The sequence below is a fragment of the Staurois parvus genome, unplaced genomic scaffold (genome assembly GCF_062004578.1).
Source record: "Staurois parvus isolate SC_StPar_1 unplaced genomic scaffold, SC_StPar_1.0 ptg000941l, whole genome shotgun sequence".
Taxonomy (NCBI): domain Eukaryota; kingdom Metazoa; phylum Chordata; class Amphibia; order Anura; family Ranidae; genus Staurois; species Staurois parvus.
In genome coordinates, this window is record NW_028318737.1 from 1,426,876 (window position 1) to 1,715,233 (window position 288,358).

The window sequence follows — 288,358 nt, forward strand, 5'->3', positions numbered from 1 at the left end:
AGTGTGGTTGTAAATGGGGTTCACTTGGAACAGAGACCAGTCACTAGTGGTGTACCCCAAGGTTCTGTACTGGGAGCTGTTCTATGTAATCTATATGTAAGTGGTTGTTGGGTAAGGGGATGTCTCTTTGCTGATCACATAAAGGTGTGTAATAGGGAGGATATCCCTGGAGGTGTCTGTAGCATGGAACCGGATCTGGCATTGCTGGATGATTAGTCAATAAAGTGGAAATTTCAGTTTGATGTTTCTTTACTAAAAGAATGATGTTTCATTACTAGAGGGGTCTACAGAAGGAGGAAGGAGGTCCCAATTCCTCTATATAGATCTTTATATCACTAGAGGGGTCACCAGAGAACTTGACGGATCTTGGGGCTGCAGTTCCTTTGAGCTCCACAAGGTGGGGATCTCACTTCTACCCAGACAAAAAAAATCTCTATAGAATACAGACAGGAAGTGATGTCAGGTACAGGCAGGAAGTGATGTCAGGGACAGACAGGAAGTGATGTCAGATACAGACAGGATGCTCTGGGTGAGAGATGAATCAGTAGGAATCAGAGAGGAGAATCTCAATCTGGCGGCAGAGGAGGTAATACGTAGATGAACCCCTTCAGGGGGAGGAGTTGATGATAATATATTTGCTCCCAAAGCTGGCCTACATGGTTCAGTTTTATCGTTCAGCCAGCGGGATGACCATAAAAACTGAAGCGATTCCCCCATCCACACATTGGAGGTGGAGGGGGAATCCTCCCCACTGCACTCTTGTATTCTGACAATGGGGGGACTCCTCCGCTCTCAGAATACACGGATCAGCACTGAAGCTATTGGCTGCAGCCGTTGGGGGAGTGGCTTTTATCCGGCAGTGGCCACACATGGATGGAAATGTGAGCGATCCCTGCTGAACCAGCTGAATTTCCATGGATCTGTGGTCACCTTCAGTGACTTCCTCCCCTCCCCCTCATCTCCTTCATGATGGAAGTCATGCTGAGATCATCTCCCATTGGCTGAGCAATATTCTCATTTGTCTCTCAGCTCCTTCTTGCTATTCCTCGTCCTGCCTGTTGTTTCCTTGGATTGATTTTCTGTGTAGTGACCCCGGCTTGGTCTCTTGGATGCGCTCGTCTGTTGCTTGCCCTGACCTTTCTCCTGATTCCTGGATCTCCTCCTCATCTCTCCTCCATATCCTCTTACACAGCTTTTCTCCACGCCTGCAGTGACCCTGGGGGGAGGAAACTTGGCACCAGCACGCCGCCAAATCCATCCCCACCATTAGGGGCTCTGGAGACAATTGTCTGCTATTTACACTCCGTTCCTCCGCACGTCACCTGATCACATGACAGCTTACTTCCACAGATTCCGGACAGATTTCTGGATGGTAAAGGTCAAAGTTCACTCTTCAGTTTAGGAGAGGTAGGACGCACCCAGGAACAAGGATTTGGTTTGCATGGGAGCCTCATATAGAGGACCCCTCAAATCTCCCCATCCAAATGTCCCTCCATCCAGAGTCTATATGTCCTATGACATCACAATGACCTCACAGCTCCTCCTCCCAATGTCCCTCCATCCAGAGTCAGAGAATCCTATGACATCACACTGACCTCACAGCTCCTCCTCCCAATGTCCCTCCATCCAGAGTCAGAGGATCCTATGACATCACACTGACCTCACAGCTCCTCCTCCCAATGTCCCTCCATCCAGAGTCAGAGAATCCTATGACATCACACTGACCTCACAGCTCCTCCTCCCAATGTCCCTCCATCCAGAGTCAGAGGATCCTATGACATCACACTGACCTCACAGCTCCTCCTCCCAATGTCACTCCATCCATAGTCAGAGAATCCTATGACATCACACTGACCTCACAGCTCCTCCTCCCAATGTCCCTCCATCCAGAGTCAGAGAATCCTATGACATCACACTGACCTCACAGCTCCTCCTCCCAATGTCCCTCCATCTGGCTTTTCTTTCTGATGCTCTTAGGATGTGGGGTCCCTTGGTATCCTCACATGTAAAGTGGGACTGTTGGTCCTGCGTTGTATGTAATGACATCAGAATGCTGCAACAAGCCTATACCCTGCGTAGTGTGGGGGTCCTGTGGGGGGGAATTATACCTCAGCCTGAAGTGGGGCTTTAATAAAATGGAGACCTGAATGGAGAGGTGAGGAGGATTCTGGGAATATCATTTGATGTGACTATTTGTGTTCAGATGTAGAGTTTTCCTCCTGTGAAGTCTGGAGATCATATGACATCACATTGCCTCCACCTCCCTCCCTGATAGAAGAGAGAAAGAAGAAGAAGATTCTAGAAGTCACCAGAGAGATCACTGAGCTGCTGACAGGAGAGGTGAGCGGTGCCGGGAATTCTGGGACATTCTCCAGTAACAGACAAGGGATGTGTCTGGATGGTGACTGTATCATTGTGTGTGTCAGGTTCCTATAAGGTGTCAGGGTGTCACTGTCTATTTCTCCATGGAGGAGTGGGAGTATTTAGAAGGACACAAGGATCTCTACAAGGACGTCATGATGGACAATCAGCCGCCCCTCACATCACCGGGTAAGAGGAGACTTTATTGTAAAGGAGAGAGCAGTACGGAGGATCCACCTAGATCCCCCATCATCTGATAAACACATAGAAACAATGGATTCAGTCAGTGTGTGTGTTTCCTACAGATGGATCCAGTCATGGGAACCCACCAGAGACATGTCCCCGTCCTCTGTATTCCCGGGAGTCCACACAGGAAGGTCACACCATCCCTCACTATTACAAGGTTGGTGGGATGGAGCATTTAGAACATGAACTTGTAAAGATGATGTGTGGATTGTTTATGTGACCTTACATTTTACAGATGATATTTTCTCTCATTTCCTTGATTTAGAGTGGAGATCCAATCGATATAGAATTTGAGGTGAAAGCAGAAGAAGAAGAGGCGTATGTGAGGGATGATCAGCAGTCTATGGAGGAGGATGGAATAACGGGGACATTTATAGAGGAGAACACTCCTACAGAGATCAGCACAGGTGGGTCATGAACACTAAATCCATTCCTCCACCCATACTGCTCACTGATTGGTCCAGAGTAGGGCGGGGACTGGGTGATATCAGCCTGTAATCCCCTGGTCACTTTCCTGAGCTGTGTTCCCCGTCCTGTATTCCTGGATTTCTCTCGGATAATCTTCCTTCTCTGTGCTGCAGACACAATTTATGTATCTAGACTGGATTTATGGAGGTTCTGGGGTTCAGCTGGAGGCAAAAATGTTGATGTTCAACATATGTGTTGGATGACCTGGGACATGTGTATTGGGTCTTCTACCATGTATCAGATCTAGTAAAATCTCTGCCAGAGCAATTCTCCCAGGATTTCTTACTCTTTTATTTCCTGGCTGTGCCGGGTGGAGGGATATGTCTGTAGTGTCTCAGACCCAAGTCACTGAGTGCAGTCTCAGGAGATGGGAGGCAGCGGTGTGGGATCTCTGCAACTTGTCTACAGTAAACATTTAATCTTCCACTGATTACTGAATACCAATATTATGAGTTATGAACATTACACTGTTTAATTTATATTGTACGTTACATACTCCTGACCCCTGCACTATATACTCTATGTTGTACATTACATACTCCTGACCCCTGCACTATATACTCTATGTTGTGCATTACATACTCCTGACCCCTGCACTATATACTCTATGTTGTACATTACATACTCCTGACCCCTGCACTATATACTCTATGTTGTACATTACATACTCCTGACCCCTGCACTATATACTCTATGTTGTACATTACATACTCCTGACCCCTGCACTATATACTCTATGTTGTACATTACATACTCCTGACCCCTGCACTATATACTTTGTTGTACATTACATACTCCTGACTTCTGCTCTCCTCCTCCCCCCACTGCTATATATACACATAATATGGATTCTCTTTTGTTACATCTATTTCCTACCAGCTGGACATTTTATATCGGATGGTGTGATTGGATCACAGACTTTTACATGGTGATAATAATGTGATAACATCCTCCAACTTTGGACCCTTAAACAGAAAGTGATAATGAGGGAGGAGTCAATACCCCAATGATGGTGGTCTTCAGGATCAGTCCAGTCTTCATCTTGGTTGTTCTCCCCCCATCCTCACTCTCTGACCTCTGGTGGGGCTCAGCCCCGCTGTTCTTCATGACTAAATCATGGACTAAATAAGGAAGTGCAGTACTTCTTGTGTTGGGAAGATGGCGATGAGTGATAGAGGGGGTGGGGCCCCTCGTCCTATAATCCCCTCATCACTGTCCCTCCTATAAAAGACAGTTCTGGTTGTTTCCTCACTCTCTGACTAAGGTCCATGAATAAAGAAATGACCTGGTAGGAGATCAGAGGAGCCATTTCCTAGTTCCCTTGAGGGTGGAATTGTAAGCTCCTCAGAGACCAAGCTGCCTGATGTGGGTGGAGTCCTGGTTTGGGGGAACCAATTAGCTCCTGTCAGTAATCCTCTTTGTATTTTAGCCAATGGTCGGGAGATGAAGAAAACCTCCGAGGATTGTCTCACTTTGTCTCCAGACGGGAAAGTAGAAGATGAGGACATCACACAGTATAGTCCAGGAGAAAACCCGGCTCCCTCCAATGTCCATCCGGCACCACCCAGTGTAGATGGACCATCAGATTCCTCGTATCCTGAGGAACCTCAGACTGTGCAGGACCGGGCCGGCCTTCCAAAAGAGAAGAGCTTCTCCTGTACTGAGTGCGGGAAGAGGTTCTGTTCTACATACCATGTTAATGTGCATAAAAGATCTCACACGGGGGAGAAGCCATATTCCTGTCCTGTGTGTGGGAAATGTTTTTCACGAAAATCTTATCTTTACATACATCAGAGATCTCACACGGGGGAGAAGCCATATTCCTGTCCTGAGTGCGGGAAAAGTTTTTCACAGAAGTCCAGTCTTTACACACATCAGAGATCTCACACGGGGGAGAAGCCATATTCCTGTCCTGAGTGTGGGAAAAGTTTTTCACAGAAGTCCAGTCTTTACACACATCAGAGATCTCACACGGGGGAGAAGCCGTATTCCTGTCCTGAGTGCGGGAAACGTTTTTCAGAGAAGGCCAGTCTTTACAAACATCAAAGATCTCACACAGGGGAGAAGCCATATTCCTGTACTGTGTGTGGGAAATGTTTTTCACAGAAGTCCAGTCTTTACACACATCAAAGATCTCACACGGGGGAGAAGCCGTATTCTTGTCCTGAGTGTGAAAAATGTTTTTCAGATAAGTCCAGTCTTCACAGACATCAGCGATGTCACACGAGGGAAAAGCCATATTCCTGTCCTGAGTGTGGGAAATGTTTTTCAGAGAAGTCCAATCTTTACACACACCAGAGTTCTCACACGGGGGAGAAGCCGTATTCCTGTCCTGAGTGCGGGAAATGTTTTTCAGACAAGTCTAGTCTTCACACACATCAGAGATCTCACACAGGGGAGAAGCCGTATTCCTGTCCTGAGTGTGGGAAATGTTTTTCAGACAAGTCTAGTCTTCACACACATCAGAGATGTCACACAGGGGAGAAGCCGTATTCCTGTCCTGAGTGCGGGAAATGTTTTTCAGACAAGTCTAGTCTTCACACACATCAGAGATGTCACACAGGGGAGAAGCCGTATTCCTGTCCTGAGTGCGGGAAATGTTTTTCACAGAGGTCCAGTCTTTCCAAACATCAGAGATCTCACATGGGGAGAAGCCACTTTCCTGTCCTGAGTGAGGGAAATGTTCCTCACTGAAGTCCTATCTTCTTGTACATCAGGGGTCTCATACAACCCTGGAGGTATATTAGTGCCTTGAGTGCGGGAAATGTCTTCTAGATGAATGTTGCTGGACATCCCAGCTCTCATGTGGGGAAGAAGCACACCCTGATATACACCTCAGATATACTCCATGGCTGATCTTCATCATGGAAGAAACAGTTGATAAGGAGATGAGAGGCCCCCAAAGACATGGATGAAGTGCAGTAAATGTCGGGGTGCAGAGTGGTCAGTAGATCCTGGAAATGAAGGACACAACTTCAGCCCTTCTTGGGTGTCGGAGTTGCGTTTCCTGATAATGATATAGCGGGTTACAGAGCTAGAAGCCGGGAGAGCCCAGATCTCATTATCGGGGAACTTTACACAGACAACAAGAACTTCTGAAGTTGATGTCCTTCATTTCAAGGCTCTACAGAACAGTGGTGACCCCGAAGCGTCTCTCTGTCTTCAGTCCATCCTTCTCCCATCCCCCAACAGGAGGGAAGGAGAACTCCGCCCCAAACTAGGGGGGAACTTTCCTCTCATTATTTCCCTTGGCTTCTGTGTGGGTTTGGGTGGTTGGAGGAGTGCGGCACGAGAGGGAACACAGCTTCTTGTTCTATGTCTACATATGGGGTCTGGGTAGAGGGGATCCACCGGAAAATATTTCTACTCTTTGATTTTGTGCAAATCGTTTCTGTTTTCACTTTGAAGGGCGATATTATGTGTGGTTTGTAAAAGGGATTGGCCCAATAGATACCGCCCCACTTAGAGAATAGATGAACTACTATGACCAGCATTCATTCAGCCAAGTCACATGTTGGGATCTTTTCTACAATACTTTGTTATAATAATGGAACACGTTGTGTATTGTATTGTACAGCAATAATAATGACTCCGCCCCCACATTCCAGACAAGGGATCTTCCTGACCAATCAGATTCCTTCCTTTGTTATTTCCTGATTCTATGATTACAATCTTGTTAGAAGTAAAACTATAAAAAAGAATTTATTGAGTGAAAAGAATTGTGTGTGTCGGGGCCACGATGGGGATCTTTGGGGCCCAAACATTTCTCACAGGAGACACTTTACAAGCCTTTACAGGTCATCCAGTCTCTGGTTCACCATGAATAATGGCCCAGAGTGCAGGGGTCAGGAGACTACTTCATACAGCCCTGCAAACAACGTGCAGTGGTCAGGAGTTACATCCCAGAGTACAGAGTGCAGTGGTCAGGAGTATGTGATTTCCATCCCAGAGTACAGAGTGTAGTGGTCAGGAGTATGTGATTTACATCCCAGAGTACAGAGTGTAGTGGTCAGGAGTATGTGATTTCCATCCCAGAGTACAGAGTGTAGTGGTCAGGAGTATGTGATTTACATCCCAGAGTACAGAGTGTAGTGGTCAGGAGTATGTGATTTACATCCTAGAGTACAGAGTGCAGTGGTCAGGAGTATATGATTTCCATCCCAGAGTGTAGTGGTCAGGAGTATGTGATTTACATCCCAGAGTACAGAGTGTAGTGGTCAGGAGTATGTGATTTACATCCCAGAGTACAGAGTGTAGTGGTCAGGAGTATGTGATTTACATCCCAGAGTACAGAGTGTAGTGGTCAGGAGTATGTGGTTTACATCCCAGAGTACAGAGTCCAGTGGTCAGGAGTATGTGATTTACATCCCAGAGTACAGAGTGCAGTGGTCAGGAGTATGTGATTTCCATCCCAGAGTACAGAGTGCAGTGGTCAGGAGTATGTGATTTCCATCCCAGAGTACAGAGTGCAGTGGTCAGGAGTATGTGATTTACATCCCAGAGTACAGAGTGTAGTGGTCAGGAGTATGTGATTTACACCCGAGTGCAGAGTGTAGTGGTCAGGAGTATGTGATTTACATCCCAGAGTGCAGAGTGTAGTGGTCAGGAGTATGTGATTTCCATCCCAGAGTACAGAGTGTAGTGGTCAGGAGTATGTGATTTACATCCCAGAGTACAGAATGTAGTGGTCAGGAGTATGTGATTTCCATCCCAGAGTACAGAGTGTAGTGGTCAGGAGTATATGATTTCCATCCCAGAGTACAAAGTGCAGTGGTCAGGAGTATGTGATTTACATCCCAGTATACAGAATGTAGTGGTCAGGAGTATATGATATACAGTCCCTATACAGAGTGAAGTAGTCAGAAGTAGTATGTCATGTACAGGGCACAGTGGGTAAGATCATGTCTTATACAGCCCAGCATTTAGAAGTGGTCATCGGTCAGGAACATGTCATACACGGCTCAGCAAAAAAGAATGTAGTGGTTAGGAACATGTCATGTACAGCCCATCATACAGAGTTCAGTGGTCAGGAGCACATAATATACAGCTCTGTGTACAGAGTGCAGTGGTCAGGAGTACATCTTAAACCCGTGTACAGAGTGTAGAGGCCAGGAACCTGTCATGTACAGCTCTTTGTACAGAGTGCAATGGTCAGGTTTATATCTTAGGTCTGTGTACAGAGTGCAATGTTCAGGAGTATATCATATACAGCCCTGTGTATAGAGTGCAGTGGTCAGGACTATATCATATACAGCCCTGTGTACAGAGTGCAGTGGTCAGGACTATATCATATACAGCCCTGTGTAGAGTGCAGTGGTCAGGAGTATATCATATACAGCCCTGTGTGCAGAGTGCAGTGGTCAAGAGTATATCATATACAGCCCTGTGTACAGAGTGCAGTGGTCAGTGTTATATTTTAGGCCTGTGTATAGAGTGCAGTGGTCAGGAGTATGTCATATACAGCCCTGTGTACAGAGTGCAGTGGTCAGGAGTATATCATATACAGCCCTGTGTACAGAGTGCAGTGGTCAGGAGTATATCATATACAGCCCTGTGTACAGAGCACAGTGGCCATGAATATATCATATACAGCCCTGTGTACAGAGCGCAGTGGTCAGGAGTATATCATATACAGCCCTGTGTACAGAGCACAGTGGCCATGAATATATCATATACAGCCCTGTGTACAGAGTGCAGTGGCCATGAATATATCATATACAGCACTGTGTACAGAGTGCAGTGGATAGGAACATGTCATAAACTGCCCTGTGTATAGAGTGCAGTGGTCAGGAGTATATCATATACAGCCCTGTGTACAGAGCGCAGTGGTCAGGAACATGTCATATACTGCCCTGTATATATTGTGCAGTGGTCAGGAGTATGTCATATACAGCCCAGCATGCATAGTACAATGGTCAGGATGTTGTGGTATACAGCCCGGTATACAGAGTACACTGGTGAGGAATATAAACCCTTGTAAGGAATGCAGGTATCCAGCGACAGCAGGGATGACCAGATCGGTGGGCTATACCTAAGAAATGTGGAATAAGATGGAGTAGGAGGAGTGTGATTACAGGGGGTGTAAAGTCAGGAGGTTTGTTACCTCCATGCATTCTATATATGAAGGTAAATACCCTTCTCTGTACAGCAGCCCCCCCAATACTCACCTGAGCCCCATCCCGATCAAGCAATGTGCACAAGATCCTCAGCAGTCTGGGGACTCTCCCTCCTCATTGGCTGAGGCAGGAGCAGGGACCATTGGCTCCTGCTGCTGTCAATCACATCCAGTGAGCCAAGGAGGAGGGAGAGGGGACTCTGTGGACACAGAGCAGTGGCTCGCTCTCGAGCCTGCTTGGATGCCCCTGTGATGGATATGGTAAAATGCCTATTTGGTTTCCTGTTGAATATTTACATTGTTCTATACATATCTACTTTTATTCTTTTTATTTTTCTAACTGCTTTGTATGAATATATATATATGTTGTGTGTATATCTTTTTCCTGCTGGGCTTTGTGGTACTTTAAGAAATCCTTGCTCAAAAAGTGGCTGCTCAGCAACCCCTCCCATCGAGTGAACTTGAACAAAAATATTTTCTTTCCAAGATAACACCTAAGAGGAGATCACCACGAGCCCTGAAGGAAGTTTGCCTTGTATGGACATGACCAATTAGAAGCGTATACGTAGCCCAGTAACACTGCTCACCACCCTTGCATTATCTTGCATATATAAACTCACCTTTTCATTCCAATAAACTAGAAGTTTTCACAGACTACACGTGTGTCAGTGTGGCTTTCTTCATGTGTGCGCACTAAAGAGCTAGCATGATTAATTAGGACAGGAACAGATAATCATCGGACACTTAGTCCAGACTAAATTACTCCCATAACAAGCTGCTTGCTGTGGGGGCACTCAACAGGAAGGAGGGGCCAGGAGCACCTGTGGGGGACCCGAGAAGAGGAGGATCCAGGCTGCTCTGTGCAAACCCATCACACACAGCAGTAAGTATGACATGTTTGTTTTAAAAGAAAAAAAATGTTGCCTTTACAATCACTTTAAGTCTCGTTTACTAATGGACATGACACCCTCCGACACCCACAGACCATAAACAAAGCAAAAGTGACAAATAAATGTGACAGCGAATAACCAACCCAACAACCTGACTATAATACACTGTGTACAATGGAGGGAAGCTGACATACACCGGGCAGACCCAGGACTGGGAATCAGGGGAGCAGAGATGGGGGAACAGGATGCAGGAAACCAGAATCAGGGGAAAGTATATAAGATACAGGACGCAGGATCCAGCAGGGAAGCGGCTCACAGGCAGAACACTGAGGCACTGATGAAAACTACGGGGGGATTATATACCTTCCCAGCAGCCAGAATCAGGTGGAGCCTCATTACTGACATCTTCTGTCTGCTGGGAGACACAGCAATGTCTCCTCTCTACTTCCTCCTGAATCACCTCTCACCCAGAGCTTCCTGTCTGTACCTGACATCACTTCCTGTCTGTACCTGACATCACTTCCTGTCTGTACCTATATCACCATCTGTACCTGACATCACTTCCTGTCTGTACCTGACATCACTTCCTGTATGTACCTAACATAATTTCCCATGTGTACCTGACATCACTTCTCATGTGTACCTGGCATCACTTTCTGTCTGTACCTGACATCACTTCTCATGTGTACCTGACATCACTTACCGTCTGTACCTGACATCACTTCCCATCTGTACCTGACATCACTTCCCATCTGTACCGGTCATCACTTTCTGTCTGTAACTGGTATCACTTCCTGTCTGGGTAGAAGGGTGCTCACCATGTGGTGGAGCTCAGAGGAACTGCAGCTCTAAGAAATGTCTCATAGTTTGAACCTTGTTGTTGTTTCAAAGCATTCTCCAATGTTCATGTCCATGTCTGGCAGGTTCCAGGACTCTTCAGAGTGGCAGTGAGGTGATGACTCCGGAACACTCTCTGGGTTCCATCACCAGGCACTGCAATTATACCCGACTGCTGGGAGCTGGCATCTCCTTTCCTACAGTGAAAGTATAATTCTGACATCAGCAGAGAGGTAGTGGGAGGGTGGGATCAGGTAAGTACCACCACTGACCACCAATGCTGGGCTGGGGGTACACTTTATTCTCACTGACACCAACAATGGCATTTGTTTTATCTAACTGACACCAACAATGGGGCTTATTTATCTCACTGACACCAACAATGGGGCTTATTTATCTCACTGACACCAATGATGGATGTCAAAGAAATCATGCCCACTGTGACTGGGTAACTGGAGTGAGATCCTTGATTGGTGGAGAATGAATGAGGGTGGAGCTTTCTCTGAATTCTCATCTGCTGTATTTTTAACTGAAATGTTACCTTTCATAAATCATTGCACTAATATTGTGTAAAATAATAAAACTCATAAAACATCAGAACTAGTAACAATTTATCCTCTAGTGTGTCTGCTGTTGTGAAGAAATATATATAATATTTGGGGATTTAAGTAATTTTAAGGTATAAATGGTTTTTAAAACGTAAACAAAAAAATTAAAAATATCTCCAGGACTCCATGGACCGTTCATTCCACACAGTCTCCAGGAGCCGGGAAACCACAGAGAAACCAAGTGTCCCCCGACTTCCTCTCCAGGCTGGGATGTCCCCCTGGTTGGGTGCCCCCTACAGTAGAAGAAGCAGACTGCACCTGCCTACATCTTCTTTATGCTTTGTCTGATCAGGATGGCGGTCATTTCTCCCTGAACACGGAGCCCCCTAAACACGAGGTAAACGTGGTGCAGCATTGAGCCCCGTCCAGCTGTAGTGTAGACTTTGACAGGCTGCAGGCAGTGGGGCTGGACGCTGTACCTGTGCCTACCAGGTGTATTATAATGCCAGCATTGCACCCACAGGGGCTGGACCCCCCATGTACAAGGGGCCTAAGAGATACCATCAGCTGGTGTCCCATTCCACCAGACCCCTATAACTGGAAGAGGACATGTTTGGGGGGATGTGTTGTAGAAGAACCCAGACCACAGTATTGTGTGATGAAATTATAATTCAACTTTATTAATCATATATATGTGACACTTTAACAACAGAAGAAAAGAGATAAATTGTTTACATTTCAAGGATCTATTTATACCATTTATATCATCTATGCTAAGAAACTCATTAACATATGACACACCCCTCATTAATACCAGCCCCACCCACTTATGTGACCCTCTAAACATCCAAATCCCTGTAAATTCCCAGAAGACACTTTCATCTTTTATCCATAACAAGCTGATTGGGTACAAGAGAACCCCGAGCCCCTCCTGCTCATTCCCACACAAGACCATGTCACCATCTACAAGGTGAGAGGACCTGAAGGAGAACAAGACCATGACCACCAGGACATCGCCTGACTGAAGCCATGCTCACATTTCTTTCTAATGCTGCTTCTATGGTCTCCTCAGATACGGATTTGGCAGATGTACATTAGTGGAACCCTTTCACTCCGGCCAATGTAAGGTTTCCATCAGCAGCAGCACGGCCTTATAGCTACAGCACCCGGGGGTTGTCTACATTTGTTAGGCCAACTGTCAGATTTCTGGTGGAAGTGATTCAGCCGCACTGAAGGTCCTCCCCCCCGCCATGTATTCCTGGCTCAGCTGTCCCTCCTGCAAGCCCAAGACAGGCATGGTGGGTGTCAGTGGTGAGAGCAGAAGGAGATCAGCAAACATCTGATCTCTGATCTCCCCTTCAGTGAATGGATGTGGGAGGTGGGAGATTATGTCATTTCTGGGTTCAGCGCTGTCATTCTCCAGTCACTATGGTTTGGGAAGGAGCTGATTAGGCATGATCTGTGTTTGACCATCTTTCTTGGGGTACAGAGGTAACATTGGGGGTCTAATAATGTTCTGATGTCTCTTTAAAGAGGACCTGTGACCAGAAATATGTATCACGGGGAGCTATCAACCCCCTATCTGATAGAAGCCATGTTAAGTGAAGAAAGAGATTAAAAAAAATTAAGTAACACTATAAAAATAAAAACCCACAAAACAAATCACACGACACATTTTACATATCATTGCACAAGCGAGAGTGAGAACAATCATTCTGAGGCCATCGTTCACGGATAACTATCTGAACTGATAACCTATAAAGGCTCTTAAAGCGTCACCTTTGAACAATTTTTGGTACTGAAGTTTGTCACCATTTCACAAGTACGCACAATTTGTAAAGTTTGACATGTTTGGTATCTATATACTTGATGACAACCCCATATTTTATATTTCACCAAACAATTTGGGTCATATATTGTGTTCTTTGCGCACTAACATTATCTTTTTTTACAGAAAATATGTATTTGATAAACAGCTGTACTAATATTCTGTGACATGAAAAATGGCAACTACCACCATTATATTCTCCAGAGTCTCTGCTTTCAGAAAATAAAAGAAATGTTTGGGGTTTTAACTAATCATATGGCCTAAAATGTGAATATAACTTAAAAAAGCAAAATAATCTCTGGCAGTAAAAGAAAAGACAGCAATGTATAATATTTCGAAATCAAAACTATGATAGCATCTAATGGCTTAAGAAGCAAACCCACCATATTACTCAACCAGGTTCCAACTAAACCCACCCAAAACATTGGATCCCACCTCCTCCCACCCAGGTTCCTGTTGGAACTCCTTTACCTTGTGTAGATATCCCCTTCTGAGATCCTCATGATCTAATATAAATGTACAACACTCTCTATCTGACACCAGTTTGTAGAGCCCACCATGGTCTTCCAAGAGATAGTCAGCTGCCAAGCAGTTCTGTGACACCATCTTAGGTGGTGGAGCCACTTCTGCTGTCAGCTCTGCTATAACATCAATGGTGTCATTGGTTATCTGATCCATGACTCCAGTACACCGGTCCATCTTACTTATCTTAGATTCCCCATCCCGTCTATGAAGGGCTCACTGCATAAAGCTCCAATCCAGAGAAAATGTTTCTTCTCACTGGAAGGCCAGGGGAGTATTGGGAGAGATTGAGGCTTTCCCTTACAGATATGGGGGGAGGGGCAACATAACCTCAAGTACAGCTATGGGTGGAATTGAAGGGAAGCCATTTTTAGGGTACTCCTTCCACAAAAGAAGCAAATGTTATCTGGAAGGACTAGGAATCCATTGGACCAATGGGGATTAAACATTCTGCAATTACATTGAGAAACCATGAAATGTTACTGGCCTGTGATTGGCTCTCCTATTGTTAGTGAAGTGAGACTCCCTTTGTCGGTGTAATTAATGGAAAGAAACCATGTGAAATGTTTCTTCCAAATCCAAAAAGGTGACCCCCTTGGGTAAGTACCCATCCTAATATTCTTGATATGAGTTTGTAGTCCCTGCTATACAGGAAACATGGACAATCATTTACACCTTTTACAGCAGGACAGTAAATATCAGAACACAATTCAAACAGAAGACCAACAGCAGGAAGTCTGCTGACTGAATGTGTAATGCAGTCTGTCATTAGCATTCCCAGAGTTCCCTCTGCAACATAGTTGTATCAGTTGTTGGTCCTGTCTGTAGATCTGTTATTTCCCACCTTCTGTAACAGGGTGACAACCCTGATCATTCTGCAGGAACATTACACAGCAGCGTTGTCACCCTGTACAGGGAAGTCTTAGATAGATTATAAGTAAGACACACAACAAGTAAAGTCCAACTCCAGCTAACTCTTCTACAGCAGTTACAGCAACAGGTTCTCTATAAGGTTCAACCCCCCATATGAATGGAAGTTGACAGTTGTAAGCACCCCCAGCAGTGTTATATGGTGTTTCCCAACCATCCAACTTTCATTTTGTCAAATAGCTTGGCCTTCTACAGGAAGCAGAAAAAAACTGGGAGGGTCAACAGGTAATAAAAAAGTTACAAGGGGAGACTCGGAAAAACAAAAACGTTTATGCTAATGACAGATTGCACCATTTATGTAATTATTGATTTTGGCCATTGTTACACTTTAGTGCCGATGTCTTAACCCGTCCATTCAGAGTCATTAAGGTGAACCCCAATAAGAGGAATTTCAGTCTCCCAGAAGAAGTGGTAGGAATATGACCACACACTTAGTACTTTGTAAGTTCAGATCTCTTGCAGTTGTACCGTGTGAATAGTTTATGGAGAGGAGCAATAGCTGGACAGAAAAAAAAAAAGATAACAAGGACATCCAATCTTCACCTGATAGAATCCCTTTTGAGAAAACCAGATGAAACATAAGTGGCCAGCTGGGATTAGGTGGTACTGTTGAATATGTCCCCTAAAACAGCATTAACTCCATGTTGGATGGCCTACAGCAGCTTAAGAAGTTACTCTCTAACCAAACAGAGACCTCTATCTGGCTGGTATCTCAGCTACAGACCTGCCTGGAAAGATGTCATCCATGCGAGGATATAGAACATGGAAAGGAGGCATTGATCATGGGAGAGGAGGTGGAACATGTAATGGGAGGTGTGGACACGGTGGGCTTAGCTGGAGCCCTCAAGCCTAGCTTATGATGTATCAATTCTCAAAAGAACATGGAATGGACTCTCCTAATGAGGTTTCAGAGGCTTGGCAAGAAGCCATTGGACCCCATCCTAGACTCTGGTACTGAGGCATTGTTGGTCATGTATTGGTTGGTCAGATTCTGTCAATGAAGAAAACGCATGGGAACATAGCTCAGTTAATGAATGATGAAAATGAATTACATGTTCAGTCAATGCTCCATAAAAAAGGATAAAGATGAGGAAAACAGTTCAGTCATTGCTGCTTATCTGAAAAAAATGTCCAAAGGTAAAATATTCACAGGCCTTCTAGGAGTGTTCCTGATGGACATAAGCACTAAACCCAATGCATCCGAACATTAAATTCCTGATTGTTCACAGATTTTTTTTTCTAAGCAGCATTTTGTCTTTTTATGTCTTCCGTCGTTTGTGGGAAGACATTGGGGCTGTGAACCTAATGAGACAGCTTCAACTTCTTTAATATTGTCCAATCTTCTGGATTTTCATTTATGCAGCTCAAGCTTGTGAATCCTTTGGTGACAGATAAGCCCGGCATTACCTGTAAAAGCTTTGTCACATTCTGAACATTGATATGGCTTCTCTCGAGTGTGGATCCTCTGGTGTATGATAAGATGTGACATCCGTGTAAAAGCTGTCTCACATTCTGAACATTGATATGGCTTCTCTCCAGTGTGGACCCTCTTGTGTATGATAAGCTCTGCCTTGGTTGTAAAACATTTGTCACATTCAGAACACTGGTATGGTTTCTCTCCAGTGTGAATCCTCTGGTGTCTGATAACATTTGACTTCTGCATAAAACCTTTGTGACATTCAGAACACTGATATGACTTCTCTCCAGTGTGAATCCTCTGGTGTCTGATAAGATGTGACTTCTGTGTAAAAGCATTGTCACATTCTGAACACTGATATGGCTTCTCTCCAGTGTGAGCCCTCTGGTGTGCTTTAAGACTTGACTTGTGTGTGAAAGCTTTGTCACATTCTGAACATTGATATGGCTTCTCTCCAGTATGAACCCTCTCATGTAAGACAAGGTAATCCCTCCGTTTAAAAGTTTGATCACATTTAGAACATTGATATAGCATCTCTCCAGTGTGGATCCTCTGGTGTGCTATGAGATCTGACTTCTGTGTAAAAGCTTTGTTACATTCAGAACACTGATGTGGCTTCTCTCCAGTGTGGATCCTCTGATGTCTGATAAGGCGTGACTTCCATATAAAAGCTTTGTTACATTCAGAACACTGATATGGCTTCTCTCCAGTGTGAATCCTCTGGTGTGCTATAAGATGTGACTTCTGTGTAAAAGCTTTGTCACATGCAGAACATTGATATGACTTCTCTCCAGTGTGAATCCTCTGGTGTGTGATAAGCTGTGATTTCCATGTAAAAGCTTTATCACATTCAGAACACTGATATGGCTTCTCTCCAGTGTGAACCTTCTGGTGTGTGATATGTTTTGCCTCCATTGTAAAATCTTTGTTACGTTCCAAACAAGAAATAGCTTGAAATGACTCCTCTTATGTATACACGGGTTGGACTTTACTGTAAAGCAATTGTCACTTCCAGAACACTGAAATGACTTTTCTCATGTTGTCCTCTGAGGTTGGATCAGTGTTGAAGAGGACCCAAAGCACTTATGACATTTAGAACACGGATATAACTTGTGTCCTGCGTGACTCCTCCAGTGAACTGCAATAAAAACTTTCAGTCAATTAAGACACCTAGATGTTTGGTTTGTATTCACAAAGACCAGCATGATCGAAAACATGGTTCATCAATCCACCTGTACAGACAAAAAAATAAAAATCAGAATTCTATATAAAGGGCTAAAGTTCTTTTTAATTTTTAATGATTATTATTAAATATATCATATATATCATCGTGGGCTGTGTCAGCTTCATGGTTGTCCTCAAAGGCCAGTTGTAATTGTAAGAGTAGATGTCCAGAGCACCTCACCCCCCCCCCCCCCCATTACATCAGATGTCAAGAACCTCACACCCTCAGGTGAGAAAAATGTAAATGAGCAGCTGAGAGAAGAGCTAAAAACACTAATACCCCCACAAATCTATCCTAGACATTCGATCTAAAATGTAACAATTGCAACTAGAAAACCCTCAACTGAGGGAAGAGATAATGACACCAAAGATACAAATGGAGCTCAACAATCAGGAAAGAGAATCAAAGAGGATGTTTTATACAAAGTACCCATCAAGGAACAACAGACCGGTGAGACCAATCAGCTTCCGAAATGTAACAAGACAAAGACCAGCAATAGCCAAGACAACTCTACTAATCCTGAGACCACAAATAGTGATGGCCGAACACCCCCCTGTTCAGGTCGTGGTTAAACATCCGAACCTACAGAATGTTCTACAGTGAATGTCGAACACGAAGAACTGAGAGGTGTCTTACCGCATCTGAGTATGAAGATACCGCTCAGTTACTAAAATCCGGCATGAGTTATATGATGAAGTCACGGTGTATTTTAGTAGTGAGACATTCATTCATGTTCCTGGTGTCAGTGGGGTTCCCCACTGACAGCTGAATGTCAAAAGAATTGTCAGCATTGCCCAACAATTAAAAAAAACATCTTGTTGTCCCCCCCTCTCATCCACACCAAGCCCTTCGGGTCTGGTATGGATTTTGAGAGGAACCCTCCATGCCATTGTCCCCACAAAATTCATATCAGACCCTTATCCAAGAAAGCAGCCGGGCAGGTCAGGAAGGGGGGGCAAGTGCCCCCCTCCTGAACCATACCAGGCCACATGCCCTCAACATGGGGGGGTGCTTTGGGCCGGGAGCCCCCCAAACCTCCTTGTCCACATATTGATGGGGACAAAGGCCTCTTTCCCACAACTGTAGCCTGTGGTTGTGGGGGTCTGCAGCCTGGGGGGCTTATTGGAATCTGGAAGCCCCCTTTAACAAGGGGACCCCAAGATCCCGGCCCCCTCCACCTATGTGAATGAGTAGGCGGTATATGGTACTGCTACCCATTCACAAAAAAAATTGTAAAAAGTGATAGGACAAAGTCTTTGAAAAGTCCTTTATTAAAAATAAACATTTAAAAAATGTCCCCCAAAGTAGCTCCAACATCAATCACGATCCTGCTACCACCACCGCTACCCAAAAAAGGGGAAAAAAAGCTCCGCTTGCGACACTGGCTCCTGGCTGTCTGACAGCTGCGCCCCTGACAACAGTTTTCATATACCCCGCCCCCTTGTGACATCACCACGCACTGTGATTGGTCAAAGTATTACACCTGACTTGTGGTTAGGTGTATTGCTTTGTCCAATCACAATGCACTGTCAGGGCACAGTGCATTGTGGGGCATGGTGGGCAAACAGCCCACTGAACACCCGTACCGTTTGTGTTTGCCGAACACATGAACGGCCCATGTTCAAATCAAACTTAGGTTCAACTGGAACATGAAGCCCATCCCTACAAACAAACAATCATCAAACCACAAGAACAGCCAACAAACTCCGGATTCTTATTGTTATTAATAGACTCCAATGGGAAATATCTAAACACCAAACGGCTCTTCCCAGGAACAAGAGACAACAAAATTCAAGTCCAACAACTGAACAAGCGATAGGAGTCATCAATGATCCGTATTTCACCAACCCCAAACATATCATCATACACACAGACCCAAACATATCATCATACACACCAACCCAAACATATCATCATACACACCGACCCAAACGTATCATCATACACACCGACCCAAACATATCATCATACACACCGACCCAAACATATCATCATACACACCGACCCAAACATATCATCATACACACCGACCCAAACATATCATCATACACACCGACCCAAACATATCATCATACACACAGACCCAAACGTATCATCATACACACCGACCCAAACATATCATCATACACACCGACCCAAACATATCATCATACACACCGACCCAAACATATCATCATACACACCGACCCAAACGTATCATCATACACACCGACCCAAACGTATCATCATACACACCGACCCAAACATATCATCATACACACCGACCCCAACATATCATCATACACACAGACCCAAACATATCATCATACCGACCCAAACGTATCATCATACACACCGACCCAAACATATCATCATACACACAGACCCAAACATATCATCATACCGACCCAAACATATCATCATACACACCGACCCAAACGTATCATCATACACGCCGACCCAAACATATCATCATACACACCGACCCAAACATATCATCATACACACCGACCCAAACATATCATCATACACACCGACCCAAACATATCATCATACACACCGACCCAAACATATCATCATACACACCGACCCAAACATATCATCATACACACCGACCCAAACATATCATCATACACACCGACCCAAACATATCATCATACACACCGACCCAAACATCCTCCAGGGACAAAAGGAAGCCTCTGAGAATAAACTATTACAACTAACAGAGACCGCACAACAGAAATGTCCTCACTCCAACATCATACTGTCCTCCCTAATTCCAAGGATGGACATAACAAACAATAGAAAACTCAGCGAATCAACACAGAGCTGGCAGATAAAACCAGGTCAGAGCCTACCATTCACCTGACACAACATCATTCCATCATGACCCAACACCTCTATGACTACAAACACCTCAACTAACAAGGGGGCAGTCAACTAGCAAGAGAACCCAAAGACATTGTACTGAATGGAACTCACAACCCGGGATCTGGCACAAACCATCTCAGATGGACACAATGGGGCTGATTTACTAAAACTGGAGTGTGCAAAATCTGGGGCAGCTGTGCATGGGGGCCAATCAGGTTCTGACTTCAGCTTGTTCAATGAAGCTTTGACCATAAACCTGGAAGCTGATTGGTTCCCATGCAGAGCTGCACCAGATTTTGCACTCTCCAGTGTCTCATTGTCATCATAGGCCGTGTCCAGAATGACCACCCATCCCCCATATCAGCTGGCTTCAATGTTATATCTCACCTTGCTGCTAATGATGGCAATGCACCTTTCTCCTCAATGGTCCCATTATTAGGATATGACCCCAGAGTTCCTGATTATAGACTGTCATACGTCACCATCTTTATCATCCAAATGAAGGAACATTTCTGCTGCTGCATATGTAGTGGGTGGTGGAAACTTCCATTTTGTCTGTAAACCTCAGACAGACCTACTCAGTGGTGTGACTACAGATGATCCCTCAATATCGCCTCTCCAAGAATAATGTACCTTCAATCTAATATTCCTAAATAATCTATACAAGTCCTGCGCCAACAAAAACTTCTTCATGATACCTTTAGGGCTAAAGCCCAAACCTTTCCCCAGAAGGTCCATCTTACCCGATGTCAGTCCAGCTGAGGAGAAGGTGACAATTCCGTCTATTTCTGTTGATGATGAATCATCTGTTGGGATGGTTGGATGAGTGGGAGATCCCTTGTTGCAGCGTTGATGTTTCCTACCTCCCCTGTGGCCGGATCTCTGCTGTTTCCTTGATTCTGATGGACAATACGAGGTCGATGTTGTCCCTCTATAGATCCTAATAAAGTGCCTCCAGCAGAGGAGGGAAGTGATGGGTCAGAGGCTGTAGAAGAAGCTCTAGTGAGCAGTCTAGATGGACGAGGTGAGTCTTGTGTAGGTGGTGCTCCAAGAGTACGCCTGATTAGTAGACGGTTAGATGTTGGACTCCTTCAGCTGCTCGGCTGACAATGCAGACTGCAGTGTAGACTCCACCTGTGTGATCTGTACAGCCAGACCAGGTTCTTCCTTCTGGAGAAAGGAAACTGGAGAACAATGGAGCTTTTGTTTAGGAGTTGTGTAAACAGACCACTGGACTCCTCCCTGTCCACAAACAGACCATTGGACTCCACCCTGTCCACAAACAAAGCTGGGGTCAGTTTACCTCCTAGCCCCCCATATAATAAGCTGTGCTTTCTAATGTTCAGCTAAAGTTATCTTTTTACATAGACAAGACAGTTGTCTTTTTAGGAACTTCTCAGGAGGACTTTGATCTGGTGTCATTTACCCAAAAAAAACCCTTCCCCTCCTCCACTAAGAACACCCCCTTCTCCCCCCCACAGAGGAAACCCCTCCCCCACTAAAGACACCCTCTCCACTGAGGATACTCCATTCCTCTCCTTTCCTCCTCTGAAGACACTCCTCCCCCTCCTTTCCTGCACTGGTGTTGACACCCCTCCCCCACTAAAGACACCCTCTCCACTGAATATACTCCATTCCCCTCTTTTCCTCCTCTGAAGACACCCCTCCCTCTCCTTTCCTGCACTAGGGACACCCTTCCCCCTCCCCTTCTGAGGACACTCTCTCCCCTAGTGTTGTCACCCCTTCCCCACTCAAGACACTCTTTCCACTGAGATCATCCCTTCCAGTTTAACATGTTGCCACCCGGCCTATAGCCAGATGGCAGCCGGGCGAAAAGCTCGTCCCTCCGGGTTTACGCCATATGGCAAAAATAAAAAAAAATTATCAATTTTTTTTTTTTTGTGCTGTCACCAGTCAGTGTCCCTGATCACCGCCATGCCAGTTATATGATAATTCTGTACTGCACTGGTGACAGTATATAAAAAAATAGTGAAAATAATTTTTTTTAAATTTCTTCAATTTCCAAAAAATTATGACAAAAAAGTTACAACTTCAAAAAACTCGCCATGCCTCTTATGAAATATGTCACACTGTCTACTTTGCAAAAAGAGGTAATTTGGGGGATATCTGTACCGTCCTGACATTTGGGGGATATCTGTACTGTCCTGACATTTGGGGGATATCTGTACCGTCCTGACATTTGGGGGATATCTGTACCGTCCTGACATTTGGGGGATATCTGTACTGTTCTGACATTTGGGGGATATCTGTACCGTCCTGACATTTGGGGGATATCTGTACTGTCCTGACATTTGGGGGATATCTGTACTGTTCTGACATTTGGGGGATATCTGTACTGTTCTGACATTTGGGGGATATCTGTACTGTCCTGACATTTGGGGGATATCTCTACTGTCCTGACATTTGGGGGATATCTGTACCGTTCTGACATTTGGGGGATATCTGTACCGTCCTGACATTTGTGGTATATATGTACTGTCCTGACATTTGGGGGATACCTGTACCGTCCTGACATTTGGGGGATACCTGTACCGTCCTGACATTTGGGGGATATCTGTACTGTTCTGACATTTTGGGGGGATATCTGTACCGTCCTGACATTTGTGGTATATATGTACTGTCCTGACATTTGGGGGATACCTGTACCGTCCTGACATTTGGGGGATACCTGTACCGTCCTGACATTTGGGGGATATCTATACTGTCCTGACATTTGGGGGATATCTGTACTGTCCTGACATTTGGGGGATATCTGTACTGTCCTGACATTTGGGGGATATCTGTACCGTCCTGACATTTGGGGATATCTGTACTGTCCTGACATTTTGGGGGGATATCTGTACCGTCCTGACATTGGGGGATATCTGTACCGTCCCGACATTTGGGGGATATCTGTACTGTCCTGACATTTGGGGGATATTTGTACTGTCCTGACATTTGGGGGATATCTGTACTGTCCTGACATTTTGGGGGGATATCTGTACCGTCCTGACATGTGGGGGATGTCTGTACTGTCCTGACATTTGGGGGATATCTGTACCGTCCTGACATTTGGGGGATATCTGTACTTTCGTGACATTTGGGGGATATCTGTACTGTTCTGATATTTGGGGGATATCTGTACTGTTCTGACATTCTTGGACCTCAAGAAAATAGATTGGCTGTCAGTACTTCAGGATTGATCAATATTCTGATATATCACATAGCTTGTGAACTCTATAACTTCCCTACAGACTAAATCATAAATAATAATTTGGGTTATTTTCACCAAAGACATGTAGCAGAATACATCTCGGTCTAAATGTATAAAGAACAATTATTTATTTGCAAACTTTTATAACAGAAACAAAGAAAAACGTGTTTTTTTTTAATTTTCAGTCTTTTTTTGTTAATTTAGCAAAAAATAAAAACCACCAAAAGAAAGTTCTAGTTGTGTGAAGAAAATTATAAAATTTTAGTTTGGGTACAATGTTGTATGACCGCGCAATTGTCATTCAAAGTGTGAGAGCGCTGAAACCTGAAAACTGGCCTGGTCAGGAAGGGGGTAATGTGCCCGGTATGGAAGGGGTTAAGAAGCTCCGGGTAGTTCTGGTTATTAAGGATACGTGTGAATGTGGTAAAACCTTGAGATTGGAAATAATATTTGGCCTTGCTCCAAATTCTGTCAATCAGTGCTAGAGTGGGGAACTGTGCTAGGGCTTTGAACTCACCTGCTTCCAGGCATTCCACTAAATGATCTGTGGACACAATCCCTAGAAGAAGTGACCTGACCGGGTCTGGGTGTGGATTGTCCCGCCAGGCTGGAAAGTGTTGTAACTGGGCCACAATATAATAAAGAGAAGGATTGGGAACCTCAGGGCCTCCCATATCTGTAGCCTCCTGTAGAGTTTCTAGTTTAATCCGAGGCGTGGCATCCACCAGATTAAGGAGCCAAACACCATATCAAATCTTCTAAAGATCCGTATAGGAATCCAAACAGGGACGTTGTGCAGAATATAAAGTCATTGAGGGGCCCAGATCATTCTGATGAAGTTACACCTCCCTACCACGGATCGAGGGAGTTTAGTCCAGCTAGTTGTTTTCTGTTGAAATGTTTTAATGAATGGATGTCAGTTTAGATCTGTATATTTCGATAGAGTGGGGTGAATGATAATACCCAGATATATAAAGGAGGCCACTATTTCAATCTGTGCAGCTTCAGGTGGTATGGGATGTGTAAGGGTGTCCAGTGGGAGAAGGGTGGACTTATCCCAATTTATTGAGAAGCCGGAGAAGGAGCCAAATTCACTGATTAATGTCATTAGGTGTGTCAATGAGGCAAATGTATCACCCAAAAACAGAAGGGTGTCATCACCATAGAAAAATACTTTCTCCATCTGCTCTCCTCTACAAAAACCATTTACCCGGACCCTCTCCAATGGCAGCCACCAGAGGTTCTATCACTATAGCGAATAACAGCGGGGAGAGAGGACAGCCCTGCCGTGTCCCTCTGCCTAGTGTGAATGAGATGGACAGGGCATTGTTAACCCGAATGCGGGCCGACGGGGCACGATAGAATCATTGAATCCACAAAATGAAAGTGTCCCCCAGGGTTACATTTCACAAGGACTTGCCAACGGTATCTCCATTCTACACAGCCAAACACCTTAGGAGCGTCCGGAGACAAAATCACCATCACCCATATTATCAGAAGGGATTTGAAGGTTAAGATAAAGCCTATGACTATTGATTGCTGTAGATCTGAATGAAACCCGACTGATCCGGGTGAATAAGCGTAGAGATAACCCTAGTCAGTCTGGTCACCAGTACTTCAGTAATACTTATGAAGTCTGAGGTCAATAGTGATATGGGCCGGTAGGATTCTGCTAAGGTTGGGTCCCTCCCCGGCTTCAAAAGTACGACTATTATTGCCTCATACATGGGGAGGGAGTTCTGTTCCAATGCCACCTGGAGTATTTTAAGTAGTTCAGGTAGAAGTATTCCCCCAATTATTTGTAAATTTCCATGGGCAGCCCATCTCCACCAGGAGCCTTGGAATTGGAGTATGAAGCTCCAGCCATCTGCAAGTCTTCAGGAGTGAGTGGTGCTTTAAGCTTTTGCCTTTGATGAATAGTAAGTTGAGGAAGTGTTAAAAACTCCCGCATGGTAGAGTCATCAGAAGACACTTTGGGAGAGTAGAGCATTTCATGAAAAGATCTAAAGCCTTGTAAGATGGAGGGGGTATCTGTGACCAATTGAGTCGAGGACAGTTTTGAAGAAGAGATATGAGAAGATGGTTACTGAGCTTTTGCAATGATTGCGAGAATATGACCCGTCTTTTCCCCCTCCTCAAGGCTTGAGAAGAAAAAATGTTTATTTTCAGCATGCTGAAGTTGGACAGTGCGCAGAAACTGTTGTGCCACAAGCACCCCCTCTCTTGGCCGGCCTCAACCCCCCACTGTCTGGAGTTAGTCTTCATTCTGGAAATGTCTTTGATATACGTGCCTCTAATATATGCTTTCAAAGCATCCCAAACAATCATAGGAGATGTTGAATGTCTGTATCCAAGTAGAAAGCCCTGTAATTGTTTATGCATTAAGTCAGTGAAGAGAGTTTCCACAATGTAAATGTAGAGGACCTTTTCAGGGACAAGGATATACGCATTGGGAAATGATCAGATAGGCTCCTGGCTAAAGAGGTCACCTGAGGTGTATATGGTAGAATCAGATTGGAACCCAATGCCAAATCTTTATGGGATAGCGAAGAGTGACATTAAATTTGAGCATCTAGTGGGTGGAGGGATTACCATAAGTCCCGGAGTCCAATTTCCTTCATATGGCGTTCCAAAGGAGTGATTTGTCTAGGGCCAAGTGGGGATAATTTTTTAAGAGATCTAAGGAAGTATCCAAAACTGTGTTAATGTCCCCCATTACCAATAATGGTGTTTGTGGATGGGTGGCTATAAATTGAAACAGACATCTCACCATCTCCATATGAAATGGTGGAGGTACATACATATTTGCAAGAACACATAAATGAGAGTCCCAACTGTATAACAGAAATATATAACGACCCAACGGATCTATTTTGGATGAGATAACCATGAAAGGTACTCCTCTGACAACCATGATACTCATGCCCCTAGAGTACTGACAGTGTGTAGTATGGAACTGAAGGGGGAACTCAGAGCGTTTCAAAAGATGAAGAGTATCCAAAGTCATGTGAGTCTCCTGAAGGCATACAATGGAAGGGTTTTGATGGCTGAGGAATGTGAAGACAGACGTTCTCTTCTTTGGGTCATGCAGACCATGGACATTCCAAGAAAGGACAATATCCTTTTGATTACTCATAGTTATGAAGGAGGTTATGAAGACTAGGAGTGTGATTCCTCCGGGGTAGTGTTCCGTGTCCCAAGGAAGTGTTTGGTGGGATATCGTCAGCACGATATATACAATTATAGGGAACACCCAGAGACGATGGATCTCCTGAGACAGCATAGCAAGTGAAAAAAATATAAAAAATACGAGTTAGGCCAAAACATGGGCAAACCTGAGTCAACTCAAAAATACCCCGCAGGGTAGCAGAAGGGGGAAGCAAAGGGACTATATGTGACATTCCAAAGGGTGTAGCCATGGGAGTCATCTGTTACTAAAGCAAAACAGGCAATCTACTCATCCCTGAACTCCGCTTTCATACTAAGGGAGAGACAAGGAGAAATTTGAGTTGTGAACGCCGGGCAATGGATAAGTCATACTGGAGCTGGACATAAGCGCCTTTCATTCCTATCCAGCCAGGTAGCTGCTGCTGCAGGGGAGTCATAGAATTGTATGGAGCCATCTGTTATGACTCGTAGCTTCCCAGGATAAAGCATGGAGTAAGACACTTGGATCACACGTAGGCGGCATTTAACATCAGTAGATCTGGCTCACTTACGCTGGATTTCAGCTGAGAAATCTGGAAATATAGATATTTTTGCACCTTGTATTTCCATGGCAGGTTGTTGTCTAGCAAGATGGAGGATGACATCTCTATCCATGTAATGTAAAAGTTTCAGTAGACAAGGTCTGTCAGGGCCCCCATTGGAGGAGGACGGGGTGGGACCCGATAGGCTCTTTCCACTGAGAAAAAAGGCGTTAGGTCATCTTTGCCGAATGTATTCAGTAACCAAGTCTCAATAAATCCCACAGGATTCTTTCCCTCAGCTTTCTCAGGCAAGCCTACCAGGTGAAGGTTGCTCCTACGTAGGTGATTCTCCATGTCCTCTGATCTGGCCAGGTGCTCAGATGTTTTCATGGTGTTAGAATGTACATCTTGTTACAATGGAGGGAGTTCACCCTCCAATGTGCTCACCCTGCCTTCAATGGTGGTCGCCCTCTCTGTCATCTTGTGCATATCATGGCGGATAAATAAAATGTCCTCTTTCATGCGTTTATATTCCACAGTAAGCTGTGTGAGCGATGTGCCATGAGTGTGGACTGCTGTTATTTCTTTCAGCGATGGTTCTGGGGGTTCAGGAACCTCTGCATGGCTCTCAGAGTGGGGAATAGGAGAGCAGGTACTCACTGTGCCGGAGGACAGAGAAGGCATTGCAGAGGCCTGAGGGAGCTGCCACCCCCTCTATCACTCATCGCCATCTGCCCAACACAAGAAGTACTGCACTTCATTATTTACTTCATGATTTAGTCATGAAGAACAGCATGCCTGAGCCCCACCAGAGGTCAGAGAGTGAGGAAAAAAACAGAACTGTCTTTTATAGGAGGGACAGTGATAAGGGGATTAGAGGACGAGGGTCCCCACCCCCTCTACCACTCATCGCCATCTACCCAACACAAGAAGTACTGCACTTCCTTATTTAGTCCATGATTTAGTCATGATGAACAGCGGGGCTGAGCCCCACCAGAAGTCAGAGAGTGAGGATGTGATGGGAGTGACTTTTGGGGGTGGGGGGACTCCTGTATCAGCTCCCCATATTCCTCTTATATGTAAGCCACTCTGTACCTGTTAGAGGTACAGGGTGATCTGTCCTGATATTGTGCAGACATGTATAGGTGGGGTGTAGGGGTTGTTCATTTTACACTGTCAGGTGCTGCATCCCATTGTTCTACTGTATCTTGCTTGCCAGCAAACTATTATGGGATGTATGTGTTCCTGTATTGTCTACTGTCAGGTGGTGTATCCCATTGTTCTATTGTGTGTCTTGGTTTGGTGGGGGGTGTTTCCGGCAGCCCTTCCCCCGGATAAGACAGCCTGCTGAGGTGTTTCCTGTTACTGGTTGTATTTCCCCCCCCTGTGTATATATCTTGTGTTTGTGTTAAAATAAAGCAGTCCACTTCCTGTCTTATTTCATGTATGGTCAGCGGTGGTGTCTGCGGTCGGTGTTCAAACAGGGAAGCGAGAGTTTAATGGAAATACCCTAACGCAGTCGGGGTCCGGTTCCGTTACAGAGGAAACAACCAGAACTGTCTTTTATAGGAGGGACAGTGATGAGGGGATTATATGACGAGGGTCCCCACCCCCTCTATCACTCATCGCCATCTTCCCAACACAAGAAGTACTGCACTTCCTTATTTACTCCATGATTTAGTCATGAAGAACAGCGGGGCTGAGCCCCACCAGAGGTATTGTACCCCCACCGGCAAGTATTGTTTTTAATCTTTATCCCTGCTGAGAGCAAGCCGCAGGGCTCTCCTTTCAGGTGCCAGCCTCTGCCACCCCGTGTGTGTGAACCTCTCCTGTACCTACTATGCGGTAGAGGGTAGAGGGGATGGAGGAGAGCAGACACATTCACTCCCTTCTTGTCCTGACCCAGAAGTGATGTTATGAAAGATTTCCCGACCATCGAGGCCGGCAAAGAATGTAATGCGGTGCGATGTGCACTATATTACATCCAATGGAGTACAGGGGAGACGTTGGGGGTCTTTTAGACCCTGGATGTCTCAATAAAGAGAACCTGTCATCAAAAGTCATCACATAGAGGACTTTGTCCCCTTAAGTAAAAATGTTTTTTTTAATTGTAAACATTTAAAGTTACACCCAAGTACATAACTCCTCCCCTTAAAAAATGTTGAGGTCCCCCCACCCCCACATATATGCACACCCAAACCTAAGAGCACACGCTGGAGCGCCTACACGTGATAACATTGATTGTGATACACGTTACATATCGCCGGTCACACCAGAATGAGAGGATAATTCTAGGAGCAGACCTCCTCCGTACTCTATACTGATGACCTAGAAGGGGCTATAAATGTGTCCCCTATAGATAATACCGGGGACTAAAGGTTGTCACCATTTCAGCACACACAACTTAAGGTTTGACATGTTGGATATCTATTTACTCGCTGCAACCTCGGCTTTTATATTTTTACACATAAATGGGTCATTTATTGCTTTTTTGTGCCCTGAAATTAACTTAACTGTATTTTTTAATGAAATTTTGCATTTCCTAGACTTTGTGATAATATTTTGTGACATAAAAATTTGGAACTGCTGCTATTTTATTCTCTAAAGTCTCTACTTTCAGAAAATTGATATTTTGGGGGTTTTGTGTCATCTTCAGGATAAAATTATTTTTAACGTGTGCAAAAAATGCAAAAAAGGGCTCTGGGAGTGAAAGGGAGAAAGGATAAGCAGGACACTCCCCTTTCCTGAGGAGCAGCCAATCGGTTCTCATTACACTGCAAGGTCTCTCCCCTCCCTGCTAGTCCCCGGGTGCAGTGCTGGAGACAGGCGGGGGAGGGGAGGAGGAGATAAACAGCGCAATGTTACACATATTACACATTTAAGTTGTTATAAAGCCCCTTTTGTTTTTGAAACCCCCAACATTCCTAAAATAGCCTCAGATTTATATACATTTTCTGTTACAAAGGAATGTTTCCTTCCTCCTGAGCAGCAATGTAAGGGGCTCTATGCTCCATACTCCTGACCCCGGCACTCCATCATTGTGTTGGCTGCATAGTGTAATGATTGCCCATTGGCTGCCTGTGTAGTGTCATCATTGCCCTTTGTAGGCCATGTATGGTCAGGATGGTCCTTGTCTTGTCTATTTATTGTCAGTGCTGTTTGTTTAGAGGACCATATTACTAGAATTTATCTCCACAATGAGGAGAATGTTCCGGCCCCGGAAGTGGGGGAATGTTCTGCCCCTGAAGGGGTTCATCTGGGTTCCCACACTATATATGTGTGTATCATCATCTGCTGGAGATAAAAGACGTCACAGTGACTATGGAGGAAGAGGACGGACATGACTATGGAGGAAGAGGACGGACGTGATGGTGGAGGAAGAGGACGGACGTGACGATGGAGGAAGAGGACGGACGTGACTATGGAGGAAGAGGACGGACGTGACTATGGAGGAAGAGGACGGACGTGACTATGGAGGAAGAGGACGGACGTGACTATGGAGGAAGAAGACAGACGTGACTATGGAGGAAGAGGACAGACGTGACTATGGAGGAAGAGGACGGACATGACTATGGAGGAAGAGGACAGATGTGACTATGGAGGAAGAGGACAGACATGACTATGGAGGGAGAGGACGGACGTGACTATGGAGAAAGAGGACGGACGTGACTATGGAGAAAGAGGACGGACGTGACTATGGAGGAAGAAGACGGACGTGACTATGGAGGAAGAGGACGGACATGACTATGGAGGAAGAGGACAGATGTGACTATAGAGGAAGAGGAAAGACATGATGGGGGTTACTGGGTGTAAATAGAACATAACATCTTATTACCTCCTCTGCTGCCACTTCCACCAATGTCTCCTCTCAGCTTCTTCCTAAATTTCCTTCCTGTACCTGACATCACTTCCTGTCTGTACCTGACATCACTTCCTGTCTGTGCCTGACATCACTTCCTGTCTGTCTTCCATAGAGACTTCCTGTCTGGGTAGAAGTGAGATCCCCACCTTGTGGAGCTCAGAGGAACTGCAGCCCCGAGAAGCGTCTGGTAGTGTGACCCCGGCCTTGTGCTGGGTGTGTATGGACTGTAGATCCTTATAGAGGGGTCACCTCCACTCCCACCAAGGGGGACAGAAATATATGACTGCTCGGGGGAGGGGTTTTGGCCCCTTTGATTTTGCAGTAACATTGATTGCAGATTTAGTCCTGTAGAACATCTGGTATATGGATACAAAGCCCCCCAGCTGGGAGTAAAGGGTGGAGAGTGATTGAAGTAGATGCAAAGTGGAAGCGGTGGACTTGCAGAGAACACTATACTGAGCACACAATATTGTCTGTCTCCATGGATTTGCACAGGATTTGAGATGATTTCCTATAGCAGCAAATCTGATGAGATGAATGAAGTGGGTGTAAAGTGGAAGCAGTGGATGTGCAGGGAGCAGCATCTTGAGCACAAAGCACTTTATGTTGTGGATGGATTTGCACACGGTTCAGTTTCCTTCATTTATTGATAAACCCCATAAGACCAATGAAGTGGGTGTAAAGTGGAAGCAGTGGATGTGCAGAGAATAGGATTTGGAGCCCCGAGCTCTTTATCTCTGAATGTCTCCACATATTTGTAGTGTATTTGTGATGATTTCTGTGCACACACAATAGGACAGCGCTGTGACACATAATGCTCTTCTAGATGACAGGGAATCCTTCCCTTTGTTACAGCAGCAGTCCGCTAGAAGGTTTTTGTAGGTTTGGAGTTGTTACACATAGCGCGGGTTTTATCCATTTATAGTGATGACATCATTGCCCAAATCTGGGGGTCACCAGCCATTTCCACCCTTTACTCCCAGCTGGGGGGCTTTGTATCCATATACCAGATGTTCTACAGGACTAAATCTGCAATCAATGTTACTGCAAAATCAAAGGGTCCAAAACCCCTCCCCCGAGGAGTCATATAGGCCGGGGTCACACTACCAGATGCTTCTCGGGGCTGCAGTTCCTCTGAGCTCCACAAGGTGGAGATCTCACTTCTACCCAGACAGGAAGTCTCTATGGAAGACAGACAGGAAGTGATGTCAGGTACAGACAGGAAGTGATCTCAGGTACAGACAGGAAGTGATGTTAGGTACAGACAGGAACAAAGGAGACATTGGTGGAAGTTGCAGCAGAAGAGGTAATAAGATGTTATGTTCTATTTACACCCAGTAACCCCCATCATGTCCGTCCTCTTCCTCCATAGTCACTTCCGTCCTCTTCCTCCATAGTCACGTCCGTCCTCTTCCTCCATGGTCACGTCCGTCCTCTTCCTCCATGGTCACGTCCGTCCTCTTCCTCCATGGTCACGTCCGTCCTCTTCCTCCATAGTCACGTCCGTCCTGTTCCTCCATGGTCACGTCCGTCCTCTTCCTCTATGGTCACGTCCGTCCTTTTCCTCCATAGTCACGTCCATTCTCTTCCTCCATAGTCACGTCCGTCCTCTTCCTCCATAGTCACGTCCGTCCTCTTCCTCCATAGTCACGTCCGTCCTCTTCCTCCATAGTCACGTCTGTCCTCTTCCTCCATAGTCACGTCCGTTCTCTTCTTCCATAGTCACGTCCGTCCTCTTCCTCCATAGTCATGTCTGTCCTCTTCCTCCATAGTCATGTCCGTCCTCTTCCTCCATAGTCACTGTGATGTCTTTTATCTCCAGCAGATGATGATACACACATATATAGTGTGGGAACCCAGATTAACCCCTTCAGGGGCAGAACATTCCCCCACTTCCGGGGCCGGAACATTCTCCTCATTGTGGTGAGGTGGTCTTCTCATAGGAGTGAGCTGAGCTCTCCTGGGTTCGGTTCCAGTGTTGCTCAGTGAACTGGCTGAACTCAATCCTTCCTGAAGTCAATGGGAGCCAATGCACAATAGTTGGGCTAATAGACAAGGGGGTGTCAGACAATCACCCTGAGGGACATGTACAATGCAGGGATCCAGTTGGCCGGGAGCAGGGAGGTTTTAATGGTTAAAGTGAAACATTATAAATGTCCAACACCTATAACCCCTCCCCTCCCGGGCACTTCTACCCCCTCCCTGACCAGGCCGATTTTCAGCTTTCAATGCTGTCACACTTGGAATGACAATTGCGCGGTCATGCAACACTGTACCCATATGACAATTTTATCATTTTTTTGTGACAGATAGAGCTTTCTTTTGGTGGTATTTAATCACCTCTAAGTTTTTTATTTTTTGCTAAACAAACCAAAAACCACTGAAAATTTTGAAAACAAAATGTTTTTTTTTTAGTTTTTGCTCTAAAATTTTGTAAATAAGTGATTTATCTCCTGTACTGATGTGCGCTAATGAGGCTGCAGCGATGGGCACTGAGAGGCTGCACTGATGGGCACTGATGTGGAGGCACTGGTAGGTGGCACTGATGGACATTGACAGGCGTCACTGACGGGCACTAAAAGGCAGCACTCATATATAACACTGATAGGCGGCATGGATAGGCACCACTGATGGGCGCTGATAGGCGGCACTGACTTGCACTGATATGCAGCACTGACTGGCACTGGTAGGTGACACTGAAAGGCAGCTCAGATGAGCACTGATATGTGGCATTGATGTGCACTGATGGTCACTGGCAGGTGGCACTGATGAGCACTGACAGCTGGCACTGATGGACACTGACAGGTGGCACTGCTGGGGCTACACTGTTCATCAGGGCACACTGATCATCAGTGCCCTGATGATCAGTGTACATGTTCCCTCTGAGGAATGCCGATTACCGGCTCTCCTCTCCTCTGTCAGCGTGACAGCCCGAGAGGAAAGAAATGCCAATAACCGGAATTTCCCTGTTTACATGCGATCAGCTGTGATTGTGTCCAATCATAGCTGATCGCTCTTTGGCTCTTCAATCATATCTTTGGCTCTTTCCATTGATCAGTGATCCGCTGTGTCCAAGGGACACAGCACACCACTGATCGCCGTGCTGCGCACTCCCGGAGCCACACACGCATGGTTAGAGTGAGAGGACGTCATATGACATCCTCCCAGAACAAGAGAACCGCCTTGCACTTGTCATTACCTTATATGGCAGACAGGAGGCAGTTAAATGACATTTTTGGGGAGTGTCCTAATCTTGGGGGGTTTCCTAATATTGGGGGTTGTCCTATTCCTGGGGGGTTGTCTTCATCCAGGGGAATATCCTAACCCTGGTGGATGTCCTAATCCTAAAGGACATCCTAATCCTGGGGTATGTCCTAATCCTGGGGGGTTTCCTACTCCTGGGGGGGTTGTCCTAATCCTGGGGGGTTTCCTACTCCTGGGAGGTGTCCTAATCCTGGAGGTGTCCTAATCCCCCCTGTGAAGGGGCATCTCTGATGTACAGAAAGTGCTGCAGCAGTGCTGACATTTACAAAGGGAAAAGTGTTTATCCATTTGTCTACCAGCATCTTCCTGGTTTACAGGAGTGCACGCCCCCCCTTGCTGCTCACGCTGTGGTTGGACACAGCATGAGTTTGTTGTCAGGCTTGCAGCCAATGATTGTGGCTGTGAACCTGCTGATAACTGTGGCCAACCACAGCACAGAGATCAGGGTGTTAGTGATCACACAGCAAGATCTGGCTGCTTCTTCTCCCTGATCTCACTTACCATTCAGAGCTGAGATCAGGAAGAAAATCCATCCAGTCTGGGAGTACAATCAGCACACATACACTTGTTAGGCACACAGTGAACCCCTTGATTGCCTTCCTGATCACCCCCGTCACCCAGCCACAGTCATTAGTACAGTGACAGTGTACAGTATTATCACAGATCTCTGTATTAGTGTCACTAGTGACATCAGTCAGTGTCCCCCCCAGTCAGTGTCAGTTACTGCCAGTCTCTGATTGGCTGCCACATTATCAGTCACACTATAAATCGCTGATCACTAGTATAGTGTTTCTCTGGACTGGTATCCTGGTCACGGTCAGAACTATACTAGTGTCCCTGATAGTATGGTGTCGCCATAAATGCAGTGTTAGCAGGATCAGCCCTGATCACTGCCACCACTTGCATTTACCCCCCCAACAAATGCAATGTCGGTATCATTTTTCAGATCACTGCCATCTCTGATACATTGTCTGCAAAACCACAGTGTCAGCAACATCTGAGCCTGATCTCTCCTACCACTAGCAGATCATTTCATTTCTAGCACACAAGCAGTCCCTGATTGCTAGCCAGGAGCTCTTTTTCCCATAGTCACCACTAAGTACCTGTAAATTTAGTGTCCAAAAAAAGGTTCCCTAGGGAGGCGTACAGGATTCCCAGCATGACAGATGAGAGTGAAGGGGAAGCCTCACTATCAGAATCAGGCTCAGATTATGAACCTGTAGAGAGCAGTGACACCCCAGCAGGTAGGTCTGATGATGGTGAAGAGGTCCCTGCTAAGATCAGGCACACCCAACCCCATTCCCAGGTTGCTGAGGTGCTAGAAATGCAGGATTATTGTCATATGCAGCACAGTGACAGCACTAACACTGCACTACCTTTTGCTGGATTGACAAGCACCAGTGTCCTAGTGGAACTTTGTGTAGAACAGGCCGGAGGTAATATGATTTTACTTTTTTCCAGTTCCTGCCAATCAGGCAACAGAATCTATTAGGGCTGATATACTGTGTGTGATACTTCAATGGGCTTCTGGTGTAGATAGGCCGCAGCACTGATTGGGCTACAGAGACTGTGTCTCTATGTGGCAGTCTGTATTGTAAGAATCCTGGACTTTAGTAACCGGCAACAACAACTATGGAACCTGTATCACATGGTGGTGTGGTGTGGGTTAGGAACTCTCTCACCAGTCCTTCAAAGTAGTGGTGTGAAATGATGTCCTTGTTGCTGGGGGCCCCTTTTCTGGCTGTCTTCCCATGGAGATAGCAGTGCCAATGGCGATGGCACGATCCACCTACATGCCGGATTGACTATCCTGCCTCTCTGTACAATCAACAATCTGGAAATTCCCTTCTCCATCCTCTGATTCAGTCTGATCCAGCCTGAGGCCTCCTGGATCGGCACTCTGTTCTCACACGCACCCTGCCTCTCCTCTCCTCCCCTTTTATATGCTCCAGCCCCTTTACTCACTTAATTGGAATCTCTAGTTGTCAGCTGAACTGAATGAAGAAATCCTGCTTGCAGCATACAAGTCCCAGCATTCTCAGCGTTGCTGTACAATTTCCTGTGTCAACTGAATTGCAGAGCACAGCCATCTTGTGGCCATTTAACAATCTGCAATTAGTAACAATGCAGTGTGTTACATAATATAAAAACCCCCAGTGATGATCAAATACCACCAAAGTAAAGCTTCATTTGTGTGAAAAAATTATATAAATTTCATTTGGGTTCAGTGTTGCATGACCAAGCAATTTCCAGTTAAAGTAGTGCAGTGCTGAACAGAAAAAAAAATGGCCTGGTCATGAAGGGGTAATACCTTCTGGTGGTAAAGTGGTTAAACTGTGTGTTAGGTTCTTTATAGGTAGAAAGGTAAGGATGTGGAACTCCCTTCCACAGTTGGTGTGTCAGCGGGGAGTGTAGATACTTTCACAAACCTTTTAGATGTGTTTCTTAGGGAACACAATGTAAAGGGATATGGAAGAGGATGGTGCCATAGACACGCAGATACACACAATGCGGCTGAACTGGAGGGACGAGTGTCTTTAGTCAAACTTACCGACTATGTAACCATTTATCATTCCTTGTCTGCAGATCTAAAACTCATCAAAACCAGTTCAGAGACAAAACAAACCCAACGGAGAAAAAGGGATTTCTGATCCGGCAGACCAAGAGAGTTCTGGGGTCTAAACACTAAACAGTCTAATCTAAACGTGTTCCCGTGGGGGGCGGTAGTTCCTAAGGTATAACTGAAGGTAAAACTTTTTTGTAGTTTTGGAGTAGAGAGGAATTAGAGCATCTGTCAGTTTTCATTGCGGTTTCTGCCCCCATTTGTCCCGGTGACCATTATAACCAAAAGTGAAAGAGAGTCCCAAAGACATCAGAACACTAACAGAGAGTAAATCGTCCAATGGGGAAACTAGTTCTGGTGACACCGCAGAATTCCCTCACTTTGGGGGGATTTCCTCTCACTTCTTGTTTTGGCTCAGAGACAGGAAGTGAAGGGAAATCTCCCCAATGGGACACAGATGGCAAAAACACCTGACAGAGGTTATAACCCTCCCTTACTCTATCCAAAATGAAACAAGTGGCCTGTCTTTAATTACACTTTAAATGTCCATCAACCCTCCTATTCCCCCCTCACATCCACATCCTATTATTGTGTGACCAATACCATCCAAATCATTCTTACTTTCATTTCCCAAAGTTATCCGTCTACAAGGAGACCTGTATAGATCACATGATGGCACCAATGAGGATGGAGGAGGACCGGAGTCACATGACTGAGAAGATACTAAACCTCACCCTGGAGATCATCTACCTGCTGACCGGAGAGGTGAGGAGGATTCTGGGAGGTCACATGACATCACTCTGATCTCTATTAATAAAACACAGACCTGACCGGAGAGGTGAGGAGGATTCTGGGAGGTCACATGACATCACTCTTATCTCTATTAATAAAACACAGACCTGACCGGAGAGGTGAGGAGGATTCTGGGAGGTCACATGACATCACTCTCATCTCTATTAATAAAACACAGACCTGAGTGGAGAGGTGAGGAGGATTCTGGGAGTCTAACATGATATTCCTATTGGTTCCTCAATACAGAGATTTCCTCTTCTGAAGTCAGGTGATCATATGACCATCACAGTGCCTCCATGTGACTCCCTAAACCCTGAGAGACACAACATGCAGAAGATTCTAGAAGTCACCAAGAAGATGATGGAGCTGCTGACAGGAGAGGTGAGCGGTGCCGGGAATTCTGGGACATTCTCCAGTAACAGACAAGGGATGTGTCTGGATGGTGACTGTATCATTGTGTGTGTCAGGTTCCTATAAGGTGTCAGGGTGTCACTGTCTATTTCTCCATGGAGGAGTGGGAGTATTTAGAAGGACACAAGGATCTCTACAAGGACGTCATGATGGACAATCAGCCGCCCCTCACATCACCGGGTAAGAGGAGACTTTATTGTAAAGGAGAGAGCAGTACGGAGGATCCACCTAGATCCCCCATCATCTGATAAACACATAGAAACAATGGATTCAGTCTCAGGAGATGGGAGACAGAAGTGTGGGACCTCTACAGCTTGTCTCATGTGGACATCTAGGCCACCGCTGATTGCTGAATACCAATATTATGAGTCCTGACCCTTACACTGTATACTCTATGTTGTACATTACATCATTCTAATACTATATAGTCCTAATTGTTTTTTCCTATATGATAAGTTTTGCATTCCATAGTCCTGACTTCTGCTCTCCCCCCTCCCCCCACTGCTATATATACACATAATATGGATTCTCTTTTGTTACCCCCATTTCCTCCCAGCTGGACATTTTATATCGGATGATGTGATTGGAGCACAGACTTTTACATGGTGATAATAATGTGATAACATCCTCCAACTTTGGACCCTTAAACAGAAAGTGATAATGAGGGAGGAGTCAATACCCCAATGATGGTGGTCTTCAGGATCAGTCCAGTCTTCATCTTGGTTGTTCTCCCCCATCCTCACTCTCTGACCTCTGGTGGGGCTCAGCCCCGCTGTTCTTCATGACTAAATCATCGACTAAATAAGGAAGTGCAGTACTTCTTGTGTTGGGAAGATGGCGATGAGTGATAGAGGGGGTGGAGACCCTCGTCCTATAATCCCCTCATCACTGTCCCTCCTATAAAAGACAGTTCTGGTTGTTTCCTCACTCTCTGACTAAGGTCCATGAATAAAGAAATGACCTGGTAGGAGATCAGAGGAGCCATTTCCTTGTTCCCTTGAGGGTGGAATTGTAAGCTCCTCAGAGACCAAGCTGCCTGATGTGGGCGGAGTCCTGGTTTGGGGGAACCAATCAGTTCCTGTCTAGTAATCCTCTTTGTCTTTGTATTTTAGTCCATGGCCGGGAGATGAGGAAAACCTCCGAGGATTGTCTCACTTTGTCTCCAGACTGGAAAGTAGAAGATGAGGACATCACACAGTATAGTCCAGGAGAAAACCCGGCTCCCTCCAATGTCCATCCAGCACCACCCAGTGTAGATGGACCATCGGATTCCTCGTATCCTGAGGAACCTCAGACTGTGCGGGACCGGGCCGGCCTTCCAACAAAGAAGATGTTCTCCTGTCCTGAGTGCGGGAAGAGGTTCCATGCTAAATCTGGTCTTAATGTGCATCAAAGATCTCATACAGGGGAGAAACCATATTCCTGTCCTGAGTGCGGGAAATGTTTTTCAGTGAAGTCCAATCTTTACAGCCATCAGAGATCTCACACAGGGGAGAAGCCATATTCCTGTCCTGAGTGTGGGAAATGTTTTGTAAAAAAATCAGATCTTGTTACACATCAAAGATGTCACACAGGGGAAAAGCCATATTCCTGTCCTGAGTGTGGGAAATGTTTTTCAGTGAAGTCTCATCTTTATAGCCATCAGAGATTACATACGGGAGAAAAGCCATTTTCCTGTCCTGAGTGTGGAAAATGTTTTTTACATAAATCAGAGCTAGTCAGACATCAAAGGTTTCACACGGGGGAAAAGCCGTATTCCTGCTCTGAGTGCGGGAAATATTTTTCAGTGAAGTCCAATCTTTCCATACATCAGAGTTCGCACATGAGGGACAAGCCATACACCTGTCCTGAGTGCGGGAAATGTTTTTCACACAAGTCCATTCTTCACAGACATCAGAGATCTCACATGGTGGAGAAGCCCCTTTCCTGTCCTGAGTGCAGGAAATGTTTTTTACATAGATCAGATCTTCGCAGACATCAGAGATCTCACACAGGGGAGAAGCCTCATTGCTGTCCTGAGTGTGGGAAATGTTTTTCAGCGAAGTCCAATCTTTACATCCATCAGAGATCTCACACAGGGGAGAAGCCATATTCATGTTCTGAGTGTGGGAAATGTTTTGTACATAATTCAGGACTTGTAAAACATCAAAAGTTTCACACGGGGAAAATGGCTGGATGATTGATTGTCACATTCATCCAACAAATTTTCTATAAATAGCCCCCTTCTCTTTCATGGTCAGGCATGGCTTCATACTAATCCCTGAGATCATACTCAGACACGGATGAGTACAGTCCACACCGAAGGATATATGTTATTAACCCAACACCATTATACCAACCATTGATTTAACATTGAAAATACTGCATTTGGCCTTTACATGGTGCTAAGTGTCATAGAAATGATCACCATCTAATAGCGAGTATGGCATTTTCCATATTAAATCAATTCAATCCATTTAAACAGCTCAGCAAATAGCCTACTAACATTCATTTCCCCATCCTATTCACACAGGAGGAATGGACATGAACTCTCACCAGGTGAATGGTTCCACACATTCTTTATGAATAGACCCCCAAATGTCAGGAGACGTTTCTATAAAGACGGGAAGTATGGAGCAGAGAAATGAAGAGACCTCCCAGCAATGTTATTACCAGGCTGCAGCTAGGGGGAGCTCTAATGTCACCCCAGCAGAGGGATCCCATCTAGCCCACATTAACCCTCTCACTGCCAGAGCTGTTTCTGCATGATTTTGCACACATGGGAAAATGCAGATTTTGGTCCTGAAGATGAGATAAACCCCCAAACATCTATTATGTGACATCAGAGGCCCCGGAGAATAAAATGGTGGTGATTGTTAAGGTGTTCCCCGTACACAGATTCCCCTTCATATCCGCCTTTATTTCCTCCTTTCCCCCATTTTCTATGTTGGGATCTTTTCTACAATACTTTGTTATAATAATGGAACACGTTGCGTATTGTATTGTACACCAATAATAATGACTCCGCCCCCACATTCCAGACAAGGGATCTTCCTGACCAATCGGATTCCTTCCTTTACTATTTCCTGATTTTTATGCTTCAATCTTGTTAAATGTAAAATTATAATAAAACATTTATTGAACAAAAACTATTGTGTGTGTCGGTGCAATGACGGCAAACTTCAATATAGAACATTGCTCCTCGGTGACACCTCACACCCTTCAATAACGGCGCAGAGTGCGGGGGTCAGCAGTATATCATATACAGCCCACCATACAGAGTGCAGAGGGGGGCTGTAGTGTGTCCCCCTCCTGATCCATACCAGGCCACATGTCCTCAACATGGGGGTCACCTTACCAGGAGGGATTCCCCCAGGCATAGCACCTTGGCTGGTGGCTGTGGGGATCTGTGGGTGGGGGTCATATTGGATTCTGGAAGCCCCCTTTAATAACAAGGGGCCCCCATATACCATCCCCCCATGTGAATGAGTATGGGGTATATAGTACCCGACAATAGCACCAGCCCAATGACAGCTCCCTAAACTGTCATCATCTACATAAGTGAAGGGACAGGGATGGTGGGACCTTATTGCCCAAATGTGACCAGTGACCATATTTGGTCAGTGATGTCACTGCTATCCCCGCCCCCTTCCTTACATGGCAGGGATTCCCAATGACATCACTGATTCCTGGGGGTGTGGCCGCTGTACCCATCCATGTCTTCCTCAGGCACCAGTGACAGCGGGAAGCTGTTATATATAGAAGTGGTAGAAATGTCTCTTCTATATGTGATGATCGGCTCCTGCAAAACACGGGACCGGAACAGGCAAAGTTTGGTTTGTACTGTCGTCTCATCCCTACTCTCCGACAACTAAACCCAGAGATCATCCCAAGTGGTCATTGTATTTGTCCCTTACATTGGTGACCAATGGGAGAAGGACCCCTTATATCAGTGGTCAGTGTAGTGGTCCCTTACATTGGTGACCAATGGGAGAAGGACCCCCTTATATCAGTGATCAGTGTAGCGGTCCGTTACATTGGTTACCAATGGGAAAAGGACCCCCTCATATCAGTGGTCAGTGTAGCGGTCCCTTACATTGGTGACAATGGGAGAAGGACCCCCTTATATCAGTGGTCAGTGTAGTGGTCCTTTACAAAAGACTAGAAGGTTTAAAAAGAACTAAATGTGAATGAATCACCAGGACCTGATGGCTTGCATCTGAGAGTCCTCAAGGAATGAAGCCAGGTAATTGATAGTCATTCCTCATCTTTAGGAAAGCTTACTGACCGGAATGGTGGCAGCAGATTGGTGAAAATCTAACGTGGTTCCAGTATTCCAGAAAGGACTGAGATACATATCTGGAAGCTCCAAGCCAGTCAGCCTAACATCAATAGTTTGTAAACTATTGGAGGGATGATAAGGGACCATATCCAGGAATTTGCTGATGAACATAGTATCATTAGTAGTACCCAGCATGGATTTATGGGAAAAGATCGTTCTTGTCAGACCAACCTATTAACAATCTATGAGGAGGTGAGCTGTAATCTGGATAAAGGAACCCCCGTGGATGTAGAAGCAACGAGGATTGTGTCACTTCCAGAGTCACTCAGATGTAAACAAGCCATTTCCAGCTTGTGAAAGCATCAGAATGAACTGATCTTGGTTTGATTGGATGTTTTTATGGTCAGATTGGGATCTGGGGTCCAATAGACCCCAGATGTCTCAGTAAAGAGAACCTGTCTGATAGCAATAAAAGTCCTGAAAAAAATTGGGACAGTGAAAAAATAGAAAGAAACTTTAAGAAATAATTAAAAAATGAAAGCACCCCCCCCCCCCATGTTTGCACACAAAGGCTAACACATACGGAATTCCACCATGCATTGTAAACGGTGTTCTCACCACACGTGTCTCCACACAGGTATGGCTGGAAATGTCAGAGTAAGAGCGATAATTCCGGCATCAGACCTCCTGTGTAACTCTACACTGGTAACCTGAGTGACACCTATGGGGGGTATTTAGGCCCTGTAGTTTGGCGCCGTTCCACTGATGTTTGTAATTTTAACTTCTTCAGCCCCAGCCACTGCATATGTATGTTTGCAGGGCGGCACGGCTGCACAAAGCCACGTTTTAAAACGTGGTTTTGCAAAACAGGTAGGGGGCACGCACGAGGCGCGCGCCCGCCCTACCTGTCCCGTGGGTGTCAGCAGCGGGTCTCCACCGCCGGGTCATGGACGGTCATTACCGGCCGTTTTCCCGCGATTCGCGGTGATCGCTGACAGAGAGCAGGGCTGCATTGTTTATACACAGCCCTGCTTTCTGTCAGTTGCCTGTCAGCTCGTGACAAGCTGAAGAGGGAGAGAAGAGTTTCTCTCTCTTGATCAGCCTGCCCCCGTCCAGCACACACCCCGCCCCCTAGTAAAACACTCCCCTCACACAGTAAACCCTAAAAATGTTAACCCCTTCCTCCCCAGTGCCATTAGTACAGTGTCAGTGTTTTTCTTTTTCACTGATCATTGTATTGGTGTCACTGGGGATGTCAGTGACCCCAAGTCAGTTCCCCCCAGTGTCAAAATGTCCGCAGCAGTCCCGCCATAAGTCACTGATCGCCGCCATTATTAGTATAAAAAAATTAAAAATCCCAGTATCTTTCCCGCCATTTGTAAACGCTTTCATGTAAACCAATTAATTTACACGTATTGAGATTTTTTTTTAGCAGAGACATATCGCAGAATGCATTTTGGATGAAATTTGTGACAAAATTTTATTTTTTTATTTTTTTTTACTGGACATGTTTTATAGCAAAAAGTCCAAAATATTGGTTTTTTTTCTCAAAATTGTCAGCCTTTTTTTTTATAGCTCAAAAAATTAAAAATGCACAGGCGATCAAATACCACCGAAAGAAAGCTCAATTTGTGGGGAAAAAGGATGTAAATTTAATTTGGGTGCAGTGTTGCATGACCGCGCAATTGTCAGTTAAAGTAACACACCGATGTAACACAAACCTCTTCTGTAACTGCTTCCTGACCACCCTACAGCAGAAATACTGCTACAGGGCGGCATGGGTACGCAAAATCATATATATATATATAGGTGATTCGCGCTCCCGTGGTTTTCACACCCCTCCCAGATAGCATCAGATTGCCCGTCAGTACACCAGTCATCACATTTAACCACTTGATTGCCAGGTGCACGCTCATGTACAATAAACCTCCATTGCTAGTATAGTGTCTGAACGGGTCAATATCTTTGATAAGGTCAGCACTATACCAGCGTTCACATTAGTATAGCGTCCCCAAAAATGCAGCGTTAGCGGGATCAGCCCCAGCACCTGCCAACACCTGTGTTTAGCCCCTACGCTTACCCCCCCTTCTCCCCCAGCAAGTGTAGTGTCAGTAGGTCACTGTCACTTGATACATTGCACACAAAACCGCAGTGTTGGCAGAATCAGGCCTGATCTCTGTTAGCACTTGTCGGTAAATATTGATGACTCTCATATGCAGCAGAGTGCCAGTACTAGTGCCACGCTACCTTTTGGTGAACTGGAGAGTACCAGCGGTCTAGTACATCCTGGTCTTTCACATACCTTCTTGATTTTTGGAGCTGTTTTTCACGGAATATCTGTATGCGTTGATTGTGGATCAAAGCATTTTAAATGCACAACAATTTATCGCTGCCAACCCAAATTCAAACTTTGCCAGACCATTCGCATGGAAACTCATTACGGTTTTCAAATTTACATTTTTTGGGGGCCTAACCCTCAACATGGGTATTACTAAAAGAAATGAATTGCGGTTGTATTGGTCCGCAGACCCGATTCATCATATGCCGTGTTCTCTGCTGCCATGGCCAGGCATAGATATGAGAGTATAATGTGTTTTATGCATTTCAGCGACAATACACTCAGTCATCCTCGGGGTGACCCTGAATTTGACCGGCTCCACAAAATTCAGCCCCTCACAAATCACCTTAACTAAAAATTTGCAGATGTCTATACTCCCTGTCAGGAATGGACTCAGCACTGGTGGTGGGACTCACCTGCCGTGTGGGCTGCAGTACCAGGGCTGACCAGCGGGTGCTCTCAGCAGTCAGAAGCTCACTCCTGCAATCAGCCAACACCTGGGGCTGATTGCAGAAGGTGTATTTAAGGAATGGCCAGACCTGCAGTCAGTGCCTTGGTGTATGTTTCCCATGAGCCCCTGTACCTGCATCCTGTCTGCTTCCTTCTTGATTCCTGATTCTGCTTTGATCCTGACTCTGAGTGAACTCCGCCTGTCCTGACCTTGGCTATTTCTGACCACTCTTCCGCTCTCTCCTGGTACCCTGTTTGCCCGTTTGCTACCGACCCGGCCTGCCCGACTACGTTAATTTGTATATATGGTTATCTGTTGGAGTTTGGGTTGTTTGCACTGTGTTATGTTTACCTTGCACTGTGTTTGTGTTGTTTAGTCTTAATAAATTGTCTTATTTACACTATACCTGAAGCCTGCGTTTCCCTGTGTCAGTCCACACACCTCTGGTCATACCTGGAGCCTTGACACTCCCCAGCAAAACATCTGCGTTGATGAGTCCTTAATTAATTTTTCTGGCCTCCTTGCATTCAAACAATTTCTCCCCAGCAAGCGTGCCAGATATGGGGTCAAGATGTAGAAGACCTGTGAGAAGACAACAGGCTATACTTATAAGTTTCGGATTTACGAGGGAAAAGATAGTCACGTGGAGCCCCCCGGATGCCCAGACTACATGGGGAGTAGTGGCAAGATAGTTTGGGACTTGGTGTCACCATTTTTCCATATGGGGTACCACTTATACGTGAACAATGTTTATTCAAGCGTGCCACTATTTATACATTTGTACAATCTTGGAACTGGCGCATGTGGCACCGTGTGACTTAGTGTGTGCCCACCATTAGAAGTGGGTGGATGCAGGGCGGTATATTCTAATGGTGGGCATACCACACACTTTTTCTGCCAGAGATTTCTTCTCATTTTTTCATTCAGTCCACAGGCTGCATACAAAAAAAAGAATATAGTATATATACCCAACAAGGACCAGCAACGTACTGGTACATCACTGGACTTTGAATGGTTATACCAGGATGATGCCTACAGCTGCAGGCCTCATCCTGGTATTGTTTTTTTCAGCCAGCGATCGGCTTTCATGTAAAAGCAATCCTAGTAGATAATTAGCTGCAGGATTGCTTTTACAAGCAGCGGGAGATGATGCCCCCTCCCCCACTGCCTTCCAAGGTTTTCTCGGGCAGTCCCGTGCCATCAGGGGAACCTGAGAATGTAGCCGGTGTTTCTGCCAGCTGACTACAGAACTGATTGGAGACCAGAATGGTGCCAATCATCTCTATAGTCTAAGAATTCGGAAGCTACAAGCTTCCCATCACTTCAGTTTCTCAGGATATAAACAGCGACATTTGTAAATTGGGAAAGCATCTGATCACACCGATGTTGGTTTGATTAGATAATGTAAGGGCAGAGGAGATATCTAGAGGCTGATAGACCCCAGATTTCTCAAAAAATAATATATGACAATGCCCATTGAAGTTATCGGGGATATTTACATTCCCTGTTATAGCATTAAAAGTGATAAAATACAAAAAAAAATTAAAGGGACAGTGTAAAAATAATTTAAAAAATCTAAATAATTAAAAAACAAAATTGCCCCTCCCATGCGCGCACACCTGTGTGCACAAGCCTTGACCCTGTGTCGGTATGTAAACAGCGGTTGCACCATGCATGTGAGGTATTGCCTTGAACGTCAGATGAAGGGCAGTAATTCTAACACTAGACCTCCTCTGTAAATCTAAAATGGTGCATTTTAAAGGCTTTAAAGCGTTGCCTATGGATATTAAAAATGTTTGCAGTTTGTCGTCATTGAACGGGACATGTGCAGTTTTAAAGCATGTCATGTTTGGTATCTATTTACTCGGCATACCATTATCTTTTAGATTTTACCAAAAATTTGGCCAATATATTGTATTTTTGTGCATTAAAAGTTAAAAAAGTTTATTTTTTTTAAAATTTGCTTTTGAAAAATCGCTGCACAAGTACTATTTGCCATAAAAAATTGTAGTACCCACCATTTTATTAACTATGGTGTTTGCTTTAAAAAAATATATAATGTTTGGGGGTTTAAATTAATTTCCTAACAAAAAATACTGATTTTTTTTCATGTGAACAAAAAGTGTCAGAAAAGGCTTGGTCTTCAGGTGGTTAGAAGAGTGAATGATGTGTGGCATAAACTTCTAATGCTGGGCATAAAACGCCCCCACCCCCCAAATTGACCTCTTTTTGGAAAGTAGTCACCCCAAACTATTTGCTGAGAGGCATGTTGAATCAATAGAAGAATTTATTTTTTTACCACAAGTTTTTGGAAAATGACAAAAAAAATATATATTTTTTTATACAAAATTGTCACTTAAATGATTTATTGCTCACACATGCCATGGTTATATGTGGAATTACACCCCAACATACATTCTACTACTTCTCCCGAGTATGGGGGTACCACATGTGAGAGACGTTTTGGCAGTCTAGCCAAGTACAGGACCCCAAAATCCAATAAGCACCTTCAGGCTTTTAAAGGGCTTTATTTCCTCATTACACTTCCAGACTACCTATCACAGTTTTGGAGGCCCTGAGATGCCAGGATAGCACCTAACCCCCCAAATGACCCCTTTTTGGAAAGTAGACACCCCAAGGAATTTGATAGGAAGCATGGTGAGTATTTTGCAGATCTCATTTGTTGCCACAAGTTTTTGGAATATGAAGAAAAAAAACAAAAACATATTTTTTCTATTCTTTTTTTATATTTGAAAACCTTGTGAGAAAAAATTAGATCTGTAAAATACTCACCATGCCTCTTTTTAATTTCCTTGGGGTGTCTACTTTCCAGAAAGGGGTCATTTGGGGGGGTTGGTGCTATCCTGGCATGTCAGGGCCTTCAAAACTGTGATAGGTAGTGAGGAAGTGAAATGAGGAAGTTACGCACCTTCAGGCTTTCACAGTGGTCATTGGATTTCAGGCTCCTGTTTGTGGCTAGGCTCCCAAAAAGTCTCACACATGTGGTACCCCCATACTCGGTAGAAGCAGAAGAATGTATTTTGGGGTGTAATTCCACATATACCCATGGCTTGTGCGAGAAATATATCATTTAAATTACAACTAAAAAAAGGTTTTGTCATTTTCCAGAAACTTGTGGAAACAAAAATCTTCCATGGACTCAATATGCCTCTCAGCAGATAGCTTAGGGTGTCTACTTTCCAAAAAGGGGTCATTTGGGGGTGTTTGTACTATCCTGGTATTTTAGCACCTCAAGAAATGTGATGGGCAGTCAGAAAGGAAAAGCTGTGTAAATTCCATTATCTATACCAGTGGTTCTCAACCTTTCTAATGCCGCGACCCCTTAATACAGTTCCTCATGTTGTGGTGACCCCCAACCATAAAATTATTTTCGTTGCTACTTCATAACTGTAATTTTGCAGTGGGAGGAATAGTGCCTCATCATTGGTGTCAGTGGGAGGAATAGTGCCCCATCATTGGTATCAGTGGGAGGAATAGTGCCCCATCATTGGTGTCAGTGGTAGGAATAGTGCCCCATCATTGGTATCAGTGGGGGGAATATTGCCCCATCATTGGTATCAGTGGTAGGAATAGTGCCCCATCATTGGTGTCAGTGGGAAGAATAGTGCCCCATCATTGGTGTCAGTGGTAGGAATAGTGCCCCATCATAGGTGTCAGTGGGGGGAATAGTGCCCCATCATAGGTGTCAGTGGGAGGAATAGTGCCCCGTCATTGGTATCAGTGGGAGGAATAGTGCCACGTCATTGGTGTCAGTGGGAGGAATAGTGTCCCATCACTGATGTCAATGGGAGGAATAGTGCCCCATCATTGGTGTCAGTGGTAGGAATAGTGCCCCATCATTGGTGCCAGTGGTAGGAATAGTGCCCCATCATAGGTGTCAGTGGTAGGAATAGTGCCCCAATCATTGGTGTCAGTGGTAGGAATAGTGCCCCATCATTGGTGCCAGTGGTAGGAATAGTGCCCCATCATAGGTGTCAGTGGGGGGAATAGTGCCCCATCATTGGTGTCAGTGGGAGGAATAGTGCCCCATCATTGGTGTCAGTGGGAGGAATAGTGCCCCATCATTGGTGTCAGTGGGAGGAATAGTGCCCCATCATTGGTGTCAGTGGGAGGAATAGTGGCCCATCGTTGGTGTCAGTGGGGGGAGGAATAGTGCCCCATCGTTGGTGTCAATGGGTGGAATAGTGCCCCATCACAGGTGTCAGTGGGGGGAATAGTGCCCCATCATTGGTGTCAGTGGGGGGAATAGTGCCCCATCATTGGTGTCAGTGGGGGAATAGTGCCCCATCATTGGTGTCAGTGGGGGGAATAGTGCCCCATCATTGGTGTCAGTGGGGGGAATAGTGCCCCATCATTGGTGTCAGTGGGAGGAATAGTGCCCCATCATTGGTGTCAGTGGGAGGAATAGTGCCCCATCACTGGTGTCAGTGGGAGGAATAGTGCCCCATCATTGGTGTCAGTGGGAGGAATAGTGCCCCATCACTGGTGTCAGTGGGAGGAATAGTGCCCCATCATTGGTGTCAGTGGGGGGAATACGGCCCCATTATTGGTGTCAGTGGGAGGAATAGTGCCCCATCATTGGTGTCAGTGGGAGGAATAGTGCCCCATCATTGGTGTCAGTGGGAGGAATAGTGCCCCATCGTTGGCATCAGGGGGAGCAATAGTGCCCCAACATTGGTGTCAGTGGGAGGAATAGTGCCCCATCGTTGGGGTCAGTAGGAGGAATAGTGCCCCATCGTTGGTGTCAGTGGGAGGACTAGTGCCCCATCGTTGGTGTCAGTGGGGGGAGGAATAGTGCCCCATCGTTGGTGTCAGTGGGGGGAGGAATAGTGCCCCATCGTTGGTGTCAGTGGGGGGAGGAATAGTGCCCCATCGTTGGTGTCAGTGGGGGGAGGAATAGTGCCCCATCGTTGGTGTCAATGGGAGGAATAGTGCCCCATCATAGGTGTCAGTGGGGGGAATAGTGCCCCATCATTGGTGTCAGTGGGGGGAATAGTGCCCCATCATTGGTGTCAGTGGGGGGAATAGTGCCCCATCATTGGTGTCAGTGGGGGGAATAGTGCCCCATCATTGGTGTCAGTGGGAGGAATAGTGCCCCATCATTGGTGTCAGTGGGAGGAATAGTGCCCCATCATTGGTGTCAGTGGTAGGAATAGTGTCCCATCACTGGTGTCAGTGGTAGGAATAGTGCCCCATCATTGGTGTCAGTGGGAGGAATAGTGCCCCATCATTGGTGTCAATGGTAGAAATAGTGCCCCATCATAGGTGTCAGTGGGGGGAATAGTGCCCCATCATTGGTGTCAGTGGGAGGAATAGTGCCCCATCATTGGTATCAGTGGGAGGAATAGTGCCACGTCATTGGTGTCAGTGGGAGGAATAGTGCCACGTCATTGGTGTCAATGGGAGGAATAGTGCCCCATCATTGGTATCAGTGGTAGGAATAGTGCCCCCATCATTGGTGTCAGTGGTAGGAATAGTGCCCCATCATTGGTGCCAGTGGTAGGAATAGTGCCCCATCATAGGTGTCAGTGGGGGGAATAGTGCCCCATCATTGGTGTCAGTGGGAGGAATAGTGCCCCATCATTGGTGTCAGTGGGAGGAATAGTGCCCCATCATTGGTGTCAGTGGGAGGAATAGTGCCCCATCGTTGGTGTCAGTGGGAGGAATAGTGCCCCATCGTTGGTGTCAGTGGGGGGGAGGAATAGTGCCCCATCGTTGGTGTCAATGGGAGGAATAGTGCCCCATCACAGGTGTCAGTGGGGGGAATAGTGCCCCATCATTGGTGTCAGTGGGGGGAATAGTGCCCCATCATTGGTGTCAGTGGGGGGAATAGTGCCCCATCATTGGTGTCAGTGGGGGGAATAGTGCCCCATCATTGGTGTCAGTGGGGGGAATAGTGCCCCATCATTGGTGTCAGTGGGAGGAATAGTGCCCCATCATTGGTGTCAGTGGGAGGAATAGTGCCCCATCACTGGTGTCAGTGGGAGGAATAGTGCCCCATCATTGGTGTCAGTGGGAGGAATAGTGCCCCATCACTGGTGTCAGTGGGAGGAATAGTGCCCCATCATTGGTGTCAGTGGGGGGAATACGGCCCCATTATTGGTGTCAGTGGGAGGAATAGTGCCCCATCATTGGTGTCAGTGGGAGGAATAGTGCCCCATCATTGGTATCAGTGGGAGGAATAGTGCCCCCATCATTGGTGTCAGTGGGAGGAATAGTGCCCCATTGTTGGCATCAGGGGGAGCAATAGTGCCCCAACATTGGTGTCAGTGGGAGGAATAGTGCCCCATCGTTGGTGTCAGTGGGAGGAATAGTGCCCCATCGTTGGTGTCAGTGGGAGGACTAGTGCCCCATCGTTGGTGTCAGTGGGAGGACTAGTGCCCCATCGTTGGTGTCAGTGGGGGGAGGAATAGTGCCCCATCGTTGGTGTCAGTGGGGGGAGGAATAGTGCCCCATCGTTGGTGTCAATGGGAGGAATAGTGCCCCATCATAGGTGTCAGTGGGGGGAATAGTGCCCCATCATTGGTGTCAGTGGGGGGAATAGTGCCCCATCATTGGTGTCAGTGGGGGGAATAGTGCCCCATCATTGGTGTCAGTGGGAGGAATAGTGCCCCATCACTGGTGTCAGTGGGAGGAATAGTGTCCCATCACTGGTGTCAGTGGGAGGAAAAGTGCCCCATCATTGGTGTCAGTGGGAGGAATAGTGCCCCATCACTGGTGTCAGTGGGAGGAATAGTGCCCCATTATTGGTGTCAGTGGGAGGAATAGTGCCCCATCATTGGTGTCAGTGGGAGGAATAGTGCCCCATCATTGGTATCAGTGGGAGGAATAGTGCCCCCATCATTGGTGTCAGTGGGAGGAATAGTGCCCTATCGTTGGCATCAGGGGGAGCAATAGTGCCCCAACATTGGTGTCAGTGGGAGGAATAGTGCCCCATCGTTGGTATCAGAGGGAAGTATAGTGCCCCATCGTTGGTGTCAGTGGGAGGAATAGTGCCCCATCGTTGGTGTCAGTGGGAGGAATAGTGCCCCATCGTTGGTGTCAGTGGGAGGAATAGTGCCCCATCATTGGTGTCAGTGGGAGGAATAGTGCCCCATCGTTGGTGTCAGTGGGAGGAATAGTGCCCCATCGTTGGTGTCAGTGGGGGGAGGAATAGTGCCCCATCATTGGTAATAGTGACACCAATGATTGGGCACTATTCCTCCCACTGACACCAATGATACTTACCTTGCTGACCCCTGCTCCAGCCTGGGCTCGCTCGCTCCCTCCCTCTCCCATGGTACAAACACTTACCGGTCAGATGGCTTCCTTCTCCGGCTTCCTTTCCTCCTCTTCACTCGCTCGTGCTTCGCGGTGCCGCTCGGCTCCTCCTTTCCAAGCTCCACCTCCTCGCTGGTGATTGGCCGCCTGTGTGCCTCTCTTGAGCTACAGTTCCGGCGGCCAATCACCGACGAGGAAGGATTGATCCCGGGGGTGTGTCCAGATGACAGGGACGGCATGTCATCCCGCCCACACCTGCAGACGGATCAAGGAGCGGTGTCTCGGTTCCTAAGGCCATCGGAAATATGTGTTTTCCGATGGTCTTAGGCGACCCCTGGGAAAGTGTCGTTCGACCCCCAAAGGGGTCGCGACCCCCAGGTTGAGAACCGCTGATCTATACCATAGTTTGTAGACGCTATAACTTTCACACAAAGCAATCAATATACACTTATTGGGATTTTTTTAACCAAAAACATGTAGCAGAATACATTTTGGCCTAAATTTATGACAAAATTTTAGTTTTTTTGGATATTTTTTATGACCGAAATGAGAAAATATTTTTTTTTTTTAATTTTTCTTCAAAATTTTCTGGTTATAGCGCCAAAAATAAAAACTGCACAAGTGATCAAATACCACCAAAAGAAAGCTCTATTTGTGTGAAAAAAAGGATATAAATTTAATTTATGTACCATATTGCATGACCGCGCAATTGTCTGTTAAACTAGCGCAGTGATGTAAAGCAAAAAATGGTGTAAATTCCATTATCTATCCCATAGTTTGTAGACGCTATAACTATCACACAAAGCAATCAATATACACTTATTGGGATTTTTTTTACCAAAAACATGGAGCAGAATACATTTTGGCCTAAATTTATAACTAACTTTGAGTTTACTATATATGTTTTATAGCCAAAAGTAAAAAATATTGTTTTTCTTCAAAATTTTTGGTCTTTATATGTTTATAGCGAGAAAACTAAAAAGCGCACAGGTGATCAAACACCACCGAAAGAAAGCTCTATTTGTGTGAAAAAAAGGACGTAAATTTCGTTTGGGTGCAGCATTGCATGACCGCACAATTATCAGTTGAATTAGTGCAGTGCTGAGTATTAAAAAGAGGCGTGGTCATTAAGGGGGGTAAATCCTCAGGAGGGTAAGCAGCTAGACTCCATCCTGGTATTCTGCTGCAGAGACTGGAAGGTGACGGACTGATTGGGGGACCTTGTTGTCTACCAGTAGAGTGTGAATGACTTGTATTCCCAGATAATAATATATAATATAATCCCACGTTTACACACTATATATATATATATTTATATCTGGTGGTATATCATTGTTGATGACTATATAGTATATTGTTGGGAATTATAATGATTTCTATGGTATGTTTCCCTGACATATATGACACCTCAGCTTCCATTCTTCCCTTGGTATATATATATATTTATATCTGGTGGTATATCATTGTTGATGACTATATAGTATATTGTTGGGAATTATAATGATTTATATGGTATGTTTCCCTGACATATATGACACCTCAGCTTCCATTCTTCCTTGGTATATATATATATTTATATCTGGTGGTATATCATTGTTGATGACTATATAGTATATTGTTGGGAATTATAATGATTTATATGGTATGTTTCCCTGACATATATGACACCTCAGCTTCCATTCTTCCCTTGGTATATGCCTGGATTTAGGACACTCAATTGTTGTCCCTTTTCTTATATCGCCTTGTTTTGATCCAACAACTGATCACTACTTACTGACCTATCCGGACCCCACTACTATCTAATATTTACTGTGTATTTGCTGACACTTGTATATGTCACTCCAGCTTGTATCCTTCAATATACCTAAGGAAAAATGGCGCCTGCTTAGCCGTGCGTGCGCACTAAGTTACGTCTTCTCAAAGATGGCGCATGTATAATGCGCATGCGCTGTCATCAATATAAACTGACGGCGCGCGGCTTGGCATTATTGGTGTTCCCCTCAGATGACCTGCGGGTGCACAAAACGCGTAAGGGGAGAAAATAATACTGTGACGTCACGCAGCCGGAGCAACGTGGAGCTCCGGCGGCCATCTTTAACTCTGGCCGGTTAGTCCATGCGGTTTTGCTTACTCACACTATGTGTTTTTATCTGGATACCTATTATTATCTCAATAAATATTCATACTACTACACTATGGGATGTGTTTGCCTTGACTCCCCCGGGGAGTATTGATTTACAGACATCCAGAGAGGGAGCCTCTATTACACCCAGTGAGCTGCACCCATCCATCCCTTAAGGGGAACTCTGGAAAACCCGGATTCATCATCTTAAAGTCCCAGGACCCATCCCCCATAAGAGGGAGTTTACTCTATTCCTGCCCTGAGATGACCATTAGATGACAGCAGGATTTATTACAAAACGCACATTATTTTACGCGTTCCGGTGAGTGCGCATTTCTTCCATACTGATTGCACAGCACCATTTCCAGGATTGTACAGGATATATGAGCACTTAGTCACTTTATGAACTTTTATATGTCTGGTGTTATTTATATCACATGAGTTTATTTTTCAGAATCAATTTGTGAATATTTATGTCACTTTTATGTACCTTTTTGACCTTTTACAATAATTTTCATGCTGCACACTATTATTTACATTGCTGATTGTAAGGTGTTACTTGGTTACCTTGTGCATAGCGGCTGATATCCATTTTTGTGCGCTCACATATACCTACCATACATACTGTATCCCCAGATGGTGGGGACTGGACCTCCTGAAGGAAGGATAGGGAAACCTGAAGATTGTCCTGGGCAGGAAGGGGGGAAAAGTACCCGATATGGAAGGGGTTAAAGGGCAAATATGACAAGAAAACATTCAAAATGCTGAACACAGCACAAGGGATCACACCATGAGACATTTCTCTTCTCAGGGCTGCAGTTCCTCTGAGCTCCACAAGGTGGTGATCTCGCTTATACCCAAACAGGAAGTCTCTATGGAATACAGAAGGGAAGTGATGTCAGGTACAGACAGGAAGTGATGTCAGGTACAGACAGAAAGTTCCATGTGGAACAAAGAAGAGGAGACATTGGTGGTACTGGCAGCAGAGGAGGTAATAAGGTGTTATTTCCTATTTACACCCAGTAACCCCCCCGTCATGTCCGTCCTCTTCCTCCATAGTCACGTCCTTCCTCTTCCTCCATAGTCACGTCCTTCCTCTTCCTCCATAGTCACGTCCTTCCTCTTCCTCCATAGTCACGTCCGTGCTCTTCCTCCATAGTCACGTCCGCCCTCTTCCTCCATAGTCACGTCCGCCCTCTTCCTCCATAGTCACGTCCGTCCTCTTCCTCCATAGTCACGTCCGTCCTCTTCCTCCATAGTCACGTCCGCCCTCTTCCTCCATAGTCACGTCCGCCCTCTTCCTCCATAGTCACGTCCGCCCTCTTCCTCCATAGTCACGTCCGCCCTCTTCCTCCATAGTCACGTCCGTCCTCTTCCTCCATAGTCACGTCCGCCCTCTTCCTCCATAGTCACGTCCGTCCTCTTCCTCCATAGTCACGTCCGCCCTCTTCCTCCATAGTCACGTCCCTCCTCTTCCTCCATAGTCACGTCCGCCCTCTCCCTCCATAGTCACGTCCGTCCTCTTCCTCCATAGTCACATCCGTCCTCTTCCTCCATAGTCACGTCCGTCCTCTTCCTCCATAGTCACGTCCGTCCTCTTCCTCCATAGTCACTTCCGTCCTCTTCCTCCATAGTCACGTCTGTCCTCTTCCTCCATGGTCACTGTGACGTCTTTTATCTCCAGCAGATGATGATACACACATATATAGTGTGGGAACCCAGATGAACCCCTTCAGGGGCAGAACATTCCCCCACTTCCGGGGCCGGAACATTCTCCTCATTGTGGAGATAAATTCTAGTAATATGGTCCTCTAAACAAACAGCACTGACAATAAATAGACAAGACAAGGACCATCCTGACCATACATGGCCTACAAAGGGCAATGATGACACTACACAGGCAGCCAATGGGCAATCATTACACTATGCAGCCAACACAATGATGGAGTGCCGGGGTCAGGAGTATGGAGCATAGAGCCCCTTACATTGCTGCTCAGGAGGAAGGAAACATTCCCCAGCCGGCCATGAAGAATATGTTCCATCATTGGTGTCAGAGGGAGGAACATACTGAGGGGTCTGAGGGAAGTAGAGGAGCTGAAGGGCTGTGAGAGTTTAGTAAAGCTGAAAGACTTTAGGGCCTCTGAAGGGGGAATCTGGGACCTTTTAGGGGGTACTCAGGCTGCAGGGCTTTGGGGGAATAGGGGGCTGAAGGTGTCAGGGGACTCAGAGGGAGGGGAGGTCTCTGGGTCTGTGGTGGCCCTCCCCCCACCTGTACTTATTTTTCTGACCTTACAGAACTGCCAATCTTAACCATCTTAACCAAGCCAAAGTCCTTGGAGTCATTCTAGACTCTAACCTCTCCTTCCAACCGCATGTCAAATCACTTACAAATACATGCAGGCTCCACCTCCGCAATATCGCCAAAATACGCTCCTTCCTTACCCCAGACACCACTAAACTACTCGTACACTCCCTGATTATCTCACGCCTTGACTACTGCAACTCCCTCCTCACCGGCCTACCCCAGTGCAGGCTGTCCCCGCTTCAGACCATCCTGAACTCAGCGGCCAGACTCATCCACCTCACCAACCGCTCCACCTCTGCCACCCCCCTCTGCCTCTCCCTCCACTGGCTCCCTATCGCCCAACGCATCAAATTCAAACTACTCACTCTGACCTACAAAGCCCTTCACAACACTGCCCCTGACTACCTCACCAACCTGATCCCCAAGTACCACCCTACCCATACCCTTCACTCCTCACAGGACCTCCTTCTATCTTGCTCCCTAGTCTCCTCCTCCCATGCACGACTGCAGGACTTCTCCAGGTCCTCCCCCATCCTCTGGAACTCACTACCCCAATCCATCAGACTGTCACCTTCCCTCCTCACCTTCAGGCGCTCCCTGAAAACCCACCTCTTCAGGGAAGCCTACCCCACCCTTACCTAACTGCTGCTCTCCTTCATTCCTCCTACCACTCCATCCCCCACAGCCACTTCCTCCTGTACCACTACCCCCTCCCTCCTAGATTGTAAGCTCGAAAGAGTAGGGCCCTCTAACCCCTCGTGTGCTGTTTGTAGTTGCTGTACTGTTTCATGTATTGTCCCCCCCTCTATTGTACAGCGCTGAGCAAACCCTTTGGTGCTATATAAACTCCATGTAATGTAATCTTATTGTCTCACTGGTCATGTGACATGTTCTGGAATTTCAAGTAACATAGAGAAGGACATTCCTTCACTCAGTGAGCACTTGTTCTTAGAAGAGTCCTGATTCAGCTGCAAACCAGTTCAGAAACAAAACAATCCCAACAGAGAAAAGGGAATTTCTGATCCGACGAACCAAGAGGGTTCCAGGTCCTTCAAGATGTAACAAACACTAAACAGTCCAAACTAAATGTCTTCCCATGGGGGGAGTAGTTCTTCAATGTCCATCAACCCTCCTATTCCCCCCTCACATCCACATCCTATTATTGTGTGACCAATACCATCCAAATCATTCTTACTTTCATTTCCCAAAGTTATCCGTCTACAAGGAGACCTGTATAGATCACATGATGGCACCAATGAGGATGGAGGAGGACCGGAGTCACATGACTGAGAAGATACTAAACCTCACCCTGGAGATCATCTACCTGCTGACCGGAGAGGTGAGGAGGATTCTGGGAGGTCACATGACATCACTCTTATCTCTATTAATAAAACACAGACCTGACCGGAGAGGTGAGGAGGATTCTGGGAGGTCACATGACATCACTCTTTATTATATATTTATTTCAGGTACTTATATAGCACCGTCAATTTGCACAGTGCTTTACATATATATTGTACATTCACATCAGTCCCTAACCCTCAAGGGGTGTACAATCTAAGGTCCCTAACTCACATTCATACATACACATACTAGGGACAATTTAGACAGGAGCCAATTCACCTACCAGCATGTCTTTGGAGTGTGAGAGGAAACCCACGCAGGCACAGGGAGAATATGCAAACTCCAGGTAGGTGGTGCCATGGCTGGGATTCGAACCAGCGACCTTAGTACTGCCAGGTAGAAGTGCTAACCATTTAGCCACTGTGCTGCCCTTATCTCTATTAATAACACACAGACCTGACCAGAGAGGTGAGGAGGATTCTGGGAGGTCACATGACATCACACAGACCTGACCGGAGAGGTGAGGAGGATTCTGGGAGGTCACATGACATCACACAGACCTGACCGGAGAGGTGAGGAGGATTCTGGGAGGTCACATGACATCACACAGACCTGACCGGAGAGGTGAGGAGGCTTCTGGGAGTCTAACATGATATTCCTATTGGTTCCTCAATGCAGAGATTTCCTCTTCTGAAGTCAGGTGATCATATGACCATCACAGTGCCTCCATGTGACTCCCTAAACCCTGAGAGACACAACATGGAGAAGATTCTAGAAGTCACCAAGAAGATGATGGAGCTGCTGACAGGAGAGGTGAGCGGTGCCGGGAATTCTGGGACATTCTCCAGTAACAGACAAGGGATGTGTCTGGATGGTGACTGTATCATTGTGTGTGTCAGGTTCCTATAAGGTGTCAGGGTGTCACTGTCTATTTCTCCATGGAGGAGTGGGAGTATTTAGAAGGACACAAGGATCTCTACAAGGACGTCATGATGGACAATCAGCCGCCCCTCACATCACCGGGTAAGAGGAGACTTTATTGTAAAGGAGAGAGCAGTACGGAGGATCCACCTAGATCCCCCATCATCTGATAAACACATAGAAACAATGGATTCAGTCAGTGTGTGTGTTTCCTACAGATGGATCCAGTCATGGGAACCCACCAGAGAGATGTCCCCGTCCTCTGTATTCCCGAGATTCCACACAGGAAGGTCACACCATCCCTCACCATCATCAGGTAGATGAGGAACAATCACTGATAGTATCATTAGGATCTGTACATTATCTGCATTGTTACCATTGATGTCATTTTTATTATATATTCAGAGTGGAAACCTGAGAGATCCTAAAGTTGAGGTTAAAGAAGAGATAAAAAAGGAGGAGGATGAGGATGGGGGGATGGAGGAGTCAGAGCTTCTAAGAGAGCACAAAGATCTGTACCAGGACACCATGGTGGAGTCATCCAGCTACAGGAACCCACCAGAGAGATGTCCTCGCCCTCTGTATTCCCGGGATTCCACACAGGAAGGTCACACCATCCCTCACCATCATCAGGTAGATGATGACAATTATTGGTAGTTGTGATTTATACACAGCATGTTTGTTACAATGAATGTTTTATTATATCTTTCAGAATGGAATCCTCGGGGATGATAATATTGATGTTAAAGAAGAGTATAAAGAGGAGGATGAGGAGTATGGAGTGATGGAGGAGTTTTCAGAAGGACACAAGGAGATGATGGAGCCACCTAATACCAGGAACCCACCAGAGAGATGTCCCCATCCTCTGTATTCCCGGGATTCCACACAGGAAGGTCACACCATCCCTCACTATTACAAGGTTGGTGGGATGGAGCATCTAGAACATGGACTTGTAGAGACAATGTGTGGAGTTTTTATGTGACCTTATATTTTACAGATGATATTTTCTCTCATTTCCTTGATTTAGAGTGGAGATCCAATCGATATAGAATTTGAGGTGAAAGCAGAAGAAGAAGAGGCGTATGTGAGGGATGATCAGCAGTCTATGGAGGAGGATGGAATAACGGGGACATTTATAGAGGAGGACACTCCTACAGAGATCAGCACAGGTGGGTCATGAACACTAAATCCATTCCTCCACCCATACTGCTCACTGATTGGTCCAGAGTAGGGCGGGGACTGGGTGATATCAGCCTGTAATCCCCTGGTCACTTTCCTGAGCTGTGTTCCCCATCTAGCCTGATGTGGGCGGAGTCCTGTTTGGGGGAACCAATCAGCTCCTGTCTAGTAATCCTCTTTGTATTTTAGTCCATGGCCGGGAGATGAGGAAAACCTCCGAGGATTGTCTCACTTTGTCTCCAGACTGGAAAGTAGAAGATGAGGACATCACACAGTATAGTCCAGGAGAAAACCCGGCTCCCTCCAATGTCCATCCGGCACCACCCAGTGTAGATGGACCATCAGATTCCTTGTATCCTGAAGAACCTCAGACTGTGCGGGACCGGGCCGGCCTTCCAACAGGGAAAAGCTTTTCCTGTCCTGAGTGCGGGAAGGGTTTCCTTTTTAAATGCTATCTTGATGAACATCAGAGATCTCACACGGGGGAGAAGCCATATTCCTGTCCTGAGTGCGGGAAATGTTTTTCAAAAAAGTCTAATCTTAAAAAACATCAGAGGCTTCACACAGCTGAGAAACCATATTCCTGTCCTGAGTGCGGGAAAACATTTTCACAGAAGGTTCACCTTAGCACACATCAAAGACTGCACACAGGGGAGAAGCCATTTTCCTGTTCTGATTGTGGGAAAAGTTTTTTTCAAAAATCAGAGCTTGTTTCACATCAGAGATCTCACACTGGGGAGAAGCCATATTCTTGTCATGAGTGTGGGAAACATTTTTCATGGAAGTCCAGTCTTTGCATACATCAGAGATCTCACACGGGTGAGAAGCCATATTGCTGTCCTGAGTGTGGGAAATGTTTTTCAGTGAAGTACAACCTTTACAAACATCAGAGATCTCACACGGGAGAGAAGCCGTATTCCTGTCTTGAGTGCGGGAAATGTTTTTCACATATGTCTAATCTTTACATACATCAGAGATCTCACACAGGGGAGAAGCCGTATCCTTGTCCTGAGTGCGGGAAGTATTTTTCACAGAAGTCCAATCTTTCTATCCATCAGAGATGTCACACAGGGAGAAGCCACTTTCCTGTCCTGAGTGAGGGAAATGTTCCTCACTGAAGTCCTGTCTTCCTGTACATCGGGTCCCATACAACCCTGGAGGTGTATTAGTGCCTTGAGTGTGGGAAATGTCTTCTAGATGAATGTTGCTGGACATCCCAGCTCTCATGTGGGGAAGAAGCACACCCTGATATACACCTCAGATATACTCCATGGCTGATCTTCATCATGGAAGAAACAGTTCATAAGGAGATGAGAGGTCCCCAAAGACATGGATGAAGTGTGGGACCGGGTTGCCCATACATATGAGGAGAATAAAAATGTCCTGACCTGTCATTGGCTGAGAAAATTTTGTGGTGGGAGATTTCACAAACACTTGGAGATCTATTTAAAAATAAAAGAATGAGTTGAACGAATGTGACCGGCGTTCGCCCAGCTTGGATGAATATTGGCCGTATTTTATTTCATACTCTGATATTCTTGGCTCCATCTAGTGGCCATAATGCAGTATTGAGATACTTTTACTGATTGAGGTATTTCATGAATAATACCTCAGTATGGTCACTAGATGGAGCTGACGGTCATAGGAAATCAATGTGTTAAATTATGGCCAGAATCTGTAAGGACTCCATGAATTTGTGTCACATTCGTCCAATTAATTTCTATCAGCAGACCCCTTACTCTCCTTCTTCAGGCATGGATTCATACTAATACACTTCTGACTACAGTAGACATGGAAGGATAGAAGGTGATCTGTATGTAAGCCTTCACCTTGTAATACAACCAGTTCAGGTAAACATAAAAATGAAAGAAAAGCATTTGTGTATAGATAGAAAAAGATTAGAAATACATTGTTCCCCTTTTTATAAGTGATCACATTCCCTCTTATCTCAGCTGTATATGGGAAGGAGAAACAACAGCACAATTGACTTCTGTTTACTGGTCTTCCCAGTGCATGGCTGAGCAGGGGGGGTGTCAGGACAAGTCTTATCATTGAAGGAGAGCAGGCTTTGTTTTCAGCATGGATGGAGAACTGACCATGAAAGTGACAGGGAAGCAGAGGGACTGGCAGGATCACCGGGGATCTCATACAAAGGAAGCAATACAGAGAGAAGAGGAGATGTCTTCATACCAGGACATGGACAGCCGGCACAGATCAGGAATAGGACATTGACCCCCCCAAGCCATTTCTGACACTTTTTGTTTCCATGTAACAATCAGTATTTTTGCTAGAAATTGTCTTTGAACCCGCAGTGCGCATGCGCTGGGCCGGGACAGGTTATGTGCTGACCGCGTTCTGCATGTCCTCCACCATCTGAGATAAATGAAGGAAGTGGGGCAGAGGAGGGGTCCTGGAAACAGCAGCACTAGCTGGGGGAACACAAGATGTACAGTCGGTGCTAATGGTGAAAAAGAAGCCCACACAGCAGCCTCGGTCAGACCGCCAGGCCCCTCTTCTGCAGTGAACTCCTCCAGCCAAGATGGTGCCGGTGCACAAGGCCACAACACACAGCAGCCCACCACTGCAGCAGCCCTCACCTCCACCACTGCAGCAGCCCTCACCTCCACCACTGCAGCAGCCCTCACCTCCACCACTGCAGCAGCCCTCACTTCCACCACAGACAGCTTCTCAGGAGGACACACTCGGAGACCCATTTTCCTTAGTCCCAGGATGAGCCCCAGCAGACGTCACCAGGTGAACAACGACAATTCTCTCCATATCTTGGATCACCTGGGGGGGTATTGGTAGTGCAGCCTCCCCAGGGTCCTCCACCGTGTCAAAACACAAATGCAGATAAAAAAATTTGATAAAAAGATACAGCTGTGTACGTATAAGTAAGCAATAAATGTCATTAAATATATATATATACACATACAGTTGTGCTCAAAAGTTTGCATCCCCTGGCAGAAATTGTGACATTTTGGCATTGATATTGAAATACGACTGATCTGCTCTTTTATTGAAGGATGATGATCACATGAAGCCATTTACTATCCAATAGTTGTTTGGCTCTTTTAGAAATCATAATGACAACAGAAATGGCCCAGATCAAATGTCTCCGCCCCCCAGATCAGAAGTCTCCGCCCCCTGGAATGTTCGGCCTGGGTACAGACACACGAGGTGACACACACGGGTTACAATGCCAATTAGAGGTTAATGTCCCACATCTGTGGCTTTGTAAATTGCAATTAGTGTCAGTGTATAAATAGTCAATGAGTTTATTAGCTCTTCCGTGGAAGCACTGACTAGGCTAGATACTGAGCCATGGGGATCAGAAAAGAACTGTTAAATGTCCTGCGTAACAAGGTAATGGAACTTTATAAAGATGGAAAAGGATATAAAAAGATGTCCAAAGCCTTGATAATGCCAATCATCACTTCCACTAAGAAGTAGAAAATTCAGGGACCTCTTGATACCAAGCCAAGGTCAGGTAGACCAAGAAAGATTGCAGCCACAACTGCCAGAAGAATTGTTTGGGATACAAAGGGAAACCCGTAGGTAACCACAAGAAAAATCCAGGCTGTTCTGGAAAAAGACAGTGCGGTTGTTTTGAAGGAGCGCAATATGATGACACTTGAACAAAAATGAGCTGCATGGTGGAGGTGCCAGAAAGAAGCCTTTACTGCATCAATGACACAAGAAGGCCCGGTTAGGCATGTCAAGGTGTTGTCAGGCATATTATAACCGGGCTTTTTTGTGGCATTGGTGCAGTAAAAGCTTCTTCCTGGCACCTCCACCAAACAGCTCAATTTTGTTCAAGTGTCACCATATTGTATTCCTTAAAAACAACCACACTGTCTTTTTCCAGAGCAGCCTGGATTTCTTTTGAGGTTGCCTGGGGGTTTTTCTTTGTATCCCGGACAATTCTTCTGTCAGTTGTGGCTGCAATCTTCCTTGGTCTACCTGACCTTGGCTTGGTATCAAGAGATCCCAGAACTTTCCACTTCTAAATAGGTGACTTAAAAGTACTGATTGGCCTATTCAAGGCTTTGGATATCTTTTTATGTCCTTTTCAATCTTTATAAAGATCCATTACCTTGTTACGCAGGATTTGTGACAGTTCTTTTCTGCTCCCCATGGCTCAGTATCTAGCTTGCTCAGTGCTTCCACGTGAGAGCTAATAAACTCATTGACTATTTATACACTGACACTAATTGCAAATTAAAAAGCCACAGATGTGGATTTTAGCCTCTAATTGCCATTTTAACCCGTGTGTGTCACCTTGTGTGTCTGTACCAAGGCCAAACATTCCAGGGGAGGGAAACTTCTGATCCGGGGGCGGAGACTTCTGATCCGGGCCATTTGGGGGATTTCTGTTATCATTATGCTTTTAAAAGGAGCCAAACAACTACGCGATTTTAAATGGCTTCATATGATCACTTCCCTAAATAAAAGACAGTTTTTTGGCATAATCAGTCATATTTTCTGCATCAATACCAAAATGTCACGATTTCTGCCAGGGTATGTAAACTTTTGAGCACAACTGTGTATACTGTATATGTGTGTTTGTGTGTATATATATATATAAAACATGTATATATAATATATAATGCCCAGTACATGACTGCTATAAAATAATGATGTTGATCACTGAAATGAATAATAAAAGTATGAATACAAATAGTAATAAATCCATGATTCAGCTTTACCTGTACATTGTGATTAGAGCATATCGATCTTTTGCTGAGTGATTTGCATTAAATCCATGTTATTAGAGCTCTTAAAATGCTTCAGCAACTCTTTAGAACTCTTTCCAAGTGATCAGACAGGTTTAGAGGAATATTATGAGGAAGTATTGTGTTCGATGTGTCAGAATTGTAACAACGGCAGTGGAGAGATGAACGTCAAACAATCAATCAACAGCAGAGGCTGCTCAGATGGCGGTGGAATGCACGCCGGTATGTAACCACTAGAGGGTGCCTGCTCAATGCGTTCCAGCCGCCATCTTTACTTGTCACTGGAGGGCATATCACAGGAGGTGCAACCGAGAAGCCGCTGAAACCGCCCATATGTAAATCCGAACAGACGGAGGGCGGCTGCACACAGCCACAGTCTACTGCTCACTGCGTTGTCACTTGCGGGATGGAGAGCCCAGGAACCAACACCTCCATCACACAACACAAGGAGGGATGGAGGGGCACAGCGTCCACCTTGCACTAGATGGAAGAGTTTATGGATTATGATCCAAAGGAGGAAGGAAAAAAGGGGGAAATTATGCAAATAACTTAACCACATGCCGCCCAGCCACTGTAGAAATACGGTGGCAGGGCAGCATGGCAGGGCAAAAGCATGTTTTAAAACGTATGTTTTGTAAACAGGTAGGGGGCGCGCGCGAGGCACACAGGCGCGAGGGCACACAGAGGCATCGTCAATGAACAGTCCAGGGTCAGTTCAGTGGGCAGGCAGAGGCATCGTCAATAAACAGTCCAGGGTCAGTTCAGTGGGCAGGCAGAGGCATCGTCAATGAACAGTCCAGGGTCAGTTCAGTGGGCAGGCAGAGGCATCGTCAATAAACAGTCCAGGGTCAGTTCAGTGGGCAGGCAGAGGCATGGTCAATGAACAGTCCAGGGTCAGTTCAGTGGGCAGGCAGAGGCATCGTCAATAAACAGTCCAGGGCCAGTTCAGTGGGCAGGCAGAGGCATCGTCAATGAACAGTCCAGGGTCAGTTCAGTGGGCAGGCAGAGGCATCGTCAATAAACAGTCCAGGGCCAGTTCAGTGGGCAGGCAGAGGCATGGTCAATAAACAGTCCAGGGTCAGTTCAGTGGGCAGGCAGAGACATCGTCAATAAACAGTCCAGGGTCAGTTCAGTGGGCAGGCAGAGGCATGGTCAATAAACAGTCCAGGGTCAGTTCAGTGGGCAGGCAGAGGCATCGTCAATAAACAGTCCAGGGTCAGTTCAGTGGGCAGGCAGAGGCATGGTCAATAAACAGTCCAGGGTCAGTTCAGTGGGCAGGCAGAGGCATCGTCAATAAACAGTCCAGGGTCAGTTCAGTGGGCAGGCAGAGGCATCGTCAATAAACAGTCCAGGGTCAGTTCAGTGGGCAGGCAGAGGCATCGTCAATAAACAGTCCAGGGTCAGTTCAGTGGACAGGCAGAGGCATCGTCAATAAACAGTCCAGGGTCAGTTCAGTGGGCAGACAGAAGCACGGTCAATAAACAGTCCAGGGTCAGTTCAGTGGGCAGGCAGAGGCATGGTCAATAAACAGTCCAGGGTCAGTTCATTGGGCAGGCAGAGACATGGTAATACAGGGAAATCACAGACAGCAGACACTGTAGCAATATCTTCCCTTCCCTTCTATGTCACTAAGTGTAGAGATGTATGATGGATTGGGAAGGACTCTCCAATACAGAGGCCTGGCTGGGGGGGACATTGGGGACAGTAGTATGGGGTGTCATGGTGAATTCTGTTACTGGAACATACTGGACATTTTCTTTGGGGTTGGCGTCCTGTTTGGGTCGGAGGGAGGATATTGGGGAAATGTCTTTCATGAAGTCTGGTCCCTGAATAGGAGTGACCTTGTTCGGGGACATGGCTATCTGGATAGAGAAGGGCTGTAACAATGTCCTCTTGGTATCTCAGGTAGGATAGGGATGGTTGTGTGCACTTACAGAAGATGACAGAAGGATTGTACGGGGATAACTGAAACAAGTAGATGACAACCATTTTATACCAATAGATTGGTCTCCTGGGGGTGAAGTAGGGCTGTAACATTCAGTCATTCATACCCTCCATGAACTGGTTCTAGTCATGTATGCACTTGGGGTTTTGGACAGGACCTTGTCTTGTATGAAGTTCCACCGAGGTGTCCTCATGGATTGAGGAAAGGATATAGACATCCCTTTTATCTCTCCACTTTAGGTCTAGTATCTCTTCAGTTCACAAACTGGCTGACTCTCCCCCTTTGGGTTTTGTGGCCCGTCTGCTGGGGATGTACTGTTCAATGCCCAGCCTTCCCGTGAAGTGGACGAGGGATATTAATCCACATAAATATTTATGCCGGGAGTAAACATTTCTGAAAACTTGCAAGAAAAAAAAATTGAGTGGCCAAATTTTTAACAGCTTGTCGTAATTTATTATTTTATTTCAGGTACTTATATAGCGCTGTAAATTTACGCAGCACTTTACATATATATTGTACATTCACATCAGTCCCTAACCCTCAAGGGGTGCACAATCTAAGGTCCCTAACTCACATTCATACATACACATACTAGGGACCATTTAGACAGGATCCAATTCACCTACCAGCATGTCTGTGAAGTGTGGAAGGAAACCGGAGTACCCAGATGAACCCACATAGGCACGGGGAGAGCATGCAAACTCCAGGCAGGTGGTGCCATGGTTGGGATTTGAACCCATGACCCAAGTACTGCCAGGCGGAAGTGCTAACCATTTAGCCACTGTGCTGCCCATAATTAGGATGATTTCAAGGAGGGCACCAGGTATTGTCATGTAAAAACCTCATTATCATCTCATAGCGTGTTCTGGGCATACAAGAAGAATAGATTGGCATGGGATGTATGGACTGAGTGGACCAGTAGGCACGGACTTCATTTTTTTGTCAGTCCCATATTCAATGTAAGTGCAAGAAAAGCTTTAATTTCCTCCACAGTGACAGTTTTCCACACAAATGGATGGACATACGATAAATTGGGATTGTTGGCAATGTATTGGCTGGCATACAGATTACATCGATCCACAATGTAATTCAGTAAATCATCATCAAAAAATAAATGAAAACAATAAATTGGGGTAACATTTTCCATTTCTATCTGAGGGTCTGGCCGCACTGTAAAGGGGGGATTGCAGGTTCTGCCGAATCAGTGGGCAGCCATGTGGGATTTAAAAGCAAGTCTTAGAGGTTAGTGTGGGCCCTATGTCAATGTTGTGGATGGGACCCCTCGCTACTGGTTCCCGGCCTATCACCTGGGAGGGCTGCACTGCTTGTGCTAGACACTGCACCAGGATTTACAGCACTGCTGGTGGATGTCGGATCCTCCTCAGATCACTGGAATCTCTTTGTTGTGACTCTCCATCTCAGAATCCAATACTGACCCACTGCTTTCACCTGACTCCTACTCAGAATCTGGGTCTGGCAGTGAGAGCTCCCTGCTACTCTTGTCCCTCATACTCAGTATCTGGAGTATATTGTCCCCTCCAAGGCCGCGGTGCGATCCCACAATTTCTGCATATCTTGACGCACCAGGGACAATTCCATCCTCATCCCCTTCACCTCCCCAGTAAGGATCGCCACAGATGAGGCGCATGTAGTGACTGCAGAAATAATCCCTCTAAGTGTGGGATCAGGATTATCTTCAACAGGAGCCGCAGCCTGTGTCCCATGAGACTGGGATGGTGGGATACTCACTGAGGGACTGCAGGATGGGATCTCTCGATCTGCCAGTGCAAGAGGGATCAGAGTACAGCCTGCACAGTCTAAATTTGGATCAGTATCAGATTCCAGGATTGGACACTCTTACACTGTGACAAATGTTGATGGGAGACTGGTACACTGCGACAGATGTTGATGGAAGACTGGTACACTGTGACAAATGTTGATGGGACACTGTGACAGATGTTGATGGGAGACTGGTACACTGTGACAAATGTTGATGGGACACTGGTACACTGTGACAGATGTTGATGGGACACTGGTATACTGCAACAAATGTTGATGGGAGACTGGTACACTGCAACAGATGTTGATAGGAAACTGGTACACTGTGACAAATGTTGATGGGACACTGGTACACTGTGACAGATGTTGATGGGACACTGGTACACTGTGACAGATGTTGATGGGACACTGGTATACTGCAACAAATGTTGATGGGACACTGGTACACTGTGACAGATGTTGATGGGACACTGGTACACTGCAACAAATGTTGATGGGACACTGTGACAGATGTTGATGGGAAACTGGTATACTGCAACAAATGTTGATGGGACAGTGGTACACTGTGACTGCTGTTGATGGGAGACTGGTACACTGTAACAGATGTTGATTGGACACTGGTACACTGTGACAGGTGTTGATTGAACACTGGTACACTGTGACTGCTGTTGATTGGACACTGGTACACTGTGACAGGTGTTGATTGGACACAGTGAAACATGTGATAGATGTTGGTGCACACTAGGGACCCTGACTGGGTAACAAGCAGTAAATATGCTGTATAACTCACTAATCCCTGGCTTGCAGGCACAGATTTGCTGAGGAGAAGCAGAGCTGATCAATTAAATACCGATCTGAGTTTACAGATAGCCCAATCACAGAGCCCATCTGCTGATCGGGGATACGCTGTGTCCAAGGGACACAGACACCCTGGGAGTACAGCACAGCACGGCCACGTGTCTGTGCTCCCCCATGTTCTGAGAGACATATGGGTACATCCACACAGGACAGAGCTTGTCCCACCTGGCCTATTATATGCAGTGTCCAGGTGAGAAGCCGATCATTAACACAGTGATTTCCTATGATGGCCAGCTCCATCTAGTGGTGATAATGCTGTATTTTCCTGAAATACCTTCATAAGGAAAGCCACTAGATGGATCTGATGATCAGAGGAAATCTCTGTGAATTGGACTGACATTTGTCACAGAGGGGTGAATTCTGGTCACATTTAATAAACACAATATTAAAAATCGACCTCTAAGTTCTTGTGAAATCTCCCACCACAAATTGTACTCAGCCAATGACAGGTCAGGACTCCATTTTTATTCTTCTGCCATCAATGGCCAACCCGGTCCCACACTTCATCCATGTCTTTGGGGACCTCCGACCTCCTTATGGACTGTTTCTTCCATGATGAAGATCAGCCATGGAGTATATCTGAGGTGTATATCAGGGTGTGCTTCTTCCCCACATGAGAGCTGGGATGTCCAGCAACATTCATCTAGAAGACATTTCCCGCACTCAAGGCACTAATACACCTCCAGGGTTGTGTGGGACCCCTGATGTACAGGAAGACAGGACTTCAGTGAGGAACATTTCCCTCACTCAGGACAGGAAAGTGGCTTCTCCCCCACGTGAGATCTCTGATGTTTGTAAAGATTGGACTTGTCTGAAAAACATTTCCCACACTCAGGACAGGAGTAAGGCTTTTCCCCTGTGTGAGACCTCTGGTGTTTGACAAGAGCAGATTTTTGAACAAAACATTTCCCACACTCTGAACAGGAATATGGCTTCTCACCTGTGTGAGATCTCTGATGATTATAAAGACTGGATTTATCTGAAAAACATTTCCCACACTCCGAACAGTAATATACCTTCTCCCCTGTGTGAGATCTCTGATGTCTGTAAAGATTGGAGTTCTTTGAAAAACATTTCCCGCACTCAGAACAGAAATACGGCTTTTCCCCTGTATGAGATCTCTCATGTATAACAAGTTCTGATTTTTTAAAAAAACATTTCCCACACTCAGTACAGGAATACAGCTTCTCACCTGTGTGTATTCTCAGATGTCTAAATTGAGAAGACTTGTTTGAGAAACATTGACCACATTCAGCACAGGAATACAGCTTGTCACCCATGTGAGATCTCTGATGTCTGTAAAGGTGTGACTTTGCTGAAAAACATTTCCCGCACTCAAGACAGGAATATGGCTTCTCACCTGTGTGAAGCCTCTGATGTGTTTGAAGATTAGACTTTTGTGAAAAACCTTTCCCACACTCAGGACAGGAATACGGTTTTTCACCTGTGTGAGATCTTCTATGCACATTAAGTTCAGAGTTAGAATTGAAACATTTTCCGCACTCAGTACAGGAGAAGCTCTTCCCTGTTGGAAGGCTGGCCCGGTCCTGCACAGTCTGAGGTTCCTCATGATACGAGGAATCCGATGGTCCATCTACACTGGGTGGTGCCGGATGGACATTGGAGGGAGCCGGGTTTTCTCCTGGACTATACTGTGTGATGTCCTCATCTTCTACTTTCCAGTCTGGAGACAAAGTGAGACAATCCTCGGAGGTTTTCCTCATCTCCCGGCCATGGACTAAAATACAAAGACAAAGAGGATTACTAGACAGGAGCTGATTGGTTCCCCCAAACCAGGACTCCGCCCACATCAGGCAGCTTGGTCTCTGAGGAGCTTACAATTCCACCCTCAAGGGAACTAGGAAATGGCTCCTCTGATCTCCTACCAGGTCATTTCCTTATTCATGGACCTTAGTCAGAGAGTGAGGAAACAACCAGAACTGTCTTTTATAAGAGGGACAGTGATGAGGGGATTATAGGACGAGGGTCCCCACCCCCTCTATCACTCATCGCCATCTTCCCAACACAAGAAGTATTGCACTTCCTTATTTACTCCATGATTTAGTCATGAAGAACAGCGGGGCTGAGCCCCACCAGAGGTCAGAGAGTGAGGATGGGGGGAGAACAACCAAGATGAAGACTGGACTGATCCTTAAGACCACCATCATTGGGGTATTGACTCCACCCTCATTAAAAGTCTGTGCTCCAATCACATCATCCGATATAAAATGTCCAGCTGGTAGGAAATGGGTGTAACAATGAGAATCCATATTATGTGTAATTATAGCAGTGGGGGGAGGGGGGCAGAGCAGAAGTCAGGAGTATGTAATGTACAATATAAATTATACAGTGTAAGGGTTAGGACTCATAATATTGGTATTCAGTTATCTGTGGACTGTATCTGTTTACTGTAGACAAGTTGCAGAGATCCCACACCGCTGCCTCCCATCTCCTGAGACTGCACTCAGTGACTTGGGGCTGAGACTATACAGACATATCCCTCCACCCGGCACAGCCAGCAGACCACAGAGCAAGGAACCCTGGGAGAATTGTTCTGTCAGAGATCTTACTAGACCCGGGGAAGAAGATACAAGACACACACCCCAGGTGCCTAGGTCTAGTAATGTCTATGGTGAAAATGAACATTTTTCTGCCAGCTGAACCCCAGAACCTCCATAAATCCAGTCTAGAGACATAAATTGTGTCTGCAGCACAGAGAAGGAAGATTATCCGAGAGAAATCCAGGAATACAGGACGGGGAACACAGCTCAGGAAAGTGACCAGGGGATTACAGGCTGATATCACCCAGTCCCCGCCCTACTCTGGACCAATCAGTGAGCAGTATGGGTGGAGGAATGGATTTAGTGTTCATGACCCACCTGTGCTGATCTCTGTAGGAGTGTCCTCCTCTATAAATGTCCCCGTTATTCCATCCTCCTCCATAGACTGCTGATCATCCCTCACATACACCTCTTCTTCTTCTGCTTTCACCTCAACTTTTATATCTATCAGATCTTCACCCTAAACCAAGTGAAGAAAAGAAAATAACATCTGTAAGACATAAGCGTTAATACTGTTACATCACATAAAACAATCCACACATCATCTCCATGAGTCCATGCTCTGGATGCTTCATCCCACCAACCTTGTAACAGTGAGGGATGGTGTGATCTTCCTGTGTGGAATCCCGGGAATACAGAGGACGGGGACATCTCTCTGGTGGGTTCCTGTAGCTGGATGACTCCACCATGGTGTCCTGGTACAGATCTTTGTGTTCCTTTAGAAGCTCTGACTCCTCCATCCCCCCATCCTCATCCTCCTCCTCTTTTATCTCTTCTTTAACCTCAACTTTAGGATCTCTCAGGTTTCCACTCTGAATATATAATAAAATGACATCAATGGTAACAATGCAGATAATGTACAGATCCTAATGATACTATCAGTGATTGTTCCTCATCTACCTGATGATGGTGAGGGATGGTGTGACCTTCCTGTGTGGAATGCCGGGAATACAGAGGACGGGGACATCTCTCTGGTGGGTTCCCATGACTGGATCCATCTGTAGGAAACACACACACTGACTGAATCCATTGTTTCTATGTGTTTATCAGATGATGGGGGATCTAGGTGGATCCTCCGTACTGCTCTCTCCTTTACAATAAAGTCTCCTCTTACCCGGTGATGTGAGGGGCGGCTGATTGTCCATCATGACGTCCTTGTAGAGATCCTTGTGTCCTTCTAAATACTCCCACTCCTCCATGGAGAAATAGACAGTGACACCCTGACACCTTATAGGAACCTGACACACACAATGATACAGTCACCATCCAGACACATCCCTTGTCTGTTACTGGAGAATGTCCCAGAATTCCCGGCACCGCTCACCTCTCCTGTCAGCAGCTCAGTGATCTCTCTGGTGACTTCTAGAATCTTCTTCTTCTTTCTCTCTTCTATCAGGGAGGGAGGTGGAGGCAATGTGATGTCATATGATCTCCAGACTTCACAGGAGGAAAACTCTACATCTGAACACAAAGAGTCACATCAAATGATATTCCCAGAATCCTCCTCACCTCTCCATTCAGGTCTGTGTTTTATTGAAGCCCCACTTCAGGACTTGGTATATGAACTCCGACATTATTACATAGAATGAAGGATCAACAGTTCTGCTTTGGTTGTGAGGATGCAAAGTGTCCACCCACATCCTAAGAGCATGGGTTAAAAGAAGAAAGAACTGGATGGAGGGACATTGGGAGGAGGAGCTGTGAGGTCAGTGTGATGTCATAGGATTCTCTGACTCTGGATGGAGGGACATTGGGGGAGGAGCTGTGAGGTCAGTGTGATGTCATAGGATTCTCTGACTCTGGATGGAGGGACATTGGGAGGAGGAGCTGTGAGGTCAGTGTGATGTCATAGGATTCTCTGACTCTGGATGGAGGGACATTGGGAGGAGGAGCTGTGAGGTCAGTGTGATGTCATAGGATTCTCTGACTCTGGATGGAGGGACATTGGGGGGAGGAGCTGTGAGGTCAGTGTGATGTCATAGGAATCTCCATAACCTCCATAGCCTTTACTGATCACATTTTAGAATGAATATCTGAGACTGGGATCATTATGGAGAAATATGCTTTCAGGACATTTACTACAAATGACATTTTTCTCTCTTTCTTCCTATTTGGATCTTATGAAACAAAGACATAGATATTCCAATCCCCCTAAATATCCCCCCATCCCCCGCCACTAATCAAAGTCATAAAATCCATTAGTATAGACTGATGAGGTGAGAAGGTGACACCTCTCCACAATGAGGAGAATGTTCCGGCCCCGGAAGTGGGGGAATGTTCTGCCCCTGAAGGGGTTAATCTGGGTTCCCACACTATATATGTGTGTATCATCATCTGCTGGAGATAAAAGACGTCACAGTGACTATGGAGGAAGAGGACAGATGTGACGGTGGAGGAAGAGGATGGACATGACTATGGAGGAAGAGGACGGACATGACTATTAAGGAAGAGGACGGACATGACTATGGAGAAAGAGGATGGATATGACGGGGGGTTACTGGGTGTAAATAGAACATAACATCTTATTACCTCCTCTGCTTCCACTTCCAGCAATGTCTCCTCTCTACTTCCTGTCTGTGCCTGACATCACTTCCTGTCTGTACCTGACATCACTTCCTATCTGTCTTCCATAGAGACTTCCTGTCTGGGTAGAAGTGAGATCCCCACCTTGTGGAGCTCAGAGGAACTGCAGCCCCGAGAAGCATCTGGTAGTGTGACCCCGGCCTTGTGCTGGGTGTGTATGGACTGTAGATCCTTATAGAGGGGTCACCTCCACTCCCACCAAGGGGGACAGAAATATATGACTGCCTAGTCCAGCCTTTCTCAGCCAGGGGTCCTCCAAAGGTTTCTAGGGGCTCCTTCAGCAATGAACAATTCCTGTCTCTTAGTAACAAATGACATCAATGATCTGTAAAATCCATTTCTTGGAATACATCACAGGACACGAAGCATCTTTATAAATCCTTCCTAACACTGTTATGCCCACCTACAGGTGATGGGACATTGGCAAACAATAGACAGGACGTCCCCTTGTAGAGCAGATCTCCGACATAGGAAAGGTTTGTAGCAAGCCATAGCCCATAACAGGAGGGGACGGATCTCTGGGATTCCTGAGGGACTCCAAGAAATGGATTTTACAGGTAAACCAAAAAATGTAATTTTCTTTGTCGCACATCACAGGACACAGAACATCTTTTACATTCCTTACTAACAGGGATGTCCCACCTAGAACATGAGGGGAGGACAACAAGCCAACAGGTCCCAAAAACAACCAGAAATAGGAAAGAACCTCATGCAGCAGCCTGCAAAAACCAATGTGTCCAAAGGGAAGAGTCCTTAGTGACTCCAACATCCACCTGGTAACATCATAAAGAGTGCACCGAAGACCAGGTAGAGGCTTCACCAACATGATACACTGAAGGTAGGTAGTGTCATCCCTTATAAAGGGGGAACCTGTCCTTTCATACTGGAAACTGGAGCAACAAGCCGACAAATTCAGGGAATAAACATAGACATGGAAGCTGCGGGATCCTTCTATTCGGTCCTCAGGAGCCACAAAGAGAAATCCTGTTGCCAAATTGTGATTGTCAACTACAGGTAACCTGATAGACAAACAAATACCCAACGTGATAAAAACCTATTCCCCCAGTTACTGAGCCTGAGGGCAAAGGGAGGTAATACGCTGTCCCGGCTGAGATGAGGGTAAAGGAAGGTAATACGCTGTCCCGGGTGAGATGAGGACAAAGGGAGGTAATACACTGTCCTGGCTGAGATGAGGGTAAAGGGAGGTAATACGCTGTCCCGGCTGAGATGAGGGTAAAGGGAGGTAATACGCTGTCCCGGCTGAGATGGGGGTAAAGGGAGGCAATACGCCGTCCCGGCTGAGGGTAAAGGAAGGTAATACGCTGTCCCGGCTGAGATGAGCGTAAAGGGAGGTAATACGCTGTCCCGGCTGAGATGAGGGTAAAGGAAGGTAATACGCCGTCCCGGCTGAGATGAGGGTAAAGGAAGGTAATACGCTGTCCTGGCTGAGATGAGGGTAAAGGGAGGTAATATGCTGTCCCGGCTGAGATGAGGGTAAAGGGAGGTAATACACTGTCCCGGCTGAGATGAGGGTAAAGGGAGGTAATACGCTGTCCCGGCTGAGATGAGGGTAAAGGAAGGTAATACGCCGTCCCGGCTGAGATGAGGGTAAAGGAAGGTAATACTCTGTCCCGGCTGAGATGAGGGTAAAGGAAGGTAATACGCTGTCCCGGCTGAGATGAGGGTAAAGGGAGGTAATACGCTGTCCCAGCTGAGATGAGGGTAAAGGAAGGTAATACGCTGTCCCAGCTGAGATGAGGGTAAAGGAAGGTAATACGCCGTCCCGGCTGAGATGAGGGTAAAGGAAGGTAATACATTGTCCCGGCTGAGATGAGGGTAAAGGAAGGTAATACTCTGTCCCGGCTGAGATGGGGGTAAAGGAAGGTAATACGCTGTCCCGGCTGAGATGAGGGTAAAGGGAGGTAATACGCTGTCCTGGCTGAGATGAGGGTAAAGGGAGGTAATACACTGTCCCAGCTGAGATGAGGGTAAAGGAAGGTAATACGCTGTCCCAGCTGAGATGAGGGTAAAGGAAGGTAATACGCTGTCCCGGCTGAGATGAGGGTAAAGGGAGGTAATACGCTGTCCCGGCTGAGATGAGGGTAAAGGGAGGTAATACGCTGTCCCGGCTGAGATGAAAAGGTTGAAACCCCTTTAGGTTAAAAAAAATAATAAATAAAAATCTAAGGTAAAAAAGCCATCTTTGTGAAAGAAGAAAGGATACAAAAAGAAAGTCCTGAATGGGCTCAAACAGAGAATTCTGTAAAAACAGAAAGAGATCCCATAGAAACAATGACAGGCTGACCGGAGGAACAACATGCATGACATCTAGTACCAACGCATGCAACTAGAAAGTGTAATGCAATCAGCCCCTGAAAGAAGAGACTGCCAAGGCTGAAATCTGACTCTTGATTATACACAAGGCCAGGCACACATTCACCCCCCACCCCAAGAAGGAAACCAAGACACGGACCAAAACAAGGAGGAAACCTCTTAGGTCAACAAAACGCTAAATATGATTGTAAAGACCTGCAGGAAGTCTCCCTAATTTAGAATTCCTAGTCTTCAAAAGAGCAGAAACAACAAAAGGCCTAGGTACTTCTGTCTCTCAAAACCCTTTTGGCTGCAATAGTCAATCCAGTATGCCCACTGACACCATAAGGCTGTAAAAATCAGGCTTTGTAACAGCAGGGCTTGACTATCTGGAGATCCAAGGACTTGTGTAGAATCAAAGAAAAAACATGAAACATGAAGTAAGGAGGGGAAAGGTTCCAAAATTCTAAGGCTTGGTTCACATTGCAATGAACAGCTGCTGGTCTTTACCGCTCAGCCTTTGGGCTGGGAACATTCCCCTTGCCGTACCATCTGGTAGCCTGGTATATGAGGGATTCCTAGATCACAGGTGATGAGTGAAGACCATATAGTAAGAATCCAAATCCACGGCATCGCTCCCACCCTGCACCTCCTAATGGACCATCCAGGTGATAGCACTTGTAGCCCGTCTCCTCTCCAACATGAAATTATGAATAGGAACAAAAAGATGAAGAGCTGCACTCTGTAATTAATAATTGTAATTAGCTCCCTCTTAATATTTCTTTCTGCTCATGACGACATAACTCTATACACATGATCTCCTCCTGAAAAACCAAACTCCCAAAATATGTTTCACCCCAAAAGGGCTCGCTCACATAGAGTAGGGTTGGGGCCACTCTATCCTTGTGAATGAGCCCACTGGGGTGAAACACAGAATAAAATATGAAGAATGGGCTGATTACGGAGTGTGACTCTTCATCTTCTTGTAGACGGTATAGTCACAGATGAGAACACAGGAGACCAAGTCCATATCTCATGCTTCCTAATTTATAGAGATAATATGTGGGCTCTAACCCTGTCCAATCACCTCTGGGGGGTGTTCCCTCCTCAGCCCTGGGGTTGGTTCTGTCTTCTGAAGGTGCCATGGGCTACATGGACCCACTGTTTCTGGTGTCTGGGTTGGCGATGTGATTTCCAACACCATTGCTTCAGTCTGATCACAACATATTCATTCACAGCATGGCTGTCATGAGCAGACCCCATAGAACCATGTTGGGGCCCCTCTGGGATTCTGTACTCCTGACACATACCATTTTATATAAGAAGGACAATCCTTTTCAGCCAGTGAGGAGCCCAATGTGCACAAATCTCTTCTCCCCACTGGGGTCATAGTCAGCGCATCAAAATATTTCCTTTGACGCTCAGTGAGGTGACAGATCATTCATCCGTATCTATGTCTACAGGGATGTCAGATCATTATTGCCATCTAGGTGTTCATTCCTCCAATCTTCACACTCCAGAGCCAACTATTCCGATTTTTATATTGGAACCATTTGTCTTCTACTGACCACTAAATGAAGAGAACACTGTATCTGTAATACTGAACATTGAATTCCAGGAATATCTGTCATATCATGCCACCTTTACAGGGTATGTTACATCCCAACCATTGCTGGTGTCCTCCATGTCTATGGTCACCTTACAGAGACTATCTGAGATATGTTCCAGAAGGTCCTGCCAACATTCCATACAAGACCCTTATCTGAGCATGCTGGCCAGGCCAGGAAAAGGGTGGGGAGGGGGTGTATTTCCTGCCTCTTGAACCATACCAGGTGACATGACTTCAACATGGAGGGGTAACTTTCCGGGGGAGTGACAAGGACAAGGGTCTCTTCCTCTTACATATACCTGTATTTATTCACAAAAATGTAAATTGTAAGAAACAAAATTTAAAAAAATGTCCTATGCTGTACATCAATGTCAATCATGAAGTCTGATGCCCTTCAAAAGAAAAAAATCTGATCTAATATGAGGATCGGGGCCATTTCTCAACTGGAGTTCCTTGTATCCATATAACAGATGTGTGACAGGACTAAATCTGCAATTACATTTTACTGCAAAATCAAAGGGGCCAAAATTGTTCTCCCCCGAGCAGTCATATATTTCTGTCCCCCTTGGTGGGAGTGGAGGTGACCCCTCTATAAGGATCTACAGTCCATACACACCCAGCACAAGGCCGGGGTCACACTACCAGACCCTTCTCGGGGCTGCAGTTCCTCTGAGCTCCACAAGGTGGGGATCTCACTTCTACCCAGACAGGAAGTCTCTATGGAAGACAGAAAGGAAGCGATGTCAGGTGCAGACAGGAAGTAGATGGGAGATGTTGATGGAAGTGGCAGCAGAGGAGGTAATAAGATGTTATGTTCTATTTACACCCAATAACCCCCCCGTTATGTCCGTCCTCTTCCTCCATAGTCATGTCCGTCCTCTTCCTCCATAGTCACTGTGATGTCTTTTATCTTCAGCAGATGATGATACACACATATATATTACTATCCTACTAAGTGACATATCGGCATGGATGTCACTCCACTTCCTCAAACTCAATCTTTCCAAAACTGAGCTCTTAGTATTCCCCCCAGCCCGTGCCCCCTCCCCTGACTTCTCCATCAAGATCAATAATACAATCATCAGTCCCTCCCCTCATGCCAGGGTACTAGGTGTAATCCTAGACTCCCATCTGTCCTTTCAGTCCCAAATCCAATCACTGTCCTAATCTTGTAGACTTCACCTCTGCAACATCTCCAAGATACGCCGTTCCTAACCTCGGAAACCACTAAGCAATTTATTCACTCCCTTGTTATATCTCGCCTTGACTATTGCAACTCCCTCCTCATTGGCTGACCTCATCGCAGGCTATCCCCTCTTCAGTCTATCATGAATGCTGCTGCCAGACTCATCCACCTTACTAACCGTTCTGTATCTGCCAATCCCTCCACTGGCCTCCATTCAGTGTCTTCCACCCCTCTCTGCCAATCCCTCCACTGGTCTCCATCCCTCTCTGCCAATCCCTCCACTGGCCTCCATTCATTGTCCTCCACCCCTCTCTGCCAATCCCTCCACTGGCCTCCATTCAGTGTCCTCCTCCCCTCTCTGCCAATTCCTTCACTGGCCTCCATTCAGTGTCCTCCACCCCTCTCTGCCAATCCCTCCACTGGCCTCCATTCAGTGTCCTCCACCCCTCTCTGCCAATCCCTCCACTGGCCTCCATTCAGTGTCCTCCACCCCTCTCTGCCAATCCCTTCACTGGCCTCCATTCAGTGTCCTCCACCCCTCTCTGCCAATCCATCCACTGGCTTCCCATTGCCCAACAGAAAAAATTCAAAACATTAACAATAACATATAAAGCCATTTATAACTCTCTTGTCTCTAAATATCACCCAAACCATACTCTCTGCTTCTCACAAGACCTTCTACTCTCTAGCTCCCAGTCCATCCCCCACAGTTACTACCTATTGTACCACTAGCCCCTCCCTCCTAGATTGTAAGCTCCCAGGATCAGAGCCCTCCTAAGCCTCTTGTATTGAACTGTATTGTTGCTGTATTGTCTCCCGTTATATTGTAAAACTGTTGGCGCCATAAATCCTGTATAATAATAATAATATATAGTGTGGGAACCCAGATGAACCCCTTCAGGGGGAGGAGTTGATGATAATATATTTGCTCCCAAAGCTGGCCTACATGGTTCAGTTTTATCGTTCAGCCAGCGGGATGACCATAAAAACTGAAGTGATTCCCCCATCCACACATTGGAGGTGGATGGGGGAATCCTCCCCACTGCACTCTTGTATTCTGACAATGGGGGGACTCCTCCGCTCTCAGAATACACAGATCAGCACTGAAGCTATTGGCTGCAGCCGCTGGGGGAGTGGCTTTTATCCGGCAGTGGCCACACATGGATGGAAATGTGAGCGATCCCTGCTGAACCAGCTGAATTTCCATGGATCTATGGTCACCTTCAGTGACTTCCTCCCCTCCCCCTCATCTCCTTCATGATGGATGTCATGCTGAGATCATCTCCCATTGGCTGAGCAATATTCTTATTTGTCTCTCAGCTCCTTTTTGCTATTCCTCGTCCTGCCTGTTGTTTCCTTGGATTGATTTTCTGTGTAGTGACCCCTCTGGTGTGCACACCGACTACTCGTGTCATGAACTGCCCTATTGCACGTCGAGACTACCCTTACTTGAACCGCCCCGTGGTGTGCCCAGAGTATAGCTACCTGTGATGCCCCTGAGTGCTTGAGCCATCGCTACCCGTTGAGTCTCCGTGAGCCCGATGTCCCTAGAAAGCTGGGTGGGAGCTGTGCTAGGCCAAACTCCACAACTAGAGTCCCGATGAGTCCCCGTGAGCCCAATGTCCCTAAAAAGCTGGGTGGGAGCTGTGCTAGGCCAAACTCCACAACTAGAGTCCCGTTGAGTCCCCGTGAGCCCGATGTCCCTAGAAAGCTGGGTGGGAGCTGTGCTAGGCCAGATTCCACAGCTAGAGTCCCGTTGAGTCCCCGTGAGCCCGATGTCCCTAGAAAGCTGGGTGGGTGCTGTGCTAGGCCAAACTCCACAACTAGAGTCCCGTTGAGTCCCCGTGAGCCCAATGTCCCTAGAAAGCTGGGTGGGTGCTGTGCTAGGCCAGATTCCACAGCTGGAATCCCATTGAGTCCCCGTGAGCTGTTGTCCCTAGTACGTTGTGTAGGAGCTGTGTTGAGGCCAAATGCCACAGCCAAGTTCCCGTTGAGTCCCTGTGAGCCCGCTTACCGTGGGTGTCCCTATGAGCCACATGTTGCGGAGTGCCATGAACTGTCCGGATTGAGTGTCTTTCAGAGTTCAGTAAAGTTTTTGTGTGTTCCCCGTCTTCTTTGTGTGTTCTGTCCTGCCTACGCTTCCGTCACAAGGAGCTCTGGAGACAATTGTCTGCTATTTACACTCCGTTCCTCCGCACGTCACCTGATCACATGACAGCTTACTTCCACAGATTCCGGACAGATTTCTGGATGGTAAAGGTCAAAGTTCACTCTTCAGTTTAGGAGAGGTAGGACGCACCCAGGAACAAGGATTTGGTTTGCATGAGAGCCTCATATAGAGGACCCCTCAAATCTCCCCATCCAAATGTCCCTCCATCCGGAGTCAGAGAATCCCATAACATCACACTGACCTCAAAGCTCCTCCCAATGTCCCTCCATCCGGAGTCAGAGAATCCCATAACATCACACTGACCTCAAAGCTCCTCCCAATGTCCCTCCATCCGGAGTCAGAGAATCCTATGACATCACACTGACCTCACAGCTCCTCCTCCCAATGTCCCTCCATCCAGAGTCAGAGAATCCTATGACATCACACTGACCTCACAGCTCCTCCTCCCAATGTCCCTCCATCCAGAGTCAGAGAATCCTATGACATCACACTGACCTCACAGCTCCTCCTCCCAATGTCCCTCCATCCAGAGTCAGAGAATCCTATGACATCACACTGACCTCACAGCTCCTCCCCCCCAATGTCCCTCCATCCAGAGTCAGATAATCCTATGACATCATACTTACCTCACAGCTCCTCCTCCCAAAGTCCCTCCATCTGGCTTTTTAAGTGTTCTCACATGGCAGACCACTTCCTGTTATCTCACATATATATTCTTATTATTATAGCCAAATTTACCCCCCTAACTCCTCCCACAGTTGTTACACTACATAGACAGTAATATACCGAACGTGCGGATTGTTCCCGATTGGTGTGCTATTACTTTGTGGAACGTTTTGCCGAACGGTTCACAAAATATCGCCGTATTTGTGGTGAAATTGGTCCCATAGGAATGAATGGTGGAATGTTCAAAACTAGAGTGCGAGCTGAAAATTCAGGACATGATTTTTCAGTTACTCCAGCCATTCCAACCACACAACAGTTACTCCGCCCACTCCACCCAGTTACTCTACCCCCTCTAGTTGTAGAGGCAAGAACACTTCACACAATTTCCCCAGAAATTGTAGCTTTTCTAGTTTTTTATGTTCTTAGGATGTCAGCAGGTACTTGTTATTCTCACTAACACAGTGGGACTGTTTGTCCTGTTATATGTAATGACATCAGAACTGCTTACACCAAGCTTTACCCTGAGTTATGTGGGGGTCCTGTGGGGGGGAATTATACCTCAGCCTGAAGTGGGGCTTTAATAAAATGGAGACCTGAATGGAGAGGTGAGGAGGATTCTGGGAATATCATTTGATGTGACTATTTGTGTTCAGATGTAGAGTTTTCCTCCTGTGAAGTCTGGAGATCATATGACATCACATTGCCTCCACCTCCCTCCCTGATAGAAGAGAGAAAGAAGAAGAAGATTCTAGAAGTCACCAGAGAGATCACTGAGCTGCTGACAGGAGAGGTGAGCGGTGCCGGGAATTCTGGGACATTCTCCAGTAACAGACAAGGGATGTGTCTGGATGGTGACTGTATCATTGTGTGTGTCAGGTTCCTATAAGGTGTCAGGGTGTCACTGTCTATTTCTCCATGGAGGAGTGGGAGTATTTAGAAGGACACAAGGATCTCTACAAGGACGTCATGATGGACAATCAGCCGCCCCTCACATCACCGGGTAAGAGGAGACTTTATTGTAAAGGAGAGAGCAGTACGGAGGATCCACCTAGATCCCCCATCATCTGATAAACACATAGAAACAATGGATTCAGTCAGTGTGTGTGTTTCCTACAGATGGATCCAGTCATGGGAACCCACCAGAGAGATGTCCCCGTCCTCTGTATTCCCGGGATTCCACACAGGAAGGTCACACCATCCCTCACCATCATAAGGTAGATGAGGAACAATCACTGATAGTATCATTAGGATCTGTACATTATCTGCATTGTTACCATTGATGTCATTTTTATTATATATTCAGAGTGGAAACCTGAGAGATCCTAAAGTTGAGGTTAAAGAAGAGATAAAAGAGGAGGAGGATGAGGATGGGGGGATGGAGGAGTCAGAGCTTCTAAAAGAACACAAAGATCTGTACCAGGACACCATGGTGGAGTCATCCAGCTACAGGAACCCACCAGAGAGATGCCCCCGTCCTCTGTATTCCCGGGATTCCACACAGGAAGGTCACACCATCCCTCACCATCATCAGGTAGATGATGACAATTATTGGTAGTTGTGATTTATACACAGCATGTTTGTTACAATGAATGTTTTATTATATCTTTCAGAGTGGAATCCTCGGGGATGATAATATTGATGTTAAAGAAGAGTATAAAGAGGAGGATGAGGAGTATGGAGTGATGGAGGAGTTTTCAGAAGGACACAAGGATATGATGGAGCCACCTAATACCAGGAACCCCCCAGAGAGATGTCCCCGTCCTCTGTATTCCCGTTATTCCACACAGGAAGGTCACACCATCCCTCACTATTACAAGGTTGGTGGGATGGAGAATCTAGAACATGGACTTGTAGAGACTATGGGCTCCAATCACAAAGCGGTATCTTCCCGTATCCCAGTATGTAGTAAGATACTGCATGCTGTTTTTTAGTAGTGAATCCTGCGGGTAATTTACCACTGGTGTCCATAGCAACACTTGTAAATAGCTTGTTGTTAAGGAGAGGGCAGCCGCCAGTGTCCTCAACAACCAGTAAACAAGAGGCGAATATTGACAGCTGTGACAGGTCTGATTTTTAGGGAAACCCTGGTGCCAAAATAATTTAAAAAATGGCGTGGGTTCCCCTGCAAAATCAATACCAGACCCTTAGTGAGTGCTTACCTTTCTCCTGAACCATACCAGGTAACACACCCTCAACATGGGGTGGTTACTTTGGGGCAGGGGCCCCCCCAAAAGCCCCTTGTCTCCATGTCGATGGGGACAAGGGTCCCATCGCCACAACCCTGGCCAGTGGTTGTGGGAGGATGTGGGTGGGGGGCTTATTGTGTGACTGAAATGTACAGATTTGAGTAGCTGAAATGTGACCTGTAGCAATATGTAATCGTAAATTTAGTTCATTCCTTGTCATTAAAGAAATAAGGTATTCAGAGACAGATGGTCACCAATTAGCATCTGAAGGGACCTAGCTTCCTCTGGAAGTGGCACCTGGGTGCTTATAAGATTTTGTCACCTATACGTAATCAGACTCTGCCATCTTCCTGAAGCTTAAAAGAGAAACGCAGATGTTTCGGCTTCATGACACCAGGGGGGCTCCAATCTGTCTAGGGAGCACTAAAAGTACATACATAGATCAAAGGAATATGTTTCATCCCTCATAAAAGCTAAAATATTAGTTGCAGAGAGATGACAATACTTCCTTCTGATGGGACACTGTGTAGGCTGCATCGGCATATAAAAACTATATTTGTGGACTATGTAGAATTCAAGAAAAATGAAGAAAATGGTTATGTGGTGCTGGAGTGGGATAGCGGAACAGTGATTGGTATTGTCGCGATCGGACCGATGCACTGGTGTTGGAAATTCGATCCCCGACTTGGTGATTCAAACCGGTCTTGGTCCAATTGACTTTGGGCAGTTCAGCACCCAGAACAGCCTGTGGGCGGGTACAGGAACACCCCTCAGAGTCGATTGGCCAAGAACTAATGTCCAGCCCACGTCCATATCCCCATAAATTGAGGACCCGTACATTGGGACAGTGTGATTAGTATGGAGCGCGTCCTATTGACTAACGGATTGTGGACTTTCTCTGACTTGCTCCAGTCACAGAATAAATCTTGGTAAAAGTTTAATTTCTGCTTTTTATTCCCTTTTATTTTACAGTGAATATGTGTGTCTTCTTGTATTTTATGTATCTTCTGTAACTCTTTATACTTTGTACATATTTTATGCACTGCCCACTTTCGGGATATTAAATCTTAAAATTAATAAGTGACTTCTGTGTATTTAAGCTCGGGCTCATATCTCCGGAGAGATCAGATTGGAGAGATCAGATTGGAGAGATTAGATTGTATTGTATTTTAGTGTCTTTATACGCTCGTACAAGCTCATTGCCAATCTATATGCAATTGCTCTGTGTGTTTGCAAATTGCGTGCAGATTGTAAAAGGTAACAGATCTGCCAGACGGAGATCTGTGTGTGTGGGGTGTCCCAGCAGACCGTTCTGCGGATAAACTGTTGGGTGGCGGCCAGCTACCGTTTGTGGTGTGTCTGGTGTGGGGGTGTGTGGACAGTGGAAGAGTGATTAACATCGGGGTTCTGGCTTGTAGGATAGATGGAGGAATCCTAGAAGGGTGTGTGATTGCTAGGCTGCTCCTCAACAATAGTTAGTGCATCAGATTGTATGTAAGATTTCTATCTGCCAGTGTGTGGTCAGCCATCTGGATTGGAGTAAAGTCTCCCCCCGGTGGTGGTCAAGAGGTAGTATGGGCTGTGAAAGTATGTCACGGACGGTCTTATATACGTAGATACATTCACAGGTAAGTTCCCCTTACTTCCTCTTACCCCAAGTCACGGCCGCACGTGCCCACCTTGGTTAGCTAGTCGCTGTGGGTGTGGCATCTGGGTGAACATGTGACAGATTAAAATCTAGAAGCCACCTTTAACAAGGAGGCCTCAAGATCCCGGCCCCCCACAATGTGAATGAGTATAGAGTACATAGTACCCCTATTCATTCACCAAACAGTGTAGTGTAAAAAAAACACTGGAAGAAATTTTTGACAAAACAAAAATAAAGAAAAATGTCCCCCTGATGTAGATTTATCGATGATCCAATCACGATACTCACTGTCATTGCTGACTCAAAGAAAAAACAAAGCTCCCCTCCTGCCATATGACAGCTCTGCCGCCTCCCACTTCTAAATAAACTAAGGAGCGCTACAACCCTGTGATGTCACTGGGTGGCCTTGCCCTCTTGTGATGTCACCAATACAACATGCCCCGGTCAGTGACATCACCAATACAACATGCCCCGGTTAGTGACGTCACCAATACAACATGCCCCGGTCAGTGACGTCACCAATACAATATGCCCCGGTCAGTGACATCACCAATACAACATGCCCTGGTCAGTGACGTCACCAATACAACATGCCCCGGTCAGTGACGTCACCGAGTGGCACCGTCCCTTAGTATATTTAGTGGCGGGAGGCAGCAGAGCTGTCAGACAGAGGGGAGTCTTCATTGGGAGCGGAGCTTTTCTTTCCGAGTCAGCGGTGACAGCGAGCATCGTGATTGATGATGGATCTACACCGGGGGGACATTTTGCTTTAGTTTTGCTTTTTTAATAAAGGACTTGTCAAAAACTGCCTGCTGTCTTTTTAACGGAATACTTTTTTGGGGTCAATAATTAGGGGTACCATGTACCCCATACTCATTCACATGGGGTGAGGGATCTGAGGGACCCCTTGTTAAGTTTTTTGTAAGTCCTCTGCCTGCAAACCCCCACAGCCACTAGCCTGGGTTGTAGGGAAGAGTCCCTTGTCCTCATCAACATGGACAAGGTGCTTTGGAGGAGCAAAGCCCCCCCTGCCCCAGAGCATCCACTCCATGTTAAGGGCACATGGCCTGGTATGTTTTGGGGGGGGGGGGGTCGCTTTCTCATCCCCCCATTTACTGACCTGCCGTGCTGCATGCTCAGATAGGGGTCTGGTATGTATTTCTTTCATTTTGGCAAGGGGTCCCCCCTCAAAATCCTTACCAGACCCCAGGGGGGGACCCCACGCCATTTTCTTAATTTTTCATTGCCGGTAATTCTTTTTTTAGATTTATCGGTTGGTTAGGACGCGGCGGCCGCTCGCTCCCTAACAACCATGTTGTTTACTGGTTGTTAAGGATGCCAGCGGCCGCCCACTCTTTACCAAGCAGTACACATTTCCTGAATGCCGCATGTCTCCACCACTAATTAATGACCGCATGCATTTCATTCTTTATTTCCTTCTGTGAATGTAACGCCTGTTCATGCGGTATTTACTGAGCGTGTTCAGTGTTTGTGGTCAATACCGCAACACGGGATAGGAAATGGACAGTTTCAGGATGGCATGCGGTATTTAGGGGAAATGTACCGACATATCACATGTGATCTGCTTCTGTGAAGGGAGACAATGTGTGGATTTTGTGTGATGTCACAATCATAAATCTTACATTTTACAGATGATATTTTCTCTCATTTCCTTGATTTAGAGTGGAGATCCAATCGATATAGAATTTGAGGTGAAAGCAGAAGAAGAAGAGGCGTATGTGAGGGATGATCAGCAGTCTATGGAGGAGGATGGAATAACGGGGACATTTATAGAGGAGGACACTCCTACAGAGATCAGCACAGGTGGGTCATGAACACTAAATCCATTCCTCCACCCATACTGCTCACTGATTGGTCCAGAGTAGGGCGGGGACTGGGTGATATCAGCCTGTAATCCCCTGGTCACTTTCCTGAGCTGTGTTCCCCGTCCTGTATTCCTGGATTTCTCTCGGATAATCTTCCTTCTCTGTGCTGCAGAAACAATTTATGTATCTAGACTGGATTTATGGAGGTTCTGGGGTTCAGCTGGCAGCAAAATGTTCATTTTCACCATAGATGTTACTAGACCTAGACACCTGGACATGTTCTTTTGATCTTATTCCTCATGGTGGTGACATAGCAATTCTTCCAGTATTTGTCACCTGTGCCAGGGGAGGGATATGTCTGTAGTGTCTCAGACCCAAGTCACTGAGTGCAGTCTCAGGAGATGGGAGGCAGCGGTGTGGGATCTCTGCAACTTGTCTACAGTAAACATTTAGATTACAATTAAATACTGAATGCCAATATTATGAGGCCTGACCTTTACACTGTATCATTTATATTGTACATTCCATACTCCTGACCCCTGCACTATATACTCTATGTTGTACATTACATACTCCTGACCCCTGCACTATATACTCTGTTGTACATTACATACTCCTGACCCCTGCACTATATATTCTATGTTGTACATTACATACTCCTGACCCCTGCACTATATACTCTATGTTGTACATTACATACTCCTGACCCCTGTACTATATACTCTATGTTGTACATTCCATAGTCCTGACTTCTGCTCTCCCCCTCCCCCCACTGCTATATATACACATAATATGGATTCTCTTTTGTTACACCCATTTCCTCCCAGCTGGACATTTTATATCGGTTGATGTGATTGGAGCACAGACTTTTACATGGTGATAATAATCTGATAACATCCTCCAACTTTGGACCCTTAAACAGAAAGTGATAATGAGGGAGGAGTCAATATCCCAATGATGGTGGTCTTCAGGATCAGTCCAGTCTTCATCTTGGTTGTTCTCCCCCCATCCTCACTCTCTGACCTCTGGTGGGGCTCAGCCCCGCTGTTCTTCATGACTAAATCATGGAGTAAATAAGGAAGTGCAGTACTTCTTGTGTTGGGAAGATGGCGATGAGTGATAGAGGGGGTGGGGACCCTCGTCCTATAATCCCCTCATCACTGTCCCTCCTATAAAAGACAGTTCTGGTTGTTTCCTCACTCTCTGACTAAGGTCCATGAATAAAGAAATGACCTGGTAGGAGATCAGAGGAGCCATTTCCTAGTTCCCTTGAGGGTGGAATTGTAAGCTCCTCAGAGACCAAGCTGCCTGATGTGGGCGGAGTCCTGGTTTGGGGGAACCAATCAGCTCCTGTCTAGTAATCCTCTTTGTCTTTGTATTTTAGTCCATGGCCGGGAGATGAGGAAAACCTCCGAGGATTGTCTCACTTTGTCTCCAGACTGGAAAGTAGAAGATGAGGACATCACACAGTATAGTCCAGGAGAAAACCCGGCTCCCTCCAATGTCCATCCGGCACCACCCAGTGTAGATGGACCATCGGATTCCTCGTATCCTGAGGAACCTCAGACTGTGCGGGACCGGGCCGGCCTTCCAACAGGGAAGAGATTCTCCTGTACTGAGTGCGGGAAGGGATTTAATTTTAAATGCCATCTTAATGTGCATAAAAGATCTCACACAGGGGAGAAGCCGTATTCCTGTCCTGAGTGCGGGAAATGTTTTTCAGTGAAGTCCAATCTTTACACACATCAGAGATCTCACACGGGGGAGAAACCGTATTCCTGTCCTGAGTGCGGGAAATGTTTTTCAGAGAAGTCCACTCTTTACACACATCAAAGATCTCACACAGGAGAAAAGCCGTATTCCTGTCATGAGTGTGGGAAATGTTTTTCAGATAGGTCTATTCTTTACACACATCAGAGATCTCATACAGGAGAGAAGCCGTATTCATGTCCTGAGTGTGGGGAATGTTTTTCACAGAAGACCAATCTTTACACACATCAGAGATCTCACACGGGGGAAAAACCATATTCCTGTTCTGAGTGTGGGAACTTTTTTTCATTGAAATCCCATTTTCACAAGCATCAGAGATATCACACAGGGGAGAAGCCGTATTCCTGTCCTGAGTGCGAGAAATGTTTCTCAGAAAAGTCCAGTCTTTACAGACATCAGAGATCTCACACGGGGGAGAAGTTGTATTCCTGTCCTGAGTGTGGGAAATGTTTTTCACAGAAGTCCCATCTTTATACACATCAGAGATCTCACACGGGGGAGAAGCCGTATTCCTGTCCTGAGTGTGGGAAATGTTTTTCACAGAAGTCCCATCTTTATACACATCAGAGATCTCACACGGGGGAGAAGCCGTATTCCTGTCCTAAGTGCGGGAAATGTTTTTCAGTGAAGTCACATCTTTCCAGACATCAGAGATCTCACACGGGGGAGAAGCCACTTTCCTGTCCTGAGTGAGGGAAATGTTCCTCTCTGAAGTCCTATCTTCCTGTACATCAGGGGTCCCACACAACCCTGGAGGTGTATTAGTGCCTTGAGTGCGGGAAATGTCTTCTAGATGAATGTTGCTGGACATCCCAGCTCTCATGTGGGGAAGAAGCACACCCTGATATAAACCTCAGATATACTCCATGGCTGATCTTCATCATGGAAGAAACAGTTCATAAGGAGATCAGAGGTCCCCAAAGACATGGATGAAGTTTCTCTATTCCTAGTTCAGATTTGTAGCAGAAATCCCCAACATGTAGCAATACACGGACAATTAATATCAGACAATGAGGCAGAGGAAGGCCAATCATGAAGCTTTGGGTGGTGCAGCATAGACTGTAACAGGGTCCTCCAGGAGTGCAGCTCACACTGCGGGCAGAACTCCTCCTACTGGGACATTCAGGCTTCACACAGCCACAGCTGCACTCCCGGGACTGCCACGCCTGGACTGTATATGGGGCGGGTGTGGAGGGATGAGGAGCAGGTCTTGGCTAATGGAAAGTGGGAGCATCTCTGAGTTACTGATGGATATACAGTATATGGAGATCAAGGAGAGTTCATCTTCTGCCGGCTATAGATGGGGCCCTTCAACAGTTGGAGTATAGGTGATGATAATGACTGGGTCAAATCTGCAGAGAAGATGGAGTAATGGGATCTCCTTGGATAAAGTGGGGTAGAGGTGTCTGCTAGCAGTGACCACATGTGAGAAGTAGAGCGGAAGAGGGGGAGGGTAAAGGTGTCTGCTAGCTGTGTCCACGTGTGAGAAGTAGAGCTTAAGTGGGGGAGGGTAAAGATGTCTGCTAGCGGTGTCCACGTGTGAGAAGTAGAGTGGAGGTGGGGGAGGGTAGAGGTATCTGCTAGCTGTGTCCACGTGTGGGAAGTAGAGTGGAGGTGGGGGAAGGTAGAGGTGTCTGCTAGCTGTGTCCACGTGTGGGAAGTAGAGTGGAGGTGGGGGAAGGTAGAGGTGTCTGCTAGCGGTGTCCACCTGTGAGAAGTAGAGCGGAATTGGGGGAGGGTAAAGGATTCTGCCAGCGGTGTCCACGTGTGAGAAGTAGAGCGGAAGTGGGGGAGGGTAAAGGTGTCTGCTAGCAGTGTCCACGTGTGAGAAGTAGAGGGTAGAAGTGTCCGCTAGCAGTGTCCACGTGTGAGAAGTAGAGGGTAGAAGTGTCCGCTAGCAGTGTCCACGTGTGAGAAGTAGATGGGAAGTGGGGGAGGGTAAAGGTGTCTGCTAGCCATGTGGGTGGGTCTGCTCCTCACGCTCCTGGGGAGATCTCATCTTTTTAAAATGGCGACTTTCCTAAAACTACTTTATCCACTTCAATCCATTCCTCTACTACTCCGGCATGGAGACGTAACCAAACTAAAAACAGCTCTCTCACAATTTCTCTGGAGGGGTCGCCGTCCACGCATAGCTTTGCAAAACCTCTATCTCCCGAGGAGCAAGGGGGGATCGGGCCTTCCCAACATTCACATACCGGAGGAGCGAGGGGGGACCGGGCCTTCCCAACATTCACATACCGGAGGAGCGAGGGGGGATCGGGCCTTCCCAACATTCACATACCGGAGGAGCGAGGGGGGATCGGGCCTTCCCAACATTCACATACCGGAGGAGCGAGGGGGGATCGGGCATTCCCAACATTCACATACCGGAGGAGCGAGGGGGGATCGGGCCTTCCCAACATTCACATACCGGAGGAGCGAGGGGGGATCGGGCATTCCCAACATTCACATACCGGAGGAGCGAGGAGGGATCGGGCCTTCCCAACATTCACATACCGGAGGAGCGAGGGGGGACCGGGCCTTCCCAACATTCACATACCGGAGGAGCGAGGGGGGATCGGGCCTTCCCAACATTAACATACCGGAGGAGCGAGGGGGGATCGGGCATTCCCAACATTCACATACCGGAGGAGCGAGGGGGGATCGGGCCTTCCCAACATTCACATACCGGAGGAGCGAGGGGGGATCGGGCATTCCCAACATTCACATACCGGAGGAGCGAGGAGGGATCGGGCCTTCCCAACATTCACATACCGGAGGAGCGAGGGGGGATCGGGCCTTCCCAACATTCACATACCGGAGGAGCGAGGGGGGATCGGGCCTTCCCAACATTCACATACCGGAGGAGCGAGGGGGGATCGGGCCTTCCCAACATTCACATACCGGAGGAGCGAGGGGGGATCGGGCCTTCCCAACATTCACATACCGGAGGAGCGAGGGGGGATCGGGCCTTCCCAACATTCACATACCGGAGGAGCGAGGGGGGATCGGGCCTTCCCAACATTCACATTCCGGAGGAGCGAGGGGGGATCGGGCCTTCCCAACATTCACATACCGGAGGAGCGAGGGGGGATCGGGCCTTCCCAACATTCACATACTGGAGGAGCGAGGGGGGATCGGGCCTTCCCAACATTCACATATATTACCTTGCATGTCTCTTACACATCAGTCTAGACTGGCTATCCAAGTCGTCTATTTACTCCACCAGCTAGAATCTGACATGGTAACCCGCACAATGTAGCTGCTATTTTACACGCAATATAAACCAGCTTCCAACTCCCCTAAAAAACAATCCTCTTTTACGTGACACTTTGGTGGCCTGGAGAGAAATCAGACGCAAATTGGGAGTGTCCCCATGGGTTTCCCTCTACCTCCCTATTCATGGTAATCCATCTTTCCCTCATCCACAACAATACGCGGCCTACGCTAATGGCTCACCCAAGACCTTACACTTGTTCCACAATCTTTGACTCTTCCTCCGGTAAACCTCCACCAATCCTGCGGACATTAGGGACCCTGGACTTGCCCTCACACCATTTTATATATGCAATGAAAGTAATAAACTTTGTTAAATCACCAGCTCCTGACAAGCCTTCTCTTTTTCAAACCACATTGGTTGACACTCTGTTGAGCAGAGGCAGGTTCAAGATTTCAGATATTTACTCCCCACTTAACCTTTGCTTTACTAAACCTTTAGGCCCTGATTTACTAAGACTTGAGTCTACCAGCAGACTCTGACCATTCAGGCAGACTCAGTGAAATCAATCAAGACCTGTCAGTCTCCTGAGCGGCGTCTAGCAATCTCATTGATGAACGTCTACTTTGCTATTAGTAAATGTGGAATCACGTCTGGCACATTTTTAGGTGCAATACCGGATATGTTCGCTAGATGGCGCACAAGCGCGGGCTTTATAGTGTTGCCGTTTTTCTGTTAGCAAAAGAGAATACTTAGAATGTAACATAATTAGTACTCCTGTATTAGAATTGTTTGTTTTTTTTTGCTGTTTCTCCAAAATGATCAGACAACTAATGCATTTACTAATGAATGTCATACATTCTATTTTCAAATGTTAAACATTTTCACACTTATATCTCAAATAATTTGGATAGTTCTAATTTCCCAATATAATGATATATCTTCATTCTCTTTAATCACGTAACTATTCTATGTTAAAGACAAGTGCAGCGCTATAAATGCATGTGATCAATAATGAACGCATGTAAAAACCAAAAAGTGCAAATAATTGCAATAATGACGTAAAATGGTAAATGGTGCTAAAATAAGTTCCTAGAATCATTCCTGAATAATGGAATGTCCTTGGTGTGAGAGTACCAACTCAGAGAGTGCCTATGAATGGCACGTGTGTTCTCTCCGTGACGGACAGTAGTGCATGAACTCGTGAAAGGTAAACCACCCTTGGGACTGGTCTACACTCACCAGAACAAAAGTATTAATGCGCATGGGTTATACACATTACACATCTGGGGGTGCAGCGGTATGCTGGCAGCTATGGGTTAGTCATCCAGCTCCATCCATCCATCAGGGTGGGTGCCCAAATGGTCCTGGGGAGGAATTAGCTCAGCCACAGGAGCCAGAAAGGTGCTTAATAGTGTAGTACACTGTCACAGGGGTGGATGATTTGCATGTCATGCAAGTTATATGCCAAGTCGCACTCAATGTGACCGCTATTAGAGCGTTCATATTGCTGTAGTTCAAACTTGGTTGGAGCCACAACAATTTCTAAAGTAATGAATACACTACTTTTCATGCGGTTTGCAGACAGATCTGTGTCAGATGTCTTGCAAATCGCACTTTAAATCAGCATGTCCCCCGACTTTGAAATCATGTGACTTCACTGTAAGTCACATGATGTGACTGTATTGTAAATAACACCACTTAGAAATCTGCTTTAATGTGACCGAGTAGCCCCCAGTAACATTGTTTGCGATTTGGTATGCAATCGGCATGACAGGCGACTTGCAAATTGTAGTCCAAGTCACACCTTATGGTCCACTGTAGGCTCTGTTCACATCCAATTGGATTGTGAACTTGTGCAACTTCACTGTAAGTTGGGCAATTGCCACATCGGATTAGATGTGACAGTGGTGTTGGCCCCCAGTAACAATTTGCCATGCAAAGGACAAGTTGCTGGCCATGCCAATCGCATGAAAAGTCACATCCAGGGTGTGCAATTTCAGGTGCGATTTGTGAATTGACATCGTACATGATATCGGATATAATGAATGTGAATGTGAGGGGAGTAACATACGCCATTTGTTTGTTGAACTTACGATTTCAAAGGTAGTTCTTGTCAAACTTTTTGGCCATTTAGTAGCAATTTCACATCTAGACTGCAATAGAAATCGCAATGCTAAACACAATTGAAATCACAACTAGTTTGAAAATCTCTAGAAAATGGTGAAATTGGCAACTTAAAGCGCAATTTTCAATTGCATATAGTGTGAACAAAGCAGGAAAATCAACAAAGGAAATACATCTTTGAAGGCGTGCGGTACCTGCCTGCTGGGAAAAGGTCTGCTTTGTATTTGGGGGAAAAATCCACGCCAGTATTTGTAACAATCCCCACCCAAGCCTTCTCTCTCTCTCTCACTCTTCTGTATGTCTCTCTTTATCACTCTTCAGTATGTATCTCTCACTCTTCTGTATGTCTCTCTTTATCACTCTTCAGTATGTATCTCTCGCTCACTCTTCTCTCTCTCAGCTCTTTGCTTGACAAATCCTTCACAAAAGTGGGTGGAGTATAAACCATCATTATCAAATCTATTAGTGCTCCAGGCCCTTATCTCATCCCATTGTATGACATTCACATTAGGTGTAGCTTTGAAGGTGTTTGAACAGACAAGGCCTCATTCTAATTCACATTCTGGGGATCATTTAGACAGAAAGCAAAGATGCTGCCAGAACATCTATTTGAAGACAGCCACACACGGAGATCATGCTACTTTCTTGCCGTGGTTGGGATTCAAACCGACAACCCTAGAGCTGTGAGGCAGCAGTGCTAACCACTAATCCACGGAGCTGTAATACTAATCTGCCTGTATTTCTGTGCTGTGAATCAACCCGAAGTCCCTGGGAAAGGTCAGTGTAACTACCAGATATCTCCAATGTGACACAAATGTTGTGCTATGTTGCCAATTCAGATGTATGTTGGTTCTATGTATCCCAATACAAAGGATTGCAATACTAATACAGGTGTACCTCGGTGTACCAACACCCCGGGGCACGTCATATTTGGGGTACAAATGCCAAACCATTAAAATTAATTGGTCGGTTTACAAATGTTTGAAAAATATGGTTCACAATACGAAGTGTATGTCGGTGCTGATTTTTCAATGCTAATGGCTAATACCTTTTTTTGTCCTTCACTATAGTTCACAAGCTTAGCTGTCACTTTCCCCGAAGTTACAGAAAAATTTCTTCATTTTAACTAAAAGTCAACCTTGTTACCTTTAAGGAAATAAACTCAAACAAAGCTTTCTCTTTGAGCCGGGGGAAGTGACAGGTGAGTTTCTGAGCCATAGTGAAGACCAAAAAAGCCCGAATTACATTTAAAAACCAGCACCATAATAATAAAAAAAACAGCGTGGGGTCCTCCCTCCCATCCATACCAAGCCATTCGGGTCTGGTATGGATATTAGGGGTAACTCCACACGGAAATTAAAAAAAAAAACAGCATGGGGTTCCCCCCAAAATCCATACCAGACCCTTATCGGAGCATGCAGCCCGGCAGGTCAGGAAAGGGGGGGACGAGCGAGCACCCCCCCCGATCCATACCAGGCTACATGCCCTCAACATGGGGACAAGGGCTTCTTCCCCACAACCCTGGCCGGTGGTTGTGAGGGTCTGCATGTGGGGGGCTTATCAGAATCTGGAAGCCCCCTTTAATAAGGGGGCCCCCAGATCCCACCCCCCCATGTCACCCTGGCTCACTGCATAATGCTGGTGAGCCTCCGTCTATAGAAGAACATTTTTTTTCTTTTTTCGGCTCGCTGGCGCCTGACACCGTGATTGACGTTGGATCTACTTCAGGGGACATTGTTTTATTAAAGGACTTGTCAAAGACCGTGTCCTGTGGTTTTTTTACACCACACTTTGTTTTTTTGTGAATTAGTAGCGGGACCATGTACCGCATACTCATTCACGTAGGGGGAGGCTGGGATCTGGGGGCCCCCTTGTTAAAGGGGGCTTCCAGATTCTGATAAGCCCCCCACCTGCAGACCCCCACAACCATCGGCCAGGGTTGTGGGGAAGAGGCCCTTGTCCCCATCAACATGGGGACAAGGTGCTTTGGGGGGGAGCCCCCCTGCCTCAAAGCACCCCCCCATGTTGAGGGCATGTGACCTGGTATGGTTCAGGAGGGGGGGTGCTCACTCGCCCCCCCCATTTCCTGACTTGCCGGGCTGCATGCTTGGATAAGGGTCTGGTATGGATTTTTGGAGGAACCCCACATTTTTTTTTATTTTGGCGTGGAGTTACCCCTTAATATACATACCAGACCCGAAGGGGTCTGGTATGTATATTAAGGGGTAACACAGTTTTTTTTTTTTTTTATTGCGGACCTTTATTTTTACATTCAGCTGTCAAAATAAATATTATCTAGACCTTCGAAATAAGTAAAATCATTACAGAAATAATTATAAAGGATAAGAAACAAAAATAGAATCACTAGAACTAAGGAAATCTAATTAGAATACATAAAGATGTGCCGAGTGCTGTTTGTTAAACACAATAGACGTGACCGAGTGCCGGCTGTCAGAGGACTCCACACACAGGAGACGTGACCGAGTGCCGGCTGTCAGAGGACTCCACACACAGGAGACGCGACCGAGTGCCGGCTGTCAGAGGACTCCACACAGGAGACGTGACCGAGTGCCGGCTGTCAGAGGACTCCACACACAGGAGACGCGACCGAGTGCCGGCTGTCAGAGGAATCCACACACAGGAGATGCGACCGAGTGCCGGCTGTCAGAGGACTCCACACACAGGAGACGCCACCGAGTGCCGGCTGTCAGAGGAATCCACACACAGGAGACGCCACCGAGTGCCGGCTGTCAGAGGAATCCACACACAGGAGACGTGACCGAGTGCCGGCTGTCAGAGGACTCCACACACAGGAGACGTGACCGAGTGTCGGCTGTCAGAGGACTCCACACACAGTAGACACGACCGAGTTCCAAATGTCAGAGGACTCCACACACAGTAGACACCACCGAGTGCCGGCTGTCAGAGGACTCCACACACAGGAGACGTGACCGAGTGCCAGCTGTCAGAGGACTCCACACACAGGAGATGCCACAGAGTGCCGGCTGTCAGAGGACTCCACACACAGGAGACGTGACCGAGTGCCGGCTGTCAGAGGACTCCACACACAGGAGACGTGACCGAGTGCCGGCTGTCAGAGGACTCCACACACAGGAGACGCCACAGAGTGCCGGCTGTCAGAGGAATCCACACACAGGAGACGCGACCGAGTGCCGGCTGTCAGAGGAATCCACACACAGGAGACGTGACCGAGTGCCGGCTGCCAGAGGAATCCACACACAGGAGACGTGACCGAGTGCCGGCTGTCAGAGGACTCCACACACAGGAGACGTGACCGAGTGTCGGCTGTCAGAGGACTCCACACACAGTAGACACGACCGAGTTCCAAATGTCAGAGGACTCCACACACAGTAGACACCACCGAGTGCCGGCTGTCAGAGGACTCCACACACAGGAGACGCCACAGAGTACCGGCTGTCAGAGGAATCCACACACAGGAGACGCGACCGAGTGCCGGCTGTCAGAGGAATCCACACACAGGAGACGGGACCGAGTGCCGGCTGTCAGAGGACTCCACACACAGGAGACGTGACCGAGTGCCGGCTGTCAGAGGAATCCACACACAGGAGACGTGACCGAGTGCCGGCTGTCAGAGGACTCCACACACAGGAGACGCGACCGAGTTCCGGCTGTCAGAGGACTCCACACACAGGAGACGTGACCGAGTGCCGGCTGTCAGAGGACTCCACACACAGGAGACGTGACCGAGTGCCGGCTGTCAGAGGACTCCACACACAGGAGACGTGACCGAGTGCCGGCTGTCAGAGGAATCCACACAGAGATTTACTATTGAGCAGCGTCTAAAAAGCAAGCGCCCACAGAGGACGTCTAAACTGTGTTCTGCACATGCTCAGTTATATCCGGCCAAAAACACTGGAAAAGTGTCTAGTTCTTCATGGTGTCGACTTGCTTTAAAAATATTACACATTTTAAAACATTTTTGAAATGTCAGATATTCTTTAAAGTGAAGTCCTGATATTTGGCAAAGCAAATTTCAATGTGAACGTCTCTGCAGTGATTTTTCATGGTGTTAGACGTGCCTCTTACCAAGTCTGCTTTTTGAGTCTGATTCCTGGGCTGTGTCTGGTTAGTAAATTCGATTTGGAGTCTACTTGTTGACGTTTTTCTTTAGTAAATGTCTTTGCAGTCTAAAAGTAGACGGTCGCTATTAAAAAGTAGACGTTAGCCCACAGAAATGTGCCTAGGCACAATAGTAAATCAGGGTCTTAGAGTCTTGTTGCAATAAAACTTGAACTTGTATTGAGCAGAATTCCAATGTTACAAACACCCTGGTAGGACAAAAACGCTTTAGTGAAATAATTCACAGTTCAAACCAGTCAAAGTGGCTGAGGAGAGGTGCCGACAGTGTCTGTTTCAGAGGGTGATGTATTGCCTGGTCAGTCTGGTCCCAAGAGGGGAGGCTTCTTTCAAGGTTAGCAAGTCTGTTGCCTTTCTCCCTACACTTTAGGAACTCTCCCTAGCACTAATTACTTTCCCTAACAAGCAGGGTCTCTCTCCCTACACTAGCAACTTGCAAGATGAGTGCCAAAACTCGGGAGCAGGGACCTATAAAGACCTTGCTTACCCAAGATGGCCACCAAGGGTCACATGGACACAGTGTAGCCAACCAGAATGCTGCTCCTTTGCCCCAGGAAACCATAGAGAAACTGTGTTTCCCCTGGACTCCCTCTCTAGGCTGTGGTGCAACTCGGGTCAATTGCCACCTACAGTTGAGAAAGCAGACTTCACCTGCCTCAAGCACCCCACCCATAATGAATACACCTTTTACTCTGCCCCACATAAGATGTACTCTGGCTTGGACTACTTCATCATCTCTGCCCCCTTCTCGCTAATCTGCTTAACCCTGCCATAAACCCAAAAACCTGGTCAGATCTGCTTCTGTTATCCTGGACATACTGATCTCTGACTCAGGAACCAAATCCCACCACTGGAGTATAAATGAGTCCCTCCTTCAGGTCCCAGAAATCCAGGATACACTTCCCTCCGCTCTGACCAAATTTGTTCAGCTTAATACTGGCTCAGTGTACAAGGCGTCTACCCTGTGGGAGGCACATAAAGCTTTCTTCTGAGGTCAATGCATTTCCACATTCATCCTCCTGAAACGTGATAAGAATCGGTCCAGACTCCTTCTTTTACACCAACTAGAGAGGAGCAGCTTTAGCGTCATCCCAGCGTCACGCCTTCGCCTGGTGTCACAGCTGCAAAACCAATCAGAGAATTAGATAGACATACGGGACCTAAATCTCTGGACTCACCAGGAATTGTATAACTGATCCAATAAGTCACACAGGATGATGGAGAACAAAGCCAGAGTTAGGCCACCACAATCCATCCCCCACTGATCACTCCAACAAGACGCTTCCCCCATTTACTGCCCCTATACTACGGCTGGGACCTGTGCCGAGTTTCATCATAACTTGTATGACGGCCTTACAGCGGGCGAGCGCCCACCTTATAGTCCAGAAACATCTGATGGATTTACTGCCTCTACAGACACCCAAACTGAACTCCTCTGATCTGAAACTTTTATCTCTGACATAACTATTGAGGAACTCATGGAGGTTATTAGCAAACTCCCCCTTCATAAATCTCCAGGTCCGGATGGACTATCAATATTACAGGAAATTCTCTCCAATATTGCCCCCCCACTAGACCTTTATCACTCTTTACTCAAGGGGGGATTCCCCATTCAGACTTCATGCATTCTTACATCACAGTCATTCCAAAGCCCGGTAAAAGCCCACCTCCCCAGATGATTATCGGCCGATAACATGGATTATTTCCAATTATAGGATTTTCACAAAGATTCTAGTCAACAGTCTTTCCCGGCTCCTTCCATGACTTATCCACAGAGACCAGGTTGGGATTATCCCAACTACATAAGCGGGGAACAACACCCAACGGGCGATAAACCTGGTTGACAATCTCAACAAAACAGACGCCTGCACTGCTATTGAGCTCAGATGCCCAAGAGGAGTTGGATAGGTTAGGTTGGCCCTACATGTTCGTATCCTTGACTTGTGTTGGCTTCATGGGCACTTTTCTAAACGCCATCTGGGCCTTATACTGTCACCCCGCATCCCAGGTCAAGCTCTCATTCACCTATTCCTCTTCTTTTCCTATGAACAATGGCACCAGATGGGGGTGTCCGCTCTCACCCCTATTATATGTTCTGAGCGTAGAACCCCCAGCAGCTGCTATACATTTGAGTGTGGACATTCACGGGGTGCCCCTATGTCACAGGGAATATCAATTATCACGATTTACAGATGACTTACTTTTGATCTTGACTGAACCTCATATTTCCCTTCCGGTGCTCCATCACTAATTATCTGCCTTTACCAAACTGTTGGGTTACAAAATAAATACGTCCAAGATGGAAGCACTTCCCTTCCATATCCCCAGTAAGGCCTCCCCTTCCCTTCTCTAGTCCACTTATCCATACCATTGGTGTACTCGGACTCTCAGATATTTGGGTGTTTATATAACAGATGATTACTCTTTGTTAAATCAAGCTAACTACCTACAAAGTGATGAGGTTTGGTATAGAACACCTGACGTTCTCCATGCCTGGAACCTTACTCCATCTGACACATGGGGGAGGTGCCATCAAGGCGAGGGCTCGTTATTCCATATACTATGGCAATGTCCTACCCTCCAGACCTAAAATCCATGCATGAGAGAGTTCTTGATGTGCCTCTTCCTAATGAACCCATTCATTCTCTATTGGGTTTACCATTTTCAGGAATCTCTAAGCAGTCTAAGGAATTAGCCCACCATATTTTATTGGTGCCAGATGAGTTATCTCTAAGTGTTGGCTCTCTACCCTCCCCCCTCACACTCAGCTACCTGATACTATAACATTGGTTCCAGGCATGGAGCACCTTACACCAACCCTAGGTGACCAGCTGGACCTGTTCCATAAAGTATGAGACACATGGGACCACCCGGAATACGGTTTGCCATCTCCACCTTCACCACCTCCAATGCAGGTCACCTGATCTCCCTTGGAATGACTGGTGACTGCATTGGTTTGTGGTGTGGATGGATCTGAACCTCCTTTGTCACCTCTTCCTGTATATCTTGGTTGAATATACAGATGTTGTTGTTACGTTCAGCACTTTGTTGGCTGTCAGGTATTATTATGAGACCGTGCCTGAAGGGAGAAACTAAGGGGTCCCCTTATAGAAAATGTGACAATAATTCATCCAGCCATGACAAACTCTGGCCGTAATTGAATGTAACACAGTGATTTCCTATGATCATCAGCTCCATCTAGAGACCAAAATGGGGTATGTGTCCTGAAAATAACTCAATGAGTAAAAATATCTCAATACTGCATTATGGCCACTAGATGGAGCCAAGGAAATCAGCTTGAGATAAAATACACCCAATATTCATCCCAGCTGGGTCACACACATTCAAATTGTTTTCTTTTACACAGACCTCCAAGTGTTTGTGAAATCTCCCACCACAAAATGTACTCAGAAAATGAAAGGTGATGACTCCATTTTTATTCTTCTGCTATCAATGGCCAACCCAGTCCCACACTTCATCCATGTCTTTGGGGACCTCTGATCTCCCCTATGAACTGTATCTTCCATGATGAAGATCAGCCATGGAGTATATCTGAGGTGTATATCAGGGTGTGCTTCTTCCCCACATGAGAGCTGGGATGTCCAGCAACATTCATCTAGAAGACATTTCCCGCACTCAAGGCACTAATACACCTCCAGGGTTGTGTGGGACCCCTGATGTACAGGAAGACAGGACTTCAGTGAGGAACATTTCCCTCACTCAGGAGAGGAAAGTGGCTTCTTCCCAGTGTGCAATCTCTGATGTCTGTAAAAACTGGACTTACATGAAAAACATTTCCCGCACTCAGAACAGGAATATGGCTTCTCGCCCGTGTGAGATCGTTGATGCATGTAAAGACTGGACTTACGTGAAAAACATTTCCCGCACTCAGGACAGGAAAGTGGTTTCTCTCCCGTGTGAGATCTCTGATGTCTGTAAAGACTGGACTTACATGAAAAACATTTCCCGCACTCAGAACAAGAAAATGGCTTCTCCCCCGTGTGAGATCTCTGATGCTTGTAAAGACTTGACTTCTCTGAAAAACATTTCCCACACTCAGGACAAGAAAGTGGCTTCTCCCCAGTGTGAGATCTCTGATGTCTGTAAAGATCAGACTTTTGTGAAAAACTTTTCCTGCACTCAGGACAGGAATATGGCTTTTCACCAGTGTGAAACCTCTGATGTCTGTGATAAAAGGACTTGTTTGAAAAACATTTCCCGCATTCAGAACATGAGTATGGTTTTTCCCCCGTGTGAAGCCTTTGATGTGTGACAAGATCTGATTTAAGTATAAAACATTTTTCACACTCAGAACAGGAATATGGCTTTTCTCCTGTGTGAGATCGTATGTGGACATTAAGACCATACTTAGAACAGAAACATTTCCCACACTCAAGACAGGAATATGGCTTCTCTCCTGTGTGAGATCTTATATGGACAATAAGGCAATATTTCAAGCTGAAACATTTCCCGCACTCAGGACAGGAAAAAGGCTTCCCACCAGTGTGAGATCTTTTATGAATATTAAGACCAGATTTGTAACGGAAACACTTCCCGCACTCAGGACAGGGATACGGCTTCTCCCCCGTGTGAGACCTTTTATGCACATTAAGATGGTATTTATAATAGAACCACTTCCCACACTCAGTACAGGAGAAGCTCTTCCCTGTTGGAAGGCCGGCCCAGTCCCACACAGTCTGAGGTTCCTCAGGATACGAGGAATCTGATGGCCCATCTACACTGGGTGGTGCCGGATGGACATTGGAGGGAGCCGGGTTTTCTCCTGGACTATACTGTGTGATGTCCTCATCTTCTACTTTCCAGTCTGGAGACAAAGTGAGACAATCCTCGGAGGTTTTCCTCATCTCCCGGCCATGGACTAAAATAGAAAGACAAAAAGGATTACTAGACAGGAGCTGATTGGTTCCCCAAACCAGGACTCCGCCCACATCAGGCAGCTTGATCTCTGAGGAGCTTACAATTCCATCCTCAAGGGAACTAGGAAATGGCTCCTCTGATCTCCTACCAGGTCATTTCTTTATTCATGGACCTTAGTAAGAGAGTGAGGAAACAACCAGAACTGTCTTTTATAGGAGGGACAGTGATGAGGGGATTATAGGACGAGGGTCCCCACCCCCTCTATCATTCATCGCCATCTTCCCAACACAAGAAGTACTGCACTTCCTTATTTATTCCATGATTTAGTCATGAAGAACAGCGGGGCTGAGCCCCACCAGAGGTCAGAGAGTGAGGATGGGGGGAGAACAACCAAGATGAAGACTGGACTGATCCTGAAGACCACCATCATTGGGGTATTGACTCCTCCCTCATTATCACTTTCTGTTTACGGGTCCAAAGTTGGAGGATGTTATCACATTATTATCACCATGTAAAAGTCTGTGATCCAATCAAAACACTGGATACAAAATGTCCAGCAGGTAGAAAATGGGTATACCAATGAGAGTACATATTATGTTTATATATAGCAGTGGGGGGAGGGGGAGAGCAGAAGTCAGGACTATGTAAAGTACAAGATAATGTATAACATACAGCAGATAGGACTATATAGTATCAGAATGATATATATAAGTATATATACAGTATGAGTATATAGTGCAGGGGTCAGGAGTATGTAATGTACAACATGGAGTATATAGTGCAGGGGTCAGGAGTATGTAATGTACAACATAGAGTATATAGTGCAGGGGTCAGGAGTATGTAATGTACAACATAGAGTATATAGTGCAGGGGTCAGGAGTATGTAATGTACAACATAGAGTATATAGTGCAGGGGTCAGGAGTATGTAATGTACAATATAAATTATACAGTGTAAGGGTCAGGACTCATAATATAAGTATTCAGCAATCAGTGGAAGATTAAATGTTTACTGTAAACAAGTTGCAGAGATCCCACACCGCTGCCTCCCATCTCCTGAGACTGCACTCAGTGACTTGGGTCTGAGACTATACAGACATATCCCTCCACCCGGCACAGCCAGCAGAACACAGAGCAAGTAATTGTTCTTTCAGAAATCATACTAGACCCGGATATGGGGAAAAAGATACAAGACTCATACCCCAGGCACCTAGGTCTAGTAATATCTATGGTGAAAATCCACATTTTGCTGCCAGCTGAACCCCAGAACCTCCATAAATCCAGTCTAGATACATAAATTGTGTCTGCAGCACAGAGAAGGAAGATTATCCGAGAGAAATCCAGGAATACAGGACGGGGAACACAGCTCAGGAAAGTGACCAGGGGATTACAGGCTGATATCACCCAGTCCCCGCCCTACTCTGGACCAATCAGTGAGCAGTATGGGTGGAGGAATGGATTTAGTGTTCATGACCCACCTGTGCTGATCTCTGTAGGAGTGTCCTCCTCTATAAATGTCCCCGTTATTCCATCCTCCTCCATAGACTGCTGATCATCCCTCACATACGCCTCTTCTTCTTCTGCTTTACCCTCAAATTCTATATCGATCTCCACTCTAAATCAAGGAAATGAGAGAAAATATCATCTGTAAAATGTAAGATTTATGATTGTGACATCACACAAAATCCACACATTGTCTCCACAAGTTCATGTTCTAGATGCTCCATCCCACCAACCTTGTAATAGTGAGGGATGGTGTGACCTTCCTGTGTGGAATCCGGGGAATACAGAGGACGGGGACATCTCTCTGGTGGGTTCCTGGTATTAGGTGGCTCCATCATATCCTTGTGTCCTTCTGAAAACTCCTCCATCACTCCATACTCCTCATCCTCCTCTTTATACTCTTCTTTAACATCAATATTATCATCCTCGAGGATTCCACTCTGAAAGATATAATAAAACATTCATTGTAACAAACATGCTGTGTATAAATCACAACTACCAATAATTGTCATCATCTACCTGAGGATGGTGAGGGATGGTGTGACCTTCCTGTGTGGAATCCTGGGAATACAGAGGACGGGGACATCTCTCTGGTGGGTTCCTGTAGCTGGATGACTCCACCATGGTGTCCTGGTACAGATCTTTGTGTTCTTCTAGAAGCTCTGACTCCTCCATCCCCCCATCCTCATCCTCCTCCTCTTTAACCTCAACTTTAGGATCTCTCAGGTTTCCACTCTGAATATATAATAAAAATGACATCAATGGTAACAATGCAGATAATGTACAGATCCTAATGATACTATCAGTGATTGTTCCTCATCTGCAAAATCAGAGGAGCCAAAATGTGTCCCCCGAGCAGTCATATATTTCTGTCCCCCTTGGTGGGAGTGGAGGTGACCCTGCTTTAGTCTCGGACTGAAATCGTCCAGTGGTTATCTGTTCCTGTCCTAATTTATGACGCTAGCTTTGAAATGTGCGCACATTGGAAGGGACTCACGCTGACACACAAGTTCAGTCTATGAACACTTCTAGTTTATTATAATGAGAAAGTGAACTTATATATGCAGAATGATGCGAGAGTCATGTGACAACAGCATAAGCAAAATATTAGTCTTTGATTGGTCATTTCCACACGAAAACAATCTCCGTCATGGTATAGGTGTGATCTTCTTCCATCTTATCTTATAGAGAAGAAAAACATTCCTTTGTTTCCCAAATCACACGGTGGGAGGGGGTCTGTGTGTGTGAGCAGACATTTCTTAAGCAAGGATTTCTTAACCCCTTGACGCCGACGTAACACAAATATGCGGCCTCACGGACCTACGCTTTTTTCCGTGGGGCCGCATATTTGCGTACCTGTCTTTGTGCTGGGAGCGTGCCTCTCGGCGCGCTCCCAGCACCAAGACCACGGTGTCACTGAGAGCCCCGGGTCCCGTTCTAACGATCGGGACCCGGGACTCCCGATTCCGGGTCACGTGATCGCTGTGATAGCCTCTGATTGGCTATCACAGTGATCAATCACTGTGCAGCCCGGCCCCCTTGTTTTCTCTCTCTCTATGAATGGAGAAGAGAGATACATTGTATCTCTCGAACTCCTGACATAGAGAGATAAAAAAAAGTTTGTAAAAAAAAAAAAAAAGATAAATAAATATTAAAAAATAAAAGAAAAAATAAAGAAAAATACCTAGATCAAGGTTTGATCTAGTTCAGTACCAGGGTTAGTGTTTGGGTCAAGGTCAGGGTCAAAGGTCAGGGTCAAGGTCAGGGGCAAAGGTCAGGGTCAAGGTCAGGGTCAAAGGTCAGGATTTAAAAAAAATTGGTATCAGTGTCAGTTAGTGTTAATGTCAATGACAGTGTGTTTTATATAAAGAAAAAGACAAAAACAAAATGCGCACTGTTGTTTCTGGACTGTACTCCGGGTACAAACAACAAATAACACACACATATATGGTATCGCTGCGATCATCAAGAACTGGAGAATGTATTTTGGGTTGTTCTTTGGTGGTAGGTTATGGTCGTAACAAGAAACACACAGTTAAATTTAAAAAAATGATTTTTTTTTTACTATTTTGGCCCAGTTTTCCTTTAATAATAAAAAAAAATTAGGAGCTATCCATGACCATTTACCAACAAATGAAAGCCCAATTTGTCCTGAAAAAAAACAAGGTATAATCCACCTGGATGTACAAAGTAGTTGTGACGATATGTACGGTTTTACTAACACGTCAACATTGCAGAATTGTGCTTAGGCATTTCGATTTGTTTTACCCTTAGGCGTGAAGGGGTTATAGCACCACAAAGCCCAGCAGGCAGAAAATATTCACACAACATATGTATTAAAGTATAAAAGTAAATATTTATAAAACTTATAGAAATAGTGTATATATATATATTCAATAGGAAACGAAATAGGCATTTTACCAAATCCATCACAGTCCCCCCTTAAAATGACTATTTTCCTCTGTCCCTATAAGACCTCGCTCATCTGTCCTTATGTACCTTGGAACTCTTTTATGCTGCACGTTAGACAGGGGAAGACTATTTCATCACCTCCCTTGCCACAGACTTTGTACATAAGGAAGTCAGATGCTATCCCTACAAAATTGTGAGATTACTGTTGGTGGGGAGGGACCGTAATGGGGTGTAAGGTTTTTCTTCATCTATCATGTGGGGATCCTTTTGCTCCTGGTTCAGGAAGATAGGTGTTCTGTTGTCTACAGCTTTGCTCATCAATTTCCTCACACATGGTATAACACAGCATACAACCAGGACCAGGAGAATCAGAATTATTAATACAGTTACCCCTATTTGGACAAGTATCTTTTGCCACCCACTCATCCAACTGAAATATTGATCCCAAGGGTCTGTGATACCTGAGTTCTTCTTCAACTCAACTGACAGATCTTCCAATTTCTTTATAGACAGAGTAACCTTACCATTCGGGCCAGTATTGTCAGGAATATATGTACAACAGGTTCCGGTTCCTTCTATCATTTTACAGATACCTCCTTTTTCTGCTAAAATCATGTCCAGAGCCATCCTATTCTGGAATGTCATGTAGGATGTAGGGGCTAACTGGTCAACGATTCCTTGAAGGGCATCCCTGGTGTAATTCACAAACCTCTGTTGGTTGTAGTATATGTAATTTATCTAATCTACATTTTTATTAACAGCTATCATGGGAATCAGGGATTCAAAGCCTTCTTTTACTTGATCTCTGGCTTTAAATTTATTAGGCACCCCCCTTGGGACTCCAGTGGCATCTACAGTTGCAAGAAAAAGTATGTGAACCCCTTGGGATTACGTGGAGTTTTGCATGAATTGGGCATAAAATGTGTTCTGAACGTCATCTAAGTCACAACAATAGAAGAACACAGTCTGCTGAACATAATACTACACAAACATTAGATGTTGCCATGGTTTAATTGCACATAACATGTAAACATTCATAGTGCAAGGAGGAAAAAGTATGTGAACCTTTGGACTTAATAACTGGTTGACCCTCCTTTGGCAGCAATAACCCCAACCAAACGTTTCCTGTAGTTGCAGATCAGACCTGCACAACGATCTGGAGTCATTTTGGACCACTCCTCTTCACAAAACTGTTTCAGTGTAGCAATATTCTTGGGATGTCTGGTGTGAATCGCTCTCTTAAGGTCATGCCACAGCATTTCAATGGGGTTGAGGTCAGGACTCTGACTGGGCCACTCCAGAAGGCGTATTCTGTGCTGTTGCAGCCATTGTTTTGTTGAATTACTTGTATGCTTTGGGTCATTGTCCTGTTGCATCACCCATCCTCTGCGGAGCTTCAGTTGGCGGACAGATGGTCGTACGTTTTCCTGCAAAATGTCTTGATAAACTCTGGAATTCATTTTCCCATCAATGACAACAATCCGTCCAGGCCCTGAGGCAGCAAAGCAGCCCCAAACCATGATGCTCCCTCCGCCATGTTTCACAGTGGGGATGAGGTTTTGATGTTGGTGTGCTGGGCCTTTTTTTCTCCACACATAGTGTTGTGTGTTCTTCCCAAACAACTCAATCTTGGTTTCATCTGTCCACAGTATATTTTGCCAGTAGTGCTGTGGAACATCCAGGTGCTCTTTTGCAAACTTCAAACGTGCTGCAATCTTCTTTTTGGACAGCAATGGCTTCCTCCGTGGTGTCCTCCCATGTACTCCATTCTTGTTTAATGTTTTCCTTATTGTAGATGTGTCAACAAAAATGTTAGCATGTGCCAGAGATTTCTGTAGGTCTTTAGCTGACACTCTGGGATTCTTCTTTACCTCATGCAGCATTCTGCGCTGTGCTCTTGCAGTCATTTTTACAGGACGGCCACGCCTAGGGAGAGTAGTAACAGTGCTAAACTTTCTCCATTTGTAGACAGTCTGTCTTACCGTGGACACATGGACATCAGGGCTTTTGGAGATACTTTTGTAACCCTTTCCAGCTTCATGCATGTCAACAATTCTTGATCGTAGGTCTTCTGAGAGCTCTTTTCTGCGAGGCATGGTTCACATCAGACAGTGCTTCTTGAAACCAGTCAACCCAAAACAGGTGTCAGGAACACATCCAATATCATCACACTGATTGGAGTCAAGGTTGGCTCACTCCTGGCTCCAATTAGCTCTGGGAGAAGTCATTAAGCTAGGGCCTCACATACTTTTTCCTCCCTGCACTGTGAATGTTTACATGTCATGTGCAATTAAATCATGGCAACATCTAATGTTTGTGTAGTATTATGTTCAGCAGACTGTGTTCTTCTATTGTTGTGACTTAAATGACGTTCAGAGCACATTTTATGCCAAATTCATGCAAAACTCCACATAATCCCAAGGGGTTCACATACTTTTTCTTGCAACTGTACATACACATGTGGGTCAAAACTGCCAGAAGGAGCTTTTCGCTTCCTCCTACGGCCAGACATTGGGTCAGGGGTATTTTCTGCTAGGATGTGGAGAGGCATAATGACCTTTGCAAGGGCACACTCACCAGTCCAAATCTCTTCCAATCTGGTTCTAATCTTTTGGTCCCCAGTAATCATCCATGACACATATGTATACCTGGTCACTACTATTGAAACATGCTCGTTGTGTCAAGATCATATAGATTATGGTCATAGCACCACATGGGATCTATACTACAGAAATCAAAGGTGTAAATAGCTACATGAGTGTTGGATGAGTTGTACCAAAATATAGTGGTGTCACCTATTTCGGTGATATCCACCTGTTGAGCCTCTGTCAGACTCATTAGAAAAAGGATATACAACATAGTTGTATGGTGTAGATGACGCCTTTCCCTCAGGGTTCGGGACTTTCTTGCAGTGGGAGGCGTGTATCCAAGTGTTCTTCCCGGCCACCTTGTCAGAAGGGGCTGTGGTCAGCAGAACTTGGAATGGACCATCATATCTTGGCTCAAGGGAATGTTTCCTCATAAATGTCTTTACTAATACCCAATCTCCGGGTATTAGGCTGTGAGTTCCTGTATCTGACTCAGAATCTGGAATGGAGAAAACACTTGGACATGGATACGGGTTATTCACGTGATAATACAGTCACATAATCAGTTAACACATCAGACTGTAATTGCAACTGTTGTGGAAAATAACAGCCAAGTCTGGGGGCTGAGCTAAACAAAATCTCATAAGGGGATAGGGAGTGTTCTCTCTTGGTGTGTATCTGACACTAAATAGGGCAATAAACAGACTGTCTGGCCAACTCATGCCAGTCTCTTGGGCTACTTTTAGCATTCTTTCTACTTTCCCACTACTTTGGGGGTGATAGGGGGTATGGAACGCCAGAGTGACTCCTAATGCCGCCCATATTTCTTTGGTTACTGAAGCTGTGAAAGCGGGGCCCTGGTCACTCTCTATCACCTCTGGAAGCCCATATCTGCATACAACCTCAGTGAGGAGTTTCTTCGCAGTTGTTTTAGCAGTCATGTTAGTTACAGCAAAGGCCTCTGGCCAACTGGAAAACATGTCCAACACCACTAGGGTGTACTCAACCACCCACTCTTTGGCATCTGGATATGATCAATTTGTATCCTATGAAAAGGGTATAGGGGTTTGGCCAAGTACTTCTGTGGCGTCTTCTCTGTGCGTCCCGGATTGCATTTTGCACAGATGGCACATGTTCTGCAAAAATTGTTCGTCAATGTGGTAATTCCAGGCGCTATATAGTACTTGTTGATGAGAGAGTTCATGAGGCTCTTTGACAGATGGGCTGCTCCGTGTGCCCACTGGACTACAGCTGGAAACATATTCTTGGGTAAACAAAGTCTCTTGTTGCACTCAAACAGACCGTCTTTGAGAATAGCTCCTCTCTGTCTCCAGCTTTCTTTTTCTTCTGGACTTGCTGCTTCTTGGAGTTCCTTGAGGTAGTTTCTGTCCACAGGTAAGGTCTGTAAGGTGAATATTGGTTCCCACTCTCCGGTCACCTCTCCTTCCATTTCTGGTGGTCCCATGGCCGCTTGTTTTGCCGCCAAATCTGCCAGATTATTGCCTTTGGCTTCTGAAGAGTTTAATTTCCCATGAGCTTTTACCTTCAGAATAGCCACTTGAATGGGTAGAAGGAGTGCTTCCAGCAGTCGTCCAATGGCTGCTCCATGTCTTATGGACGTACCTGCCGCAGTCATAAATCCTCTTGCCTTCCATATGGGTCCAAAGTCATGGGCCACCCCAAAGGCATATCTGGAGTCTGTGTAGATATTGGCCCTTTTTCCTTCCATCATCTGGCATGCTGTTGTGAGTGCTTGAAGTTCAGCTCCCTGTGCAGATATTGCTGGCGATAGGGCTCTTGCCTGTAGGACTGTGTCTGCAGTAGTGACCGCAAATCCTGTATAATATTTGCCTCCATCGTCTGCATATCTGGAACCATCAACAAAGAAAGTGAAGTCTGGATCCTGCAGAGGTGTTTCACTCACTGTGGGGAGATGGAAGGTTTCCATTTTCATCACTTCAAGACAATTATGAGGCTCAGTGGCTCTATCATCCTCTCCACTTTCTGCTTTACCTTCATTACCCCCCTCAGCAATTGGGAGGAGAGTGGCCGGATTCAGGGTTTGGCAACATAGGAGAATGACTGTCAGGAATCTAGGAATGACCAGAAAGGTGTGGACTGACACAGGGAAACGCAGGTCTCAGGTACAGTATAATACAGTTTATTATTAGCCACCCAAATATATATATATATATATATATATATATATATATATATATATATATATATAAACGCACAGTGAACAAACCAACCTTCCAACGAAGCAGGAACACAGGCGTAGTCAGGGCTGGAGAGGTGGAACGGTCAGGCCAGCCGTAGGGTTCTGTAATGACCGTTTGGTGGTACCTCTAGTGGTCCCCAGGACAGGATTCCCCAGGGCGTCAAGTCTAAGTCCCAGTCTGCTTATTCACCAGGGCCCCTGATGGTGGGGATGGACTTGGAGCAGACAGGAACCAGGTCGCGGCCCCTGAGTACACCTGCTAGTGGTAGAGGGGTCCGCCAGAGGTATGTGCAGGTACGGCTGGATCCGTGCAGGATGGATGGATGGCAGAGTAGTTAGCGTGGTCAGACAGGCCAAGTCAGCAACGTGCGGGCAGCAAGGTACCAAAAGGAGCAGGCAGAGAATGGTCAAGGTCACAAGCCGGGTTCAGTAACTCACGGACAGCGTGGTACAGGGGATCAGGCAGAAGGATGGTCAGGCAAGCCAGGGGTTCAACAGGAGACAGTCAGCAGAGGTCAGAATCAAGCCGGGTCAGCAACGAAGCAGGAACACAGGATACCAGGTACAGAGGCTCATGGGAAAACATACACCAAGGCCCAGAGCACAGGCCTGGTCATGGCTTAAATACACCTTTCTGCAATCAGCCCCAGGTTTGCTGATTGCACGTGTGAGCTTCTGGCTGCTGAGAGCACCCGCTGGTCAGCTCTGGTACTGCAGCCCACACGGCAGGCGAGTCCCACCACCAGTGCTGAGTCCATTCCTGACAATGACGTTATCAGGAAGTTGGAGGGAACACTGTAGTCTAAGATGCCTCGTTGTGGACAAATGTTTAGGTTGGACTTGGTTTAAAATGGCAGCAATGTCATGCGGCGCCAGAAGAACAAGTTCATGTCCCAGTACGATATCAGAGGTCTGCACGCAGACACGACGGTGCTCCTCTAGCCACTGGGTCTAAACGGCATTAGTAGCCTATGGATTGTAGGCAGTCTCCATGGGACTGGGCCAATACTCCTGTGCCATGGCCTTGGCGTTCAGACATGAACAGTTTGAAAGGTTTCTCGTAGTCTGGTAGAACCAGGGCTGGGGCTGAAGAAAATAAGCGTTTCAGAGCCAAAAAAAAAGTTGGAGTCGGCCTCTTCGGACAGATGGAAGGGCTCAGACTTGAGAGCATCGTAGAGTGGTTGCATAAACCAAGAAACATCAGGAATCCATGACCTGCAGTAGGATATGAGGCCAAGAAAGGCATGGAGTGGCTTCTGGCCTAAAGGGAGTGTCAAGTTCTGGATGGCCTTAACTCTTTCCTCCGTAAGATGCCTTGTTCCATGTGAGAGGCGGTGGCCCAAGAATACGACTGTTGTAGAGCACCATTGCAACTTCGGTTTAGAGGCCTTACAGCCTTGGTGTGCCAAGTAACATAGTAAACTCTCTGAGGCTTCTTCAGCCGTGGGCAGGTCATCAGCACAGAGGAAAAGTCATCCACATATTGAAGAAGGACCACTGCCAAATGTTCCTTTTGCCACGTGCCCAGTATGGTGGTCATGGCTTTGGCAAACTGGCTCAGGGAATTTTGCGCCCCCTTGTGGCATAACTGCCCAGGTGTATTGCTGCCCCTCATGGATAAAAAACGAAGAAATATCTGCAGGGAAGATACACGGTGAAATACTTTGCTGTTGGAGATACCCCTGTGAGTAAAGTGTGGGGATTTGGAAAGATAGGTGTCTCTAAGACAGTGGCTTCATTCACTGCTCGGAGGTCCTGTACCATCCTGTACTTCTCTGGTTCTCCTTTGGGTGTCTTCTTTTTTTTTATCGGGAACAAAAATGTATTACATGGAGAGGTACAAGGTATGAGTGCACCATTTGCCACAAGGGACTTGATCTGCTTTGAAATGGCCTTGGGTTGCGCTGGTTTCAGTGGGTACTGTGGTTTTCTGGGTAGGGGAGCTCCAGGCTTCAGTTCCACCATAATTGGGGGTACCTTTTAAACGTCCAATATCTTCGGGTCCTGTGGACCATAGACAACTTGGGATTCTGCTCAGCACATCCGGTGCTACGTAGAATGTACCATTGACTTGTAAGACCGGACACACTGGGTAGAGGCGGCTCACTCGAGGCATTGGCCTTCCATTTGTCTAATTTGGTGTACCAATATGGCCGCCTCCAGGAAGTGTACTGGGCTGGGCAGGAAGGGACAAAGCAGGAGCAGCAGGATGGCTGCCATCAGGAAGTGTACTGGGCTGGGCAGGAAGGGACAAAGCAGGAGCAGCAAGATGGCTGCCATCAGGAAGTGTACTGGGCAGGGCTGGGGTGGTGGGCATAAAGTAGGCGTTAGATGAAGGGCAGGGCTGGGGTGGTGGGCATAAAGTGGGCGTTAGATGAAGGGCAGGGCTGTCCCTCCCCTCCTCCACCCCACATTCCAACATAGGGCGGTGGTTTTAGCACACTTCCAATTACAATTTTGTGATACACATACATTATACAATCGCCTTTTTCTTGAATTTCTTCTAACTATCCTTTATGCAACGCTTTTACAGTTTTTTTACCAAGCTTCTGTCACGTTCAGCAAACCTTTATCACATAACATTCCTCTCTGTTCCTACAATGATTTATGCCAGTCCTGACCTTAAGCTTACAAACTTTCGCTACTTTAGATAACTTTTTAACTGCTTCACTTCCTTCACACCTCTTCACAATATGACATGCCAGTAATCCTTTTCAATATTTAACACATTAATGGTACACATAAACAGTTTTTTTTTTTTTTCTCTGTAGCAATACCTGTTCTGTCCACTACTCTTTGTGGATAACTTTGGCTACATTATACCAAGCTTCTTGCTGCCTTCAGCAAAATTCTTTGTCAACTAAGACATCTTTCTTCTCCTTTTTTTTTTTTTCTTCGCCATTCTTTTGGCTGTAAACGACCCCCCTTATCTGTGATTCCACATACTTTCACTAACTTAACTAATCCCTTAACATACTGCTCCCCCTCCCTCTGTGCAACCAGGTCACGTGCTAACATTCCTTTCTAGGGGTCTTATCAGCGTCTGACCCATCTCCTCCTGTCTCTGGTCCTTCCTAACAAAAATCTAAGACACTTCACAGGCTGCTGTCCAGACTTTCCTTAACCCTTAACAAACCCCAACCTTCTGTTATGAACGGCAAACATTAACTCACAGACACACATTTAGGACATAACATATCAGTCTATCTTGGTGGGCTATGAGTACAGATCACTGAGTAAATCTTCGTAACCCACACAAACACAGTTACGGCACCCCGCTGTCACACTACAGTGACGTGTAACCCGACACCTCCTCTCTTGTGGTCAACACACAAGGTTACCACACACCCAAGAGAAATTATGTGTCAAAACCCTCAGTAGGTCCACTCCTCTTCCACCTCAAGACTGATACATAAAAACACATAACAGAGACCCAGGTAACAGATAAGCACATGCAGGTATATTTAAATAAACTCAGGGCAAGCAAGGTTACCTGCCTTTAGTGACCTTTAGCAGCCGTACTAGGCACAGGTATGAATCAACAACAAAGACAGGATAAGCAATGGTAAGATAGCAAAATATATCTTACCATGCTCCAGAGGCGATCAATCTCCGGCCTGTCCAGTTTGACTGACAGCTAATGCCCTTTTCATGTCAGCTGGCTGCAGGTTCATTACTCAGTTCCCGGGTTTCTTGGCACCAATTGTTTTAGTCACGGACTGAAATCGTCCACTGCTTATCTGTTCCTGTCCTAATTTATGATGCTAGCTTTGAAATGTGCGCACATTGGAAGGGACTCATGCTGACACACAAGTTCAGTCTATGAACACTTCTAGTTTATTATAATGAGAAAGTGAACTTATATATGCAGAATGATGCGAGAGTCATGTGACAACAGCATAAGCAAAATATTAGTCTTTGATTGGTCATTTCCACACGAAAACAATCTCCGTCATGGTATAGGTGTGATCTTCTTCCATCTTATCTTATAGAAAGAAAAACATTCCTTTGTTTCCCAAATCACATGGTGGGAGGGGGTCTGTGTGTGTGAGCAGACATTTCTTAAGCAAGGATTTCTTAAAGTACCACAAAGCCCAGCAGGCAGAAAATATTCACACAACATATGTATTAAAGTATAAAAGTAAATATTTATAAAACTTATAGAAATAGCGTATATATATATATTCAATAGGAAACAAAATAGGCATTTTACCAAATCCATCACCCCCCCACTTACAACCCGTGTCCCCCTCCTCACCCCATTCATCCTTCCTTCCCCTCATCACTGAACTGTCCCCACCTTTATCCTCTGTCCTTCTCCCTTCCCCCTCTTCAGCCCCATTTTGATCTCACTCACTCTTCCTCGTTATCACCTCCCCACCCCATCACCCTTTTCAGCTCCCAGTCCCCCACTTCACCATCGTTTCCCTCCTTCATCCCCTCCTCATCTCCCCATCCACCTATCACCTTCCCATCCCCCTCTTCTCCTTTCCAGCTTTTTGTCCCTTATTCACTTCCCCCTTCTACACCCTCCTTACCCCCTCCTTGCTGCTCCAGTCACCTCCTCCTCACCCTCTCTTCTCTCTCACCTCCTTTTCCTCCTCCTCACCTCCTCTTCTCCCTCCTCTCTCTCCTCACCCCTCTTCATCCTCTGTCCCTCTTCTCCCTCCTCACCCCCTCTTCTCCCTCCTCACCCCCTATCCCTCATCCTCACCCCCTCTTCTCCCTCCTCACCTCCTTTTCCTCCTCCTCACCTCCTCTTCTCCCTCCTCTCTCTCCTCACCCCTCTTCATCCTCTGTCCCTCTTCTCCCTCCTTGCCCCCTCTTCTCCCTCCTCGCTCCATATTCTCCCTCCTTGCACCCTCTTCTCTCTCCTCACCCCTCTTCTCCCTCCTCACCCCCTTTTCTCCCTCCTCACCCCCTATCCCTCCTCCTCACCCCCTATTCCTCCTCCTCACCCCCTCTTCTCCCTCCTCACCCCCTCTTCATCCTCTGTCCCTCTTCTCCCTCCTCACATCTCTTCATCCTCTGTTCCTCTTCTCCCACCTCCCCTCTTTTCATCCTCTGTCCCTCCTCACCCCCTAATCCCTCCTCCTCACCCCCTCTTCTCCCTCCTCACCCCCTATTCCTCCTCCTCACCCCCTCTTCTCCCTCCTCACCCCCTATTCCTCCTCCTCACCCCCTCTTCTCCCTCCTCACCCCCTATTCCTCCTCCTCAGCCCCTCTTCTCCCTCCTCACCCCTCTTCATCCTCTGTCCCTCTTCTCACCCCTCTTTGTGCAGTGCTCCAGGCTGTGTGAATACACGTGGCTATATATTGCCTCCTGGCTGCCTGTCAACAGCTCTATGAAAATTGATCCACCACGGATCACTCTTCAGAGGGATGGTAAGGTCTGCTGAACATGTAAATAAGCCCTAAAAGCTGTCCAGATAACCAAATCCATAAATGCTGCCAGTGATGAACGAGACCTCGGTGTCTGTCTGTATTGTGGTCAATCTTCCTGTGTGTAGTTATCACATCTGATTGTACAATAGATCATCAATATGCTTCTTCTAGAGTCACAAGCTTTTCAAACGAATGCCCCGCCCCTAATTAAAGTGCATTCTCCACCCATGATGGTTTGCTGGACACAGAGAAAAAGAAGGTGTCCCTAGAAATTTATATGGAATGTTGGCTACTATGTAAAGGGGTCACCTCCACTCCCACCAAGGGGGGGATATCTGACTGCCTAGTCCAGCCTTCCTCAGCTAGGGGTCCTCCAAAGGTTTCTCGGGGCTTCTTAGACAAATAGGATTTTTGGTTGACCTGTAAAAGCCATTTGTTGGGGTACATGACGGGACACACAGCATCTTATTACATCCCTACTATCCTGCACCACCTACAGGTGATTGGACACCGGAACAACACACAGGAAGTCCCCTTGTAGTGCGTGACTCTTATGTAGTTCAGGTAGATATCACGGTTCACTGCTCTTTTTTAGGAATTTAACTAGCAAGGCCTAACTAAATAGAAAGGAAAACTTAGAAAAATATAATTAAAAAGTCATTGTAAAAATATAAACTTTGCCTACCTTAAAAGTGCACAGTGTCTGTCAGTAGAGCAGTGAATGTGTTAGTAGAGCAGTGAATGGTGTCAGTCAGAGCAGTGAATGGTGGCAGTATGGCAGAGGATGATGGCAGTAGAGCAGTGAACGTGTCAGTACAGCAGTGAACGTGTCAGTAGAGCAGTGAATGGTGTCAGTCAGAGCAGTGAATGGTGGCAGTATGGCAGAGGATGATGGCAGTAGAGCAGTGAACGTGTCAGTAGGGCAGTGAATGGTGTCAGTCAGAGCAGTGGATGGTGGCAGTATGCCAGAGGTTGATGGCAGTAGAGCAGTGGATGGTGGCAGTAGAGCAGAGGATGGTGGCAGTATGGCAGAGGATGATGGCAGTAGAGCAGTGGATGGTGGCAGTATGGCAGAGGATGATGGCAGTAGAGCAGAGGATGGTGTCAGTAGGCAGCGGATGGTGTCAGTAGTTTTTAATTTTAAATTATATTTTTTACAACTTTATTTTTTTTTTATTAGTTTTTACCATTTTATTTTTGTGGTTTTATTTTAACAACTCTGTTGTGGAATGATTGTTCATTCACAAACTGAAGCATAGCAAATACAGTTTACTATGTCTCAGTTATGAATGAACACAGCGAGTGATCAGCGCTCCCAATCATCATCTGGAAGATCATCCACAGCAGCCGGTGGGGAATGAGAGGATGAGAAGTCAACAGCACTGATGGAGAGCACACAGAGTGGCCAGGCAGAAGAAGGAAGGGGACAGGAGGAACATTGGGGGCTGCATTTACTGGAACCAATCCCCTTTCCTCAGGTAGCAGCTGACTGCCAGCTTGAGGGAGAAGCTGGCTTTCATCTGCAGCGTGAGGAGAAGGGATTGGTTCCAGTAAATGCAACCCCTACTCCTGTGCAGGTCCAGAAGGCCAGCAATGAAGGGATGCAATCTACCCATCACCTACCTCTGGTCAACAGGTAAATCATAATCAACGGGTTGCCAATCACCTCTGAACGAAGAACTGACTCCTCCAGAGACAAATGCTGGCAGCTGAGGAAAGTCCACCCTGAAAACTTCTATTTCTGGAGGGTGCATGGCTACTAGAGCAGGAACACAAAGAACCGGACATCTGGGGCCTCTCTAATGAATTACATATGCCCAGCCATGGTGTTATCTAAGTGGGCCCTCACAGGGACCTTCAGTCATGTCAACCAATGCAGGAAAACAAGACTAAGCACCCCCACTATCAGAGCATTGGAAGCAGCAACCCCACCTACAACAACCAAGTCTTGTGGTAATAAAAAGGGAGAAAGCAATCTCAAAGACAACCAACAGTCCAGAATCTAATGATTGTGACCTCCCATTCCACGCCATCAGGACATTTCATAGTAAAGGTCTGGAATAGCATTGGGGAAAAGGTAACCTACTTCCCAAGACCCTCGGGTAAAATCCAATGAAGGAAACCTTACCAGTGACCTGAACAAAGTCACCTGAGCCTACCCGGGAGGAAGAACCACTCTCACCTGGGCAGACTTCAGGGACAGGTCCCAAAATTCCAATCAGGAGTAACAAAGTGAGCCTGGAGTAGCGCACCCAAAATGGAGAACCCAACCAATCTCTGAGTGGGCATCAGGGGAGACTCATTGAGGAGAATTTACTAAAACTGGTGCAGCTGTGCATAGTAACCAATCAGCTTCTAGGTTTTACTGTCAAAGCTTTATTGAACAAGCTAAAATTAGAAGCTGATTGGTCACTATGGACAGCTGCACCAGATTATGTGTACGCCAGTATAAAGTAAATCCCCTCCCAGTATGTTCCAATAAAAGAGTAGAGAAGTAAGTCATCCATGTACCCTACAATAGGAATACCCAGAGTCCATTAAAAGACCCAGAATCAGAGCCAAGACCCTAGTGAACCTCTGGGAATCAGGAATTGTGGACAGGTCAAACGGTAAGGACACAAACAGGAGATAACATTCCTCCATCATAAATGTCAGGGATCTCTGGAAAAGGAAAGAAACAGGAAGTTGGCCCCCTTTATGTCCACCGATGCCCGGAAGACTCCCAGCTGGAGAGAGCGTATCACTAGATACACAAATTCCATCTAGAACTTCCACTCATGAAGAGAGCTGTCACAATGACTTCAGATCCAGAATGAGAATCTGAATCTCCTCTCCTTTAGGCGCACCCTGAAAACTCATCTCTTCAGGGAAGCCTACCCCACCCCCTGCTAACTTGCCGACCTCCTCCACTCTTCCTACCACTCCATCCCCCACAGCTATCTCCTCCTGTACCACCATCCCCTCCCTCCTAGATTGTAAGCTCCAAAGAGCAGGGCCCTCGATCCCCTCATGTTTTGCATTGTATTGGTATTGTTCTGTCACATGTTCTGTCCCCCTTTGTAATGTACAGCGCTGAGCGAACTATTGGCGCTTTATAAATACTGTATAATAATAATAATGAGATGACCATCACCGTTTGGTATTGAAACCATAGAAGGTTTGAGCCTAAAGTAGGAACCTCTTGTCCTCTGTGAAATCACTCCCTGAAACAAATGAAGATCACGAGTTTGTGAAGGAACAAATCTGTTATGCAGAATGAAGGGAAAAGGTGAGGAGCAGAAAGGCTCAGAATTCCAACTCATAGTCGGGCCCCACCATGCTCAGGTGAGTGGAGTGGAGGTGCCTCTTCAACTGAAGTCTCTTGTTTAGCTGGAGTGAATTCTCAGGACTCCTAATGGAAATGGGGACTGCAAAGGAAAGCATGAAACTTGAAAGCAGCAAATGAAACCTTTTTGTTGAAGTAGAAGGAGCAGCAGATTGTTGGAAATGTGAGCTTTCCCTACCCTCTGACAGCCCCAGAGTGGCCCCTCTTCCTGATAACTTCTGAATAGAGTAACTTTTGGTTGAGATCAGAGATTGCCGGCTCTACTGGAAGCATACACCCTCTCTGAGTGAACTCGCTCTCCCTGGGGCATTGCAGAGTCCATGGAGGAGAAGTCTTTCCCTGACCCACTTCCAGTATAAATGTCATCTGGCTCTTGCTTCCTCCATCAGGTCCCTTCCATAACAGGAAGAGAGGTGAAAGGGAACACGTGTTTGTGACCTAAAAGGTCCAACCGGCACCAATCCCAAAAGCTATGCTATCCCTTAACCAAGCAAATATAGATTCTTCCATAATCACACAGGAATCGGAGGCAAGATATCCCTAGAGGTTGCAGAAATACCTGATAGGTGATTAGAGTCAGAGTCCCAAAAAGGAGACCTTGACCCGACCTTTCTGCCCTCTAGTAGGCCCTGCTGACCCATATAATATGACCAACAATCCAGCGATCCTGGTCCGCTGAGAAGGCACTGTGCCCTGGTTACCCCAGTTGATCACTCACCCAGCCTACCAGTGCCCATAGCCACTCCCAATCATGAAGGTGTGTGCTGGTGCTGCCCCCAAGAACCTTGTGACCAGTCATTGTGTCTACCTGTAGGAGTCATCCAGGCTGCAACCATGTACATCTGGGGTGTGTGGGCCTGTGGGGGAGAACACTGCCAGCTGCTTACAGCATTTGGAGACTCTCCATGAATACTCTGCATGTATGGATGTGCTGCCTGACATGGAAACAGGCACAAGCACCACCTCACTTCTGTCATCCTCGCCTACACTGCATATATACGCTTGCAGCCCAACGTCCAGACAAGGTGGAGGACAAAGAACTTCGACTACCACAGTAGATGCCAAAAGTCTGCCGGGCCTTTCAGAGCACCACTTCCACTATGTAGTGCTCCTGTGGCCTGAGGAGGCACCTAACAATGCAAGAGGGTAGCACCATCTAGTGTTCATGAATTGGCAATAGTACAGCAGTGCCTCATTATTGCCACTAGATGGAGCTAATGACTATAGGAAATCACTATATGAAATAAAATACGGCCAATATTCATCATGCCTAGGCAAAGGTGTGTCATATTCATTCAACAACCGCATGTCAAATCACTCACAAACACATGCAGGCTTCATCTTCGCAACATTGCCAAGATCCGCTCCTTCCTCACCCCAGACACCACCAAACTTCTAGTACACTCCCTCATCATCTCACGCCTTGACTACTGCAACTCCCTCCTCACTGGCCTACCCAAGTGCAGGCTCTCCCCGCTCCAGACCATCCTGAACTCAGCTGCCAGACTCATCCACCTTACCACCCGCTCCACCTCTGCCACCCCCCTCTGCCTCTCCCTCCACTGGCTCCCGATTGCCCAACGCATCAAATTTAAACTCCTAACCCTGACCTACAAAGCCGTTCACAACACTGCCCCTGACTACCTCACCAACCTGATCACCAGGTACCACCCTACCCGTACCCTTCGCTCCTCACAGGACCTCCTTCTATCCTGCTCCCTGGTCTCCTCCTCCCATGCACGACTGCAGGACTTCTCCAGGTCCTCCCCCATCCTCTGGAACTCACTGCCCCAATCCATCAGACTGTCGCCTTCTCTATTCACATTCAGGCGCTCCCTCAAAACCCATCTCTTCAGGGAAGCCTACCCCACCCTCACCTAACGGCCATCCTCCCTCATTCCTCCTACCACTTCATTCCCCTCAGCCACTTCCTACTGTACCTTTACCCCCTCCCTCCTAGATTGTAAGCTCGTAAGAGTAGGGCCCTCTTACCCCTCGTACGCTGTCTGTTTTTGTTGTACTGTGCCATGTATTGTCCCCCCTATTGTACAGCGCTGAGCAAACCCTTTGGCGCTATATAAACTCGCAGTAATAATAATAACAAGTAAAAATTAAAAGGCCTGTAAATAGTTACAAAACTTAACACCACAAAATGTACTCAGCCAATGACAGGGCAGGACTCCATTTTTATTCTTCTTCTGACATAAATGGCCAACCCGGTCCCACACTTCATCCATGTCTTTGGTGACCTCTGATCTCCTTATGGACTGTTTCTTCCATGATGAAGATCAACCATGGAGTATATCTGAGGTGTATATCAGGGTGTGCTTCTTCCCCACATGAGAGCTGGGATGTCAAGCGACATTCATCTAGAAGACATTTCCCACACTCAAGGCACTAATACACCTCCAGGGTTGTGTGGGACCCCTGATGTACAAGAAGACAGGACTTCAGTGAGGAACATTTCCCTCACTCAGGACAGGAAAGTGGCTTCTCACCCGTGTGAGATCTCTGATGTCTGTAAAGATTGGACTTATCTGAAAAACATTTCCCGCACTCAGGACAGGAATACGGCTTCTGTCCCGTGTGACACCTTTGATGTTTGTAAAGACTGAACTTGTCTGAAAAACATTTCTCGCACTCAGGACAGGTATATGGCTGCTCCCTTGTGTGAGATCTCTGATGTGTATAAAGATTAGACTTTACTGAAAAACATTTCCCGCACTCAGCACAGGAATAAGGCTTCTCCCCCGTGTGAGATCTCTGATGTGTGTAAAGAGTAGACTTCTGTGAAAAACATTTCCCGCACTGGGGACAGGAATATGGCTTCTCCCCCGTGTGAGACCTTTGATGTTTGCAAAGACTGAACTTGTCTGAAAAACATTTCCCGCACTCAGGACAGGAATGTGGCTTCTCCCCCGTGTGAGACCGCCGATGTTTGTAAAGATTGGACTTCCGTAAAAAACATTTCCCGCACTCAGGACAAGAATATTTCCTCTCCCCCTTGTGCAATTTCCGATGTGTGTAAAGACTGGAATTGTCTGAAAAACATTTTCCACACTCAAGACAGGAATACGGCTTTTGCCCCGTATGCGAACTCTGATGTCTGTAAAGATTGGACCTTTGTGAAAAACTTTTTTTGCATTCAGGACAAGAATACGGCTTCTCTCCTGTGTGAGATCTTTTATGCACGTTAAGTTTGGATTTGAAATGGAAACCCTTCCCGCACTCAGTACAGGAGAAGCTCTTCCCTGTTGGAAGGCCGGCCCGGTCCCGCACAGTCTGAGGTTCCTCAGGATACGAGGAATCCGATGGTCCATCTACACTGGGTGGTGCCGGATGGACATTGGAGGGAGCCGGGTTTTCTCCTGGACTATACTGTGTGATGTCCTCATCTTCTATTTTCCAGTCTGGAGACAAAGTGAGACAATCCTCAGAGGTTTTCCTCATCTCCCGGCCATGGACTAAAATACAAAGACAAAGAGGATTACTAGACAGGAGCTGATTGGTTCCCCCAAACCAGGACTCCGCCCACATCAGGCAGCTTGGTCTCTGAGGAGCTTACAATTCCACCCTCAAGGGAACTAGGAAATGGCTCCTCTGATCTCCTACCAGGTCATTTCTTTATTCATGGACCTTAGTCAGAGAGTGAGGAAACAACCAGAACTGATACATAAATTGTGTCTGCAGCACAGAGAAGGAAGACTATCCGAGAGAAATCCAGGAATACAGGACGGGGAACACAGCTCAGGAAAGTGACCAGGGGATTACAGGCTGATATCACCCAGTCCCCGCCCTACTCTGGACCAATCAGTGAGCAGTATGGGTGGAGGAATGGATTTAGTGTTCATGACCCACCTGTGCTGATCTCTGTAGGAGTGTCCTCCTCTATAAATGTCCCCGTTATTCCATCCTCCTCCATAGACTGCTGATCATCCCTCACATACGCCTCTTCTTCTGCTTTAACCTCAACTTTTATATATTCACCCTAAATCAAGAAAATGAGAAATTCAACATAATATATAAATATAAGCTAACATTAAAAATCCATGTTCAAGATGCTCTGTCCAACCAACCATGTAACAGTGAGGGATGGTGTGACCTTCCTGTGTGGAATCCCGGGAATACAGAGGACGGGGACATCTCTCTGGTGGGTTCCTGGTATTAGGTGGCTCCATCACATCCTTGTGTCCTTCTGAAAACTCCTCCATCACTCCATACTCCTCATCCTCCTCTTTATACTCTTCTTTAACCTCAGCTTTAGGATCTCTCAGGTTTCCACTCTGAATATATAATAAAAATGACATCAATGGTAACAATGCAGATAATGTACAGATCCTAATGATACTATCAGTGATTGTCACTCATCTACCTGATGATGGTGAGGGATGGTGTGACCTTCCTGTGTGGAATCCCGGGAATACAGAGGACGGGGACATCTCTCTGGTGGGTTCCTGTAGCTGGATGACTCCACCATGGTGTCCTGGTACAGATCTTTGTGTCCTTTTAGAAGCTCTGGCTCCTCCATCCCCCCATCCTCATCCTCCTCCTCTTTTATCTCTTCTTTAACCTCAACTTTAGGATCTCTCAGGTTTCCACTCTGAATATATAATAAAAATGACATCAATGGTAACAATGCAGATAATGTACAGATCCTAATGATACTATCAGTGATTGGATAATATCCCAGAATTCCCGGCACCGCTCACCTCTCCTGTAAGCAGCTCCATCATCTTCTTGGTGACTTCTAGAATCTTCTGCATGTTGTGTCTCTCAGGGTTTAGGGAGTCACATGGAGGCACTGTGATGGTCATATGATCACCTGACTTCAGAAGAGGAAATCTCTGTATTGAGGAACCAATAGAAACATTGTGTTAGACTCCCAGAATCCTCCTCACCTCTCCGGTCAGGTCTGTGTTTTATTAATAGAGATAAGAGTGATGTCATGTGACCTCCCAGAATCCTCCTCACCTCTCCGGTCAGCAGGTAGATGATCTCCAGGGTGAGGTTTAGTATCTTCTCAGTCATGTGACTCCGGTCCTCCTCCATCCTCATTGGTGCCATCATGTGATCTATACAGGTCTCCTTGTAGACGGATAACTTTGGGAAATGAAAGTAAGAATGATTTGGATGGTATTGGTCACACAATAATAGGATGTGGATGTGAGGGGGGAATAGGAGGGTTGCTGGACATTGAAGAACTACTCCCCCCATGGGATGACATTTATTTTGGACTGTTTATTGTGTACTACAATTTTGGGGTCCGGGGCCCCTTTTCTCTGTTGGGTTTGTTTGGTCTCTGAACTGGTTTGATGAGTATTAGATCTGCAGACAAGGAATGATAAATCTGATCCTTCCTATGACTAGTTTGCTCTGAGGCAGTGCTGTGAGGTCAATGTCGGCTCATCATGCAGGGATGGTCACTTTACATCACCCGACGCCCGGGACATGTAGTTCTGGGGGCCGGGCAAGTATTGTTTTTATTCTTTATCCCTGCTGAGGGCAAGCCGCAGGGCTCTCCTTTCAGGTGCCAACCTCTGCCACCCCGTGTGTGTGAACCTCTCCTGTACCTACTATGCTTCCCCGGCTCTGCTTGCCCATCTGTGGGCCCGGGTCAGCGGGTGTCGGAGGGTAGAGGGGATGGAGGAGAGCGGACATATTCACTCCCTTCTTGTCCTGACCCAGAAGTGACGTTATGACAGATTTCCCGACCATCGAGGCCGGCAAAGAATGTAATGCGGTGCGATGTGCACTACATTCCATCCAATGGAGTACAGGGGAGACATTGGGGGTCTTTTAGACCTTGGATGACTCAATAAAGAGAACCTCTCATCAAAAGTCATCTCATAGAGGACTTTGTCCCCTTAAGTAAAAATGTTTTTTTTTTAATTGTAAAGAATCAAAGTTACACCCAAGTATATAACTCCTCCCCTTAAAAAATTTTTAGGCTCCCCCACCCCCACATATATGCACACCCAAATGTAAGAGCACACGCTGGAGCGCCTACACGTGATAACATTGATTGTGATACACGTTACATATCGCCGGTCACACCAGAATGAGAGGATAATTCTAGGAGCAGACCTCCTCCGTACTCTATACTGATGACCTAGAAGGGGCTATAAATGTGTCACCTATAGATAATACCGGGGACTAAAGGTTGTCACCATTTCAGCACACACAACTTAAGGTTTGACATGTTGGATATCTATTTACTCGCTGCAAACTCGGCTTTTCTTTTATATTTTTACATATAAATGGGTCATTTATTGCTTTTTTGTGCCCTGAAATTAACTTAAGTGTATTTTTTACAGAAATTTGGCATTTCCTAGACTTTGTGATAATATTTTCTGACATAAAAAAATAGAACTGCCGCTATTTTATTCTCTAAAGTCTCTACTTTCAGAAAATCAATATTTTGGGGGTTTTGTGTCATCTTCAGGATAAAATGATTTTTTAAACATGCAAAAAATGCAAAAATGGCTCTGGGAGTGAAAGGGATAAAAGATAAGCCGGACACTCCCCTTTCCTGAGGAGCAGCCAATCGGTTATCATTACACTTCAAGGTCACTCCCCTCCCTGCTAGTCCCCGGGTGCGGTTCTGGAGACAGGCGGGGGAGGGGAGGAGGAGATAAACAGCGCAATGTTACACATATTACACATTTAAGTTGTTATAAAGCCCCTTTAATTTTTTAAAGCCCCCAACATTCCTAAAAGAGTCTCAGATTTATATACATTTTCTGTTACAAAGGAATGTTTCCTTCCTCCTGAGCAGCAATGTAAGGGGCTCTATGCTCCATACTCCTGACCCCGGCACTCCATCATTGTGTTGGCTGCATAGTGTAATGATTGCCCATTGGCTGCCTGTGTAGTGTCATCATTGCCCTTTGTAGGCCATGTATGGTCAGGATGGTCCTTGTCTTGTCTATTTATTGTCAGTGCTGTTTGTTTAGAGGACCATATTACTAGAATTTATCTCCACAATGAGGAGAATGTTCCGGCCCCGGAAGTGGGGGAATGTTCTGCCCCTGAAGGGGTTCATCTGGGTTCCCACACTATATATGTGTGTATCATCATCTGCTGGAGATAAAAGACGCACAGTGACTATGGAGGAAGAGGATGGACGTGACTATGGAGGAAGAGGACGGACGTGACTACGGAGGAAGAGGACGGACGTGACTATGGAGGAAGAGGACGAACGTGACTATGGAGGAAGAGGATGGACGTGACTATGGAGGAAGAGGACGGACGTGACTATGGAGGAAGAGGACGGACGTGACTATGGAGGAAGAGGACGGACATGACTATGGAGGAAGAGGACGGACATGACTATGGAGGAAGAGGACGGGCATGACTATGGAGGAAGAGGATGGACATGACTATAGAAGAGGACAGATATGACTATGAAGGAAGAGGACAGACATGACTATGGAGGAAGAGGACGGACATGACTATGGAGGAAGAGGACGGGCATGACTATGGAGGAAGAGGACGGGCATGACTATAGAAGAGGACAGATATGACTATGAAGGAAGAGGACGGACATGACTATGGAGGAAGAGGACGGGCATGACTATGGAGGAAGAGGATGGACATGACTATCGAAGAGGATATGACTATGGAGGAAGAGGATGGACATGTCTATGGAGGAAGAGGATGGACATGACTATGGAGGAAGAGGACGGACATGACTATGGAGGAAGAGGACGGACATGATCGGGGGTTACTGGGTGTAAATAAAATATAACATCTTATTACCTCTGCTGCCATGTCCACCAACGTCTCCTCTCTGTGTCCTGTCTGTACCTGACATCACTTCCTGTCTGTACCTGACATCACTTCCTGTCCTCATGCCATAGAGACTTCCTGTGTGAGTATAGGTGAGATCCCCACCTTGTGGAGTTCAGAGGAACTGCAGCCCCGAGATCCATCCCATAATCCCCCTTCCTGTATAATACGTACCTTACAGGGATACTACGGGAGATGAAAAGTGTGTAATGGCATCACCTGTATAGTAATTAGGAGCAGAGTCCTTATAATCTGTGTGATCAGGACAAGATCTCTAACAAGCACTAGTGCCTCCACTCAATTGGGGCTTGTGGATAACAAGTGAAATCCCAACTGAGAAATGTATCATCCACATAGACAGTAATCCACACAGCATTGTATATGGAAGTCCATGTATTGGAGAAATCACATTCAGTGACCATCCAACATAAAGTATCTTCCATACAGGAACAGTAAAGCATTAACAGTGTTTTCTGCATGTCTCAGTGAGGGGAGGCTGCAACACTGACAGTCTAAGTTCTCTCTCTCCCCCAGGAAATCCACACTTCCCTCCTTTTCACAAGTCTCTCTCTGATGATCTCATCCTCAGTGCCCAGAGAGCATAGCAGCCATATTGGAAAAGGGCAAAACAAACACTGCATAATAGAAGTATACACTGGAAAATGGGCAAAGAATATATCACATCACTACATTCTCCCCCTGCTGAAAATCCTTCCGACGCGGCAATACACATAAAACAACTACAAAATATAGCAAGTTATAATCGTTGTCACCTTCTGCAGACCACTTCTCCAGAAGCAATCTATTACAGAGATTAGCTGCAAAGAAAACATGGTTAGTAACAAATAGGCATCATGCTAACCAGTCTAGAATGGGCTGTAATGTCCATCAGAACATGAGGTTGTACAGTATAGTTCTGTACAGCATAGCAGGGTCTTCCCAAGGTGTCATTAGTAAACATTGGTGGAGGTCATTGAACAGGATCTCCTCTCCTCAAGCCCTCAGGCATTAGTCCAGATAAATCTGGGGCTGCACTAGTGGGGAAACTTGGTGCTCCAATCATGCCTGGAACTGTAGGCACAAAGGTTTGGGCTGTTGGTTCAAAAGCAGGAGTGGTTGGGTTCAGACCTCCCCTCTGAGGAAGACCCCCATTAGTAATAGGTGAAGGAGCCTGTACAGGAGACTCTGGTGGAGGTGTAAACCAGTCATTGTCATCACACTGTCCTCCACTGTCTGCACAAGGCACATCATTAGAATCTGTAGCAATATCAGGTTGGGGCTCCTCATCCTCAGTAGCAACTTGTGGTACTGGAAGCAAGTGATTCCTATGCCAGGCTTTGATCCGACCCTCAGGTCCTCGAATCCGGTAGACTGGAATTCTAGGCAGTTTTTCTATAACTTCAAACAACTCATTTCTCCAGCGATCAGCTAACTTATGTTTGGCTGAGGGTCCCAAATTGCGAAGAAGCACTTTATCACCAGTTGTAAGTCTTTGTAACGAACTTTGGCATCTAAGCGTCTTTTATTGGCAGCATTTATTTTTGCAGCATTTTCCTCAGCCATTCGATAGGCCTCTTGTAACCTATGTGTGAGTTGTGCCACATACTGGTAGTGATTTCTATGTTCCAGTCCATCGGTAGACACATGCAACTGAATGTCAATAGGCAGACAGGCTTCTCTCCCAAACATGAGAAAATAAGGAGAGAGACCAGTTGACTCATGTCTGGTACAATTCTAGGCATGTACCATAGCTCCAACATGTCGGCTCCAGGTTGGTTTAGCACCATTAGGGAGGGTACCCAACATATTCAACAAGGTACGATTGAAACGCTCAGGGAGAGCATCACCCTCTGGATGATAAGGCGTGGTTCGGCTCTTGTCCATGTTAAGCAATGTTATCAGCTCTTTAACCCCTTGACCTCCAGAGGATTTACCCCCCTTAATGACCACGCCTCTTTTTACTACTCGGCGCTGCACTAATTCAACTGATAATTGCGCGGTCATGCAATGCTGCACCTAAACAAAATTTACGTCCTTTTTTTCACACAAATAGAGCTTTCTTTCGGTGGTATTTGATCACCTTTTTACTTTCAGCTATAAAAAATATAGTAAACTCAAAGTTAGTTATACATTTAGGCCAAAATGTATTCTGCTCCATGTTTTTGGTTAAAAAAAATCCCAATAAGTGTATATTGATTGCTTTTTGTGAAAGTTATAGCGTCTACAAACTATGGGATAGATAATGGAATTTACACAGCTTTTACTTTCTGACTGCCCATCACATTTCTTGAGCTATCTGCTGAGAGGCATATTGAGTCCATGGAAGATTTATTTTTTTTCCACAAGTTTCTGGAAAATGACAAAACCGTTTTTTTTTTTTTACACGAAGTTGTCATTTAAATGATTTATTTCTCACACAAGCCATGGGTATATGTGGAATTACACCCCAAAATACATTCTGCTACTTCTACCGAGTATGGGGGTACCACATGTGTGAGACTTTTTGGGAGCCTAGCCACATACAGGAGCCTGAAATCCAATGACCACTTTGAAAGCCTGAAGGTGCGTAACTTTCTCATTACACTGCCTCACTACCTATCACAGTTTTGAAGGCCCTGACATGCCAGGATAGCCCCAAACCACCCCAAATGACCCCTTTCTGGAAAGTAGACACCCCAAGGAATTTAAAAAGAGGCATGGTGAGTATTTTGAAGATCTCATTTTTTTTCTCACAAGGTTTTGAAATATAAAAAAAATAGAAAAAATATGTTTTTGTTTTTTTTCTTCATTTTCCAAAAACTTGTGGCAACAAATGAGATCTGCAAAATACTTACCGTGCTTTTTATCAAATTCCTTGGGGTGTCTACTTTCCAAAAAAGGGTCATTTGGGGGGGTTAGGTGCTATACTGGCATTTCATGGCCTCCGAAACTGTGATAGGTAGTCAGGAAGTGTAATGAGGAAATAAAGCCCTTTAAAAGCCTGAAGGTGCTTATTGGATTTTGGGGTCCTGTACTTGGCTAGACTGCCAAAACGTCTCACACAAGTGGTACCCCCATACTCGGGAGAAGTAGCAAAATGTGTTTTGGGGAGTAATTCCACATATACCCATGGCATGTGTGAGCAATAAATCATTTAAGTGACAATTTTGTGTAAAAAAAATATATATATTTATTTTTGTCATTTTCCAAAAACTTGTGGTAAAAAAATAAATTCTTCTATTGATTCAACATTCCTCTCAGCAAATAGTTTGGGGTGACTACTTTACAAAAAGGTGTCATTTTGGGGGGTGGGGTCATTTTATGCCCAGCATTAGAAGTTTATGCCACACATCATTCACTCTTCTAGCCACCTGAAGACCAAGCCTTTTTGTTCACATGAAAAAAATCTGTATTTTTTGCTAGGAAATTAATTTAAACCCCCAAACATTATATATATTTTTTAAAGCAGACACCCTAGTGAATAAAATGGTGAGTACTACAATTTTTTATGGCACATAGTACTCGTGCAGCGATTTTTTAAAAGCAATTTTTTTTTAAAAAATAGGCTTTTTTTACTTTTAATGCACAAAAACACAATATATTGGCCAATTGTTTGGTAAAATATAAAGGATAATGATATGCCGAGTAAATAGATACCAAACATGACATGCTTTAAAACTGCGCATTCCCCGTTCAATGGAGACAAACTGCAAACATTTTTAATATCCATAGGCAGCACTTTAAAAGCCACCATTTTAGATTTACAGAGGAGGTCTAGTGTTAGAATTACTGCTATAACAGGGAATACAAATATCCCCTATAACCTCAAAGGGCATTGTCATATATTCTTTTTTGAGAAATCTGGGGTCTATCAGACTCTGGATATCTCCTCTGCCCTTACATTATGTAATCTCACCAAGATCGGTGATCAGATGCTTTTCCAATTTACAAATGGCGCTGTTTATATCCTACGAAACTGAAGTGATGAAATGCTCGTAGCTTCCGAATTCTTAGACTATAGAGATGATTGGCACCATTCTGGTCTCCAATCAGCTCTATGGTCAGCTGGCAGAAACACCGGCTGCATTCTCAGGTTCCTCCGATGGCACGGGACTGCCCGAGAAGGCCGTGGAAGGCAGCGGGGGAGGGGGGACATCATATCCTGCTGCTTGTAAAAGCAATCTTGCAGCAAATTAGCCACTAGGATTGCTTTTACATGAAAGCCGATCACCGGCTGAAAAAAATGATACCAGGATGATGCCTGCAGCTGTAGGCATCATCCTGGTATAACCATTCAAAGTCCAGGGATGTACCAGTATGTCGCTGGTCCTTGTTGGGTATATATACTATGTTCTTTTTTTTTGTATGCAGCCTGTGGAATGAATGAAAAAAGAGAAGAAATCTCTGGCAGAAAAAGTGTGTGGTATGCCCACCATTGGAATATACTGCCCTGCATCCACCCAATTCTAATGGTGGGCACACATTAGGTCACACGGTGCCACATGAGCCAGTTCCAAGATTGAACAAATGTCTAAATAGTGGCACGCTTGAATAAAAATTGTCCACGTATAAGTGGTACCCCATATGGAAAAAGGATGACACCAAGTCCCAAACTATCTTGCCACTGCTCCCCATGTAGTCTGGGCATCCGGGGGGCTCCACGTGACTATCTTTTCCCTCATAAATCCGAAACTTATAAGTATAGCCTGATATCCTCTCACAGGTCTTCTACATCTTGACCCCATATCTGGCACGCTTGCAGGGGAGAAATTGTTTGAATGCAAGGCGGCCAGAAAAATGAATGAGGGACTCATCAACGCAGATGTTTTGCTGGGGAGTATAGACACCTGCAAATTTTAGGTTAAGGTGATTTGCGAGGGGCTGAATTTTGTGGAGCCGGTCAAATTCAGGGTCACCTCGAGGATGACAGAGTGTATTGTCATTGAAATGCATAAAACACATTATACTCTCATATCTATGCCTGGCCATGGCAGCAGAGAACACGGCATATGATGAATGGGGTCTGTGGACCAATACAACCGCAATTCATTTCTTTTAGTAATGCCCATGTTGAGGGTTAGGACCAAAAAAATGTAAATTTGAAAACCATAATAAGTTTCCATGCGAATGGTCTGGAAAGGTTTGAATTTGGGTTGGTGGCGATAAATTGTTGTGCATATAAACTGCTTTGATCCACAATCAACGCATACAGATATTCTGTGAAAAACAGCTCCAAAAATCAAGGAGGTATGTGAAAGACCAAGATGTACTAGACCGCTGGTACTCGCCAGTTCACCAAAAGGTAGCGTGGCACTAGTACTGGCACTCTGCTGCATATGAGAGTCATCAAAATTTACCGGCAAGTGCTAACAGAGATCAGGCCTGATTCTGCGACCATACATTTGTGTGCAATGTATCAAGTGACAGTGACCTACTGACACTGCATTTGCTGGGGGAGAAGGGGGGTAAGCGTAGGGGCTAAACGCAGGTGTTGGCAGGTGCCGGGGCTGATCCCACTAATGCTGCACTTTTGGGGACGCTATACTAATGTGAACGCTGGTATAGTGCTGATCTGATCAAAGATATTGACCCGTTCAGACACTATACTAGCATTGGAGGTTTATTGTACATGAGTGTGCTCCTGGCAATCAAGGGGTTAAATGTGATGACTGGTGTACTGATGGGCAATCTGACGCTATCTGGGAGGGGTGTGAAAACCATGGGAGCGCAAATCACGTATATATATATATGTGATTTTGCGTACCCATACCGCCCTGTAGTAGTATTTCTGCTGTAGGGTGGTCAGGAAGTGGTTACAGAAGATGTTTGTGTTACGGCGCTGCGTTACTTTAACGGACAATTGCACAGTCATGCAACACTGCACCCAAATTAAATTTACATCCTTTTTTTCCCACAAATTGAGCTTTCTTTCGGTGGTATTTGATCGCCTGTGCGTTTTTAATTTTTTGCGCTTTAAAAAAAAAGGCTGACAATTTTTAGAAAAAAAAACAATATTTTGGACTTTTTGCTATAAAACGTCCAGTAAAAAAAATAAAAAAAATAAATTTTGTTACAAATTTTGTCCAAAATGCATTCTGCGACATGTCTCTGCTAAAAAAATATCCCAATATGTGTAAATTAATTGGTTTACATGAAAGTTATAGCATTTACAAATGGCGGGAAAGATACTGGGATTTTTAATTTTTTTTATACTAATAATGGCGGCGATCAGCAACATATGGCGGTGATCAGTGACTTATGGTGGCAATCAGCGACTTATGGCGGCAATCAGCGACTTATGGCGGCAATCAGTGGCTTATGGCGGTGATCAGCAACTTATGGCAGGACTGCGGCGTACGTTTTGACACTGGGGGGGAACTGACTTGGGGTCACTGACATCCCCAGTGACACCAATACAGTGATCAGTGAAAAAAAACCCCACTGACACTGTACTAATGGCACTGGGGAGGAAGGGGTTAACATTTTTAGGGTTTACTGTGTGAGGGGAGTGTTTTACTAGGGGGCAGGGGTGTGTGCTGGACGGGGGCAGGCTGATCAAGAGAGAAAAACTCTTCTCTCCCTCTTCAGCTTGTCACGAGCTGTCAGGGAACTGACACAGAGCAGGGCTGAGTGTAAACAATGCAGCCCTGCTCTCTGTCAGCGATCACCGTGAATCGCGGGGAAGCGGCCGGTAATGACCGGCTGTGACCCGGCGGCAGAGACCCGCTGCTGACACCCGCGGGACAGGTAGGGCGGGCACGCGCCTCAAATGCGCCCCCTACCTGTTTTGCAAAAACACGTTTTAAAACGTGGTTTTGTGCAGCCGTGCCGCCCTGCAAACGTACATATGCAGTGGCTGAGGATGAAGAGGTTAAAGAGTCCCTAAAAATGAGAAACAATGGCTGTGAGATGACAGAGCTGAATTCTTTAAGGCCCCGTGGGTGTATGCCATCTGGTCCACGGGCTTTATTCACCTTTATTCTGTCTAAATATTTCTGGATCATATCAATTGTGAGCCAATGTGGATCATCTGGGGGGTGTCAGTACCACCCCCCATTATCGACAAGAGCCCTCCACGCTCCTTTGTATACACAGAGCTGAAGAAGGGATTTCATACATTGTCCTTCTCTTTGTCCCCAGTCACACCCCTCTAGATGGTTCTGTAAAGGGCCTACATGCTGGGACCGGACCTTTCTACTATTCATAGATTGGAGGAATGTTTTGGGGTCGTCCTGATAGCTTTCTGTTGTTCGTTTTCAATTTTTGCTCCTTTATTTCCTTTTTGCATCTTCTGTTCTATTCTTTGTAATGTGTAAACGATGATCGCGTTCCTTCATTGTTATATTTAATAAAAGCTCTTTTCTTATTATCTATCGCTTTTGTAACTTTGGCCGTAAGCCACATAGGTTGGATTTGTAGCCTTTTATACTTGTTGCCCATGGGAATATATTTTGCAGTGTGGTCACATACAGACTTTTTGAAGAACTCCCATTTCTGTGTTGTGTTCATCAATGCCAATATTCCCTCCCAGTCTAAGTCTTGGAGAGCAGCTCTCAGCCTTGGAAAATTAACTCTCTTAAAGTTGAGCATTTTTATTTTCCCCGTATGTGCTCACTGTTTACAGCTAACAATAAATAAAATCATGTTATGGTCACAGCTACCCAGATGTTCTTTTATATGGACATTCGTAATAAGCTCTGCATGGTTGGAGATGACCATGTCCAGCAGAGCATTATTCCTAGTTGGGGCCTCTATGAACTGCACCATAAAATTGTCCTGTAGTAGGTTTATACATTTTTTTTTGCCCTTTAACTGTTCCTGCAGTACCATTACTCCAGTCACTTTCTGGGTAGTTACCATCCCCCATTATTATCACTGTCCCAGCCCTTTCCATCTGTGGGAGGAGCTGAGTCTCCACCTCCTCATTAACACTGGGAGGCCTATAACAAACTCCAATGATGACCTTTGTAGTACGCCCCCCATGTGCAGTTCCACCCATAATACTTCAGCCTCATCACACTCTCCATCAACTAGGTCCTCTTTCACACTCGCTCTGAGATCACTTCTCACATAGAGACAGACACCACCACCTTTCCTATTTCCTCCGTCTCTCCGAAAGAGAACCTAGCCAGGAATATGAATGGCCCAGTCATGTGAGGAATGAAGCCAAGATTCAGCAATACCAATTCAATCCTAGTTCTCTTCATGCACCAAACCTTCCAACTCACCGATTGTGCTGGGCAGACTTCTGGCAGTGGGGAACAAACACTTTCATTCACTGACACCTTGTTCACACGGTTTTTGTGTAATTTTTATTTTCATACAAATGGTACCAATTCCACTGGTTGTTTATAACATGGGAACCTTCTTACCATCTGCCATAGTCCTCCCCCATCTTTCCCCATTCCAACCCCAATAAGTACTGACCCCTGTCTGATCTGTCTTCCCCATTATAATCCCAGATGTACAGGAAGACAGGACTTCAGTGAGAAACATTTCCCTCACTCAGGACAGGAATGTGGCTTCTCCCCCGTGTGAGATCTTTGATGTGGGTAAACATGGGACTTCTGTGAAAAACATTTCCCACACTCAGGACAAGAATATGGCTTCTCCCCCGTGTGAGATCTTTTATGTGTGTAAAGATGGGACTTCTGTGAAAAACATTTCTCGCACTCAGGACAGGAATATGGCTTCTCTCCAATGTGAGATCTCTGATGTCTGTAAAGATAGGACTTATCTGAAAAACATTTTAAGCACTCAGAACAAGAATACGGCTTCTCCCCCGTGTGAGTTCTTTGATGTGTGTAAAGACTGGACTTCACTGAAAAACATTTCCCACACTCAGGACATGAATATGGCTTCTCCCCCGTGTGAGTTCTTTGATGTCTGTAAAGTCTGGCCTTCTCTGAAAAACATTTCCCACACTCAGGACAGGAATATGGCTTCTCCCCCGTGTGAGATCTCTGATGTGTATAAAGACTGCACTTCACTGAAAAAGATTTCCCACACTCAGGACAAGAATATGGCTTCACCCCCGTGTGAGTTCTTTGATGTGTGCAAAGTCTGGCCTTCTCTGAAAAAGATTTCCCACACTCAGGACAGGAATATGGCTTCTCCCCAGTGTGAGTTCTTTGATGTATGTGAAAACTGGACTTCACTGAAAAACTTTTCCCACACTCAGGACAGGAATACGGCTTCTCCCCCGTGTGAGTTCTTTGATGTGTGTGAAAACTAGACTTCACTGAAAAACATTTTCCGCACTCTGTACAGAAATACGGCTTCTCTCCTGTGTGAGATCTTTTATGCCTATTAAGAACAGCTTTAGAACAGAACCTCTTCCCGCACTCAGTACAGGAGAATCTCTTCCCTGTTGGAAGGCTTGCCCGGTCCCACACAGTCTGAGGTTCCTCAGGATCCGAGGAATCCGATGGTCCATCTACACTGGGTGGTGCCGGATGGACATTGGAGGGAGCCGGGTTTTCTCCTAGACTATACTGTGTGATGTCCTCATCTTCTACTTTCCAGTCTGGAGACAAAGTGAGACAATCCTCGGAGGTTTTCCTCATCTCCCGGCCATGGACTAAAATACAAAGACAAAGAGGATTACTAGACAGGAGCTGATTGGTTCCCCCAAACCAGGACTCCGCCCACATCAGGCAGCTTGGTCTCTGAGGGGCTTACAATTCCCCCCTCAAGGGAACTAGGAAATGGCTCCTCTGATCTCCTACCAGGTCATTTCTTTATTCATGGACCTTAGTCAGAGAGTGAGGAAACAACCAGAACTGTCTTTTATAGGAGGGACAGTGATGAGGGGATTATAGGACGAGGGTCGCCATCTTCCCAACACAAGAAGTACTGCACTTCCTTATTTAGTCCATGATTTAGTCATGAAGAACAGCAGGGCTGAGCCCCACCAGGGTCAGAGAGTGAGGATGGGGGAGAACAACCAAGATGGACTGATCCTGAAGACCACCATCATTGGGGTATTGACTCCTCCCTCATTATCACTGTTTAAGTGTCCAAAGTTGGAGGATGTTATCACATTATTATCACCATGTAAAAGTCTGTGCTCCAATTACATCATCCGATATAAAATGTCCAGCGGGTAAGAAATGGGTGTAACAAAAGAGAATCCATATCGTGTTGTCATGGAAATTTTCTACTTACAGGTTGAACTTTAAATGTGTCATATATTAGTGTTATACAAATCCACCACCACAAACGATTGAATGATCTCACCAGAGCTATTTGCTGGTCAAATTATAAACCAGCAACAGCGCTTGTGCTCTGGGAGCGATGAATAATGATGTCCAATTAGTAGATGTAGTAATACTCAATCACTTTCCAAGTAATCAATAATAGTAAGCAGCCTGAGGAATACTATATCCCGATCATAGGAAATACTCTGCAGCCAAAGGATCTCATGGGAAATGTCTCCACTCCATTTCATACCTCCATATATACATGCAGCACACTCAGGAACAAAGAAGAGAACATAATGGTGCCGTACGTTTTTACCATTTATCTATTAATAAAAAAAGCTCATAAAAAACTCACAAACAAGGTGTCCAGACAGACACCAGCTTAAACTGCAATGCTCAACAGAGGTGAGGTACAAATACCGCTCACCACGGATCACCTCCACCGAACAATGGACAAGGAGCGTTCTGACATCGAGTAGGCCACGCCCAACGTGTTTCGTCACCACGTCATCAAGGGGCGGTACAGATGGAAACGTCAGATGGCTCATACAAATACCGCCGTACATTTACATAATGCTAATGACCCGCCAATCACCGCGGCGCTGTCTCACTCCACCACCGCTCAATTAATCAGGTCATTAGAACTCTCCATTCAGTCCGCTCCACACGAATGTAGATAGGATGAATAAATGGCTGAATCCAAACCTTTGTGTGTCTGACCCTCCACAGTGAAACGCTATTGAAGGGCCACCCACACAAACATACAAAAATTCAATACATTTTATCGTGTGTATGGCTCTCCCCCGCTCGTAACAACATTAAAGGGCCATACACACAACTTAAAGCATCACTCTTCTCATAAAGGAAAAATATATATCAAATACCAAATATATATAAAAAACAGTCATTAATATACACACAAAAATAAGGGAATAGACGACCTAATTCCTATTTCCCCTGCATGTAAATACTAATACAAGGAATTAATATAAAATAAAATAAAAATAAAAAATATATAAAAAAAACCACCATCTTCCTAAAATTATAATCTCCAAAACATATAAAATATATGTGTAGCCAGTTCCCATCCTCCAATCTCTATAGCTAGCCACTATATTTAAAAATTAGTCAAAAAACAATTCAAATCAATATCTATATTTAAACCTTTTGGTACTAAAGAATCCAGTTCATATATCCAAAACGTCTCTTTCTTGGATATTTCTTTAATCAAATCAGTACCCCTCCAATGTCTTTCTGCTCTCTCAATACCATAAAATGTCGCTAAACTTGGATCACTATTGTGTTTTCATTTGAAATGTCTTCAGACTCTGTGTTTCTCAAATCCTCTTTTTATATTATTCAAATGTTCATTTATCCTAGTTTTTAACTGTCTCCCTGTTCTTCCTATATACTGACATTGACACGGGCATTCTAAAACATATATTACATGAGGGGAATGACATGAAATAAGTTGCATCAATACTATATTCCTTTTTTGTTATATTTGAAACAAATGTCTTCCTTTTTATTTTCCCAGATCTATTAACCGTTCTACATGCTTTACATTTGTTACAATAAACAAAGCCCTTAAGATCAGGGAAGAAGTTTACTTCTTTAGGTGATCTAAAACATTATGTACCAATTTCCTCCTTACAGATCTATTTTTCTCATAAATAAATTTAGGTCTTTCAGGAATAATCTTTTTCAGTGTCTCATCTTTTAACAAAATTGGCCAACATTTTTTAAAAATACCCTCAATCTTTTTATATTGATTATTAAAGTTGGTAATAAAGGCAATATCAAATCTATCATTTTTAATCTTTCTCTTAGACAGGAAACTACTTCTATCTTTTCTATCAATAACTTCCCTTTCAGCCACCAAAAAGGGTTTTTTATATCCTTTATCAATAAACCTGTCTATCATTAGATCGGTTTGGTCAACGAAATCTTTCCTTAACCATTTCAATACCATGCAATTTTACACCTTCCTGCCCAGGCCAGTTTTCAGGTTTCAGCGCTCTCACACTTTGAATGACAATTGCGCGGTCATACAACATTGTACCCAAACTAAAATTTTTGTCATTTTCTTCACACAACTAGAGCTTTCTTTTGGTGGTATTTAATCACCGCTGGGGTTTTTATTTTTTGCTAAATTAACAAAAAAGACCAAAAATTTTGAAAAAAAACACATTTTTCTTTGTTTCTGTTATAAAAGTTTACAAATAAATAATTGTTCTTCATAAATTTAGGCCAAGATGTATTCTGCTACATGTCTTTGGTGAAAATAACCCAAATTAGGATGTATTATTTAGTTTGTAGGAAAGTTATAGAGTTCACAAACTATGGTATATATCTGAATATTGATCAGTCCTGAAGTACTGACGGCCAATCTAATTTCTTGAGGTCCAAGAATGTCAGAATAGTACAGATATCCCCCAAATGACCCCTTTTTGCAGAGTAGACAGTCCGACGTACTTCATAAGAGGAATGGCGAGTTTTTTGAAGTTGTATTTTTTTGTCATAATTTTTCGGAAAATGAAAAAATTAAAAAAAGTATTTTCACTATTTTTTTTTTTACATCCTGTCACCAGTGCAGTACAGCGTCATCATATAACTGGCATGGCGGTGAACAGCGACACTGACTGGTGACAGTATGAAAAGAAATATATATATATTTTTTAATTTTTTTATTATATTTAATTTTTTATTACATTTTTTTAATTTTTTTTAAGATTTTTTTTTCATATTTTACTATGACCAAAGTAGTACAATGTTACCAAAGTAACATTGTACTACTTTGGGGAAGTGATCAGTATTTTTTTTTTTTTACACAATTTGCTTATAGCAAAGAATTACTTTGCTATAAGCAAGCATTTACCTGAATGAAATCGATTCATTCAGATTTTTTTTTTTTTTTGTGCTTAGCTGTGATTTGGTCACAGCTAATCACATGACATGTACATGTGATTAGCTGTGACCATTCACAGCTAGGCACTAGTATACAATGGATGGCATCATGAATGAAGCCATCCTTTGTATACAACTGTCATGTGACCTGCTGTGATTGGTCACAGCAGGTCACATGGTACCAGCAACGGGAGGCGGTACTCGGATCTGTCATCAGCCGTGTCCGAGGTGCACAGCCGGTGACAGATCGCACTGCTGCGCCGCTCTGCATTAGCGCAAACTGCGCATGTGCGGGAAGACGCCAAATGGCGTGCACCCGGAGTGGAGATACACTTCTGAAGCAGCCAAACGGCCATTGGCAGGGCGGCTAATGGTTAAACTACAGTTTCTTTTAACCATTTAGGATGATGTCCACTAGAAACTGGAATGGAGCTGTTTTTATCAATATCTTTAACAAAAGATTTAGTATAAATCTGTCCCTCATATTTATAGAAGTTTAAATCCAGGAAATGAACCCGTTCAAAATCCTTCGTAACTGTAAACTTTAAGCCATAACAATTCTCATTAATACAATGTGGAAATACATGAAGATCTATTTCAGAGCCCCTCCAAAGAAATGGTAGAAACGTACGGCACCATTATGTTCTCTTCTTTGTTCCTGAGTGTGCTGCATGTATATATGGAGGTATGAAATGGAGTGGAGACATTTCCCATGAGATCCTTTGGCTGCAGAGTATTTCCTATGATCGGGATATAGTATTCCTCAGGCTGATTACTATTATTGATTACTTGGAAAGTGATTGAGTATTACTACATCTACTAATTGGACATCATTATTCATCGCTCCCAGAGCACAAGCGCTGTTGCTGGTTTATAATTTGACCAGCAAATAGCTCTGGTGAGTTCATTCAATCGTTTTTGGTGGTGGATTTGTCACAGTGTTATGAAGTCACTGAAGATTGTTTTTGAACACGAATAGATATATTTATATATTGTTTTTGGACACTATATTTATTTTACACACCATATGGTTTTTGGATATTTTATTTATTTTTTGGTCACTTTATATATGGTGATAGATATATTTATATAATTTATTAATAGCGCATGCCCTTATGAAATAATTGTTCAGAGGGGTAAAAGTGCCCAGTATGGAAGGGGTTAGTGGGGTACCCCAAGGTTCAGTTTTATTAGTGGGGTACCCAAACTTTCAGTGTTATTAGTGGGGTTCCCCAACCTTCAGAGGTATTAGTGGGGTTCCGCAGGGTTCAGTGTTATTAGTGGGGTACCCCAAGGGTCAGTGTTATTAGTGGGGTACCCCAAGGGTCAGTGTTATTAGTGGGGTACCCCAAGGTTCAGTGTTATTAGTGGTGTACCCCAAGGTTCAGTGTTATTAGTGGGGTACCCCAGGGTTCAGTATTATTAGTGGGGTACCCCAGGGTTCAGTGTTATTAGTGGGGTACCCCAAGGTTCAGTGTTATTAGTGGGGTACCCCAGGGTTCAGTGTTATTAGTGGTGTACCCCAAGGTTCAGTGTTATTAGTGATGTACCCCAGGGTTCAGTGTTATTAGTGGGGTACCCCAAGGTTCAGTGTTATTAGTGGGGTACCCCAAGGTTCAGTGTTATTAGTGGGGTACCCCAGGGTTCAGTGTTATTAGTGGGGTACCCCAGGGTTCAGTGTTATTAGTGGGGTACCCCCAGGTTCAGTGTTGGGCCCCTTACTTATTAATATATATATAAACAATATGGGGTGTGAGATTATAAATCCCATTCCAGTCTTTGCAGATGACACCAAGCTGTGCCGGGGAATAACGTCCTTACAGGATGTCTCCAACTTACAAGCCGACCTCAATGCTCTGTGTAATTGGGGGACTATGGGGCCAATGAGGGCTAATGGTGATAAATGTAAGGTTTTGCACTTGGGGGCTAAGAATATGCATGCATCATACATATTAGGGGGGTACAACTGGGGAGTCAATGGTGGAGAAGGATCTGGGGGGGATCAATGGTAGAAAAGGATCTGGGGGGTCAATGGTTGAGAAGTATCTGGGGGGCAATAGTGGAGAAGGATCTGGGGAGGTCAATGGTGGTGAAGCATCTGGGGTGGTCAATGGTGGAGAAGGATCTGGGGGGTTAATGGTGTAGAAGGATTTGGAGGGTCAATAGTGGAGAAAGATCTGGGGGGGTCAATGGTAGAGAAGGATCTGGGGGGGTCAATGGTAGAGAAGGATCTGGGGGGGTCAATGGTGGAGAAGGATCTGGGGGGCAATTGAGGAGAAGGATCTGGAGGGGTCAATGGTGGAGAAGGATCTGGGGGTTATGGTAGATTACCAGCTTAATAATGGCAGCAATGCAAAGCTGTGGGTTCTAAAGCGAGCAAAATCCTGTCTTGTATTAGGAGAGGTATAGACTCCAGAGAGAGAGATGTCATCAATTCACAAAAAGAACATTGGGGAACTGGAGAAAGTACAGAGAAGGGCAACCAAACTGATACGAGGCATGGAGGAGATCAGCTATGAGGAGAGATTAGAGGAACTGAATGTATTCTCTACTGAGAAGAGGAGATTAAGGGGGGGATATGATCTCCATGTATAATACATAAGGGGGATATGATCTCCATGTATAATACATAAGGGGGATATGATCTCCATGTATAATACATAAGGGGGATATGATCTCCATGTATAATACATAAGGGGGGATATGATCTCCATGTATAATACATAAGGGGGGATATGATCTCCATGTATAATACATAAGGGGGGATATGATCTCCATGTATAATACATAAGGGGGATATGATCTCCATGTATAATACATAAGGGGGGATATGATCTCCATGTATAATACATAAGGGGGGATATGATCTCCATGTATAATACATAAGGGGGGGATATGATCTCCATGTATAATACATAAGGGGGGATATGATCTCCATGTATAATACATAAGGGGGGATATGATCTCCATGTATAATACATAAGGGGGGGATATGATCTCCATGTATAATACATAAGGGGGGATATGATCTCCATGTATAATACATAAGGGGGGATATGATCTCCATGTATAATACATAAGGGGGATATGATCTCCATGTATAATACATAAGGGGGGATATGATCTCCATGTATAATACATAAGGGGGATATGAGCTCCATGTATAATACATAAGGGGGGGATATGATCTCCATGTATAATACATAAGGGGGGGATATGATCTCCATGTATAATACATAAGAGGGATATGATCTCCATGTATAATACATAAGGGGGGATATGATCTCCATGTATAATACATAAGGGGGATATGATCTCCATGTATAATACATAAGGGGGGATATGATCTCCATGTATAATACATAAGGGGGATATGATCACCATGTATAATACATAAGGGGGGGATATGATCTCCATGTATAATACATAAGGGGGGATATGATCTCCATGTATAATACATAAGGGGGATATGATCTCCATGTATAATACATAAGGGGGGGATATGATCTCCATGTATAATACATAAGGGGGGATATGATCTCCATGTATAATACATAAGGGGGGATATGATCTCCGTGTATAATACATAAGGGGGGATATGATCTCCATGTATAATACATAAGGGGGATATGATCTCCATGTATAATACATAAGGGGGGATATGATCTCCATGTATAATACATAAGGGGGGATATGATCTCCATGTATAATACATAAGGGGGGGATATGATCTCCATGTATAATACATAAGGGGGGATATGATCTCCATGTATAATACATAAGGGGAGATATGATCTCCATGTATAATACATAAGGGGGGGATATGATCTCCATGTATAATACATAAGGGGGGATATGATCTCCATGTATAATACATAAGGGGGGATATGATCTCCATGTATAATACATAAGGGGGATATGATCTCCATGCATAATACATAAGGGGGATATGATCTCCATGTATAATACATAAGGGGGATATGAGCTCCATGTATAATACATAAGGGGGGGATATGATCTCCATGTATAATACATAAGGGGGGATATGATCTCCATGTATAATACATAAGGGGGGATATGATCTCCATGTATAATACATAAGGGGGATATGATCTCCATGTATAATACATAAGGGGGGATATGATCTCCATGTATAATACATAAGGGGGGGATATGATCTCCATGTATAATACATAAGGGGGGATATGATCTCCATGTATAATACATAAGGGGGGATATGATCTCCATGTATAATACATAAGGGGGGGATATGATCTCCATGTATAATACATAAGGGGGGATATTATCTCCATGTATAATACATAAGGGGGGGATATGATCTCCATGTATAATATATAAGGGGGGATATGATCTCCATGTATAATACATAAGGGGGGGGTATGATCTCCATGTATAATACATAAGGGGGGATATGATCTCCATGTATAATACATAAGGGGGGATATGATCTCCATGTATAATACATAAGGGGGGGATATGATCTCCATGTATAATACATAAGGGGGGGATATGATCTCCATGTATAATACATAAGGGGGATATGATCTCCATGTATAATACATAAGGGGGGATTGCTGTAGGAAAGTCCTGGATTCTTTCTTGGATACACAGAATATAACTGGATATAACATTGATAGGGAAAGTTGATCCAGGGGATATCCGATTGCCTCTCCGGGGGTCAGGAAGGGATTGTTTCCCCTGCAGGAGCAGATCGGATCGTGCTTTGCTGGGATTTTTCCTTCTGGTGGATCAGCTGTGGGTGTCGGATTATAACTTTTATTTTTAATGGTAAAACTAGATGGATGTCTTTTTTCAGCCAGACTAACTATGTAACTATGTAGGTCCCACACCGCTGCCTCCCATCTCCTGAGACTGCACTCAGTGACTTGGGTCTGAGACACTACAGACATATCCCTCCACCCGGCACAGGTGACAAATACTGGGAAAATTGCTATGTCACCTCCATGAGGAATAAGATCAAAAGCACACACCCCAGGTGCCTAGGTCTAGTAATGTCTATGGTGAAATGAACATTTTGCTGCCAGCTGAACCCCAGAACCTCCATAAATCCAGTCTAGATACATAAATTGTGTCTGCAGCACAGAGAAGGAAGATTATCCGAGAGAAATCCAGGAATACAGGACGGGGAACACAGCTCAGGAAAGTGACCAGGGGATTACAGGCTGATATCACCCAGTCCCCGCCCTACTCTGGACCAATCAGTGAGCAGTATGGGTGGAGGAATGGATTTAGTGTTCATGACCCACCTGTGCTGATCTCTGTAGGAGTGTCCTCCTCTATAAATGTCCCCGTTATTCCATCCTCCTCCATAGACTGCTGATCATCCCTCACATACGCCTCTTCTTCTTCTGCTTTCACCTCAACTTTTATATCTATCAGATCTTCAACCTAAAACAAAATAATAATAGAAGAGCTCATCTGTAAAACATAAACTCCAATATTGTGACATCACATAAAAAACAATCACTTCTGTGAGACCATATTCTAGATGCTCCATCCCACCAACCTTGTAATAGTGAGGGATGGTGTGATCTTCCTGTGTGGAATCCCGGGAATACAGAGGACGGGGACATCTCTCTGGTGGGTTCCTGGTATTAGGTGGCTCCATCATATCCTTGTGTCCTTCTGAAAACTCCTCCATCACTCCATACTCCTCATCCTCCTCTTTATACTCTTCTTTAACATCAATATTATCATCCCCGAGGATTCCACTCTGAAAGATATAATAAAACATTCATTGTAACAAACATGCTGTGTATAAATCACAACTACCAATAATTGTCATCATCTACCTGATGATGGTGAAGGATGGTGTGACCTTCCTGTGTGGAATCCCGGGAATACAGAGGACGGGGACATCTCTCTGGTGGGTTCCCATGACTGGATCCATCTGTAGGAAACACACACACTGACTGAATCCATTGTTTCTATGTGTTTATCAGATGATGGGGGATCTAGGTGGATCCTCCGTACTGCTCTCTCCTTTACAATAAAGTCTCCTCTTACCCGGTGATGTGAGGGGCGGCTGATTGTCCATCATGACGTCCTTGTAGAGATCCTTGTGTCCTTCTAAATACTCCCACTCCTCCATGGAGAAATAGACAGTGACACCCTGACACCTTATAGGAACCTGACACACACAATGATACAGTCACCATCCAGACACATCCCTTGTCTGTTACTGGAGAATGTCCCAGAATTCCCGGCACCGCTCACCTCTCCTGTCAGCAGCTCAGTGATCTCTCTGGTGACTTCTAGAATCTTCTTCTTCTTTCTCTCTTCTATCAGGGAGGGAGGTGGAGGCAATGTGATGTCATATGATCTCCAGACTTCACAGGAGGAAAACTCTACATCTGAACACAAAGAGTCACATCAAATGATATTCCCAGAATCCTCCTCACCTCTCCATTCAGGTCTCCATTTTATTAAAGCCCCACTTCAGGCTGAGGTATAATTTCCCCCCACAGGACCCCCACACTACGCAGGGTATAAGGAATTCTGATGTCATTACACACAATGCAGGACCAACAGTTCTGTTTTGCTTATGAGGATGCCAAGGGTCCCCCACATCCTAATACCATAGAATAAAAAGAAAGGAGCCAAATGGAGGGACATTGGGAGGAGGAGCTGTGAGGTCAGTGTGATGTCATAGGATTCTCTGACTCTGGATGGAGGGACATTGGGAGGAGGAGCTGTGAGGTCAGTGTGATGTCATAGGATTCTCTGATTCTGGATGGAGGGACATTGGGAGGAGGAGCTGTGAGGTCAGTGTGATGTCATAGGATTCTCCATCCCCTGCCACTTATAAAAGTGGTATAATCCTTTGGTATAGACTGATGAGGTGAGAAGGTGACACCTCTCCACAATGAGGAGAATGTTCCGGCCCCGGAAGTGGGGGAATGTTCTGCCCCTGAAGGGGTTCATCTGGGTTCCCACACTATATATGTGTGTATCATCATCTGCTGGAGATAAAAGACGTCACAGTGACTATGGAGGAAGAGGACGGACGTGACTATGGAGGAAGAGGACGGACGTGACTATGGAGGAAGAGGACGGACGTGACTATGGAGGAAGAGGACGGACGTGACTATGGAGGAAGAAGACGGACGTGACTATGGAGGAAGAGGACGGACGTGACTATGGAGGAAGAGGACGGACGTGACTATGGAGGAAGAGGACGGACGTGACTATGGAGGAAGAGGACGGATGTGACTATGGAGGAAGAGGACGGACATGACGGGGGTTAATGGGTGTAAATAGGAAATAACATCTTATTACCTCCTCTGCTGCCACTTCCAGCAACGTCTCCTCTCTGCTTCCTCCCAACTCAGCTCTCACCCAGAACTTCCTGTCTGTACCTGACATCACTTCCTGTCTGTACCTGACATCACTTCCTGTCTGTCTTCCATAGAGACTTCCTGTGTGGGTAGAAGTGAGATCCCCACCTTGTGGAGCTCAGAGGAACTGCAGCCCCGAGAAGCGTCTGGCAGTGTGACCCCGGCCTTGTGCTGGGTGTGTATGGACTGTAGATCCTTGTGTAGGGAGGAAATGACTCCTATCTGTGACTGCTGTAACCTGCTGACTGGCATCTCCTGTGAAATCTGACACTTGCACTGGATACACACAAGGCAGTCAGGGATTTCAGCCCCTCCCTTCTCCTCTCAGACTGTAATACAGAGAGAGCCAATCAGAAGAGGTATTAAAGGAGCCAATGACAGGGACTTTCTCAAGCAGGAGGTACAGCTGCAAAGCATTGTGGAATATGCAGTCCTGAACAGAAATGGCCTGATAGGCTGATATGAGGGATGGAACTACAGAGACCAGCATGCTTAGTGAGAGCAGAGTGAAGGACTCCATCTTGTTTTTCCTGAGGGGAGGCAGTCTGCATGTGGCAGGAGACAGTCTGGACCTGGCAGAGAAGTGCTCAGGGTCAGTTCACTCCATGTTTAGGTATCTGCATCAGTCAGGGAACATCCAACCTGAGAGATGTGGCCTACAGTACAGTGCCTACACCGACAGTGTGAAGGGCTCATCGTGAGGTGACCACAGGAGCCGGTCATTTCCAGGACCATGGTTTGGGCCTTAGTCCCAGGATCTGGTGAGAGGGATTTTGCCCCCTGGCAGATGGCAGGAACACGGCACACAGAGACATGACACTTCTCCCATACTCACCAGGCACTGGGTTGTGTAGATGGTCCTGCTATACAGACACAGTGTTTGCTTTGCTATACAAATCCTGCCACGGGATTACAATGATACTTTACCATAGGAGTGTAAGTGCACCAATGAAAGTGTCTCGCTGAAGACCCCAACATTCATCCCGTTACCAAGAGACTGAAGTTACTGGTGCCATACGGGCACGCGCATGCGTATTCAGGCCTCTATATTGCATGGTGTGGGAGGGAATAGCTCTACCTTGGAAAGTAGCTATGAAGCATCAGTTGGGCGCAGTGTTTGCCTATTGGGCTTGTGGTGTCGGGGGTTAGACGGGAGAAGTCTGACACCACAGAGAGTCATCCTTCTGCTCTCCTCCTGCTTGGACATCATAGAGCTGAGTTTATGTAAAGGGGTTTAGACCCACTTTGAGGGCGCCATGTAAGTGTTTCCTCTGCTCTTGGGGTTATTCACGGTTGGAATCCCCTGAAAGTAGACTGAGTGTAAAAGTGAGTTATATTGCTTCCGGTCTCAGGATTTGCTGTTCTCTTGATTCACCGAACGTATACCTGTTGTTCATGTTTATTACTTCCCATAGAGGTCTACAGTAAAGCTGATCTCTGTGTTTATTATACCGTGTGTGCTTTTCATTGGTCCTTGTACTTCACTATTGTCAGGGGTGTCAGTTGGGGCTGAGACAGTTCTTGGGGTTGGGAGGCAGAGTGGTGGAGTGAACAAACTTACCCCCTTTGGGGGGATCGCTATACTTATAGAGGGGTCACCTCCACTCCCACCAAGGGGGGCAGAAATATATGACTGCCTAGTCCAGCCTTTCTCAGTCAGGGGTCCTCCAAAGGGTTCTTGGGGTAAAGCTGCATCTTTGGAGACTGTCAAGCACTAGGCTTGCTCACCCTGATAGTACAAGAAATGGCCGCTGCCCCAGTCTATAACTGGCCTTCACAGCAAGGAGCACTTGAACGGGCAACGCATGTCACACAACAAAAGAGAAAAGTTCCCGGCTCAACTTGCCAGCCAGCCTGCAAACAAACCAAATTACCCCGTCTAACAGTATGCGTTAAAAACGGGTTTAGTTAGCACACATTTGCAATCACATTGTAAGCTACAGAGCCTCGTCACGGCACCCCGATATTCTGTAGTCCTAACTCTACAAATTAATTGAACCCTCATAGTAGAGGCACATGTATTTAATGGCTAGACCAAGGGCAGGTGGACCTGTGGGAACCCACCCCTCTTTAACCACTCCAAGTTTAGACACTTTCCCCCCCTTCCTGCCAAGGCCAATTTTCAGCTTTCAGCGTTGTCACACTTTGAATGACCATTGCGCAGTCATGCAACACTGTACCCATATGATTTTTTTAGCATTTTTTGAGACAGATAAAACTTTATTTTGGTGGTATTTTTATTTTTTTGCTTTATAAATGCAAAAGTCCAAAAATTTTGAAAAAAAGTGTTTTTCTTATAAAATTTTGCAAATAAATATTTCATCATACATCTTGGCCAAAATGTATTCCGTTATCTTTTTAGAAAAACAAAAAATAACCCAAATTAATTTATAACCAAAAATTATAATTTTTAAAAAAATATTTTAACATTTTTATTTTATTTTTTTATATTATTATTTTTTTTTGGACTTTGTGGAAGTACATGTGTGGACATGTCTAACTATGATAAATGACAGGCTAAACCCACCTGGAGACTTTCTCCACACCTGGAGTGTGCTGAGTTCTTGGAGAACGTCTACACAGTGTTTCCAGATTGGCTTTATCACCCCAATGAGCTCGCTCCAGTTCATGGATGTCATCATTATGTTTGGAGGATCTCACCAGTCAGGAGCCTTTCCTGTCATCCTACATGTTCCCTTCTGAGGATTGTTCTATCCTTCCAAACAAATGTATGAAATCATGGATGAGTCCTCCTTCTATGTGATCTAGAAGATCTTCAATCACAATGTCTTTATGGATGAAGTGGATGGCCCAGTTTATATATTATTTATTGCTTTACAGCTTTATTCCCTCCAGGATTCATTCTTTATTTATAGAACCATTCAAGGAAGTGTTCTTACTTTGAGAGATCTCCACCACCATTCCTCTGTGACCATTACATCCTTGTCATTTATGTCTAACATCTTCATTATCAGTGGATTGATAGATATTCTTATGCTTTAGGATGTATTTTTGCATTTTTTACAACAAAAGGATCAGTTTTGGTGGTATCTGTTTTATTAACTATACATTTGGTTTTTGTGTTCTGTGTTTTTAAGACTTTTCTATATGTAATAAAATATCTTTATTAAACATAAGAACTATTTATTATTATTATTATTTATTATTTTTGAACTTCCCTGGTAGCCCTGTAAGGTAGATATTTTTATGTTTCTGCAGTTCCTCTGAAATCCACAAGGTGGTGATCTCACTTATACCTAAACAGAAGGTCTCTATGGAATACAGAAAGGAAGTGATGTCAGGTACAAACAGGAAGTGATGTCAGGTAAAGACAGGAAGTCATCTGGAATAAAGACAGGAAGTTCCATATGGTAGAAACCAGCAAGGAGACGTTGGTGAAAGTGCCAACAGAGGAGGTAATAAGCTGTTATTTCCTATTTACACCCAGTAACCCCCCGTCATGTTCGTCCTCTTCCTCCATAGTCATGTCCGTCCTCTTCCTCCATAGTCACGTCTGTCCTCTTCCTCCATAGTCATGTCCGTCCTCTTCCTCCATAGTCACTGTGACGTCTTTTATCTCCAGCAGATGATGATACACACATATATAGTGTGGGAACCCAGATTAACCACTTCAGGGGCAGAACATTCCCCCACTTCCGGGGCCGGAACATTCTCCTCATTGTGGAGATAAATTCTAGTAATATGGTCCTCTAAGGGTTCTGATGGATGAAGGGGAGCTGAGGGGTCTCTTTGGGGGTACAGAGGATGGAGGATTTTGGGGCCCCTTGGAGGGTAGTGGAGTTCATGTTCTCTGAGGGGGTAGAGTAGCTGAAGGATTTTGGGTCCTTGATAGGAGATCTCTGAGAGAAGAGGAGGTACTATGGCTCAGGGAATTGCTGAGGTAGGGAGGGGGGCTGTTGGTCTATGATGGTCCTCCTACCTGAACTTACTTTCAGTCCACCTTACAGAACTACAGCCAAGAAAAAAAGGCAACCTTCACCTTCTTACCATCTCACCGGTCAAATAATATTGTCCAAGTGGAATGAAGGACAGTTCTTCACCCCTTGGTGGGCACTTGTTTCTAAAGGAGGTCTGTATGCTCAGCATAGACTAACAGGTAGTCAGGGGTCAGTGCTATACATCTTCTGGAGACAGTCCTATACGTTCCCATGACACAGGCCCTGGCAGTGCTCGGTGCTGGAATTCAGCACACCAGGAACCCACCACCACTCTGTACAATGTCCTGGATATTACAGTATATTTGGCAACCAAAGGTCTTCCCCTGTTGTCCCCCTCCTACCCACACTGAGCTGCCATTGGAGGGAGGAGAACAGAGTCCTCCCCCAAAGCTCTCTCTGCTCCACCAGCAGCATTCTCCTGCTAACCAATCCAATCCCTTCTCTTACTGAAGAGAGTGACAGTGACATCACTCCTGTCAGTCAGCAGGCTGCCGGAGATTGGGACCTTGCAGCCGGATATCGGGCAATTATCCTGATTATCCAGCAACTCCAATCAAAAGTCATCAAGTTCCCCTTCCTGGACCTCATGATGACCCAACATTGACCTCACAGCACGGCCTCAGAGCAAACAAGTCATAGGAAGGATCGTATTTATCATTCCTTGTCTGCAGATCTAATACTCATCAAAACCAGTTCAGAGACCAAACAAACCCAACGGAGAAAAGGGGATTTCTGATCCAGCAAGCCGAGGACCCAGGACCTTGAAAATGTACTAAATGTTAAGCAGTCCCAGTGATGTGGAAATTTATCAAAAAGCTATTTGTCCAAGGGACTAAATCGGGGTCCCAAACTACTTGTCCCTCATGACAATCTACTTGTCCTGATAAAAATAATAATTGTAACCCAAACCATATATAAATCCGGTGTTTATTGTTCTACTATTCCTGAATGAGACGTTTTATCACTAAGGACTGTCAATGGATGGATGTCCCTATAAAGCATGAAATGACTTTGCCAGGGTGGAGAATATGAAGGTTGATGCACATGGAAGCACTTGGGTGCTCAGTACAAGTACATGCTGAGCAGACAAATCAAGCTCCAGTGTCCTCCAGGATTGGATCATTTTGTTTTCTGTTCAGCCCACTGATTGGATGAACAATATGAGTAATGTATGGACTGCCCTAATGAGCAGACCTTAAAGAAGGATTTCATTCCAACCAGCAACTGTTGGGACAATGAACATCTTCGTCAGGTATACATACAACATAATGTAGAGAGTGCAGGGGCCAGGAGTAAGTACAAACACAACATATAGAGTGCAGGGGCCAGGAGTAAGTACAAAAACACAACATAGAGAGTGCAGGGGCCAGGAGTAAGTACAAAACACAACATAGAGAGTGCAGGGGCCAGGAGTAAGTACAAAACACAACATATAGAGTGCAGGGGCCAGGAGTAAGTACAAAACACAACATAGAGAGTGCAGGGGCCAGGAGTAAGTACAAACACAACATAGAGCGTGCAGGGGCCAGGAGTAAGTACAAAACACAACATAGAGAGTGCAGGGGCCAGGAGTAAGTACAGAAACACAACATATAGAGTTCCAAGAAAAAGTATGTGAACCCCTTGGGATTACGTGGAGTTTTGCATGAATTGGGCATAAAATGTGCTCTGAACGTCATCTAAGTCACAACAATAGAAGAACACAGTCTGCTGAACATAATACTACACAAACATTGTTTAATTGCACATAACATGTAAACATTCACAGTGCAGGGAGGAAAAAGTATGTGAACCTTTGGACTTAATAACTGGTTGACCCTCCTTTGGCAGCAATAACCTCAACCAAACGTTTCCTGTAGTTGCAGATCAGACCTGCACAATGATCTGGAGTCATTTTGGACCACTCCTCTTCACAAAACTGTTTCAGTGTAGCAATATTCTTGGGATGTCTGGTGTGAATCGCTCTCTTAAGGTCATGCCACAGCATTTCAATCGGGTTGAGGTCAGGACTCTGACTGGGCCACTCCAGAAGGCGTATTCTGTGGTGTTGCAGCCATTGTTTTGTTGAATGACTTGTATGCTTTGGGTCATTGTCCTGTTGCATCACCCATCCTCTGCGGAGCTTCAGTTGGCGGACAGATGGTCCTACGTTTTCCTGCAAAATGTCTTGATAAACTCTGGAATTCATTTTCCCATCAATGACAACAATCCGTCCAGGCCCTGAGGCAGCAAAGCAGCCCCAAACCATGATTCTCCCTCCGTCATGTTTCACAGTGGGGATGAGGTTTTGATGTTGGTGTGCTGTGCCTTTTTTTTCTCCACACATAGTTTTGTGTGTTCTTCCCAAACAACTCAATCTTGGTTTCATCTGTCCACAGTATATTTTGCCAGTAGTGCTGTGGAACATCCAGGTGCTCTTTTGCAAACTTCAAACGTGCTGCAATATTCTTTTTGGACAGCAATGGCTTCCTCCGTGGTGTCCTCCCATGTACTCCATTATTGTTTAATGTTTTCCTTATTGTAGATGTGTCAACAAAAATGTTAGCATGTGCCAGAGATTTCTGTAGGTCTTTAGCTGACACTCTGGGATTCTTCTTTACCTCATGCAGCATTCTGCGCTGTGCTCCTGCAGTCATTTTTACAGGACGACCACGCCTAGGGAGAGTAGCAACAGTGCTAAACTTTCTCCATTTGTAGACAGTCTGTCTTACCGTGGACACATGAACATCAAGGCTCAAGGAGATACTTTTGTAACCCTTTCCAGCTTCATGCAAGTCAACAATTCTTGATGGTAGGTCTTCTGAGAGCTCTTTTCTGCGAGGCATGGTTCACATTAGACAGTGCTTCTTGAAACCAGTAAACCCAAAACAGGTGTGTGTTTTTTAAGGGCAGGACAGCTGTCAGCAACACATCCAATATCATCACACTGATTGGAGTCAAGGTTGGCTCACTCCTGGCTCCAATTAGCTCTGGGAGAGGTCATTAAGCTAGGGCCTCTGTCAGAGATCCGGGTGTGACCAGAAATGTGTGGACTGACACAAGGAAGTAACAGGCTTCAGGAATGATATAACAACAATATAATTTATTATTGGCCACCCAAATATACAAACGCACAGTAAACACACCAACCTTCCACTAATCTTAGGACGTGCAGGAACACAGGCGTAGTCAGGGCTGGAGAGGTGGAATGGTCAGGCCGGCCATATGGTTCTGTTAACAACCGTCTAGTGGTACCTCTAGCAGTCCTCAGGACAGGATTCCCCAGGGCGCAGAGTCTAAGTCCCAGTCTGCTATTTCACCAGGGCCCCTGATGGTGGGGATGGACTTGGAGCAGACAGGAACCAGGTCACGGCCCAAGTACACCTGCTCGTGGTAGAGGGTACCGCCAGAGGTATATGCAGGTAGAGAGCCTGATGTGAAGAGGCAGAAGATGTGAACAGGGATGGCTGGATCCGTGCAGGATGGATGGATGAGTAATTAGTGTGGTCAGACGGGCCGGGACTGTAACAGTGGGTCAGCATGGTACTAGGCAGCAGGCAGAAGAGTAGTCGGGTCACTCGCCGGGGTCGGTAACAGGAGTTCAGATCAGATTAGGGATGTCCAGGAGAGTAGTCAAACAAGCCAGGGATCAAGCAGGAGAAGTCAGCAGAGGTCAGGATCAGGCAGGGTCGGCAACAAATCAGATAGTCAGAAGAACAGGAACAAAGGATACAAGGTACAGGGGCTCATGGGAAACAACACCAAGGCACTGATCACAGGCCTGGTCCTGCTTAAATACACCTCCTGCAATCAGCCTCAGGTGATGGCCTGATTGCAGGAGTGAGATTCTGGCTGCTGAGAGCACCCGCTGGCCAGCCTTGGTACTGCAGCCCACAAGGCAGGTGAGTCCCACCACCATTGGTGAGCCCATTCCTGACAGCCTCACATACTTTTTCCTCCCTGCACTGTGAATGTTTACATGTTATGTGCAATTAAACCATGGCAACATCTAATGTTTGTGTAGTATTATGTTCAGCAGACTGTGTTCTTCTATTGTTGTGACTTAGATGACGTTCAGAGCACATTTTATGCCCAATTCATGCAAAACTCCACGTAATCCCAAGGGGTTCACTTACTTTTTCTTGCAACTGTAGAGTGCAGCAGTCAGGATGAGCACCATGTTCACATAAGAGTCCCCCCTTGCATCAAAGTCCCCATCTTTACCCCCTTACATCAGTGTCCAGCTGAGTGTCCCCCCCCCCTTACGTCAGAGCTCAGCAGAGTCCCCCCTTACATCAGAGCTCAGCTGCTAACTGGACATGGAATAGGGAAGTGTGAAGCTCCTGGAAGAACAGGGAGGGGGGAGGTAGATAAGGAGAGAAGGGAAGGGGGTGGGGAAAGCTCCATGGTAGAGCAGAGATCGCTCACCCCCAGGCTGCTCTCTGCAGGCTCAGACATCGCCAATTGTACAACCGGATGGATCTTCAAATTTCCCGCTCACGGGGCAGTCACAGAGCAGAGGGGCGGGAAGAGGTGGAGCAAAACAGAATCTCTCTCCTCCCCCGTCTATGCAGGGAGGGAGGGGGAAATGTGCTGTCTGAGCAAGTGTCACAGACACTGAGCGTGCCCAGCTGCTGCTTGCCTGCAAAAGGGATAAATGTAAGAAAACATCCTGCACTGCGCCCAGAACTACATGTCCCGAAAGTCAAGAGATAGGATTTGTAAATCCCTGAGTCAAAACTAAATGTGTTCCCATGGGGGCAGTAATTCTTCAATGTCCAGCAACCCTCCTATTCCCCCCTCACATCCACATCCTATTATTGTGTGACCAATACCATCCAAATCATTCTTACTTTCATTTCCCAAAGTTATCCGTCTACAAGGAGACCTGTATAGATCACATGATGGCACCAATGAGGATGGAGGAGGACCGGAGTCACATGACTGAGAAGATACTAAACCTCACCCTGGAGATCATCTACCTGCTGACCGGAGAGGTGAGGAGGATTCTGGGAGGTCACATGACATCACTCTCATCTCTATTAATAAAACACAGACCTGACCGGAGAGGTGAGGAGGATTCTGGGATTCTAACATGATATTCCTATTGGTTCCTCAATACAGAAATTGAAGTCAGGTGATCATATGACCATCACAGTGCCTCCATGTGACTCCCTAAACCCTGAGAGACACAACATGCATAAGATTCTAGAAGTCGCCAAGAAGATGATGGAGCTGCTGACAGGAGAGGTGAGCGGTGCCGGGAATTCTGGGACATTCTCCAGTAACAGACAAGGGATGTGTCTGGATGGTGACTGTATCATTGTGTGTGTCAGGTTCCTATAAGGTGTCAGGGTGTCACTGTCTATTTCTCCATGGAGGAGTGGGAGTATTTAGAAGGACACAAGGATCTCTACAAGGACGTCATGATGGACAATCAGCCGCCCCTCACATCACCGGGTAAGAGGAGACTTTATTGTAAAGGAGAGAGCAGTACGGAGGATCCACCTAGATCCCCCATCATCTGATAAACACATAGAAACAATGGATTCAGTCAGTGTGTGTGTTTCCTACAGATGGATCCAGTCATGGGAACCCACCAGAGAGATGTCCCCGTCCTCTGTATTCCCGGGATTCCACACAGGAAGGTCACACCATCCCTCACCATCATCAGGTAGATGATGACAATTATTGGTAGTTGTGATTTATATACAGCATGTTTGTTACAATGAATGTTTTATTATATCTTTCAGAGTGGAATCCTCGGGGATGATAATATTGATGTTAAAGAAGAGTATAAAGAGGAGGATGAGGAGTATGGAGTGATGGAGGAGTTTTCAGAAGGACACAAGGATATGATGGAGCCACCTAATACCAGGAACCCACCAGAGAGATGTCCCCATCCTCTGTATTCCCGGGATTCCACACAGGAAGGTCACACCATCCCTCCACATTGCAAGGTTGGTGGGATGGAGCATCTAAAACATGGACTCATGGTGACAATGTGTGGATTGTTTATGTGACCTTATATTTTACAGAGGACCTCTTCTCTCCTTCTCTTGATTTAGAGTGGAGATCCAATCGATATAGAATTTGAGGTGAAAGCAGAAGAAGAAGAGGCGTATGTGAGGGATGATCAGCAGTCTATGGAGGAGGATGGAATAACGGGGACATTTATAGAGGAGGACACTCCTACAGAGATCAGCACAGGTGGGTCATGAACACTAAATCCATTCCTCCACCCATACTGCTCACTGATTGGTCCAGAGTAGGGCGGGGACTGGGTGATATCAGCCTGTAATCCCCTGGTCACTTTCCTGAGCTGTGTTCCCCGTCCTGTATTCCTGGATTTCTCTCGGATAATCTTCCTTCTCTGTGCTGCAGACACAATTTATGTATCTAGACTGGATTTATGGAGGTTCTGGGGTTCAGCTGGCAGCAAAATGTTGATTGTTACTATAAGCATTGCATAATGTAGGCACCCAGGACATGTGACTGGGGTCTTCTGCCTTCTTCTCCACCACTGTCCCTGTCAGACACCGCCTGGCAGTACCTCTAGCAATCCACAGGACAGGATTCCCCAGAGCGCGGTGTCTAAGTCAAAGTCTGCTTGTTCACCAGGACCCCTGATGGTGGGGATGGACTTGGAGCAGACAGTGACCAGGTCGCGGCCCCTGAGTACACTCGCCCGTGGTAGAGGGATCTGCCAGAGGTATATGCAGGTAGAGAGCCTGATGTGAAGAGGCAGAAGGCTGGAGCCGTGATGACTTGATCCATTCAGGATGGATGGATGGCAGAGTAGTGAACGTGGTCAGATGGGCCGGATCGGTAACAGTGGGGTCAGCGTGGTACAAGGCAGCAGGCAAAGAGTAGTCTGGTCACTCGCCGGGTTCGGTAACAGGAGGTCAGATCAAATAGGGATATCCAGGAGAGAAGTCAAACAAGCCAGAGGTCAGAGCAGGAGAAGTCAGCAGAGGTCAGAGCAGGAGAAGTCAGCAGAGGTCGGGGCAGGAGAAGTCAGCAGAGGTCGGGGCAGGAGAAGTCAGCAGAGGTCGGGGCAGGAGAAGTCAGCAGAGGTCGGGGCAGGAGAAGTCAGCAGAGGTCAGGATCAGGAGAAGTCAGCAAAGGTCAGGATCAGGAGAAGTCAGCAGAGGTCAGGATCAGGAGAAGTCAGCAGAGGTCAGGATCAGGCAGGGTCGGTAACAAGTCACAACAGCAGATGTACAGGAACAGGAACACAGGATAATAGACCATACGGCAATGAGAGTCTGTGCAGGGCAGGTTTAAATAGTGCGCCCTGCCCTGTCATTGGTGCCAGGCGAGCGTCCGCGAACGTGAGTTCGCATGTGTGGCCGCTGTTGCCCAGGTCCTAGTGCCCGCCGGCTAGAATGAATCGGCATTCTGCGCATTCGCAGACCCGCTTTCCGCCACGATCCCTGATATTGCCCCCCGTATGGGCATCCTCCGGATGCCCAACCGATCTCTCCTCCGTGGGTGGCTACGATAGAACCCCCGGACAAGTCTATGGGCGTGAACATTTTGGGCCAGCTCCCACGAATTCTCAGGACCATAGCTCTTCCACTTAATCAGGAACTGTGTCTGGACGCCTCTTTTCCTGCAATCTCTGATTGCTTCAACCTCAAATTGATCTTGTTCGTTAATGGTTATAGCTTCCGGAGGTCTGGACCTTCGGTCCGGGAAGGGATCTGGCACTGCTGGCTTCAGTAGCAACACGTGGAAAACCGAGTGAATCTTAAAAGTTCCTGGAAGTTCCAGTTCATACGCCACTTCATTGATTTTCCGTTTCACCCGGAATTGACCCTTAAATTTAGGCCCCAGTTTTTTCAAGGGACAAGACATCCTCAAATTGGTAGTGACTAGCCTGACCTGGTCCCCCGGTTGCAGACGTAGCTCACCTCTTCTTCTGTCGAAAGCCCTTTTGCTGTCCTCCTGTGCCTTTTCAATAGCTTCTTGAAGCACCTTGTTATTGGCAGAAAAAAAATCCAGCATATTTTGCGTAGCAGGGACTGGACTTTCAGGAATCAGGTCAGGTAAAAACGTGGGGTGAAACCCGTAATTGGCAAAAAATGGGGATTGCCCCGTAGCAGAATGATTTGCGTTTTTGTACGCAATTTCAGCCAATGGCAAGAGTGCCAACCAGTCGTCCTGGAGGAAAGACGTGTAGCATCTCAGGTACTGTTCCAACGTCTGGTTCGTCCTTTCTGTCTTCCCATTTGTCTGTGGGTGGTAGGCAGACGAGAAGGACAGTTTGATTCCCAAAACCTCGCATAACGCTTTCCAGACTTTTGATGTAAACTGGAGCCCTCGGTCTGAGACAATGTCTTCTTGAATTCAATGGAGCCTTACCACTTTTCACAAAGATTTGTGCTGTTTCCAGAGCCGATGGCGGGTTCTTTAGCGGCAGGAAATGGGCCATCTTTGACAGGCGATCCACAATTCCGAAAATCGCTGAATGGTCTTGAGATGGTGGAAGTTCCACTATAAAATCCATGGAGATCATCTGCCACGGCCGGTCAGGTATAGGCAACGGTCGTAGTAAACCCCAGGCCTTACTTCTGGTGGGATTATTCCTTTAACATGTGGTGCAGGTCTTCACGTACAGTTCACAATCTTTAGCCATGCTTGGCCACCAGAATGTACGCTGGAGTAACTCTAGGATCTTTGCGATTCCAAAATGGCCTGCCAGTGGATGGTCATGGCAGTGCCCCAGAACTAGGGTTTGCACCTCCTTGGGTACCACAATTTGCCCTTCTTTCCAAAAGAGACCTTCCTTGCTCTGTAGAGAAACCTTGGTTTGGCTCGGCATTCCTATGGATGCGGTCTGTAGCCTAGAGCGTAGTTCCATTTGGAGGGCAAGAAAGTTTCCTGTGGACAGGATAGTGTCCGGTTTGGGGACTTCTGGGTCCTCAAACATGCGTGAGAGAGCATCGGGCTTTGTATTCTTGGACCTGGGTCTATATGTAATGTGGAACACAAATCGGGAGAAGAAAAGTGCCCATCTTGCTTGGCGTGGTCTCAGGCGTTTGGCTGTCCTCAAGTACTCCAGATTCTTGTGGTCTATGAAAATCAAGATTGGATGTGTGGCCCCCTCCAGCAGATACCTCCACTCTTCCAGTGCCATTTTGACAGCCAGGAGTTCCCGGTCTCCAATGTCATAATTCCTCTCTGCTGACGTGAGTTTTCTTGAGAAGAATGCCACTGGGTGCATGAGTTCTCTGGTACCTTTCCTCTGGGACAGAATGGCCCCCACTGCGTTCTCAGAAGCATCAACTTCCAGAATCTATGGCAGAGAGGAATCAGGGTGACTAAGGATGGGGGCAGTAGTGAACAGCTCCTTCAAGGTCTCAAATGCTGCTTGAGCCTCAGGTGTCCACCAGAAATGGGCCCCCTGCTTGGTGAGCTGGGTAATGGGAGCACGAGACCCGAAAAGTTCTTGTTTAACTTTCTGTAAAAGTTTGCAAACCCTATGAAGCGTTGCACGCCCTTCTTGTCCGTGGGTACTGGCCATTCTAAAATTGCCAAGACCTTTTGGGGATCCATCGCAACCCCCGTGGTGGAGATGATCAGCCCTAAGAATGCAATGCTGTTCTGCTCGAGGCTGCATTTATCAGCTTTGGCATACAACCCGTGTTGGCGTAAATGTTCCAACACCCTTTTGACATGACCCCTATGGGTTTCCAAAGAAGAGGAGAAGATCAAAATATCGTCCAAGTAAACGACCACAAAAATGTCCAGTTAGTCTCTAAATACGTCATTAATGAAATGTTGGAATGTAGCTGGGGCATTGCAAAGTCTGAAGGGCATGACAAGGTACTCAAAGTGCCCAAATCTAGTGCGAAATGTGGTCTTCCACTTGTCCCTCTCCCGTATGCGGACCAGGTTATACGCGCCCCACAAGTCTAATTTAGTAAACACGGCTGCTGTCTTTAACCTTTGGAATAGTTCCGGAACCAAGGGAAGGGGATAACGATTCTTTATCGTAATCTTATGTAAGTCACGATAATCGATACATGGCCTTAGGGATTTGTCCTTTTTCTTGATAAAAAAAAGATTCCTGCTCCGGCTGGTGATGTGGAGGGGCAGATAAAACCCTTTCTGGAGGTTATCGTCAATGTATTCCTTGAGTATCCCCAATTCCCGCTCCCATAGGGGGAATATCCGTCTGAAAGGAATCTCAGATCCGGGTAGGTCGATGGGACAGTCATAGGTTCGGTGTGGAGGAAGAATGTCTGCCCCCATTTACTAAACACGTCTAGATAGTCATGGTAGGCCAGGGGAATGATCTGGATGAGCTCGGCGTCCCCATCAATACATAGGAGAGACTGGGGAGTCAAGGAGGTCGGGGCGTGACAATGTTCCTGGCAATAAGGTGATAGGAACTGGATAGACCCAGTTTTCCAATCAATCTGGGGATTGTGTGCCTGCAACCAAGGGAGTACCAGGATAACTGGGAACAGAGGGGATGCAATGGCATCCAGACGGAGGAACTCTCAATGATGGTTAGCCACCATAGTACAGATAGGTGGGGTCTCACGGTCCACTAATCCTGACTTAATGCGTGACCCATCAGCCAAAAAGATATTAAGCCCACATTCCCTGGTCTGGAGGGGGATCCTCTGTCGGTTGGCACAATCTAAATCAGCAAAGCAACTACATGCCCCGGAGTCAATAATTGCTGTTGCTGACACAGTTCTTCCTGGAAGCTGAAAAGAAACCGGTATGGCTAAGTAATTGGAATGGTTAGAACATTTGGAGGATACAGTGGAAAAAACCGAAGCACACTTACCCAGTTTCGCTGGGCAAGAACGCACCACATGACCTGCTTCCCTGCAGTAAAGACAGAGGTTGTTCACCCGGCGCCTCTGGCATTCCTCCACTGACAACGATGGTCGTGCCAATCCGAGCTGCATAGGTTCTGGCATCTCCTCAGACTCCAAGTTCCTGCTTCCTCCTGGCAGGGATTGGACTGGAGCACGGGGAAGTACCCACGTGGGTCTCTGCCCTGGGTTGGACCTCTCTAACCTGCGTTCCCGCAGTCTGCGGTCAATCTGTATGGCCAGGGTGATGAGATCTTCCAAAGAGTCAGGTAGGCCCACCCTGGCTAACTCGTCCTTAAGGGACTCGGACAAGCCCATGCGAAACTGGTGACGTAGTGCAGCATAATTCCACTGGGTGTCCCTCATCCAGCGTCTGAACTCAGATGCAAACTCCTCCACTGCCCGGCGGCCCTGTCTGAGGGAGTACAGGGCCATCTCTACGGATGCTGCCCGCTGCGGATCGTCATATAGGACTGCCATCGCATTGAAGAAGTCTGACACAGTCTACAGATGGTGATCGTGGGTCTCCATTAGTCGGTGAGCCCAGGCCTGGGGCTCGCCCTGGAGTAAAGAGACGATGAACCCCACCTTCACCGATTCAGAAGGAAATGTCCGTGGCTGCAGGCTGAAATACAGCTGACTTCTCCTGATCCGGAAGGCCCTGAATTTAGCTCGGTCCCCGCTGAAACGTTCCGGCAATAGTACGCAGGGTTCCAGTGGAGGCAACGTGACTAATGATCGGGCAGGAGGTTCTGAAGGCTCTATGGCTGCAGAAGGAGAACTTGTGCTCTGGGATGGAGCAGCTGGTGCGGCTAACATCTGAATCCGGTTCTCGAGGTGTGTGTAACCCTCCTGCAGCGTTTTGACGGCTTGAGTAAGTGCCACCAGATGCTGACATATGTTCTCCAGTGGGGATGGCCCTCTTCCAGGCTCCGTCATGGCCATATGGTTCTGTCAGACACCGCCTGGCGGTACCTCTAGCAGTCCACAGGACAGGATTCCCCGGAGCGCGGAGTCTAAGTCCCAGTCTGCTTGTTCACCAGGGCCCCTGATTGTGGGGATGGACTTGGAGCAGACATTGACCAGGTCGCGGCCCCTGAGTACACTCGCCCGTGGTAGAGGGATCCGCCAGAGGTATATGCAGGTAGAGAGCCTGACGTGAAGAGGTTGGAAGGCTGGAGCCGTGATGACTGGATCTGTGCAGGATGGATGGATGGCAGAGTAGTGAGCGTGGTCAGATGGGCCGGATTGGTAACAGTGGGGTCAGCTTAGTACAAGGCAGCAGGCGAAGAGTAATCAGGTTACTCGCCGGGTTCAGTAACAGGAGTTAAGATCAGTAGGAGTATCCAGGAGAGAAGTCAAACAAGCCAGGGGTCAGAGCAGGAGAAGTTAGCAGGAGAAGTCAGCAGGAGAAGTCAGCAGAGGTCAGAGCAGGAGAAGTCAGCAGAGGTCAGAGCAGGAGAAGTCAGCAGAGGTCAGGATCAGGCAGGGTCGGTAACAAGTTAATCAGCAGATACACAGGAACACATGATACAAGACCATACGGCAATGAGAGTCTGTGCAGGGCAGGTTTAAATAGTGCGCCCTGCCCTGTCATTGGTGCCAGGTGAGCATCCTCGATCGGGAGTGCACATGTGCGGCCGCCCAGGTCCTAGTGCCCGCCGGCTAGAATGAATCGGCGTTCTGCGCTTGCGCAGACCCGCTTGCCGCTGCGATCCCTGACAGTCCCTCATATCCTTTTCCACCATTGACCCCCCCCAGATCCTTCTCCACCATTGACCCCAACAGATCCTTCACCACCATTGACCCCAACAGATCCTTCTCCACCATTGACTCCTCCAGATCCTTCTCCCCTATTGACCCCCCACAGATCCTTCTCCACCATTGACTCCCACAGATCCTTCTCCCCCATTGGCCCCCCACAGATCCTTCTCCAGCATTGCCCCCCCAAAGATCCTTCTCCAGCATTGTCTCCTAGATCCTTCTCCACAATTGACTTCTCCAGCTTTTCCCCCCCATTGGCCCCCCACAGATCCTTCTCCAACATTGACTCCTCAAGATCCTTCTCCACCATTGACCCCCCACAGATCCTTCTCCAGCATTTTCCCCCCAAAATTCCTTCTGGAGCATTTTCCCCCCAAAATTCCTTCTCCAGCATTGTCCCCCCAAAGATCCTTCTCCAGCATTGTCTCCTAGATCCTTCTCCACAATTGACTACTCCAGATCCTTCTCCACCATTGACTTCTCCAGATCGTTCTCCACCATTGACCCCTTCAGATCCATCACCATTGACTGCCCAGATCCTTCTCCACCATTGCCCCCCCAGTTGTACCCCCCTAGTATGTATGATGCATATTCTTAGCCCCCCCAAGTGCAGAACCTTACATTTATCACCATTAGCCCTCATTGGCCCCATAGTCCCCCAATTACACAGAGCATTGAGGTCGGCTTGTAAGTTGGAGACATCCTGTAAGGACGTTATTCCCCGGCACAGCTTGGTGTCATCTGCAAAGACTGGAATGGGATTTATAATCTCACACCCCATATTGTTTATAAATATATTAAAAAGTAAGGGTCCCAACACTGAACCTTGGGGGCCCCCACGAATAACCCTGAACCTTGGGGGCCCCCACGAATAACCCTGAACCTTGGGGGCCCCCACGAATAACCCTGAACCTTGGGGTACCCCACTGACACCCCCAGACCATTCACAGTATGAATCATTAACCACTACTCTCTGAATACAATCTGTTAGCCAGTTTTCTATCCATTTACATTCAGATTTTTCCAGCCCATAGACTTTACCTTACACATTAGCCGTGTGTGGGGAACTGTGTCCAAGTATACCACGTCCACCGCCACCCCTCTGTCCAAGTATACCACGTCCACCGCCACCCCTCTGTCCAAGTATACCACGTCCACCGCCACCCCTCTGTCCAAGTATACCACGTCCACCGCCACCTCTCTGTCCAAGTATGCCACGTCCACCGCCACCCCACTGTCCAAGTATACCACGTCCACCGCCCCCCCCTGTCCTAGTAGACCACCCCCACCCCTCTGTCCAAGTATACCAAGTCCACAGCCACCCTTCTGTCCAAGTGTACCACATCCGCAGCCACCCCTCTGTCCAAGTGTACCACGTCCATTTATCCATTTACATTCAGATTTTTCCATCCCATAGACTTTACCTTACACATTAGCCATTGGGGGAACTGTGTCCAAGTGTACCACGTCCACCGCCAACCCCTCTGTCCAAGTGTACCACGTCCACCGCCAACCCCTCTGTCCAAGTGTACCACGTCCACCGCCAACCTCTCTGTCCAAGTGTACCACGTCCCCCGCCACCCCTCTGTCCAAGTGTACCACGTCCCCCGCCACCCTCTGTCCAAGGATTTGCTCACCTCCAATCTAACCTGTTTCATGATAGTTTAATCCCAGCTCACCTCTACATGTTGTCTACAGTAAACATTTAAACTTCCACTGAGTACAGAATACTAATACTGTGAGTCCTGACCCTTATACTATATAACTTGTACATTACATGCTCCTGACCCCTGCACTATATACTCTATGTTGTACATTACATACTCCTGACCCCTGCACTATATACTCTATGTTGTACATTACATACTCCTGACCCCTGCACTATATACTCTATGTTGTACATTACATACTCCTGACCCCTGCACTATATACTCTATGTTGTACATTACATACTCCTGACCCCTGCACTATATACTCTATGTTGTACATTACATACTCCTGACCCCTGCACTATATACTCTATGTTGTACATTACATACTCCTGACCCCTGCACTATATACTCTATGTTGTACATTACATACTCCTGACCCCTGCACTATATACTCTATGTTGTACATTACATACTCCTGACCTCTGCACTATATACTCTATGCTGTACATTACATACTCTTGACTTCTGCTCTCCCCCTCCCCCCACTGCTATATATACACATAATATGGATTCTCTTTTGTTCCTCCCAGCTGAACATTTTATATCGGATGATGTGATTGGAGCACAGATTTTACATGGTGATAATAATGTGATAACATCCTCCAACTTTGGACCCTTAAACAGAAAGTGATAATGAGGGAGGAGTCAATACCCCAATGATGGTGGTCTTCAGGATCAGTCCAGTCTTCATCTTGGTTGTTCTCCTCCCATCCTCACTCCCTGACCTCTGGTGGGGCTCAGCCCCGCTGTTCTTCATGACTAAATCATGAACTAAATAAGGAAGTGCAGTACTTCTTGTGTTGGGAAGATGGCGATGAGTGATAGAGGGGGTGGGGCCCCTCGTCCTATAATCCCCTCATCACTGTCCCTCCTATAAAAGACAGTTCTGGTTGTTTCCTCACTCTCTGACTAAGGTCCATGAATAAAGAAATGACCTGGTAGGAGGTCAGAGGAGCCATTTCCTAGTTCCCTTGAGGGTGGAATTGTAAGCTCCTCAGAGACCGAGCTGCCTGATGTGGGCGGAGTCCTGGTTTGGGGGAACCAATCAGCTCCTGTCTAGTAATCCTCTTTGTCTTTGTATTTTAGTCCAGGGCTGGGAGATGAGGAAAACCTCCGAGGATTGTCTCACTTTGTCTCCAGACTGGAAAGTAGAAGATTAGGACATCACACAGTATAGTCCAGGAGAAAACCCGGCTCCCTCCAATGTCCATCCGGCACCATCCAGTGTAGATGGACCATCGGATTCCTCGTATCTTGAGGAACCTGAGATTGTGCGGGACCGGTCCGGCCTTCCAACAGAGAAGAGCTTCTCCTGTACTGAGTGCGGGAAATGTTTTTCAACTAAGTACTATCTTTACACACATCAGAGATCTCACACGGGAGAGAAGCCGTATTCCTGTCTTGAGTGCGGGAAATGTTTTTCAGCTAAGTACTATCTTTACATACATCAGAGATCTCACACGGGGGAGAAACCGTATTCCTGTCCTGAGTGCGGGAAATGTTTTTCAACTAAGAACCATCTTTACTCACATCAGAGATCTCACACGGGAGAGAAGCCGTATTCCTGTCCTGAGTGTGGGAAATGTTTTTCAACTAAGTCCGATCTTTCCATACATCAGAGATCTCACATGGGGGAGAAGCCGTATTCCTGTCCTGAATGCGGGAAATGTTTTTCAGTGAAGTCCGATCTTTACAAACATCAGAGATCTCACACGGGGGAGAAGCCATATTCCTGTCCTGAATGCGGGAAATGTTTTTCAGAGAAGTCCAGTCTTTACAGACATCAGAGATCTCACACGGGGGAGAAGCCACATTCCTGTCCTGAATGCGGGAAATGTTTTTCAGTTAAGTCCAGTCTTTACACACATCAAAGGTCTCATACGGGGGAGAAGCCGTATTCCTGTCCTGAGTGTGGGAAATGTTTTTCACGTAAGTCCCATCTTTCCAGACATCAGAGATCTCACATGGGGGAGAAGGCACTTTCCTGTCCTTAGTGAAGGAAATGTTCCTCACTGAAGTCCTGCCTTCTTGTACATCAGGGGTCCCACACAACCCTGGAGGTGTATTAGTGCCTTGAGTGTGGGATATGTCTTCTAGATGAATGTTGCTGGACATCCCAGCTCTCATGTGGGGAAGAAGCACACCCTGATATACACCTCAGATATACTCCATGGCTGATCTTCATCATGGAAGAAACAGTTGATAAGGAGATGAGAGGCCCCCAAATACATGGATGAAGTGCAGTAAATGTCGGGGTGCAGAGTGGTCAGTAGATCCTGGAAATGAAGGACACAACTTCAGCCCTTCTTGGGTGTCGGAGTTGCGTTTCCTGATAATGATATAGCGGGTTACAGAGCTAGAAGCCGGGAGAGCCCAGATCTCGTTATCGGGGAACTTTACACAGACAACAAGAACTTCTGAAGTTGATGTCCTTCATTTCAAGGCTCTACAGAACAGTGGTGACCCCGAAGCGTCTCTCTGTCTTTAGTCCATCCTTCTCCCATTCCCCAACAGGAGGGAAGGAGAACTCCACCCTAAACTCGGGGGGAACTTTCCTCTCATTATTAACCTTGGCTTCTGTGTGGGTTTGGGTGGTTGGAGGAGTGCGGCACGAGAGGGAACACAGCTTGTTGTTCTATGTCTACATATGGGGTCTGGGTAGAGGGGATCCACCGGAAAATATTTCTACTCTTTGATTTTCTGCAAATCGTTTCTGTTTTCACTTTGAAGGGCGATATTATGTGTGATTTGTAAAAGGGATTTGCCCAATAGACACCACCCCACTTAGAGAATAGATGAACTATTATATGACCAGCATTCATTCAGCCATGTCACATGTTGGTCTTTTCATACAGAGATTTCCTATGATCATTGGCTCCATCTAGTGGCCATAATGCGGTATTAAACTGTTTTTCCTGATTGAGGTATTTTGGAAGTAATACATCATTATGGCCACTAGAGGGAGCTGACAATTATAGGAAATCACTGAGTTTATTAAAATATGGCCAGAATTTGTCACAGCTGGACACATGCTTGTCACCTCCCCCAATATATTTTTTGCATAGACCCCTTAGTTTACTATGTTAGGGGTAATTTCATACAAATACCTGAGATCATAGATTTTCAAACATTGAAGATATAAATTACATAAAACCACAGAATTAAACCAACCATTGATTTAAAACCAAAAATATCTCATTTGGCCTTTTGATGACGCTAAGAATCCTAGCAATTAGCAACATCTAGTGTCCAAATTGTCAGGGAACACCTGAACAATTGATTTAGCTGACTAAATCAGTTGTTCAGGTGTTCCCTGACTCTTTGGACACTAGATGGTGTTAATTGCTAGGATACTTAGCGTCATCTACAGGCCAAATGAGGTATTTTTGGTTTTAATCACAGTGTCTCCAATACAAAAAATTATTTATAAAAATAACTTAATCTGAAAAATTCTTTAAGAACTCAAACAAGATCTGTGTAGGTATAGACTGCAGAGTATGAAAATCAATATTTATTTACATAAGTCACTTACAAACACCATAAATAATAGTCAGATTGTGATTTACACTGACACTAAGATGTTTCTGTAAAAGCTCTAAAATAGAGTGAATTAAATTCAATAATTAGTCTCCCTGTAAACAACATAACCAATGAAAACGGACAATAATCTGTCTCCTGCAGAAGGAATAAACTATGCAGAATTGTCCACCAGTATGGCCTAAGAACAGGAACATTTTTATAAATGAATTAACTTGATGTGATGTTATCATGGGGAGAGTTATTAGGTTACACAAAGGAATGTGACAATTGACTTACTAATCTAAGCAAGCAAAATCAACAGAAAATATATAATTACCCTCTAAGTATCAGGTCATCTTTTTGGAGAACTGATGATCAGACTCAAAGATGGCTGCCAATTAACGGTTGGGATTGAGCTTCCACAAAATGGCGTCTCTTCTTCAGTTGATGAGTGGCTTTAGATGATCTGAGTCTGAGATGATGTCTACCTTCCAGATGGCTGTGTAGATGGTCCTCCCTCTGTGAGTGTTCCTGCCGGTTTTATCTAGTTATGACTAATAGATTCATCAAATCTGAATAAACCTGGCCAGGAGGTGGAACCTTCTCTGTGATTGGGGAATCTGATTCTCTAACCCATGTTTACTCAAGCATTACCTCCCATGGCCACTGGGTGTCATCCTTGGATAAGAATTGTCTGGTCTGAGTTTATCTGGGGACGGAAGTAACTAATCTGTGATCGGGAAGAATGAATATTTCACTATAACAAATTGGTCCTTGTGAAATCTATAGAATGCCTTGGAGAGTAGATATTATTCCTCATTTACAATCATTACGTTTGGTGTAACAGTGATTAAATGGAGAATTATAACTATCAGGAGGTTGGATTACATAAAGTGATTAGAATAATAGTTGTACACACAGAGGAGAGATAATAAAATAATAATTTGTATACTGATCTACTGATTGATTACGGCTTTGGTAGCATGCATACAATATTCCTAACAATACCGATAAACTCCAACACACTAAATATATATCATGGGATTACAAATCAGCAAACATAACATAATATGCAGGGTGCAGCAACATAACTTCCTTTTTTTAAAAAAATGCAATAAAACCCATTTTATGAATCAGAATTGTTTTTATTGTCTTTAATAATGTAGGTACATATCTAAAGTTCTGTTTTACACAGTTTTGAAAATCATATCAGGTAGGTGACGCCCCCATTGTCCATACACTGAATAAGCCGATTTCTGGCGGTTTTCATGACCCTTACCAGCATAGCAGCGAGTATGTTGGCAATTTCTGCGCGGATGTTGGCCTTCAGGTCTTGTAGGGTCCTTGGACGGTTTACATAAACGCGGGATTTTAAAAAAACCCACAAAAAAAAGGTCGCAATGGGCCAAATCGGGGAAGCGGGCTGGCCACTCCAAATCGCCCCTTATTGAGATGAGGCGCTCCGGGAAGTGTTCCCTTAAAACAGCCATTGATGCTCTTGAAGTGTGAGCCGTTGCTCCGTCCTGTTGGAACCAAATGTCCCCTAAGTCCAATTCATCAAGTCGTGGAAAAACAAATTTCTCCAACATGTTCACATACTGGTCTGAATTCACTGTCACTGTGACCTCATTTTCTTCAAAGAACCAGGGACCAATAATCCCAGCTGAGGCAATTGCACACCACACTGACTTTAGATGAATGCAAAGGCCTTTGATGCAATTCTCGAGGATTGGTGTCGGCCCAGTAGCGCATGTTCTGTTTGTTGACGCATCCAGTCAAGTGAAAATGGGCTTCATCACTGTAAAAAACAATTGCGTCCTCAGGGACGTTTTCGAGTACTGCCTCACATGCGTTCCTCCGAGAATTGAAGTCGCGTTCGGAGAGTTCCTGCACAATCGCCAACTTGGTAATGAAGGTCATCGTGAAGAATTCGCCTCACTGAATGATCTGAAAGTCCAAGGGCAGACGCATGTTTTCGCGCAGAACGCTGCGGGGATCGCAAGATTGAAGCTCTCACTGCTTCGATGTTCTCAGGTGATCTGATGGGTCGAGGGACTCCAGCTCTTCGTCTTGTCGTACTCGTGGTTTGTCTGAACGTAGGGACCCACGTAAAAAGAGAACAAAAACTTTAGAACTACTCCTGTCGTCTGAGACCACTCCCGCCCCGCTATGGCTGCTATAGCCTGAATGGCACACATTTCAAAAAAGGAAGTTATGTTGCCACACCCTGTACTTCCTACATTCTTATGAGACAATCTGGTATTTTATCCCGATCCGGTCTTTTCGTATAGTCTGAAATATATGGAAACGGGGAGGTTCCTTTTTGTACCTTTTCACCAAAACAAAATGTCAGGGCAGGGCTGTGGAACGGACAGGTAGGCCTAGTGGCAGGGTAACGCACTGACTGACGACAACCACCACCAACAGACCGAAGTCCCTCAGGGCGCGGAGTCTAAGTCCAAGGCTGCCCTTCACCAGGGCCCCTGATGGTGGGGATGGACTTGACGCAGCCAGGAATCAGGTCGCGGCCCTCGAGACAGCCCGGCTGCGGTAATGGCCATGGCCAATGGCGTGTAGCTGGTAGGAAATGACAATAGCGTAGTCAGGCAGGCTGGGTCGACAACAACGGGACAAAATGGTACAAAACAGTAGACAAGAATCACAGGTCACGGGCTGGGTTCAGCAACGGAAGGTCAGATCGAAGGAAAACACAGAGAAGGGTCTAGTCACAAGCCGAGTCAGATACCAGAAGAGTCACGAGAGTATACACAGAGCTGTAGCAACACAAAGACACAAGACACAAGTGCAAAGAGCATGTGTGGATCACAGGCTTATATGTACTCAGCCACGCCCCTCTGGGGGATGGACCTCAGAGACCTGAAGGCATAAAAGACTCCCACCATGCTCAGCAGAAACCCAAGATGGACGCCAGTATATGAAGCCGCACAGTCTCTGGAAAAGGTAGGACCTTGACAATGAGTCCCAGCAGTGTTACTGGAGTCACCTTGTTACAAAGTTCATCTGGATGGAAAAAAGACACCATTCCATCCAGTCCAACCAACATAAAAAACAAAACACACAAATAGAACATTACATGAGGAAATGCACATCTGTCTTACTGTAAAGGTCTCAGTAATCTATAAACAGAAGAATTCAGAAAAGAACTCTCACAGATCTGCAGCTTCGTAGAGTTAGCATTCATAATACGCGGCTCAAGAAATGAAAGGAAGACTTATTAATCGTAGTCTAGCATCAAGTCAATGAGACTCCTGAGATATTGATCTGGTCAGGTAAGTTGCAGAGGGGGTTGTTGATCAGTTTCAGCTGCTTTGGTGTTAATGAAATTATCAACAGGTGCACTAGATGGGCAACAATGAGACAACCCTCAACACAGGAATTTACAGGTGGAAGCCACTGACATTTTTTCCCTACTCATCTTTTCTGACTGTTTTTCACTAGTTTGGCATTTGGCTAGGGTCAGTATCACTACTGGTAGCATGAGGCCATACCTGGACCCTACAGAGGTTGCACAGGCAGTCCAGCTCCTCCAGGATGGCACATCAATACCTGCCATTGACAGAAGGTTTGCTGTGTCTCCCAGCACAGTCTCAAGGGCATGGAGGAGATTCCAGGAGACGAGAGCATGGAGGAGATTCCAGGAGACGAGAGCATGGAGGAGATTCCAGGAGATGAGAGCGCAGAGGAGATTCCAGAAGATGAGCGCACTGAGGAGATTCCAGGAGACGAGAGCACGGAGGAGATTCCAGGAGACGAGAGCACGGAGGAGATTCCAGGAGACGAGAGCACGTAGGAGATTCCAGGAGACGAGAGCATGGAGGAGATTCCAGGAGACAGGCAGTTACTCTCGGAGAGCTGGACAGGGCCGTAGAAGTTCCTTAACCCATCAGCAGGACTGCTATCTGCTCCTTTGTAAAAGGAGGAACAGCCCTGCCCTACAAAATTATCTCCAGCAGGCCACTGGTGTGAATGTCTCTGATCAAACAATCAGAAACAGACTTCATGAGGGTGGCCTTTCTCTAGTGGGCCCTGTGCTCACTGCCCTGCACCATAGAGCTCCATTGGCATTTGCCATTGAACCCCAGAATTGGCTGGTCCACCACTGGTGCCCTGTGCTTTTCACAGATGAGAGCAGGTTCCTCCTGAGCACGTGACAGACATGAAAAGGTCTGGAGAAGTCATGGAGAATGTTCTGCTGCCTGTAACATCATTCAGCATGACAGTTTTGGTGGTGGGTCAGTGATGGTCTGGGGAGGCATACCCATGGAGGGACGCATAGACCTCTACAGGCTAAACAATGGCCTCCTGACTGCCATTAGATATTGGAATGAAATAATTGGACCCATTGTCAGATCCTACACTGGTGCAGTGGGTCCTGCGCTCCTCCTGGTGCACGACAATGCCCGGCCTCATGTGGCAAAAGTGTGCAGGCAGTTTCTGGAGGATGAAGGAATTAATACCACTGAATGGCCCCCATGCTGCAGGACCTAAATCCAATAGAACACCTCTGGGATGTCATGTTTAGATTCATCTAAGCCGCCTGGTTGCACCTCAGACTGTCCAGGAACACAATGATACCCTTCTCCAGATCTGGGAGGAAATCCCCCAGGACACCATCTGTCGTCTCATTAGGAGCATGCCCCAACACTGTCAGGCATGCATACAAGCACATGGGGGCCATACAACCTACTCAGGACCATTCTGAGTTGCTGCAGTTTAATTTAGGTAAAATGGACTTGCCTGCTGCATCATTTTTTCTTGATTTTTGGGGTGTCTGTGAATTTAGCCCTCTGTAGGTCGATCAATTTCATTTCCATAAAATGATTGGGCATCTATACGTTCCTAACACATTACCCAGTCCATGTCAGTATAGATATCCAGCAGGAGATTGTTCCTCATTGAGATCTGATGGGTTTTCAAAGTGTTCCTTTCATTTTTTGGAGCAGTGTGTAACATAAATGTAAGATTTGGGTAGTTCAGATGTGATGTGATCAGTAGAAATATGTAATTGTAGATCTAGATTCATTCCATGTTATTACAGATCAGTGTTCAGTATTCGGTCAGAGACATATGTTCACCAATTAGCATCTGAAAGTACAGAGCAGCTTCTAGGCTAGTGGTGTCACAGCGATGCCAATACAACATTGTCACCTATGTAGCCAGTTTGCCACCTTCTTGAATCTAGAAGCAGAATCCTAGTTATTTCGTATGCAAGAGTCAGCAGGAGACCAGGAGAAGGCTCCAAAGTGTCTGTCAGCTTTGATTTATATCCACAAATGTATTTGTCAGGGCAGGAGCTGAGGAACGGACAGGCAGGCCTAACAATGTAATGCACTGGCTGACGACAACCACCACCCACAGACCGAAGTCCCCCAGGGCGCGGAGTCTAAGTCCCAGGCTGCCCTTCACCAGGGCCCCTGATGGTGGGGATGGACTTGACGCAGCCAGGAACCAGGTCGCGGCCCCCGAGACACCTCAGCTGCGGTAATGGCCGCCGCCAATGGCATGTAGCTGGTGGAAGAGACAAAAGAGTAGTCAGACAAGCCGGGGTCAACAACAACAGGACAAAACAGTACAGGACAGCAGACGAGAATCACAGGTCACGAGCCGGGTTCAGCAACAGAGGGTCAGATCAAAGGAGAATACAAAGAATAGTCAAGTCACAAGCCGAATCAGATACCAGGAGAGTCACGAGAGTCAGAACAGAGTAATAGCAACACAAAGACACAAGTGCAAAGAGCATGTGCGGGCCACAGGCTTATATGTCATCAGCCACACCCCTCTGGGGGATGGACCACAGAAACCTGAAGGCATAAAAGGATTCCCATCATGCACAGCAGAATCCAAGATGGACGCCAGCACATGGAGTAACATAACCTCAGGGAAAAGGTAGAACCTTGACAGTATTTCATCTCTCATAAAAGCTAAAATATTTGTTGCAGAGAGATGAAAATACTTCCTTTGATTGGACACACTGTAGGCTACATCTGCATGTAAAACTGTATTTGTAGCCCCTGTGGAATCCCAGAGAAACACACAAAAATGGTTATATGGTGCCTGATTGCAACAGCTGAACAGTGGTACTGTTGTGTTTGGACTAACACGCTGGTGTCGGAAATTCTATCCCTGACCAAGTGATCCAAACCATTCCTGGTCCATTCAGCTGTGGGCACTTCAGAACCCAGAACATCCAATGGGCTGCTACAGAAACACCCCCCAGGGTTGATTGGCCAAGGGCTAATGTGCAGCCCACATCCATATTTCAATAAATTGAGGACCATGAGATATGGATGGGGTAATTTGTACGGAGTCGGTTCCATATGACTGCGAATCACAGACACGCTCTGACTTGCTCCAGTCGCAGGATAACTCTTGGTAAAAGTTTTATTTCTGTTTTTATTCCCTTTTTTTATAATGAATAGCCAATTGTGTGTCTTTTTGTATTTTTTGCAACTTTTTTTTTCTTTGTACATATTTAATGCATTGCCCACTTTCGGGATATTACATCATAAAATGAATAAGTGACTTCTGTGTACTAAGCTCGGGCTCATATCTCCGGAGAGATTGTTGTATTGTAGTGTCTATGTGCTCAGTCTAAGTTCATTGCCAATCTGTATTCAATTTCACTGCATGTTGGCAGATTGCCTGCAGATTGTAAAGTAGCAGATCTGCCAGACGGTGATCTGTGTGTGTGTGGTGGCCCAGCAGACCAGTCTGCAGACAAACTGTTGGGTGGTGGCAAGCTACTGTTTGTTGTGTGTCTGGTGTGAGGGGTGTGTGGACAGTGGAAGAGTGATTAACACCGGGGTTCTAGCTTGTAGGATAGCTGGAGGAATCCTAGAAGGATGTGCTAATTGCTAGACTGCTCCTCAATCCTTAGTGTGCACCAGATTGTATATAAGATTCATATCTGCCTGTGTGTGGTCAGCCAGCTGGAGTGGAGTCTCCCTCCAGTGGTGGCCAGTGGTAGTGCAGGCAGTGAAAAGGTATCCTGACCAGTCTTCTATGCTCAAAGTCTCCCTCATTCCCTCTTTACCCCAAGTCATGGGCGGACCACGCCTTGGTTAGCTAGTCGTCATGGGCGTGCATTTTATCCGTGACACAGTGTATAATCCATGATGTGGGACTTCTCTTGTCCTCATTACATTGGAGGACAGAAACTCTTCCATTGTGACGTTTATTCCCGAGCTCTCCCAGATTCCCTCAGCTTGGAATAATGGCTGCTGTGTCTGCAGAAACGTAGAGAATACTTCCATATACCGCGTCTCTTCATCTTGTTCATCCTTCTTGTTGGCAGAACAATGACATCTCAGCTAGACTAGAGGATGTGGGGACCACCACGGGATTATTTGGTGTTTGTAATCACCCCCCCCCCCCCTTGTTCCTGCACTGAGGGGTCTCGGCTTCCATTCCTTCTCTATACACAGAACAAAATACTTCAGTTGGGGAGAAGTTTGTCCCTTGCGGGACTGGAGACCTGAAAATGACCCTTGTCTATTATTTGGTATAATAACTCCCGTGGTTCAACCCGGGAAAATGATGAAAATATGATCTTCCTCATAGAAATTCTAACAAAAGGCAACATTTTCCATTTTAAGTCAAAATTCATTTTAAATGGTTCCCCATTCACACAGAAGGAATGTACATGCTTTGTCACTGAGCGCACTGCTACACAAATGTTTTTTATGAATAGACCCCTAAATGTCAGGAGATATAATATATTCTATTATATTGTATTATGTTATGTTAAATTATATAAAGACGGGAAGTATGGAGCAGATAAATGAACAGACCTCCTAGTAATGTCATTACCAGGCTGCAGCTAGGGGGAGCTCTAATGTTTGAAGTGTTCCCACAGGAGAGTGATTCCTTCTAGCTCACATATACTTTTTGTATGTCTAGTAAAATTGGACTTTTGAGGTAGAAGATTATACATTGTAGCGCCCTCCTAGTTCAGCCAGGGGGATCTAGACCCTAATGATTGGTCAGAAGCTGCTTAGCAGCTGAGGTGTGATAGCCAGAGGGGTCAAAATGTGGTCAGGGCTGAGAGACTCTGCAAGCCAGCCCCTCTGGAATTTCCCCCTGCTCTAAGGCTTTAGGAAGAGGGCCTTGGAGGCAGTGGGTGGATCTAAGGAGTGGCTGACTGCACTCTTGAGGGACCTAAAACATACATAAATAGTGTTTTGCTAACTCATATAGATACAATAGTCCATAAACAGGTTCAAACATGATAGTTCAATCAAAATATGAAATATAAATATACATATAAAGTGCTGGAATGGTGAACATCTAATAAGGTGCTTGAATGGTGAAGAATCACTACGATGTGCTCCGAATAAATAAAGTCTATTTGCTCAACCTTAACTCAATGTTCCTCCACCTAAAAAATGTATGGATGGCCGCTCTCCTCCTACCATGGACCTATGAATGAATACAGGTCAACCAAGCCTGGTAATTCCGATGCTCTAGATGTCAGCATATGACAGGCACCACCTTCCATAACAGGGTAAAATGGAATTCTTCTCACACGATAGAAGCAGTAACATAGCAATTTGCATTTCAAAACTCCCGCAATGACGTCACCACGCGTTACGCCACCAACCACGTGGTTTCATCAGGGAAACCATCTAGGTAACCATGACTACTGTTCCTGCTCCCTTCTGTAGAACCTGCAACATCGCTGGATGTCACATATCACATGGAACAAAACCTTTTTATCATGATACACCAATAATCCGACCTACATTTATTATTCAACAATATTATTAATATGAAAACTTTAGAAATATTGGAAAAAAGTTTTAAAAAATCCTGTGATCTTGTACAGCCCCATCTTCTGGTCAAAAAGAATAACATCACCCAAGTAAAAATTCATTATAAATCATACTTAACACTAATCATATTAATAAAAAGGAAAAATAAAAATATTAAAATAATTATTATATGATCTATAAAAACAGATAAATCCCACATTAATAATTATTGATAAAACTATTTAGGCAAATTCTACATTATGTCCTGATGGATAAAACGTCTGCATTTCGTATATCCAAAAATATTATTATCATTATTATACAGGATTTATGGCGCCAACAGTTTACGCAGCGCTTTACAATATAAGGGGGGCGGTACAATTACAATACATTTCAGTACAGAAGGAATAGGAGGGCCCGGCTCATGGAGCTTACAATCTGAAGGAAGGGGGAGGGGATATAAAAGGTGATAGCTGCGGGGGATGATCTGGTGGAGGTGATTCAAGTCCAGTTCTTAGGTGGAGGTGGGGTAGGCTTCCCTGAAGAAGTGAGTTTTCAAAGATCGCTTAAAGGCAGACAGGGTGGGGGCTGACCGGACATGCTGTGGTAGGGAGTTCCAGAGGATGGGAGAGGCTCTGGAGAAGTCCTGGAGGCGAGCGTGGGAGGAGGTGATGAGGGAGCTAAAGAGGAGGATATCATGGGAGGAGCGGAGTGGGTGATTTGGGCAGTATCTGTGGATGAGGTTGGTGATGTAGCTAGGGGCAGTGTTGTGGATGGCTTTATAAGCTGTGGTTAGTATTTTGAATTTTATATGTTGGGTTAGTGAAAGCCAGTGGAGGGATTGGCAGAGAGGGGCAGCAGTCGCTGATCGGTTGGTAAGGTGTATGAGTCTAGCAGCAGTCGCTGATCGGTTGGTAAGGTGTATGAGTCTAGCAGCAGTCGCTGATCGGTCGGTAAGGTGTATGAGTCTGGTAGCAGTCGCTGATTGGTTGGTAAGATGGATGAATCTAGCAGCAGTCGCTGACCAGTTGGTAAGGTGTATGAGTTTAGCGGCAGTCGCTGATTGGTTGGTAAGGTGTATGAGTCTAGGGGCAGTCACTGATCGGTTGGTAAGGTGGATAAGTTTAGCAGCAGTCGCTGATCGGTTGGTAAGGTGTATGAGTCTAGCGGCACTCACTGATCGGTTGGTATGGTGTATGAGTCTAGCGGCAGTCACTGATCGGTTGGTATGGTGTATGAGTCTAGCAGCAGTCGCTGATCGGTTGGTAAGGTGTATGAGTCTAGCAGCAGTCGCTGAACGGTCGGTAAGGTGTATGAGTCTAGCAACAGTCGCTGATCGGTCGGTAAGGTGTATGAGTCTAGTGGCAGTCTCTGATCGGTTGGTAAGGTGTATGAGTCTAGCAGCAGTCGCTGATCGGTTGGTAAGGTATATGAGTCTAGCGGCAGTCGCTGATCGTTGGTAAGGTGTATGAGTCTAGCAGCTGTCTCTGATCAGTTGGTAAGGTGTATGAGTCTAGTGGCAGTCTCTGATCGGTTGGTAAGGTGTAGGAGTCTAGCAGCAGTCGCTGATCGGTTGGTATGGTGTATGAGTCTAGCGGCAGTCACTGATCGGTTGGTATGGTGTATGAGTCTAGCAGCAGTCGCTGATCGGTTGGTAAGGTGTATGAGTCTAGCAGCAGTCGCTGAACGGTCGGTAAGGTGTATGAGTCTAGCAACAGTCGCTGATCGGTCGGTAAGGTGTATGAGTCTAGTGGCAGTCTCTGATCGGTTGGTAAGGTGTATGAGTCTAGCAGCAGTCGCTGATCGGTTGGTAAGGTATATGAGTCTAGCGGCAGTCGCTGATCGTTGGTAAGGTGTATGAGTCTAGCAGCTGTCTCTGATCAGTTGGTAAGGTGTATGAGTCTAGTGGCAGTCTCTGATCGGTTGGTAAGGTGTATGAGTCTAGCAGCAGTCACTGATTGGTTGGTAAGGTGTATGAGTCTAGCAGCAGTCGCTGATCGGTCGGTAAGTTGTATGAGTCTAGCAACAGTCGCTGATCGGTTGGTAAGGTGTATGAGTCTAGCAGCAGTCGCTGATCGGTTGGTAAGATGTATGAGTCTAGCAGCAGCATTTATAATAGACTGAAGGGGGATAGCCTGTGTTACGGTAGACCAGTGAGGAGGGAGTTGCAGTTATCGAGGTGGGATATAACCAAGGTGTGGATAAGTTGTTTTGTGGTGTCATTGGTAAGGAAGGGGCGAATTTTGGAAATGTTCCGGAGGTTGAGGTAGCAGGATTTAGCCAGTGAGTGGATGTGGGGCCCAAAGGAGAGGTCAGAGTCTAGGATTACGCCTAGCACCCTGGCATGAGGGGAAGGACCAATGGTTGTGCTGTTGATCTTAATGGTAAAGTCATGAGTGGGGGATCGGGGAGGAGGAAATATTACAGCTCAATTTTTGAAAGATTGAGTTTCCGATAGTGATGTGACATCCATGCTGATATGTCGCTCAGTAGATTTGTGATACGTGAGGAGATTGAGGGGGTGAGCTGGGGAGTGGAGACATATCTCGGTGTCATCAGCATAGAGGTGGTATTGGAAGCCATGGGAGGTTATCAGATGGCCCAGGGAGGAGGTATAGAGAGAGAAAAGGAGGGGCCCAAGAACAGAGCCTTGGGATACCCCAACAGAAAGAGGAAGCGGAGCGGAGGAGGAGGAGTTGTATGTGACGCTGAAAGTGCACTGAGAAAGGTAAGAGGAGAACCAGGAGAGAGCAGAGTCATGGAGACCAATGGAGTGGAGTTTACTGAGGAGGAACGTGTGGTCAACTGTGTCAAAGGCAGCGGAAAGGTCAAGGAGTATGAGTATAGAGTATTGGCCATTGATTGGGATGAGTATGGAGTAGTGGCCATTGGTTGGGATGAGTATGGAGTAGAGGCCATTGGTTGGGAGGAGTACGGATTATGGCCATTCGTTGGGATGAGTATGGAGTAATGGCCATTGGTTGGGATGAGTATGGAGTAAAGGCCATTGGTTGGGATGAGTATGGAGTAATGGCCATTGGTTAGGATGAGTATGGAGTAGTGGCCGTTGGTTTTAGCAGTTAGTAGGTCATTAGTGAGTTTTAGTAGGGCAGTTTCTGTGGAATGTTGTGGGCAGAAGCCAGACTGTCGGGGATCAAGAAGGTTGTTGTCGGTGAGGTAGCAGTTCATATAGTTGTGAACAAGGCGCTCGGGAAGCTTGGAGGCAAACGGGAGCAGGGAGATGGGTCTTAAGTTATACAAACAGGTGGGGTCCAGCGAGGGTTTTTTGAGGATGGGGTAACCAGTGAATGTTTGAGTGTCGAGGGAGAGGTGCCCATGGAGAGTGAGAGGTTGAAGATATGGGTTACAGAACTTAGGATAGAGCAGGAAGGAGGCTGCAACAGTCGTGAGGGACAGGATCCAGGGGACAGGTGGTGAAGTGGGCCTTGGAAAGGAGTTTGGTAACTTCCTCAGTGGTAACAGGGTCAAAGGAGGAGAGTGTAGAGTTTGGTGTTGGGCCTGGTATGTTGGTTAGAGGAGGAAGCTTGACACTGGAGATCTCATCACGAATTATGTCGATCTTCTTCTTGAAGTGACTGGCAAAAAGATTCTCACTGACTTAGAACCCGAACCTTATTACTACCCCTCCAGTGGGGATGGTACCCCAAAATAATAAACTGGAAGGATCTTTATTATGCACAGTAGTAAAATGTCTGGGTACATTATGGTTTTTGAATCCTTTAGCGATATTCTGAACATGTTCCCTAATCCTCTCCCATAAAGGTCTTTTTGTGCGTCCAACGTATTGTATCCACAGCCACATTCCAGCACATAAACTCCCCCTTCTGTCTTGTATGTAATACAATCTCTAATTAAATTACCTTTATTTGTACTTGTTGCTTTAAAATTAATTATTTTCCGATTAATCCCTTTAGTTCTTGTACATCCATAGCATTTTTTGCATGGAAAAAATCCTTTACCCGTGAAGAAAGAAAACTCACTTTTCTTAGGAGGATTCACCACATTTTTAACTATATTTATCAAAATATTTACCAACCCAACCAAAGTTTGTATATAGGAGAGCCCCAAGGTTGTGTGACCGCAGAGCTAAAAATGTGGTGAATCCCCCGAAGAAAAGTGAGTTTTCTTTCTTCACTGGTAAAGGAATATTATGTTTTTATTTTATTGCTTTTTACCTGTTTACTGGCTAGATTGGATATATGTCAGGTATTCTATTTCTCTGCGGTTAGGAACCTTTCTTATACATGTCTGTTACAGACCCCATGGTGCCGGGAAGCGTCTACAGTGGGGCAAAAAAGTATTTAGTCCGCCACCAATTGTGCAAGTTCTCCCACTTACAAAGATGAGAGAGGCCTGTAATTGGCATCATAGGGAGACCTCAACTATGAGAGACAAAATGAGAAAACAAATCCAGACAATCACATTGGCTGATCTGGAAAGAATTTATTTGCAAATTATGGTGGAAAATAAGTATTTGGTCACCTACAAACAAGCAAGATTTCTGGCTCTCACAGACCTGTACCTTCTTCTTTAAGAGGCTCCTCTGTCCTGCACTCATTACCTGTATCAATGGCACCTGTTTGAACTTGTTATCAGTATAAAAGACACCTGTCCACAACCTCAAACAGTCACACTCCAAACTCCACTATGGTGAAGACCAAAGAGCTGTCGAAGGACACCAGAAACAAAATTGTAGACCTGCACCAGGCTGGGAAGACTGAATCTGCAATAGGCAAGCAGCTTGGTGTGAACAAATCAACTGTGGGAGCAATAATTAGAAAATGGAAGACATACAAGACCACTGATAATCTCCCTCAATCTGGGGCTCCACGCAAGATGTCACCCCATGGGGTCAAACTGATCACAAGAATGGTGAGCAAAAATCCCAGGACCACACAAGGGGACCTAGTGAATGACCTGCAGAGAGCTGGGACCAACGTAACAAAGGCTACCATCAGTAACACACTACGCTGCCAGGGACTCAGATCCTGCGATGCCAGACGTGTCCCCCTGCTTAAGCCAGTACATGTCCAGGCCCGTCTGAAGTTTGCTAGAGAGCATTTGGATGATCCAGAAGAGGATTGGGAGAATGTCATATGGTCAGATGAAACCAAAATAGAACTGTTTGGTAGAAACACAACTCGTCGTGTTTGGAGGAGAGAGAATGCTGAGTTGGATCCAAAGAACACCATACCTACTGTGAAGCATGGGGGTGGCAACATCATGCTTTGGGGCTGTTTCTTCACAAAGAGACCAGGACAACTGATCCTTGTACAGGACAGAATGAATGGGGCCATGCGTGAGATTTTGAGTGCAAACCTCCTTCCATCAGCAAGGGCATTGAAGATGAAACGTGGCTGGGTCTTCCAACATGACAATGATCCCAAACATACCGCCAGGCAACGAAGGAGTGGCTTCGTAAGAAGCATTTCAAGGTCCTGGAGTGGCCTAGCCAGTCTCCAGATCTCAACCCCATAGAAAACCTTTGGAGGGAGTTGAAAGTCCGTGTTGCCCAGCGACAGCCCCAAAACATCCCTGCTCTAGAGGAGATCTGCATGGAGGATGGGCCAACATACCAGCAAGAGTGTGTGCCAACCTTGTGAAGACTTCCAGGAAACGTTTGACCTCTGTCATTGCCAACAAAGGATATATAACAAAGTATTGACATGAACTTTTGGTATTGAGCAAATACTTATTTTCCACCATAATTTGCAAATAAATTCTTTCCAAATCAGCCAATGTGATTGTCTGGATTTTTTTCTAATTTTGTCTCTCATAGTTGAGGTCTACCTATGATGCCAATTACAGGCCTCTCTCATCTTTGTAAGTGGGAGAACTTGCACAATTGGTGGCTGACTAAATACTTTTTTGCCCCACTGTATGTGCTCTTCCTAATTGGAAGACTCTCCCCACTACTATGCTTTGGTGGAGACTCTTCCAGTCCTTGACCTTGTGTCTGGGTTATTTGGTGTTTTACAGTTTTATGCTGCATATTGTTGTTTTACCACTTGAACTGACGATAGCCATTTTCTGGGTGTCTTTTGTCTCTCCCCTATTTCTTCCTTATTTTTTTATTGTTTTTTATTGAGGGTCATCTCGGGAATTTTTATTTGGTTATGGATTCTTGATCTCCCCTATGGGGGGATGTGTGGGTCTCCCCATCGCTGTCTTGCATTTTTCTATGTCCACCTTAAGACCTAATAGTGTTTTTGTTCCCTTACTCTCCCATAATGTGCAGGTTCGGGATTCCCCTCTAAGCGTCTCAAGTTTTTTTCTCGTTATAAGTCCCTGGGAGCTGATATAGTTGCTCTGCAGGAAACCTCTTTCACTCTTTCACACCACGTTATATTCATAGAGATTTCCCTGTGTGCTTTTTTGCTAATGCATCTGGGAAAAAACGAGGGGTAGCGTTCTGTTTGGCCCGGCGGTTATCCTTTACTGAATCTAAAGTAATACAAGACAAGGAAGGGCGATATCTATTGGTTAAAGGCCACTTGGGGGGAAACTTAGTGACTTTCCTGATTTACTACACCCCTAATGTGAATCAATTAGCCTTTTTTCGATCCCTGTTTCAATCTTTAGCTCCAGAACTGGAAGGCGGAGTCATTTTAGTGGGGGATTTGAATTTGGCTTTAGATCAAATGCTTGATAAATCTCATGTGACCAAACTTGTGTCCCCCCGAAACAAAGTCGCAAATTTGCTCAACTTTTATATCGCTATAATTTGGTGGATGCATGGAGAGAGGCCAATCCTACTTCTAGAGACTACTCTCATTTCTCTAGAGCTCACAACCGGTATTCACATATAGACCACATCTTTCTCCCTACAGAGCTGCTGCCTAAGTTGTGTTCGGCTAAAATTGTATGAACACCCTGGTCAGATCATGACCCGGTGATGCTAACAATCTCCAATTTAACTGCCAATCTGGCCAAGTCACACTGGTGATTGAATGAGTCCCTTCTTAGCAATGAGTCAACTCGCCTTGAAGTGGTGGAGCATTTGAACTCTTACTTTCCCATTAGTACAGCGGAAGACACGACCCCGGCTATTAACTGGGCAGCTCCGAAAGCTTCTATCAGAGGTTTTTATATCCAACAAGTCTCTAGACTAAAGTGATCTCGTGAAGAGTTGATTTCTGCCAAAACTAAGGAAGACGAGGCTTTACTGGCCCAACATAAAATTTCTCCAACCCCGGACTTGTTACTTAAGGTAGAACAGGCTCGTTTGGAGCTTAATCTTTGTCTCACCACAAAACCGGAAAACCAGCTTTGATGAAGGAATTAGAGATGAGCGAATCGAAGTATCCGAAGTGGAATTCGAGTCGAATTTCGGAAAAATTTCGATTCGTGCCGAATCCGAAAAACAGCCTAATTCGGACGCGCGAATCGAAATTTTTCCGAAAATGGCGGCTGACATGTGCGGCGACGGAGCGGGGATGTCGGGGAAGGCGCGCAGACAAGGCGCGCTGCCCCATAATGCATTCCTCAACGACATGTGATCGCATCAGCCAATCAGCAGCCAGCCAGCCAGCACTGTGTAATGGTCGAGGTATATATAGCGGCCATTTTGGAAATCTTCATTTGCCTGCAGTCATTGAACAGAGGCAGACCGCTCTGTACTAGGGACAGGGACAGAGTTAGGGCCACAGAAACAATACTTGGGGACAGAGAGAAGTTACTTAGGGACAGAGAACCATTACTCAGGGACACAGACTTGTTAATGAGGGCCACAGAATCGTTCTTTAGGGACAAAGAAACGCTAGTTAGGGCCACAGAATTCATACTCAGGGACAGACAGAATTGTTACTCAGTGCCAGAGAATTGTTACTTAGGGCCACAGAAACGTTATTAGGGCCACAGAATTTTTACTCAGGGACAGACAGAATTGTTACTGAGTGCCAGAGAATTGTTACTCAGGGACAGACAGAATTGTTACTGAGTGCCAGAGAATTCTTACTCAGGGCCACAGAATTCATTCTCAGGGACAGACAGAATTGTTACTCAGGGACAGACAGAATTGTTACTGAGTGCCAGAGAATTGTTACTCAGGGACAGACAGAATTGTTACTGAGTGCCAGAGAATTGTTACTCAGGGACAGACAGAATTGTTACTGAGTGCCAGAGAATTGTTACTCTCACAGACACAAAATTGTTACTTGCACAGACACAGAATTGTTACTTGCACAGACACACAATTGTTACTCAGGGCCACAGAATTCATACTCAGGGACAGACAGAATTGTTACTGAGTGCCAGAGAATTCTTACTCAGGTCCACAGAATTCATACTCAGGGACAGACAGAATTGTTACTCAGGGACAGACAGAATTGTTACTGAGTGCCAGAGAATTGTTACTCAGGGACAGACAGAATTGTTACTGAGTGCCAGAGAATTGTTACTCTCACAGACACAAAATTGTTACTTGCACAGACACAGAATTGTTACTTGCACAGACACACAATTGTTACTCAGGGCCACAGAATTCATACTCAGGGACAGACAGAATTGTTACTGAGTGCCAGAGAATTGTTACTCAGGGACAGACAGAATTGTTACTGAGTGCCAGAGAATTGTTACTCTCACAGACACAAAATTGTTACTTGCACAGACACAGAATTGTTACTTGCACAGACACACAATTGTTACTGAGTGCCAGAGAATTGTTACTCAGGGACAGACAGAATTGTTACTGAGTGCCAGAGAATTGTTACTCAGGGACAGACAGAATTGTTACTGAGTGCCAGAGAATTGTTACTCAGGGACAGACAGAATTGTTACTGAGTGCCAGAGAATTGTTACTCTCACAGACACAAAATTGTTACTTGCACAGACACAGAATTGTTACTCGCACAGAGACAGAATTGTTACTCAGGGCCACAGAATTCATACTCAGGGACAGACAGAATTGTTACTGAGTGCCAGAGAATTGTTACTCAGGGACAGACAGAATTGTTACTGAGTGCCAGAGAATTGTTACTCTCACAGACACAAAATTGTTACTTGCACAGACACAGAATTGTTACTTGCACAGACACACAATTGTTACTGAGTGCCAGAGAATTGTTACTCAGGGACAGACAGAATTGTTACTGAGTGCCAGAGAATTGTTACTCAGGGACAGACAGAATTGTTACTGAGTGCCAGAGAATTGTTACTCTCACAGACACAAAATTGTTACTTGCACAGACACAGAATTGTTACTCGCACAGAGACAGAATTGTTACTCAGGGCCACAGAATTCATACTCAGGGACAGACAGAATTGTTACTGAGTGCCAGAGAATTGTTACTCAGGGAAGACAGAATTGTTACTGAGTGCCATAGAATTGTTACTCAGGGACAGACAGAATTGTTACTGAGTGCCAGAGAATTGTTACTCTCACAGACACAAAATTGTTACTTGCACAGACACAGAATTGTTACTCGCACAGAGACAGAATTGTTACTCAGGGCCACAGAATTCATACTCAGGGACAGACAGAATTGTTACTGAGTGCCAGAGAATTGTTACTCAGGGACAGACAGAATTGTTACTGAGTGCCAGAGAATTGTTACTCTCACAGACACAAAATTGTTACTTGCACAGACACAGAATTGTTACTTGCACAGACACACAATTGTTACTGAGTGCCAGAGAATTGTTACTCAGGGACAGACAGAATTGTTACTGAGTGCCAGAGAATTGTTACTCAGGGACAGACAGAATTGTTACTGAGTGCCAGAGAATTGTTACTCAGGGACAGACAGAATTGTTACTGAGTGCCAGAGAATTGTTACTCTCACAGACACAAAATTGTTACTTGCACAGACACAGAATTGTTACTCGCACAGAGACAGAATTGTTACTCAGGGCCACAGAATTCATACTCAGGGACAGACAGAATTGTTACTGAGTGCCAGAGAATTGTTACTCAGGGACAGACAGAATTGTTACTGAGTGCCAGAGAATTGTTACTCTCACAGACACAAAATTGTTACTTGCACAGACACAGAATTGTTACTTGCACAGACACACAATTGTTACTGAGTGCCAGAGAATTGTTACTCAGGGACAGACAGAATTGTTACTGAGTGCCAGAGAATTGTTACTCAGGGACAGACAGAATTGTTACTGAGTGCCAGAGAATTGTTACTCAGGGACAGACAGAATTGTTACTGAGTGCCAGAGAATTGTTACTCTCACAGACACAAAATTGTTACTTGCACAGACACAGAATTGTTACTCGCACAGAGACAGAATTGTTACTCAGGGCCACAGAATTCATACTCAGGGACAGACAGAATTGTTACTGAGTGCCAGAGAATTGTTACTCAGGGACAGACAGAATTGTTACTGAGTGCCAGAGAATTGTTACTCTCACAGACACAAAATTGTTACTTGCACAGACACAGAATTGTTACTTGCACAGACACACAATTGTTACTGAGTGCCAGAGAATTGTTACTCAGGGACAGACAGAATTGTTACTGAGTGCCAGAGAATTGTTACTCAGGGACAGACAGAATTGTTACTGAGTGCCAGAGAATTGTTACTCAGGGACAGACAGAATTGTTACTGAGTGCCAGAGAATTGTTACTCTCACAGACACAAAATTGTTACTTGCACAGACACAGAATTGTTACTCGCACAGAGACAGAATTGTTACTCAGGGCCACAGAATTCATACTCAGGGACAGACAGAATTGTTACTGAGTGCCAGAGAATTGTTACTCAGGGACAGACAGAATTGTTACTGAGTGCCAGAGAATTGTTACTCTCACAGACACAAAATTGTTACTTGCACAGACACAGAATTGTTACTTGCACAGACACACAATTGTTACTCAGGGCCACAGAATTCATACTCAGGGACAGACAGAATTGTTACTGAGTGCCAGAGAATTCTTACTCAGGGCCACAGAATTCATACTCAGGGACAGACAGAATTGTTACTCAGGGACAGACAGAATTGTTACTGAGTGCCAGAGAATTGTTACTCAGGGACAGACAGAATTGTTACTGAGTGCCAGAGAATTGTTACTCTCACAGACACAAAATTGTTACTTGCACAGACACAGAATTGTTACTTGCACAGACACACAATTGTTACTCAGGGCCACAGAATTCATACTCAGGGACAGACAGAATTGTTACTGAGTGCCAGAGAATTGTTACTCAGGGACACCTAATCGTTGAATTAAATAGTATGTCAGACAACATGCAGAGGAGTGGCAGAGGAGGCAATGTTTTAGGAGCGAGCAGACGTGGCAGCAGAGGAAGGGGTCGAGGCAGCAGTATTCGCAGCCAGAGGCCAGTGCTCCCGGTGTCATCCAGCGGTCGTGTCTCCACCGACAACCCTGCCGTCATTGATTGGTTGGCTCGGTCGTCTTCCTCTTCCCAGGTCACCTCTGACACCTACAGCCAACGGTCGGTGGGTACGTCAGACACAACCGTTAGTTGGCATGGCCCGGGACCAAGCCCACTGAAATCACGTGTCCTCTACCTGCCCCTGTCCTTTGCTGTTCCCTCACCAAGCGAAGTATCGCATGCTGTGGGCTCAGCCCCACTGTACAGTGAGGAAGAGCTAACAGAGGGCGGTCAGGAACGGGGGGAGACATCGGCCTTTTCAGCAGCCAAGCGAACAAGTACTGGCGAGGAGAGTGGCTCGGTAGCCGGTCTAGAGACAGGTCTGTCTCCTGACCCAGACGCAGCCGAGGGGGCTAGTAGTGAGGCGGAGACCCTACTTGATGATGAGGAGGTTGATCGCACTTGGCAGCCTCGTCGTCATCAGGCAATTTCTTCCGCATCATCAGGAGAAGAGGGTGGCAGCTTGGCAGCGAGCAAAACAGTCGGTGGGTTGCCCAGGAGACAGCAGCAGGGTCGCATCAGTGTCAGTGGAGCCAAACGTCCACGGAGTAGAGCACCAGCTCCACTGCAGCCTACCACCACGGCCAGTAGTGGTGCCGGTGCGCACGGAGGAAGTAGCAGTCAGCCAGTGAAGAGTAGCGGGGGCAAAGTTTCCTACTCGGTGGTGTGGCAATTTTTCCTCAAGCCGCCCGAGGAAGTAAACGTAGCCGTATGTCGACTATGTGGCCAGAAATGCAAGCGTGGCCAGGGGGCCCATGTTGGGACTACAGCGTTGCGTCAGCATATGCAGCGTCACCATTCGGTGGCCTGGGAAAACCGTGATAAACATACGGCGGTTCTGCCTGCCCCAGCCCCCGCTCCATCACCCGCTCCGTTACTTGCTCCGTCACCCGACGTCGTCAATCGCCCTCTATCAGCCAGTCAAGGCTCCAACACCTCTGCTGAGGGGAGTTGTCGCTCATTGGCATCTTCCGCTCGTTCAGATGCTCCTTCTCCTGCTACTCCTCTTCTCGGATTCCGTCAACAGTCTTTCTTGGAATCCGTATCCAAGAGACAACAGTTTGCGAGCACGCACCCGACGGTGCAAAAGCTGAACGTCCTCCTGTCCAAGTTGCTGGTGCTGCAGTCCCTCCCTTTCCAACTGGTGGACTCAGCACCTTTCCGAGAAATGATGGCTTGTGCCGCGCCGCGGTGGAGAGTGCCAAGCCGTCATTTCTTTGCCCAAAAGGCAGTGCCAGCCCTGCATTCACATGTAGAAGAGATGGTGGGCCAGTCTTTGAGCATGTCGGTCTCTGCCAAAGTGCACGGCAGCGCCGACGTGTGGAGCTGTAACTACGGTCAGGGACAGTACATGTCATTTACGGCCCACTGGGTGAACGTGGTGCCGGCACAGCCGCACCAGCAACTTGGACAGGTCACGACGCTTTTGCCTCCACGTTTGCACGTCCTTGGTCCAGCAAGCATGTCCGCCTCTACCACCTCTTTTTCCGCCGTGTCCTCAGCCGCCACCCCCGTGCCAAGTCCCATTACCCGACCGGCATATCACATGTGCAGGGCGCAACGGTGTCACGCTGTGCTGCACCTGGTATGCCTTGGCGAACGTAGTCACACAGGGGAGGAACTGCTGAGTGTAATGAACAGAGAAATCGACAGATGGCTGTCTCCGCGCAAACTAAAAATCGGAACCATGTTGACTGACAACGGAAAGAACATGGTGTCTGCTCTGCGTCAAGGAAGGTTGTGCCATGCGCCATGCATGGCTCACGTGTTCAATCTGGTTGTCAAGCGGTTCCTAAAATCCACCATCCCACTGCAAGACATCCTTAAAATGTCACGTAAACTGTGCATGCATTTCAGCCATTCCTACACCGCAAAGAACACCCTCATTGAGCTGCAGCGGCAGAACGGAATTCCACAGCATCGCCTGATCTGCGACGTTGCAACAAGGTGGAATTCAACCCTACACATGTTAGACCGCCTTTACGAGCAGCGAAAGGCCATCACCGATTTCCTGATGTTACAAGCGGATAAAGGTACTCCCCTGTGTAACTTAGATGTCAGCCATTGGCAGCTCATGCGTGACACCTGCCGCTTGCTCAGGCCCTTTGAGGAGGCCACGCTATTCGTGAGTCGGCAGGACTATGGGATGAACGACGTCATTCCTCTGTTGCACGTCCTGGAACAAATGCTGTTAACAATGGCTGGTCAGGGTGCGGTAGACGTGGCGCACAGATCTCAACGCCACATGACCCCTGTGGGGGCAGGACAGGAAGAAGAGGAGGAGGTAGAGGAGGACATTTGTGCTCAGGAATTATTGAGTGAAATGGGTGGTTTTTCCACTCAGCGGACAGGAGTGGAGGAGCAGGAGCATCTGGTAGAGGAGGAGGAGGAGGAGACAGAGGACCCAGACGCACCGTGGCAGTATGCTGTGGAGATGGAGGCAGGGAGTCCCTCGCATTCCTTGGCACAAATGGCCCATAGCATGCTCGGTTGCTTGCGTAGCGACAGCCGAATAATAACCATCAGACAGAGGGATGACTTTTGGCTGTCCACCTTGTTGGACCCTCGCTACCGGTCCAAAATGGTGGCCTTTTTCACACCTGCTGAGAGGGAGGCCAAAATTACGTACTATAAAAACCACCTATGTAGTCAGTTGGTCTCTGCCTTTGTGCGCCAACGTCCATCCTCAGACACTGTGGGCCCTGTGCGCTCGCGTTCCGCTGGCATGGCAGCAGGGGAGGGGTGGGGTGGTAGGAGCAGTGGCAGCTCCACCAGCAGCGGCTGCCTCAGTCTGCAGTCGATGATGAGTAGCTTTCTTCACCAGCGCAGTGAGGAAACTACTAACCAGCCGCAGCAGCAGCAGCAGCATCAGGTGGACCTGGAGCAGGAGCTCAAACAACAGGCTTGGGCCTACTTGGACAGCACCCTGCCAACCGAGGTAGACAATCCCCTTGACTACTGGGCAACGAAACTTGACCTTTGGCCCCAACTAGCTGAATTTGCCCTTGAAAGGCTGTCATGCCCGGCCAGTAGCGTGGCATCGGAGCGCGTGTTTAGTGCGGCAGGAGGTATTGTAACTCCGCGGAGGACACGACTGTCCACCCAAAGTGTGGAGAGACTCACGTTTGTGAAAATGAATCAGGCGTGGATTAGTCTGGATTTCAAACCACCAGTTCCTGACACAACTGACTAAATCCGCCATGAATCATGCCTCAAACATGTGCCACTTTCAGGTCTCCTCACACTGCTGGTGTGTTGAATTTTTTGACATAGGGTGCTGGCAGATTACGGGCCTCCTATAGCTGCTGCCAGGCCCCTAATCTGCCATAGGCCCCTATATACCGCCTCCTCCTGCTGCTGCCAGGTCCAGAGTCTCTCATGGGTCCCTGTACGGCCTCCCATTGCTGCTGTCTCCATCGCCACACTCTGCTGCCATGTGCCACTTTCAGGTCTCTTCACACTGCTGGTGTGTTAAATTTTTTGACATAGGGTGCAGGCAGATTACGGGCCTCACATAGCTGCTGCCAGGCCCCTAATCTGCCATGGGCCCCTATATACCACCTCCTCCTGCTGCTGCCAGGTCCAGAGTCTCTCATGGGTCCCTGTACGGCCTCCCATTGCTGCTGTCTCCATCGCCACACTCTGCTGCCATGTGCCACTTTCAGGTCTCTTCACACTGCTGGTGTGTAAAATTTTTTGACATAGGGTGCTGCAAGATAACGGGCCTCACATAGCTGCTGCCAGGCCCCTAATCTGCCATGGGCCCCAATATACCGCCTCCTCATGCTGCTGCCAGGTCCAGAGTCTCTCATGGGTCCCTGTACGGCCTCCCATTGCTGCTGTCTCCATCGCCACACTCTGCTGCCATGTGCCACTTTCAGGTCTCTTCACACTGCTGGTGTGTTAAATTTTTTGACATAGGGTGCTGCAAGATAACGGGCCTCACATAGCTGCTGCCAGGCCCCTAATCTGCCATGGGCCCCTATATACCACCTCCTCCTGCTGCTGCCAGGTCCAGAGTCTCTCATGGGTCCCTGTACGGCCTCCCATTGCTGCTGTCTCCATCGCCACACTCTGCTGCCATGTGCCACTTTCAGGTCTCTTCACACTGCTGGTGTGTAAAATTTTTTGACATAGGGTGCTGCAAGATAACGGGCCTCACATAGCTGCTGCCAGGCCCCTAATCTGCCATGGGCCCCAATATACCGCCTCCTCATGCTGCTGCCAGGTCCAGAGTCTCTCATGGGTCCCTGTACGGCCTCCCATTGCTGCTGTCTCCATCGCCACACTCTGCTGCCATGTGCCACTTTCAGGTCTCTTCACACTGCTGGTGTGTTAAATTTTTTGACATAGGGTGCTGCAAGATAACGGGCCTCACATAGCTGCTGCCAGGCCCCTAATCTGCCATGGGCCCCTATATACCGCCTCCTCATGCTGCTGCCAAGTCCAGAGTCTGTCATGGTCCCTGTACGGCCTCCCATTGCTGCTGTCTCCATCGCCACACTCTGCTGCCATGTGCCACTTTCAGGTCTCTTCACACTGCTGGTGTGTTAAATTTTTTGACATAGGGTGCTGGCAGATTACGGGCCTCCTATAGCTGCTGCCAGGCCCCTAATCTGCCATGGGCCCCTATATACCGCCTCCTCATGCTGCTGCCAAGTTCAGAGTCTGTCATGGGTCCCTGTACGGCCTCCCATTGCTGCTGTCTCCATCGCCACACTCTGCTGCCATGTGCCACTTTCAGGTCTCTTCACACTGCTGGTGTGTTAAATTTTTTGACATAGGGTGCAGGCAGATTACGGGCCTCACATAGCTGCTGCCAGGCCCCTAATCTGCCATGGGCCCCTATATACCGCCTCCTCCTGCTGCTGCCAGGTCCAGAGTCTCTCATGGGTCCCTGTACGGCCTCCCATTGCTGCTGTCTCCATCGCCACACTCTGCTGCCATGTGCCACTTTCAGGTCTCTTCACACTGCTGGTGTGTTAAATTTTTTGACATAGGGTGCTGCAAGATAACGGGCCTCACATAGCTGCTGCCAGGCCCCTAATCTGCCATGGGCCCCTATATACCGCCTCCTCATGCTGCTGCCAAGTCCAGAGTCTGTCATGGTCCCTGTACGGCCTCCCATTGCTGCTGTCTCCATCGCCACACTCTGCTGCCATGTGCCACTTTCAGGTCTCTTCACACTGCTGGTGTGTTAAATTTTTTGACATAGGGTGCAGGCAGATTACGGGCCTCACATAGCTGCTGCCAGGCCCCTAATCTGCCATGGGCCCCTATATACCGCCTCCTCCTGCTGCTGCCAGGTCCAGAGTCTCTCATGGGTCCCTGTACGGCCTCCCATTGCTGCTGTCTCCATCGCCACACTCTGCTGCCATGTGCCACTTTCAGGTCTCTTCACACTGCTGGTGTGTTAAATTTTTTGACATAGGGTGCTGGCAGATTACGGGCCTCACATAGCTGCTGCCAGGCCCCTAATCTGCCATGGGCCCCTATATACCGCCTCCTCATGCTGCTGCCAAGTCCAGAGTCTGTCATGGTCCCTGTACGGCCTCCCATTGCTGCTGTCTCCATCGCCACACTCTGCTGCCATGTGCCACTTTCAGGTCTCTTCACACTGCTGGTGTGTTAAATTTTTTGACATAGGGTGCAGGCAGATTACGGGCCTCACATAGCTGCTGCCAGGCCCCTAATCTGCCATGGGCCCCTATATACCGCCTCCTCCTGCTGCTGCCAGGTCCAGAGTCTCTCATGGGTCCCTGTACGGCCTCCCATTGCTGCTGTCTCCATCGCCACACTCTGCTGCCATGTGCCACTTTCAGGTCTCTTCACACTGCTGGTGTGTTAAATTTTTTGACATAGGGTGCTGGCAGATTACGGGCCTCACATAGCTGCTGCCAGGCCCCTAATCTGCCATGGGCCCCTATATACCGCCTCCTCCTGCTGCTGCCAGGTCCAGAGTCTCTCATGGGTCCCTGTACGGCCTCCCATTGCTGCTGTCTCCATCGCCACACTCTGCTGCCATGTGCCACTTTCAGGTCTCTTCACACTGCTGGTGTGTTAAATTTTTTGACATAGGGTGCTGGCAGATTACGGGCCTCCTATAGCTGCTGCCAGGCCCCTAATCTGCCATGGGCCCCTATATACCGCCTCCTCATGCTGCTGCCAAGTCCAGAGTCTGTCATGGTCCCTGTACGGCCTCCCATTGCTGCTGTCTCCATCGCCACACTCTGCTGCCATGTGCCACTTTCAGGTCTCTTCACACTGCTGGTGTGTTAAATTTTTTGACATAGGGTGCAGGCAGATTACGGGCCTCACATAGCTGCTGCCAGGCCCCTAATCTGCCATGGGCCCCTATATACCGCCTCCTCCTGCTGCTGCCAGGTCCAGAGTCTCTCATGGGTCCCTGTACGGCCTCCCATTGCTGCTGTCTCCATCGCCACACTCTGCTGCCATGTGCCACTTTCAGGTCTCTTCACACTGCTGGTGTGTAAAATTTTTTGACATAGGGTGCTGCAAGATAACGGGCCTCACATAGCTGCTGCCAGGCCCCTAATCTGCCATGGGCCCCTATATACCGCCTCCTCATGCTGCTGCCAAGTCCAGAGTCTGTCATGGTCCCTGTACGGCCTCCCATTGCTGCTGTCTCCATCGCCACACTCTGCTGCCATGTGCCACTTTCAGGTCTCTTCACACTGCTGGTGTGTTAAATTTTTTGACATAGGGTGCTGGCAGATTACGGGCCTCCTATAGCTGCTGCCAGGCCCCTAATCTGCCATGGGCCCCTATATACCGCCTCCTCATGCTGCTGCCAAGTTCAGAGTCTGTCATGGGTCCCTGTACGGCCTCCCATTGCTGCTGTCTCCATCGCCACACTCTGCTGCCATGTGCCACTTTCAGGTCTCTTCACACTGCTGGTGTGTTAAATTTTTTGACATAGGGTGCAGGCAGATTACGGGCCTCACATAGCTGCTGCCAGGCCCCTAATCTGCCATGGGCCCCTATATACCGCCTCCTCCTGCTGCTGCCAGGTCCAGAGTCTCTCATGGGTCCCTGTACGGCCTCCCATTGCTGCTGTCTCCATCGCCACACTCTGCTGCCATGTGCCACTTTCAGGTCTCTTCACACTGCTGGTGTGTTAAATTTTTTGACATAGGGTGCTGCAAGATAACGGGCCTCACATAGCTGCTGCCAGGCCCCTAATCTGCCATGGGCCCCTATATACCGCCTCCTCATGCTGCTGCCAAGTCCAGAGTCTGTCATGGTCCCTGTACGGCCTCCCATTGCTGCTGTCTCCATCGCCACACTCTGCTGCCATGTGCCACTTTCAGGTCTCTTCACACTGCTGGTGTGTTAAATTTTTTGACATAGGGTGCAGGCAGATTACGGGCCTCACATAGCTGCTGCCAGGCCCCTAATCTGCCATGGGCCCCTATATACCGCCTCCTCATGCTGCTGCCAAGTCCAGAGTCTGTCATGGTCCCTGTACGGCCTCCCATTGCTGCTGTCTCCATCGCCACACTCTGCTGCCATGTGCCACTTTCAGGTCTCTTCACACTGCTGGTGTGTTAAATTTTTTGACATAGGGTGCAGGCAGATTACGGGCCTCACATAGCTGCTGCCAGGCCCCTAATCTGCCATGGGCCCCTATATACCGCCTCCTCCTGCTGCTGCCAGGTCCAGAGTCTCTCATGGGTCCCTGTACGGCCTCCCATTGCTGCTGTCTCCATCGCCACACTCTGCTGCCATGTGCCACTTTCAGGTCTCTTCACACTGCTGGTGTGTAAAATTTTTTGACATAGGGTGCTGCAAGATAACGGGCCTCACATAGCTGCTGCCAGGCCCCTAATCTGCCATGGGCCCCTATATACCGCCTCCTCATGCTGCTGCCAAGTCCAGAGTCTGTCATGGTCCCTGTACGGCCTCCCATTGCTGCTGTCTCCATCGCCACACTCTGCTGCCATGTGCCACTTTCAGGTCTCTTCACACTGCTGGTGTGTTAAATTTTTTGACATAGGGTGCTGGCAGATTACGGGCCTCCTATAGCTGCTGCCAGGCCCCTAATCTGCCATGGGCCCCTATATACCGCCTCCTCATGCTGCTGCCAAGTTCAGAGTCTGTCATGGGTCCCTGTACGGCCTCCCATTGCTGCTGTCTCCATCGCCACACTCTGCTGCCATGTGCCACTTTCAGGTCTCTTCACACTGCTGGTGTGTTAAATTTTTTGACATAGGGTGCAGGCAGATTACGGGCCTCACATAGCTGCTGCCAGGCCCCTAATCTGCCATGGGCCCCTATATACCGCCTCCTCCTGCTGCTGCCAGGTCCAGAGTCTCTCATGGGTCCCTGTACGGCCTCCCATTGCTGCTGTCTCCATCGCCACACTCTGCTGCCATGTGCCACTTTCAGGTCTCTTCACACTGCTGGTGTGTTAAATTTTTTGACATAGGGTGCTGCAAGATAACGGGCCTCACATAGCTGCTGCCAGGCCCCTAATCTGCCATGGGCCCCTATATACCGCCTCCTCATGCTGCTGCCAAGTCCAGAGTCTGTCATGGTCCCTGTACGGCCTCCCATTGCTGCTGTCTCCATCGCCACACTCTGCTGCCATGTGCCACTTTCAGGTCTCTTCACACTGCTGGTGTGTTAAATTTTTTGACATAGGGTGCAGGCAGATTACGGGCCTCACATAGCTGCTGCCAGGCCCCTAATCTGCCATGGGCCCCTATATAACGCCTCCTCATGCTGCTGCCAAGTTCAGAGTCTGTCATGGGTCCCTGTACGGCCTCCCATTGCTGCTGTCTCCATCGCCACACTCTGCCATGTGCCACTTTCAGGTCTCCTCACACTGCTGGTGTGTTGAATTTTTTGACATAGGGTGCTGGCAGATTACGGGCCTCCTATAGCTGCTGCCAGGCCCCTAATCTGCCATAAGCCCCTATATACCGCCTCCTCATGCTGCTGCCAAGTCCAGAGTCTGTCATGGGTCCCTGTACGGCCTCCCATTGCTGCTGTCTCCATCGCCACACTCTGCCATGTGCCACTTTCAGGTCTCCTCACACACTGCTGGTGTGTTGAATTTTTTGACATAGGGTGCTGGCAGATTACGGGCCTCCTATAGCTGCTGCCAGGCCCCTAATCTGCCGTAGGCCCCTATATACCGCCTCCTCATGCTGCTGCCAGGTCCAGAGTCTCTCATGGGTCCCTGTACGGCCTCCCATTGCTGCTGTCTCCATCGCCACACTCTGCCATGTGCCACTTTCAGGTCTCCTCACACTGCTGGTGTGTTCCATTTTTTGTCATAGGGTGCTGGCAGATTATGGGCCTCCCATAACTGCTGCCAGGCCCCTAATCTGCCATGGGCCCCTATACCGACTCCTCATGCTGTGACGTTGCAACAAGGTGGAATTCAACCCTACATATGTTAGACCGCCTTTACGAACAGCAAAAGGCCATCACAGATTTCCTGATGTTAAAAGCAGATAAAGGTACTCCCTGTGTAACTTAGATGTCAGCCATTGGCAGCTCATGCGTGACACCTGCGCTTGCTCAGGCCCTTTGAGGAGGCCACGCTATTCGTGAGTCGGCAGGACTATGGGATGAACGACGTCATTCCTCTGTTGCACGTCCTGGAACAAATGCTGTTAACAATGGCTGGTCAGGGTGCGGTAGACGTGGCGCACAGATCTCAACGCCACATGGCCCCTGTGGGGGCAGGACTGGAAGAAGAGGAGGAGGTAGAGGAGGACATTGGTGCTCAGGAATTATTGAGTGAAATGGGTGGTTTTTCCACTCAGCGGACAGGAGTGGAGGAGCAGGAGCATCTGGTAGAGGAGGAGGAAGAGGAGACAGAGGACCTAGACGCACCGTGGCAGTATGCTGTGGAGATGGAGGCAGGGAGTCCCTCGCATTCCTTGGCACAAATGGCCCATAGCATGCTCGGTTGCTTGCGTAGCGACAGCCGAATAATAACCATCAGACAGAGGGATGACTTTTGGCTGTCCACCTTGTTGGACCCTCGCTACCGTTCAAAAATGGTGGCCTTTTTCACACCTGCTGAGAGGGAGGCCAAAATAACGTACTATAAAAAACACCTATGTAGTCAGCTGGTCTCTGCCTGTCTGCGCCAACGTCCATCCTCAGACACTGTGGGCCCTGTGCGCTCGTGTTCCGCTGCCATGGCAGCAGGGGAGGGGTGGGGTGGTAGGAGCAGTGGCAGCTCCACCAGCAGCGGCTGCCTCAGTCTGCAGTCGATGATGAGTAGCTTTCTTCACCAGCGCAGTGAGGAAACTACTAACCAGCCGCAGCAGCAGCAGCAGCATCAGGTGGACCTGGAGCAGGACCTCAAACAACAGGCTTAGGCCTACTTGGACAGCACCCTGCCAACCGAGGTAGACAATCCCCTTGACTACTGGGCAACGAAACTTGACCTTTGGCCCCAACTAGCTGAATTTGCCCTTGAAAGGCTGTCATGCCCGGCCAGTAGCGTGGCATCGGAGCGCGTGTTTAGTGCGGCAGGAGGTATTGCAACTCCGCGGAGGACACGACTGTCCACCCAAAGTGTGGAGAGACTGACGTTTGTGAAAATGAATCAGGCGTGGATTAGTCTGGATTTCAAACCACCAGTTCCTGACACAACTGACTAAATCCGCCATGAATCATGCCCCAAACATGTGCCACTTTCAGGTCTCCTCACACTGCTGGTGTGTTCCATTTTTTGTCATAGGGTGCTGGCAGATTACGGGCCTCCCATAGCTGCTGCCAGGCCCCTAATCTGCCATGGGCCCCTATACCGCCTCCTCATGCTGCTGCCAAGTCCAGAGTCTCTCATGGGTCCCTGTACGGCCTCCCATTGCTGCTGCCTCCATCGCCACACTCTGCCATGTGCCACTTTCAGGTCTCCTCACACTGCTGGTGTGTTCCATTTTTTGTCATAGGGTGCTGGCAGATTACGGGCCTCCCATAGCTGCTGCCAGGCCCCTAATCTGCCATGGGCCCCTATACCGCCTCCTCATGCTGCTGCCAGGTCCAGAGTCTCTCATGGGTCCCTGTACGGCCTCCCATTGCTGCTGTCTCCATCGCCACACTCTGCCATGTGCCACTTTCAGGTCTCCTCACACTGCTGGTGGGTTCCATTTTTTGTCATAGGGTGCTGGCAGATTACGGGCCTCCCATAGCTGCTGCCAGGCCCGTAATCTGCCATGGGCCCCCGTACCGACTCCTCATGCTGCTGCCAGGCCCGTAATCTGTCATGGGCCACTGTTGTCGCTTGTTGGCATATTCCGCTCGTTCAGATGCTCCTTCTCCTGCTACTCCTCTTCACGGATTCCGTCAGCAGTCTTTCTTGGAATCCGTTTCCAAGAGACAACAGTTTGCGAGCACGCACCCGACGGTGCAGAAGCTGAACGTCCTCCTGTCCAAGTTGCTGCTGCCAGGCTCGTAATCTGTCATGCGCCCCTGTACCGCCTCCTCATGCTGCTGCCAGGTCCAGAGTGTGTCATGGGCCCCCGTACCGACTCCTCATGCTGCTGCCAGGCCCGTAATCTGTCATGGGCCCCTGTACCGCCTCCCCATGCTGCTGCCAGGTCCAGAGTGTGTCATGGGTCCCTGTACGGCCTCCCATTGCTGCTGCCAGGCCCGTAATCTGCCATGGGCCCCTGTACCGACTCCTCATGCTGCTGCCAGGCCCGTAATCTGTCATGGGCCCCTGTACCGCCTCCTCATGCTGCTGCCAGGTCCAGAGTGTGTCATGGGTCCCTGTACGGCCTCCCATTGCTGCTGTCTCTATCGCCACACTCTGCCATGTGCCACTTTCAGGTCTCCTCACACTGCTGGTGGTTTCCATTTTTGTCATAGGGTGCTGTATGGCCTCCCATTGCTGCTGCCTCCACCGCCACACTGTGGCTCCACACTCTGGTTTTGGCCCCGTGACTGCCCAAATGAGTGAAGTGTGCGGTGATTCTAAGATCGACGGCACTCATCTGCATGTCATACTGACTGACAGTATTATTTCTCTTCCCCAGCAGACTCCAAGGGCATTTAAATTAAAGGTACAGTGTTCTGCACTAATATTAAGTCTCTCTGAAGCCTAGAAACACCCTTTTTTAAGTTAAATTCACAGCGAATTTATTCGACTCGAATCGAATATTGTCCACGAATTCGCCGAATCAGTCGAATCGAATTTTTCATTTCTTCGCTCATCTCTAGAAGGAATCATAACTTCTTCACATGGCGAGACAAACTGGATTCTAAACTTTCCCCTAAACATACTTACTCGGCGCTTCCTAAGCTTAGCCTTCCTGGAGGTCACATCTCACAGGATCCTCAGAAATCCTTCAGGAATTTAATACGTTTTATTCTACCTTATATAGTCCACCCCAGTTTGTTGAGCCTTCCATGCTTCAAGATTTTGTAGGACCCTTGCAGCTCTCTTCCCTTGCCGACGCCCTGTCAGGAATGGACTTGCCAATAATGGTGGGACTCACCTGCCTTGTGGGCTGCAGTACCAGGGCTGGCCAGCGGGTGCTCTCAGCAATCAGAGACTCACCCCTGCAGTCAGCCAAACACCTGAAGCTGATTGCAGGGGTTGTATTTAAGGAATGACCAGACTCACAGTCAAGGCCTTGGTGTGTGCTTTCATGGGCCCCTGTATCCTGTATTCCTGTTTCTGTCTGACTTGTTGCCGATCCTGACCTCTGCTGACTTCTCCTGCTTGACCTCTGGCTTGTGACCCCGACCATTCGCCTGCCTGACCCTCTGCACTGCGCTGCCCGTGAGATACTGAACCCAGCTTGTGACCCTGACCACTCTTCCGCCTGTTCCTGGTACTCCATTTTGCCCGTTTGCTACTGACCTGGCCTGCCTGACGACTCTTGCATTGTATGTATTGTTATCTGTGGGTGGGTTGGTTTGGTTTGTTTGCACTGTGTTTATGTTTAGTTTTGCACTGCGTTTTGTATTGTTAGTCTTAATAAATTATATTGTTTATACCATATCTGAAGCCTGCGTTTCCCTGCGTCAGTCCACACACCTCTGGTCATACCTAGAATCTTGACACGCCCACAGGGAACTTATGGAACGACCTATAACTAGTGAGGAACTTGGTAAAGTTATTAAAATGCTAACATCACATAAGTCCCCGGGCCCCGACGGTTTACCAGATGTTTACTATAAAACCTTCTCTGACCATCTTCTCCCCCATATGGCTCTTTACTTCAGTTCCTTGAGAGAAGACGGGTGATTCCTTTAGATGAAAATAAAGCAGATATTAGTGTTATTCCTAAACCTAATAAAAACGCAACTGATATCCTTAACTGTTTCCATACCGGGCAATTTTCCCCCTTCCTGCCCAGGCCATTTTTCAGGTTTCAGCGCTCTCACACTTTGAATGACAATTGCGCGGTCATACAACACTGTACCCAAACTAAAATTTTTTCATTTTCTTCACACAACTAGAGCTTTCTTTTGGTGGTATTTAATCACTGCCGGGGTTTTTATTTTTTGCTAAATTAACAAAAAAAGACCAAAAATTTTGAAAAAAAACACATTTTTCTTTGTTTCTGTTATAAAAGTTTACAAATAAATAATTGTTCTTCATAAATTTAGGCCGAGATGTATTCTGCTACATGTCTTTGGTGAAAATAACCCAAATTAGGATGTATTTTTTAGTTTGTAGGAAAGTTATAGAGTTCACAAACTATGGTATAGATCTGAATATTGATCAATCCTGAAGTACTGACAGCCAATCTAATTTCTTGAGGTCCAAGAATGTCAGAACAGTACAGATATCCCCCAAATGTCAGGACAGGACAGATATCCCCCAAATGTCAGGACAGTACAGATATCCCCCAAATGTCAGGACAGTACAGATATCCCCCAAATGTCAGGACAGTACAGATATCCCCCAAATGTCAGGACAGGACAGATATCCCCCAAATGTCAGGACAGTACAGATATCCCCCAAATGTCAGGACAGTACAGATATCCCCCAAATGTCAGAATGGTACAGATATCCCCCAAATGTCAGGACGGTACAGATATCCCCCAAATGTCAGGACAGTACAGATATCCCCCAAATGTCAGGACAGGACAGATATCCCCCAAATGTCAGGACAGTACAGATATCCCCCAAATGTCAGGACAGTACAGATATCCCCCAAATGTCAGGACAGGACAGATATCCCCCAAATGTCAGGACTAGAGATGAGCGAATCGAAGTAGCCGAAGTGGAATTCGAGTCGAATATCGGAAAAATTTCGATTCGCGCCGAATCCGAAAAATAGCCTAATTCGGACGCGCGAATCGAAATTTTTCCGAAAATGGCGGCTGACATGTGCGGCGACGGAGCGGGGATGTCTGGGAAGGCGCGCAGACAAGGCGCGCTGACCCATAATGCATTCCTCAACGACATGTGATCGCATCAGCCAATCAGCAGCCAGCCAGCTAGCACTGTGTAATGGTCGAGCTATAAATAGCGGCCATTTTGGAATTCTTCATTTGCCTGCAGTCATTGAACAGAGGCAGACCGCTCTGTATTAGGGACAGGGACAGAGTTAGGGCCACAGAAACGATACTTGGGGACAGAGAAACGTTACTTAGGGACAGAGAAGCATTACTCAGGGACACAGAATTGTTAATTAGGGCCACAGAATCGTTACTTAGGGACAAAGAAACGCTAGTTAGGGCCACAGAATTCATACTCAGGGACAGACAGAATTGTTACTGAGTGCCAGAGAATTGTTACTTAGGGCCACAGAAACGTTATTAGGGCCACAGAATTGTTACTCAGGGACAGACAGAATTGTTACTGAGTGCCAGAGAATTGTTACTTAGGGCCACAGAAACGTTATTAGGGCCACAGAATTGTTACTCAGGGACAGACAGAATTGTTACTGAGTGCCAGAGAATTGTTACTTAGGGCCACAGAAACGTTATTAGGGCCACAGAATTGTTACTCAGGGACAGACAGAATTGTTACTGAGTGCCAGAGAATTGTTACTCAGGGACAGACACAGAATTGTTACTGAGGGCCACAGAACTGTTACTTAGGGCCACAGAATTGTTACTCGCACAGACACAGAATTGTTACTCGCACAGACACAGAATTGTTACTGAGGGCCACAGAACTGTTACTTAGGGCCACAGAATTGTTACTCGCACAGACACAGAATTGTTACTCAGGGACACAGAATTGTTACTGAGGGCCACAGAACTGTTACTTAGGGCCACAGAATTGTTACTCGCACAGACACAGAATTGTTACTCGCACAGACACAGAATTGTTACTGAGGGCCACAGAACTGTTACTTAGGGCCACAGAATTGTTACTCGCACAGACACAGAATTGTTACTCGCACAGACACAGAATTGTTACTGAGGGCCACAGAACTGTTACTTAGGGCCACAGAATTGTTACTCGCACAGACACAGAATTGTTACTCAGGGACACAGAATTGTTGCTCAGGGCCACAGAACTGTTACTTGGGGCCACAGAATTGTTACTCGCACAGACACAGAATTGTTACTCGCACAGACACAGAATTGTTACTGAGGGCCACAGAACTGTTACTTAGGGCCACAGAATTGTTACTCGCACAGACACAGAATTGTTACACAGGGACACAGAATTGTTACTGAGGGCCACAGAACCGTTACTTAGGGCCACAGAATTGTTACTGAGGGCCACAAAACTGTTACTTAGGGCCACAGAATTGTTACTCGCACAGACACAGAATTGTTACTCGCACAGACACAGAATTGTTACTGAGGGCCACAGAACTGTTACTTAGGGCCACAGAATTGTTACTCGCACAGACACAGAATTGTTACTCAGGGACACAGAATTGTTACTGAGGGCCACAGAACTGTTACTTAGGGCCACAGAATTGTTACTCGCACAGACACAGAATTGTTACTCGCACAGACACAGAATTGTTACTGAGGGCCACAGAACTGTTACTTAGGGCCACAGAATTGTTACTCGCACAGACACAGAATTGTTACACAGGGACACAGAACTGTTACTGAGGGCCACAGAACCGTTACTTAGGGCCACAGAATTGTTACTCGCACAGACACAGAATTGTTACTCGCACAGACACAGAATTGTTACACAGGGACACAGAATTGTTACTGAGGGCCACAGAACCGTTACTTAGGGCCACAGAATTGTTACTGAGGGCCACAGAACTGTTACTTAGGGCCACAGAATTGTTACTCGCACAGACACAGAATTGTTACTCGCACAGACACAGAATTGTTACTGAGGGCCACAGAACTGTTACTTAGGGCCACAGAATTGTTACTCGCACAGACACAGAATTGTTACTCGCACAGACACAGAATTGTTACTGAGGGCCACAGAACTGTTACTTAGGGCCACAGAATTGTTACTCGCACAGACACAGAATTGTTACTGAGGGCCACAGAACCGTTACTTAGGGCCACATAAACGTTAATCAGGGACACAGAATTGTTACTGAGGGCCACAGAACCGTTACTTGGGGCCACAGAAACGTTAATCAGGGACACAGAATTGTTACTGAGGGCCACAGAACCGTTACTTGGGGCCACAGAAACGTTAATCAGGGACACAGAATTGTTACTGAGGGCCACAGAACTGTTACTTAGGGCCACAGAATTGTTACTCGCACAGACACAGAATTGTTACTCAGGGACACAGAACTGTTACTGAGGGCCACAGAACTGTTACTTAGGGCCACAGAATTGTTACTCGCACAGACACAGAATTGTTACTCGCACAGACACAGAATTGTTACTGAGGGCCACAGAACTGTTACTTGGGGCCACAGAAACGTTAATCAGGGACACAGAATTGTTACTGAGGGCCACAGAACTGTTACTTAGGGCCACAGAATTGTTACTCGCACAGACACAGAATTGTTACTCGCACAGACACAGAATTGTTACTGAGGGCCACAGAACTGTTACTTAGGGCCACAGAATTGTTACTCGCACAGACACAGAATTGTTACTCGCACAGACACAGAATTGTTACTGAGGGCCACAGAACTGTTACTTAGGGCCACAGAATTGTTACTCGCACAGACACAGAATTGTTACTGAGGGCCACAGAACCGTTACTTAGGGCCACATAAACGTTAATCAGGGACACAGAATTGTTACTGAGGGCCACAGAACCGTTACTTGGGGCCACAGAAACGTTAATCAGGGACACAGAATTGTTACTGAGGGCCACAGAACCGTTACTTGGGGCCACAGAAACGTTAATCAGGGACACAGAATTGTTACTGAGGGCCACAGAACTGTTACTTAGGGCCACAGAATTGTTACTCGCACAGACACAGAATTGTTACTCAGGGACACAGAACTGTTACTGAGGGCCACAGAACTGTTACTTAGGGCCACAGAATTGTTACTCGCACAGACACAGAATTGTTACTCGCACAGACACAGAATTGTTACTGAGGGCCACAGAACTGTTACTTGGGGCCACAGAAACGTTAATCAGGGACACAGAATTGTTACTGAAGGCCACAGAACTGTTACTTAGGGCCACAGAATTGTTACTCGCACAGACACAGAATTGTTACTCGCACAGACACAGAATTGTTACTGAGGGCCACAGAACTGTTACTTAGGGCCACAGAATTGTTACTCGGACAGACACAGAATTGTTACTCAGGGACACAGAATTGTTACTCAGGGACACATAATCGTTTAATTAAAGAGTATGTCAGACAACATGCAGAGGAGTGGCAGAGGAGGCAATGTTTTAGGAGCGAGCAGACGTGGCAGCAGAGGAAGGGGTCGAGGCAGCACTATTCGCAGCCAGAGGCCAGTGCTTCCGGTGTCATCCAGCGGTCGTGTCTCCACCGACAACCCTGCCGTCATTGATTGGTTGGCTCGGTCGTCTTCCTCTTCCCAGGTCACCTCTGACACCTACAGCCAACGGTCGGTGGGTACGTCAGACACAACCGTTAGTTGGCATGGCCCGGGAGCAAGCCCACTGAAATCACGTGTCCTCTACCTGCCCCTGTCCTTTGCTGTTCCCTCACCAAGCGAAGTATTGCATGCTGTGGGCTCAGCCCCACTGTACAGTGAGGAAGAGCTAACAGAGGGCGGTCAGGAACGGGGGGAGACATCGGCCTTTTCAGCAGCCAGGCGAAGAAGTACTGATGAGGAGGTTGATCGCACTTGGCTGCCTCGTCGTCATCAGGCAATTTCTTCCGCATCATCAGGAGAAGAGGGTGCCAGCTTGGCAGCGAGCGAAACAGTCGGTGGGTTGCCCAGGAGGCAGCAGGGTCGCATCAGTGTCAGTGGAGCCAAACGTCCACGGAGTAGAGCACCAGCTCCACTGCAGCCTACCACCACGGCCAGTAGTGGTGCCGGTGCGCATGGAGGAAGTAGCAGTCAGCCAGTGAGGAGTAGCGGGGGCAAAGTTTCCTACTCGGTGGTGTGGCAATTTTTCGTCAAGCCGCCCGAGGAAGTAAACGTAGCCGTATGTCGACTATGTGGCCAGAAATGCAAGCGTGGCCAGGGGGCCCATGTTGGGACTACAGCGTTGCGTCAGCATATGCAGCGTCACCATTCGGTGGCCTGGGAAAACCGTGATAAAGATACGGCGGTTCTGCCTGCCCCAGCCCCCGCTCCATCACCCGCTCCGTTACTTGCTCCGTCACCCGACGTCGTCAATCACCCTCTATCAGCCAGTCAAGGCTCCAACACCTCTGCTGAGGGGAGTTGTCGCTCGTTGGCATCTTCCGCTCGTTCAGATGCTCCTTCTCCTGCTACTCCTCTTCTCGGATTCCGTCAACAGTCTTTCTTGGAATCCGTTTCCAAGAGACAACAGTTTGCGAGCACGCACCCGACGGTGCAAAAGCTGAACGTCCTCCTGTCCAAGTTGCTGGTGCTGCAGTCCCTCCCTTTCCAACTGGTGGACTCAGCACCTTTCCGAGAAATGATGGCTTGTGCCGCGCCGCGGTGGAGAGTGCCAAGCCGTCATTTCTTCGCCATAAAGGCAGTGCCAGCCCTGCATTCACATGTAGAAGAGATGGTGGGCCAGTCTTTGAGCATGTCAGTCTCTGCCAAAGTGCACGGCAGCGCCGACGCGTGGAGCTGTAACTACGGTCAGGGACAGTATATGTCATTTACGGCCCACTGGGTGAACGTGGTGCCGGCACAGCCGCACCAGCAACTTGGACAGGTCACGACGCTTTTGCCTCCACGTTTGCACGTCCTTGGTCCAGCAAACATGTCCGCCTCTACCACCTCTTTTTCCGCCGTGTCCTCAGCCGCCACCCCCGTGCCAAGTCCCATTACCCGACCGGCATATCACATGTGCAGGGCGCAACGGTGTCACGCTGTGCTGCACCTGGTATGCCTTGGCGAACGTAGTCACACAGGGGAGGAACTTCTGAGTGTAATGAACAGAGAAATCGACAGATGGCTGTCTCCGCGCAAACTGAAAATCGGAACCATGTTGACCGACAACGGAAAGAACATGGTGTCTGCTCTGCGTCAAGGAAGGTTGTGCCATGCGCCATGCATGGCTCACGTGTTCAATCTGGTTGTCAAGCGGTTCCTAAAATCCACCATCCCACTGCAAGACATCCTTAAAATGTCACGTAAACTGTGCATGCATTTCAGCCATTCCTACACCGCAAAGAACACCCTCATTGAGCTGCAGCGGCAGAACGGAATTCCACAGCATCGCCTGATCTGCGACGTTGCAACAAGGTGGAATTCAACCCTACACATGTTAGACCGCCTTTACGAGCAGCGAAAGGCCATCACCGATTTCCTGATGTTACAAGCGGATAAAGGTACTCCCCTGTGTAACTTAGATGTCAGCCATTGGCAGCTCATGCGTGACACCTGCCGCTTGCTCAGGCCCTTTGAGGAGGCCACGCTATTCGTGAGTCGGCAGGACTATGGGATGAACGACGTCATTCCTCTGTTGCACGTCCTGGAACAAATGCTGTTAACAATGGCTGGTCAGGGTGCGGTAGACGTGGCGCACAGATCTCAACGCCACATGACCCCTGTGGGGGCAGGACAGGAAGAAGAGGAGGAGGTAGAGGAGGACATTTGTGCTCAGGAATTATTGAGTGAAATGGGTGGTTTTTCCACTCAGCGGACAGGAGTGGAGGAGCATGAGCATCTGGTAGAGGAGGAGGAGGAGGAGACAGAGGACCCAGACGCACCGTGGCAGTATGCTGTGGAGATGGAGGCAGGGAGTCCCTCGCATTCCTTGGCACAAATGGCCCATAGCATGCTCGGTTGCTTGCGTAGCGACAGCCGAATAATAACCATCAGACAGAGGGATGACTTTTGGCTGTCCACCTTGTTGGACCCTCGCTACCGGTCCAAAATGGTGGCCTTTTTCACACCTGCTGAGAGGGAGGCCAAAATTACGTACTATAAAAACCACCTATGTAGTCAGTTGGTCTCTGCCTTTGTGCGCCAACGTCCATCCTCAGACACTGTGGGCCCTGTGCGCTCGCGTTCCGCTGCCATGGCAGCAGGGGAGGGGTGGGGTGGTAGGAGCAGTGGCAGCTCCACCAGCAGTGGCTGCCTCAGTCTGCAGTCGATGATGAGTAGCTTTCTTCACCAGCGCAGTGAGGAAACTACTAACCAGCCGCAGCAGCAGCAGCATCAGGTGGACCTGGAGCAGGAGCTCAAACAACAGGCTTGGGCCTACTTGGACAGCACCCTGCCAACCGAGGTAGACAATCCCCTTGACTACTGGGCAACGAAACTTGACCTTTGGCCCCAACTAGCTGAATTTGCCCTTGAAAGGCTGTCATGCCCGGCCAGTAGCGTGGCATTGGAGCGCGTGTTTAGTGCGGCAGGAGGTATTGTAACTCCGCGGAGGACACGACTGTCCACCCAAAGTGTGGAGAGACTCACGTTTGTGAAAATGAATCAGGCGTGGATTAGTCTGGATTTCAAACCACCAGTTCCTGACACAACTGACTAAATCCGCCATGAATCATGCCTCAAACATGTGCCACTTTCAGGTCTCCTCACACTGCTGGTGTGTTGAATTTTTTGACATAGGGTGCTGGCAGATTACGGGCCTCCTATAGCTGCTGCCAGGCCCCTAATCTGCCATAGGCCCCTATATACCACCTTCTCATGCTGCTGCCAGGTCCAGAGTCTCTCATGGGTCCCTGTACGGCCTCCCATTGCTGCTGTCTCCATTGCCACACTCTGCCATGTGCCACTTTCAGGTCTCCTCACACTGCTGGTGTGTTGAATTTTTTGACATAGGGTGCTGGCAGATTACGGGCCTCCCATAGCTGCTGCCAGGCCCCTAATCTGCCATGGGCCCCTATATACCGCCTCCTCATGCTGCTGCCAGGTCCAGAGTCTCTCATGGGTCCCTGTACGGCCTCCCATTGCTGCTGTCTCCATCGCCACACTCTGCCATGTGCCACTTTCAGGTCTCCTCACACACTGCTGTTGTGTTGAATTTTTTGACATAGGGTGCTGACAGATTACGGGCCTCCTATAGCTGCTGCCAGGCCCCTAATCTGCCATAGGCCCCTATATACCGCCTCCTCATGCTGCTGCTAGGTCCAGAGTCTCTCATGGGTCCCTGTACGGCCTCCCATTGCTGCTGTCTCCATCGCCACACTCTGCCATGTGCCACATTCAGGTCTCTTCACACTGCTGGTGTGTTGAATTTTTTGACATAGGGTGCTGGCAGATTACGGGCCTCCTATAGCTGCTGCCAGGCCCCTAATCTGCCATAGGCCCCTATATACCGCCTCCTCATGCTGCTGCCAGGTCCAGAGTCTCTCATGGGTCCCTGTACGGCCTCCCATTGCTGCTGTCTCCATCGCCACACTCTGCCATGTGCCACTTTCAGGTCTCCTCACACTGCTGGTGTGTTGAATTTTTTGACATAGGGTGCTGGCAGATTACGGGCCTCCTATAGCTGCTGCCAGGCCCCTAATCTGCCATGGGCCCCTATATACCGCCTCCTCATGCTGCTGCCAGGTCCAGAGTCTCTCATGGGTCCCTGTACGGCCTCCCATTGCTGCTGTCTCCATCTCCACACTCTGCCATGTGCCACTTTCAGGTCTCCTCACACACTGCTGTTGTGTTGAATTTTTTGACATAGGGTGCTGGCAGATAACGGGCCTCCTATAGCTGCTGCCAGGCCCCTAATCTGCCATAGGCCCCTATATACCGCCTCCTCATGCTGCTGCTAGGTCCAGAGTCTCTCATGGGTCCCTGTACGGCCTCCCATTGCTGCTGTCTCCATCGCCACACTCTGCCATGTGCCACTTTCAGGTCTCCTCACAGTGCTGGTGTGTTGAATTTTTTGACATAGGGTGCTGGCAGATTACGGGCCTCCCATAGCTGCTGCCAGGCCCCTAATCTGCCATGGGCCCCTATATACCGCCTCCTCATGCTGCTGCCAAGTCCAGAGTCTCTCATGGGTCCCTGTACGGCCTCCCATTGCTGCTGTTTCCACACTCTGCCATGTGCCACATTCAGGTCTCTTCACACTGCTGTTGTGTGGAATTTTTTGACATAGGGTGCTGGCAGATTACGGGCCTCCCATTGCTGCTGCCAGGCCCATAATCTGCCATGGGCCCCTGTACCGCCTCTTCATGCTGCTGCCAGGTCCAGAGTGTCTCATGGGTCCCTGTACGGCCTCCCATTGCTGCTGCCAGGAGGCAGCAGGGTCGCAGCAGTGTCAGTGGAGGCAAACGGCCACGGAGTAGAGCACCAGCTCCACTGCAGCCTACCACCACGGCCAGTAGTGGTGCCGGTGTGCACGGAGGAAGTAGCAGTCAGCCAGTGAGGAGTAGCGGAGGCAAAGTTTCCTACTCTGCGGTGTGGCAATTTTTCGTCAAGCCGCCCGAGGAAGTAAACGTAGCCGTATGTCGACTATGTGGCCAGAAAGTCAAGCGTGGCCAGGGGGCCCATGTTGGGACTACAGCGTTGCGTCAGCATATGCAGCGTCGCCATTCGGTGGCCTGGGAAAAACGTGATAAAGATACGGCGGTTCTGCCTGCCCCAGCCCAGGGTTCCATTTTGTCATAGGGTGCTGGCAGATTACGGGCCTCCCATAGGTGCCGCCAGGCCCCAAATCGGCCATGGGCCCCCGTACCGCCTGGTCACGCTGCTGCTGGGCCCACAGTGTGACCTGGGTCCCTGTACGGCCTCCCATTGCTTCCACTCTGCCATGTGCCACTTTGAGGTCTCCTCACACTCCTGCGGTTTTCCTGCGGTTTTCCATTTTGTCATAGGTTGCTGGCAGATTAGCGGCCTTCCATAGGTGCCGCCAGGCCCCATATCGGCCATGGGCCCCCGTACCGCCTGGTCACGCTGCTGCTGGTCCCACAGTGTGACCTGGGTCCCTGTACGGCCTCCCATTGCTTCCACTCTGCCATGTGCCACTTTGAGGTCTCCTCACACTGCTGGTGTGTTCAATTTTTTGACATAGGGTGCTGGCAGATTACGGGCCTCCCATTGCTGCTGCCAGGCACGTAATCTGCCATGGGCCCCCGTACCGACTCCTCATGCTGTGACGTTGCAACAAGGTGTAATTCAACCCTACATATGTTAGACCGCCTTTACGAACAGCTAAAGGCCATCACAGATTTCCTGATGTTAAAAGCGGATAAAGGTACTCCCTGTGTAACTTAGATGTCAGCCATTGTCAGCTCATGCGTGACACCTGCGCTTGCTCAGGCCCTTTGAGGAGGCCACGCTATTCGTGAGTCGGCAGGACTATGGGATGAACGAGGTCAAATCGGCCATGGGCCCCCGTACCGCCTGTTCACGCTGATGCTGGTCCCACAGTGTGACCTGGGTCCCTGTACCGCCTCCCATTGCTCCCACTCTGCCATGTGCCACTTTGAGGTCTCCTCACACTCCTGCGGTTTTCCATTTTGTCATAGGTTGCTGGCAGATTACAGGCCTTCCATAGGTGCCACCAGGCCCCAAATCGGCCCTGTCTATCTATCTGAGGCAAAAGGGCCTCTGGATCTGGAGATATTGCTACACCCAAAGCGGATGTCAGTGTTGGAGAGGGAGGATCCGTGTGGTCTCTGGAGCTGCATACCTGGCTGGTCTTTTGGATTATATCATACACAGGCGCATTTAAAATGTGCGGTCGGTGAGTGTGCAATCTTGCTATTTTCCAGTCACCTATTGAGGAGAAGACCTGCACATATTTGGTTTTATTGTCACAAGAAAGACTCTATGAATTTATACTAATTTTATCATATTTCAGCGCTGCACTATATATATGTATAATGTCTCTGTTATGAGGTCTAGTGATCCCTTGAAGTGTTCCAGCAGCTGGTTTTTCTGAGCGCTTGCTATATTCACAATTCATTTTCAGATAGAAGATATTATATATAAATGTTCAGATATAATCAAATTGCCACTTTTATCCACTCGAAAATTGTTTTACTAGATGGAGCGCCCATTCTTACCAGTTTTGAACTTTCCTGTCAGCATACAAATCTCTCTAGAGGCCGTATTTGTGTGGTGTACATCCTTCTTGCTGATCCAAACTGTAACTCCCCTATATGGATCAATGGGAACGGGACCTGAATGTTAGTTATGATCTATCTGATTGGCAAAACATAGCCCTGGAATTATCTAAAGATTCCATCAATACTACCTGAATTGAAGCAAACTATAAAACTATTGCGATGGTACCGGGTCCCAACTCGGACGGCGAGGACCATCCTTCTGCCTCACCAATATGCTTTCAGTGTTGCTGCCAGATGGGTTCTATGTTCCACGTTTGGTGGCAATGTCTGATAGTTACTAGATTTTGGATCCGCATGTCTAACCTTATGTACAGGGTGATGGGGGTTAATGTTGGTAGGGCCCCGGAAACGGCCCTCTTCCATAAATTTCCACTTACAGTACCAAAAAAGACCCTTAACCACTTGCTGATCGCAGATAGCCGAATGACGGCTTTACTTCAGTGGGCCGGTTCTGGGAGGGCATCATATGATGTCCTCCCACTCGCCCCCGGAGCACGCACTCTGCGATCTCCATGATTGCTGTGTTCTATGGACACAGCTGATCACATGATGTGGTAAAAGGCCAATCACAGCGGCCTTTTAGCACGTGATCAGCCATGTCCAATGACACAGCAGATCACCGGGAAATGCAGTTGTTAGTTATTGGCTGCACTTTCCTCGTGCTGTCACAGTGTGAGGAAGGTACTGCGGATAACTAAATTGTCAGAGGAGGGATTGGCACTGATCATAAGGGCACTGATGTTCAGTGCCCAGCAGTGCCACCCACCTGTGCCCACCATTGCCACCCACCAGTGCCTCTCAGAAGTGTCATCAGTCAGTGGCCAGCAGTGCTGCCAGTCAGTGCCACCCATCAGTGCCATCTATCAGTGCCCAACATTGTTGCATATCAGTGCAGTATCATCAGTGCCACATATCAGTGCCCATCAGTGCTTCCTATCAGTGCAGCCTCATCAACGCACATTAGTGAAGGATAAAAATTACCTCTTTGCAAAATTTTATAATAGAAACAAAGAAAACTTTTTTCACATTTTTGCTCTTTTTTTGTTTAGAGCTCAAAAAATAAACCCCCCCAGCGGCGAGTAAATACGACCAAAAGAAAGTTCTATTTGTGTGAAAAAAAATGCTAAAAATGTCATATGGGTACAATGTTGCATGACCGCACAATTGTCATTCAAAGTGCGACAGCTCTGAAAGCTGAAAATTGTCCTGGTCAGGAAGGGGGAATATGTGACCGGTAGGCGAGGGGTTAAGCATCTTACTTCTATGCTGTTAGCAGCGAGAATCACTATTGCTGAATATTAGAAGAGATCAATTATTCCGCTTCAATATGTTCACAACAAATGAGATTGGATCCTGATTAACGACAGACTCACCTGTGTTTTACATCATAATACCAACATGTGTGATAAAACGTGGGATCCGTGGAGTCCATATATCTCCGTGCCCTAGTACTTCCTGATTTGGCTCTCCTCTCTTCTCCTTCCCTCCTCTCCTCTCTTCTCCTTCCCTCCCCTCTCCTCTCCTCTCCTCCCCTCCCCTCCTCTCTCCTCTTCCTCCCCTCTCCTCCTCCTCCCCTCCTCTCTCCTCCTCATCCCCTCTCCTCCTCCTCCCCTCCTCTCTCCTCTTCCTCCCCTCTCCTCCTCCTCTCCTCTCATTACTGTTACCCTCTTTTCTTCCTTTCTGCTGTCTCTTTTATTTCCCATGTTCTGGTGCTAGTGTAGTTCCATGTTGTATGTGTTGTGCACTATGTGTGGTGTGTATGATGAATGCTCTGTGTGATCCATATGTCTCCTATTATTGCTTCCCCTGTACAAGGTGGACTTAATGCTGGGAATGTTCTATGTGACGTCTCCAGTCATTATTGCACACATTTCCTGCTTCCCTGCGGGATGTCTGTTGTTGATTCATCCGCCTGTTTGTTGGGGAGATTTCATACCTTATTTTATAACATGACACTTGTCTGTTACATTTTCTGTAACTTCAAACATTTCAATAAAAATATTGGAAAATAAATAGTTGGTTGCATAAGAGATAGATTTATTTTTTCTCAGTTTTTTTTTAGTTATTTTTCATCTTTCATGGAAACCACAGAAACGGATATTTTAATGTTTCTCAGGGCTGCAGTTCCTCTGAACTCCACAAGGTGGTGATCTCACTTCTATCCAGAAAGGAATTATTGTAGAACACAGACAGGAAGTGATGTCAGGTACACACAGGAAGTGATGTCAGGCACAGACAGGAAGTCATCTGGAATAAAGTTCCATACCATATGAAGTGGTGAGGAGACGGTGGAAGTAGCAGCAGAGGAGGTAATAAGATGTTATGTTCTATTTACACCCAGTAATCCCCTATCATGTCCATCCTCTTCCTCCATAGTCACGTCCATCCTCTTCCTCCACAGTCACGTCCGTCCTCTTCCTCCATAGTCACGTCCGTCCTCTTCCTCCATAGTCACGTCCATCCTCTTCCTCCATGGTCATTTCTGTCCTCTTCCTCCATAGTCCAGTCCGTCCTCTTCCTCCATAGTCACGTCCGTCCTCTTCCTCCATAGCCACGTCCGTCCTCTTCCTCCATAGTCACGTCCGTCCTCTTCCTCCATAGTCACGTCCGTCCTCTTCCTCCATAGTCACGTCCGTCCTCTTCCTCCATAGTCACGTCCGTCCTCTTCCTCCATAGTCATGTCCGTCCTCTTCCTCCATAGTCATGTCCGTCCTCTTCCTCCATAGTCACTGTGACGTCTTTTATCTCCAGCAGATGATGATACACACGTATATAGTGTGGGAACCCAGATTAACCCCTTCAGGGGCAGAACATTCCCCCACTTCCGGGGCCGGAACATTCTCCTCATTGTGGAGATAAATTCTAGTAATATGGTCCTCTAAACAAACAGCACTGACAATAAATAGACAAGACAAGGACCATCCTGACCATACATGGCCTACAAAGGACAATGATGACACTACACAGGCAGCCAATGGGCAATCATTACACTATGCAGCCAACACAATGATGGAGTGCCGGGGTCAGGAGTATGGAGCATAGAGCCCCTTACATTGCTGCTCAGGAGGAAGAAAACATTCCCCAGCCGGCCATGAAGAATATGTTCCATCATTGGTGTCAGAGGGAGGAAAATTTTGATGGAAGTAGAGGAGCTGAGGGGTCTCTCAGGTGTTACTGAGGATGGTAAACTTTGGGGCCCCTCAGAGAGTAGTGGAGTTCAAAGACTTTTAGGGGGTAGAGTAGCTGAAGGAATCTGGGTGATTAGGGTTGGCGGGGAGCAGGGCTCTGAGGAAAGAAAAGGTTGTTAGGCTCAGGGGGACTCTGAGGTAGGGAGGGGGGCTCTTGGTCTCTGGTTGTCCTCTTACCTGCACTTACTTTCCAGACCTCCTTACAGAACTCCTACCAGGAAAGGAAGACAACCTTCACCTTCTTACCATCTCACTGGTCATATATTATTTTCCAAGATACCAAGTGGAATGAAGAAGGACAATCTTTCCCCCCTTGGTGGGCACTTGTTCTTAGAGGAGGTCTGTTGGTGTATTATCGACTAAAAGGTAGTCAGGGGTCAGTGCTGAACATCTTCAGGAGACAGTCCAATACCTTCCCATGACACAGGCTCTGGCAGTGCCCGGTGCTGGAATTCAGAGCCCCAGGAACCCACCACCACTCTGTACAATGTCCTGGATACTACAGTATACTTGGTAACCAAACCCCTCCCCCTCCTGTCCTCCTTCTACCCACACTAGGCTGTCATTGGAGGGAAGAGACAGAATTATCCTGATTAGCCAGGAAAAGTCATCACGTTCCCTGTCCTGGACATCATGATGAGCCGACATTGACCTCACAGCACTTCCTCAGAGCAAACAAGTCATATGAAGGATCGTATTTATCATTCCTTGTCTGCAGATCTAAAACTCATCAAAACCAGTTCAGAGACCAAACAAACCCAACAGAGAAAAGGGTCCCCGGACCTCAAAATTGTAGTAAACACTAAACAGTCCAAACAAAATGTCTTCCCATGGGGGGAGTAGTCCTTCAATGTCCAGCAACCCTCCTATTCCCCCCTCACATCCACATCCTATTATTGTGTGACCAATACCATCCAAATCATTCTTACTTTCATTTCCCAAAGTTATCCGTCTACAAGGAGACCTGTATAGATCACATGATGGCACCAATGAGGATGGAGGAGGACCGGAGTCACATGACTGAGAAGATACTAAACCTCACCCTGGAGATCATCTACCTGCTGACCGGAGAGGTGAGGAGGATTCTGGGGGGTCACATGACATCACTCTCATCTCTATAATACACGGACCTGACCGGAGAGGTGAGGAGGATTCTGGGAGGTCACATGACATCACTCTTATCTCTGTTAATAAAACACAGACCTGACTGGAGAGGTGAGGAGGATTCTGGGAGTCTAACATGATATTCCTATTGGTTCCTCAGAGATTTCCTCTTCTGAAGTCAGGTGATCATATGACCATCACAGTGCCTCCATGTGACTCCCTAAACCCTGAGAGACACAACATGCAGAAGATTCTAGAAGTCACCAAGAAGATGATGGAGTTGCTGACAGGAGAGGTGAGCGGTGCCGGGAATTCTGGGACATTCTCCAGTAACAGACAAGGGATGTGTCTGGATGGTGACTGTATCATTGTGTGTGTCAGGTTCCTATAAGGTGTCAGGGTGTCACTGTCTATTTCTCCATGGAGGAGTGGGAGTATTTAGAAGGACACAAGGATCTCTACAAGGACGTCATGATGGACAATCAGCCGCCCCTCACATCACCGGGTAAGAGGAGACTTTATTGTAAAGGAGAGAGCAGTACGGAGGATCCACCTAGATCCCCCATCATCTGATAAACACATAGAAACAATGGATTCAGTCAGTGTGTGTGTTTCCTACAGATGGATCCAGTCATGGGAACCCACCAGAGAGATGTCCCCATCCTCTGTATTCCCGGGATTCCACACAGGAAGGTCACACCATCCCTCACCATCATCAGGTAGATGAGGAACAATCACTGATAGTATCATTAGGATCTGTACATTATCTGCATTGTTACCATTGATGGCATTTTTATTATATATTCAGAGTGGAAACCTGAGAGATCCTAAAGTTCAGGTTAAAGAAGAGATAAAAGAGGAGGAGGATGAGGATGGGGTGATGGAGGAGTCAGAGCTTCTGAAAGAACACAAAGATCTGTACCAGGACACCATGGTGGAGTCATCCAGCTACAGGAACCCACCAGAGAGATGTCCTCGTCCTCTGTATTCCCAGGATTCCACACAGGAAGGTCACACCATCCCTCATCATTGCAAGGTTGGTGGGATGGAACATCTAGAACATGGACTTTTGGAGACAATGGATTTTGTGTGTGATGTCACAATCATAAATCTTACATTTTTCAGATGATATTTTCTCTCATTTCCTTGATTTAGAGTGGAGATCCAATCGATATAGAATTTGAGGTGAAAGCAGAAGAAGAAGAGGCGTATGTGAGGGATGATCAGCAGTCTATGGAGGAGGATGGAATAACGGGGACATTTATAGAGGAGGACACTCCTACAGAGATCAGCACAGGTGGGTCATGAACACTAAATCCATTCCTCCACCCATACTGCTCACTGATTGGTCCAGAGTAGGGCGGGGACTGGGTGATATCAGCCTGTAATCCCCTGGTCACTTTCCTGAGCTGTGTTCCCCGTCCTGTATTCCTGGATTTCTCTCGGATAATCTTCCTTCTCTGTGCTGCAGACACAATTTATGTCTCTAGACTGGATTTATGGGGGTTCTGGGGTTCAGCTGGCAGCAAAATGTTGATGTTCACAATAGGTGTTGATTGACCTGGGACATGTATATTGGGTCTTCTACCCCTTATCCTGGGGCTAACAGGATCTCTGACAGAACAATTCTCCCAGGGTTCCTTGCTCTGTGGTCTGCTGGCTGTGCCGGGTGGAGGGATATGTCTGTATAGTCTCAGACCCAAGTCACTGAGTGCAGTCTCAGGAGATGGGAGGCAGCGGTGTGGGATCTCTGCAACTTGTCTACAGTAAACATTTAAGCTTCCACTGATTACTGAATACTAATATTATGAGTCCTGACCCCTGCACTATATACTCTATGTTGTACTTTACATACTCCTGACCCCTGCACTATATACTCTATGTTGTACATTACATACTCCTGACCCCTGCACTATATACTCTATGTTGTACATTACATACGCCTGACCCCTGCACTATATACTCTGTTGTACATTACATACTCCTGACCCCTGCACTATATACTCTATGTTGTATATTACATACTCCTGACCCCTGCACTATATACTCTATGTTGTATATTACATACTCCTGACCCCTGCACTATATACTCTATGTTGTACATTACATACTCCTGACCCATGCACTATATACTCTGTTGTACATTACATACTCCTGACCCCTGCACTATATACTCTATGTTATACATTACATACTCCTGACCCCTGCACTATATACTCTATGTTGTACATTACATACTCCTGACCCCTGCACTATATACTCTGTTGTACATTACATACTCCTGACCCCTGCACTATATACTCCATGTTGTACATTACATACTCCTGACCCCTGCACTATATACTCTGTTTTACATTACATACTCCTGACCCCTGCACTATATACTCTATGTTGTACATTACATACTCCTGACCCCTGCACTATATACTCTATGTTGTACATTACATACTCCTGACTTCTGCTCTCCCCCTCCCCCCACTGCTATATATACACATAATATGGATTCTCTTTTGTTACACCCATTTCCTCCCAGCTGGACATTTTATATCGGATGATGTGATTGGAGCACAGACTTTTACATGGTGATAATAATGTGATAACATCCTCCAACTTTGGACCCTTAAACAGAAAGTGATAATGAGGGAGGAGTCAATACCCCAATGATGGTGGTCTTCAGGATCAGTCCAGTCTTCATCTTGGTTGTTCTCCCCCCATCCTCACTCTCTGACCTCTGGTGGGGCTCAGCCCCGCTGTTCTTCATGACTAAATCATGGATTAAATAAGGAAGTGCAGTACTTCTTGTGTTGGGAAGATGGCGATGAGTGATAGAGGGGGTGGGGACCCTCGTCCTATAATCCCCTCATCACTGTCCCTCCTATAAAAGACAGTTCTGGTTGTTTCCTCACTCTCTGACTAAGGTCCATGAATAAAGAAATGACCTGGTAGGAGATCAGAGGAGCCATTTCCTAGTTCCCTTGAGGGTGGAATTGTAAGCTCCTCAGAGACCAAGCTGCCTGATTTGGGCGGAGTCCCGGTTTGGGGGAACCAATCAGCTCCTGTCTAGTAATCCTCTTTGTCTTTTGTATTTTAGTCCATGGCCGGGAGATGAGGAAAACCTCCGAGGATTGTCTCACTTTGTCTCCAGACTGGAAAGTAGAAGATGAGGACATCACACAGTATATTCCAGGAGAAAACCCGGCTCCCTCCAATGTCCATCCGGCACCACCCAGTGTAGATGGACCATCGGATTCCTCGTATCCTGAGGAATCTCAGACTGTGCGGGACCGGGCCAGCCTTCCAACAGGGAAGAGGTTCTTCTGTACTGAGTGCGGAAAGAGGTTCTGTTCTACATACAATCTTAATGTGCATAAAAGATCGCACACAGGGGAGAAATTGTATTCCTGTTCTGAGTGCGGGAAATGTTTTTCACAGAAGTCCAGTCTTTACAGACATCAGAGATCTCACACAGGGGAGAAGCCGTATTCCTGTCCTGAGTGTGGGAAATGTTTTTCACAGAAGTCCGGTCTTTACACACATCAAAGGTCTCACTCGGGGGAGAAGCCATATTCCTGTCCTGAGTGCGGGAAATGTTTTTCAGTGAAGTTCAATCTTTACACACATCAGAGATCTCACACAGAGGAGAAGCCGTATTCCTGTCCTGAGTGCAGGAAATGCTTTTCATTGAAGTCCTATCTTCATAAACATCAGAGATCTCATACGAGGGAGAAGTCGTATTCCTGTCCTGAGTGTGGGAAATGCTTTTCAGAGAAGTCCATTCTTCATAAACATCAGAGATCTCACACGGGGGAGAAGTCGTATTCCTGTTCTGAGTGTGGGAAATGTTTTTCAGATAAGTCCCATCTTTCCAGGCATCAGAGATCTCACACAGGGGAGAAGCCACATTCCTGTCCTGAGTGCGGGAAATGTTTTTCAGTGAAGTTCAATCTTTACACACATCAGAGATCTCACACAGAGGAGAAGCCGTATTCCTGTCCTGAGTGCAGGAAATGCTTTTCATTGAAGTCCTATCTTCATAAACATCAGAGATCTCACACGGGGGAGAAGTCGTATTCCTGTTCTGAGTGCGGGAAATGCTTTTCGCAGAAGTCCTATCTTCATAAACATCAGAGATCTCACACGGGGGAGAAGCCGTACTCTTGTTCCTAGTGCTGGAAATATTTTTCAGTGAAGTCCCATCTTTACATACATCATAGATCTCACACAGGAGAGAAGCCATATTTTTGTCCTGTGTGCGGGAAATGTTTTTCAGTGAAGTTCAATCTTTACAGACATCAGAGATCTTATAGGGGGGAGAAGCCGTATTCCTGTCCTGAGTGCAGGAAATGCTTTTCATTGAAGTCCAATCTTTATAGACATAAGAGATCTCACACGGGGAGAAGCCATATTCCTGTCCTGAGTGCGGGAAATGTTTTTCACAGAAGTCCCATCTTTCCAGACATCAGAGATCTCACACAGGGGAGAAGCCACTTTCCTGTCCTGAGTGAGGGAAATGTTTCTCACTGAAGTCCTGTCTTCCTGTACATCAGGGGTCCCACACAACCCTGGAGGTGTATTAGTGCCTTGAGTGCGGGAAATGTCTTCTAGATGAATGTTGCTGGACATCCCAGCTCTCATGTGGGGAAGAAGCACCCCCTGATATACACCTCAGATATACTCCATGGCTGATCTTCATCATGGAAGGAACAGTTGATAAGAAGATCAGAGGCCCCCAAAGACATGGATGAAGTGTGGGACCGGGTTGGCCATTGATATCAGGAGAAGAATAACAATGGAGTCCTGCCCTAGAGCCCTGAATAAAGATGATGGTTTTACTATTTCCATATTTTTATTTACTATTTCCATATGTTTGGAATTTAATATTTTATGTTTTAATTGGCTCTGAATACAGGCAGTCCCCGAGTTAAGTACATTCGGCTTACGTAATACTCATACTTACGTACACTTCCCTCGGGACCGGAAGTCAAGCTGTCAGCATTCTTGTGCAGCAAGCTGATAAGAGACTAGCTGATAAGAGACATCAGAGAGACATAAGAGACAGAGACATCCATTGCTCGTTACTTGTGGGGCTAGCAGTGTCTGCCCACTATCTCCAAAGTGATTTAAGACTGTCTGTCTGCACCTCCGGGGAGAGGAAAGGAGAGGCTGTCAGGCTGCTCACTGAAGTGATCCTCCGTCTGTGCAGGGGGGAGGGGGCAGCGTGTGCTGTGTAAAGGAGAGCAGAGTTCTCTCATACAGTACATTACAGTACAGTGTATTTTTACCCTGCAATAATGCCTCCAAAGCAAAAAGCTGATGCAAGTGCTGGCACAGCAAAGAAAAGAAAAACAATCTCCTTGGAAGATAAAGTAGAAATAATAAAGAGATCAGAGAGTGGTGAAAAATCATCATCCATTTGCAAAGCATATGGTTATGCTCCGTCAACAATTTCAACAATTTTAAAAGATAAGAGTAGAATAATGGAGCATGTAAAATGCTACATCCCAACCAATGCTACAATTATTACCAAGCAACGCAGTGATGAAATTGCAGAAACCAGGCAAACTGTGGTTGCGATTGGCAATCAACTGCATTTAGACATCACTGAAAATGATGTCATAGTGTTACTCGACTCCCATGGCAAAGAACTAACCAATGAAGACCTTATGGAACTAGATGAGCAGATAGAATTTAGAGAAGAAACTCAGGGGCTAGAAACTCCACAAACCAAAAAGTTTTCTACAAAAGCGTTAGCTAATGCTTTTGATCTCATTGAAGCAGGAATGGCAAATTTAGAGGAGCAAGATCCTGATACAGAGAGGTTTGCAAAAGTTTATCGTGCAGTTACTGAAGGTCTGAAATGCTATAAGACTATTTATGAAGAGAAAAAGAAAAGCTCTGTACAAACCTCCCTTGATGCCTACTTTACAAAATTGACCCCAGCAGCAAAATCAAGCTCTGCATTACATTTGGATGTCGGAGACACTGTTGCTGCCCAATCCTCTCCAACATGCCATCCTCTGCCAAGATAGTTTAAAGTTGTACTCTACACTGTACAAGAGTTTACAGTATAATATTTGAATGTTGAATTTGATGTTTAAACATTTACATGCACATAAAAGTTAAATATGTTAAGGCAAACATGTGTCCAAGCTGCAGTTCTTATGCAAAACACCAGTTTAGAGCCTCTTGAGGTTTTACTGCTTTCTGTAACCTTATTACAAAAACGTAATCTAATATCCTGTCGTTTGGTTAGTAGTTAGTGCTTATAAAAGTGCCTGATTCAACTTATGAACAAATTCGACTTATGAACAAACCTACAGTCCCTATCTTGTACGTAACCCGGGGACTGCCTGTATTACATTTTGTTAATTGTCTTTTCTATACACTCTTCATCTTTTATATTTGTAATAATAAAGTATTTTTTATCAGACATGTTTAATATTATAATGGCTCTGTAATCCAATAGTTTTGTTGTTATGACATTATGGCATTTGTAGTCCTCCAGGTGAATGGCAATACGCTATATCTAGTTTGATGACATCATGTTGTTGTGTATACATTGTATATTATAATCCCAGTTGGCACACTCCCTATAATTGGCAGAGTATTATTATTCATTATTTTATATATACATTCATTCTTCCATATCATTTTAGGGGTCTACAACAAAATGGAGAGCGTCTCCTGTATTATCCCTATAATTAATATTGTTATCCTTCAATAAAATGGCGGCCGTTATGTATAGTCATTTATTTCTTTAGCCGCTCTTATTTGTGTCCTTTATTTATCATCCTATTGTTCAGCATTTATTATTCATTCCTTTGTATTGCATTCCCTGGTGGGCTGAGTGGTTTTCCCTAAGCGGTTCAGTTTTGTCCGGCTTCCTTTGCCAGAATTCCACAAAATGGCGCCCGCGTCACGCATGCGCGCGGGAGCTCTAAATAGCGGACATCGTCAGCAGCAAGGCTATCCCTTCGATAACGTGTTGTTGCATGAAACGCATAAGGGAGGAGCCTTGCCATGCTGACGTCATGTCGCCGAGGCCGCATGTTGGTCTGGCGGCCATCTTTATCACTGCATATGTAAGTTTGATTTTTTCGGCATCAATATTTGGATTCTTTGCCCATATCTATTCCAGAGTTCCTACACTATAATATCCATGTGTGGTGGCTGATTACTGAGCCGTGGAAGGTGGAAGAGTAACATCTGACAGTATCCGTGTACCTTGGCTGGATTGGATATTAAGGAGCAGTTCCTCCCCCACTCCCTGTAATGGATTGGTCCGTTAGTGATGTCTGGAGTGTGCCCCCTGCTGTGTGTGTGCCAGTGGAGCCCCCTTCTGCCCCTGACCACATCCATGATGACCACCAGGGTCCTGTTTGGAGGGTATTGTTACATGCGGTAAGAGCAAGAACATACCAATCTATCACCATCTGAAGTCACAAGCACTGGAGCAGGGGCGGACTGATAACTCATGGGGCCCCCGGGCAATAGGGGATCATGGGGCCCCTGTATCCTTGCCCAAACTCAAAAAAGCCTATGAAAAAGGTACCAGGGGCATCTCATGGGGCCCCCTACTGACCCCGGGCCCTCGAGCAGTACCCGAGTTTCCAAATGGTCAGTCCACCCCTGCACTGGAGTTATTTCCAATATTCCTGCTTCCCAGTCACCAGAATCACTATTATACTTGAAGTGTTATAACGATCACCATCTCGATTCTCATCCAGTCACGAGTTTGCTGGAATATGGATTCATCAGCACGTTTTTGCACTTTATGAACTTTATTTATTTATGTTTACACTTATACATTTTAGTGGAATATTTATGGATTTATTTGTGCTTATTTTGGTTTTAATCCATTCACCATATTTCTTGTCACTGGATTTTCTCCAGTTATTCATTGTTTTCACCAGATCCTTTGTATTAGCGCTGCATACCTATTGACCATTTAGCAGAGGATTTCGGGGTTCTGTCCTTTTATGCCAGCAGCTCATTTGTGTGTTTTGTGCGCTCACCTATACTCTATTGATTACATCGGAACATGTTGTTTCTTTTCCAAGTCGGCAGATCTTCCACAAAACTGTTCCACACACAGATGGAATCCGTGACGACAACAAACTCCTTGATATTATGGTCTGTAGCAATGTGAACAGTTCTGTATACAGCTGGGAATTCCAGCACTTGGCTGCTCTTGGCACCAATACTGCCCCCTACTGATACATTTGGGAATTGTCCTGTCCGGGTGATTCCAATGCCGGCTACTCATTGTCTTTCCTGGTCTATGGGGGTGTGATCAGCACAGCCATCAATATATACACATGGCAGTAATGGACAGTAGTCCTCGTCATCGGCCTTGTAAGGGGAAGATCATTGTTCTTCTAAGAAGTCATCTAATGGCTCTTCTGTATGAGAAGGAGCTGAACAATCCTGGAGTTGGCCGGACCTCGGGATACAACTCTTTATTTCCTTTATATGGGACTTGTAATGGCCATCCTTGTGAGGATGATGTCCAGGCAGGGATTCTGCTGGGTGATAAATTACCATCTCGGATTTGTCACTTTGTAAATATTGCAGAGGTTGATGTTCAGTTATATTATTATTTCCTCACCCTGAATGTAACTTTTACAGTTTTGAAGGGCCCAGACTGGGGCTAGTAATGCTTTCTCACAGTCATTGGATTTGATGTGTACAGGTGACAGGGAATTACTGGCATAGGCAATGATTGGTTCAGATTGTCTTGTATTTGATCCAGTACAGCATTGATACTGAGGTTTGTGAATCCAGTTCCCAGATAGAAGGGTTTTCCTCCTTCTGGATAAGCCAGGCACGGGGCTTGGGTGAGTTTCCTTGTCAGCTCATTCATGGCTCGCTCCTGAGCCCCCCCCATGTCCATGGTATATTCTTCTTTAGTAATGTCAATAAAGGTTTCCTGATTTCTGCCTAGTCATCAATAAACGTACGTGAGTAATTCATCACACCCACAAATGATCTCACGTCACTGATGTTGGGGGGTGTTTTACACTTCATCACGGCCTCCACTTTCTTCTTTTGTGGATTTAGGCCTTCAGAGGTCACTTCATGTCCAAGGAAGGTGACTTTGGTACGGCACCATTGGGCTTTCTGTAATGACATTGTAACACCTGCCTCTCTCAGCTGATTTAGCCCGTCTCATGTTTTGGATATGCTTTTCAACAGAAGTACTTTTCAATAAAATATCATCCACATATGTTACATTTCCTCTCTCTGCAGCATCAGGCATGGCCTTATGTAAGAACCAGCAAATTCATGGCCTGAGTTTATGTAACCTAAAGGCATACGGGTCCAGGTATATTGTTCTTTATCCAAGGTGAAGGCCAGTCTGCATTGGTCTCCAGGACTTATCCTGACTGTCCAATAACCTTGGGCACAATCCAGCGCAGTAAAGATCTTGGCTCCCTGCATCTGTACCAAGCATTGGTCAATATATGGGAGGGGTCAGCCGGACATATATACACATTTGTTGAGCTGTGTGAAGTCGGCACACAGACACCATTGACCATTTGGTTTAAGGATCCCTAAGACAGGATTATTATAAGAACTGTGCACCGGTCTTATCATACCTCTCTGTAAGGTTCCTTATGATTTCTGACAACGAATCGTAACACGCTAGAGGAAGTCCATATTGCTTGATATAGACGGGAGGTACATCAGGATCAGTCTGGATCCCGGCTATGTGAATGTCTGTAACACCAGTCATAAGAATCTTTACAAACATATCCTGGAATCCCATAAGGACTTCATTTAGCCGTTGGTGCTCTGGGTCATTAGATCATCCATCAGTGAAGGATATTTACATTTTCATCGTCTTCCTCAAGCCTGTCAGTGAGGTCATGATATTCCTTTGTTCATTAAGAGGAGGATTAAATATAAGAGAGGATTCCTCCACCTTACAAGTACCTATCTCAGCATGGAAAGCAGACATTGAGCGAATGGTGAACAATCCTTCAGGAGAAGAATGAAATGTTTGCTCAGATATCTGTTCCTCGGTAAGGAATTGTTCAGGAATAAGGCAAATACTTGTATTATGAACCCCAAAGGTGCAAGAATAGGAATCTAAAGCCAAACCAATTATAGTGTTTTAATCTGGTCCACAATGTGGAATTTATCAGATCCGTGTGTATGGCAAAGCAATGCACTACATCGTTGCCAATGTAAATCTGATACCGGGGCTCATTGATTACCAGGAATAAATGATTGGCCGTTTTACCCCCAACTGAAATGGATAACATGCATTTGGCAATAATATTATGACTTTTGGAGTCATTATCCAGATCATGGATCCAGTTATCCTGAGGGTCGGGATACCTGACTACTTTAGGATTAGACATTTGTTTTAGTAGATCTCTACTAATGTAACTATTTCCCGGCGTAAAGCCAGTTTAGCCTTTTTAGTTCTTCCCAGGTCATTGACTTTGAAGGGAAAGAACACATCCTCATTCACCTTTCCAATCCTTGCCAGGAATTGTGTATGATTACTGAACCCAGTAGAGTCAGTATCTTCTCTATGGAGGTGAATAGAACGTCCCCTTCCAGGCAGACATCTCTGACTCTTTCAGGGGACACACATATGGTGTTCTCCTCCTGTCCACATAAGGTGGAGGTAGGTGTTGCCTGTAAGAAGGAAACATCTGGAATTTGGCTGTTCCTGAAATGGACCTCAATAGAGTCCGGTCTTTCCTCCATCACGTGGCAGTTACACGGATTGTGATAGGATTGGGAGTGCTCATAATTAATTGGCACATTGACCTGTGACCATATAACCTCACTGATAAAATCAATGACAGGGTTTCATCTCTGAAGGAGATCTATAGCAATAATTAGGGGTCATAGGGCAAACCAACTAGCAGTGTGGGATGGCAGATTCTTTTATTTCCCACCATGAAATGTAGCCAAGCCGTACCTGATACCTTCATGGCTGTACCGGATACACTCACAGGTTTTGCTGGGAAACTTTTCACCTTTATATTTCCCTGAAGAGAAGTCTTGGATTTGTTGGAAATCTTTCTGAGTTCTAATAGTTGCTTGGCTCCCCGTGTCTAATAAAGCCATGATCTTTGGTAAATGATGATGTCATTCCACTTCAATGGAATACCTTTTGTCAATGTCCTGTAATGGGCAGAGGTACCTTGGGGGAGAAGTGAAGGTGTCTTTATGCTTTGTCTCATCCGCTGACCCCCCCTTCTTCTTCACATGGAAGCTCCTTGGACGGCTTGTCACGTTTTCATTGTGGAGGATTCTGTGGGCTGTAATACAGAAACACAAACATTCTGCCCCCCCTTACCTTTTGGCATAGGACAGGTTCAATCCTTCTCAGACATACAGACACTTGGCTTCATTTGTGCTCTCTTGTTTATCGGGACATTACAGGCATTATCATTGTTTGATGCTTTAACCTGTTCATTCCTGCTTCCTACTGAGGACGATTTTCTGCAGGATTGGGATTCCCGAAAAAAGGATTCTTAGTGTTAGCAGTGAAGAAATTGGTTATTTCCCCATTTGTTCTGCTAATACACTGAACTGACCTGCATCTGCTCCAGGCTTCATATAGATTACTTCTACTTTTCCAATGGAATTTTGGGTTTGGAATTTTGGAATTGGATGTCTGGGATCTGACAGAACTTTCTGTTTCAGAACCAGATTGGACCTTTTTCTGGTTGCACCTGTAATTCCGGTAATAACCTCCCTGACTTCTCCTGTCTCTTAGTAAATTGATGCTTTTTGTCTGAGTTGTCAGTGACGGGGGTCTTCTGACTGAGAGGTCTGGAGCTTCAACAACTTCAGCATAACTCCTTTTTGGGGATTCAAACTTTCTGGGATCCTTTTTAATCTGAGTCTCAGCTATGTTTTCTGTGGGCTTTGTAAATCTCCTGCCCTGAGACTCCTCCCCATGCTGTAATCCAGCGTAGAGGGCGGTCCTCTCTGTCAGTAGCCAATCCAGAGTTTTCTGGGATTGTAATCTCGGGCCAAAATCATTTCTTTTTTATTTGGGAAAGCATCATAAAACAATTGGACACATTCAGGGCTGTCATAATCAGGATCTTTTTCAGCCAGGCTGTAGGCATTCTTGAGAACGGACAAAAACTCTCGGGGACTTTGATTTGGCCGACATTTTAACCATTTCAATACCGTGCAATTTTACACCTTCCTGCCCAGGCCATTTTTCACGTTTCAGCGCTCTCACACTTTGAATGACAATTGCGCGGTCATACAACATTGTACCGAAACTAAAATTTTATAATTTTCTTCATACAACTAGAGCTTTCTTTTGGTGGTATTTAATCACCGCTGGGATTTTTATTTTTTGCTAAATTAACAAAAAAAGGCCAAAAATGTTGAAAAAAATACACGTTTTTCTTTGTTTCCGTTATAAAAATTTACAAATAAATAATTGTTCTTCATAAATTTAGGCCGAGATGTATTCTGCTCCATGTCTTTGGTGAAAATAACCCAAATTAGGATGTATTATTTAGTTTGTAGGAAAGTTATAGAGTTCACAAACTATGGTATAGATCTGATTATTGATCAATCCTGAAGTACTGACAGCCAATCTAATTTCTTGAGGTCTAAGAATGTCAGGACAGTACAGATATCCCCCAAATGTCAGGACAGTACAGATATCCCCCAAATGTCAGGACGGTACAGATATCCCCCAAATGTCAGAACAGTACAGATATCCCCCAAATGTCAGGACAGTACAGATATCCCCCAAATGACCCCTTTTTGCAGAGTAGACAGTCCGACGTACTTCATAAGAGGCATGGCGAGTTTTTTGAAGTTGTATTTTTTTTGTCATAATTTTTCGGAAAATGAAAAAATTAAAAAAATTATTTTCACTATTTTTTTTTTACATACTGTCACCAGTGCAGTACAGCGTCATCATATAACTGGCATGGCGGTGATCAGGGACACTGACTGGTGACAGTATGAAAAAAATATATATATATTTTTTTTTTATTTTTTTATTTTTTTTTATTATTTTTAATTTTTTATTACTTTTTTTTATTTTTTTTAACATTTTTTTTGTTCATATTTTACTATGACCAAAGTAGTACAATGTTACCATAGTAACATTGTACTACTTTGGGGAAGTGATCAGTATTTTTTTTTTTTTTTACACAATTTGCTTATAGCAAAGAAATACTTTGCTATAAGCAAGCATTTACCTGAATGAAATGGATTCATTCAGCTTTTTTTTTTTTGTGCTTAGCTGTGATTTGGTCACAGCTAATCACATGACATGTGCATGTGATTAGCTGTGACCATTCACAGCTAGGCACTAGTATACAATGGATGGCATCATGAATGAAGCCATCCATTGTATACAACTGTCATGTGACCTGCTGTGATTGGTCACAGCAGGTCACATGGTACCTGCAACGGAGCCGGTACTCGGATCTGTCATCGGCCGTGTCCGAGGTACACGCCCGGTGACAGATCGAGCCGCTGCGCCGCTCTGCATTAGCGCAAACGGCGCATGTGCGGGAGCACGCCAAATGGCGTACACCCGGAGTGGAGAAACAACTTTCAAGCCGCCAAACGGCCATTGGCCGGGCGGCAAATGGTTAAAGTCAAAATGTCTCTTTTATCAGCAGTAGCTGAGCGGTAGGGACCAAATTCTGCTTTTATTTCTGATACCACTTCAGACCATCTTATTACACCCGTGTCTCTGAGGCAAGTCAAGAAATTCCTGTGCTTTGGCTGAGACACCCATGGGACAAATTCAGTTTTCTGTTTGTCAGAATTCAAACTTATGCCGGCCATACATGGATCGAAATTCGACCGATTTTTCAATCGAAGATTGGACCTAAGAATAATTGGCTGATTTGTGCTCTGTTATTGGGTCAATGGCACCAGCCAATTTTCTTGGTTCCTCCCCTTTTTGGTGATCGGGCATGTTGGAAAATTCATGAAAAACTACCAATTTTCGACTCAACGATGTTCAAATCATATGATTGTTTTTCTGAAATGAATATGCACATAAGCTGTGACCTGGAAGGAACAGAAGTTTTGGCTGTTATATGGGGTGAACGTTATGACTTGGTCGGCTGATTTTTGAAATCATTGATGGCACCATTGGATTACCGAGCAAACAACGTTTTCGATTTTCGGATGAAAAATCGTTCACAATTCGACCCATGTTTGGCCTGCATTAGGGTCATCATTGCCTCCTCATAGGTTTCTGTATGATCAGCTATAGAAGGTGATTCTTTCTTATGATCACTATACATGGGTTGAAATTCGACCAATTTTTCCTCCGAAAATCGGACCTAAGTATAATTGGCTGATTTTCACTCTGTTAGTGGGTCAATGGCACTGGCCGACTTTTGTGGTTCCTCTCCTTTTCGGTGAATGGGCATGTTGGAAAATTTGTGAAAAACTACCGATTTTTGACTCAATTATGGTCAAATTGTCAGATCGTTTTTCTGAAAAGAAAATGCGCATGAGCCATGACCTGGAAGGAACAGGAAGTTTCACCTGATATATGGGGTGAACTTTATGACTTGGTCGGCCAATTTTTGAAAGCATTGATGGCACCATTGGATTACTGAGCAAATGATGTTTTTGATTTTCAAATGAAAAATCATTCGGAATTCAAACCATGTATGGCCTGCATTAGGGTCATCATCGCCTCCTCGTAGGTTTCTGTGTGATCAATTATAGAAGGGATCCTTTCTTAGTAAAGAGGCCCACAGTTTCTGTTAGGAATGGTATCACTTTGGTGGTATCATACACAGGCCTCTGGGATTTTCTCTCACTTTTGGGGTGTTTATTAAGTGGGATGGGTCTTAATTTAGGAAGATAATGTTCCGTACTGGAAGGCATTTCATCCTCATCTGGGGGGTCACTGTAGTTACTCTCAGATTCTGAAGCCTCTGATTTTAATGGGATTACAATTTTAGGCCTCATAGAATGGTCTGGGTGTGAGCTGCTAAAGGGTTCAATGACATTTGTAGTCTGCCAAGTAGAAGGTGTAACCCTTGTACTGCTGGCTTTTAGCTCCTGTGTCTCCGGTACCAATTGCTGATATGTGCGGTTTTGGACATCTACCTCATGCTGGAGATGGGTATTCGCAATGCTCAGCTTTTCACATTCTCATTTCTAAAGTTGATTTTATCCCTTTACAGTCAGACAACTCCTCAGAGATCTGATCTAGACTCTTAACCACCTCCCATCCGGCCGTTGTATATAAACAGCCAGATGGTGGCAGTGTCATGTTTCACATGACTGTCATATGCCTTTAAGTGTTTTCTGTATCTTGTCTCTGCTCCTCCCTTTCCTTTGGTTTAGTTAATGTTGTATAGATAGCCCTCCCCCTTTCCCAGGAATACATTGCAGCTCTAGCCTCATGTCATGGAGCAGGAAACATTATGATCTTTTGACCTATTGAATGTTCATTGTTGTAAGATTCTCTCAGTTTATGGAATAAACTTCACAAGATCTACAAGATGTCTTATCGATTGAGTCACTGACTGTGGTATCCAACTGAGGTTGAAGTTATCACTATCTCATCACAACTGTAAGTTACAGAGATCACACTATCAATGCTTAGATTGGAGAGACAGAACAGGCAGTGTAGGGGCAGGTGGCTGTTTATAAACAGCCTCCCCGCCCCCTGCTTGTGCACGCTCCCTGGGAGTGCACAGCAATGCGATCCGGTGCCCTCTGTGTCCTCCAGACACAGTGGAACACCGATCGTCGTACGGGACCTCTGTGTGAGGTCCCAATCATGTGATCACTGATTGGCCAATCAGTGATCACATGCAGAGTAGTAAGCAAGATGTCACTTCTGACATCATTGCTTACTATGTGTGAAATCTGTGAATGATCACAGAGGTCACATAGTACAGGGCTATTCACAACAGCCTTGTACCATGTGACAACCTGTGACCAATCACAGCTTACACAGTATTTATCAATGGCTGCAAGAATGCAGCCAGAGTGAATGAGAAATTATTGCTTTTACAGCCTTTATGGGTGTAAAATAATCAGTGTAAAAAAAAAATCTTCATCACCCCCCACAAGTAGTACAGTGTCACCATGGTGACACTGTACTGCTAGGGTGACAGTATGTTAAAAAAACATAAATAATAATCTAAAAAACATTTTTTTAAAAATTATAATTTTTGGTTATACACTAATTTGGGCTTTTTCTACTAAAAAGATAACGGAATACATTTTGGCCAAGATTTATGATGAAATATTATTTATTTGCAAAATTGTATAAGAAAAAAACTTTTTTCAAAATTTTGGGACTTTTTAATTTATATAGCAAAAAAAAAAAAAACCCAGCAGTGAATAAATACCACCAAAATAAAGCTTTATCTGTCTCAAAAAAATGCTAAAAAATTCATATGGGTACAGTGTTGCATGACCGCGCAATTGTCATTCAAAGTGTAACAGTGCTGAAAGCTGAAAACTGGCCTGGACAGGAAGGGGGGAAAGTGTCCGGACTGGAAGTGGTTAAAGAAGTGATCAATTCTTTATTTTGCAAATAATTTTTCTTAAAATTGAACATTTTATCTGACAATTGTTCCATCTCAGCAGAAATGTTTGTAGATTGAGTTTCTATCTCATGGAGTTTTCTCTGTAAGTGTTTAACGTTCTCAGCCTCTGGCCTGATATCCAATTTGCTTTAATTGTTCTGCCAATTCAAAAATGACATCAAGAAGTTCTGGCCGAGATTTATGCAGCCGTGTTTCTTTTTCTTTCTTTGTTTTATCCTCAGCTATTATATACAGATAGCCAGCAACACGTGAATCATCAGAGCAGATATCATTTGTATACCCTGGAATCCTACTCCACATTTCAGTTACCCAATCATTCATATCCTGCTTAATGTCCAACTTATCTTTCACAAAAGACATCCCCTGAAATGTCACCAATTCTCTGACATCTCTCTGACTCAGAATAGCTTCAGATTCGGCACCAGAATGGCTCCATCTACTAGGAACACTTCTCACATCACACATTTTCTGTATCTGTAACTGACAACAGCGCTTTCAGAGCCAAGAAAATGACTATAAAATATCTATACTTGCACCATTATATTTTCTATCTGTTTCAAATGTAGGCAAATCTTGGTGGGATCTCCGAAATATGTCAGAACTTTATCTGTGAGGAAATAATCCGTATACAATTCATGGAAACAGGCGGGATCTGGAATGAAGGAGATTCCCTACTAATTCTCACAAAGTAACCGACATCCCAGTTCTGTATTTGTGATAATTGGAAGACGAAATAAAACACAATAATGTGCAAAAATATATATTTATTAATAATATAAATCAGTACAAAATGGGGATGAAATCTAATAGGTGATGATAAATAATAAACAATACAAGATAACAGTACAATGATCTAATCCACAATAATGGGGAGAAATACAAGCCAGCAATTACTTCCAAATATTAATGAATTACATCCAACTGTCTGGAAATGTTGTGTAAGAAATCAGTAACTCAGCAACATGTGACAACAGATATACAAATCCCCCCCGTGATCTCTCTACACCCAGATATTCAACGCTCAACGTGTACCTTGCCATGACTTGATCTGGAATCCCATACACAGGCCAATCCAATCTGCTTACAATCTGAGATGAAGATGTAATGTTACATGAAGTAGTCTACCTTGTCATATATATACTGTATACATCCGGATAAACCATTGACTAGAAGCCAGTATCAGCTTCAGGGATATGTAAAATAAATCTTCCCCAGAGGAGGGAAATGATAATAATTTATACTGCAGGTAAAATGACGTCACATCCCCTCCTGTGCTCACCAGAACCGTTATCGGACTAAACAATGTATCTGGAGATATAAGGGGAGTACAAGTTATCTGAGGAAAATGAAAGTTCTAGTTCCCAATATGGAGTGTATGGTGTCAGTGATGTCAGCTTTCAGTGCGCTCACTTCAGGGGGTGTCTGTGTCCGTCTGTTGTCCCTTGTCTCCTGTCTTGTGAGGTCTCTTTGGTGATGTGGTCTCCTCTCTGTCCGTCTCTTACTTTTATCCCCCACATAAACCTAGGCGGGCAAAGCTTATCTTCACCTAAAAGTGACCTCAGACTAGGTGTCATTTCTCTATATAAAGAGTTCAATGACCTGAAGGGGGCAGTATAGGATTGGGAAGGATTTGGGTCTTCTGGAACATGACAAGGTCTGGAAGGAGGAGTAGAAGATTCCATTATTAGCTGAGGGCAGGATAGGCTTCCCTAAAGAGATCGGTTTTCAGAGATCACCTAAAAGTGAGCAGAGTAGGCGATAGTCTGATAAATTGTGGTAGAGAGTTTGAAGATGGGGAAAGCTCTGGAGAAGTCCTGCAGATGAGCATGGGAGGAGAAGAAAAGGGAGCTAGAGAGCAGGAGGTCATATGCGGAGTGGAGAGTACGGTTTGGGTGATATTTAGAGATAAGATCGGTGATGTAATTTGGGGCGGAGTTATAAATGGCTTTATATGTTATTGTTAATGTTTTTAATTGTATCTGTTGAGCAATGGGAAGCCAGTGGAGGGATTGGCAGAGAGGGGTGGAGGACACTGAATTGAGACCAGTGGAGGGATTGGCAGAGAGGGGTGGAGGACACTGAGTGGAGGCCAGTGGAGGTCTTGTCAGAGAGGGGTGGAGGACACTGAGTGGAGGGATTGGCAGAGAGGAGTGGAGAACACTGAGTGGAGGTCAGTGGAAGGATTGTCAGTGAGGGGTGGAGGACACTGCATGGAGGCCAGTGGAGGGATTGGCAGAGAGGGGTGGAGGACACTGATTGGAGGCCAGTGGAGGGATTGGTAGAGAGGGATGGAGAACACTGAGTGGGGGCCGGTGGAGAGATTGGCAGAGAGGGGTGGAGGACACTGAGTAGAGGCTGGTGGAGGGATTGGCAGAGAGGGGTGGAGGACACTGAGTAGAGGCCAGTGGAGGGATTGGCAGAGAGGGATTGGCAGATACAGAACAGTTAGTAAGGTGGATGAGTCTGGCAGCAGCATTCATGATAGACTGAAGAGGGGATAGCCTACGATGAGGTTGGCCAATGAGGAGGGAGTTACAATAGTCAAGGCGAGAGATAACAAGGGAGTGAATAAGTTGCTTAGTGGTTTCCGAGGTTAAGAACAGGCATCTCTTGGAGATGTTGCGGAGGTGAAGTCTACAAGATTAGGACAGCGATTGGATTTGGGGGTGAAAGGACAGTTGGTTAGTCTAGGATTACACCTCGTACCCTGGCATGAGGGGAGGGACTGATGGTTGTATTATTGGTCTTGATGGAGAAGTTAGTAGAGGGGGCACGGGAGCTCAGTTTTGGAAAGATTGAGTTTGAGGAAGTGGAGTGACATCCATGCCGATATGTCACTTAGTAGGTTAGTAATGCGAGAGGAGACTGAAGGGGTGAGGTGAGGAGGAGACTGAGGGGGTGAGGTGAGGAGGAGACTGAAGGGGTGGGGTGAGGAGGAGACTGAAGGGGTGAGGTGAGGAGGAGACTGAGGGGGTGAGGTGAGGAGGAGACTGAAGGGGTGAGGTGAGGAGGAGACTGAAGGGGTGAGGTGAGGAGGAGACTGAAGGGGTGAGGTGAGGAGGAGACTGAGGGGGTGAGGTGAGGAGGAGACTGAAGGGGTGGGGTGAGGAGGAGACTGAAGGGGTGAGGTGAGGAGGAGAAAGATAGATTTGTGTGTCATCAGCATAGAGATGGTACTTAAAGCCATGGGAGTTTATCAATAAACCAGAAACCATGAAATAGAATATACAGAACAAAATGGCTTCCAGCATGTCCATGTAGAGATGATAAGTTCAGCCTTCCTGTTTCATTCTGTGAGCCCAGAACAGTTCTGACAACCTGGTGATCTATGATTGGCTCATATCCCTGTGGGGTGGTAACCTGTAGGCACCTGCTGATCTACAATCGGCTCATATCCCTGTGGGGTGATAACCTGTAGGCACCTGCTGATCTATGATTGGCTCATATCCCTGTGGGGTGGTAACCTGTAGGCACCTGCTGATCTACAATCGGCTCGTATCCCTTTGGACTGGTAACCTGTAGGCACCTGCTGATCTATGATTGGCTCATACTCCTGTGTATCCTGTTCAGATGATGATTACAGAACTCCCAATGTTGTTCATGTAATGGAGTGCACAGTGTGTTCCATCCAAGAAGGGCAGCAAGGTAGAAGCCGGCAATTACAGGCCAGTGAGTCTAACATCGGTGGTAGTCAAGTTAATGGAATCACTCCTGAAAGGAAGGATCATTGATCATCTAGAAACACACAACTTGCTGGATCCAAAGCAGCATGGCTTTACTGGGGGCAGACCATGGCAGACTCGACTGATTGGACTTTTTGACTATATTACCAATGATTTGGACCAGGGTGGTGCTGTGGACATAGAATATCTTGATTCCAGCAAGGCATGTGATACAGTTCCACATAACGATCTAATACAGAAGTTGGACAAGCTAGGACTTAGCCCTTGGGTGGTTCAGTGGATGTGCAGTTGGCTAAAGGAGAGATACCAGAGTGTGGTTGTAAATGGGGTTCACACGGAACAGAGAGCAGTCACTAGTGGTGTACCCCAAGGCTCTGTACTGGGTCCTGTTCTATGTAATCTATATGCAAGTGATAGAACTAAAGGGTTGTTGGGTAAGGGGATGTCTCTTTGCCGGTGACACAAAGGTGTGTAATAGGGAGGATATCCTTGGAGGTGTCTGTAACATGGAACAGGATTTAGCATTGCAGGAAGATTGGTAAAAAAGTGGAAATTGCAGTTCAATATTTCAAATCTAAAATAATGCACCCAGGAAAAAAGAATCCCTTGAGAAAGTACAACATTGGAGGTACAGTGTTGTCCAGCACTTCAGAAGAAAAGGATTTTGGGTACTTATTTCAGAAGATTGCAAAATGAACAAACAGCATGGCCGGGCAGTGGGGAAAGCGAATAGAATTCTAGGATGCATCACTAGAGGGGTCACCAGCGGGAGGAAGGTATGACAGAATGCGGCATCCGACCTCAGCCCTTCTCACCAACTCGTGACCGAAGGACCAGCCAATCTGCCACTTGCGTAACAATGCCACTCTCAGTTGCGCCCTGAACAAAGATTTTCCAGCTTGTGGGACTACAATCTATGTGCCAGCAGCCTGAGAGTGATTGTTACTGGTTAATTACGCAATTAACCCTTCACACTGCCACCACCACCTTTTTACAGAGAAGGAGGAAACTCACAAATCTTAGCAGTAACACTATGATATTAGTATAAGTGTCTGTAATACACACTGTCACCTCAGACAGGGATATCAGAGGATTATTACATACAGGAACACTCTTCCAGGGACAGGGATATTCAGAGGATTATTATATACAGGAACACTCTTCCAGGGACAGGGATATTCAGAGGATTACCACATACAGGAGCACTCTTCCAGGGTCAGAGATTCTTTAATTTGCATTAAAAGCTTTAGAGACAGTTCAACACTTTTCAGAAAATAGGATTTATTACTAAAAAGGTCAAAATGGTGCATTAAAAATATTTACAAATAAAGATGTAACAAAGATATAAAGAGAGCAATAAAACAACAGAGAAATAAAAGAAAGGAGTTCAGAAGGCAGAATACTTGCAATATCCTTGGTTTGAGCAGAGTCCAATTGTCCGAACAAAAAGATTGCCTTGGCTCTCAAGTCTGTTAGATGTTTTCTGATTGATGTTAAATGAGAGCTGTCTTCTCCAGGCTGTCAGTCTTTTTCTACCATATTAAAGGGGTGTCTCCTGAGAACAAATGACCAATCATCCAGTTTGGGGATGGGTGTTAGGCGGTAACCAAGGTTATGACCAAATCCCTTACAATTTTATACTAAGGTCAATAACCTTCAATAGGTACAGGTAGCATCCTAGCAACTGGCAGATTAATATTTAGAAATATATTCTATACCAGTGGCAGACTGACCATTTGGAAACTCGGGCACTGCCCGAGGGCTCGGGGTGAGTAGGGGGCCCCATGAGATTCCCCTGGTACCTTTTTCATAGGCTTTTTTGAGTTTGGGCAAGGACACAGGGGCCCCATGATCCCCTATTGCCCAGGGGCCCCATGAGTTGTCAGTTCACCCCTGTTCGTAACACAAAGATACCAAACATAGCATACCCTTGTCAGCCAGGAGGAAAGAGACTGCTTCTTCTCTCTTGTAGGCACTAACATAGTAATGTAAGGTCTTGTGTGACTCATATTAAAATGATCTATCTGTATATATACTTCATATTAATGTGCCCAGTTCCTGCTGAAGTTTATAAATTGTATGAAAAATGACTCTTGTGGAATGTACGTTTTATGGCACGCTCTGCCCTAATAGCCTAACAGGTCATGACTGGCTGAGTTATTGTTTTACAACCGGGCAGAGGGAAGTGGTTTTCCAGCAAACCCCTTGGAACCAGACTAATTAGAGGTTTACAGCCCTGGAGCTGATCTATCTGTGTTTTATTTAGGATAAGAGATCCTGTGGACCTCCGTCAACTTGTAGCTATGCATTCCATGGACAAAGGGATGAGGGAGGACAGAAGGGAACATGGCTGAAACCTAACAAGATGGCTGTCATGTACAACATCTATGCCTCTATTGCACACAAACATCACAGAAGGAGGTCCTGATTCCTCTATATAGATCTTTATATTGCTAGAGGGGTCACCGGCAGGAGGAAGAAGGTCCCGATTCCTCTATATAGATCTTTATATCACTTGAGGGGTCACCGGCAGGAGGAAGGAGGTCCCGATTCCTCTATATAGATCTTTATATCACTTGAGGGGTCACCGGCAGGAGGAAGGAGGTCCCGATTCCTCTATATAGATCTTTCTATCACTAGAGGGGTCACCGGCAGGAGGAAGAAGGTCCTGATTCCTCTATATAGATCTTTATATCACTTGAGGGGTCACCGGCAGGAGGAAGGAGGTCCCGATTCCTCTATATAGATCTTTATATCACTTGAGGGGTCACCAGCAGGAGGAAGGAGGTCCCGATTACTCCATATAGATCTTTATATCACTTGAGGGGTCACCAGCAGGAGGAAGGAGGTCCTGATTCCTCTATATAGATCTTTATATCACTAGAGGGGTCACCGGCGGGAGGAAGGAGGTCCCGAATCCTCTATATAGATCTTTATATCACTAGAGGGGTCACCAGCAGGAGGAAGGAGGTCCCGATTACTCTATATAGATCTTTATATCACTTGAGGGGTCACCAGCAGGAGGAAGGAGGTCCCGATTACTCTATATAGGTCTTTATATCACGAGAGGGGTCACCAGTAGGAGGAGGAAGGTCCTGATTCCTCTATATAGATCTTTATATCACTAGAGGGGTCACCGGCAGGAGGAAGGAGGTCCCGATTCCTCTATATAGATCTTTATATCACTTGAGGGATCACCGGCAGGAGGAAGGAGGTCCTGATTCCTCTATATAGATCTTTATATCACTTGAGGGATCACCAGCAGGAGGAAGGAGGTCCCGATTCCTCTATATAGATCTTTATATTGCTAGAGGGATCACCAGCAGGAGGTGGAAGGTCCTGATTCCTCTATATAGATCTTTATATCACTAGAGGGGTCATGAATCATGCTGAGCCCTCTCTGGGTAGTTATGTCAGAGACTGCAGAAGGACCCATGGCTGTTGAGATATCTGACTTGGTTGGTAATTGGTTTTCCATGTGCTCAAGGATTCTTTTGCAACCTCTGCACCATGTAAGACAAGGCAGAGATTGATTGACAGATGTCCCCTATTGCAGAGGCCTCCCTTTCAGACTCCATCATTGGCTGACTGGTACTGTCATGTACCTGATGGGGGACTGAAATGACGAGATTGGCCTTACTTGTGTCACTAGCCCTGACCCCACTGGAAGAGGAACAGAGGGTGTCTAGGGACCAGGGGGACAAGAGCGCCAGCAGGTGTTGTTTGCAGCTCTTGCAGTTGGAGACTTTGGAAGACTGATGAACCTCCAATTGAGGCACAGTAGTGATATGCAGAGCTGGTATGGTAGATCACCAGGTGTGCACCAGAGCAAGGTAGGAAGCAGGCATGGGAGACAGGAGCAGTGTCATAGGAATAGCCGGGGTCATTAATGGGCGGACAGCGAGGTACCAAATCATAAGCAAGCCAAAGTCAGGAGCAGAGCCGAAGTCAGGAACCAGTATCAAGCAGGGGAGTAATCAGAGTCAGGTCAGGAACAAGCCGGGTCAGCAACAAGGAAATCACACACAGGAACGAGCAGGAAACAGGGAACAGCTGAAGACCAGTCAGCACTCAGCACAGGCAAAGGCACCTTTTAAATAGTCCACCTGGAGCCAATCTTCACCGTGCATGATCGTGCATTTCTGTGCACATGCGCACGTCTAATCACCAGCCGTCTCACGGGAATTCCCTTACAGAGGGGTCACCGGCGAGCGGAAGGAGGTCCTGATTCCTCTATATAGATCTTTATATCACTAGAGGGGTCACCAGCAGGAGGAAGGAGGTCCTTATTCCTCTGTACAGATCTTTATATCACTAGAGGGGTCACCGGCAGGAGGAAGGAGGTCCTGATTCCTCTATATAGATCTTTATATCACTAGAGGGGTCACCGGCAGGAAGAAGGAGGTCCCGATTCCTCTATATAGATCTTTATATCACTAGAGGGGTCACCAGCAGGAGGAAGGAGGTCCCGATTCCTCTATATAGATCTTTATATCACTAGAGGGGTCACCAGCAGGAGGAAGGAGGTCCCAATTCCTCTATATAGATCTATCACTAGAGGGGTCACCAGCAACCTCATGTAGAATACTGTGTCCAGTTCTGGAGACCTCACTTACATAAAGGTGATAAGATAGAACGAGTCCAGAGACGGGGAATACAAATAGTGATATCAGGAGAGACTTCAGGAACGTAACATGTCCAGTCTGGAGGAGAGAAGGGAAAGGGAAGACATGACTGAAACCTTTACATACAACAAGGGAGTGAATAAGGTTCAGGAGGGCAGGATTTTCAATATGAAACCAAAATGAAGAACACGAGGACATGACCTCCAACTAACTGGAGGAAAGTTCACAACTAATCTCAGAAAGTATTATTTTACTGAAAGAGTAGTAGATGCTTGGAATAAATTTCCAGTAGAGGTAGTGAGCCAGAGACAAATCACAGAGATCATCACAATAGTACACAATGAATGGCTATGAATGAAAGCCATTCATTGTGTACAACTGTCATGTGATCACTGTGATTGGTCATAGCAATCACATGGTACTGGGCTGGCCAGATAAAATGATCTGTCATTTGGTGGACACAGCAGGTGACATATCAAGATATAGCAGAGCCACTAGACTTGGAGGACTTCATATGATGTCCACCCAGGATGGGAGAGATCCCGCTCAGCTGTCATTCTGCTATAGGCCGATGGGGAAGCAATTCATTACAGGGGACACTGTACAGGATCTATATGTAGTCTGGGGGTCCCTGTGGAAGTCCATGTGTGGACATTTCTACCTATGATAAATGACAGGCTAAACCCACCTGGAGACTTTCTCCACACCTGGAGTGTGCTGAGTTCTTGGAGAACGTCTACACAGTGTTTCCAGATTGGCTTTATCACCCCAACGAGCTCGCTCCAGTTCATGGATGTCATCATTATGTTTGGAGGATCTCACCAGTCAGGAGCCTTTCCTGTCATCCTACATGTTCCCTTCTGAGGATTGTTCTATCCTTCCAAACAAATGTATGAAATCATGGATGAGTCCTCCTTCTATGTGATCTAGAAGATCTTCAATCACAATGTCTTTATGGATGAAGTGGATGGCCCAGTTTATATATTATTTATTGCTTTACAGCTTTAATCCCTCCAGGATTCATTCTTTATTTATAGAACCATTCAAGGAAGTGTTCTTACTGTGAGAGATCTCCACCACCATTCCTCTGTGACCATTACATCCTTGTCATTTATGTCTAACATCTTCATTATCAGTGGATTGATAGATATTCTTATACTTTAGGATGTATTTTTGCATTTTTTTTACCCAAAAAGATCTGTTTTGGAGGTCTCTGTTTTATTATGTATTTTGTTTTTATCTTGTGTTCTGTGTCTTTAAGTCTTTTCTATCTGTAGTAAAATATATTATTTAAACAGATGGTTGCATAAGAGTTAGGTTTATTGTTTCTTACTTTTTTTAGTTCTTTTTGATCTTCCCTGGTATCTCTGTAAGGTAGATACAATGCAGGAATGGTTATTAGGGGATGTTTCTTGGGGCTGCAGTTCCTCTGAACTCCACAAGATGGTGATCTCATTTCTCCCCAGACAGGACTTCTCTATGGGATACAGATAGGAAGTGATGTCAGGTACAGACAGGAAGTGATGTCAGGTACAGACAGGAAGTGATGTCAGGTACAGACAGGAAGTGATGTCAGGTAGACAGAGAGGTGAGTTGGGAGGAAGCAGATCAGAGACATTGGTGGACGTGGCAGCAGAGGAGGTAATAAGATGTTATTTCCTATTTACACCCAGTAACCTCACCGTCATGTCCATCCTCTTCCTCCATAGTCCTGTCCGTCCTCTTCCTCCATAGTCACGTCCGTCCTCTTCCTCCATAGTCGTGTCCGTCCTCTTCCTCCATAGTCGTGTCCGTCCTCTTCCTCCATAGTCCTGTCCGTCCTCTTCCTCCATAGTCCTGTCCGTCCTCTTCCTCCATAGTCCTGTCCGTCCTCTTCCTCCATAGTCCTGTCCGTCCTCTTCCTCCATAGTCCTGTCCGTCCTCTTCCTCCATAGTCACGTCCGTCCTCTTCCTCCATAGTCACGTCCGTCCTCTTCCTCCATAGTCACTGTCAGGGCTCCGGGGTATGACCAGAGGTATGTGACTGACGCAGGGAAACGCAGGCTTCAGATAAGTTATAAACAATATAATTTATTAAAGACTAACAATACAAACATAAATGCAGTGCAATACTAAAACATAACACAGTGCAAACAAACCAAACTACCCACAGATAACAGTACATACAATGCAAGCGTCGTCAGGCAGGCCGGGTCAATAACAATCGGGCAGGTAGGAACAGGAGGAGCAAGCGGAGAATGGTCGGGGTCACAAGCCAGGGATGAAACAGGAGAAGTCAGCAGAGGTCCGGAATCAGGCAGGGTCAGCAACGAATCAGACAGGAACAGGGATGCAGGTAACAAGATACAGGGCCCAGGAAAAACACACACCAAGGCAGAGACTGCAGGTCTGGCCATCCCTTGAATACACCTCCATAATCAGCTTCAGGTGTTTGGCTGGATGCAAGGTTGAGTCTCTGATTGCCGGGAGCACCCGCTGGCCAGCCCTGGTACTGCAGCCCACAAGGCAGGTGAGTCCCACCATTACTGGCAAGTCCATTCCTGACAGTCACTGTGATGTCTTTTATCTCCAGCAGATGATGATACACACATATATAGTGTGGGAACCCAGATGAACCCCTTCAGGGGCAGAACATTCCCCCACTTCCGGGGCCGGAACATTCTCCTCATTGTGGAGATAAATTCTAGTAATATGGTCCTCTAAACAAACAGCACTGACAATAAATAGACAAGACAAGGACCATCCTGACCATACATGGCCTACAAAGGGCAATGATGACACTACACAGGCAGCCAATGGGCAATCATGACACTATGCAGCCAACACAATGATGGAGTGCCGGGGTCAGGAGTATGGAGCATAGAGCCCCTTACATTGCTGCTCAGGAGGAAGGAAACATTCCTTTGTAACAGAAAATGTATATAAATCTGAGGCTCTTTTAGGAATATCTGGGGGTTAAAAAATAAATGGGGCTTTATAGCGACTAAAACATTTAATATGTGTAACATTGAGCTGTTTATCTCCTCCTCCCCTCCCCCGCCTGTCTCCAGCACCGCACCCGGGGACTAGCAGGGAGGGGAGATTCCTTACAGTGTAATGAGAACCGATTGGCTGCTCCTCAGGAAAGGGGAGTGTCCTGCTTATCCTTTTTCCCTTTCACTCCCAGAGCCATTTTTGCATTTTTGCACGTTTAAAAAATCATTTTATCCTGAAGTTGACACAAAACCCCCAAAATATCGATTTTCTGAAAGTAGAGACTTTATAGAATAAAATAGTGGCAGTTCCAATTTTTTATGTCACAAAATATTATCACAAAGTCTAGGAAATGCCAAATTTCAGTAAAAAATACACTTAAGTTAATTTCAGGGCACAAAAAAGCAATAAATGACCCATTTATGTGTAAAAATATAAAAGCCGAGGTTGCAGCGAGTAAATAGATATTCAACATGTCAAACCTTAAGTTGTGTGTGCTGAAATGGTGACAACCTTTAGTCCCCGGTATTATCTATAGGGGACACATTTATAGCCCCTTCTAGGTCATCAGTATAGAGTACGGAGGAGGTCTGCTCCTAGAATTATCCTCTCATTCTGGTGTGACCAGCGATATGTAATGTGTATCACAATCAATGTTATCACGTGTAGGTGCTCCAGCGTGTGCTCTTACGTTTGGGTGTGCATATATGTGGGGGAGGGGGGCCTTAAAATTTTTTAAAGGGAGGAGTTATGTACTTGGTAATAACTTTAATTCTTTGCATTTAAAAAAAACATTTTTACTTAAGGGGACAAAGTCCTCTATGAGATGACGTTTGATGACAGGTTCTCTTTATTGAGACATCCAGGGTCTAAAAGACCCCCAATGTCTCCCCTGTACTCCATTGGATGTAATGTAGTGCACATCGCATCGGATTACATTCTTTGCTTGCCTCAATGGTCGGGAAATTTGTCATAACGTCACTTCTGGGTCAGGACAAGAAGGGAGTGAACATGTCCGCTCTCCTCCGCCCCCTCTACCCTCCGACACCCGCTGACCCGGGCCCACAGATGGGCAAGCAGAGCCGGGGAAGCATAGCAGGTACAGGAGAGGTTCACACACATGGGGTGGCAGAGGCTGGCACCTGAAAGGAGAGCCCTGCGGCTTGCCCTCAGCAGGGATAAAGATTAAACACAATACTTGCCCGGCACCCAGAACTACATATCCCGGGCGTCGGGTGACGTAAAGTGAACATCCCTGCATGATAAGCCGACATTGACCTCACAGCACTGCCTCAGAGCAAACTAGTCATAGGAAGGATCAGATTTATCATTCCTTGTCTGCAGATCTAAAACTCATCAAAACCAGTTCAGAGACCAAACAAACCCAACAGAGAAAAGGGGCCCCGGACCTCAAAATTGTAGTAAACACTAAACAGTCCAAACAAAATGTCTTCCCATGGGGGGAGTAGTTCTTCAATGTCCAGCAACCCTCCTATTCCCCCCTCACATCCACATCCTATTATTGTGTGACCAATACCATCCAAATCATTCTTACTTTCATTTCCCAAAGTTATCCGTCTACAAGGAGACCTGTATAGATCACATGATGGCACCAATGAGGATGGAGGAGGACCGGAGTCACATGACTGAGAAGATACTAAACCTCACCCTGGAGATCATCTACCTGCTGACCGGAGAGGTGAGGAGGATTCTGGGAGGTCACATGACATCACTCTTATCTCTATTAATAAAACACAGACCTGACCGGAGAGGTGAGGAGGATTCTGGGAGGTCACATGACATCACTCTTATCTCTATTAATAAAACACAGACCTGACCGGAGAGGTGAGGAGGATTCTGGGAGGTCACATGACATCACTCTCATCTCTATTAATAAAACACAGACCTGACCGGAGAGGTGAGGAGGATTCTGGGAGGTCACATGACATCACTCTCATCTCTATTAATAATACACAGACCTGACCGGAGAGGTGAGGAGGATTCTGGGAGGTCACATGACGTCACTCTCATCTCTATTAATAACACACAGACCTGACTGGAGAGGTGAGGAGGATTCTGGGAGGTCACATGACATCACTCTCATCTCTATTAATAAAACACAGACCTGACCGGAGAGGTGAGGAGGATTCTGGGAGGTCACATGACATCACTCTCATCTCTATTAATAAAACACAGACCTGACCGGAGAGGTGAGGAGGATTCTGGGAGGTCACATGACATCACTTATCTCTATTAATAAAAAACAGACCTGACCGGAGAGGTGAGGTGGATTCTGGGAGGTCACATGACATCACTCTCATCTCTATTAATAACACACAGACCTGAACGGAGAGGTGAGGAGGATTCTGGGAGGTCACATGACATCACTCTGATCTCTATTAATAAAACACAGACCTGACCGGAGAGGTGAGGAGGATTCTGGGAGGTCACATGACATCACTCTTGTCTATTCTGGTCAATAGACCATTTTATTTTTGCACACATTTAGATGATGTCAGGTGGTTGATATTGTTTTATTTGTCTCCTGATCTGTAGGATTATGTTGTAAAGAAGAAGTCTAGTGGGGAGCCAATCTCAGGAGGATGGAGCAGAACCCGGAGCCTCACCATGGTGCCTCCATCTCATTCTCTAATACCTGAGAGGGAGAAAGAGCAGAAGATTCTGGAACTGACCACCATGATGGTCCATCAGCTGACAGGAGAGGTTAGCGGTGCCGGGAATTCTGGGACATTCTCCAGTAACAGACAAGGGATGTGTCTAGATTGGTGACTGTATCATTGTGTGTGTCAGGTTCCTATAAGGTGTCAGGGTGTCACTGTCTATTTCTCCATGGAGGAGTGGGAGTATTTAGAAGGACACAAGGACCTCTACAAGGACGTCATGATGGACAATCAGCAGACTTTGGGTTTTGTGAAGATTGTAAGGAAGGAATTTCCCCGGAATGAGACGATATTGAAGCTCACCCTGGAGATCCTCAGCCTGCTGACTGGAGAGGTGAGTGTAATGAAGGGGTTAAATCTGACTCGGCTGTACACTGGGAGGGATTCAGAGTCACTTGAAGTCTTCTGATGTTCTGTAATCAATAACGACATCCACACAAGTACTATGAATACATAAAGTGTCCGGACTCTATGAGATTTGGTTATAGCACAAGATGGCGGCATTGGTTATAGAAGAGAACAATCTCAGCTTTCGTCCAATCAGAGAGACCCATGATTACCAGCATGCCACGCCCACTGACCACTAAATCCATGGGTGACATTTCCTGGTGGGTCAGTGAGCCTTACTAGTAAACCATTAGTGACTCTATTATATGACTTCTAGAAGGAGCTATAAATCTGACCCCATTGTCATCATATCATTGGATGGAGATGTCTGTCCTTTGCTGAGTCGGCACATTGTGGCCAATCCCTGGAGAATAAATCTAGAGCTGACCATAGAAGTGAGGGATTATGGGAGAGTGAGACTTATCTTTGTATCACACAGAACTGTACAGGAGTCATGAAGAAATCTAACGACAATGACACAAGAAGGAGATCTCATCGTATGACCACAAGATCCTCGAGAATCCAGAATCCCATCACCATCCCCCCACCTCCATCCCTGATCCCTACAAGACAGAAGACACAGAAGATTCTAGAAGTCACCAAGAAGATGATGGAGCTGCTGACAGGAGAGGTGAGCGGTGCCGGGAATTCTGGGACATTCTCCAGTAACAGACAAGGGATGTGTCTGGATGGTGACTGTATCATTGTGTGTGTCAGGTTCCTATAAGGTGTCAGGGTGTCACTGTCTATTTCTCCATGGAGGAGTGGGAGTATTTAGAAGGACACAAGGATCTCTACAAGGACGTCATGATGGACAATCAGCCGCCCCTCACATCACCGGGTAAGAGGAGACTTTATTGTAAAGGAGAGAGCAGTACGGAGGATCCACCTAGATCCCCCATCATCTGATAAACACATAGAAACAATGGATTCAGTCAGTGTGTGTGTTTCCTACAGATGGATCCAGTCATGGGAACCCACCAGAGAGATGTCCCCGTCCTCTGTATTCCCGGGATTCCACACAGGAAGGTCACACCATCCCTCCCCATTGCAAGGTTGGTGGGATGGAGCATCTAGAACATGGATTCATAGAGACAATGTGTGGAGTTCTTTTATGTGACCTTACATTTTACAGATGATATTTTCTCTCATTTCCTTGATTTAGAGTGGAGATCCAATCGATATAGAATTTGAGGTGAAAGCAGAAGAAGAAGAGGCGTATGTGAGGGATGATCAGCAGTCTATGGAGGAGGATGGAATAACGGGGACATTTATAGAGGAGGACACTACTACAGAGATCAGCATAGGTGGGTCATGAACACTAAATCCATTCCTCCACCCATACTGCTCACTGATTGGTCCAGAGTAGGGCGGGGACTGGGTGATATCAGCCTGTAATCCCCTGGTCACTTTCCTGAGCTGTGTTCCCCGTCCTGTATTCCTGGATTTCTCTCGGATAATCTTCCTTCTCTGTGCTGCAGACACAATTTATGTATCTAGACTGGATTTATGGAGGTTCTGGGGTTCAGCTGGCAGTAAAATGTTGATTTTTACTCTAAGCATTGCATAATGTAGGCACCCAGGACATGTGACTGGGGTCTCCTGCCTTGTGCCTGACTCTTCCAGGGGACCTTCTCTGTTATCTGCTGGCTGTGCCGGGTGGAGGGATATGTCTGTAGTGTCTCAGACCCAAGTCACTGAGTGCAGTCTCAGGAGATGGGAGGCAGCGGTGTGGGACCTACATAGTTACATAGTTAGTCTGGCTGAAAAAAGACATCCATCTAGTTGAACCATTAAAAATAAAAGCCATAATCCTACACCCACAGCTGATCCACCAGAAGGCAAAAACCCAGCAAAGCACGATCCGATCTCCTCCTGCCGGGGAAAAATTCCTTCCTGACCCCCCGAGAGGCAATCGGATATTCCCTGGATCAACTTTCCCTATAAATGTTATATCCAGTTATATTCTGTGTATCCAAGAAAGAATCCAGGACTTTCCTACAGCAATCCCCCCTTATGTATTATACATGGAGATCATATCCCCCCTTATGTATTATACATGGAGATCATATCCCCCCTTATGTATTATATATGGAGATCATATTCCCCTTATGTATTATACATGGAGATCATATCCCCCCCTTATGTATTATACATGGAGATCATATCCCCCCCTTATGTATTATACATGGAGATCATATCCCCCCTTATGTATTATACATGGAGATCATATCCCCCCTTATGTATTATACATGGAGATCATATCCCCCCTTATGTATTATACATGGAGATCATATCCCCCCTTATGTATTATACATGGAGATCATATCCCCCCTTATGTATTATACATGGAGATCATATCCCCCTTATGTATTATACATGGAGATCATATCCCCCCCCCTTATGTATTATACATGGAGATCATATCCCCCCTTATGTATTATACATGGTGATCATATCCCCCTTATGTATTATACATGGAGATCATATCCCCCCTTATGTATTATACATGGAGATCATATCCCCCCTTATGTATTATACATGGAGATCATATCCCCCTTATGTATTATACATGGAGATCATATCCCCCTTATGTATTATACATGGAGATCATATCCCCCCTTATGTATTATACATGGAGATCATACCCCCCCCCCTATGTATTATACATGGAGATCATATCCCCCTTATGTATTATACATGGAGATCATATCCCCCTTATGTATTATACATGGAGATCATATCCCCCCTTATGTATTATACATGGAGATCATATCCCCCCTTATGTATTATACATGGAGATCATATCCCCCCTTATGTATTATACATGGAGATCATATCCCCCTTATGTATTATACATGGAGATCATATCCCCCCTTATGTATTATACATGGAGATCATATCCCCCTTATGTATTATACATGGAGATCATATCCCCCTTATGTATTATACATGGAGATCATATCCCCCCCTTATGTATTATACATGGAGATCATATCCCCCCTTATGTATTATACATGGAGATCATATCCCCCTTATGTATTATACATGGAGATCATATCCCCCCTTATGTATTATACATGGTGATCATATCCCCCTTATGTATTATACATGGAGATCATATCCCCCCTTATGTATTATACATGGTGATCATATCCCCCCTTATGTATTATACATGGTGATCATATCCCCCCTTATGTATTATACATGGAGATCATATCCCCCTTATGTATTATACATGGAGATCATATCCCCCCTTATGTATTATACATGGAGATCATATCCCCCCTTATGTATTATACATGGAGATCATATCCCCCTTATGTATTATACATGGAGATCATATCCCCCCTTATGTATTATACATGGAGATCATATCCCCCCTTATGTATTATACATGGGGATCATATCCCCCCCTTATGTATTATACATGGAGATCATATCCCCCCTTATGTATTATACATGGAGATCATATCCCCCCTTATGTATTATACATGGTGATCATATCCCCCCTTATGTATTATACATGGAGATCATATCCCCCCCTTATGTATTATACATGGAGATCATATCCCCCCTTATGTATTATACATGGAGATCATATCCCCCTTAATCTCCTCTTCTCAGTAGAGAATACATTCAGTTCCTCTAATCTTTCCTCATAGCTGATCTCCTCCATGCCTCGTATCAGTTTACTGAATAATATAGCAGACTTGAATAAATAAATAAAATGAATAAACTTAAAGTCCACACATAGAGCAAACAGTCATCCAAATACTCCAACCAGATCCAAATAGCTTAGATTCCAGAAAGGGTCGGTGATGGATTTCAGATATTCCTCACAGACCTCCAATAAACAAAACCTAAACATAGTGTATTATCTTAGGATAACATAAATGTGCCTCTCCTGCCACATACAAGGTAACTCAGTGCCACAGCAATCGTGAAAATAAAACTAGAATAGACCCCCTGACCGCAGTAACAATGCATAATTATCCGAAGGTAAATGTAACCAGCATTGAACCCATAAGTGGGGTGGAGCTGCATCAAAATGGCATGTGCTTCTCTGGACACATTCCACAGACCTCATAGACAGACCAAGGGCCAGTATTAGGATCAAATAAAACACAATTTTATTGTAGCAACTTACATATAAAAAGGCTGAAATCGGCATCCATATTGGGAGAAATACAACCGGCATCCACAATCGGCAGTATCTCCAATACAATTGGCGTCTACATAGAAAAGGAGTCTCAGAGCCACCTCCATTGGTGGTAAACGGAAGTCCTTAGGGATAGGAACAACCGCGTGTACCAAAAACCAAAATGGCCACTGAAGCACTTCCGGAAACGTCAGTGCATCACTACGTCACGTGCCCCGGACGCGTTTCGTCACATCCGGACTTTTTCAATAGGGATACGGACGTGTGTGCTCATAGACCTTAAATACCGGCTGACAAAAGGGCAAAATGCCGGCAGCGGCCATTTTAAGACATGGAAACCTCTAAAACCTTCTAAAACATATAAAATAAACATGCAGAACAACAAATGTGACAAAAACATAGAAGATATAAATCATTGGTGACTGAGTCAAACTATGTTATTGATAGAATGTAAATGGCCGTCTGTGATTGTCTCAGTCTATAGCAGTAATAAAACATATAGTAAATAAATGAAGGCACTGAGGCGTTTGGCACAATAGAGTTGTGGGGAACATCCCAAGTTGGCGTTTCAAGGTGCAAATAGTGAAGAAATATTCAGTTCAGGTGTATTCAGTGGGGATCCATGATGGTGTATTAGAATATATGGCTGTAGATTGTACTCACCAGAGAGCGCAAATCAATGGGCATTTGAGATCATTAGGACAACTCCTGGTCATCAGCATCAGGTTACTGGAACACCGGGACATCTGCATCAGGTTACTGGAACGCTGGGACATCTGCATCAGGTTACTGGAACGCTGGGACATCTGCATCAGGTTACTGGAACACCGGGACATCTGCATCAGGTTACTGGAACACCGGGACATCTGCATCAGGTTACTGGAACACCGGGACATCAGCATCAGGTTACTGGAACGCCGGGACATCTGCATCAGGTTACTGGAACACCGGGACATCTGCATCAGGTTACTGGAACACCGGGACATCTGCATCAGGTTACTGGAACACCGGGACATCTGCATCAGGTTACTGGAACGCTGGGACATCTGCATCAGGTTACTGGAACACCGGGACATCTGCATCAGGTTACTGGAACACCGGGACATCTGCATCAGGTTACTGGAACGCTGGGACATCTGCATCAGGTTACTGGAACGCCGGGACATCTGCATCAGGTTACTGGAACACCGGGACATCTGCATCAGGTTACTGGAACACCGGGACATCTGCATCAGGTTACTGGAACACCGGGACATCTGCATCAGGTTACTGGAACGCTGGGACATCTGCATCAGGTTACTGGAACGCCGGGACATCTGCATCAGGTTACTGGAACACCGGGACATCTGCATCAGGTTACTGGACCACCGGGACATCTGCATCAGGTTACTGGAACACCGGGACATCTGCATCAGGTTACTGGAACACCGGGAGATCTGCATCAGGTTACTGGAACACCGGGACATCTGCATCAGGTTACTGGAACACCGGGACATCTGCATCAGGTTACTGGAACACCGGGAGATCTGCATCAGGTTACTGGACCACCGGGACATCTGCATCAGGTTACTGGAACACCGGGACATCAGCATCAGGTTACTGGAACGCCGGGACATCTGCATCAGGTTACTGGAACACCGGGACATCTGCATCAGGTTACTGGAACACCGGGACATCTGCATCAGGTTACTGGAACGCCGGGTCATCAGCATCAGGTTACTGGAACGCCGGGACATCTGCATGAGGTTACTGGAACACCGGGACATCTGCATCAGGTTACTGGAACACCGGGTCATCAGCATCAGGTTACTGGAACGCCGGGACATCAGAATCAGGTTACTGGAACAACGGGTCATCTGCATCAGGTTACTGGAACGCCGGGTCATCGGCATCAGGTTACTGGAACGCCGGGACATCGGCATCAGGTTACTGGAACGCCGGGACATCGGCATCAGGTTACTGGAACGCCGGGACATCGGCATCAGGTTACTGGAACGCCGGGACATCGGCATCAGGTTACTGGAACGCCGGGACATCGGCATCAGGTTACTGGAACGCCGGGACATCGGCATCAGGTTACTGGAACGCCGGGACATCTGCATCAGGTTACTGGAACGCCGGGACATCTGCATCAGGTTACTGGAACGCCGGGACATCTGCATCAGGTTACTGGAACGCCGGGACATCTGCATCAGGTTACTGGAACGCCGGGACATCGGCATCAGGTTACTGGAACGCCGGGACATCTGCATCAGGTTACTGGAACGCCGGGACATCGGCATCAGGTTACTGGAACGCCGGGACATCGGCATCAGGTTACTGGAACGCCGGGACATCGGCATCAGGTTACTGGAACGCCGGGACATCTGCATCAGGTTACTGGAACGCCGGGACATCTGCATCAGGTTACTGGAACATTGGGACATCTGCATCAGGTTACTGGAACACCGGGACATCTGGTGGGCATCAGTAGGATAAGCAGCACACCATCAGGGCATCCAGGCACCAGGATTGCACTTAATCAGCCACCAGGGGGAGCCACACTTGTAGGTAAAGCCAAGTCACCATGGATATCCTTGTAGGGACGGCTCATGACAAAGGAATCAGAGCAAAAAGAATTTCCATAGTGTAGTAACTTATTAAATAAAGGGGTAACAGAAGGAGATGCAATGTAACTCACATTAAAATCAAAGTGACAGTGGTTTAAAGATGGCCGCCAGCCGTCCACATGGGCCGTGCGGTGTGATGTCTGAGGCAGCTTCCTTACATGTTTCGTGCTCCTGCATGTTATCAAAGGAAACGTTCCTCTCCTCATGACAGTGAGGAGATGGCTGGATATTATCCCCAACGGACAGTTTCTGCATATATGCCGGAATTGTGATAAAATTGAAGACTATATCACACAATCAGAAACTCTTAAAAAATGTTTTTTGGAAAAAGGCTTCAATGCCGCTACTCTGGAAACAGAAATGATAGAAGTGAGCAACCTCAATAGAGAAGACCTCCTTGTTCCGATAAATAGCAATAAGAGTGATAGATTTTGTCCATTCATCACAAACTTCTCGGTTCAATATAAACAAGTGGCTGGAATTATTAAGACAAACTGGTCAATCCTTAAAAACGACCCAGTTTTAGGCACTGTTACCTGGTCTGCCTTAGATCACGTATCGGAAGGCTCTCCCCTTGAGGAATATCCTAGCCCCCAACACTGTCAAACCACCTAAACAGCCTTCTCTATGCCTCAACCAAAAAGGATTTTCCCCATGCAACAGATGCATGTTATGTGTTAATAATGGATCCATTAGAAAGCAGTGAAAAGCTTCCGTTCCAACATCACCGGCAAGGTGTATGACATCCAAACGGTTATGACGTGCAATAGTACACACGTTGTATATCTCCTTGAGTGTCCATGTGGAAAGCAGTATATAGGCAGGACTACCAGGAGATTGGGGGATAGGCTTAGAGAACACCCGAGCAACATTAAGAAGGGCTTTAAGGAACACTCAGTATCTTTGCACTTCCGAGAGTCGCATAACAGGAACCCGCATTGCCTCAAATTCATAGGCATAGATACTGTGAAGAAGCATTGGAGAGGCACTTTCAAACGCCGAGCAGTTTCAAGGCTTGAGACCAAATGGATTTATTTATTACATACTCATACCCCTTTGGGCCTCAATATCGACCTTGATATAAAGTGCTTTATCGACACCAGGTAATTTATTTCTGTCCTACATGTATCATTTCTTTACATACCACCTTTATATTTTCATTCTACCTAGTATTTATACTCTTGAGATCCGTTTTACATTTGTCATATCTATTTATTATCTTAAAATAGATTTAAAATATTTTATGTCATTTTTTATTTTATTTTTTTACGTGACTCGTTATTTTTATTAATATACCGTATTTTCCGGCGTATAAGACGACCCCCTACTTTTCCTGTTAAAATGTAGTGTTTGGGCTATGCTCGCCATATAAGACTACCCCTCTTCCAATGCACACCAGTGGGAGGAATAGTGCCCCATCATTGGTGTCAGTGGGAGGAATAGTGCCCCATCATTGGTGTCAGTAGGAGGAATAGTGCCCCATCATTGGTATCAGTGGAAGGAATAGTGCCCCATCATTGGTGTCAGTGGGAGGAATAGTGCCCCATCATTGGTGTCATTGGGAGGAATAGTTCCCCATCATTGGTGTCAGTGGGAGGAATAGTGCCCCATCATTGGTATTAGTGGGAGGAATAGTGCCCCATCATTGGTGTCAGTGGGAGGAATAGTGCCCCATCATTGGTGTCAGTGGGAGGAATAGTGCCCCATCATTGGTGTCAGTGGGAGGAATAGTGCCCCATCATTGGTATTAGTGAGAGGAATAGTGCCCCATCATTGGTATTAGTGGGAGGAATAGTGCCCCATCATTGGTGTCAGTGGGAGGAATAGTGCCCCATCATTGGTATCAGTGGGAGGAATAGTGCCCCATCATTGGTGTCAGTGGGAGGAATAGTGCCCCATCATTGGTATTAGTGAGAGAAATAGTGCCCCATCATTGGTGTCAGTGGGAGGAATAGTGCCCCATCATTGGTGTCAGTGGGAGGAATAGTGCCCCATCATTGGTGTCAGTGGGAGGAATAGTGCCCCATCATTGGTGTCAGTGGGAGGAATAGTGCCCCATCACTGGTGTCAGTGGGAGGAATAGTGCCCCATCATTGGTATTAGTGAGAGAAATAGTGCCCCATCATTGGTGTCAGTGGGAGGAATAGTGCCCCATCATTGGTGTCAGTGGGAGGAATAGTGCCCCATCATTGGTATTAGTGAGAGGAATAGTGCCCCATCATTAGTGTCAGTGGGAGGAATGGTGCCCCATCATTGGTGTCAGTGGGAGGAATAGTGCCCCATCATTGGTGTCAGTGGGAGGAATAATGCCCCATCATTGGTATTAGTGGGAGGAATAGTGCCCCATCATTGGTGTCAGTGGGAGGAATAGTGCCCCATCATTGGTGTCAGTGGGAGGAATAGTGCCCCATCATTGGTGTCAGTGGAAGGAATAATGCCCCATCATTGGTATTAGTGGGAGGAATAGTGCCCCATCATTGGTGTCAGTGGGAGGAATAGTGCCCCATCATTGGTATTAGTGAGAGGAATAGTGCCCCATCATTGGTGTCAGAGCGACGAATCATACCCCATCATTGGTGTCAGTGGGAGGAATAGTGCCCCATCATTAGTATCAGTGGGGGGAATAGTGCCCCATCTTTGGTGTCAGTGGGAGGAATCGTGCCCCATCATTGGTGTCAGTGGGAGGAATAGTGCCCCATCATTGGTATCATTGGGAGGAATAGTGCCCCATCATTGGTGTCAGTGGGAGGAATAGTGTCCCAAAATTGGTGTCAGTGGGAGGAATAGTGCCCCATCATTGATATTAGTGAGAGGAATAGTGCCCCATCATTGTTGTCAGAGTGATGAATCGTGCCCCATCATTGGTGTCAGTGGGAGGAATAGCACCCCATCATTGGTGTCAGTGGGAGGAATAGTGCCCCATCATTGGTATCAGTGGCAGGAATAGTGCCCCATCATTGGTATCAGTGGCAGGAATAGTGTCCCATCATTGGTGTCAGTGGGAGGAATAGTGCCCCATCATTGGTGTCAGTGGGAGGAATCGTTCCCCATCATTGGTGTCAGTGGGAGGAATAGTGTCCCATCATTGGTATCAGTGGGAGGAATAGTGCCCCATCATTGGTGTCAGTAGGAGGAATAGTGTCCCAACATTGGTGTCAGTGGGAGGAATAGTGTGCCAAGATTGGTGTCAGTGGGAGGAATAGTATCCCATCATTGGTGTCAGTGGGGGGTGGAGGAATAGTGCCCCATCTTTGATGTCAGTGGGGGGGAGGAATAGTGCCCCATCGTTGGTGTCAGTGGGGGGGAGGAATAGTGCCCCATCATTAGTGTCAGTGGGGGGGTGGAATAGTGCCCCATCGTTGGTGTCAGTGGGGGGGAGGAAAAGTGCCCCTTCATTGGTGTCAGTGGGGGGGAGGAAAAGTGCCCCATCATTGGTGTCAGTGGGAGGAATAGTGCCCCCTCATTGGTGTCAGTGGGAGGAATAGTGCCCCATCATTGGTATCAGTGGGAGGAATAGTGCCCCATCATTGGTGTCAGTGGGAGGAATAGTGCCCCATAATTGGTATCAGTGGGAGGAATAGTGCCCCATCATTGGTATTAGTGAGAGGAATAGTGCCTCATCATTGGTGTCAGTGGGAGGAATGGTGCCCCATCATTGGTGTCAGTGGGAGGAATCGTGCCCCATCATTGGTGTCAGTGGGAGGAATAGTGCCCCATCATTGGTATCAGTGGGGGGGGGGAGGAATAGTGCCCCATCATTGGTATCAGTGGGGGGGGAGGAATAGTGCCCCATCGTTGGTGTCAGTGGGGGGGAGGAATAGTGCCCCATCGTTGGTGTCAGTGGGGGGGAGGAATAGTGCCCCTTCATTGGTGTCAGTGGGGGGGAGGAAAAGTGCCCCATCGTTGGTGTCAGTGGGAGGAATAATGCCCCAATGATGGGGCACTATTTCTCCCACTGACACCAATGACACTTGCTGACCCCTGTTCCAGTATGGTGCTGCTGCAGTCAGCATATGTGGTTGCAGCAGCATCTCTGTACGGCAAACTTACCGGCTGCTCCTTCACTCAATTTTCATGGAGCTGTTCGACTCCGCCTCCTTGCCGGTGATTGGCCGCCTGTGTGCCTGGCGGCCAATTACCGGTGAGGAGGCGGAGCTGAGCAGCCACACGAGCATCCAGTAGCCGAACCGAATGAAGGAGCAGCTGCGCTTCCTGGACCGGATCGTCGTGGGACCGGAGCCAGGTAAGAAACAGCAGCCCCTGCCCACCCCTGTACTTGGTGTCCCTTGGAAGGAAGGGGGGGGGGGGGCGGCGGCACCGCGCCGCCCCCCTAAAAAGTGTCAGCATGCCGTATACCGGCGTATAAGACGACCCCCGACTTTTGAGAAGATTTTCAAGGTGTAAAAAGTCGTCTTATAAGCCGGAAAATACGGAACATTTTTATATTAATATAGTCACGTCTCTATCTGATCTTCAGGTTTATGTCTGATCTCTCTGTATACTTTATTATGTCACATCAGAGATCCTACTATTGACTTGTCATATTCTAAGGATGGGAACATCCCTTCCCTGCTTTATGGTAACATATATAATTATTATATCATTTATTATAGTCACGTCTCTATCTGATCTTCAGGATTATCTCTGATCTCTCTGTATACTTTATGATGTCACATCAGAGATCCTACTATTGACTTGTCATGTTCTAAGGATGGGAACATCCCTTTCCCTGCTTTATCAGTAACATATATAATTATTATATCATGTAATATAGTCACGTCTCTATCTGATCTTCAGGTTTATTTCTGATCTCTCTGTATACTTTATTATGTCACATCAGAGATCCTACTATTGACTGGTCATATTCTAAGGATGGGAACATCCCTTTCCCTGCTTTATGGTAACATATATAATTATTATATCATGTAATATAGTCACGTCTCTATCTGATCTTCAGGTTTATTTCTGATCTCTCTGTATACTTTATTATGTCACATCAGAGATCCTACTATTGACTGGTCATATTCTAAGGATGGGAACATCCCTTTCCCTGCTTTATCAGTAACATATATAATTATTATATCATGTAATATAGTCACGTCTCTATCTGTTCTTCAGGTTTATGTCTGATCTCGCTGTATACTTTATGATGTCACATCAGAGATCCTACTATTGACTTGTCATATTCTAAGGATGGGAACATCCCTTTCCCTGCTTTATCAGTAACATATATAATTATTATATCATGTAATATAGTCACGTCTCTATCTGATCTTCAGGTGTATTTCTGATCTCTGTATACTTTATGATGTCACATCAGAGATCCTACTATTGACTTGTCATATTCTAAGGATGGGAACATCCCTTTCCCTGCTTTATGAGTAACATCCAGTAACTAACATTTGATGATTATTTTCTATTTAATTACTTTTAGTATACGATTTAATCCATTTGTTATTGTTATTTTTATGATCATACTACCATTTGTTTATTTTATCAGTCACATTTGATTATGTTTTGATGACTATTATTTATCTATGAATTATTAATATGACAGAATTTGGTTTCCTGTAATAGCAGTTGTCTCCTGTATCTAGATTTGACTTGATATATTTATTGCCCATTTTACTGATGCACATCTGCACATGATGCCACAGCAACATTGTAGGAATCTCCTATATCCACTCTTCCCTGGCACTTGTAGTCCCACAGACTATATGGTATGGGACTCCTCCTGTTTCCTGTTTTCTATTTTAGCATTTTATATTAATACCTGAGGATTGTCCTCCTTTGTATCTATTTAGCCTGATATCTATCGTTCTATTCGGCTGTTTTCATTAAGATTGTTGTCCATAATACCAACGAGAGTGGAGACCATCTCTCTCCTCTGTCTTCTCGTAATGGGGATTTCTCCTATATGTTGCCTGGCATATTGAGCTACAATAAAATGGCCGCCGTTTGCATGCTTCGCTCATGCGCAAATGGCGGTAGCGGACGGTACTGCGCAAGTGCGCATTCTACTATATAAGAACTGCCATGAGGAGAGGCACGCTTCCTTTAACCTCCTTGGCGGTATGATTCCTTCTGATTTTTTGTGCTGAAAGCGGTACCATTTTTTCGCATGGAAATAGTTTTTTATTGTAGGCTGTAATTTTTAGGAAAATTTCCCCACAAATCATTATCACTCAATTCTGCAAGTGGTTCTGATTTACTATCGCTGTTCTCTAGCCAGTCTAAAACCGCTTTTGACGTAAAGGGACGCTTTTTGGACGCCATGGACTTTTCTAAGTTTCCAGGCAGAAAGAACAGACAAAATGCAGGCAGGGCGCAGGACAAAGCACTCGGGACACAACGTATGTGAAATGGGATGAAACAGCAATGTTTTACTATTTAAAATTGAAAAAAAAAAAAATGACATTTTTTAAATTTCCCGCCGCTGCCGCCGGCGCCCGTACGTCCCGACGTCACGGGGACCGGAACACAGAAGCCGGATGCCGGCATTGGCCGGAGGAGATGGCCGGGGACGCTGCAGGGGACACATCGCGGGAACGAAGGACAAGGTAAGTGCTGCAGGGACCCCCAGAGCAGCGCCGCATGGTAAGCCCGAGTGTAGCTCGGGGTTACCGCTTGTGGTATAGAAATTCTACCCCGAGCTACACTCGGGAACACCGCTAAGAAGGTTAATAACATGCAGGCGCACAAAACATGTAAGGAAGCTGCCTCATAGACATCACACGGCACGGCCCATGTGGACGGCTGGCGGCCATCTTTAAACCACTGTCACTTTGATTTTAATGTGAGTTACATTGCATCTCCTTCTGTTACCCCTTTATTTAATAGTTACTACACTATGGACATTCTTTTTGCTCTGATTCCTTTGTCATGAGCCGTCCCTACAAGGATATCCATGGGGACTTGGCTTTACCTACAAGTGTGGCTCCCCCTGGTGGCTGATTAAGTGCAATCCTGGTGCCTGGATGCCCTGATGGTGTGCTGCTTATCCTACTGATGCCCACCAGATGTCCCGGCGTTCCAGTAACCTGATGCAGATGTCCCGGTGTTCCAGTAACCTGATGCAGATGTCCCAGTGTTCCAGTAACCTGATGCAGATGTCCCGGTGTTCCAGTAACCTGATGCAGATGTCCCGGCGTTCCAGTAACCTGATGCAGATGTCCCGGTGTTCCAGTAACCTGATGCAGATGTCCCGGCGTTCCAGTAACCTGATGCAGATGTCCCGGCGTTCCAGTAACCTGATGCAGATGTCCCGGTGTTCCAGTAACCTGATGCAGATGTCCCAGTGTTCCAGTAACCTGATGCAGATGTCCCGGTGTTCCAGTAACCTGATGCAGATGTCCCGGCGTTCCAGTAACCTGATGCAGATGTCCCGGTGTTCCAGTAACCTGATGCAGATGTCCCGGCGTTCCAGTAACCTGATGCAGATGTCCCGGTGTTCCAGTAACCTGATGCAGATGTCCCAGTGTTCCAGTAACCTGATGCAGATGTCCCGGTGTTCCAGTAACCTGATGCAGATGTCCCGGCGTTCCAGTAACCTGATGCAGATGTCCCGGTGTTCCAGTAACCTGATGCAGATGTCCCGGCGTTCCAGTAACCTGATGCAGATGTCCCGGCGTTCCAGTAACCTGATACAGATGTCCCGGCGTTCCAGTAACCTGATGCCGATGTCCCGGCGTTCCAGTAACCTGATGCAGATGTCCCGGCGTTCCAGTAACCTGATGCAGATGTCCCGGCGTTCCAGTAACCTGATGCAGATGTCCCGGCGTTCCAGTAACCTGATGCCGATGTCCCGGTGTTCCAGTAACCTGATGCAGATGTCCCGGCGTTCCAGTAACCTGATGCACATGTCCCGGTGTTCCATTAACCTGATGCACATGTCCCGGTGTTCCAGTAACCTGATGCAGATGTCCCGGCGTTCCAGTAACCTGATGCACATGTCCCGGTGTTCCAGTAACCTGATGCAGATGTCCCGGCGTTCCAGTAACCTGATGCAGATGTCCCGGTGTTCCAGTAACCTAATGCAGATGTCCCGGTGTTCCAGTAACCTGATGCAGATGTCCCGGTGTTCCAGTAACCTGATGCAGATGTCCCGGCGTTCCAGTAACCTGATGCAGATGTCCCGGCGTTCCAGTAACCTGATGCAGATGTCCCGGCGTTCCAGTAACCTGATGCAGATGTCCCGGTGTTCCAGTAACCTGATGCAGATGTCCCGGTGTTCCAGTAACCTGATGCAGATGTCCCGGTGTTCCAGTAACCTAATGCAGATGTCCCGGTGTTCCAGTAACCTGATGCAGATGTCCCGGTGTTCCAGTAACCTGATGCAGATGTCCCGGCGTTCCAGTAACCTGATGCAGATGTCCCGGCGTTCCAGTAACCTGATGCAGATGTCCCGGCGTTCCAGTAACCTGATGCAGATGTCCCGGTGTTCCAGTAACCTGATGCAGATGTCCCGGTGTTCCAGTAACCTAATGCAGATGTCCCGGTGTTCCAGTAACCTGATGCAGATGTCCCGGTGTTCCAGTAACCTGATGCAGATGACCAGGAGTTGTCCTAATGATCTCAAATGCCCATTGATTTGCGCTCTCTGGTGAGTACAATCTACAGCCATATATTCTAATACACCATCATGGATCCCCACTGAATACACCTTCACTGAATATTTCTTCACTCTTTGCACCTTGAAACGCCAACTTGGGATGTTTCCCACAACTCTATTGTGCCAAACGCCTCAGTGCCTTCATTTATTTACTATATGTTTTATTACTGCTATAGACTGAGACAATCACAGACGGCCATTTACATTCTATCAGTAACATAGTTTGACTCAGTCACCAATGATTTATATCTTCTATGTTTTTGTCACATTTTTTATTACTGCATGTTTATTTTATATGTTTTAGAAGGTTTTAGAGGTTTTTACCTTTTCATTCTAGCAGCTCCTTTCAGATTATATCCAGCGCTCATTTTTTGACTTTTTTATATACTCTATGTTGTACATGACATACTCCTGACCCCTGCACTATATACTCTATGTTGTACATTACATACTCCTGACCCCTGCACTATATACTCTATGTTGTACATTACATACTCCTGACCCCTGCACTATATACTCTATGTTGTACATTACATACTCCTGACGCCTGCACTATATACTCTATGTTGTACATTACATACTCCTGACCCCTACACTATATACTCTATGTTGTACATTATACTCTTGACCCCTGCACTATATACTCTGTTGTACATTACATACTCCTGACCCCTGCACTATATACTCTGCGTTGTACATTACATACTCCTGACTTCTGCACTATATACTCTATGTTGTACATTACATACTCCTGACCCCTGCACTATGTACTCTATGTTGTACATTACATCCTCCTGACCCCTGCACTATATACTCTATGTTGTACATTACATACTCCTGACCCCTGCACTATATACTCTATGTTGTACATTACATACTCCTGACCTCTGCACTATATACTCTATGTTGTACATTACATACTCCTGACCCCTGCACTATATACTCTATGTTGTACATTACATCCTCCTGACCCCTGCACTATATACTCTGTTGTACATTACATACTCCTGACTTCTGCTCTCCCCCTCCCCCCACTGCTATATATACACATAATATGGATTCTCTTTTGTTCCCCCCATTTCCTCCCAGCTGGACATTTTATATCGGATGATGTGATTGGTGCACAGACTTTTACATGGTGATAATAATGTGATAACATCCTCCAACTTTGGACCCTTAAACAGAAAGTGATAATGAGGGAGGAGTCAATACCCCAATGATGGTGGTCTTCAGGATGAGGGAGGAGTCAATACCCCAATGATGGTGGTCTTCAGGATCAGTCCAGTCTTCATCTTGGTTGTTCTCCCCCATCCTCACTCTCTGACCTCTGGTGGGGCTCAGCCCCGCTGTTCTTCATGACTAAATCATGGACTAAATAAGGAAGTGCAGTACTTCTTGTGTTGGGAAGATGGCGATGAGTGATAGAGGGGGTGGGGACCCTCGTCCTATAATCCCCTCATCACTGTCCCTCCTATAAAAGACAGTTCTGGTTGTTTCCTCACTCTCTGACTAAGGTCCATGAATAAAGAAATGACCTGGTAGGAGATCAGAGGAGCCATTTCCTAGTTCCCTTGAGGGTGGAATTGTAAGCTCCTCAGAGACCAAGCTGCTTGATTTGGGTGGAGTCCTGGTTTGGGGGAACCAATCAGCTCCTGTCTAGTAATCCTCTTTGTCTTTGTATTTTAGTCCATGGCCGGGAGATGAGGAAAACCTCCGAGGATTGTCTCACTTTGTCTCCAGACTGGAAAGTAGAAGATGAGGACATCACACAGTATAGTCCAGGAGAAAACCCGGCTCCCTCCAATGTCCATCCGGCACCACCCAGTGTAGATGGACCATCGGATTCCTCGTATCCTGAGGAACCTCAGACTGTGCGGGACTGGGCCGGCCTTCCAACAGGGAAGAGCTTCTCCTGTACTGAGTGCGGGAAGGGGTTCCATTATAGATCCCGTCTTAATAGGCATAAAAGATCTCACACAGGGGAGAAGCCGTATTCCTGTCCTGAGTGCGGAAAATGTTTTTCAAGGAAGTCCAATCTTTACACACATCAGAGATCTCACACGGGGGAGAAACCGTATGCCTGTTCTGAGTGCGAGAAATGTTTTTCAGTGAAGTCCACTCTTTACAGACATCAGAGATCGCACACGGGGGTGAAGCCGTATTCCTGTCCTGAGTGCGGGAAATGTTTTTCACGGAAGTCTCATCTTTACACACATCAGAGATTGCACACGGGGGAGAAGCCATATTCTTGTCCTGAGTGCGGGAAATGTTTTGCACAAAAACCAGATCTTGTCAAACATGAAAGGTCTCACACAGTTGAGAAGCCGTATTCCTGTTCTGAGTGTGGGAAATGTTATTCAGAGATGTCCAGTCTTTACACACATCAGAGATCTCACACAGGGGAGAAACCATATTCCTGTCCTGAGTGTGGGAAATGTTTTTCAGGGAAGTCCCATCTTTATAAACATCAGAGAACTCATACAGGGAAGAAGCCGTATTCCTGTCCTGAGTGCGGGAAATGTTTTTTGGTCAAGTCCAATCTTTACAAACATCAGAGATCTCATACGGGGGAGAAGCCGTATTCCTGTCCTGAGTGCGAGAAATGTTTTTCACAGAAGTCCCATCTTTCCATACATCAGAGATCTCACACGGGGGAGAAGCCGTATTCTTGTCCTGAGTGCGGCAAATGTTTTTCAGTGAAGTCGTGTCTTTCCAGACATCAGAGATCTCACACGAGGAGAAGCCATATTCCTGTCCTGAGTGAGGGAAATGTTCCTCACTGAAGTCCTGTCTTCTTGTACATCAGGGGTCCCACACAACCCTGGAGGTGTATTAGTGCCTTGAGTGCGGGAAATGTCTTCTAGATGAATGTTGCTGGACATCCCAGCTCTCATGTGGGGAAGAAGCACACCCTGATATACACCTCAGATATACTCCATGGCTGATCTTCATCATGGAAGAAACCGTTCATAAGGAGATCAGAGGCCCCCAAAGACATGGATGAAGTGTGGGACGGGGTTGGCCATTGATGGCAGGAGAAGAATAAAAATGGAGTCCTGACCTGTGATTGGCTGAGTACATTTGTGGTGGGAGATTTCACAAACACTTGGAGGTCTATTATTGATACTTTGTGGACAAATGTTCCAAGCACTCATTAGGCCCACAGTTGGAGGTGAGGATAATACTTGCATGGTGGGGGATCACTGAAGAGGTGGGTGGTAATAAAATGTCCCAATTCTAGAAGAGTGACTGATGGTGTACACATGGAAGCAATGGAATTGTGTGTATATCGGGAATGAAGGAGTGATTGGTGAATGCACATATTGGGACTTTCCCGGGTCTTTCTCCATACATGTTTCTTCTTGTATGTTTCCCGTGATACAAATGTCTGTGTATATGATCGGCACATGATGGTCTGTCTATGACAAACGTTTCATTGATCTGATCATTTCCATGGTGATTGGTTGATGGGGGATGGAAAGCACAGAGATCAGGAAGTAGAGCGCCATCCTTTCTACCTTTCTCTATTCCTAGTTCAGATTTGTAGCAGAAATCCCCAACATGGAGCAATACACGGACAATTGATATCAGACAATGAGGCAGAGGAAGGCCAATCATGAAGCTGGGGGTGGTGCAGCATAGACTGGAACAGGGTCCTCCAGGAGTGCAGCTCACACTGCGGGCAGAACTCCTCCTACTGGGACATTCAGGCTTCACACAGCTACAGCTGCACTCCCGGGACTGCCACGCCTGGACTGTATATGGGGCGGGTGTGGAGGGAGGAGGAGCAGGGATTGGCTATACATATGTCTGTATCCCTTTCTAATCCCACACGGCAGAGATCGGGATTCCTTTTTATTCCCTTTCTAGCTCCCTTCTTTTCTTTCCACCCCCCCTCCCTTCTCCCCCCTCCCTTTCCTCCCTCCTCCCCCCTTCTTAAGCCCTCTGCTGTATTCCTATTTCTTTGTCTTTCTTTTATGTCCCTTTGTACATTTGTAGGATGTATTGTGGAGATGTATAGATGTGGATGTGATCCCCGGTCTCCTCACTGCAACACACATTGGAGAGCAGAACCCAGCAATGCTCTATGTACATCATCTGCAATGTCTATCCAGTCATTAATGTCATCTGTTCTCCCTGTTTGTAACACCCAAACGACTTGATGTTTTCTTTTTTTTATTGACATAAAACCCAATGATGGTAAAAATTATTGTAGGCCCAAAATATCTATCCCACTAGTAACAAAAATACAATTCCAGTATCTATCCCGCCATTTGTAGACGCTGCAACTTTCACAGAAAACGATTCATTTACACGGATTGGGATTTTATTTTTAGCAAAGACACGGAGCAGAATACATTCTGGACGAAATTTATGATGAAATTAAATTTTTTTTTTGCTGGACATGATTAACCCCTTGCCCTCCAGAGGATTTACCCCCCTTCCTGACCACGCCTCTTTTGGATACTCAGCGCTGCACTAATTCCACTGATAATTGCGCGGTCATGCAACGCTGCACTCAAACAAAATTTACGTCCTTTTTTTCACACAAATAGAGCTTTCTTTTGGTGGTATTTGATCACCTGTGCGCTTTTTATTTTTTGCACTATAAACAAAAAAAGACTGAAAATTTTGAAGAAAAACAAAATTGTTTACTTTTGGCTATAAAAAAATATATAGTAAACTCAAAGTTAGTCATAAATTTAGCCCAAAATGTATTCTCCATGTTTTTGGTGAAAAATCCCAATAAGTGTATATTGATTGCTTTGTGTGATAGTTATATCTACAAACTATGGGATAGATAATGGAATTTACACCTTTTTGTTGCTATACAGCGCTGCGCTAGTTTAACTGACAATTGCGCGGTCATGCAATATGGTACATAAATGAAATTTACATCCTTTTGAGCTTTCTTTCAGTGGTATTTGATCACCTGTGCGATTTTTATTTGTGGTGCTATAAACAAAAAAGTTTTGGAAAAAAAAAACATTTTCTCATTTCCATCATAAAAATATTCAAAAATACTAAAATATTCTGCTGCATGTTTTTGGTTAAAAATAATCCCAATAAGTGTATATTGATTGCTTTGTGTGGAAGTTATAGCATCTACAAACTATGGGAGAGATAATGGAATTTACACAGCTTTTACTTTCTGACTGCCTTCACATTTCTTGAGGTGCTAACATAACAGGATAGTACAAACACCCCCAAATGACCCCTTTTCAGAAAGTAGACACCCTAAGCTATCTGCTGAGAGACATATTGAGTCCATGGAAGATTTTTTTTTTTTCCCACAAGTTTTTGGAAAATGACAAAAACATTTTTTTTAATCCAAAGTTGTCATTTAAATTATTTATTTCTCACACAAGCTATGGGTATATGTGGAATTACACCCCAAAATACATTCTGCTACTTCTACCGAGTATGGGGATACCACGTGTGTGAGACTTTTTGGGAGCCTAGCCACATACAGGATCCTGAAATCCAATGACCACTTTGAAAACCTGAAGGTGCGTAACTTCCTCATTTCACTTCCTGACTATCACAGTTTCGAAGGCTCTGAAATGCCAGGATAGCACCAAACCCCCCCCAAATGACCCATTTTTGGAAAGTAGACACCCCAAGGAATTTGATAAGAGGCATGGTGAGTATTTTGCAGTTCTATTTTTTTCTCAAGGTTTTGATATAAAAAAAAGAAGACAAAATATGTTTTTGTTTTTTTCTTCAATTTTCAAAAACTTGTGGCAACAAACGAGATCTGCACCATGCTTCTTATCAAATTCCTTGGGGTGTCTACTTTCCAAAAAGGGATCATTTGGGGGGGTTGGTGCTATCCTGGCATTTCAGGGCCTCAGAAACTGTGATAGGTAGTCAGGAAGTGTCAGGAAGTCTGCAACAAGCTCACCTCCATCCATGACCTCTTTGTCTCCCGCTTCCTTAACCTCCTAGCAATCACCGAAACCTGGGTCCAAGCAACAGACTCTGCCTCCCCCGCAGCACTCTCCTATGGAGGTCTCATCTGGACCCACTCACCCAGACCCAGTGGTTGGAAAGGTGTTGGGGTTGGTCTGCTCCTGTCACCACTGAGCACCTTCCAGGTCCTCCCTAACCCTCCCTCCCTTTCCTTTAAGACCCACTGCATCCAGCTATTCTCTCCGATCTCTCTGAGGATTGCAGTGATCTATCGGCCTCCTGGACCCGTGTCCTGCTTTCTTGATTACTTTGCTGCCTGGCTACCCTTCTTTCTCTCCTCTGAACTACCCACTATCATTCTTAGGGATTTCAACATCCCTATCAACATCAATAACCCGGCTACATCCCAACTCTTCCACATTACCTCATCTTTTGCACTAGCACAGTGCTTACAGTCCTCCACTCACTCTGACGGGAATACTCTTGACCTTGTCTTCTCTCACCTTTGCACTCCCTACAACCTCACAAATGCCCCCTTTCCTCCCTCCGATCACAACCTCATCACCTTCTCCGTCTCCTCGTTCTCAAACACCTATCCCTCTAAATGGCAAAGTTACCAACAGAAACCTCCGGAACTGGAACCCTGCTCCTTCCACTCTGCAACTGACCAACTTTACGACAGCATCCATCCCCTGTCATGCCCTGACCTGGTCATTACTGTCTACCACAACTCACTTTCAGCTGCTCTAGACTCAGTCGCACCCCCAACATCACGAAGCATTAGGCCCCAACCGCTACAACCCTGGCAGACTGACCATACCAGAAACCTCAAATGACATAGTTGTGCGCTGGAGCGACTATGGCGTAAAACCAAATCCCAACAAGCGTTCACCTGCTATAAATCTGCCTTCTTAACGTACGCTTCCTCCCTTCATGCTGCCAAACAAGCCTACTTTATTACCTTCATTAATACCTTCTCCTCCAGTCCTTGCCGGCTCTTCTCCACTTTTAACTCTCTACTTTCTCCGCCTCCACCTCCACCCAGTACCTCACTTACCGCCCATGAGATTGCCAACCACTTCAAAAACAAGATTGATGCAATTCGTAGGGACTTTGCCACAGCTCAGACACCCACCCCACTTAGCATTCCTCACACAATAACCCCCTCAACACTTTGCTCCCTTGACCTCACTACTACCGAAGAGGTCACTAAGATTATCTCTGAAGCCCACCTCAGCACCTGCCCCCTGGACCCTGTCCCCTCACAACTACTACGGTCACCCTCCTCTTCCATCCTATGCTCCCTCACTCACATCTTGAATCTTTCCCTCTTCACCGGTACCTTCCCCTCCCCTCTAAAGCATGTGTACATCACTCCCATACTTAAGAAACCCTCTGTCAGGATTGGACTTGCCAATAGTGGTGGGACTCACCTGCCTTGTGGGCTGCAGTACCAGGGCTGGCCAGCGGGTGCTCTCGACAGCCAGAGGTTCACTTCGGCAATTAGCCATCACCTGGGGCTGATTGCAGGTGGTGTATTTAAGGGATGGCCAGACCTGCAGTCTGTGCCTTGGTGTGTGTTTTTCCATGGGCCCCTGTATCTTGTAACCTGCATTCCTGTTCCTGCCTGACTTGTTGCCGACCCTGCCTGATCCTGACCTCTGCTGACTTCTCCTGTTTGATCCCTGGCTTGTGACCCTGACCATTCTCTGCCTGACCCCCTGTACCTACCTGTCCGTTAGTTGCTGTACCCGGCTCGTGACCTGACTACTCTCCGCCTGCTCCTCCTGTACCTACCTGCCCGATAGTTATCGACCCGGCCTGCCTGACTACGTTGTGCTCTATATGTGTATGTACCTGTGTATCTATATCAGTTTAGGTTTGGGTTTGTTTCACCTTGTTGTATGTATTTGTGTTAGCTTGCGGTTTGGTGCACTGCGTTTATATTTGTATTGTTAGTCTTAATAAATTGTCTTATTTATACCATATCTGAAGCTTGCGTTTCCCTGTGTCAGTCCACACACTTCTGGTCACACCCGCATCCCTGACACCCTCCCTGGACCCAACCGACCTGAACAACTTAAGACCCATCTCCCTACTTCCATTTCCCTCTAAACTCCTAGAACGCTTAGTCTACAATCGCCTGAGCTCCCACCTCACTGACAACAACCTTCTTGACTCTTTACAGTCCGGCTTCCGCCCCCTACACTCCACCGAAACTGCCCTACTAAAACTCACCAATGACCTACTAACCGCCAAAACCAATGTCCACTATACTATACTCCTACCACTTGACATCTCTGCGGCTTTTGACACGGTTGACCACCCCCTCCTTCTCAAAAAAAAACTGCACTCTCTTGGCCTCAGAGACTCTGCTCTCTCCTGGTTCTCCTCTTATCTATCACAGCGCTCCTTCAGTGTTACCTATAATGCTACCACCTCCCCCTCACTCCCTCTCTCTGTAGGGGTCCCTCAAGGTTCTGTCCTCGGACCCCTTCTCTTCTCCATCTACACCTCCTCCCTTGGCCAATTGATAAACTCCCATGGCTTCAACTACCATCTCTATGCCGACGACACACAAATCTATCTGTCTACCCTTCACCTCACCCCTTCAGTCTCCTCCTCACCTCACCCCTTCAGTCTCCTCCTCACCTCACCCCTTCAGTCTCCTCCTCACCTCGCCCCTTCAGTCTCCTCCTCACCTCACCCCTTCAGTCTCCAATCGCATCACCAGCCTACTAAGTGACATATCGGCCTGGATGTCACTCCACTTCCTCAAACTCAACCTTTCCAAAACTGAGCTCCTAGTATTACCCCCAGCCTGTGCCCCCCCTGACTTCTCCATCAAGATCAACAACACTAACATCAGTCCCAGCCCTCACGGCAGGGTACTAGGTGTCATCCTAGACTCCAATCTGTCCTTTCAGCCCCAGGTCCAATCGCTGACAAACTCATGTAGACTTCACCTCCACAACATTTCCAACCTCCACAACATCTCCAAGATACGCCCGTTCCTAACCTCGGAAATCACTAAGCAACTTATTCCCTCCCTTGTTATATCTCGCCTTGACTATTGTAACTCCCTCCTCACTGGCCTACCTCATCGCAGGCTATCCCCTCTTCAGTCTATCATGAATGCTACTGCCAGACTCATCCACCTTACTAAGTGCTCTGTATCTGCCACTCCTCTCTGCCAATCCCTCCACTGGCTTCCAATTGCCCAGCGGATAAAATTCAAAACACTAACACTGACGTATAAAGCCGTTCATAACACCGCCCCAAACTACATCACCGACCTTGTCTCTAAATACCACCCAAACCGTACTCTCCGCTCCTCGCAAGACCTCCTACTCTCTAGCTCCCTTGTCTCCTCCTCCCATGCTCGTCTCCAGGATTTCTCAAGGGCTTCACCTATCCTCTGGAACTCCCTACCCCAAACTATCAGGCTATCATCTACTCTGAAAACCCATCTCTTCAGGGAAGCCTGCGCCGACCCCAGCTAATATTGGAATCCACTACTCTTCCTACCACTCCATCCCCCTCAGCTAATTACCTCTTGTACCACTATCCTCTCCCTCCTAGATTGTAAGCTCCAAGGAACAGGGCCCACTAATCCCTCTTGTATTGAACTGTATTGTTACTGTACTGTCTCCCTCCATTATGTAAAGTGCTGAGCAAACTGTCGGCGCTATATAAGTCCTGTATAATAATAATAATCATAATAATGAGGAAATAAAGCCCTTTAAAAGCCTGAAGGTGCTTATTGGATTTTGGGGTCCTGTACTTGGCTAGACCTCCAAACTGTCTCTCACATGTGGTACCCCCATACTCGGGAGAAGTAGCAGAATGTATTTTGGGGAGTAATTCCACATATACCCATGGCTTGTGTGAGCAATAAATCATTTAAGTGACAATTATGTGTAAAGAAAAAAAAAAAAATTTTTTTGTCAAACACCCTAGTGAATAAAATGGTGGGTGCTGCAATTTTTTTATGTCACAATGTACTCATGCAGCGATTTTTCAAACATTTTTTTTAAATACATTTTTTTTTTACTTTTATTGCACAAAAACACAATATATTGTCCAATTATTTGGTAAAATATAAAAGTTGATGATATGCCGAGTAAATAGATACCAAACATGACATGCTTTAAAACTGCGCATGCCCCGTGCAATGGCGACAAACTGCATACATTTTTAATATCCATAGGCAACACTTTAAAAGCCTTTACAAGCTACCATTTTAGATTTACAGAGGAGGTCTGGTGTTAGAGTTACTGCCCTTCATCTGACATTCGTGGTGATACCTCACATGTATGGTGCAACTGCTGTTTCCACACTGGCACAATGTCACTGCTCACGAGTGCAGGTCAGGTCCCCGAGGGGGTACTTTTTTTGTAAGTTATTGATTTTTTAAATTATTTTTACACTGTCCCTTTCATTTTTTTAATCACTTTCAATGCTATCACAGGGAATGCAAATATCCCCTATAACTGCATTGTCATATATTCTTTTTTGAGAAATCTGGGGTCTATCAGACTCTGGATATCTCCTCTGCCCTTACATTATCTAATCAAATCAAGATCAGTGTGATCAGATGCTTTCCCAATTTACAAATGGCGCTGTTTATATCCTGCGAAACTGAAGTGATGAAATGCTTGTAGCTTCCGATTTCTTAGACTATAGAGATGATTGGCACCACTCTGGTCTCCAATCAGCTCTATGGTCAGCTGGCAGAAACACTGACTGCATTCTCAGGTTCCCCCGATGGCACAGGACTGCCCAAGAAGGCCATGGAAGGCAGCGGGGGAGGGGTGGGCATCATCTCCTGCTGCTTGTTAAAGAAATCCTGCAGCTAATTAGACACTAGGATTGCTTTTACATGAAAGCCAATCGCTGGCTGAAAAAAATGATACCAGGATGAGGCCTGCAGATGTAGGCATCATTCTGGTATAACCATTCAAAGTCCAGTGATGTACCAGTACGTCGCTGGTCCTTGTTGGGTATATACAGTCAGGTTTATAAATATTGGAACATCGACACAATTCTAACATTTTTGGCTCTATACACCACCACAATGGATTTGACATTAAACAAACAAGATGTGCTTTAACTGCAGACTGTCAGCTTTAATTTGAGGGTATTTACATCCAAATCAGGTGAACGGTGTAGGAATTACATATCATCATTGCCAGAAGGTTTGCTGTGTCTCCCAGCACAGTCTCAAGAGCATGGAGGAGATTCCAGGAGACGAGAGCATGGAGGAGATTCCAGGAGACAAGAGCATGGAGGAGATTCCAGGAGACAGGCAGTTACTCTAGGAGGGCTGGACAGGGCCATAGAAGGTCCTTAACCCATCAGCAGGACCGGTATCTGCTCCTTTGTGCAAGGAGGAACAGGATGAGCCCTGCCAGAGCCCTACAAAATGACCTCCAGCAGGCGTGAATATCTCTGACCAAACAATCAGAAACAGACTTCATGAGGGTGGATTGAGGGCCCGACATCCTCTAGTGGGTCCTATGCTCCCTGCTCGGCACCATAGAGCTGGATTGGCATTTGCCATTGAACACCAGAATTGGCAGGTCCACCACTGGCGCCCTGTGCTTTTCACAGATGAGAGCAGGTTCCCCCTGAGCACATGTGACAGACATGACATGAAGTCTGGAGAACCCGTGAAGAAAGTTATGCTGCCCATAACATTGTTCAGCATGACTGTTTTGGTGGTGGGTCAGTGATGGTCTGGGGGGGCATATCCATGGAGGAACATACAGACCTCTACAGGCCAGACAATGGCACCCTGAATGCTATTAGGCCATTGTCAGACCCTATGCTGGTGCAGTGGGTCCTGGGTTCCTCCTGGTGCAGTGGGTCCTGGGTTCCTCCTGGTGCAGTGGGTCCTGGGTTCCTCCTGGTGCAGTGGGTCCTGGGTTCCTCCTGGTGCAGTGGGTCCTGGGTTCCTCCTGGTGCAGACAATGCCCGGCCTCATCTGGGGAGAGTATGCAGGCAGTTCCTGGAGGATGAAGGAATTGACACCATTGAATGGCCACCAAACCTAAATCCAATAGAACACCTCTGGGATGTCATGTTTCGGTCCATCAGACACCGCCAGGTTGCACCTCAGACTGTCCAGGAGCTCAGTGATGCCCTGGTCCAGATCTGGGAGGAAATCCCCCAGGACACCATCCGTGGTCTCATTAGGAGCCTCCCCCAACGTTGTCAGGCATGCATACAAGCACATGGGGGCCATACAAACTACTGAGTATCATTTTGAGTTGCAATTAAATTTCAGCACAATGGACTCGCCTGCTGCATAATTTTTTCACCTTGATTTTCATGGTGTCTGAATTCAGTCCTCTGTAGATCAATCACTTTCATTTCCTTCAAACGATGGGGCGTCCTTACATTGCCCTGTCCATATCAGTATACATATTCAGCAAGAGAGTTTTCCCCATTGAGATCTGATGGGTTTTCAAAGTGTACCTCTCATTTTTTGAGCAGTGTGTGTGTGTATATATATATATATATATATATATATAGCCAAAAGTATTGTATTGGCCCCACTCTCATGTGATTCAGGTGGTCCAATCTCCTCCATGGACACAGGTATATACAATAAAGCCCCTAGGCATGCAGACTGCTTCTACAAACATTGGTGAAAGAATGGGTCGCTCTCAGGAGCTCAGTGACTCCAAGCGTGGTCCCGTGATAGGTGGTCACCTGTGCAATAAGTCCATCTGTGACATTTCCTGGCTACTAAATATTCCACGCTCAGCTGTTAGTGGGATTATAACAAAGTGGAAGCCACTGGGAACAACAGCAACTCAGCCACCAAGTGGTAGGTCACGTCACATGACAGGGCGGGGTCAGCACATGCTGAAGCACACAGTGCGCAGAAGTCACCAACTGTCTGCAGAGTCAATAGCTAAAGACCTCCAAACTTGGTGTGGCCTTCAGATGAGCCCAACAACAGTGCGTAGAGAGCTTCATGGAATGGGTTTCCATGGCCGAGCAGCTGCATCCAAACCTTACATCACCAAGTGCTCCAGGCCCCAGCAGTGCACACCCCCATATTAATATGACACGTGTACTGGTGGTCCAATCAGAACCCTCCAGGCCCCAGCAGTGCACACCCCCAGATTAATACAACACATTTTCTGGTGGCCCAATCAGAACCCTCTATTCCCCAGCAGTGCCCCCAGCCCTGAATTCTCACCAATGGAACTCTCCAGTGAAATCTCCTCTCATCAATTACTAGTCGGATTCTCTCTATTACCTCCTGTATGTACAAAACTCCCCCAAATCTCTCCCCTCCTCACCATCCACTAGAAATTGGAGGAATTGTTTCTTCTTCCTGAAATCCAGACCTAGAGAGGAATAGAAAAGAACCAACAAACCCCACAAAGTCTTTTTATAGAGATTTATTCCATCAAATCCAAACTATTCTACACATATTTATTCCATGGAATATGAAGAGATTTTTCTATCAATAATCCCATCAAATCTGCGTGTTTATTGGACTTTATTCCCAGCAATAATCAATCAGGAATCCATGCCAGCAATCATCAGATCAATAGGAATGTTTCCAATATCCAGTGATCACGGTTTGATCCTCCAACATAACCAGTGCACAGAATGATACATCTATCCCATGAAATGGATCTTATTGATTGGTTGATGTCATTGATTGATCTATTGATTCCCTTCTATGATAGAATAGATTGATTTCTCCATGTATTGATCATCCTCTCCATATATCTCTTCACCTTGTCTAACATCATACAAATCCTGAATGCTATAAATCTCAGTCCTGTCCATGAATTGTATGTGACTCGGGTCTTTATAATACCATATACTGGACTGTTACTTCATTCCCTATTTTTATATCGTCTTCTTACACCTGTCCTGATGAAGTGACACTTTGAAGCCATGAAACGCGTTGATGGTGTATTTTACATTCACTTGTCCAGTAAACTCCGACCTTCTGAAGAAAACATTTCAGAGTTTCCTCCTTTACTATGGGCTCCTCTGCTCACCTCACCCTCATTTTTTCTTGGGGTGAAAGTTCTCCACCGGGAGCCAAATCCTGCTTAGTATATGATGATCCAGAATTCCCCGAAAATTACCAAAACTTTATTCTCCAGGGCCTCTGCTAATAGATGTTTGGGGGTTTATCTCATCTTCAGGCCTAAAATCTGCATTTTCCATGTGTGCAAAATCATGCAGAAACAGCTCTGGCAGTGAGAGGGTTAATGTGGGCTAGATGGGATCCCTCTGCTGGGGTCACACTGTACACATTAGAGCGCCCCCTAGCTGCAGCCTGGTAATAACATTGCTGGGAGGTCTATTCACTGCTACATACTTCCCACCTTTATAGAAACATATAAATGGTTAGCACTTCCTCCTAGAAGAACTGGGGTTGTTGGTTTGAATCCCAACCACTGCCATACCTGCCTGAAGTTTGCATGTTCTCCCTGTGCCTGCATGATCTTTCCCCAGCCTGGACCGGCTGAGTGACGTCAGCTGACAGCGGGCTTCACCTGAAAACGGGTCACAGGAGTTCAGAATGAACTGCACTCCTCTGATCCACAGGAGAAGTACAGACAAAAGAGCTTTGCCTGAACTTCTCCTTCAAAGAATATGTTCCTCCAACATGTCCTATTCCTGATCTGTGCCGGCTGTCCCATGTCCTGGTATGAAGACGTCTCCTCTTCTCTCTGTATTGCTTCCTTTGTGTGAGATCCCCGGTGATCCTGCCAGTCCCTCTGATTTCCTATTAAAACTGACCACACTAGGCATGAGAGCTCAGCGTGGTCAGTTTTGTAGCTGTGCTGGGAGCTCAGTCTTCTCTCCTCCAATCATCAGACTTGTCCTGACATCCCCCCTCCCTGCAGAGCCATTCACTGGGAAGACCAATGAACAGAAGACAAGTGATCACATGAATAGTAGTAGGCAAGATGTCACTTCCTGATATCATTGCTTACTACTAGTGAAATCTGTGAATGATCACCGAGGTCACATGGTACAGGGCTAGTCCCAACAGACTTGACCAATCACAGCTCTCACAGTATTTCTCAATGTGTTGGAATTTAAGAGTTGTGAAAAAACTCTATTAGTATTCCTGTACTAGTAGATGGTTGTGGGAAGAAATCCTTTTGGAAGCCAGTTAGGAAAAAGCAGTGTGACTTTATTTGATCACACACCAAAAAATACAAAGTCAATATAAAAACAGTAAATTTAGATACAAAAAGATATGTAGCTTAAAATGAAATAAAAATAAAGAATATTTGTTGCTTGTTCCTTAGATATAAGAAGAAAGATGTAGTTCCTTTGTTCAGCTGAGAAGGATCCTGGCCTAGACATGCTCCTAAGAAGTGGCCATGTGTTGTCCTTTGTTCAAGCATGCCATGTGCTCCTTTGTGTGTCTGAAGTGTAGGTATGTCTGAATGAAGTGAAGAGAAGAAGTCAGCAAGTGACTGTGTTCCTTGAATGTCTTACGTACTTAACCCCTTCCATACCTTGCAATTTTCCCCCTTCCTGCCCAGGCCATTTTTCAGGTTTCAGCGCTCTCACACTTTGAATGACAATTGCGCAGTCATACAACATTGTACCCAAACTAAAATTTTATCATTTTCTTCACACAACTAGAGCTTTCTTTTGGTGGTATTTAATCACCGCTGGGGTTTTTATTTTTTGCTAAATTAACAAAAAAAGGCCAAAAATGTTGAAAAAAATACACGTTTTTCTTTGTTTCCGTTATAAAAATTTACAAATAAATAATTGTTCTTCATACATTTAGGCCGAGATGTATTCTGCTACATGTCTTTGGTGAAAATAACCCAAATTAGGATGTATTATTTAGTTTGTAGGAAAGTTATAGAGTTCACAAACTATGGTATAGATCTGAATATTGATCAATCCTGAACTACTGACAGCCAATCTAATTTCTTGAGGTCCAAGAATGTCAGAACAGTACAGATATCCCCCAAATGACCCCTTTTTGCAGAGTAGACAGTCCGACGTACTTCATAAGAGGCATGGCGAGTTTTTTGAAGTTGTATTTTTTTTGTCATAATTTTTCGGAAAATGAAAAAATTAAAAAAATTATTTTCACTATTTTTTTTTACATCCTGTCACCAGTGCAGTACAGCGTCATCATATAACTGGCATGGCGGTGATCAGGGACACTGACTGGTGACAGTATGAAAAAAAAAAATATATTTTTTTTTTTTTATTTTTTTTTATTTTACCATAGTAACATTGTACTACTTTGGGGAAGTGATCAGTATTTTTTTTTTTTTTTTACACAATTTGCTTATAGCAAAGAAATACTTTGCTATAAGCAAGCATTTACCTGAATGAAATCGATTCATTCAGCTTTTTTTTTTTTTGTGCTTAGCTGTGATTTGATCACATCTAATCACATGACATGTGCATGTGATTAGCTGTGAGCATTCACAGCTAGGCACTAGTATACAATGGATGGCATCATGAATGAAGCCATCCATTGTATACAACTGTCATGTGACCTGCTGTGATTGGTCACAGCAGGTCACATGGTACCAGCAACGGAGCCGGTACTCGGATCTGTCATCGGCCGTGTCCGAGGTACACGCCCGGTGACAGATCGAGCCGCTGCGCCGCTCTGCATTAGCGCAAACGGCGCATGTGCGGGAGCACGCCAAATGGCGTGCACCCGGAGTGGAGAAGCAACTTTGAAGCCGCCAAACGGCCATTGGCCGGGCGGCAAATGGTTAAAATGCACAAGGAACTAAGTCCTCCCATTATCCTTTGTTTCAAATTCAGGGGCTCCTTAACCCCTCCCCTGGTCACCTCCCAATGTAGCAACCCACGTGTTTCTATTCAATCTACTAACCAATTACCATGACTGACAGGGACCCTCTAAGAAGAGATCTCTGAAGTTCTTATGTTACATACAGCTGTCTGAATACGTGATTTATGAATACAATTTAAACTCTCAGACTCATTATATGAATTCAAAATAAGATATACATTACATACTATTCTAAAGAAAACATAAATGTAAACCTCTCCTAATTACCTAACCCAGACACAAATAATTCACATCTGTTACCACTCAATGTCAAAACCTCACATTCACATCCAATTAAGAGGGTATATTCTCTGCCAGGCATATCTCACAACTTATATAGATATTAAAAATGAATATTACACAATGGCTGCAGGAATGCAGCCGGAGAGAAGGAGAAATTATTGCTTTTAAAGTCTTTATGGGTGTAAAAAAAACATAAATAATAATATAAAAAAAAATAAAAATGTAAAAATATTTTTTTTAAATTATAATTTTTAGTTATAAACTAATTTGGGTTATTTTTTTTTTTTACTAATAAGATATCTGAATACTTTTTGGCCAAGATTTATGAAGAAATATTATTTATTTGCAACATTTGTGGACATTTTCATTTATATAGCAAAAAAAAAATTCCAGCGGTGAATAAATACCACCAAAATAAAGTTTTATAGGTCTCAGAGTGCGGGAGTGTGACCTCAGAGTGTGGTAGTGTGACCTCAGAGTGCGGGAGTGTGACCTCAGAGTGCGGGAGTATGACCTCAGAGTGCGGGAGTGTGAACTCAGAGTGAGGGAGAATGGCCTCAGAGTGTGGGAGTGTGACCTCAGAGTGAGGGAGAATGGCATCAGAGTGCGGGAGCGTGACCTCAGAGTGTGGGAGCGTGACCTCAGAGTGCGGGAGTGTGACCTCAGAGTGCGGGAGTGTGACCTCAGAGTGCGGGAGTGTGACCTCAGGGTGCGGGAGTGTGACCTCAGGGTGCGGGAGTGTGACCTCAGGGTGCGGGAGTGTGACCTCAGAGTGAGGGAGAATGGCATCAGAGTGTGGGAGTGTGAACTCAGAGTGCAGGAGTGTGACCTCAGAGTGCGGGAGTGTGACCTCAGAGTGCAGGAGTATGACCTCAGGGTGCGGGAGTATGACCTAAGAGTGCGGGAGTGTGACCTCAGAGTGCGGGAGTGTGACCTCATGGTGCGGGAGTGTGACCTCAGGGTGCAGGAGTGTGACCTCAGAGTGCAGGAGTGTGACCTCAGAGTGCAGGAGTATGACCTCACGGTGCGAGAGTATGACCTAAGAGTGCGGGAGTGTGACCTCAGGGTGCGGGAGTGTGACCTCAGAGTGCGGGAGTGTGACCTCAGAGTGCGGGAGTGTGACCTCAGAGTGCGGGAGTATGACCTCAGAGTGCAGGAGTATGACCTCAGGGTGTGGGAGCGTGACCTAAGAGTGCGGGAGCGTGACCTCAGAGTGCGGGAGTGTGACCTCAGAGTGCGGGAGTGTGACCTCATTGTGTGGGAGTATGACCTCAGAGTGAAGAAGTGTGACCTCATTGTGCAGGAGTGTGACCTCACGGTGCGGGAGTGTGACCTCAGGGTGCGGGAGTGTGATCTCAGAGTGCAGGAGTATGACCTCAGAGTGCGGGAGTGTGACCTCAGAGTGCGGGAGTGTGACCTCAGAGTGCGGGAGTGTGACCTCAGAGTGCGGGAGTGTGACCTCAGGGATTAGTATGGGGGCGTGTCTGATGAAGGAAACCAAGGGCTCTATTTATAGAACATTCATTGGACCAATGAGACAATCATTCCTCAGGCTGTGACAACATCCAGCCCTATGTTAAGTAACACAATGATTTCCTATGATCGCCGGCTCCATCTAGTGGCCACAATGAGGTGATTTTTCTGAAATATCTCCATCAGTAAAACTAGCCCAATATGATATTATAGCCACTAGATGGAGCCAATGATCATAAGAAATAAAATACGGCCAAAACTCCTCCCAGCTGGAGAATGCCGGTCACATCCGTTCAACATTGTTCTCCATAGACCTCCAAGTGTTTGTGAAATCTCCCACCACAAAATGTACTCAGCCAATCACAGGGCAGGACTCCATTTTTATTCTTCTCCTGCCATCAATGGCCAACCCGGTCCCACACTTCATCCATGTCTTTGGGGACCTCTGATCTCCTTATGGACTGTTTCTTCCATGATGAAGATCAGCAATGGAATATATCTGATGTGTATATCAGGGTGTGCTTCTTCCCCACATGAGAGCTGGGATGTCCAGCAACATTCATCTAGAAGACATTTCCCGCACTCAAGGCACCAATACACCTCCAGGGTTGTGTGGGATCCCTGATGTACATGAAGACAGTGAGGAACATTTCCTTCATTTAGGACAGGAAAGTGTGAGCTCTCTGATGCTTGTAAAGTTTGGACTTCTCTGAAAAACATTTCCCACACTTAGGACAGGAATATGGCTTCTCCCTCGGATGACAGCTCTGATGTATGGAAAGATGGGATTCACTAAACAACATTTCCCGCACTCAGAACAGGAATATGGCTTCTCCCCTGTGCGAGATCTCTGATGTTCGTAAAGATTAGACTTATCTGAAAAACATTTCCCACACTCAGGACAGGAATATGGCTTCTCCCTCCTGTGAGAAAACCGATGGAAAGACTGGACTTGCATGAAAAACTTTTCCTGCACTCAGGACAGGTGAAAGGATTTAGACTCTTTTCCTTTTCTCCTGTGTGAGATCTCTGATGTTTGTGCAGCCTGGACTTCTCTGAAAAACATTTCCTGCACTCAGGACAGGAACATGGCTTCTCCCCGTGTGAGAAATCTGATGTCTGACAAGTTTTGCTTTTTTTACAAAACATTTCCCGCACTCAGGACAGGAATATGGCTTCTCCCCCCTGTGAGAAATCTGATGTCTGATAAGTTTTGATTTTTCTACAAAACATTTCCCGCACTCAGGACAGGAATATGGCTTCTCCCCCCTGTGAGATTTCTGATGGCTGTTAAGATTGGACTTTACTGAAAAACATTTCCCGCACTCAGAACAAGAATACGGCTTCTCCCCTGTGTGAGATCTCTGATGTTTGAGCAGACTGTTGTTCTCCGAAAAAAATTTCCTGCACTCAGGACAGAAATATGGCTTTTCCCCCGTGTGAGAAATCTGATGTATGGAAAGATGGAACTTCCTTGAAAAACATTTCCCGCACTCAGAACAGGAATACGGTTTTTCCCCCGTGTGAGATCTCTGATGTTCGTGCAGACTGGACTTCTCTGAAAAACATTTCCCGCACTCAGGACAGGAATATGGCTTCTCCCCTGTGTGAGATCTCTGATGTTTGACAAGTTTTGATTTTTTTACAAAACATTTCCCACACTCAAGACAGGAATATGGCTTCTCCCCCCTGTGAGAAATCTGATGTCTGATAAGTGTTGATTTTTCTACAAAACATTTCCCGCACTCCAGACAGGAGTAAGGCTTTTCCCCCCTGTGAGATTTCTGATGGCGGTTAAGATTGGACTTTACTGAAAAACATTTCCCACACTCAGAACAAGAATACGGCTTCTCCCCTGTGTGAGATCTCTGATGTGTGTGCAGACTGGACTTTCTTGAAAAACATTTCCTGCACTCAGGACAGGAATATGGCTTCTCCCCCGTGTGAGAAATCTGATGTATGGAAAGATGGAACTTCCTTGAAAAACATTTGCTGCACTCAGGACAGGAATACGGCTTTTCTCCTGTGTGAGATCTCTGATGTTTGTGCAGATGGCTGTAAAGATTGGACTTCACTGAAAAACATTTCCCGCACTCAGGACAGGAATACGGCTTTTCCCCCGTGTGAGATCTTTTATGCACATTAAGATGGAATTTAGAAAAGAACCTCTTCCCGCACTCAGTACAGGAGAAGCTCTTCCCTGTTGGAAGGCCGGCCCGGTCCCGCACAGTCTGAGGTTCCTCAGGATACGAGGAATCCGATGGTCCATCTACACTGGGTGGTGCCGGATGGACATTGGAGGGAGCCGGGTTTTCTCCTGGACTATACTGTGTGATGTCCTCATCTTCTACTTTCCAGTCTGGAGACAAAGTGAGACAATCCTCGGAGGTTTTCCTCATCTCCCGGCCATGGACTAAAATACAAAGACAAAGAGGATTACTAGACAGGAGCTGATTGGTTCCCCCAAACCAGGACTCCGCCCACATCAGGCAGCTTGGTCTCTGAGGAGCTTACAATTCCACCCTCAAGGGAACTAGGAAATGGCTCCTCTGATCTCCTACCAGGTCATTTCTTTATTCATGGACCTTAGTCAGAGAGTGAGGAAACAACCAGAACTGTCTTTTATAGGAGGGACAGTGATGAAGGGATTATAGGATGAGGGTCCCCACCCCCTCTATCACTCATCGCCATCTTCCCAACACAAGAAGTACTGCTCTTCCTTATTTACTCCATGATTTAGTCATGAAGAACAGCGGGGCTGAGCCCCACCAGAGGTCAGAGAGTGAGGATGGGGGGAGAACAACCAAGATGAAGACTGGACTGATCCTGAAGACCA

General features: G+C 46.2%; 7 protein-coding genes and 1 long non-coding RNA gene across 8 annotated transcripts in view; 4 read left to right on the top strand and 4 right to left on the bottom strand.

Annotated features, from left to right (window-relative positions):
- The first annotated feature begins 482 nt into the window (after positions 1–482).
- On the top strand, positions 483–2,572 carry LOC149441871 (uncharacterized). The gene is made up of 3 exons (XR_016307286.1): positions 483–586; positions 2,204–2,340; positions 2,427–2,572. It is a non-coding gene; the product is annotated as an uncharacterized LOC149441871 (long non-coding RNA).
- Positions 2,573–4,409: 1,837 nt separating this feature from the next.
- Positions 4,410–93,652, top strand: LOC149441872 (uncharacterized). The gene is made up of 3 exons (XM_089656837.1): positions 4,410–5,757; positions 60,387–61,328; positions 89,711–93,652. Exons 1-3 carry the CDS (start codon positions 4,519–4,521, stop codon positions 90,761–90,763), a joined length of 3,234 nt encoding a protein of 1,077 aa, XP_089512963.1. The 5' UTR covers positions 4,410–4,518; the 3' UTR covers positions 90,764–93,652.
- Positions 15,996–21,096, bottom strand: LOC149441873 (uncharacterized). Its single transcript, XM_089656809.1, has 2 exons — positions 20,981–21,096; positions 15,996–17,394 (listed from the first exon to the last, which is right to left on the bottom strand). The coding sequence occupies exon 2, from the start codon at positions 17,075–17,077 to the stop codon at positions 16,097–16,099; it is 981 nt and encodes a 326-aa protein (XP_089512935.1). The 5' UTR covers positions 17,078–17,394; positions 20,981–21,096; the 3' UTR covers positions 15,996–16,096.
- Positions 39,100–41,070, top strand: LOC149441874 (uncharacterized). The gene has a single exon (XM_089656808.1). The coding sequence runs from the start codon at positions 39,159–39,161 to the stop codon at positions 40,209–40,211; it is 1,053 nt and encodes a 350-aa protein (XP_089512934.1). The 5' UTR covers positions 39,100–39,158; the 3' UTR covers positions 40,212–41,070.
- Positions 93,653–102,930: 9,278 nt separating the features above from the next.
- Positions 102,931–139,168, bottom strand: LOC149441875 (uncharacterized). Its single transcript, XM_089656814.1, has 3 exons — positions 138,151–139,168; positions 124,324–124,777; positions 102,931–103,932 (listed from the first exon to the last, which is right to left on the bottom strand). The coding sequence occupies exons 1-3, from the start codon at positions 139,156–139,158 to the stop codon at positions 103,232–103,234; spliced, it is 2,163 nt and encodes a 720-aa protein (XP_089512940.1). The 5' UTR covers positions 139,159–139,168; the 3' UTR covers positions 102,931–103,231.
- On the bottom strand, positions 125,673–131,497 carry LOC149441876 (uncharacterized). Its single transcript, XM_089656827.1, has 3 exons — positions 131,360–131,497; positions 125,902–126,108; positions 125,673–125,813 (listed from the first exon to the last, which is right to left on the bottom strand). The coding sequence occupies exons 1-3, from the start codon at positions 131,495–131,497 to the stop codon at positions 125,673–125,675; spliced, it is 486 nt and encodes a 161-aa protein (XP_089512953.1).
- Positions 139,169–251,206: 112,038 nt separating the features above from the next.
- On the top strand, positions 251,207–252,376 carry LOC149441877 (uncharacterized). Its single transcript, XM_089656838.1, has 4 exons — positions 251,207–251,336; positions 251,424–251,627; positions 252,120–252,311; positions 252,353–252,376. The coding sequence occupies exons 1-4, from the start codon at positions 251,241–251,243 to the stop codon at positions 252,374–252,376; spliced, it is 516 nt and encodes a 171-aa protein (XP_089512964.1). The 5' UTR covers positions 251,207–251,240.
- A 31,994-nt stretch (positions 252,377–284,370) lies between these two features.
- LOC149441878 (uncharacterized) overlaps positions 284,371–288,358 on the bottom strand; it is an 11,431-nt gene continuing 7,443 nt past the window's right edge. Inside the window, exon 3 of the mRNA XM_089656839.1 lies at positions 284,371–287,935. Within this exon, the coding sequence (XP_089512965.1) occupies positions 286,518–287,935 (1,418 nt within the window). The 3' untranslated portion in view covers positions 284,371–286,517. The remainder of the gene's footprint in view (positions 287,936–288,358) is intronic.

Coding starts and splice junctions, on each gene's coding strand:
- LOC149441872 (XM_089656837.1), top strand. CDS start 4,519: ATGAAGAAAACCTCCGAGGATTGTCTCACTTTGTCTCCAGACGGGAAA. Junction 5,758..60,386: donor CTGTCCTGAGTGAGGGAAAT/GTTCCTCACTGA, acceptor TTTGGGGGAACC/AATCAGCTCCTGTCTAGTAA. Junction 61,329..89,710: donor GAAGCCACTTTCCTGTCCTG/AGTGAGGGAAAT, acceptor ATGAGGAAAACC/TCCGAGGATTGTCTCACTTT.
- LOC149441873 (XM_089656809.1), bottom strand. CDS start 17,077: ATGGAGGCAAAACATATCACACACCAGAAGGTTCACACTGGAGAGAAG.
- LOC149441874 (XM_089656808.1), top strand. CDS start 39,159: ATGAGGAAAACCTCCGAGGATTGTCTCACTTTGTCTCCAGACTGGAAA.
- LOC149441876 (XM_089656827.1), bottom strand. CDS start 131,497: ATGGACAAGAGCCGAACCACGCCTTATCATCCAGAGGGTGATGCTCTC. Junction 126,109..131,359: donor GCCGACATGTTGGAGCTATG/GTACATGCCTAG, acceptor TTATATATTCAG/AGTGGAAACCTGAGAGATCC. Junction 125,814..125,901: donor CCATCCCTCACTGTTACATG/GTTGGTTGGACA, acceptor TTCTTGATTTAG/GGTGAATATATAAAAGTTGA.
- LOC149441875 (XM_089656814.1), bottom strand. CDS start 139,158: ATGAGGAAAACCTCCGAGGATTGTCTCACTTTGTCTCCAGACTGGAAA. Junction 124,778..138,150: donor GTTTTTCACAGAAGTCCCAT/GTTTACCCACAT, acceptor TTTTTACGGAAG/TCCAATCTTTACAAACATCG. Junction 103,933..124,323: donor ACATCAGAGATCTCACACGG/GTGAGAAGCCAC, acceptor GATCTCACACAG/GAGAGAAGCCATATTCCTGT.
- LOC149441877 (XM_089656838.1), top strand. CDS start 251,241: ATGGTGCCTCCATCTCATTCTCTAATACCTGAGAGGGAGAAAGAGCAG. Junction 251,628..252,119: donor TCAGCCTGCTGACTGGAGAG/GTGAGTGTAATG, acceptor TGTATCACACAG/AACTGTACAGGAGTCATGAA. Junction 252,312..252,352: donor TGGAGCTGCTGACAGGAGAG/GTGAGCGGTGCC, acceptor CTCCAGTAACAG/ACAAGGGATGTGTCTGGATG.